This window comes from Globicephala melas, chromosome 13, assembly GCF_963455315.2.
Source record: "Globicephala melas chromosome 13, mGloMel1.2, whole genome shotgun sequence".
Lineage (NCBI taxonomy): Eukaryota > Metazoa > Chordata > Mammalia > Artiodactyla > Delphinidae > Globicephala > Globicephala melas.
In genome coordinates this window covers 54463495-54708489 of record NC_083326.1, presented here as the reverse complement: position 1 = coordinate 54708489, position 244995 = coordinate 54463495, and the positions used below count along the sequence as shown (strand labels likewise).

Here is a 244995-nt window from a genome sequence, read left to right as displayed (position 1 = left end):
TGGTCATCCATTTACAATGCTTGGTGTCAGTTTATTTACCTCTTGTAAAAATAAAATACAGTGTGTGTGTGTGTGTGTGTGTGTGTGTGTGTGTGTGAAAAAAAAAGTAATGCGTACTTATGGAAAGGAAACAAGCCTTTCCTAAAAGAATATGTTTGTTGAAATGAGGGTCCACCAAAGGTGATGAAACCAAAACAACTCAAATAGATGATTCTGTAATTAGTTGGTCAATTTAAATATAAACAATTTAAATTGGATAATTTAAATATAATGTAAGCAATTTAAATTGGACAATTTAAAGCAGTCTTATCAGAATTCCTATCTATATCTATAGTCATATAAATGCAACAGTTTATTTGTAAAACTCCCTGAAAGGAAAAATTTTATCACTACCAACAACCTCCCCACTGCTTAGGAAACTAAACAAATACTGGTGTGTTTAATTAGCCAAACAAGGCTTTAATGGGCATTTAAAGTTCCTTCTAGAGAACCATTCCTTTATGAAAATTTGAAATCCTTATGTTACATTAACTAAAAGATCATGAGTCATGGACTGTTTGCTCATGAAACTAATCAGATGATTAGAGATGTTGGACCCAGTAGGATAAACGAGTGACAAACTTTTGCAATCTCAACTAGTCATCTGCATGTTTTTTCTTTACCCAACCATTCCTTACATGTAGGCTCGTTCTTTTCAGTATATGTGTTACTGGTTCAGCAGAAATCAGGAAAAACTAATTTTGTATTAATCAGAATGTTATCCAACTGTATATTGCTTATTATACTGTAAATATTGGTGGACAGTGGTCAATAAATAGTTTCACATTAAAAAAAAAAACTTAGTACAATAGCTCAAATAGGAACCATTTATTTGCTCAGGTTTCTGTAACTTGGACTGAGCAAGAACTTGGGCAGTTCTGCTGTGCTCACTTAAGGTCACAAGCAGCAGTCACCTGGCCGCTTGACTGGGGCTGCATGGTCTGTGATGGTCTCACTCACATGGCTGGCAGTTAGCTGAGGCTGTTGAGAAGTGAAGCTCACGTTCCTCTATTAGTCATCTCTAATAGGATTGCTTGGTTTCCTATTTAGCTGTCACAGAACTTCAATAGAAAAAGCTCCAATATGCAAGTGCCTATCAAAGTTACACTTGCATCACGTTTACTGATCTCATTGACCCAAACTAGTCACGTGGTCAAGCCCCTGAGTGGTTCCCTCCCATAACAAAGGGAAGCTTACAGAAATCCCTGCTGATCTGGAGGATAGCATTGCTATATGTGTACTGTGATGAAACCAGTTTGAAAAAGTATTACAGATATAACATAGTTGGCAGAAAGCAGAGGGGGGGAAAGAAATCTTGTTAAGATTTGCTGATGAGACTAAATTCCCCCAAAATAAAAATAAAGGGCGCGGAAAGAGAGTTTTTAAATACTCCTATTTTCTCAAATTTATTTTTTAAGTATATTTCTTTCTGAAAATGTAAGGACAATTTTAGTGACATGAGTTCAGACTTTGCAAGCTAAAACACTTTCTGTAATACAGTTTATGACTCTGAGCCCCAATCTACCAGACTGGTAGAGAACATTTAGGGGCTCCTTCTGTTTCCAATTTTTTTGTTTGTTTGGCCGCTTCACAGGGCATGCGGGGTCTTAGTTCCCCATCCAGGGGTCAAACCCGTGCCCCTGCAGTGGAAGCACAGAGTCTTAACCACTAGACTGCCAGGAAGTCCCTGTTTCCAGTTTTAACAAGTTCCAAGCTCTGGGTGGTAGCAGAAGAGGCTCACCCTTGTCTATATACCCTCTTTAAATCCGGTGGCTTCCTGTTGCTTTTGTGCCACTTGGGATGGGGGAATCACTTGCAAGCCTTCTTTTGATCCTAACTCCCTAAATGTACTGTATAGCTATTTAGGGGAGTAGGGAGGACCATCTCTTCCTACCAGCCTAAAGGAACCTTTTTTAATCTGGAGAAAATTCTTCTCTCTTCATCCTTCTTCAAGGTACTTTATCAATGCCTCTAAGTCCTTTTCTCATCTCCAAAGTCCTTTTCTCTATCCCTTCTCCAAAACCCTCTGAATTCTCCTAAGAATTTAAGTTTTTAGGAAAAAAAAAAATTCCCTGGGGAAAGTATCCTTTCTACTCTGCAACCCGTTTCAGTTATCCATTGCTGTATAACAAATTACCTGAAAACCCAGTGGCTCAAAACAGTCATTCTCTTTATTTGCTCACGGTTTGGGCAGGGCTTGGTGGAACCTGGTCCACATGGTATCAGCCTGGGCAGTTTTTAGAGGAGTCACTTCCCAGACACCTTACTCACAGGGTTGGCAATTTGCTGCTGGTTGCTGGCCAGGATCTCTGCTTGGGCTGTTGCCTTTGTCCCATGCCTCTCCTCATGGCTAAGTTGGGATTCTCACAGAGGGGTAGTCAGACTTCTTACGTGGGGGCTGGCTTCCACTAGAGCACAAACAAAAGTGGAAGCTTGTAGACCTTAAATTTTAGGACTTGAATTGGAACAGCATTCCTTCTGCCATACTCTGTTGGTTAAGGCAGGTCACAGGGCCATCCTGGACTGATGGTACAAAGGACTATGGCACAATCTGGAATATGGGAAACTTGGTCCTTTGGGGGCTACAAGAGTAATAGTCTGTATCAAAGTTCTCCTGGGGCAAGAAAGCACAGAGCCTGCTATTTTCTTGAATTAATGTAGGGAGTTGGTTGTGGTTGGTTGAAGGAAAATAAAAGAAGAAAAAAAAAAGTTAGAATATGTTAATATCTCAAGATATACCTCTAGCCACATAGGCCTTTACCAACTTTCTCCTGATGCATTAACTTTAATTTCCATGTCATCTAAGGAACTAACTTTGAAAAAACATCTTAAATTTTAAAAATTAACTGTTTGTGTTTTCACTTTTTGGTTATAAAACACTGATTATTTTTCCTTCAAAAATCCATGCAGTTGAATTTTTTCTTTATATACAAAAAATAATACTTAGCACTTATTGAGCTCTTCAACTGCCAGTACTTCTACAAGGACTTTACATTTTCTTCTTCAATCTGGCAGCACGTGGGATCTTCCCAGACCAGGGATCGAACCTGTGTCCCTTGCATTGGCAGGCAGATTCTTAACCACTGCACCACCAGGGAAGTTTTTACATTTTTATATTTACTTCATATATATAAAAGAGTATATATAATCTAGATGTCTGTTAAAAGACAAACACACGTGTAGCCACCACCCAACTTAAGAAAAAGAGTATTCCTGCTACTTTGAAGGCCCCAGTGTACCTCTCCCAAAATGTCATCTCTCTACTACTGAGGTAATCTCTATTCTGAAATGTGTAGGTATTTTTTTCCTTCTGTTTATAATAGATTCTTTGGTTTTTTAATGTTTTTGAATTTATATACCATAAAAGAAAAACAATATGCTCCTGCTGTGTGTGTGTCCTCTGCTCTCAATATTCTTTTTATTTTATTTTATTTATTTATTTTTGGCCGAGCCACACAAGTGGGATCTTAGTTCCCTGAACAGGGATTGAACCAGCTCCCCCTGCATTGGAAGCACAGAGCCTTAACCGCTGGACCTCCAGGGAAGTCCCTGCTCTCAATATTCTACCACAACACTATCTCACTTCTGACCCCAGATGTGTAGGTTTTCCACACATCAAACAATCTGTGACACCAGGTGGGCATCCTACAGTTTAATTCAATTCTGACACTATCTACCTAGAGAAAGTGTCAGATCCCACAGGTTAAGGGTTCAGTCCTACAGGACTGCCCCCTTCCCTACTTCAGATGCCCAATCACAAGTCCAGGTTGTTACCTGTGCTTCTAACCCAATGGCTATAAGTCAGAGGGTCCCATGACCCTCTTTGCAGTTTCAATTAATCCTTTAGAGAAGCTCACAGAACTCAAGAACACAATTTACTTACTAGTTTACAGGTTTATTAGAAAAGGTACAAATCAGGAAGAGTTAGATGGAAGAGATGTATCGTGCGAGGTATGGGGAATGGCTGTAGAGCTTCCCTGCTCTCTTTGGGCTTCCGCTCTCCCAGAACCTCTATGTGTTCATCAACACAGAAGCTCTCCAAATCCTGCCTTTTGGGTTTTTTTTTTGGAGGCTTCACTATGTAGGCAAGATTGATTAAATAAATCTCTGGCAATTGGTGACTGATTCAACATCCAGCTCTTCTGCCCTCCTGGGAGGTACAGTGGAGGACTGAAAGTTCCAACCTTCTAATCCCAGCTGGTTCCCTTGGCAACGAGCCCCCATCTTTTGAGGCTTTCCAAAAATCCCCTCGTTAACATAAACTCAGATGTAGTTGAAAGGGGCTTGTTATAAATAACAAAAAACACCATTATCGTTCTTATCACTTAAGAAATTCCAAGGTTTTGGGGACTATGTGCCAGGAACAGTGGACAAAGACTAAATAATATATATTCCATATTATAAATAAAAATATTGCATATACATTTATACATTCTTCTGCAACTCCTTTTTGCTCAACGTATTTGTGAGATTCAGTCATGTTGATACGTGTAGCTGTGTTTCATTCTTTTTTTTACTGCTATATAGCATTTCTTGATATGAATACACCACAGTTTTTCCATTTTCATACCAATGGACATTTTAATTATTTCCAGGTTTTGGGTGTCTTGTTTGCTTGTTTTTGACTCTTTTTAAAAAAATTTTGTTTTTGTTTTGGCCTTTTTAAAATCTGGCTCCTATGAATATTTGTGTGTGTATTGTGATGTTCTTATGCAATGGATATACTGCACAGCATATATGTCAAGTGTCATAGAGTATGTGTATTTACAAATTTACCCGATAATGCCGAATTATTTCCCAGTAGGATAGAAGAGTTACTGCTGCTCCACTTTCTTGTCAACACTTAGGAGTGCTTTTTTACTTTAAAAAATTTGTCAGGGCTTCCCTGGTGGCGCAGTGGTTGAGAGTCCGCCTGCCGATGCAGGGGACACGGGTTCGTGACCCGGTCTGGGAAGATCCCACATGCCGCAGAGCGGCTGGGCCCATAAGCCATGGCCGCTGAGCCTGCGCATCCGGAGCCTGTGCTCTGTAACGGGAGAGGCCACAACAGTGAGAGGCCCGCAGAGAGGAAAAAAAAAAAAAATTTGTCAGTCTGGATGTAAATTAGTATTTCATTGTGGTCGTAATTTGCAGTTCCCTCCTTATAAATGTGATTGAGCATCCTACCATATGTTTACTTCCTAATTGTGTTTGCTCTTCTGTGAAATGCCTGTTCATGCTCTGTGCTTATTTTTCTATGGGTTTATTTTTTTCCTATTGATTAGTAGGAGTTGTTTATATATCATGGCTACTAAACTTCGGTTGGTTATATGTCTTATTAACAACTTTCCCTAGTTTGTGGCTTGTATTTACTCTTTCTTTCTGTGATCTTTCAATGAGCAGTAGTACTTGATCTTAATGTGATTAACTTTATCAATCATTTCCATTATCATTTGTCTGTTTTTAAGAATTTCTGGGAATTCCCTGGCAGTCCAGTGGTTAGGACTCTGCACTTTCACTGCAGGGGGCACGGGCTCGATCCCTTCTGGTTGGGGAACTAAGATCCTGCATGCCACATGGAAAAAAAAAAAAAAAAGAATTCCTCTACTACCAAGGTTTTCTCAAATTTTATTCTTCAAGTTTAAATTTTTTCCATTAAAAAATTTGTCTTTATTTAGTATGGAGTTGATTCCTATGCATGATACTGAAAAGGGATCCAATTTCTTTTCTTAATGAATAATTGTCCGAGCATCATTTATTGAACAGGTAGTCCATCTTTTCCCTGCTATAACCTGTGTAACTTTTGTCACATACCAAGTTTCCATAAATGCATGCTTCTGTTCTTGGATTTTCTAGTCTGTCCTATTGGTTAATTTCCCCCCCCTCTGCTAATATTGCACTGTCTTAATTATCTAGCTTTGTTATGTTTTGAGATCCTATTGGGCAAACCACACCACCTTATTCTTCTTCAGGAATGTCATGCAGTTGGTTCTTAAGTGTCACTGCAAGAATGATGACTTCCTCCTCTTCTTACTCAGTGTTTTCTCACTTTAGAGACACTTGAGATTGTGGTCAACTGCATTTCCATGGCAGCAAAACCCATGGTTCAATAAGGAGCTGAGTACATTATAAGCTTTTTAAACTGACTGTATTGCTTGCTATTAAGGACTTAGCTGTGCTCATTACAAGATGCCACAAACCCTTTTTCATCTTGTTCTTAAGTACCCTGTGCATTCTGATTCAATTACAGCACTAACACCAGGTTCCATAACAGCACAGAAGGATCACATTTTCTAATCACTCACTGCTTATATAAAAATTTCTCCTTCTTGGGTTTTCATGATTTTCACCCAACTGAACTAAAGGAGAAAACATGATTCTGCTGATTTTGTTTGTATATATACATGCATGTGGCAATACTTTTAAGAGGAATAAAGTTGGAAATGTTCTCCCCCAAATTCTAAAAGCAAAATTGACCCTCTGGACTAGAATGATGTGCTCCTTTACCCTGTGACTTCTCCATCCCCTCATGCCCCAAACTGAGAAGGACAGCTATCAGCAGTCAGAAGCAACAGAAACATTTTCTACATGTGAGTGGCATAATACGGTCCGTTCTAAAAAATATAACTTTGGCAACAGTGTTACATTCTGTGCAGACACCATGTTGTACAGACTATACCTTATTCACATGATAAGTAAAGTGACAGTTATTAAAGATCTATTATCATTTGTTCACTCATCAGATACTTATTGTGTGCCAACTAGATGGTGAAGTTACAAATCAAAGTTCCCATCTTCCCCATGCTCATATTCTACAGGGGGAGATGAAAATAATCTAACAATTAAATATACAGAATGTCAGGTGGCAATCAATGTGCTGTGGAGAAGAATTTCAAAGGATGTGGAGTCCCAGGGGCTGGAGGGTCACAGTTTCACATAGTGGTCAGAGAACATTTTCTGATAAGGTGACATTTGAGCAGAAAGCGGAAGGAAGTGAAGGAGCAAGTTGTAAAGGTCTATGAGACGAATGGTCCTGGCAGAGGGAAAAACAAGTACAAAGATCCTGAGTTCTGAGCATGGGTGGCATTATGACAGTAATAGAGGATGCAAAGAGACAGATAAATGGGGGAGACAAGGAATAATGGGAAGGGCCTTATAGGTCACCATGATAACTCTGGCATTCATGCTGAAGGAAATGGGAAGTACTGGGGGACTTTAAGCAGAGGTGTGATAGGGTCTGACATATTTATTTATTTATTTATTGCGGTACGCGGGCCTCTCACTGTTGTGGCCTCTCCCGCTGCGGAGCACAGGCTCCGGACGCGCAGGCTCAGCGGCCATGGCTCACGGGCCCAGCCGCTCCGCGGCATGTGGGATCTTCCCGGACCGGGGCACGAACCTGTGTCCCCTGCATCGGCAGGAGGACTCTCAACCACTGCGCCACCAGGGAAGCCCGGGTCTGACATATTTTTTTTTTATTTTTGGGGGTGTCTGACATAATTTTTAAAAGTATTTGTTTATTTATTTGGCTGCACCAGGTCTTAGTTGTGGCATGTGGATCTAGTTCCCTGACCAGGGATTGAATTCACGCCCCCTGCATTGGGAGCGCAGAGTCTTAACCACTGGACCACCAAGGAAGTCCTCTGACATATTTTTAAAGAGAACTTCTTTGACTGCTATGTTGAAAACAGACTGTAAGGGGCCAAATGTAGAAACCAACAGACCAGTCAGGAGGCTGATTCAATAATCCAGACAAGAGATAAGAGGGCTTGATCTATGCTAGTAATGGTGGAGCTGAAGTGAGATGGTCAGATTCTGGATATATTTTGAAGGGAAGCTAAAAGATTTGCTAATGATTTGGATGTGTGGCATGTGAAAGAGAGGCATCAAACCATTCTCCAGAACATGTGGCTCCTTGGGAAGTGTGGTGCATACTTGCATATTTTTGGATACCCAGCCTCTCTATCCCTTCTTATATTTGGAGAATTCCCCATCATATAAATCTAGGCGTCAGACAGAGCACATCACCAACTGAAGGTGTGGCTACCAGTGCCAGAAACAACTTGGTCCAGTCTCCCAGGCTGCTGAGGTACACCCATGTGACCAATCAGACATTAATGGGGCGTCCAGCTCGTGAAGGCAACAGAGACACCCTTAGCCCAGTGTGGAGTGGTGTGCGCTGTGCAAGGGGCAGTGGTGTCCTCAAGGGACCTGTTCATGAAGTTAACTATGCTCTGGCCAAGTAATTTTCTAGTAGGGTTTTCCAGCCTCCCAGCAAATCTACAAGCTACACAGTTGCCTAGTCAAAAATACTGTTTCTGCTTTTATTTTTTTTTATTTTTTAACATCTTTATAGGAGTATATTTGCGTTACAATGGTGTGTTAGTTTCTGCTTTATAACAAAGTGAATCAGCTATACATATACATATATCCCCATATCTCCTCCATCTTGCGTCTCCCTCCCACCCTCCCTATCCCACCCCTCTAGGCGGTCACAAGGCACCGAGCTGATCTCCCTGAGCTATGCGGTGGCTTCCCACTAGCCATCTGTTTTACATTTGGTAGTGTATATATGTCCATGCCTCTCTCTCACTTCGTCCCAGGTTACCCTTTTTAATTTTTTTTAAAAAATTTTGGCCATGCCAGGCAGCATGTGGGATTTTTAGTTCCTCAACCAGGGATCAAACCCAGGCCCCCTGTATTGGAAGCATGGGGTTTTAACCACTGGACCACCAGGGAAGTTCCTGTTTCTGCTTTTAAAAGAGCCAGAGATAGTTTCTTTTCCTTGTAAATAAAAACCCCAGTTGATATATTAGGGATTAATATTCCTACTATGAATGTTATCGTATTAATAGCTGTCATTCATTAAGTGATTGAAGCACTTATATCAATTAATTCTGCTAGATAAATATTATTCCTGTATTAGAATTGAGGAAACTGAGACATAAAGGATAAATCACTTGCCCAAGGTCATATGGCTAGTAATTGACAGAGCCAGGACTAAAATCCAAATTTATCTGACTCCAAAGCTTGAACACTTACACACTGCAGATAAGTTCATTTTGGGTTCATATAATATTGTGAACTATCATTTTTCCATTAATTGAGCCCTCTGTATAACCTCTATGTATATTCACAAGTGTTAAATTTCCTTGAAATCCTGAAGTGCTGAAATAGGAAGATGTGTCATTGTTTTGAAAACTTATCAGAGTCGGGTGAAAACCATAAATCTAATTCAAAATAAATACTAATGTTTGTTAGTTTTGTTTGAAATTTGGGCAAACTTTTCTGAAAGTTTCAGTTTTAATAGATCTTGTTCTGATCAGTAAGAATTTGGAGGTAAAGTTCTATATTGTCAAATACACCAAGCTCTTTTTCAGATGGCATCTGTTACCACTGAGACCCTCTAGTATGAGAGCTGACATTAAGTACTATAGCAGACTCAAAAGCACACACTTATTGTGCTCTTTTAAAAAATTAGCTAGAATATCTATAGTTACCTAAAATACAGGGCTGGCTGATGGTTTTGAATATTTGAAACTCGCTGCTTTAAAAAAAATGTTGCTTACTAATAAGAGGAGTGACTAAAAAGGAACGAAACTGGATTGTTAGAAAAGAAATTGCGGTTTGTGAGCCTCTGAGAAGCACTCAGAGGAGGAGCACGTTATAATAAACATCTTGTTTTAATGGTACAGCACTAAAGAAGTGATGTGGTGTTAGGGGCATGAAAACTGAGCTAGAAGTGAGAACACTTGTTCCCAAGTGTCAAACTTACCCCCTCTCTAAGCTATGCAACTCAGGGCAATTCCACAAATATTGAGCACAATATTAACAAGGCAGAGATGAATAAAACAGACAAGAAACATAGAAAACTGTGATGCCTTATTAGAAGTGTTCATTCATTTATTCATTAGTCCATTCAGCATTTGTTGTCAATTACATGCCTATCTTGTGTCAGGTGCTGGGGTTTCAAAGATGAACAAGGAAAAAGCCCTCCCTGCCTCCCACCTCTGTCCTCCCAAGGAGCCAGTGGCCCAGGAAATAATGACCAGCCTTGCTGTGGCACTGACATTCTACTCCGCCCTCCCACAGATTTCCGCGGCCCTTCCCAACTCTTCCTTTCGCTACCAGCCACCTCCCCACACCCTTAGTTTAGCTCACTGGACTCAATTTAGACCTTATTCCCCCAAGTAAGACTTTCCTGTCCCGGGGGGGGGGGGCTGCCTCTGCCTCCCCAACACCTCCTGGGCCAAAATGATCTTTAGACACCTCAAGCTCTGAAAATATGACTGTTTCTCACTCCATAGATAAAAATACAAACAATACAAAACTATGATAAGGAAAACTATATATAGTTAATCTGCTCTTCCAGATATTCTAAACCTTGCAAAGTCAAATGCACTTTATCATTACACTGGACATGTCCGAGAATATACCAACTTTTGCATACACATTCACGGGGTTCATTGATTTTCTGAGGTCCATCATGGTCCCCAGATGATACTAAAATACTGTTTATTCCAGAATTAAGAAAGGAGTCAGATCCTTAAAGGCCTGGACTCACCAGAAGATTCTGTACTCTGTCAGGATGACGATGGGAGCCAGGAGCTATTGAAGGTTTTTAATCTCAGTTGGGGCGTGCTTACATTTGCACTTCAAGTTCTCTCGAGTTGTAGTATAGAGAATGGATTACAAGCGTTTACCTAATAACTTGTTGGAGGCTGTTATAAAAACCCAGGCAAGAGATTATGGTTAACTGCTAAAGGGTACTGGTTTCTTTTGTGGGGGAGGTGATAAAAAAATATCTAAAATTAGATGGTGGCAGTGGTTGTGCAACTCCATGAATATACATAAAATCATCGCTTGTATCCATTAAAGGAGTGAATTTTATGGTATGGGAATTATAGCTCAATAAAGATGTGTTCAAAAAAGCAGCAGATTAAAAAAATAAAAACTCTCACACCTAAACAAATAAATGAATAAATAAGTAAATAAAAGAAGTCATGGTTGGTTTATAGACCTATATGAAAAACTTTCAGAAGATAAGAGAAGGGAGTGAGGAGAGGTAGGAGTCAAGGATGACTCCAGGTTTTGGGTTTAGGCCACTGGGTAGGTGAGGAGGAGAAGACAGGTAAGTGATACTGATGTAATGGAAGGGATTCTGGAGGGAACAATACAAAAGACTGGAATTGCCCCAGGAAGACTCCAGAGACTCTTTTTTTTTTTTAAATAAATTTATTTATTTATTTATTTTTGGCTGTGTTAGGTCTTCGTTGCTGTGCGTGGGCTTTCTCTAGTTGTGGCGAGTGGGGGCTACTCTTTTGTTTTTGTTTTTGTTTTTGTTTTGCGGTACGCGGGCCTCTCACCGCTATGGCCCCTCCCGCTGCGGAGCACAGGCTCTGGACGCGCAGGCTCAGCGGTCATGGCTCACGGGCGCAGCCGCTCCGCGGTATATGGGATCTTCCCGGACCGGGGCACGAACCCGTGTCCCCTGCATCGGCAGGCGGACTCTCAACCACTGCGCCACCAGGGAAGCCCAGTTTTTTTTTTTTTTGAGTGGGGGCTACTCTTCATTGTGGTGCACAGGCTTCTCACTGCAGTGACTTCTCTTGATGCAGAGCACGTGCTTTAGGCACCCGGGCTTCCGTAGTTGTGGCATGTGGGCTCAGTAGTTGTGGCTCGAGGGCTGTAGAGTGCAGGCTCAGTAGTTGTGGTGCACGGGCTTAATTTCTCCGCGGCATGTGGGATCTTCCCGGATCGGGGCTCAAATCCATGTCCCCTGCATTGGCAGGCGGATTCTTAACCACTGCACCACCAGGTAAGTCCCTAGAGACTGTTGCCTTGAAGAAGAGAAGGACAAATTTACTTGCTCTCAGTGCAAGAGTGTCAGACTTCTTTCTGAAAAAGCCAGAAAGACTGGCTCACCAAATTCAAAACACAAATATTTGAAGGGGAAAAAAAGGCAAAACTATCAAGGGTACCAAGTTTTTATTAGTCTGTTCATGGTGGGGAAAAAAAAAACCACACCAACTCTCTCACACAACCACCATATTTACAAAAGTCACCTGTGCTTTCAGACACCAGCATAACAAAGATCAGGGATAACATTGTCTCAAGAGTCCAGGTTTGTAGGAAAATTTTCAGGGTTTATTATTCTGGAGACCAGAACCGTTCAGGATGACCCTACTATTTTCATTTTATCTAGGAGTGCAAAGTGGTTTTATCATGTTCCTACCTGTAGTATATGATGAGCGTAATCATTTTGGACGTAGAACCAAGTGGCAGTTTTGCTTCTATAGGAGATTAGTAACAGGGTAAAGCATGCAGAAGAAAAGAAAGGATGCAGCAAGGATAGGACTGATAGCATGTAAGCATGGAGTTAGTGGGCTGGGCATGGCAGGTGTCTGAGGCAAGGAGAAGTGTTATAGGGGGAAGTAGTCACTGTTACTGGGCCTCCTGTCAGCCCTGTGTGGTCACTCAGGTGCATCATAGGGCCTGTGAAGACACATAGCACTGAGGTCAAGTAGTTTCTAACGTTTGACTTGGGCTCCAAATAAAATGTTGGATACTTGGAAGTATCCAACATTGTAGATACCTGGAAGTATCCAAGATTGTAGTACTTGGGGAAAATGGAACTGAACACCCAAGGGGGATCCTACTCAAATTGTTGCAGAAAGATGTTGCCTGCCTCAAAGAGGGTTACCTTCTTAAGGATATGACAGCAGCCCAACTTGGACGCCTCAGGCTTCATCTGGTGGCAAATAATGAATAAGGTATTTCTAGGCTTCTTTAGAAAGAAAGACTCAAAGCTTACAGGAACTCATCACCTCCTGCAATAACAAAATAAAGGCTCCACATTTGGCAACAGAAGGCAAATTTATACACAGGCTCTATAGGATAGAAGACTTCAAAGCTCCAAACTTCCCCTGGGGAATCTCTTTCTGCTGCTGCCACCACTAGCTCCTCTTTAAGACTCTAACACCTTCATGAACATAGATCCCTCTTTAATTCCTGGCAGCACAGCTGAGATTCTGCTAGGGTATTCAGGCTGTAGTGTGCATAAGAAAAACCTGTAAGGGGTGTTTAAGACAGATTCGTAGCTTCCATACCTAGATATTTTATTTTATTTATTTTTTAAAATAAATTTATTTATTAATTAATTTATTTTTGGCTGCGTTGGGTCTTCGTTGCTGCATGCGGGCTTTCTCTAGTTGCAGCGAGCAGGGGCTACTCTTCATTGCAGTGCGCGGGCTTCTCATTGGGGTGGCTTGTCTTTGTTGAGGAGCACGGGTTCTAGGCATGCAGGCTTCAGTAGTTGCGGCACGTGGGCTCAGTAGTTGTGGCTCACAGGCTCTAGAGCACAGGCTCAGTAGTTGTGGTGCATAGGCTTAGGTGCTCTGTGGCATGTGGGATCTTCCCGGACCAGGGCTCGAACCCGTGTCCCCTGAATTGGCAGGCAGATTCTTAACCACAGCGCCACCAGGGAAGTCCCTTATTTTACTTTTTAATATTTATTTATTTATTTGGCTGTGCTGGGTCTTAGTTGCGGCATGCCGGACCTTTAGTTGCAGCATACAAACTCTTAGTTGCGGCATGTGGGATCTAGTTCCCCACCAGGGATGGAACCCAGGCCCCCTGCACTGGGACGGTGGAGTCTAAGCCACTGGACCAACAGGGAAGTCCTCATACCCACATATTTTAAATCAATCAAGTATGGGACTAGGAATTTTTTTTTAAATAAATTTATTTATTTATTTTTGGCTGTGTTGTGTCTTTGTTGCCGTGTGCGGGCTTCTCACCACCGTGGCCTCTCCCGCTGCAGAGCACAGGCTCTAGGCGCGTGGACTTCAGTAGTTCTGGCGCACGGGCTTAGTTGCTCTGCGGCATGTGGGATCCTCCCCGACCAGGGCTCGAACCTGTGTCGCCTGCATTGGTAGGCGGATTCTCAACCACTGCGCCACCAGGGAAGCCCGGGACTAGGAATTTTTATTTTTGACAGCTTCCAGGTGATTCTAACAGAGGTAGTCCAAATATGACATTTTGAGAAATACTGGACCAAAGAAGACAAAAAGGGTGATGAATATATAAAAGACTGTATAGTCTGATTTACAAAATGCAGCTGAATCATTTGCAGCATATAGCACTTGCCATCAAATGGGCAGAGAAATCTTCCTCTAACAATTGGTAGTTCCTGGAACATGTCTACATACACATAGCTGATTCACTTAATTGTACAGCAGAAACTAACACAACGTTGTAAAGCAATTTTACTCCAATTAAAAAAAATATATATAGGGGCTTCCCTGGTGGTGCAGTGGTTAAGAATCTTCCTGCTAATGCAGGAGACACAGGTTCGAGCCCTGGTCCAGGAAGATCCCACATGCCGCAGAGGAACTAAACCCATGTGCCACAACTACTGAAGCCTGTGTGCCTAGTCCATGCTCCGCAACAAGAGAAGCCACCACAATGAGAAGACTGCGTGCCGCAACTAGAGAAAACCCGTGCACAGCAGTGAAGACCCAACACAGCCAAAAATAAATAAATAAATTAATTAATTAATTAAAAAAAAATGTAGTCCCCAGACAAAGCCCAGAGAGAAAACACAGGTTTCCCCCACGGACAGTTTCTATTTTCTATCTAGGTTTCACTTTCCCGAAAGAGATCTAAGCTCTTTCCTAAAAACCGGATATTTCTCATCCTTCCCCTACAGGGCAGTTGGCCTGTTACAGAGTTAGAATGTAGTATCCCCACAAGAGATACATAAGTATTATAGCAAGTAGCTCATTTACTTTTACATAACCATATAAATTATGAAAAAGAAGGATGGCTTGTACTTTTCACATTCCTCGAGTCTTTTTTTTTTTTCTTTAGTTCTAAACACTCTCATCAATAGTTCAAGTTGACCTTTGCCAAGCCCAGGCCAGTTCCTCTTCATAGACCCTCCCCCAGCTTGAAGTGAACATCACTCCTATAATTGCCCCACTGCTGTCCCATGGGACTTAGCTCCTAATACTTCTGGAATGTAATCTAGAAAAGAAATATTCTCCAAAGCAAACAGTAATTTTGTAGAAATAAAACTGCATAAATCACACTGGATTCATTGCACATCGCATCTCCATTCCCAATCATACATAGATGAAGCCTGGACTTTTTCAAAGAAGTTTAGTTGGAGCAAAATACGCAAAAAACACTCTCAGTTTTCAAGTTTTTGTTCTTCAGTTTTAGAGTAGATGTTTCCTGCTTCTACAGCTGTTGGGTGTGTCCTTCCTCCTGTTCCTGTGCTCTAAATGTAAAAAAAAAAAAAAAAAGCCTTCTCAAAAAAGAAGAAAGAACTCAAGCAGAATCACACGTATACACACACACACACACACACACACATGCATGTGCACATACACACACAGGGTCCCATGAACGTTTTAGACTTTCAGATTCATAGCATCTCAACCTTTTCCATTTTCGAGAACGTTTTTGCCTTACGTTGCAAAACTAAATCTGTTCAACCCTGTTGCTTTTTCAGAACAAAGGGAAATTTATACCAAATACTGTATTGTCTCCAGCTTTGCTAGCCTGAGACAGAAACTGCTTGCTACTCAAAGTCAAATTCCTCAAGGTGTTCTAACTCAAAGCCAACCACAACAGGAAGGGGAAGTACAGTACATGCTCAGTATAATTTTGCTGTTTTTTCCCCATCTGCCTAAGTCTTCTCACAGTAGAACACCCGTGCAAGTGCAGGAAACAGCTTCTGGGTATCCGAGGTGAGGTTCACCTTAGATATTCCAACAACTGATGAGTGACCTCTTATTTCCACGTAAGCTAAATCCCCCCTTTTCCTCTGCTCAGCTGAATTTTTCCTTGAATGCTCTTCTAGAACCACAACCCTACTGAGGCTTTTCCATGGCTTTCTAGTCAGCCAAATTACTTTCCCCAACCAGGACCTCTAACTCTAATTAGGACCTGGGAAAGAGCAAAGCCACTCTGCTAGCCGTCAGACGGTGATAGACAATGTTTTGAACAGGACTCAGTCAGGCCAACAAGACAGTGTCTCTAACCAAACATAACTAAGGCTATGCTGCAGTTGCAAAAATGACTAACGAGCCGTCCTTTCTTAGAATCAACCGGCATGAGCCCGAACCGCACTCTGTCTTACTGAGACATCCCATGATTAGTTCTTCCTCACTGCAGTGACTTCAATAAACCCAACTTTTTTCTATAGGTGTGGCCTTTTCTTTGGTTGGTGGCTTTAACTGGCTTTTGCTGGCTCTGGTGGCTTCTTCAGCTCTGAGTGCTGTCTCATAGAATTGGAGTTCCCCAACTCTCCCTCCCCCTAGAAGCCCCCTTACTACCTTCCTGCTCAAAGTGTCAGGGCCACTTCAGCCTCGCCCCCTTCTCCATGGCCAACTTCATTTCTGGCCTGATTCATTTCCACAGCTTTCCTTGCTTGGCTGAGAATGGACAATTTCAAATAATCAGCTGTTTCACCTCTCTAAATTCCTCTTCCAAGAGGTGAGGCACGAGGGTGTAGGTATAAGAACACATCTGGGATTCCTTTTCCAGGGTCCAAATAACTTGAACCTTGACCCTCCTGGTGCCTTGAAATCCAAGTCTCTCAAACAGACCTAACCTCATCTCCCCTACTGCAAAGCTGGCAGGTACCTAGGGAATCAGTTTGACAACCATTCCACTTCTCTCCCAGCATGCTGGTGGAGTTTTGCATTCTCTGCTCTCATGAGCAAAGGACCTAAGGGCCTTCTCTTAAGACCACTGGATTAACTACCTTATTCTCTAATTTGTAGAGAATAGACACTCTATTTCTGAGGCTGAAAGATAAGCAGGGAGTAATTTTTCCCTATAATGACATTGCTCTGTTTGCATCCTCTTTTAGACATAATTCCCAAAGGCTTCCCTAAGACAGACCCATTTCTACCGGTGAACAGACTAGCTTTTATTTTTTAATTTTTTCAATTTTGTGTGTGTGTGTTAGTTTCTGCTTTATAACAAAGTGAATCAGTTATACATATACATATGTTCCCATATCTCTTCCCTCTTGCGTCTTCCTCCCTCCCACCCTCCCTATCCCACCCCTCCAGGCGGTCACAAAGCACCGAGCTGATCTCCCTATGCTATGTGGCTGCTTCCCACTAGCTATCTACCTTACGTTTGGTAGTGTATATATGGATAAAGAAGATGTGGCACATATATACAATGGAATACTACTCTGACTAGCTTCTTGAGCACAGATATCTTTCTCCTTTCTTAGTTGAAAGACCTGCCAGTGGAGAGCAATTCATCACCCCGTCCTCCACCACAGTGGCGCTGTCACCTCCCTTTCATGGGCAAACAACTCAGGACCTTCCCTCCTTTTATCTTAACCCAGCACTTGTCTGGTGGGTGGACTCTTCTGCCCCAGAACTGATAATCATCCTCCCAGTCGGAGGTTGGAAGGTCTGCAAGGGATAAAATAGCCCACTCTCATAACCCTCTTACAGACTGTTGGTGAAGCGTGTCCCCCACTTGCTCAGTTGCTTGATATTAGCCACTTACCATCCCCAGTTTGACCGCATGCACCCTGCCCCTAACATTTACGTGTAGCATTTACATTTACATCCCCTAAATGTAATGCTACATTTTGTACAATTACTCAGCTTCCCCGAGAATAACCTGACTTCCCCAATACTTTTCTAAATTGCTTCACAAACTTCTGTGCCTTTTTTATCGGTTTCATGTTGTTCCCCTGGGAGATCTCTCTTCCTCCTATTAAATTGTTTAACCCCCAAGTGATAACACACAGAGAAAAATCTAATGAATGCCCACAGAAGTCAGGCGGCATAATAGTTCAGAGCTGAGGTTCTGAAATCGTACTGCCTGAATTCTGTTTTGCCATTGACTAAAGAACTTTTCCATTTACTATTGAGAACTTGGCGAAATCACTTAACCTTTCTTTTTCTCAATCTGTGAGAGATAAAGTAAATAAAAATAAGTAAATTATGGGAAACTTAGTAATATAATTGATAATTATATATAATTGATAAGGTAGATATGATTAATGATATATCAAATAATACATCCTAAAAAAGAGAATATGCTTTCCTTTCAATTGCCCGTGAATGTTCACAAAAACTGCTAGGCCACAAAGAAAAACCTCAGCAAAGTGCAAACAATAAATAGTAAAGATAGCATTCTCTGGTCACCATGCGGTATAAATAGAAATTAATACAAGTTAGGGCAACAAAGCTCCTTTTATGTGGAAATTTCAATCCATTTTAAACAATTCTTTGAACGAAAAGAAACCACTAACTGAAACTGTAGATGATGAAAACACAGCATCTAAGAACCTAGGGGACGTCCCTGCTGGTCCAGTGGTTAAGACTCCATGCTCTCAATGCAGGGGGCCTGGGTTCCATTCCTGGTCAGGGAACTACATCCCACGTGCTGCAACAAAAGATCCCGCAGGCTGCAACTAAGACCCCGCACAGTCAAATAAATGACCAAATTAAAAAAAAAAAAGAACCCGGGGTGGCCTTGCTTCAGCCAGCTCAGCTCCGAGGGCTCCTGCGCTCAGGCTCTCCCTCCTTCGCTCCCAACCTCGGAGGATCCAAGGCAGGAGAAAATCGCTGTGCTTGTCAGCCACCATGTCTTTGGCATGTGCGATGCTGGCTTTGCTGGAGATAATGCCCCCTAGCTGTGTTCCCATCCATCCTCGGGCACCTCAACACCAGGGTTTCATGGTGGGTGTGGGCCAGAAGGACAGCTACCTGGAGGACAGGACCCAAAGCAGGCGCAGTGTCCAGATCCTGAAGTACCTCGTAGAGCAGGGCATCATCACCAACCAGGACGACGTGGGGAAGATCTGGCACCACCACAACTTCTACAAGGAGAATGTGTCTTTTACAGGAGCAGGAGCTTCAACCTTGCAGCTCGGGGCATGGGACACACACAGTCCTCAATGGGTGACTGGGAGGGATGGCAGGTGGAACAACGTTGGCTTCCACCTCTTGATTCCTGGTCCCATGGAGCCTTCCTACTGGGGACACGGCTCTACACAGAGCTCTCTGATTTAATAGGTATGTTGTATCTTTTTTTTTTTTTTGGCTGGGCTCCATGGCTTGCGGGATCTTAGTTCCCCCACCAGGGATCAAACTCCAGCCACCGCAGTGGAAGCGCTGAGTCCTAACCACTGGACCACCAGGGAATTCCCATAAATATGTTGTATCTTAAAGGATGGGGACCTATCCCTTCAGAGTGTTTCCTCTAACTTTGCATCTCAGTTGTACATTTAGAAGACTAGTCCCCTGGATTGTCCAGTACAAGATAGACCATTGTGTCCCGTGGTCATGAGCTCAATCCTCTATTTCCTTCATTGATCAGATGTTAAGTGTTTGGAACTCCATGCCTATGAGTCAAGAATTCCAAAAGCCCCAGATAGTGGTGTGGTTGATGCTCCACAGGCAGGAAAGGCAAACTCTATTATTTTAAAAATAAATTTATTTATTTATTTTTGGCTGCGTCGGGTCTTTGTTGCGGTGAGCGGGGGCTACTCTTTGTTGAGGTGCCTGGGGTTCTCATTGCAGTGCCTTCTCTTGTTGCGGAACACAGTCTCTAGGCACACGGGCTTCAGTAGTAGCTAATGGGCTCCAGACCGCAGGCTCAGTAGCTGTGGTGGATGGGCTTAGTTGCTCCACATCATGTGGGATCTTCCCGGACCAGGGCTCAAACCCGTGTTCCTTGCATTGGCAGGCGGATTCTTAACCACTGCGCCACCAGGGAAGTCCCAGGAAAGGGGAACTCTTACTCAGAGTAGCTATTGATCCTGGTGAGGATGAAGTGCTGCCCCTCCAGGATGGACAGGGCTTCATGTGGTCAATTTGCCACCTAGTGGCCAGTTGGTCTCTTCCAAGGATAGTGCTGTATCAGGGGCTCAGTGTTGGTCTCTGTGGCTGAAAGGTGCACGTTCAGAGGGAGCAGTAACTAGATCAATCTTGGTAAGTGGGAATCTCTGCGACTGGACCTACACAGAACTTCCATCTCTGACAGCATGACCATTTCCCTCAGGTACCCATTCCACCACTTTTTTTTTTTTTTTGCCGTACGCGGGCCTCTCACTGCTGTGGCCTCTCCTGTTGCGGAGCACAGGCTCTGGACGCACAGGCTCAGCGGCCATGGCTCACGGGCCCAGCCGCTCCGCGGCATGTGGGATCTTCCCGGACTGGGGCACGAACCTGTGTCCCCTGCATCGGCAGGCGGACTCTCAACCACTGAGCCACCAGGGAAGCACCATCACACCACTTCTGTTTAACAACTGGCCGAGTGATTTTGTCTGTGCCTATTCTTTGTGTGTGTGTGTGTGTGTGTGTGGCGTATTATTATTTATTTTTATTGAACCTTAATTGATCTACAGTATGTCAGGTGGACAGCAAAGCGAATCAATCATATATATAATATATATAAAAGAATCTGGGGGGAGGAGTCAAGATGGCAGTGCGGGAAGACCCAGAGTTAGCATCTCCCTACAACTAGGGCACCTGCCAGCCGATGGTGGGGGACTGTAACCCCCAAGGAGACGGGAGGAACCCCAGAGTGAACCGGTAGGACGTAGGCGGGCTGAGGGGGGAGGAGAAGTGGAGGCCAGACAAGATTGGCGCCCCTGAGGCCAGGGAGATCAGGAGAGGCAGGTGGGAGGGAGTCTCCGGGAAGAGCGGGAGAGGAGCAGAGGGTGATCTGCTGGGGCCGGGAAGCCTGCTGAGCTCCCAAGCCGGTTCCTCGTCCCCCCAACATGGTGGTTATAGTTTATAATACTATATTGTATATTTGAAAGTTTCTAAGGGTAGGTATTAAAAGTTCTCATCACAAGAAAAAAAATTGTAACTACTTGTGATGGATGTTAACTAGACTCGTGATGGTCATTTTGCAATATATACAAATATCCAATCATTATGTTGTACACCTGAAACATCATATGTCAATTATATCTCTAAAAAATCACTCTTTGGCAACATAGTAATAATTCATTCAAGACACATAGATGTTGAAACTAGTAGGTGAAAACTTGATGAAAAACATTATATTTACATAGTCCTCCCCAATTCCTTTTTTTTGGCTGTGCAGCATGTGGGATCTTAGTTCCCTGACCAAGGATCAAACCCATGCCCCCTGCATCGGAAGCACAGAGTCTCAACCACTGGACCACCAGGGAAGTCCCATATCCTTAATTACAAAGGGGAAAAGAGTAATCTTGCGGACCACCCAAACCAAGTGATTAAAGTTAACATTAATGGAACCATAAATATCACATACCTTTTGATGCAATGTACTGAAAAGAATGTAACATCAGTTCTGTTGTGTCCTTCAAGGAATACGTATCTTATCTAATCACGAGAACACGTTAAGCAAAAATTGAAGGACAGTCTATAAATCACTGGACACTTCAAAAATGTCTAGGTCATGAAAGTCAAAGACAGAATAAGGAACTCTTTCAGTGTAAAAGAGATTAAATAGATTTGACAACTAAATGCAATGTGTGATTCTGAATTGGATCCTGGACCAGGAGAAAAAAAATCCTAATAAAGGACATTATTGGGACAACTGGCAAAATTTGAGTAAGTTCTGTAGATTAGGTAATAACATACCAATATTAATTTCCTGATTTTGAAATTGTCTTATGGTTATACAAAATTGTCATTGTTTTTAGGAAATATACACTGAAGTATTTAGAGGTAAAGGGGTATCATGTCTGCAACTTACAAGTGAGTCAAGATACAGAGCCAGCTAGCTAGCTAAATAAATAAATAGGGAGGGCGGGGGAGAGAATGATAAATAAGTGTAATAAAATATTAGCTAGGGGATTTGTGTGAAGGGGGTTATTTGTATTAGTCTTACAACTTTTTAAAAGTCAAATTATTTCAAAATTAAAAAAAGAAAAAATATTTCTATAGAGGAAAGGCTTAAAAGAGTAACATTGAAAGCAAGGTAAAATAACAGAGATCAAAGCAATTCGGGAAAGACTGACTTATTAAACACAGGATCAAACATAAGATAAACAATAATAGGCAATTGATGTCCCTAAGTGGAACTGGAAACTATGACAACCCTGCTGTTCTATGACAAAAAGTTGTAACTGGAGGAAGTTACATGAAGGCAGATTTTGGTCCAATATGAGACAGAACTTTCAGGCAAGCAGTGATGCTTAGCCATCAAATGCTTCGAAGTAACGAGCCATTTGGAAGCAGTCCTATCACCGAAGTATTCAGCAGAGGGCCAGGTAACCATCTACAAAATGCTGTGGGGGGCTTCCCTGGTGGCACAGTGGTTGAGAGTCCGCCTGCCGATGCGGGGGACACAGGTTCGTGCCCCGGTCTGAGAAGATCCCACATGCCGTGGAGCGGCTAGGCCCGTGAGCCATGGCCGCTGAGCCTGCGCGTCTGGAGCCTGTGCTCTGCAACGGGAGAGGCCACAACAGTGAGAGGCCCGCGTACCACAAAAAAAAAAAAAAAAAAAAAAAAAAATGCTGTGGGAAGTGTTCCTCATTGATTGGAAGGTTGATTTGTATATCTAAAGGCTTTTGTGACTCTAGGATTCTTGGAACTTGTAACTGGAACATCTATTGTACTTTAATAGTGTTACTTCTGGAGATAAGCATGTGCTTAGGAATTCAGAAGAAAGCGTGTAGAGTGAGGTAAACGTGAAGTGAAAAGTGCAAGTACATTTATCACTTCTGTCTCTTGAGCACGTCCCAAGTTGTGCTGAGGTTATCACTTTGGTTAAACTTAGTATAATTTTTCTGTCATTCCTAGAGTCGCTATTAAATAGTATCACATTATGGATAATATTTAACTAGTGGTGACTTTTTCTTTTAAAGCAGTGCACCTCCAATTTTAACGTACATACGACAACTCAGGGAACTTTTTTTAATAGTAATTTTTTAAAAAAAGATTTATTCATGGCTGCGTTGGGTCTTCGTTTCTGCATGAGGGCTTTCTCTAGTTGTGGCAAGCGGGGTCCACTCTTCATCACGGTGCGTGGGCCTCTCACTGTCGCGGCCTCTCTTGTTGTGGAGCACAAGCTCCAGACGCGCAGGCTCAGTACTTGTGGCTCACGGGCCTAGTTGCTCCGCGGCATGTGGGATCTTCCCAGACCAGGGCTCGAACCCGTGTCCCCTGCATTGGCAGGCAGATTCTCAACCACTGTGCCACCAGGGAAGCCCTTAATAGTAATTTTAAAAAAAATTTATTTTATTTTTGGCTGCGTTGGGTCTTCGTTGCTGCGTGCGGACTTTCTCTAGTTGTGGCGTGCTGGCTTCTCATTGCGGTGGCTTCTCTTGTTGTGAACCACGGGTTCTAGGCAGGCGGGCTTCAGTGGTTGCAGCATGTGGGCTCAGTAGTTGTGGCTCATGGGCTCTAGAGATCAGGCTCAGCAGTTGTGGTGCATGGGCTTAGCTGCTCCGCGGCATGTAGGATCTTCCCAGACCAAGGCTCAAACCCGTGTCCCCTGCATTGGCAGGCGGATTCTTAACCACTGTGCCACCAGGGAAGGGAAGTCCCCTTGGAGACCTTTCTAAAATGCACATTTGACTTTTGATTTTGATTTAGTAGTCAAAACTATAAGACTTCTAGAATAAAACATAGGTGTAAATCAGTGATGCTGGCAAAGATTCCTTAAATACTACACAAAATGAAGAAAGTATTTTTAAAAAAAGTGATAAATTGGGTCTCATCAAAATTTAAAACTTTTGTTCTTCAAAAGACACTATTAAGAAAATGAGAAGGCAAGTCACAGACTGGGAGAAAAATAAATATATAAAACATATATGGTTGAAAAAAAAAGCACATGAAATGATGCTTAACACCTTTGGCCATTAGGGAAATGGAAATTAATATCACAGTAGATAGAACCATACACCCTTAGGATGGCTAAACTAAAACCATACAAGTGTGGTTAAGGACGTGAGCAACTCACACGCTGCAGATAGGAACATATGATACAACCACTTTAGGAAACATTTTCTAAGTTTCATGAAAGTTAAATATGCATCTACCATATGTGAACTAGCCATTCCACTCCTAGGTGTTTACCCAAGAGAAATGAAAGGATATGTCCATGCAAACATCTGTACATGAACGTTCATAATGACCTTATTTATCATAGCCCCAAACTGTAAACAACCCAAATGTCCATCAACAGGTACATGGATAAACAAACTCGATATATACATACAATGGAACACTACTCAGCAATGAAAAAGTATGAACTACTGATATACAGTGCAACGTGGACCTCACAATTTTCTGAAAGAAGCCATACAAATGTACATACTATATGATTCTATTTATAGAAAATTCTAGAAAATGCAAACTAATCTATAGTAATAGAAGGGAGATCAGTGCTTGCCTGGGGATGGGTGTCAGGCAGGTGTCAGGTAGGGGCAAGAGAAAGTATTGCAAAGGGCAACGAGGAAACTTTTAGAGGTTTAAGATATATTCAGGGCTTCCCTGGTGGCGCAGTGGTTGAGAGTCCGCCTGCTGATGCAGGGGACGTGGGTTCGTGCCCCGGTCTGGGAGGGCCCCGCGTGCCGCGGAGCGGCTGGGCCCGTGGGCCGTGGCCGCTGGGCCTGTGCGTCCGGAGCCTGTGCTCCGCAATGGGAGAGGCCGCGTCAGTGAGAGGCCCGCGTACCGCGAAAACAAAAACAAAAACAAACAAACAAAAGATATATTCATTACCTTGACTGTGATTTTGATTTTATGGGAGTGTATATGTATGTTGGAACTTAATGAAAAGTTTAAATATGTACAGTCTATGTCAATACACTGTAAAAGGTGCAGATTCTGATTCAGTAGGTTTGGGGTGGGGCCAAGGGTCTGCATTTTTAACAAGCTCCAAGGTGATGCTGATGCTATTTCCATACCATGTTCTGAGTGGCAAAGCTCTGAGTCTTTATTTTGTCATACATATACATCACTTGAGTACACAATAGATTCATATAGCAGGTATCATACAGGATAGTGCAGGCAGAATATTTCCAACATTGAAGCAAGTTCCATTGGATGTTGGAGTCAAAGATTGTTGAATACATTGGTAACCATTAATCTTGCCATACCTATTAATTATCTCCCAGCAACGACCTGTCTTTGTTTCCACGCTGTCAGGCTGAATGCCCTCTCTTCATAAAATGTTGCTGGAATCCCGTTCTGTATATTGCTTACGTTTCATTTTACCATGTTCTTCATTCTGACTTATATTAGAGTTGGAATAAAGTTAAAAGAATAGAAAATTCAACTGGAGGCAGATTTTAGTTCAATTTAAGGAGGAGCTTCCTAACAACTTAGACCTGTCTAAAAATCCCACTTTCTAATATGACTCCCTCACCATCCAGAACATTAATGTTTCAGGGCTCCTGTGGCTGTACTCAGGATTGAGCACAGGTTCAAGAAGCTCAGGGTGGCTTCTACCACTAAGACGCATGACATTAGTAAATCAGAACTTCTCTAGGAATATATTTTCATCTCTAAAATGAGGGGGTTAAACAAGATTATTTCTTCTGATTCTCGCATTCCATATTCTTCTACTTACTTCAGAGTAAAGATGGCATGAAGCCAGAAAGAACTTTAGCTTCTTAGCTCTGGATAAGGAGTGGGTTTTTGTGTCCAAAGTGATTAGGAAAGTTTTTTAGTCAGTCAGTGCCAACCTTTGTATGGTTTATCCCAGGGATTGGCAAACTTTCTGTAAAGGGCCAGATAGTACACATTTTTGGCTTTTCAGGCCACATGATCTCTGTCGCACACACTTAACTCTGCTCTTGTAATGGGAAAGCAGTCATAGATGGTATGTAAGTGAATGGGTGTGATTAGATTTGGCCCACAGTTAGTTTGCTGACTCCTGGTTTAATTCAAAATACCTATTTTTCTAACTATCTCAAGTTAGGCAGAGAGATCATGGGAAAAACACACTTTATTGATGTAAGTTTATTAACTACAGGTACATAATATAATTGGTCTTTCATAACTAAAGATAACAGTCCAACCAGTTATCATAATTTCAGGTTATACATACCTTAAGTTAATGAACTAGATTTATAAAAGATATAAAAATATTTCACGGGCTTGGGAAGATGTGGTCATGAGACTTCATTGTAAGGAGGGATATAGGATATGCTAAGAGATTTTTCAAACCTACAAAGGACATTTCAAAATTTCCACTGTTAATAAAGTTCTCGCTTAATCAACATTTTATCTTCATTCATCAGAAGCCTTAAGTAGAGCAGCTTTCTTCTTATACTTGTCTCCAATCTCTCTAATATTGTCCAAGAGATCTTCAGACGTATATTCTTCATACTCTCTATCAGCTTTAGCAATCTGCTCCTCAAGATGTTTCTAGTGGAAACAATTAACAATTGTTAATGTAAAAACATTAATTTCTTTTAAAGTGTTTAATTGTGAAATCTACAAATAAGAGTATAACATTTGTAAGAAGAGGAATAAAAAGAATACTCTTGCATCCACCTAGCAGGCTCCTTTTGTGCCCTTTCCTAATCTTATACCCTCTTTTCTCCCAGACACAACCATTCTCCTGAAAGGTACTTTTCTTTATACTTTTACTACACACACACAGATTAAATATATAAACGATATACTAGTTTAGTGGTACCTGGTTTTAACCTTCATGTTTACTGAACAATATTAAATGTAATGTGTTATGACTTGGTTTTTTTTCCACACAGAATTTTGAGATTCATTCATGTTAATGCATATAGCTATAGTTTATTCATATACTGCTATATAACATTCTGTTGAATGAATATACCAACATTTACTTATCCATTTTACTGTTAATGAATTTTTGTTTGTTCCCAGGTGTGGTAGGCTGACTCCTCAAAGGTGTCCACGTCCTGATCACCAGAACCTGTGAATATGCTATCTTACATGGTAAATGGAACTTTGAAGATGTGACTGAGTAACGGATTTTGAGAAATGGAGATTATTCTGCATTATCCTGGTGCGTCCAATGTACAACGGTCTTTGTAAGAGGGAATCGGCAGTGTGGGAGTCAGAGAGAGAAGACGTAAGGACAAAAGAGAGCTCAGAAAGGACAGACGATGCTGTGTTGCTGGCTTTGAAGATGGAGGAAGAGGCTGCAACCCAAGGACTGCAGGTGACCTCTGGAAGGTGGAAAAGGCAAGGAACTGGATTCCTCCCTAGACCCTCTAGAAGGAGTACAACCCGGAGGGACCATTTTAGACTTCTGACCTCCAGAAATGTAATCACTCAAATCATTTTCTGGTCTGTGGTTCAGATGAACAATACTTGTTAAAAAAGGATCCATGAAAGGTTATAGAGCCACTAAGTGGCTGAACTAGGAAGAAGTGGGTAGAACCTAGGTTTTCTGACCTAGTATTTATTCCAGGATGCTTTTCTTAGTTCTTACCACTAAGCAGAGAAAGTACTGGCAAGCAAGCAGCAGTTCATGTCATTCAGGAGAGATGAGGGGATATAAGATCAAATGTTCTGTTTTCAAATAAATGAAAGCCTATTAATGTGATATTATGAGCTTTTTTCCCCCTTAAACAATTCACAACTGGGAATACATTATCTCCTAATAAATTACCAAGGAATTTTAGATTTAGCAATTTATTTTAGTTTTTGGGCTCTGTACAGCAGGTTGGAGGAATAGTTTTATTGTTAAACTTTCAAGCTATGTGAAAGGTGGAGCTAAGGGAGACTTCATGTTTCTGAAATACTATTTTCTGTGTTTATACAAAATTAACAGAAAGGAATGTTAAAAAGAAACAACTGGGACTTCCCTGGTGGCGCATTGGTTAAGAATCCGCCTGCCAATGCAGGGGACACAGGTTCATTCCCTGGTCCGGGAAGATCCCACATGCTGCGGAGCAACTAAGTCTGTGTGCCATGAATACTGAGCCTGTGCTCCGCAACAAGAGAAGCCACTGCAATGAGAAGCCCGCGCACCGCAATGAAGAGTAGCCCCCGCTCACTGCAACTAGAGAAAGCCCACACAGCAACGAAGACCCAACACAGCCAAAAATAAAATCAATAAATAAAAAGTCCATAAATATATTAAAAAAAAACTTATAAAAAAACAAACAAACAACAGGCTATAAATGGATTCACTTGAGCTAAGCCTATGTCACTAAAAGGGACTTAATACCTAACCTAATTGCAGTTTCAACCTTCCCCAGGAACGTAATCTTTACTGGTCCTTTTGGAATTTCCTGGTCAGCATCAGTGAGGTAATCTGCCTAATAACAACCTTGTATCCCATAAAGGGAGGTGACCTTGCCATCTTGCCTGAAATAATCCTTTTTAAATTTATGACTTCTTTGTCCCCCCCACCCCCTACCCTGCCTTTAAAAACCTTTTCTTTTCTGTAGCTCCTTGGAGCTCCTTTCTATTTGCTAGATAGGATGCTGCCCGAAACATGAATCACTGAGCAAAGCCAATCTGATCTTCAGATTTACTCAGTTGAATTTTTCTAACAGTTTTGGTTGCAGCAACGGGATCCGAAGTGAACTTCTGATAGGGTCTCAGGAACAATGAGAAATGCAGGTGTGGTACCCATGAAGCCTTTGGTTCATTGTCTTTCTCACTGTTTCTGAGGGCCGTGGGTAAGTTCCTCTCAGTTCTGAACTCTGCTCTATTTATGTCAAGGCTCCAGATATAATTGGCTTTCCACACGTTTCCTATTTGACTGGAAACTCCAGCCCTTGATTCTGCCCCAAGAATCTATTCACATGGGAACTGTTAGTGGCAGTTCCAAGTTCCCATTTATGTGGAGCCCCTGTCTGCAATCCCATTTGCTGAGGTTTGCTGGCTCAATCCTTTTCCCACTCCCCAGGTGACACACTGGAAACTGGTGTTACCAGCTGGAGTAGGACACGGTCCAACTTAAGAACCAACTGGGTCTGGAATCGGACTGGGTCGATTTACGTGGACTGGGTCCAGTGTGAGGCCTCAGATGAATAAAATTTTGTTTTAAGCAAAGGCTATTACTTATAATGGTGATCTTGGAAGAACTTCCCCCCCCCAAAAAAAACACCCCTACAAAAACAAATTAAAAACCCAAACAAAATACCCCTCAAAACTTAAACTAACAGGGCTTCCCTGGTGGCGCAGTGGTTGAGAGTCCGCCTGCCGATGCGGGGGACACGGGTTCGTGCCCCGGTCCGGGAGGATCCCACATGCCGCGGAGCGGCTGGGCCCGTGAGCCATGGCCACTGAGCCTGCACGTCTGGAGCCTGTGCTCCGCAACGGGAGAGGCCACAACAGTGAAAGGTCCGCGTACCACAAAACAAAAACAAAAACAAAAAAACCCTTAAACTAACAAATAAAAAACCAAATAAATAGAAATAAAAATAAGATCCTTAAAATCAAAAGAGTTAAGTACACTACCTTCAGACATACCTGCTTATGGTCTCAGAAGCTATAAATATCTACAAAGATGGCCAAAATTTTACTAAAGACAACCTGGAATTTTGTGTCTTGAGGGCTTGGCTTGGTAACCATCAGATTGCGAGCCCCAAAATATGGCCTGCCTGACAGAAGTGTGTGCCGAACTGCATTTGTGGCCAGGGTCCTACCAAACTGCCACCAGCCCTCGGGGAAAGTACAGTGGCCATCATGAGGAAAGTTCCAATTAGATAGATAATTTAAGAAGTGCACTTAAAAAGTACACAAAAGCCTCTAAAAAGCTTCAAAATTGCAAAATAGTTCATTGAAAGGTTTGTTACAAAAGGCTAACGAAAAAGACATAAAGAGGCACCTAAAACAAAAGACTAGAAGACTGACATAACTCCTGCTGCTGTCCTTTATCCTCCTTTACTTGAGTATTCATTTAGTAATCCTCTCTCTTTCTACTCTGAAGAGACTTACAAAACCATAAACAAAAGTAGCCAAGTGAATGGCCCTACAGATGCAACCATGTCTGCCTTCAAGAGAGGGCCTCCATATGGGCCCCTCCCAGAGCTGACAGAAGTCAGGGATTTTCTGGTAAACTGCTATATTATTTCCTTGAACAGCCAAGGTAAATGAAAATACTTTAAAACCCCACTCGGAGTCTGCAGATGAGATCCTGGGAAAATCGGCAGAAGCTTCCTAAGGGTAAGAATTCTTACTATAGTCAGATCTCCTGGACCTCTGTCTGTAGTACCCAGTAGAGAGAGGAATATAAAATATCTTTTGCACCATTTTTGGGGATGCCTCTTAATTACAAAATTAATATACAGAAATCTATAGCATTTCTATACACTAATAATGAACTAACACAAAGAGAAATTTGGGAAACAATCCCATTTACCATTGCATTAAAAAGAATAAAATAGCTAGGAATAAACCTACTTAAGGAGGTAAAAGACCTATACTCAGAAAACTATTAGACACTGATGAAAGAAACTGAAGATGACACAAATAGTTGGAAAGATATACCATTTTCTTGGATTAGAAGAATATTGTTAAAATGACCATATTACCCAAGGCAATCTACAGATTCAATGCAATCCCTATCAGACTATCAATTGCATTTTTCATAGACCTAGAACAAATAATTTAAAAATTTGTACAGAAACACAAAAGACCTCAAATAGCCAAAAAAAACCTTGAGAAAGAACAGAGCTGTAAGTATCATGTTCCCTGACATCAGATTACACTACAAAGATACAGTAATCAAAACAGTATGGTACTAGCACAAGAACAGACACATAGATCAATGGAACAGATAGACAGCCCAGAAATAAACCCATGTACTTATTGGCAATTAATCTATGACAAAGGAAGTAAGAATATAGATTGGAGAAAAGATGGTCTCTTCATTAAGTGGTGCTGGGAAAACTGGGCAGCTACATGTAAAAGAATGATATTAGAACATTTTAACACCATATATTCAATACAAAAACAAACTCAAAATGGGATTAAAGACCTAAATGGATGACTGGAAACCATAAAACTCCTAGAAGAAAACATAACCAGTACACTCTTTGACACTGGTCTTAGTAATATTTAGAATATAAAATAGACATTTACACACATAGAATATAAAAAAGACATTTACACACACACACACACACACACACACACACACACACAAAACAGAATATAGAAAGAAAATCAGGCATGGCTTTCTGGACATAAGAGAAACGATTTTTGGCCAAAGTCATTTTGTGATCTAAGCCTGGCCTCAGTGCTTGCCCTTGAACAGGTCTCAGTAATTAATGATCTTAAGGGAACAGAAGAATGCAGAAACAAATTGTTATCAGACAAGAGAAATAACAATAGCAAAGGTATTTTATCTGTTGTAAAGACTTCCAGTTCTGTTTCAATGTGGAACATTAGCCTGAAGTGCTCAACGTTCAGATCAACTGGAACCTAAGGGACGATGATGTTGACCTTTTCTGACACTTGTGGCTTGAAGCAAGTGAAGTCTGGACTCTGTGGACTGCCCAAGCCCCTTCATGAATATGTATATACCCTTAGCTTAAAACTTCCCCAGCTTTGCTGTTTGGGGAGACACTGCTTTGGGAAAGATCCCTGGTGTTCTCCTTATGTGTTGCAAGTAATCATAAATCCTTCCTTCCCCCAGTCTTGGGCTTGGTTGTGTCTTTTGGCTCGACACCCACCAAGAGGCAAGCCCAATTTTGAGGTAACACTTTTACAGAAAAACTAAAGATATTTGGGTCTATTGGTAAACATGTCCAGTGCCACACATAGAGAAATTTACTATGAGAAAATATGCATTTTTATAAAAAGCATTTATAAATTTGGCAAGCCACAGAATACCAGTGTGAGTCACAATTGTTTACTTCTTAGTTTCCACCAGCAATTAAGGTTTTTAAGGGTTAAAAATTCTAATACATATGTAATTGAAGTTACTAGAAACAAAAAGATAGCTGTAGAAGGTTTATAGAAAAGGAATCTCGTGAAAGGAATTTATGCATGATCAAACTGGGAAAGACAGAATGAATTTATTATAAGGATTTAAAAAATAAGGTTTAAAATCAGTAGTGTACTTATGTAAAATTAAAACTTAAATTTCTGGGGCTTCCTTGGTGGTGCAGTGGTTAAGAGTCCGCCTGACAATGCAGGGGACATGGGTTCAAGCCCTGGTCCAGGAAGATCCCACATGCCGTGGAGCAACTAAGTCCATGTGCCACAACTACTGAGCCCGCGTGCCACAACTACTTAAGCCCATGTGCCTAGAGCCTGTGCTCTGCAACAAGAGAAGCCACTGTGATGAGAAGCCCACGCACCACAACGAAGAGTAGCCCCCGCTCACCGCAACCAGAGAAAGCCCGTGTACAGTCAGCGAAGACCCAACGCAGCCAAAAATAAAATTAAAACAAAAACAAAAACAAAAACCCTTAAATTTCTTTCATCTGTTAAAAGAACAAAAATTTATTGGACTATTGGTCTGCTTCTAGTAAGTGATTCAAAGGTTTTTCTTGATCTTTTAAGCAATCTGCCAAGAAAAGAAAGATTTTGTGTCTTGTCAAAATAATTTCCTGTGTTTCATGTTTTTTAAATCAGTTCTTTGATTACTTAAGAAAACTGAGTCTTCCTTATTAAAACAGCTCATTCCTTATTAAAACAGCTTCCTTATTGAAAATAGTCTTCCTATTAAAACAGTCTTCCTTATTAAAACAGCTATTGTTTTGTTTGTTTGTTTTGGCAACTATTTAACTTTCTGCATTTGCCTTCTGTCACTATGGTTAGATAAATAACTTAAGTATTGTTTCACAGTGACCTGTCTGACCAAGTATTTTAAAACCTTGTGATAAGGAAGTTTCCTTGTCAATTCCATTATAATAAACTCTTATTAAATCTTTAACAATGGGCATTTTAAAAAAGTCTTCTGTCATTTCAGACAGTTATTGTTTTCCTCAGATGCTTTTGTAAAAGTGTTCCTACAAAAGTGCTTCATCTTCAAGAAGATTCACGGAATGGACTTTTGAAAAGTACAGGTTTCTGATAACTTTGAAGATCATAAAAACGAACTGTATAAGAATTTCCAGAATTAATGGAAATACAGGATTTAAGCAGAATAAGAATTAATGACACGGGACTGAATGAACTGAGGAGGATGATTAAAATTTTTATGACTTTTTGTTGTAAAACATGGCTGGTTTCTTAATTTTTTTGTTTTTCCAGATTTAAAGAAACCTTTTCTCTTAAGCCATTTATGACTTAACAGCAATTGGTAAAGTATACCTTTGTAAACTAAGATGAAACATTTACTTTTTCTCCCTACCTGAACACTCCAGAATTCAGAAACTCTTAAATATTCTTTTCATGGCAATATAATTAAGTTATTTGCATAAGTTCAATATGAATCTGTTCTTGTAACAGGATACGACTGGAAACATTGGCTATATTACCAAGGCTTTAACTGGATTGTCACATTTGACAGAGATGTACATAAACTCAGATGGGACGAGACAGTTTTAAGGTATTAAGTTTGACTTTATGGAGCCAATAAAGCCCCTTGAAAACTTGACCTGGTACCTTGCTTACAAGGTTCCAGCAAAGCAGTCTTAAAAAGAACTTACATGGTCAATCACTATTCTTGCTGCACTTCTGTAAATAACCAAGCCAAATTTAATGCAGACAAATTAGTTTTACTGTGATTACCCATGGAAAAAATAAACAGGGATAATTGTAGAGAGAAAAGTTATGCCTGCACCTTTGTGGATATTAGATTCCAGTCCTGTTAATTGTCTTTGAGGTTTTGTCACATATCTGTAAATTGGACTGGATCCTAAATTCTTCTAGCTCCTCAAATATCTGGCTACAACCCTCCAAACTAACATTTCCAAATTTCTCCTACACTTCTAATTTAGAGTCAGTAATAACAAAGACTGCCTTGAATTTCCTTGGACGAGAATTACAACAGATCCTCCTCACTACCCAGATGGCAGCCAAATTTCAGGGACGTGAATCTCAGATATACATCTCCAGCTGAAGAAGGCTCCACCTGACATCTGGTCCTATATAAACGCTGGAGACCTCCAAATCAAATTGATAGGAAGAGAAGCAGCTGACACTGAGGTAGAATGCTTCCTCCCAAGATGCTGGATCAAGATTCAAGCTTTAACTAAACATGAAACCCTTTCTTCTCTTTCTTTCCTTTATTCTGGCATTGGCCTGAAAAGATAATGCCATTATCCGTATCGCCCAGGTCAATGCTCAGGTGGGTAACATTTCAAGTTGCTGGATCGGTCATTAAGAAAACAAAACACTCTGATAGGTTCATGATGCAAGAGATCCCTGGTCTGTTTCTTCATTTCTGGTTAATAACCCCAAACTTGGGGAATTTGGCATCCAGGCTCTATACAAAGTGACACAGGCGAGGGTAACCAGAATAAAGCTGCCTGTGTGTTCTACAGATCCTTAAAATTTTCCTGGTCTCAATGGATGTCACATTTCCAGTACTGAGCCACAGATTCAAATGGGAATTACCAGGAGGGATTCATTACTCTGGATTTGATTCCTTGGAGAGAACCCTACCTTCCCTGGGTAGGAGTTACTGCAATTGAGGCTATGATCAGGAACCTCTCGCTAACTCTTGAAAGCATTATGGAATTTGCCGCTAAAGCAACAACTGCCCAACAAAAATCCTTAGACTCTTTGGCTGAAATTGTTCTTGATAACAGGATAGTCCTTGATTATATTTTAGCTGAGCCAGGAACTGTTTGTGCTGTGGCCAACGCCACCTGCTACACCTGGATTACCACTTCTGCGGAAGTTGAAACTCAGTTAACGTAAGATCACTGAGCAGGCCACTTGGCTTAAAAAGGCGACTCCTTCAGTGGGGTCTTTGACTTATTTGGTTTCGATTGGTTTGGGTTTTGGGGACCATGGCTTCAAAGTGCACTTCAAACACTGGGGATTATCTTGCTTATTATAATCATAATGGTCTCCTCAGTGCGTTGCATTCTCTTAAAAGCTTTAAATGCATGTTTGCAGCTGCTAACCAACAAGCAAATGATTTCCCTAAGACTGGAAAATCAGTAAAGAAGCAAAGGGAATTGTTCACAAATCAACAATTGTGAACTTGGAGCTGGGATCTGTGAATATTACATGGATTAAGCAAGAACATCATGACCTATGAATACCACACAAAGCATCAACAAAAACTGCAAGCAATAGTTGAGAGTGGTGCTAACGCCTTAAATTTTGATCACGTCTCTCTCAGTCAAGCTGAGAGTGTGATCAAAAGGGGGGAACTGTTAAAAAGGAACAACAGGCCCAAAATGGAGTCACTCGTGCTAAGTCCATGTCACCAAACTAGGACTCGATACCTAACCTAACTGCCGTTTCAACCTACCCCAGGACTGTAATCTAACTGGTCCTTCTGGAATTTCCTGGTCAGGACCAGTGAGGTAATCTGTCTAATAGAATCTTTGTCCCACAAAGGGAGGTGACCTTGCCACCTTGCCTGAAATAATCTTTTTTAAATTTATGTCTTCTTTGTCCCACTCCCCCTCTGCCTTTGAAAACCTTTTCCTTTCTGTACTCCTTGGAGCTCCTTTCTATTTGCTAGAAGGGATGCTGCCCAACACATGAATCACTGGATAAAGCCGATTTGACCTTCAAATTTATTCAGTTGAATCTTGCTTTGTAACAGGAAAAATATTTGTTATTAACACATGCTCTTTCATCTTAACTAATATGTTTTCAGTATGTAGAATATGGCCTGGCACAACATCATTATATACTGTTGATGTAATAAATATCATTGTATGTTGTTTATGCAAACAAAACAGATTATTTTTTATTAAGGGCTTGTACCTTAAGCAACAAGAAGAGTAACTTAATAATTAAGTGACAGAGTTGCACAACCCTCACCACAATCTTTGTGCCCATCTGCCCTTATTCCCACTCCAGCTCCTGGATTTGCCTTTTCGGAACATTTTATATTAGTTAGTCATAAATATGTAGGCTTTCACATCTTTTACTGAGCATAATGTTTTTGACATTCGTTCATATTGTAGCATGCGTAAGTGCTTCTTTCCTTTTATTGCTGAATCATATTCCAATGTATGGGTATATCATTCACCAGTTAATAAATATTTGGGTTGTTTACACTTTTTGGCTATTATGAATAATGTCGCTACGAACATTTGTCTGCAAGTCTTTGTATGGACATATATTTTCATTCCTTTTGGTGGGTTGATACCTAGGAGTGGAACTGCTGGGTTATATAGTAAACCTATGTAAAACAGATCACTTTACGAAATGCACACTGCTACACAAAATTCTTCTGATAAATTTTTACTAGATCATATTTTCTACAGAAATAAAATTTATCATTTAATTTCTGTAGAAACAAAACAGAAATACATAGAAGTTTTAAAAAGTTTTCTTAGAATGTAGGAAAGACCTTCACACACTTACCTCTACAGACCCTACGTGTGTAGCAACCATCTCTAAAAGACGCTGCAAGTTATTTCCCACTTTTCGTCTTTCTTCAGTTGTGGTCTGCACAACTAGTTGGCATCTGTAGGATAAAAACTCTTGTTTGAATTGTCTAGGACAAAACCTAATATATCAGTTCTAGCTACCTCACTTCTTTTTATATTCAATAAAACCAGGCTGTGATTGGTATAGGTGCTGCTTGCCCAGTGTATCATTCACAAAGGTCCAGTTCACAATCATTAAAACAGAAATAAAAACATTTTCAAAGATCCCATGCAAGCAACAGCACAAAACAGCACCAAAACCTCATGCTTTAATATACAAAGCTTGGGAGCAAATTGTTTACCTGAGTCTCTAAAAGGATTGTAAACTTAATCAGGGACAAGACATTAAATACATATGAATGAGGAAATAGGAGTCTTAGGCATTCAAATTTAAATTAAAAACAAAGACTATATGCCAAAGATACCTTCAACTAAGTTTTCTGTCCCTAGGCTACAAATAAGGAAACAAAGAGGTGTGATTTTAAGGATTAAGGTGTGATTTCTTAAGGTTGGATACTTCCAACCTCAAAGAAAGTTTATTTTGTAGTTTTTTTGAGGGCCCCTTAACACTTAAAAGAAAAAAAGTGTATTTTAATATAAATTAACATAGAGCCTATGGGTTAACTATTCAGTCCCCTTCTGACTGAAAAGATAATAGGGGGGCAATAGCTATAATGGTAGCAGAATGTATTTATCTAGGGAAAGTATCTCAAGTGTCTCAAGCTGTTCTGCTTAAGTTCTACTCATCACTCCCCCTGCCCCAAATAGCTCTATAATATAAATTAAAGCAAATAAACTTAGGCCTAGTTTTATATAAATGTTAACTAAACTGAAAATAAACATTACAAATCTTGGCAAGATGAACTTACTCCCGCTGAATAGCATCTAACTCATTCATAGCTTCACTGAGGCCCTCGTTAACTGCACTCTCCAGCAGGTGCTTGTGTTTCTCCAAGGACTCCAGCTCATTGGCACATTTTTTGTCCTCTTCCTCAGCTTCCTATCAGGATAAAGTCATGGTTACGTTTTTTCAGTATTCACATTCTACACACTCCAGGAGGATTTAAAAAAATGTATGTAAAGCATTTAAAAAAATCAGGTTGCACCATCATTTGTATTTGCAGGATGCTTACTGCTTTACATGTAAGAGACTTTTAAAATGGTCTTTTGGAAATTTTATACTATAAACATAAATGTGACCTTTTCAATAGGCCTATACAGAGTTCATTTAGCAGTAATTTCAAGTCTGTACTACAGGAAATATACTGAATCACAAATGCAAGTATAAAATATTAATGGAATACTAAACATGTTCTATGGTAAAATAGCTGAATTCCAGAAAAAAGTCCTCTAGAAAAACAAAATAAAATAACTCCTTAAAATAAACTTTGGGTGAGAAGATTAAACTAAAGACAAGTTATAGGATATAGCTTAAAAATTTCAGTTTGATGTCAGAATAGATGCCTAGTCCATTAACCATGACATGGCTTTGGATAACCTAAACAAACGGGCAAAGTTCTTACCTTAACTTTTTGTTGGTGAAGATCATCCAGCTTTTGAACTTCTTCTTTCAGAGTTCGCACACTTCTCCTGCTTTCTGTGATCATTGTATTTAACTTGAGGAATAAAACTTTGGTTGAGAAATCATAACTACACATCAAAAAAATTTTAACAAGTTATAAAACTTTTATGTTATCAATCAACTAACTGATCCATGTTATATCTTCTAGTTCTCGTGGGCTCTTACCTTTTATTTGTCCTATAAATTTATTATTTCCCAAAGAGAAGTTAATTTCAAGAAGACATGTTTTTTAATACATAATATTTAAATGCAGAGTGGTATAGTAGGGCATTAGTTAGGAATTAAAAATCTGGCCTAATTCTCACTAAAATAAAGATACCAATATCTGTTTTTCCACTAGTGGCTGTGGGAGTACTTTTTAAGATCTCATATATAGAGATCTCTTATACAAGTATTACATATAATTAATATTCTTATATTAACTTAATAAATAAAAATTGTTTTGCTCTCTAGTTTTGAAGTCTCACTTTATTTAGATTTTATCTACTTGAGTTAGTTATCTAGATATCATTTGTGTGTTCACTTTCTGGGATGTTAAAGAGAACTATTTATATTGATTTTGTTTGATAATATTTGCTAATTGGTTATAGTCAATGCATTCTTCCAAAGAGTAATAAAGTAACTACATTTAATCTTGTTCAAGCTTGAGCTTTAAGATCTGATGAAACCAAAACTGGGAAAAAAAAAAGTGTTTCTAAAAAAAAAAGAAAAAAGTGTTTCTGAAGTTCATTTCCTGTTGACAAGTGCTGATACCAGTTGATATTGGTAATTAATAGAGAATGTTTTTCAGCTAGATCAAGATGATAATATTTCCAATAGGAAACAGAAAATAGTTGACATCTTTCTTTAAAAGGATGATTCTACACATACATAAATTTAAAAAATATATACCTTTTGGGAAAAATTTAGTGAAACTATTGTTATTTGGCAAAAGATAGGATGGTAAAATGACCAAACTTATTAAAGAAACCTGCACATAGTACTTTTTTTGCCCCCTTTTCTTTTCTTGCATATAGTACTTCTCATTCAGTCATCCACAGTCCCTTGTAAGGGACATTCCTTTCTTATTTACAAGAAGAGAAGAGTGGGCTGGAAAGAATGCTGTTTACTCAGGATCACACAACTAGCATACGCCCAGAACTCAAAACTAACTCCAAGGTCTTTTTCTAATACCACTTGTCTTTCACATTTTAAAGACCAGAGCTACTGAAGCTATAAACTTTGCTTCCAGTCTAAAGATATGCTACTTCTGTAGTGAACAAACTGTTTCATTAAACTCATCTGCAATAAGACCAATCAACACCCAAATAATCAGAACTTCCACTAGGCCCTCCTGGTTGATCAAATGTGTTGTTTACTTTTATCTGAGCAGCTCTACTTTCCATGTCAGCTTTACTAAAGTTACATCAATTAATTAAACATTTTTTTCCCCGACTACAAAAGTACACATTTCCACTGTGGTAAACAGGGGAAGCATTAAAGAAAATAACCATCACCAATAATTCTGCAATCCCTAAGACCTACTAAGATTTGGCTTCCTCCCTCCCTCCCTTCCTTCTTCCCTTCCTCTCTTTCCAAATTTCCTTCCCTCTTCCCCCCCCTCCCTTCTTTCTTAGCTCTCAAGTTGCTTATAAGCAAAGAAGATACCATTAATTAATTAGATGATTTTTTTTCTTCTATAATTGAGATGACAGAAGCCACTAGACTGCCTCCAGTCAACCAACCAACCAGCATGAGACCTTTCCTTCTTCCTTCCAGTCAGTTTCAGGATGCAGGGCACACATTTTCTTCATGAAGAGAAGTAACCCCTCCAGCTCTTCTCTGGATCTCATGCCTTTTTATTTCTTCACAAGCAGACTCAAATCCATCAATTCCTTTCGTTCCTAATTTTTTAAACTTTACCCTCTTTCCATGAACTCTCTCCCTCGTCATTAAAACCAAACAAACCCCTCCCATAAACAAACAAACAAATTACACACAAAAACCAAAAATCTTTCCCGCACACCACTTTCCAGCTACTGTTCCATCTCCCTTCCTTAGATTCAAACATTTGCAATAGATTTGTAGTAGTCCCTGAAGAACTACCTTTTCGAATTATAGTATCTTCCTCTTTTACCATTCAAACTCCACCAGTAATATGCTTTCTGGCTCTTCTGGTTCATGAAGTTGCTCTTGCAAATGTCATGAGGAACACCTTTACGGCTAAAGCCAACACGCACCTTTCAGACTTAATCTGAGTAACATTTGTAGTTACTGATCACTCCCTACTGAAACCTTCTTCCTTGGTTTCTAAGACCATGGAAACTCCTGGTTTCCTCTTTAAGTCTTGGGAGGTCCTTCTAATTCTTTCTTATAGATTTCTCTTTCTCTGCTTGTACTTTGGATGTGGATGTTCTCCTAGTATTCTCACCTTGGCTGTATTCTCATTCGCTCACTTAGGAGAGCTCTCTCTCATTCTCACACCTGGGGAATCTCCTGACTGTAATTACATGTATGCTAAAAATATCTATCTGTATCTATATTATTTCCAAACCCCAACTGCTTACTGGACATTCTCTACTTTGATATCCCAGAGACCTGAAACAGCATATCCCAGCCTGAAATTCTCTGTTCTACAACCTTCTTTGTATTCTTTATCAAGGTTTTAGGACATCACCATTGACAAAGAATCTCTCTTTGACCAAACTACTCAGGATCTTCTGAACTCTCTTCTCAATTAGGCTGACTTTCGGGCGTTCAGGTTTGTCTCTGTATTATCCAATTTTAAGCAAGAATCCTGTTAAGTCACTTTAACCAGAATCTCCCATCCCGAATAACTGATCCGGTTCCTCATCCTCTACCACGGCCCAGGTGATGGCTGATCACCTTGGCCTGCCTTCAGCAAGAAACCTGTTAGGTTGGTTTAGCCAGAATCCCCCCTAACCCTGATATTTCCTCTCAGTAATTTTCCATCCACTGATCCCCACTCTGCTCCCTGGCTATAAATTCCCACTTTTCTTTGCTGTATTTGGAATGAGCCTAGCCTACTACAAAACCTCACTGTAATAGCTCCCCCCCCCCCTTGAATAAAGTCTGCCTTATCACCACTAACAAGTGTCATAAATAATTTTTCTTTAATACCATATACCAAAGCTGGACACCTGGACATTCTTAATTTCTCACTCTTCCTTAACCTTCACATCCAAGTGGACCACTAAATTATGCTGTTCCAATTTTTTTTTTTGGCCGCGCTGTGCAGCTTGTGGGATTTTTAGTTCCCCGACCAGGGATCGAACTCTGGGCCCTCAGCAGTGAGAGCGAGGAGTCCTAACCACTGGACCCCCAGGGGATTCCCTGTTGTTTCAATCTTTAAATCTCTTTTCTCCATCCTCACTGCAGTAGCGTTGGTTTGAATCCTTATGGCTCAGAATACTGTTAGATCTCTTGTGTGTCTCTAGTCTCATGTACCTCTAACCTGTTCTTCAAAATGTCAACACTGTGAGTTTACTAAGATACACAGCTTTTATTCCCTTGCTTAAAAACCTTCAATGGTCCCTGCTACCTATAGAATAAAAATTCAACCAGTAAGCAAGAACAAGTAAGTCTCTTCAGAATTAGGTTTTTGTTTCTCCAGGCTTCTCCTCTATCCTATTGATAACTTAAACTCATGGTAATTCTTCTTTTTTTTTTTTTCATGGTAATTCTTTAACATGCCATGCTCTTTGGTCTCTGGGCCTTCTGCAGTAGGGATGTGTGTGTATCCTTTCATGTATCCACTGGCCAACTCCTTCTTGTTATTCATCACTCAGCTCACCTACCACTTCCTTCAGAAAGAACCTTGTGCTTATCTTTGGTGTATTGTAAGAATCCACAGCATGCTGTATTTACACTCCAAAAGTATTATGATGAAAGTGATTGTTTTCATGTCCACCTTTCCACACAAAATAAGAATTCACAAAGGCAGATATTACATCACCAACACTGATTACAGTACAGGCATGTATAGCAGACTCTTAAAAAAGTTTGCTAAACAAATTTCAATTGCTAATATCTAATTTAAACTTTACACTTTATTCATAAGTATGATTGGTTTAATTTTCTTCTTTTGTGATAATCTTCGTTAGGTTGCAGTATGAGGGTTACACTAGCCTTATAAATTCCCTCCATATTTATAGTGTTTCCATTTCTCATTTTGTTTTTTCCTGCTTTTTCTTGAACGGTTTTGGCAATTATTTTAAAGTACTTATCAGATTGATTAGTTTTGTTATTTTAATCTATTAATTTCTGTTTAACCTTTACTATTTCAAATGCTATTTTACCTTATGCCATCTTAACTTGGTTAAACTACTTGTCAAGTTAGAAAAAATAGTTTTAGTTTTTAGTCTCAAACGTATGACGTCACTGATCACTCCCTTTTTTTCCAGTTTTATTGAGATATAATTTATGTATAACATTGCATAGGTTTAAGATGTACAGCAAGATGATTTGATATATGTATATACTGTAAAATATTTACCACAAAAAGATTAGTTAGGATCACTCCTTTCTTGAAAAGTCTTCCCTACTTTGCCTTTTATAGCATATCCTCTTCTGATTATTCTTCAACTATTCTGTCTACTTCTTCTAAGTGCTTTTCCTACAATTTCCTTCTTTGGCCAATCCTTTGCCTCTTTCTTCTACAATTCTCCCTAAGAAATATCACCCACATCACTGGCTTCAACAATCACATATATACTAGAGACCCTAAAATCTGTACTTTCAGACCCAATATCTCTTTTATGTTCTGAATCTATTGCTTCAACTCCCTTTTGGTTTTCTGTGGTCAATGGACAGCAAGCTCATCTCCCAAGCTGTCCTGGTTACTCCCAGCACTAGGTTTTCCTCCTCTAGGTTGCCCACCCCAGAAAAATGGAAGTCACTGTTGATCCTTCTTTCTCTCCTAGCTTTCTTTTTTTTTTTTTTTTTTTTAACTTTTTGGCCTGGCTGCACGGCATATGGGATGTTAGTTCTCTGACCAGGGATCGAACCCACGCCCCTAGCAGTGGAAGCGCAGAGTCTTAACTGCTGGACCGCCAGGGAAGTCCCCTCTCCTAGCTTTCATTTGGCCACGAAATGCTTGGGTCCTACCTCCTTAACATTTCTTAAACCTGTCCCCTTCTTCATTTTCTATTCTAATACTATGGTTTAACCTCTTAATTTCAGTTCCCCTCTACTCATTTTTTTCTATGCCCAAAGGAGTTTTGCAAAAAAAATGCAACTCTGATTAGCATAATTGCATATATTGGTCTTCTCCAAATGGGCTTTATATTTCATATAAACTTTAGTTATATTTATCTTTGGAACATTAATATGGGGCCTAGCCTATTGTAGGCATTTCATAATCACCTTCCCACCCTGCCCAAACTTTCCTGCCTATAGCTTTTAAAAAGTTTCAAGTCAGGGACCTCCTTGGTGGCGCAGTGTTTAAGAATCCACCTGTTGGGGCTTCCCTGGTGGCACAGTGGTTAAGAATCCGCCTGCCAACGCAAGGGCCACGGGCTCGAGCCCTGGTCCAGGAAGATTCCACATACCGCGGAGCAACTAAGCCCATGTGCCACAACTACTGAGCCCACGCACCACAACTACTGAAGCCCATGCACCTAGAGCCCGCGCTCCATAACGAGAAGCCACCACAATGAGAAGCCCGCACACTGCAACTAAGAGTAGCCCCCACTCACAGCAACTAGAGAAAGCCTGCACACGGTAATGAAGACCCAACGCAGCCAAAAATAAATTTAAAAAAAAAGAAAAGAGGAAGCCATACAAGGCTAAATTCCTTAAAAAAAAAAAAAAAAAGAATCCACCTGCCAATGCAGGGGACACGGGTTCGATCCCTGGATCCTTGGTCTGGGAAGATCCCATATGCCGTGGAGCAACTAAGCCTGTGTGCCACAACTACTGAGCCTGCGCTCCAGAGCCCACGAGCCACAACTACTGAGCCCACGTGCCACAACTACTGAAGCCCATGCACCTAGAGCCCATGTGCCACAACTACTGAGCCCATGCGCCTAGAGCTTGTGCTCCTCAACGAGAAGCCACCTCAATGAGAAGCCCGCGCACTGCAACGAAGAGTAGCCCCTGCTCGCCACAACTAGAGAAAGCCCGTGCGCATCAATGAAGACCCAATGCAGCCAAAAAAAAAAAATAAAACATAAAAAAGTTTCAAGTCAGTTGAAAATATGTTTCAGTCAAGAGGTTCCTATTGCTTGAAATTCACACCTTTTTGAGAGTCTTCAGGTTTATTGCCCATTCCTACCAGAGAGAAATTGAACTGAAGCAGGCTAAAGGAAGACTTTACCTCAAATAACCATCACCCCTGGGGAACACCTGTTAAAGCAGTCCGAATTCCTATCTTCTTTCCATACTGTGACGTTACAAAACCCACAGATTTGTAGAAACCCCAAATTATAGTAACAATAGTATCATGAAACTCTTCACTTATCTAACAACATTTTCTGTTTGTGGGAGGTGTTAAAAAATTCTCTCTAATACAAAATTACTTTAAAAGTTATCTGTGAAATGCATAGATTTTATTTCCAGATGAGAGAAAATAAATGTTTGTATTCTCAAAAAAGACAGGATTTCTTTTATATCTTGAAATCTGTTAGCCAGAACACAATCGTTCTCGAAAAGTTGAATTAGGCTAGGCGTTTCCTTTAACTGTTTGGTGTTATATAAATAATACCTTTTGCTTGCATTTGAGAAGTTTTTTTAACTTTTCTTAATCAACTATAACAATGTTTACTCTAAAGGTTATTGAATATAATAGTATTCTTTCTCAGGTATATTGGTGATATTATGTTGCAAGTATCTCAGAAGCAGGAATTTTCTGAAACTACTTTTGGAAATAGACTTTTATAGACATTTAAAGTTGAATCTCCCTGAATTCTATGGTCCTGAGAAATCTGGTAAATGGAAGTCTCTTAATGTATCATAGTTAGTTAGCTTCTAACTGCAAATGATAACATACTTACTTTTATGGTAGTCTCCTCAATTCCCTTTTACTATAAAAAGGAATATTACTAAATTATCTTAAGTTAAAGGAGGCAATTCTCCGTTAGAAAAAAAGCGAGCTTTACTCAGTTTCATATCACTTCATCATCAATGATATGGGAAGCTTAGAATGTTTAAGTAACTTAAAAAGTTACTTCAAGTATTTCTAGGTCAAGGGTGTACCTGACTCTCATTTTTCATAATATTTTATTAAAAATTCATTCCTTATCAATCAGAAAACACAAAATGTTATGTTTGTTTATAATGACTCTGTTTCATTACTTACTTGTTCTAAAGTATCCTCTAACCCCATCTTTTTATTTAGAGCTTTATTAGTTTCTTCTTCAGTTTGGTTCAAGAGTTCTTTGAGTGGTACCTATAAAATACATAGGAATGTGGGTTACATATGACATATGTAATTACAAAATTTCTCTCATGAGGCATCTTTTGGAGAAAAAAAGTGAAGCCATGGTATCTTTAATCTAATACACCATCAGTAAGAAAATAAAACAAAAAATTTTTAATGCAATTTCTATAACTATAGAATGTAACTTGCTTTTGGTTTTGAATAATTGCAAAATTCTAGATTTGCTTCTCTACTCTAGAAATTCACTGTTATTATTTAAACATTCTATAAGTACACTTAGTTTAATTGAAGTACACTTGAAAACAACTTATATGTAGTTTTTATTTTTATGCTATGCTCTCTAGATGCGTCATTTTTCTCTTAATCCTTTTCAATTATTTAGTCTTACAATTATCTGCTTATATTTCTTCTTTATTTTTACTTATTTATTCTTTTGGCCGCGCCATGTGGCATGCGGGATATTAGTTCCCTGGATTGAACCCGTGCCCCCTGCAGTGGAAGCATAGAGTCTTAACCACTGGACCGCCAAGTAAGTCCCTCTTCTTTATTTTTTTGCTCCTCATTCTAACTCTGTTGTAGAAGACTTGAAACATGGCAAATGTCCATCAGCAAGGACTGGTTGAATAAGCCACACAATGTAGGACTGAGGCTACAAAAGGAACGAGGAAGATCTCAACACTGTCAGGGAGAGGGAAATTCCCCCTCTACCCTTCTTGAGTTCTTGTGGCAGGACTTATAACAAAACTGAGAGAAAAGGGACTCTCACCACTTTCCCTTCCACCAGATCCTGCAGTCAGAGACCCTAGAGGCTGACATGGCAAGAAATCTTACTTTCTGCCTGCTTTGGCAGATATCCCAGGATCTCTCAGTGGCAGTAGTTTTCCAGCTGGTGATTTCTCCAGGCTGGCTTGTCAAAACTGCCTGGGAGAGGGAAACTTCCCCCTCCCCAACAACATACTACTGTGAGAGATCTGGGGTGGGTTGATCCGTGAATAATGGAAGGTGGGTGTCCAGATATAACTCAGGGACAGCCAGATGGAAGAGATGCATAGGGCAAGGTATGTGGGAAGAGGTGCAGCGCTTCTATGCTCTCTGGGCATGCCACTCTCCCTGCATCTCCACATGTACACCAACAAGCTCTTATCTGCTTGCATTTCTTATATTTATCTTCTATTCTACTGATTTTGTTTGAACACAGTACTTCATTCCTTCCCCTTTTTCTTTTATTGAGATGAAACTCACACTTTAAAATGGTTAAACTGAAATAATTAAGTTAAAATATTAATTTAACATAAAATTAACTCTTTTAAAGTGCACAACTCAGTGGCATTTAGTACATTCACAATGCACTCTCATTCTAGAACAATTTCATCACTCCAAAAGAAAACCCTGTGCATTACTATGTTTTCAGTAGGTCTTTTGAAGTCACTGCTGAGTTTTAATTTTGGCTGTTCTTTTTTGAGAGATGCAATTGCCTCTTTAATCTCTTTAAGAACTTTTCTCCAAATACTACTTATAACAGTTGGGGCTGCATCTTCTTGATGCTATTTCTATTTTTATTGTCCTATTATTATGTAAAACTATTTCCAGGGAGCCAAAAAAAAAAATTTCCCTCTTTTCTGAGCATATGCATTCTTTCTGAACCAGGTAATCTTTTTTACAGCAATTTAATTCAGGAAATTGTTTTCTTGAACTAGCATGAAAAACTACTCAAAATAGAGGTGAGTAAACTCTATCTGCCTGCCTGCCTATCTATCTACCTACCTAGCTATTGCTTGAGAAACAATACAGTAAAAGATTAAATGTTTACTGGATGCATTTTTTTCTATTAAAAATGAGTTTAGCTTTATTTAATCAAAGTCTGTCCACCAACAAACTGTAATCTGGGAAAGTAGGAACTGTATCTTTCTAGGTTTTTTGTTTTTTTTTTTTTGGCCACACTGCACAGTTTGTGGGATCTTAGTTCCCTGAACAGGGACTGAACCTGGGCCCAGCAGTAAAAGTGCCAAGTCCTAACCACTAGACCACCAGGAAATTCCTCTTTCCGGGTATTTTATCTCCAGCATCTAGCAGGTATGGAACGTAGTATGTCCTCAATAAATAATTTATGGGATAAATGAGTGATTCTAAGGGGAAAAAAAATGCATGCCTTTAGACTTTGATTGACATGCTTCTATTAAAAACTATTTTGAAAACTGACATTTTTTGGGGGGCCACTAAAATACTAAAATCTGTGAATAATTGAGAAGTTGAAATTAACATTTTTCTTCTCCAAATTACACCTTTGACTATATTTGAAAATTATGTGCAGTTTTCTCATTATTGACTCCTGGTGTTACTTAGTGCTCTATTATATCTCATGCCTTCATGTGTGTCCTTGTGCCTGAAACTTTTCCACAGACCACCCTCATAAACATCTCATCTTTGAAGATTTCATTCCAGGTTCACCATCTCTGTGGGGACTTTTCTCTCAATTCTGAGAACTGATCGTGTTACCATACCTTGTAAAGGCTTCTAATAAAGCACGTATATAGTATTTATTTTTATGTCTTTCTCGCTGAGGGGACTAGTAGCAACTTGAGAGCAAGTATCAGGTCATTTTTGTCTTTATAATCCTGGCGTCTATTTTATATGTAATCATATCTTTTATTGGATAGTTGAATAGGTGAAGTATGTAGAGAGGAAGACAAGGCTTTATAATTTGGAGAGTAAGGTACAATAGAGAGCAGATGTGTACTACCAAGAGGAAAGAAGATAAAAAGTTTCAGTGCTGTATTTCTATGTTCAGTCCTGAGTTATGGACATGCTAAAGTTTAAACTCTTACTTACAAATATTATGAGCCAGACATCAACCATATCATTTAAAAACCTTGTGAAGTACTCACGATTACGTACATAAACTTGAGCTCTGTATTTGACAAGGCAGTTGGCACCAGCTTCAGGATTAAACTTAATTTCAAAGTCATAACCTTTGGAATTTTCAGCACCCTTAGGGATAAGTTTTAATTTTCTAGCCAACTTATGATACTCTGCTAATTGTGTTTCAATCTGTAAGAAAAGAACACAAAAACAAACATTAAAAAAACCCAGAGCCCCATTCCATATGGTTTACAATTGGCATTTTTTGGCAGTTTTACACAAAATTATGTGTTTTTTAGTAGTTTATAATTTAGTATTTTTATAATAGTTTATAATTTTTTTTAGTAGTTTATAATTTAGTATTTTTAGTAGTAAGAATGGCAGTTTTAAAATATAAAGAATGAAAGATTTTTTTCACATTAAATTGTAGGATAGTTTTAACACCATAATTAATTAGTAAGTAATATACTACTGTTCCTCCATTTATCTGACAAAGAGTTTGGAATAAAAGTCCATGTTTAGGTATTAACTAAAATTTACTTTTTAAAGTACCAGAGAAATTATGAAACGAAAACAAACTTAGTTTTGTCAATGTACAAAATATTTCATTTATCCAAAATTAGAGAAATGTAGTCACTTAAGTCTCAAAATATTATTTCAACTGTTTTGATAAAAATATTTTACTAATATGTTCCACATTTCCTGGTCTCCTTCCCTTTGTTCAAGGCTCTGTTCCAATTATATCATCAGAAAGGCTTTCCCTCTAATATAACACCCCCAATTTCTCTACCCTCTTGCTTTACTCTTCTTCATAGCACTTATTACTACCTGACATACATTATTTATTTGTTCATCTCCGTTAGTTGAAAGTATGCTCCATGAAAGCAGTTGCATCCCCAACACCTAAAACAGTACTTGGCATACAGTACCTAGTTTTTGATTAAATAAATGAATTTGCAGAGTCTAGGCAATTTATTTTCATACTGCTTCCTCCATTTAGTACATACTTAGTTTCTCATTGCTGTTATCCACCCATAAAATTGAATACTTTGAAAGAATGAAATGGCAAAAGTACTTATTGGAATCTGATTAAATAATTTGCAATTTCCAAAAATTTATCAGCTCTCAAAAGCAATACTACTTATATGTTAAATTTAAGATTCCTTATTAATAAATCAGGAAATCATTTCAACTACTATAGTAGCTCTCCAGGGACAACTAAAGTATGTAGGTCTATTTGTCCTTGCAGTAAATGATCACAGGGGTAGTTTCTTCTGTTTTTCACTAGAATTTTATTTCTGTAATAAAACAGCTTTCTCAAGCCCATGCACTTTATCACACCTAACTGCAGGGAGAGCAAACATGTGGCACATGTCTCCTTCCCACAGCTAATTCAGACAGTGAAAACTCATCACACTCTTTCCTGATGAGTCTAGATGCAGCCTCAATGTCTATCTCAACAAAGAGCTCCAGAAGGACACTACCAGTCAGAGGTGGCATGTGGAATAAAAATCAGTCTAGAAATAAAGGTAATGGGTGGAATGTTTGTTTGCCTTTTGCATTCTGCTACCATTTTTTAATCTCTCTCCTACTCAGTACCCTAAGGCTTTCTTCTCACTGTCCATGGCCCTACTCTTGCCCTTCATAGGCCACTGCTTACCCACTTCCCAGATAACTTTCTCCTTTCAGCCTGATCCTCCAAATCAAACATAGCATTCATACAGCTAGATTTCGCTAGTTAAACAGAGTTTGCCTAAGTCCAGAGACTCGTAACTTCCCCTTTCCCACACAGTGCTTGAGAGAGAAAATATATTAATAATTGTTGAAGTGACATTTCAGGTTCCCGACCTAGTCTAACCACACTTTATTTTATAAATAAGGAAACTGAGGCTATGAGAAGTCAGAGGACACGCTGAGGTCACAGAAACATGTGGTGGCAAATCCAGGGCTAACACAGGTTTACCAAATTCTAGGTTCAAAGACTTTTGGGATCACCACCACAGCCTATTTCTTATAAATGTATATTTTTCTCCTTAATACACAGGGACAGAGATTACCAGGTCAGGAGTATGAGGGAGCACATATGAATCTCCAATAGCATTACCTACAATTCAGCTTGTTATTTCTGCTACCTTACTGCCACAGATCCTTATCTGACTGGTTTGCTCCCTTCTACCCATTTTTCACATTACCAAAAATGAGATCTTTCTGAAATATGATCTTATCTGTTTAAAAATTTTAAAGGCTTCCTGGAGCTTTCAGGATAAAGTTCAAACTTCTAAACGTGCAAAGGATCTTCACCACTTGGTCTCTGCTTATCCTTGAATCTCATCTTCTGCACATGCTCCCGTCCCTTGCTACTAAGCTCCAGCCATACGAAAACCTTAGGGTACCAGAGTGCACCATGCTATTTTCTCCCTGAGCTTTCCCACAGACTTCTTTGTTTGCTGGCTCCCCTAGCCTTGCCATGCTAACTCTCCCTTATACTTCCCAATTCAGTTCAGGTGTACATCTTCAAGGAAGCCTTTCTAAAATCAACCTCCATCCATCTCCCCACACCATGCGCACCAAAATCTTGGTTAGGTGTACTATATGCTCCCTCAGTACACTGTGCAAACCTCTATTGGAGGTCTGATCTCATGGTAGAAAATATCAACTAGAATGGAAGTTTCTTAAGCTTCTATGTCTTTTTATCTCCCCTCTATGCCCAGCATGGTAAGTGGCACACAGCAGATGTTACATAAATGTTTAAGTAGTGAGGAGGTAAATGAAGAAGTGACTCATATCCACTTCTGGAATAAAAGGCTTGGGATTTATGAAAATTATTTTCATGGCCTTAGAGACTTTTTTGCTCACTTCTTGTTTCACTATTGGAAAATACAGGCTACCTTAAAAATGACAGAGAAATTGGGCTGTTATTGAATTGACATAAAGGGATGAGTGTGTTTTTAGTATAATGTCAATGCTGAAAAATTTTACCACTTTAGCCAATTTATTCTACCCACTCAGTTGTTCTTAACTGGGATAGACTTTTACAAACGTAAGTCTGAATGAAGTGCCACTCTGGGAATGGTATGACATACCGCCTCTTTGCCTCGGGCATATTTCAGTTCCTCATTCCACAACTGCTGCTGTTCAGCCTCCAGGTCCTTGGTTAATTTATTAATGGTCTGCTGCAATTCATTTCTTTCATGATTTATTCTCTCAATGTCTGCAACTGAGTACTTCTGGTTATCAACAATATTCTGTAGTCGAGAATTCTCCTGTTTCATTGTTTCACATTCTAGTTCTGCATTGAAAAAGAAAAAATTTGTTAAGTTCCTTCAATTCCTACAAATAAAGTGTGCCGTTATTTAATAGAGTTGACCCCCACACATGATTATGATTAAGAATTGTTAGACTTAACAGATAGTCTGCTATTGTTCAGTTAAAATGCTTTTAATACTCCTACATGATTCTCTGCAAAAAGTCAGAAAAGCTACAAGTTTTTCACAAACAAAAAATATTTATATAAACATACATCAGTTTATTCTTATTTCACTGATATTTTCAGTGGTTTCATAAGATATTAAGCAACCATAATGGTTAGGTTCTTGCTTTACTAAAATTTGTAATCATGAACGATGATATTGTACCAAGAGAAGATACAAACAGCAAATGATCATGAAAGGGGAAGAAAAGTTATCAAATTTATAATATTTGGTGTTCTATCGAACAGTGACGCCAACATTTTATGACTCATAGCTTATCAAAAATATGACAGTATTTTTAAGCAGACTGGGATAAATGGATGAGGATGCTCATGACCAAAGGGGTCACAGAAATCATCCTGAGGGCTGAGAGGATCAAAATCTCGGCTTTGTTATAACTCAGTCGTATTGTAGTACTGTAGTTGGGAAGCTCCACACCTGAGCTCAAAATGAATTAATGGTTGGTTTAAGTAAAACTTCATTTATTACAGGAATCGGCACAAAAAATCCACAATATACAATATCTATAGAGTTACATATGTCTCATTCACACTCTTGGCCATGAATGACTTCAAATAATCAAGAAAGTTAAAAAAATTCAGAATAAAATATTTTAGCTTAACAGTTATCAAATTATTGTCTCAAACTAAATCACTGTGCAATGGCAAATGATTGCTGAAGTATTTCTCTCTCTCCTACCCAGTTTGCCATTACTGGAAAAAAAGTCTCACAAGAGAAGTGGGAAGGATAAAAATTCTCTAGATTAAATACCAATAAGGAAGATAAATTATTAATATTATAAAGTATTGATTTAATTGCATTACAAACATTACTATAATAAAAAATTAGTTTATGGCTCCTTGTCGTCATGGAGAACAAACATTAGTGGTCAAGTTTAAACTATTTAAAGAGTTGGTTTACAGCAAAGCTAATATATGTAATCAGACTTATTTGGAAAAAAATAAAACAATTTATCAAATACTCCAGATAATTATTGTCCTTGATTTTGGACAGATGATCAATATTCCATAGACTAAGAACTAAATCAAATATCCTAAGGACTATCTACATAATTCCTACATGACACAGATACAGCCCGTAAAACCCTAAAAGAATAAAACTGAAGCAGGTTGAGGTCTGGGAAAATAGTATAGTAGGTCCATATAGTTATTTATTTATTTTGTAAACTGCCAGCCAATGGCTCGATCTCCTTTTGGCACCATAGAAGCAACAATCAATTCATGTGTCACAGTATTTTCAGGGTTTTATGATTAAGATCCATATGTGTTTATGAAAACAAGGTTAGGAGCACACCAGATATAAACAAGCTTTTTTTAGTTGGGCTTTTATAGTACTAGCATCTTTCCATCTTATTTTCAATCAACTTAAGCTGCTGAGTAGCTTAGGAGGTGGTGATAGAGGATAAGGCAAATATAGCAGACTGAGACCAGCAGAGATTTAAAAATCTGGCTTATTAATTACAAGGTGGAATAGAAGATATATTTATATTCAGGCAGCTTGTGTTCTTAGATAAGGTTCCTCTTGGCTTTAAAAAGCCAGGTGTCTGAAAACATGTTAGAAGGTGTAGTAGGTTGAATAATGACCACCCAAAGATAGGAAGTCCTAATCCCTGGAATTTGTAAACATTACCATATTTAGTAAAGGGGTCTTCACAGATACGATTAAGTATTTTGAGATGAGATTACCCTGGATTATCGAGGTGGGCCCTAAATGCCATCACAAATGTCCTTAAAAGATAAAGGCAGAGAGAAATTAACATAGGCAGAAGAGAGACACCCACACACACAGAAGGTAATGTGAGGATGGAGGCAGAGACTGGAGTGACAGGGCCACAATCTCAGGAATGTCATCAGATACCAGAAGCTGGAAGAAGCAAGGAATGGATTCTCCCACATAGTCCTGGGAGGAAGTGTGGCCCTGCCGGATTTCCGACCTCTAGCCTTCTGTGAGTGAATAAATTTCCATTGTTTTAAGCCACCAAGTTTGTGGTAATTCATTACAGCAGTCTCAGAAAACTAATACATAAGTCACTAAAAACTTGGTTGCCTGATACATTACCATTAGAGGCAAAAAAGATACAGATGACAAAGCTGTCTCTACATGTGATAAGTCCCACACAGGTCCCCATCCCAGTCTGAATGAACTTTTTCAGCATTTAGTTGTGCTTACCTACTCTAGAAATTTCTTCAACGAGGCCATTCAATTTCTGGTCAAGAATGGCTGAATGAGACTCCAAATTGCTCATGTATGCCTGATATTTTTGAACATCTGCTTGTAAGGAAGCTTTCAGTTTTCTCAATGACTCTAGGCGATTCTAAAAGAAGAGAAAGTGCGATTAGTTATTCTTGTCAATAATGATGCCATACTTTACTTGAAAGTTAAAGCAATATTATTTAAATTCATCTTAGAGAAAGGTAAATTAGTTTCCTTTTCACTTTTAGAGGGAGTCAAAAAAACTAAAACGGTAGCTTACTGTTATTACCCAATTAAGAAGATGTACGTACTTTTCAGAAGTCAGTTTGGGACAGAAAAAGTCCAGGGCCAGAATGAAAAAGAACAAACATTTAAAATCTGTTATTTTACAGAACAGTCTAGGGGCTTCCGCAATATAAAACACAAAATAAAATTAGATATCTGTATATTATCATTTAGCTTTTAGAAAGACCTCTGGATACAATATATTATATAAACACATTTATTACCATTCTCTTTCCACTAACTACAAAACCCAGGGCCTCTTGTAAGTAGTGCTCCCTAGAGGTATATAACATGCGGACCTTGTTCTAAAGATCTTTTTGGTCTTATGTAAATAGGTAAGACTCTTTCATCATATTCTGAACACTATTAGTCCAAGACTGACAGATCACAAGGGAAAACAAAGCTCTAGGGATACCAAACATGTTTTCTTAGGAGTTCTGTCCTATGTAAAAAAAATTAACTTTTAAGAAGCTTGTTTTTTTAATGTATTTTTTAAAAAAATAGATAAAGAAACAGCTGGTGTTGTCCAAGGAGACCCAAGAGTATAAGTAAGTGTATAAGCCTGTTGAAGATAAGCATGTTTACTAACCGGTTCTTTTTCTCTTTCTTGTTCCAATCTTGCAATCTGTTCATTCAATGCTCTGTTTTTTGCTGCTAATGATTCCAGCTTGGAAGCATCTACATTAAATAAATCCTCTGGAGAAAAAACCCAGAAACTTCATAAGGTCTCAAATCTGCCTAAAAAGTTCTCACCCAGGTTTTTACCATTGCTCTCTCCCTCACTTCCTCTAGTCTCTACTCAAAACATCCCACTGAAGGACATCCTACCGTCTGTAAAACTGCAACCCTTCCCTTTGGTCCACCACACTCTCTACCTCCCTATCCTACTTCATTTTCCTCCGGAGCACTTATCACCATTTGACTTACAGTTGTTCATTTGATTATTGTCTCTAATAGAAGGTAAGCTCACAAGGGCAGAGATTTTTACCTCTTATTCATTACTGTATCCTCGGTGCCTACATGGTGACTGGTATACAGTATGTATATAATAAATATTGTTTGAATAAATGAATATAATTCATATGCTTAATTAATTATAACACAATATCAAAGCAAAGATGCTTTCAGTGTTAGATCACTATGAATTTTCCTCTTAAAAAAAAAGACAACATCATTTTCTTTGCTCCCCTTCTCATATGGACAAGCTGAAATTGTCCCGCTTCTTTTTTTTTTTTTTAAATATTTATTTACTTATATGGTTGCGTTGGGTCTTAGTTGTGGCTCGTGGGCTCCTTAGTTGTGGCATGTGAACTCTTAGTTGCAGCATGCATGTGGGATCTAGTTCCCTGACCAGGGATCAAACCCGGGCCCCCTGCACTGGAGTGCAGAGACTTAACCACTGCGCCACCAGGGAAGTCCCTGTTCCGCTTATTCTTCAGGAAAGTATATCCCATGGAAACAAAAGAGAATGCTTTCACTTTTTATGCTAATAGTGGCAGGGTGATCTCCTATTTTGATTGATTCCATAGTCTTTGGAGGATCGCTTTACACGTCTTAAACTTATCTATTTTACCTACCACTCTGGCATTTTATATACAAGACTATTACAAAAAAGGAACAACAATGTAAAATAATACTCCGAAATATTTTAAAGTTAGCCAGTAAATACCGAATGTCACTAGATTAGCTAAGTGGAAAAATAATTTCTTTCTTTGGAAATATCATAGCCCATTAACTATGTGACATAAATTTTGAAAGAGACCATAGATCTTTTGACTAACCAGTACTTTAATTTCTAAAATAATAAGGCAAGGATATCACAGGGATATCATCCCCCAAGAGGAATAACATTTGCTGATTATATTGTGTGCTCCGGGTAGCACATTTGACATTTTATAAACATGGCCATCTAATCCTGCAAAACTTTGTTAGAAAGGTTAAGTAGTTTGTTAACGTCACACAGCCAGTAAGGGGTCATGCCTCAGGTCTGACTCCAACACCAGTATTCTTTCTGCTTAACCTTTACTCCTCTCCACCAAAGAAACAGTTATGATAAAAATCAGGAGGCATCTAAACGCATTTACATTAGGCATAGTAAGATGGGCTACAACTCCTTGAGTGGAGTTAAATGACCCAAAGCAAGCACTCTAGGAATGAGAACACTTACTCAGCTTGGACTGCAACTCTGCATTCATCTCTTCAAAGCTGTCGGCACCAGTCATGAAACTCTCATAGCATTTTATGGTGTAGTCCAAAAACAACTGATTGGGATAAGCAGATTTAAAAACAAAGCCATGATTCTCTATTTAGTTTATTTCATTTTTCTAAGTAGAAGTTTAAATTTGAATTAAAAAAATAAAAGTCAGGAACACTAAGTGGTTACATGAACTCCTGTAAATGAGATACAAACCTAGGGAATATCATTAATTATGCTGCACAGATTTACTTAGTCTGCTACTTCTATAGTGAATAATAGGGATGAAAAGAATACTTCAATTTGGATAAAAGTGATACTTAGTAAATGGTTAAAAAAAACCCATATCTTCAGAATTTTGAGAAGGTTAGACAAGGAAGCTTATTAATAAATATAATTCAACATAAAATGTAAACTTGAGCATCTTTAGGGATAATCTAACTAATTAAAAATTTAAATGAATTGCTGATCATTTAAGTCTAATTAAACTGACAAGATCTAGTTGTGAAAACCAGAACATAATAAAGGCTATAATTTACATTGTAACTTCATGCTAAAACATGGCATGGTTAGTAGAGATCTAAACAGTAGACTATTAGTACTCTTAATATTTATCCAAGAGAAAATAATACTCTATTTTGCAATTCTGAGGTGTTTTGCTTACTGAAGATGTGTACTTTGTTAGGAGGCAAGGATGGCTGATCAGAATTTTCCACAGCCAGATGAAGTACACATCCCTCAAGATAAACCAATTCCCTTTGTGCTGATTCTCTGCTTACTAAACAATCTTCTTACTACTTGGTTGATACTGAAGGGGTGCCCTGAATAGGGGGTATGAGTATTTTTGTAACTGGAAAGATGTGTCAGTGGTGGTAAATTAATACATTTTTATTCTTTTTCAGATGTGAATTTGGTAAGAGTGAACGTTTCCTTAAAAGTTTGGTCAATTGTGATTTTGCAGGTTAAAAAAAAATTGAATTTCTAGATCTACAAAGCTGAGGCTCAGAATCTGATGAAGTTGGATACTTTGGTAACTCTTTTTAATTAAATTTAAAATTAATTTTTACTTTAAAATTAAAAATAGCACTTTATAATTTCCCAAGTGCTTCTCTATATATTGTCATCTGAAATAACAGCTAGAATAGCAAGAATAACTTTTACTGTTTTAACATTTAGGATGAATATCAATAAATTTAATATTTAGTCATTTAGTAGGTATTATAATTTTATTTGGGTGAGAACTGAGGCACCAATAAATCTAGTCTAGTACACATATTGCAACATGGGAAGAGAATTCTCTCAAGAGGATCAAAGGCTTGCTAGCTGCTTCTCCAGCAAGGATCACTGATGAAGTAGTAATGGGGTATGATATTCTTTGTTTGAAAAAAAAAAGCAACACTACCATGCCAGTCAGTTGATACATCTTTCTATTCGAACTATTTCCCAGGTAGTAATAAAAGATGAAGCTGAGGTTATTTCCACTTTCTTTTTATGACAAATGCTCCAAAGAGTGAAGAACAGAGAATTTTTTTTTTTTTTTTATCTTTAGGGTCCTACATAGTAGGACCTATATATGCTATAGGAACTATATATGCTGGGGACATTAATGTTTAATCTCAATACTATAAACTTATTCCTTGGAGTTGGTGTTTGCTCCCTTTGGATATATAAATTTATGTATTTTAGGAAATAGGGTAGGGTTAGTTACATAGTTAAGGCTCCAATACAGGATGGTTTGGGAACCAATTTAGACCATCTATTTACTTTTATCTCAATCACTTTTGGAAGTGGCAACTCTTAAGTGCAAGATGCCTAACTAAAAGCCAAAACAAACAAAAAACCCACATGCCATCTATTTAAAGACCCAGTCTTTCAGGCTTTGTGTTGACAAAATACTATATTACAATAATGATGCCAGTATTGATACCTTCATTATAAAAGATAAGGGAGAAAGAGAAATATTACATCTGTACATATAACAATAACATTATGACATAATTCTAATTGCATTGCTTTTTTAAGTTACTTAAAATTTACAAATTTCCATTCCTAGTTACTTTTAGGAAACTACAATGTGATTTCAAGAGTAATTCCATTGACTAATATTTCCCCAAATCAGTTTTAGCAGATTTTTCAGGAAGCAAAAAGCCAAGTTCTACAAAAGAACATATCACTTTCAATAATAACACATTTAGTTAATATTAAGATAACTATAATGTTTACAGTAATGTAAGGTACCTTATTATGCATAATTCCATCTTCAGTTTCTTCTCCCCAAGGCTGTCCATCATCAAATAAAGGTGAGCTTTCTTTCATGGCATTATGTAACTATTTAGTACACAAGCAAAATATTAAGTTGATTAAGTTTCTGAGGAAAACACATAGCTTTCATGTTTTGTCAAATTTGTTTTCAGTGTCATTTTTAGGAGCATTCACATTACTGCCTGACAAAGTCTCGTGAGAAGTTATTCTTTTAAACCTTAGAATATAATCCTTTTGATATTTTAGTAACTAAATCCCTTAGGATTAAAAAAGGATGGGCTCCATGTTTAGTTCTATTCTATAGTGAAAAATATGCTGATCTTTTTTATACACTTATTGAGAACATATACACACATTTAAAAAAAATTTTTATTTTATTTATTTATTTTTGGCTGTGTTGGGTCTTTGCTGCTGCGCACAGGCTTTCTCTAGTTGTGGTGAGCAGGGGCTACTCTTCGTTGAGGTGCACAGGTTTCTCATGGCAGTGGCTTCTCTTGTTGCGGAGCACGGGCTCTAGGCACGTGGGCTTCAGTAGTTGTGGCACGTGGGCTCAGTAGCTGTGGCTCGTGGGCTCTAGCTGTGGCTCGTGGGCTCTAGAGCACAGGCTCAGTAACTGTGGCGCACAGGCTCAGTTGCTCTGTGGCATGTGGGATCTTCCTGGATCAGGGCTCAAACCCGTGTCCCCTGTGTTGGCAGGCAGACTCTCAACCACTGCGCCACCAGGGAAGCCCCCTACACACGTTTTAATGCAATTCTGAGAATCCAAAACAGAACTGCCACAAAAAGTAAGCCAAAAGTAATTATTTCTCTTTCATATAAACTCAATTTTGGTGCTCAAATGTTATCTACTGCCTCCTTCAGACTGTATAAGCATGCACTTTAGATTGAATTTTACAATATAAAATCTTCAGAAATACAAATATTTAACCTTGAAAGTGATAACAGATAATAAATTATAGCAAACATTCAGATGTTATAATTAACAAGCTAAAAGGAAAATGCCTAAAGGTTTTTAAGGCACATAAATTCCATTTTGGAACACATGTTTTTATAACTTGTTTTAGAAATATAACCTTTTAAAAATAAAAGAAAATTAGAAAATTTAAATGAAATTGCTATAAAATGTAAAGATATCAATGTATATCTAATATAATGAAGACTAAACTCTACAAAAATGGACTATGCATTACGAGTGTAAAAGAAGAATGTGGTTTCTGTTGAAAATATTTCTTTACATTTTCTTACCCTAGTATTCATATATAGATAGGATTGCTGAGTGGGGATACTGTCCTTAGTCTAGAGTAGCTTGTCCTATCTGCTCCTTTCCTATTCCAAAGGCGCTCATTAGACCTTTTGTATATCTAGGGTGGATGAAGGTAAGCTCTATCAACTCATCCTTTACCTCTTCTTCCCTTGACAAGGCCTCAAGTGACAATCAGATTTAATTAAGTCTTAAAGACAAGTAAGGCAGAGCCCAAGATGAAGAATAGAATCTCATATCTTATCATCAGGGTAGATAAAGACAGAGTTTCTGTTGCCTTGTCAAAGGTCCTTGTGAAAACTCTTGCTACTCTGCAAGGTTCAAGGAGAGCCTTACAAGGGACAAACAGATCCCCAGGAACTATAGGAAAGACTCTTACTACAATAACTAGAAGTTCTTCTGTACTGAGAAGATTTGGTTGAAAATGTTTCAACCTGAAATTGTATAGAGATAACCAGAAATATGGATTTGAGTAATCATTTTTTACCCAGAGGTGGCATTTACCAATAAAATACTACTCCTTCATATTATAAAAGGGTATTATATTATAAGAAAAGAAAAGGACTCAGAGGGATTTGAGATGAGTAACGCCCTAGCCCACTTTGGTTATTAACCAAAAGGTTAATCACAGAGCTAGTGGAGCATATGCACCCTCCTATTCATGTTCCTTGGTAGAGGGGAGACGGGGCAACTTTGGCAAAACTCCTATCACTCAAACACCGTAATAAGGATGTGCTTATAAGCTCTGTGCTAAGAGGCATAATGAGAGAGAAGAAATAAAACTTTACTTACAAAACATTAACAAACTGAATTCAGGAGTATAGCAAAGGAATAACCAACAATGAACAAACAGAGACTATTAGGGAACCAATATCCTATCATGTCATACCAGCAGGTTGAGAAAAACAATCATCTCAATAGATCCTGTAAAAGCATATGATAAGGTTCAATGATTATTCTTGATAAAAAATTAGAAAGAGGCAGATAAGCTTCAACATGAAAAACATTATCTTCTACCTGGAAACATCACAATTAAATGATAAAACAGAAAAATTTTTGTTTGAAAACAGTGGTACCAACAGAAATCAATCAAGAACAGTAATAATTAGGCAATTCAATAAGAGCAGACAACTACAGGTCAATATCCCTGATGAGAATATAGAGGCAAACATTTTCAATAAAATATTTGCAAACCAAATTCAGTAGCACTTTGAAAAGGTCATTCAACATGATTAAGTGGGATTTATCATGGGATGCAAGGATGGCTCAATGCATGCAAATCCATAAGTGTGATACATCACATTAATAGAATAAAAAAACCAAAATCATACAACAACTCAATAGAAAAAAAGTATTTGACAAAATTCAACGTCACTTCATAATAAAAACTCTCAAAGTGTGTATACAGGAAATGTACCTCTACATAATAAAGCCCATATATGACAAGCCCACAGCTAACATTATACTCAATGGTAAAGAACTGAAAGCTGTTACTCTAAGATCAGGAAAAAGTTAAGGATGCCCACTGTTGCCACTTTTTTTTTTGCTGTACGCAGGCCTCTCACTGTTGTGGCCTCTCCCGCCGCGGAGCTCAGGCCCCAGACACGCAGGCTCAGCGGCCTTGGCTCACAGGCCCAGCTGCTCCGTGGCATGTGGGATCTTCCCAGACTGGGGCACGAACCCGTGTCCCCTGCATTGGCAGGCGGACTCCCAACCACTGTGCCACCAGGAAAGCCCCACTATTGCCACTTTTATCCAACATAGTACTGGAAATCCTAGCCAGAGCAATCAGGCAAGAAAAATAAAAGGCATCAGAATTGAAAAAGAATAAGTAGAATTATCTCTATTTGCAGATGACATGGTTTTATATATAGAAAATCCTAAAGCCCCCTCAAAAGCAAACAAACAAATAAAACCTGTTAGATCTAATCAACAAATTCAGTAAATTTGCAGGATACAAAATTAAAATACAAAAATCAGTAGTGTTGCTATATACTAATGACAAATTATCTGAAAAAAGAAAAAAGGAAAATGATACCATTTACAATAGCATCAAAGCAATAAAGGAATAAGTTTAACCAAAGAGGTGAAAGATCTCTACACTGAAAAGTACAAGACAGGGCTTCCCTGGTGGCACAGTGGTTGAGAGTCCGCCTGCCGATGCAGGGGACATGGGTTCGTGCCCCGGTCCGGGAAGATCCCAGATGTCGCAGAGCGGCTGGGCCCATGAGCCATGGCTGCTAAGCCTGCGCGTCCGGAGCCTGTGCTCCGCAACGGGAGAGGCCACAACAGTGAGAGGCCCGCATAACGCAAAAAAACCCCACAAAAAACAACTAAAAATAGCATTACCATATGACCCAGCAATCCTACTCCTGGGCATATACCCAGAAAAAACCATAATTTAAAAAGACACACACACCCCAATGTTCACTGCAGCCCTATTTACAATAGCCAGGTCATGGAAGCAACCTAAATGCCCATCGACAGACGAATGGATAAAGAAGATGTGGTACATATATACAACAGAATATTAATCAGCCATAAAAAGGAACAAAATTGGGTCATTTGTAGAGACGTGGAAGAATCTAGAGACTGTAACACAGAGTGAAGTCAGAAAGAGAAAAACAAATACTGTATATTAACGCATATATGTGGAACCTAGCAAAATGGTACAGATGAACCGGTTTGCAGGGGCAAAACTGAGACAAAGATGTAGAGGACAAACGTATGGACACCAAGGGGGGAAAGCGGCAGCAGGTGGGGGTGGTGGTGTGATGAACTGGGAGATTGGGATTGACACGTACACACTGATGTGTATAAAATGGATGACTAATAAGAACCTGCTGTATAAAAAAATAAATTAAAAAAAATGCCTCTGCACCTCTAGTTCCTGCGGAGGTTGGCATCTTCAGTGAAGTCTCCTATTGCAGGAGGACCTTCAAGATGGTTGATGTAGAGATTACCTTCCTCCCCACAAATACATCAGAAATACATCTACAGGGCTTCCCTGGTGGCGCAGTGGTTACGAATCTGCCTGCCAATGTAGGGGACACGGGTTCAAGCCCTGGTCTGGGAAGATCCCACATGCCGCAGAGCAATGAAGCCCGTGCACAACAACCACTGAGCCTGCGCTCTAGAGCCCACAGGCCACAACTACTGAGCCCATGAGCCACAACTACTGAAGCCCATGCACCTAGAGCCCATGCTCTGCAACAAGAGAAGGCACTGTGATGAGAAGCCTGCACACCACAACAAAGAGTAGTCCTTGCTCGCTGAAACTAGAGAAAGCCCGCACAGCAACGAAGACCCTACACAGACAAAAATAAAAATAAATAAAATAAATAAATATATAAGAAGAAAAAAATACATCTACATGTGGCACAAGTCCTACAGAACACCTACTGAATGCTGGCAGAAGACCTCATACTTCCCAAAAGGCAAGAAAATCCCTACGTACATGGTCGTGTGGCTGAGAGGGTCTTGGTGCTCCAGCCTGGTGTCAGGCCTGAACCCCTGAGGTGGAAGAGCCGAGTTCAGGACACTGGACCACCAGAGACCTCCCGGCCCCAAGTAATATCAATCGGCGATAGCTCTCCCAGAGATATCCGTCTCAATGCTAAAACCCAGCTCCACCCAGCAGCAAGCTGGGCACCCCATAAGAAATAACTAGCAAGACAGGAATACAACCCCACCCATTAGAAGAGAGGCTGCCTAAAATCATAATAAGGTCACAGACACCCCAAAGCACACCACCGGACGCGGTCCTGCCCTCCAGAAAGACAATGTCCAGCCTCATTCACCAGAACAGAGGCACCAGGCCCCTCCACCAGGAAGCCTACACAACTCACTGAACCAACGTTACCCACTGGAGGCAGACACCAAAAACAACGGGAATTACAAACCTGCAGCCTGCGAAAAGGAGACCCCAAATACGGTAAGTTAAGCACAATAAGAAAACAGAGAAATACACAGCATGTGAAGGAGCAAGGTAAAAATCCATCAGACTAAACAAATGAAGAGGAAATAGGCAGCCTACCTGAAAAAGAATTCAGAGTAATGATAGTAAAGATATCCAAACTCCTGGAGATAGAATGGAGAAAATACAAGAAACGTTTAACAAAGGCCTAGAAGAACTAAAGAGCAAACAAACAATGATGAACAACACAATAAATAAAATTAAAAATTCTCTAGAAGGAATCAAAAGCAGAATAACTAAGGCAGAAGAATGGATAAGCGACCTGGAAGATAAAATAGTGGAAATAACTACCGCAGAGCAGAATAAAGAAAAAAGAATGAAAAGAATTGAGGACAGTCTCACAGACCTCCGGGACAACATTAAATGCACCAACATTCGAATTATAGGGGTCCCAGAAGAAAAAGAGAAAAAAGACAGGGACTGTGAAAATATCTGAAGACATTATAGTTGAAAACTTCCCTAATACGGGAAAGGAAATAGTCAATCAAGTCCAGGAAGCACAGAGAGTTCCATACAGTATAAATCTAAGGAGAAACAAGCCAAGACACGTACTAACCAAAGTATCAAAAATTAAATACAAAGAAAAAAATATTAAAAGCAGCAAGGGAAAAGCAACAAATAACATACGAGGGAATCCCCATAAAGTTAACAGCTGATCTTTCAGCAGAAACTCTGCAAGCCAGAAGGGAGTGGCAGGACACATTTAAAGCAATGAAAAGGAAAAACCTACAACCAAGATTACTAAACCCAACAAGAATCTCATTCAGATTTTTAATTTTTTTTATAAAAGAGATTTCCCTTTTTATTTTTATTTTTTATTATTATTATTTTTTTTGTGGTACGTGGGCCTCTCACTGTTGTGGCCTCTCCCGTTGTGGAGCACAGGCTCTGGACGCACAGGCCCAGTGGCCATGGCTCACGGGCCCAGCCACTCCGCGGCATGTGGCATCCTCCCGGACTGGGGCACGAACCTGTGTCCCCTGCATCAGCAGGCAGACTCTCAACCACTGCGCCACCAGGGAAGCCCCCTTTTTATTTATTTAAATTAATTAATGTCTGCGTTGGGTCTTCTTTGCTGTGTGCGGGCTTCTCATTGTGGTGGTTTCTCTTGTTGCGGAGCACGGGCTCTAGGCACGTGGGCTTCAGTAGCTGTGGCATGAAGGCTCTAGAGCTCAGGCTCAGTTGTGGCGCACGGGCTTAGTTGCTCCATGGCATGTGGGATCTTCCCAGACCAGGGCTTGAACCCATGCCCCTTGCATTGGCAGGCAGATTCTTAACCACTGCGCTACCAGGGAAGCCCCTCATTCAGATTTGAATGGAGAAATTAAAACGTTTACAGACAAGCAAAAGTTAATAGAATTCAGCACCACCAAACCAGCTTTACAACAAATGCTAAAGGAACTTTTATAGGCAGGAAACACAAGAGAAAAAAAATACCTACAAAAACAAACCCAAAACAATAAAGAAAATGTTAATAGAAACATACATATCAATAATTACCTTAAATGTAAATGGATTAAATGCTCCAATCAGAATACACAGACTGGCTGTATATATGCTGTCTACAAGAGACCCACTTCAGACCTGGGGACACTTACAGACTGAAAGTGAGGGGATGCAAAAAGATATTCTATGCAAATGGAAATCAAAAGAAAGCTGGAGTAGCAATTCTCATATCAGATAAAATAGACCTTAAAATAAAGACTGTTACAAGAGACAAGGAAGGACACTGCATAATGATAAAGGGATCAATCCAAGAAGATATATAAATTGTAAATACTTATGTACCCAACATAGGAGCACCTCAATACATAAGGCAAATGCTAACAGCCATAAAAGGGGAAATCGACAGTAACACAATCATAGTAGGGGATTTTAACACCCCACTTTCACCAATGGACAGATCATCCAAAATGAAAATAAATAAAGAAACACAAGCTTTAAATGACAGATTAGACAAGATGGACTTAATAGATATTTATAGGACATTCTATCAAAAACAACAGAATACACTTTCTTCTCAAGTACTCATGGAACATTCTCCAGAATAGATCATATCTTGGGTCACAAATCAAGCTTTGGTAAATTAAAAGAAAAATGAAATCGTATCAAGTATCTTTTCCGAACACAATACTATGAGACTAGATATCAATTATAGGAAAAAAACTGTAAAAAATAAAAACACATGGAGGCTAAACAATACCCTACTAAATAACCAAGAGATCACTGAAGAAATCAAAGAGGAAATCAAAAAATACCTAGAAACAAGTGACAATGAAAACATGACGACCCCAAACTTATGGGATGCAACAAAAGCAGATCTAAGAGGGAAGTTTATAGCAATACAATCCTACCTCAAGGAACAAGAAACATCTGAAATAAACAACCTAAACTTACACCTAAAGCAATTAGAGAAAGAAGTACAAAAAAACCCCAAAGTTAGCAGAAGGAAAGAAATAATAAAGATCAGATCAGAAATAAATGAAAAAGAAATGAATGAAACAATAGCAAAGATCAATAAAACTAAAAGCTGGTTCTTTTAGAAGATAAAGAAAATTGATAAATCATTAGCCAGAGTCATCAAGAAAAAAAGGGAGAAGACTCAAATCAACAGAATCAGAAATGAAAAAGGAGAAGTAACAACTGACACTGCAGAAATACAAAGGATCGTGAGAGATTACTATAAGCAACTGTGTACCAATAAAATGGACAACCTGCAAGAAATGCACAAATTCTTAGAAAAGCACAACCTTCCGAGACTGAATCAGGAAAAAATAGAAAATATCAACAGACCAATCACAAGCACTGAAATTGAAACTGTCATTAGAAATCTTCCAAGAAGCAAAAAGCCCAGGACCAGATGGCTTCACAGGTGAATTCTGTCAAACTTTTAGAGGAGAGCTAACACCTATCCTTCTCAAACTCTTCCAAAATATAGCAGAGAGAGGAACACTCCCAAACTCCTATGAGGCCACCATCACCTTGATACCAAAACCAGACAAGGATGTCACAAAGAAAGAAAACTACAGGCCAATATCACTGATGAACATAGATGCAAAAATCCTCAACAAAATACTAGCAAACAGAATCCAACAGCACATTAAAAGGATCATACAACATGATCAAGTGTGGTTTATCCCAGGCATGCGAATACTCTTCAATATATGCAAATGAGTCAATGTGTTAAACCATATCAACGAATTGAAAGATAAAAACCATATGATCACCTGAATAGATGCAGAAAATGCTTTTGACAAAATTCAACACCGATTTAAGATAAAAACCCTCCAGAAAGTAGGCAGAGAGGAAACCTACCTCAACATAATAAAGGCCATATATGAGAAACCCACAGCCAACATGGTTCTCAGTGGTGAAAAACTGAAACCACTTCCTCTAAGATCAGGAACAATACAAGGTTGCCCACTCTCAACACTATCATTCAACACAGTTTGGGAAGTTTTCGTCATGGCAATCAGAGAAGAAAAAGAAACAAAAGGAATCCAAATTGGAAAAGAAGAAGTAAAAATGTCACTGTTTACAGATGACTTGATACTATACATAGAGAATCTTAAAGATGCTGACAGAAAACTACTAGAGCTAATCAATGAATTTGGTAAAGTAGTAGGATACAAAATTAATGCACAGAAATCTCTTGCATTCCTATACACTAATGATGAAAAATCTGAAAGAGAAATTAAGGAAACACTCCGATTTACCATTGAAACCTAGGAATAAACCTACCTAAGGAGACAAAAGATCTGTATGTAGAAAACTATAGGACACTGATGAAAGAAATTAAAGATGATACAAACAGATGGAGAGATATAGCATGTACTTGGATTGGAAAAATCAACATTGTGTAAGTCTATACTACCCAAAGCAATCTACAGATTCAACGCAATCCCTATCAAACTACCAATGGCATTTTTTACAGGACTAGAACAAAAAATTTCACAATTTGTATGGAAACATGAAAGACCTCGAATAGCCAAAGCAATCTTGAGAAAGAAAAACGGAGCTGGAGGCATCAGGCTCCCTGACTTCAGACTATACTACAAAGCTACAGTAATGAAGACAGTATGGTACTGGTACAAAAACAGAAATCTAGGTCAATGGAATAGGATAGAAAGCCTAGACATAAACCCACGCACAGAGGGTCACCTTGTCTTTGATAAAGGAGGCAAGAATATACAATGGAGAAAAGACAGCCTCTTCAGTAAGTGGTGCTGGGAAAACTGGACAGCTACATGTAAAAGAATGAATTTAGAACACTTCCTAACACTATACACAAAAATAAACTCAAGGGCTTCCCTGGTGGCGCAGTGGTTGAGAGTCCGCTTGCCGATGCAGGGGACACGGGTTCGTGCCCCAGTCCGGGAGGATCCCACATGCTGCGGAGCGGCTGGGCCCGTGAGCCATGGCCACTGAGCCTGCGCGTCCGGAGCCTGTGCTCCGCAACGGGAGAGGCCATGGCGGTAAGAGGCCCGCGTACCGCAAAAAAATAAATAAATAAAATAAACTCAAAATTGATTAAAGACCTAAATGTAAAGCCAGACACTATAAAACTCTTAGAGGAAAACATAGGCAGGACACTCTATGACATAAATCATAGCAAGATCCTTTTTGACCCACCTCCTAGAGAAATGGAAATAAAAATAAACAAATGGGACCTAATGAAACTTAAAAGCTTTTGCACAGCAAAGGAAACCATATACAAGATGAAAAGACAACCCTCATAATGGGAGAAAATATTTGCAAACGAAGCAACTGACAAAGTATCATTCTCCAAAATATACAAGCAGCTCACGCAGCTCAATATCGAAAAACAAACAACCCAATCGAAAAATGGGCAGAAGAGGTAAACAGACATTTCTCCAAAGAAGATATACAGATTGCCAACAAACACATGAAAGGATGCTGAATATCACTAATCATGAGAGAAATGTAAATCAAAACTACAATGAGGTATCACCTCACACCGGCCAGAATGGCCATCATGAAAAATCTACAAACAATAAATGCTCGAGAGGGTGTGGAGAAAACCCTCTTGCACTGTTGGTGGGAACATAAATTGATACAGCCACTATGGAGAACAGTATGGAGGTTCCTTAAAAAACTAAAAATAGAACTACCGTATGACCCAGCAATCCCACTACTGGGCATATACCCTGAGAAAACGATAATTTAAAAACAGACTTGTACCACAATGTTCCTTGCAGCAGTATTTGCAACAGCCAGGACATGAAAGCAACCTAAGTGTCCATCAACAGATCAATGTTTAAAGAAGATGTGGCACATATATACAATGAAATGTTACTCAGCCATAAAAAGAAATGAAATTGAACTATTTGTAGTGAGGTGGAAGGACTTAGAGTCTGTCATACAGAGTGACGTAAGTCAGAAAGAGAAATACCGTATGCTAACACATATATATGGAATCTAAAAAAAAAAAAAAAGGTTCTGATGAACCTAGGGGCAGGACAGTAATGAAGATGCAGATGTAGGGAATGGACTTGAGGACACGGGGAGGGGGGAAGGGTACACTGAGACGAAGTGAGAGAGTAGCATGACATATATACATTACCAAATGTAAAGTAGATAGCTAGTGGGAAGCAGCTGCATAGCACAGGAAGATCAGGTTGGTGCTCTGATACCACCTAGAGGGGTGGGATAGGGAAGGTGGAGGGAGATGCAAGAGGGAGGGGATATGGGGATATATGTATACATATAGCTAATTCACTTTGTTATACAGCAGAAACTAACACACCATTGTAAAGCAATTATATTCCAATCAAGACATTAAAAACAAAACAAAACAAAGTCCTAGAAGAAAACATAGGCAGTAAGCTCCCTGACAGTGGTCTTGGCAATGATTTTTTGGGATTTGAGACCAAAAGCAAAGGCAACAAAAGCAAAAATAAACACATGGGACTATATCAAACTAAAAGGCTTCTGGAGAGCAAAAAAATGATCAACAACATGAAAGGGTAACCTACGGAATGGGAAAAAATATTTGCAAAGCATTTATCTGATAAGGTGTCAGTATCCAATATCCATAAAGAAGTAATATAACAATAGCTGAAAAATAATGAAATTAAAAAAATGGGCAAAGGACCTGAGTATACATTTTTACTAAGATATTCAAATGGACAACAGGTACTCAACATCATGAATTATTAGGGAAATGCAAATCAAAACCACAGTGAAAACCTCATGCCTTTGAGTATGGCTTACATGGAAAAGACAAAAAATAAATGCTGGTAAGAATGTGGAGAAAAGGGACCCCTTGTGCACTGTTGTACATTTGTACGACCACCACAGAAAACACTGGTTTCCATGGAGGTTCCTAAAGAAATTAAAACTAGAACTACCACACGGTGCAACAATTCCACTCTAAGTATGTATCTGAAGGAAACAAAATCACTATGCTGAAGAGATTCCTGTACACATATGTTCACTGCAGCATTATTTACAACATGGAAACAGCCTAAGCATCTACTGACAGATAAATGGATAAAGAAAATGTGGTATATGTGTATATATATACACACATACACATATGTACACACAACGGAATACTATTCAGCCATAAAAAGAAGGAAATCCTGCCATTTGTGACAACATGGATGGACCTTGAGGGCAGTACTCTAAATGAAATAAGTCAGACAGAGAAAGATATATATTACATCATCTCACTAACAGGTGGAATTTTGAAAAAACAAGCCAACTAAAAGGGATCATATTTGTGGTTACCAGAGGCAGGGGGTTAGGGAGTAGGAGAACTGGATAGAGGTCAAAAGGTACAAACTTATAGCTATAAGATAAATAAGTCCTGGGAATGTAATATACAACATGTGTATACACCAAACACTACTGTTTGGTATATTTGAAAGTTGCTAAGAGAGTAGATCATAAAAGATCTCATCATGTGGAAAAAAACCATTTTTCTTCCTTTTTCTTTTTGGCATCTATATGAGATACGGATTTTAACTAAAGTTACTGTGGTAATCATTTGGCAATGTAAGTGAAGTCATTACACTGTACACCTTAAATTTACAGTTCTGTATGTCAATTATATCTCAACAAAATTAAAGAAAAAAAAAACCAAGGGGAAAAGATGGGTTATCCAATAAAAGGTATTGAGATATATGAATGAGCCATTTAAAAAATAAAATTGTCTTTTCTTTAATGTTAAAATAAATTGCAGATGGTTTAAGATTTAAACACAATACAAAGAAGCCATAAAAATACTATGGAAAAAAGCGAAAGCACTTTTTAAAAAACATGGGAGTAAAGGAGACCATCCTAAGTGTGGCTAATTACCTAGGATTCTGTTAAGTGGGAAAGAAAGCATAAGAGACCTATGAATGCTCTCTCATTGATTCTTACATTGTTATAGTGTTCAGTTGCACTACCTCAAGCAAATTAAGATAGGAAGGAGAGGATTTCAATCTATGCCTCCAAGTCTATGTAATGGACTTGGAGGCATCTCAAGAGGTCCCTCCCCAATAGAAGCCAAAGCAGGTACTCCATACAGAAGCTCCTGTATCACTGTGGAAATGCTATCTCCCTAAAACATAACAATGACCTAAGCTGCTTAGGCAAACAAGGGTAAGGTGTTCTAATGACAGTAGCGGTATTTGGAGGGAAGAGCAGAGAGGTGGTTACCCAATGTCCATGTGTATCACTGAGGAGAGGCAAACTGAACGCATAAAAGTTATACATAAAGTTCAATAAAACTTAAGTTCTGTTAATGGACTATGGTAGTGGATTTCTACTTCTCTCTTGAAAATTGGTGGTGCTGAATGTACCAGTATATCTCCTGGGTCAAAAGCCATCCCCAGTGCCTGCCTACATTTAGTTATGGGCTTGCTGACGGCCAAGAGAATGTCAGGGGACAGTATTAGTTCTAAGGATTCCAGCACTAAGTAGGGCAGGAAACTCAGAAGCTGTAGAAGGAAGAGACTGCATTAGACTAGGTAACAATGTACATATTTACATTTGCAACCAATTAAAATACAGCACATAAATCAAAAGGATAATGAGGGAAAAACATCTGCACCATATACATAAGAGCTTATTTACCCAATTCAACTCTTTTTGACATACAAAATGGTGATCTTGCAAATAAGATAAAAAAGTCAAAAGACATGAATATGCAGTTATAATGTGTGAATATTCAAGTTTAAAAACAAAAATTGCAAATACAAAAATATTATCTTTTGCTTGTCATGTTGTCAATTATTAAAAACATCGATAAGCTTAATATGTAAGGAGTTCAATATATAAAGGCTTATAGTAATACTAGAAAGAAATAAATATAAAATAGGCCAAAAAAGCACATATAAGCAAGTTATAAGAAACAGCAATGATAATGATAAATCATTCAAAAACATAATCACTTTAATAATATATTAAAACAAACTACATTTCCACCTCCCAAATGGGTAAAAATTTTAAAACAATAATGCCTATCATGTGGGAAAATGGGTATTCTCAGACATTGTTGAGGACCTTTTAACTGGTGCAATTTTTCTGGAGGGAAATTTGTCAATATGTATCAAAATTTGAAAATATACACATAATTTGCATAGCAAAAATGCACCTTTAAAACAATATCCTAAGAAATGTTTTAAGTTGTTGCCTCTGAGTTGTGGGATTATGAGTATACCAATTTCTGTGTACGCGTTTCTGTATTTTCCAGAACTGTTGCAATGAATATGGACTTTAAATAAAAAGGGGAAGAAAATCAAATTCATGTTATGGGGGAAATTCCTACTGACTTATTTTGCTGTGTTTTTTTTTTTTCTGTTTGTTTGTTTTTGAGCTGTAAAACCTCATGAAAACAAATGATCTCCTTGCCATTGTGATATTTCCTTTCCTCACTTCTGGAATCATATATTAACATTTTGAAGAACTTAAAATAAAAACTGCTTTGAAAATTGAAAACTGATGCAGATTTTGAGATAATTGGTAAAAGCAAGATTGGGAGAGAAATAGAAATACCCTGAGGTAAAAAAAAAATCTTTCCTATATATATCATTAAAATGAGAAATCAAATACCTTGATGCAGTCTATTAGCCAAACCAAGGCTGCCACAATGTGAGGCCATGTATGAGGGGCCCCCACTGTATACATGGAGCTTTTCGATAATGCAAACGGATACCTATGAAAAATCAGAAAACATAAGCCAGTATGTTAATTTTGTAAAAATAATGGCTAAATTAAGCAAGAAGTTACATTAAAAAAAATTCCCCATATATACCATCAGTCTCGACTTGTTTAGAAGATACTTGTTGAGATTCTCTCCTTCGTCTTCTTACCCTCAAATGGTTTTGTGTATTTTGTTTTATTTCTCTGCAGATTACTTTGTACATATATTCCCTAAGCAGAATTTGATTTACAACCAACATGCTGGACTTCTCTCCTGAAAGACTGTTCCCTCAAATCCAATGTACCCCAAATAAACCACATGTATGTATTTCTCCTCCTCAAATCCACTTCTCCCCCTGTGTTTATTCTACATAGGCTTTTCTGGACTTTCTTACTCCATTTTCACCAGGCCTTCAATCCTATCTTTTCTGTTTCTATAAAATCTGCAGTAGCTAGCCTATTCTATCTATTCCTCGTCACATCAGTAGTTGAGGGCTTTATGATCTATAATCTGTAGTTCAGTAATAATCTCCAAAAAGTTTTTTTTGCCTTTTCAATTTATCTTGCATATGTCGCCCATAGTGACCATCTTAAAATATATTATTTCTCTAACTCAAAATCTTTACACACTTATTGAGTTTCATTCTTTTCTGTGTTCCAACAATCTCTCTAGGCTAATGAGAAATATAACATACAAACCCAAGATCTTTAAAGATTCTTGGAACCTCTTCTTCAAACTTTGTGTCAGGAAGTTCATACGAAGGGCACAGGAAGCCATAAAGAAAAGTGAAGATCTTTAGGAAGTCTTTAACAGAAGGAGCTTGTAGAGATTTCATGGATACGCTATATGCATAACCGTTTTCTGAAAGAAACTATAATAATTTTTATGAAACATCAAACATTTTACAATAGGAAAATTATTGAAGAATACTTAAGAAAACACTCACAATTTCGAATGGTTAAGATTATAAAATACCTCACAGAGCTGTCGAATACATTGCTGAATGAATGCTTTGTCATTAAGTGGTCTTGGGTCCTTGATTTTTTCAGAAGTGGAAAATATACCAAATTGACTATTCCGGGATCCATGTCCACTAGTTCTGTAAACATATTTTTAAAAAGTCAGTCAAAATTATTTCCTTCTGTGGTCAAGCCTAAATTATTTCAAGGCAATTTTATATTTTAACATCAGCACCAAACATTAAAGTTCAATTCTTTGGTTTTTATTTAACTAAGATTTCTCTTACTCAAAGCAGAGAAAAAAAGAGCAAATAATGAAGATTAAACTATAAAATGAGGTGGGAAGAAAAGTACACTTTGGTGCTCTGCATTACTAACACATACATCATCCTCTAAAACTGTGCATTTTGAGTCCACTAGGTCTTCTGCACCAACTGTTCTGCACCAACTGTTCTCCAATAACCCAGATTCTTTCAACAACCTACTTGCCCCTCCATGATTGCTCCTTCATTTCCAACCCCTTTATTTACCATTATTTATTGCAGGAAAATTTGAGATGTTGAAAGATTGTGCTTTTTTTCATAAACGTTATTGTGTCGTGCAATATTATGTATCTGATTGTTATTTACCATAAATATATGTTGCTACTTTTTAGTCATTGATAGCTATAGCATATATGCTCCATCTTAAGCCCCTCCTCTCAAAATAAAACATCATTTGTTTAAATCTTTATAATGGTTTCTTTTGCTTCTCTTTGTGGCCCAACTTACCTAACCATTGTAGTTTATTAAATATCCTTGGGACAATACTTTTCCTTTTTGGACAGATGCCACAAAACTGAGTTACAATGAACACTGCTGTAATGTCTGAACTCTGTTCATCAAAACAATTTCTCCCTGCATGTTTGCTTGCTGCTTTCAAGTTCTCTCCTGACCAGGATCTAAAAGTTCTTTACCTTGGGCTCTCTGATGTCACTGCTCTGATTAACTAGCTAATTAGCTAATTCTTCCCCTGAGAATTTGCTATTTGAGATCCACTTTTCTACATACTGCTATTACTTAATCTTTAATTTTTTTTTACTAGGAAAGAATACATGTATAGACTCAGCTCTTATTCTACACAAAACTGTACTAATAGATAGCTTTTCAAATTATAAAAGAATTTCCCAACCAATCGAAATACTGTATCATTCAACTTATAGTTTAAGAGAATAGGGTCTAGAAGCAGAGTCTGGTTAAAAATTCTGTCTCTGTTACTAGTTGTATGACCTTGGGTAAACTATTTAACCTCTGTGCTTTAATTTCCTAATGTCTAAAATGAAGGCAATAACAGTATCTACACATAGGGCAGTTCTGAGGATTGATTAAAAGAGATATAAAATAGCACTTTTCTGGCTTACAAAAATGCTCAGCAAAAGTTAGAATTTATAATCATTAGCATCAGTATCTCTGACATTCAGCTCTGAGATGACAGTTACATTACAAAAATGCCTTAAGATTTTTTATCAACTAGAATAAACACCAGAAACAGTTTAACTTGGGTTCATGACAAAGACTTTTCATAAGGTAACAAATATGTTATCTCTAAATATTTTCAAAATATAATTAAATAAACATTTGTTTTAAAACAAAGTTATATTTTATTTTTGGTGAGATGAACAGTTTCTCTATTTTGGAGTTGGAAATTTCTTTAAAAAATTAACTTTATTGAGGTATAATTGCTTAGAATAACATGCACCTGTTTAAAGCATACAATTTGATGAGGTTTGACAATATTTACACCTGTGTAATCTCTACCACGATCAAGATATTAAACATTTCCATCATCTCAAATCTTATCCCCCTTACCAGTCAATCCTTACCCTACCCCCAGCCTAGGCAACTACTGATCTACTCTAGACAGTGGTTCTCAAAGTGTGCCCTAGGGGATCGAGAAGTCAAAACTATTTTCCCAATAAAATTAAGATTTTTTTCACACCTTTCATGCTTATTTTTTCGTTGAGTGTACAGTGCAGTTTTCCAGAGGTTGGCTACATGATGTCAGATATTATAACAGACTGAATTCCGAAGCAGATATGAGAATTCAGCTACCTTCTATTAAGCCAGACATTAAAGAGATTTGCAAAAATATAAATGTCACTCTTCTTACGGAAATAGTTTTATTTTTTAAAAATTAAAGCATGTTATTTATATTAACATGTAATGGGTTACTGTTATTTTATTTTACTTTATTTTTTTAATATTTACTTATTTAATTAATTAATTTATTTGGCTGCTTCGGGTCTTAGTTGCAGCATGCAGGATCTTTGTTGAAGCATGTGGCATCTTTTGTTGCAACGTGCGGGCTCTTCACTGCAGCATGCAAGCTTCTCTCTAGTTTTGGCATGCGGGTTTTCTCTTCTCTAGTGGAGGTGTGCGAGCTCAGTGGTTGTGGTGCGTGGGCTTAGATGCCCCGCCGCATGTGGGATATTAGTTCCCCGACCAGGGATAGAACCCGTGTCCCCTGCATTGGAAGGCGGATTCTTTATCACTGGATCACAAGCGCAGTTCTGGGCTATTTTTATTTTAAACTGAATTGATACGTACTAATTTTTTTTTCTCAGTTTTATTTTCTAATATAGTTAATATCAACAGATACAGCCCACAAGATAAAAGCTCTTTGGAGTCCTTAATAATTTAGTAAAAAAAAGTCTTTGGCTAAGATGTTGGACTAGATGATGGTTCCTAATTTTAAAATGCTATGATTCCATAGTATGTGAAAGCTATGTGTAGAATTTTCAATCAAGTATTCACTTGTAACAATGAAATAGTGGTCTAAATGTGCTGCTATATCTCAGCATAACCTAAAGCAAATATAACCATTTTAACCATTTAAAACAGAGGAAAACTAGATTATAACTCTCTCTTGAAAGGGACCATGCCATCTAATTTTTTGTACTTTGACAGCATCTAGCTCAATGCATGGCTATAAGAATCCCTTCCATTAGAAGTAATAAAAAAAATCATTACCTTTTACCAAATACAGAGGCTTTTCTGTCAGATGTGGGTTTGTTAATACTCAATTTTCCAAAGGTTGATTTCTCTTTGCTTTAAGAAAAGGAGAAAAACAAACTCTTTAAATAAGTGGAAAAATATTAGTTCAAGAAACTTTTGTAAATACATTGGAACCAACCCCTCTTCCTCATTACTTATAAGAATAATTCAAAATCATGAAAATTTTTAGCAGCAATCATAGCTATCAAAAATAGGATAGGCTTACAACATAGTATGAGTTTTAACACTAAAATGTTAAGAAAAAAGGAAAAAACCCCATATCTACATTGTAATTTTAATTATCCTAAAATATGTACATTTATGGATAACAACGTCAAAGGAAAAGAAATAACTTAAAAACAGATATTTTCAATCAGAGAATGATAGCCACATTTAAAATTTTTTCTTTTGAGGCTCACTCTTTATTAGACTGCAGCTACACTTAAGAACATACATTACGTCAATTACAGACCAGAAACATTGACAAAGGCAACCTTTTAGCTTTGAATGCAATTCAAGGCACAAATCTTTTGGAGTAGTAATATGCAACAGTACAAAACATTTCTCTGATTTCAGAAGAAAAAATGTATAAATATTTCCAATTTCTATAAGTAGCAGAGGCTCATACTATGTAAACCCAAGTAACAAGAACAGTTAGCAAGTAACCTGTACCTTGGTAATACAGAAGGAATGATAGCACTCAACATGGTTACAAATAGCCTTCTCTTAATTGTAAGAAATTCATTCATAGGGAAAAATTAGTTTATGATTTTAAGTTCTTTTTTCCCCCTCATTTTATTTTTTATTAAAAAAATTGAAGTCCAGTTGATTTACAATGTTTCAGGTGTATAGCAAAGTGATTGAGATACACACACACACACACACATACTTTTTCAGATTCTTTCCAATTACAGATTATTACAGGATATTGACTACAGTGACAGCAAGTTCTTTGGGGCACCTTTTTTTTCCAGTGAATCCTGAGGAAATAGTTTGGAGAAGTGGTGTTCTGTAGGCTGCTACTAAACTGCAGCTAATTGTCAGGGCAAATAATACCTTTCATTGAGAACTGTGCTAGTTGGATACACCTCAGTAAATAGAAGTTACAGCAGAGAACCTGCTCAAACAAGCAGCTCTACAGTAAAGGAGGAAAATAAATGAGTGGAAGAGTGCTGAAAAGGAATTAGCAGTCCCTCAGGGATTGCCTAGCAAAAGACATGGCTTTGGAGATTTAACTATCAAATGAGATAAAACACAACACCTAGTAACATGCCCATTTTTTAGCCTTCACTGACTTCAAATTAGGTACCACTGAGAACAGATAAGATTCATCACAATATGACTCATACTACATCTTTGTATTAACCTCCTTTACAGATTTCTTTGCCAAAGACAATAAGGCATAGGTACTCACGTTTGAGGGGTATGGAGGCCTGGTTTATTTAAGTCCTGGGATCTTAATTCCTGCATAGAGAGGCGGCCAGCACCACCGGTAGAAAATGAACTGCGTTTCATGTTTATGACCTGCATTCACGAATTTGGTAATGAACAAGTCTTTCCAGACACAGATGGTACATTAAGCAACAACTATTATCTTTACCCTCAAACAGAAAGGCAGCCAAGTTTCACTGTTTTTTCAAGATAATCTTTCCCGGGCCATCTTTGCTTGTTCATGTAAGGTGAAGTCCTAATTTGCAGGGAACATCTATCTATTTAACTCCATTTAAAAATATCCAACACAGGGCTTCCCTGGTGGCTCAGTGGTTGGGAGTCCGCCTGCCGATGCAGGGGACACGGGTTCGTGCCCCTGTCCGGGAGGATCCCGCGTGCCGTGGAGCGGCTGGGCCTGTGAGTCATGGCCGCTGGGCCTGCGCGTCCGGAGCCTGTGCTCCGCGTTGGGAGAGGCCACGGCAGTGAGAGGCCCGTGTACCGCAAAAAAAAAATTCAACACCCATAAACACTTACTAACTGCCTACCATGTACAAGGGAGTGTGAAAGTAATGCAAACAATACAAAGGTGAATAAGGTATGATTCCTACCTTCACAGGGTATTTATGGTAGTTAAACTCCTAAATCCTAACTCAGACCACATCACCACTGTTGGCTGTGCCTATTTCAATGGGAAGTCAGAGGCTACTGACAAGAACTACCTCTGATGTTTCATTTTCTTTGGTCTTGGAGCAGAGCTATTCAGTTTTCTTTTCCTAATGTCCATCTCCCCTGCTCTGTCCTTAACCTACTGTTTCCCATTTACATTATTCAATTACTGCCCCTCGTGCTTCAATCTCCCTCTCATCAAGGATAAATTATCTGGTCTACAGACTGCTTCCATTTTCTCAGACCACATTCACATCTCATTCCCTTCCCATCTACTGAAACGGTTGCCTCCTGAGATACTCATGACTGACAAATCTTTTGATCCTATCTTAACTCTGAGGCATTAGACACTATACACCTAGCCCTTCCAGGTCCTGCCCTGGTTTCCAAGAAAGTGGACATCTGTGGTTATCCTTTTACTTCTTGGGGCTCTCCTTTGTCTTTTAAACTGATTACACTCTTTACTTCTTTGTTTGGCTATTTCTTCTTCAGTATACACTTCTGAGCTATTAAACTTTTCCACTCTCACCTATCTGTCCACTCCCAATCTCCACTTAAAATGTACTCTTAAAACCTGAGGTTAAGACTTTCAGATGTACTCCTTACACGGCCACCAGGATGTTACACTAGTATCTCAAACGCACCATAGCAAACAGTTCTTCATCTCGTCCTTCCTCTCCCTCCTCCCATCCATTCTTCCCCTTTTCCTCTCTCCATGTCCTCTTCACCCCACCGGTGTCACCTTGGCCTTCCCCTTCTCCCTTGGAAAATCACTGCCATAAGAAATTTATTGGACTCCGGGAAACTAGCGCCTAGAACAGATGGGGCCCGGGGACCGGTTACAACAGCAAACACCAAAACGTCTCTCCTCAGGGCCCGTGAATCTAACTTTTTGGCGCCCTGGCGTTCTCCCTCTAGCCCAGTGCTGCCGGAACAAAATTAACGCAAAGTCATTAGTCACCTTTCTTCCAGCTTCCCGATACGACGCAGGGACCGAACTGCTGTAAACCGTGCTATTGCCCGCTAGACAAAACGTCAGCCGCCAAAACACAACCTCCTTCCTCCACCCGCCGGCGCCGTTCGAATTTTAAAATCTCCGGCGTCGCTGACGTCATCGCGCACGACATATGCGCGCGCGTGCGCAACCCTCTCGCGCCGCTCGTCGCCGGAACTCTGCGTGTTGGTGAAATGCCGCCGCCTCACGGGCGCGCTCGGGCGTGTTCCGGCAAGCTGTAAGCGTCCTCTGAGAAGTCTGGTCCGACCCTTAAATTTAGCTGTGAACACCCGAGCGCTTTACGTCCCTGAGTAGCGAGCAGAGCGCTCCAGGCAGCCCTTGAAACGTTTTTTCCGTACAGCAACATGGCGGCTCCCGTTGACTGTTAGAAAAGGAGATTTGTTTTTTCCTTTGCCCTGAAAGGAGTGTCTTTCAGGACCACTGTTTAGATGGGTGCTGTTTCATGAAGCAAGTCTGGGAAGGCGGGGTGCACTTTTCTGACAAGGGAGGCGGCGAGGTAGGAGATAGTGACGGCCCAGTGTGGGCGCAGTCGGCCCCAGGGTCGCGCTGCTGAGGCCGCCGCCAAGGTTCGGGCTCAGGGCATGAGTGCTCTCTGGGGTTCCAGGTGCTCTAGCGGTGGCCTGCGGAAAGCTGGAGGATCCAGTGTGGGGCCGAGAATTAGGAGAGAAAAGTGACCTGAGCACAGTAGGTTACTTTGCTAAAATATGACATCCCCCCTTACCTGCGTTTGAACTCAGAGGCAAACACAGCCCCAAACTTGGAGAGTGGTGGGTGGTGGGAGGGGAACTCAGAGCCGAAGTCTGGATACCTGGGTCTTGTAGCAATTGTGCCATCAACCAGTTGTAATTTGGGGCACGTCACCTTTCCTGTCTGAGTTTAGAACTTAATTAGGAAAGTTGGGTTTATACTTCTAGTGTCTAATTATCAGAGGTGTTTGTTTGTTTTAAAGGAAGAATGTCTGTGGTGCGTGAGCTATCGCCAGGATGGTTACTGGATCATCTTTCTTTCATTAACAAGATAAGTTATGAACTTCACCAGCATCATGAGCCTTGTTGCAGTAAAAATGAGCCTACTTCTTCTGTTCACCTTGATACTCTTCACATGGACTCTATGTCCTCTTTTGGAGCCTCTGCTACCTGTATTGCTTCTACCACTAAGCCAGAAAATGATGATGGAGGAAATTGTGAAATGTTCATACAAAAATATGTTTTTCGATCTGAACTGTTTGATGTCACCAAACCTTATATAACTTCTGCTATTCACAAAGAATGCCAACAAAGTAATGAAAAGGAAGATCTAGTAAATGATGTTAAGAAAGAAATCTCCATTTCTGTTAATGGGAAGGTAATAAGTTTTAAGAAATTTAAATTTTTCTACAGAGAACACAAATTTATTATTCCAGCATCTCAAATATCTTGTGATTTACTAAGTATAAAGAATAGTCAATAAAGCATCATAAGACTTTAGCATATCCAGAGTGATTTTTAACTTTTTGCTAACATTCTACTATTCTTAGAAGACCAAATTTGCATATTTCAGAAGTAAGCAAAGTTGATTCAAAAGTGAATGCTCTGTAAATTAAACAAACAAAACTAAGTAACAAAAAAAGAAACCCTGTCTGCCTAGGTTTTCGTATTAATTGCATGTTTTTACACCTATTTTTGCTCAAAAATATGTTTCTCTGTAAAATTCTAAAGCAGTATATAGCAGTATAAAGGGGGAATTTTAGAGATTTATCCTTTGGGGATAAGCTTGTATAATAAATGTTTGGAAGAAGGGTGATATTTTTGAAAAGTTCCTAGTGATAAAACTAGACAGCTACTATGGAAAATATATATTCTTAAAAAATATATATTTGTATACACATTGGTGCAATGAAAAGTTTTGAGAGTGCCATATAGAGTCAAATTAATTATGCATGAATACTTTTTATGTATTGAAGAGCTCAGAGGTGATTATACAAAGTCCATTTCAGATAGATCATATTAACATTTTCTTTGTTAGAGATAGGAATTACATTCATTATTCACCCAATAAATGTTTGAGATCTTTCTATGTGCTGTTGTACAAGGAGTGATGAAACAAGATAAATATAATCTCTGCCTTTTTAGATCTTACAATTGAGTGGGGAAGAAAGATACTAAATAAGAAAGCATGTTGAGAATTAGAATAAGGAAAGTAATAGAGAGTCCATGTATTTATTCAGCCAAAGAACTTTTGTTGTTAGCCTGCTAGGAGTTATGCCACCATGTAGGCACTGAGATTTCAGGAATGAAAAGTACAAAGTCCCTGCTCTATATTGCAGACTTACATGTTCTTTGCTATGGAGTTGTTAGATGTAGAACAGTGTTAATATATCTTATTTATACCTAATCCTCAGATTACACATAAAGATCTATTAAAAGTACATTGCGAATTGTTTTTGTTGTAGAAGTTAAGAAAGTTCAGAATAATTATACCCTATATCAACTGATAGATGACACTGGTGACTCTTATACAGTGTCACAGTTTCCTTGTGTTCTATGGATGTTAGTGCCATTTTATTATGTCATACTAGTTCTTACTAATAGTAGATAACGCCTACATGGCCTTTTATCACCCATTAAGTTTGTAATAATAGTAATAATAATAATTATTATTATTTGGGAAATCTTACCTCCCCAGTCCATACTCTTTGCACTTATTTCGACCTCAGTAGTTATTACCTCTTAAAGAATGAGATACACAATATGGAAAATGTGATAAAGAAAAAGGAAGTACTAATATATTTCAAAATATCATTATTTTGATGATGGCCACATAATTTTTTTCCGTGTAATTTACTCTTTAGAAGCGTAAGAGATGTGTTGTTTTCAATCAAGGTGAATTGGATGCTATGGAATACCATACAAAGGTACGGTGTAAAATATTCATTGATGACTTTGGAAGGTTAATGTGAACTAGTATAAATAAAAGGACAACGTAAATAAGGATGTTTTTAAAAATCAATCAGTCATTTTTAAAAAAATTATTATTTATTTATTTATATTTACTTTTGGCTGTGTTGGGTTTTAATTGCTGCTGCCGGACTTTCTCTAGTTGTGGCGAACCGGGGCTACTCTTCACTATGGTGCACAGGCTTCTCATTGCAGTGGCTTCTCTTGTTGCGGAGCGTGGGCTCTAGGTGTGTGGGCTTCAGTAGTTGTGGCTCGTGGGCTCAGTAGTTGTGGCTTGCGGGCTCAGTAGTTGTGGCTCACGGGCTCTAGAGCGCAGGCTCAGTAGTTGTGGTGCACAGGCTTACTTGCTCTGCGGCATGTGGGATCTTCCTGGTCCAGGGCTTGAACTCGTGTCCCCTGCATTCGCAGGCAAATTCTTAACCACTGCGCCACCAGGGAAGTCCCTCAAGCAGTCATTTTGATCAAGGTTAGAATTTAACACTGGAGTGATTTATCATTACTTTTATTGTAATGAACAATTTAAACCAATTTTTATTAAAATCTCATATACTTCTCATTTACATATTTAACGTAAGTAAACTTATGCTATATTGGTTAAGTCCAGAAATTTTCTGAGTTATAAAAGCCTACTGTCAGTAGGTAAAACAACTTAAGATAGTGGCAGAAGAAAGTGAATAATATGAAGGATGTATTTCTAGAACTTAGAGGTTACTGAGATCTGAGAGTGAAAGAAATGAGAGGAAACAGAGGGTTCAAATTGTTTTAGATCTCATTGTCTTTCCTACTTTTATTTACTTAATCTTTAATTGCTGACATTTAGGTATAGTATGCACATGTCATTTTCTATATTTATGTGTGGTATCTGCAGGATAAATTTCGACAAGTCAAATTTCTGTGTCAGAGGGTTTGAACATTTTGATAGATACTGCCAGATTGCTGCTATGGAGATTGTATCATCTTATTAGCACACTAGAACTGTATAATTTTGCCTGTTTTCCCACATCCTCACCATTACAGTATATTATAGTTTTTGATGTTTGCCAATCTAATTGTTGAAAAATAGTATTTTAGTATGGCTTTAATTTGCATTTCTTATTATGAATGTAGTTAAGCATTGTAATGTATGTTTAAAATTCATTTGTATTTCTCTTATGTGAACTGTTTGTTTCCTTTGCATACTTAAAAAAATTGGATTGTTCTTTTTCTTACTGATTTATAGGAGCTCTTTATATGCTGGGGAAATTAGGTCTTTGTCTATTATGTAAATTACAAGCATATTTTTCCCAGTTTGTCATTTTAATTTTAATTATGATTTTTTTTGGTTTTGGTTTCGCCATGCAGACAATATTATATTTTCATTTAGTTGAATTTATCATTTTTTTCTTTTATGACTTCTGAATTTTGGAATCATAATTAGAGAAGTATTCCTTCTTCAAGGTTTTAAAATAATTTCCCATGTTTTATTCTAGAACATTTATGATTTTATTTCAAATTTATATCTTGATCCATTTAGACTTTATCCTGGTATACAGTGTGAGATATGGATCCAGTTGACTACCTATATGTCCTACCATTATTCATGCAGTTTTTCCCTCCTTATATGAGATGCTTGATATACTAAATTCACATTAGTATTTGAGTTTATTTCTGGACTTTAAGTCTTACTTGTTTGTCTCACTATTTATTTGCCAATCTCTTTTGAGATTTTATAATGTGAATATGTTTTAATATCTTATGTGGTAGTTACTTATTCCCCACCCTCCACCCTCCCCACCCCCCCACCCTGGGCCATCTTATCATTGCTACTTTTTACAGAATTTTCCTGGGCTTTTTGTTTATTTTCCCACATGAATTTTAGGATCAATTTTAGTGTCTGGTTAGAAAAACTAACCTGTTGAAATTTTTATGGCAATCAAATTTATAAACATTTACTATTAGCATCTTTAAGATGTTGTGATCCTACTCCAAAACATAAATGTGTCTTTCCATTTGTTTAAGTTTCTGTTGTTATTCTGTAAAATTTTCTTTATATACATCTAGCATTAATTTAAAAAAATTGAATGTCTTGATTTTTCAGGTAATAATTATAACTCTTGCAAATATTAATAGTTTTACTTACACCTCTATAATTATTATATCCCTAATTTATTTATCTTCTCTAATTGTATAGGCTGGAAAATATGATACAATATTAAGTAATGTTTGTGAGAGTATCTATCCTTGTCTCTGACTTTGTAGGAGATGATTTCCTCTCCACTGGGTTTTGGGCTGAGTTGGAAATAGCATGTTAAAGAAGTTTCTGTGTATTATTTATTGAGTGTTATTATCAACTGTGGTTACTGAATTTTATCAAATGTTTTTAAAGCATCTATGGAGATTGAATGGATGATTTTTCTCCTAATATTTTCCTTTGATTTTTAATCATATGTAACCACCTTACATTTGTAGTATATATTCCAAATGACCATGATGTATTATTTTTTAAATGTTCTGCTGGATTTTGTTTGCTACTATTTTATTTGGAACAGTCGTAAGTGAGATTGGTCTGATATATTTAATTTTTTTGTTTTATATATATAATTATATACAGATATTTACATATTTCAGTGTTGGAAGTTGGAAGTTTTTCTTTTTTTCTCCCCAATTCTCTGGAGTAATCTGTTCTTTAAAAGTTTGGTAGAGCTCCCCTTTGCATCTATCTCAGTATGTTGCTTTTTTTGTGGGGATACTTCTTTGACAGCTTTTCCTTTTTCCTCTTTGGAAATCAATTTTAGATTAAAAAAATTCTTTTGTAGTTAATCTTGGTAAATTATGTTATCTTAGAATATTATCCATTTCATCTAATTTTTCAAATTTGTTTATGAATAGTCTGTTTCTATGGTTATTTTGCCTTCACTATTTATTTTGTATGTTTACTTCCTTTTCCTTGATAGATTAGCTAATGCTTTGCCTAATTTATTAGTTGTTTTTGAAATTAATTTACCTTAAAAATGTCTAACTTATTTCTGCTTTAATCCATTTTAATTTATTCCTTCTGTTTTTTTCTTTTTTTGACTTTTTGAGTTGTCTTAGTTCATTTTTTTTTGTTCTTTTTTTTTGATGGAAGTATTCAATGTTATGATTTTTTTTTCTTGGGGCACTGCAGCATATCATAGGTTCTGATATGTTGTGTTGTAATTGTCATGATGTGAAATTTCATTGATATATCATGGTTTTCTAGGGATTTGCTTAAGAGTTGTTTATGTAATAGAGTTTTAAATTTCCATGTTGGAATGGTATTTTTGGTTTGATGGTTAATGTTATATTTATCTCCATAAAAAAATGCCAAATTGCTTTCCAAAGTAGTTGTACTGTTTTGCATTTCCCACCAGCAAAGTATAAGAACTCTCTTTGCTTCATATCCTCACTAGCATTGATATCATCAGATTTTTGATTTTAGGAATTCTTTTAAGTGTGTAGTTGGTATTTTATTGAGGTTTTAACTTGCATTTCCTTAATGACTAATAATGTTGAGAATCTTTTCATTTGCTATACATACATATACATCCATCTGCTATACATTCTTCGTTGAAGTTTTCATAGGATCAGTGTTTTTTCATCCTTGAATATTTGAATTAATTCACCAGTGAAATTATCTAGGCCTGGAGTTTCCTTTTGGGGAAGGTTTTTAGGAATAATATAAGGTTCTTTAATAGATAACAGGGATTTTCAGATTTTCTGCTTTTGCTTATGTCAATTTTGGCAAGTTGTATTTTCTAAGAAATTTGTCTGTTTCATCCAACTTGTCAAATTTATTGGCATGAAGTTGTTCATAGTATTCTCTTATCATGCTTTTAATGTCTGTAGGATTTGTGACGATAAGTGATGCCCCTTTTCATTCCTGATGTTGGTGATTTGTATTCTTTCCTTTTCTTGCTAGGGGCTTGTTATTTTGTTGTTGTTGTTTTTTCAAAGAACCAGCTTTTTTTTGTAGCTTTTTTTTTTTTTTTTTTTACTGTGGCAAAATATACATAAAATAAAATTTACCACTTTAACCATTTTTAGGTGTACAATTCAGTTGTACTGAGTACATTCACATTGTTTTGTAACCATCACCATTATTTATCTCCTGAATGATTTTTATTTTCCCCCAACAGGGAAGTGCCTATTTATATATTTTTTTGTTAATGGACATTTGGGATGTTTCCACCTTTTAGCTATTGTGAATAATGCTGCTATGAACATGAGCGTACAAATATCAGTTCCAGTCCCTGCTTTCAATTTTTTGGGGAATATACCCAGAAGTGGAATTATTGGATCATATGATAATTCTAATTTTTTGAGGAACTGCCTTATTGTCTTCCACAGTGGTTGTACCATTTTACATTCCCACCAGCAATGCATAAGGGTTTCCAGTTTCTCCATATCCATGTCAGCACTTACTTTCTGTTTTTGTTTTTTTAACAGCCATTCTAATGGGTGTGAGTGGTGTTTCACTGTGGTTTCGATTTGCATTTTTCTGATGATTTATGATGTTGAGCATATTTTTATGTGCTGTTGGCCGTTTGTATGTCTTTTTTGGAGAAATGTCTGTTCATGTCCCTATTCATGTCCTTCACTCATTTTTAAATTGGGTTTTTGTTGTTGTTATTGAGTTTTAGGAGTTTTGTTCTTTTTTTTGGCCATGCTGCACGGCTTTTGGGATCTTAGTTCCCTGACCAGGGATCGGACCTGCGCCCTTGGCAGCGAAAGCCTGGAGTCCTAACCACTGGACCGCCAGTGAATTCCCTAGGAGTTCTTTTATATTCTGGATATCAATCCCTTATTAGACACATGAATTGATGTCAAGTATATTCAAAGAACCAGCTTTTAACTTAATTAATTTTCTTTACTGTCTATCTATTTTCTATTTTGTTGATATCTGTTCTCTATTATTTTCTTCCTTTTGGTTTACTTTGCTCTTTTTCTAACTTCTTAAAGTAGAAGCTTTTGTCAGTGAATTTAGATTTTTTTTAATATAAGCACTTAAAGCTATAAGTTTGCCTTGAATCATTGCTTTAGTTGCATTCCACATATTTTGATATTTTGTATTTTCACTTTCATTCACTTCAAAATATTTTCTGATTTCCTCTGTGATTTTATCTTTGACCTATATGAATTATTTAGAAGTCTTCTGTTTCATTCCCAGATATTTGGGGTTTATCTTGATATCTTCTTATTATTGATTTCTAACTTAAATCCGTTGGGGTATAAGAATATACTCTGATGATTTCAATCCTTTTAAATTTATTGAGCCTTTCTTTATAGTCCAGCATATGAATTATCTTTGTGACTGTATTGTGTGCTATTTTTAATGTATTTTTGAATACGTATTCTATAGTTGTTGGATGCAGTGTTCTATGAATGTCAGGTTAAGTTGGTAGTGTTGTTCAGAACTTCTATGTCTTTAGAGATTTTTGGTTTAATTGGTCTATCAATTACTGGGTAGATTTTTCTTAGGTGAGTTTAGAATGATGTTTTTAGACTAAGGCTGATTATTCCTTTTTACTGACACAAAATCTGTTATCTACCCAATACCCCTGTCAAGAACTGGGATGAAATGTCTGAGATTTTACTCTATTTGGAAGCTAACAAGCTAGCAAGTTTAGGTCTCAGATTTTATTAAAATAGATTTAGACCTAAGATTTTATTAAATAAGGAGTTTATTGCTCCCTGCATAGCAGGAAGCATATACTTTCTGTTCACAGACTTCCCTTGTACTCCATGGGGATGATGCCAAGGAGCCTTGGTGTATGCTCTGCATGCAGTAGATTTGGTTTGTAGCTAAAGAACCCCAAGATTAGGGAACCCCAGTTTTTTAAAATGGGTTGCAAACAAACCTGTCCAGCATTTTGTCCCAGAGTGAGCCTTTATTAACCTGGACAGCAAACAGATCTGCCTTCTGGCTTGGAGGGAGACATGATCTCCGTCTTCCATGCTATATGAATATCCTTGTGTTGGAGGAACTGATCTTGAGGATATGACCACTGGTTGACCTGGACACTTGGAGGCTCCTCACCCCTCCTTTGTCTTTGGACTGTACACTCTGCCCACCGTTCCCACAGTGGGAGCTGTTTTCAAGGACATAGCCTTGAGAGAGTAAGCTGTTGTTGAGATGATCTGGACTGTGTATGTGACTGAACCCAGTTAAGAACTCTGTATAAACTTTTAGGATTCTGGGCGACAGGTACAGAGATCTACTTGTCTTGCAGCCTCCCAAGACAAGCCTCGTTTGTAAGTTCTCTTGTTGTTAAACCTGCCATCTTCCCATCTAGAGTGGTCTGCCTCTTTTCTTTGGTCTCTCCTTGCCCTCTGTGTACAGGGGCCAGTTTCAGATTTCTCCTGGGAAGCTCTTGAGGTTACAAACCAACACCTTGAAAATTTATTCTGGAACAAAAGCTATCAGTGCCTCTGCTCACACAGCGAGACCCATGGTGAAATGTCCCCCAATTGTCCTGTGAATCATGATGTTTTCTGGTCTGAGTGTTGGAAACAAGGACTATTCTTGGCCCTGTGAGAGCTCAAGACACTGTTTCTTTTAGTCCTCTTGGGTGGTTCTTTTCTTGGCCTTGGATAGTTCCCCCACACACTTGGAGTGATCAGTATTTAGGGGAATTTCTCCAGTGTGACTACCTGCAGATATACAGAGTTCTCTCTGTACAGCTCTTTCCTCTCTGATACTCTCCTGGGTACTCTGTCTTGGCATCCCCATATTCTCAGCTCTGTCTCCATAACTCTGGATTTCTTCTAGACTCTGCCCAGATTCTTCTTGTGCCTTGGAAAATCTCCAGGCAGTTAGCTGGGGCAATCATAGGGCTTACCTATGATTTCTTTCACTCTCCTTTGTTGCCTGATGTCCAGTGTCTTGAAAGCTTTTGTCCCTATTACTCCATCTTGGTTGGAAGTGGAAGTCTCTGGCTGCTTTGAGCGTTTTCAGCAATTTAATTGTGATGTTCCTTAATGTAGTTTTCTCTTCCTCTTCTTCCTCCTCCTCCTCCATTTGTTGATCTTCTTGGATCTGTGAATACATAGTCTTCAGCAAATTTAGAAATTTTTGGCTGTTGTCTCCTCAAATATATTTCCTGTCCCCTTCATTTTGGGTGCTTTTATTGCGCTGTTTTCAAGTGCATTAACCTTTTCTTCTTCAGTGTCTAATCTGCTGTAATTCCAATGTAGTGTATTTTTCACTTGTGCATTGTATTTTTTAATTTCTAGACACTCAATTTGGTCTTTTCTTATAGTTTCCCTATCTCTTCTTAACAGGTTCATTTTTTTCTTTACATTTTTGAACATATGAATATGGTTATAATGAGTGCCTTAATATCCCTTTCTACTTTTTTTTCCTAATCTTTAAAAATGGGCTGCACGGGCTTCCCTGGTGGTGCAGTGGTTGAGAGTCCACCTGCCAATGCAGGGGACACGGGTTCGTGCCCCAGTCCGGGAAGATCCCACATGCCGCAGAGCGGCTGGGCCCGTGAGCCGTGGCCGCTGAGCCTGCGCGTCTGGAGCCTGTGCTCCGCAATGGGAGAGGCCACAGCAGTGAGAGGCCCGTGATTGCAAAAAAAAAAAAGGGCTGCACAAGCCCTGTGTGAACTCTGGGGATTTCTCCCTCTGATCATTCTATCTGGTTCTTTCCCTGTCCTTGAGTATTTCATCACATACATGTGCTGATCACTACTCAGCTGGAGACTTGATCCTCTGCAGCTCTCTCCTCTCTGGTATCCTTCCCTGCAAACTCTAGCTGCCTTGGCCTTTCCAGACTCCCAGCTGTATTTCCTTAACTCAGAGAGACTGTTGGGCTCTGAATGGGTCTCTTTCCTGTACTGCTGCCTAGAAACTTTCTCAAGGTGGTAAGCTGGAGCAACTCGTTTCTCCTTTTTTAGGGACTACTGTTCTACACTGCTTGACATCCATCCAAGGTCTGAAAACCGTTTTTTAAAAATAATTTTTGAAAAGTAATTTCAAATTAAAGGTACTCCATCTTGTCCAGAAGCAGAACTTGGCTTTTAATTTTATAATTATTTTGGTTGTATTATTGAAAACCTTTGTTTATATATTCATTTTATAGAGTTAATTTTTTTCTTTTTTTTACAATTCAAGCTATATTTTATAAAATCAAAGGTATATTTATTTTAAAATTAAATTACTAGGGGGACTTCCCTGGTGGTCCAGTGGCTAAGACTCCATGCTCCCAATGCAAGGGGCCTGGGTTCAATCCCTGGTCAGGGAACTAGATCCCACATGCTGCAACTAAAGATCTCACATGCTGCAATGAAGATCCTGCATGCTGCAACTAAGACCTGGCGCAGCCAAATAAGTAAATAAATAAATATGTAAAAAATTAAGTTACTAGAAAAATTTAAGATTAAATGTGATTTAGACTTAATTCTTTTTTTTTTTGGCCACACTGCACAGCTTGCGGGATCTTAGTTCCCCGACCAGGGATTGAACTCATGCCCTTGGCAGTGAAAGCATGGAGACCTAACCACTGGACTGCCAGGGAATTCCCTTAATTCTTTTTATAAATTAGAAATTCCACTTTCTTTTAGAAACATTATCAAATTTATCGTATAAAGTTTTAAGGATACATTTTCTACGTATTCAATATATTGTTTGGTTAGTTAATTTTCAGTGAGTTTATGAGATTTGTTTCATTCCACAGTTAAGAAATAGCATTTCAAAGGTATATTCACACTTTCTAACTCTTTTTGTAGTATAAAGTTATTTTCCTATAAGCATTAAGAATGTTGATTTTAATCCAAGAGTTGAAATACTCAAAGCATAGTAGGAACTTTATTATTTAGAAAATTGTTTTAATGTCAGTGACTTTTAATTTTTATTTATTTATTTATTTTTTAGTGACTTTTTAATGTACTTAAAAAAAATTCTCTTACAGATCAGGGGGCTGATTTTGGATGGATCTTCACAGTTAATCCAAGAAGGTCTCAAAAGTGGCTTTCTTCATCCACTTTATGAAAAACAGGACAAGTATAGTGAGCCCATTACTTTACCACTTGATACCTGCAATTTGTCAGAATTATGTGAAATGGCAAAGCATTTGCCTTCTCTGAATGAAATGGAACTTCAAACGTTACAATTGATGGAAGATGATATATCTGTTACAGAGCAGGATTTATTTTCACGGATTGTTGAAAACAACTCTAGTTTTACAAAAATGATTACTTTAATGGGACAGAAATACCTGCTGCCACCAAAAAGCAGTTTTCTTTTGTCTGACATTTCTTGCATGTACCCGCTTCTGAGCTGTAAGTAATTATTATGTTTATTATTAGAAAAAGATAATTTTTTTGTGGCCTCAGAAGTCAAGAACAAGTCTGAATGTTGAATGAGCACCAGCATTTTGTGATAGGGTGAACACTTAATTTTCTCAGTGTATTTTTCTTTTAAATTCAATTTTAAAGTGCTGACTTCTGTCTTCAAAATTAAAAAAATTCTTATCACAAACAAAGGGTCAAAAACTTAACTAGTCCCCAAGAGAGTAAACATAGTTACTGTTCTGTACTTAGGAATTCAGGGTACAGTTGGGGTTGACCAAATAACTTTATTTAGCTTTTATTCATAGCAAAGTAGAAACACTTCATATACGAATGTTAATTCCCAAACCATTCCTAGCCTTTTAGGTTACATTTTAAGCTACTGTTCAAGTTTATTATCTAAAGTTTCTCAAAATATTTTCCTGTATAAAGTTAAGAATTTAGATATTTAAGTCCAGAGTCATATACACCTGAATTTGAATTTAGATTCTGAAGCTTAACTATGAGTCTTTAGGCACTTCACAAAACTGAGCCTCAGTTTCCTAGTCTATAAAATGGATATGATAATACCTACTTCCAAGGGTAATTTTGGGGATTAGATGAGATAATCTGCATCATGAGCTTAGCTCAGTGATTTATGTTTCTAACAAATTATAACTATTATAATATTCTAAGGGATGATGTAGATAAGAGGTATATTGACCAAATTGAATTTAATCTGCTGTTTAATGTTATTTGGACATTTTTAAGCAAAATTTTACATTATTAACATAACATAGCTTATTAATGAAAAGCTTCTTTTAATTACTTTCAAACCGTATTATAAATGATTGGTTATTTATGTCACAGCATCATAAATTCTTCAGAGTAAATGACAAGATAACAAATTAATGAGAAAATCATGCTATATTTGAACATTTTTTTCCCCATTCTTTTTGATCTTTGTTACTCTAATAGTTTAAAAGCCATCACTTCCTTATTTTAATTTGCATTCTTTTGATCACTTATGAGATTGTACATTTACAAAAATATACCTCTGTTTATAAAATGAAAAGGGACAGCTCTTCCTCACAGTAAAATTCCAATTAATAAATGTAGGTAGAATGATGTAACTAGAAAATTTCCATTTGGCACACATCATAGTATTTGGGTGTCAAAATAGTGGATGAAAAGATGAGATGCAGGATATTTGCACAGTCTTAAAATATCTCCCTGCAAAATACTTATTAATTACAAAAGTAAAACTGGAGAAACCTGGCTGACAGCATTTTAACCAAATGATCAAAGGTAGTATCACTAATAATGAGACATTTTGACACTGTGTTTCCTGATAATGGCATGGTGATACTCTTGCCAAAAATAAAGAACCTAAATTTAATCACGAGGAAATACCAAACCCAAACTTGAGGGACATTTTATAAAATGACTAGCCAGTAGTCTTCAAAAGTATCAAGGTCATAAAAGACAAAGAAAGACTGAGGAACTTTTCCAGATTGGAGGAAATTTAGGAGACATGGCAACTGAATGCAATGTGTGATCCTGGTCCAGAGAAAAGAACACTAGTAGACTATTGGGGACATTTTGTTGTGGTCAATATATCAGTCAAAGGACAAGTTTTATTTCATGTAAAAAGTTGAAAAACAGAAGCAAAAAACCCATACCTACCCTATCTAGGCTTGAAAGGACCAAGTTAATATGGCTACCAAGACTTATAGGACATTTATAAATCATTGATGTCTAGCTAAGGGAGCTGTAGTTATTTTTAGGAAGTTTCTGCAATAGGTGAAATTATGTTAAAATCCCAGAGGTACTAAATTATAAGGGGAATCTCTTAATTATTTTAGATAAATTATTTGAATAAATGCCACAAATCCTTTTCTTGCATTCCAGTATATTTGTGTCTGTAGTGAATGCACTTCATTGTTGAAGAACATGTTTAGTTTTTTTTTTTTTTGCCATGTGGCATGTGGGATCTTAGTTCCCCAACTAGGGATGGAACCCATGCCCCCTGCAGTGGAAGTGCAGAGTCCCAACCACTGTACCGCCAGGAAGTCTCAGAACATGTTTAGTTTTTAAAGTGATATGTATAGAAGATATTTTCTGAAATTGTCTCTTTGTTTTCAGGTAAGAAAACATATGATGTAATTGTGATAGATCCACCATGGCAGAACAAATCAGTTAAAAGAAGTAACAGGTAAGTATAAATAATTTATCTATTAGATATGCTTTCTCAAAGCTATTGTCCTTTGTACATTCTAGTTACATATGCTAAAAGCATTACTTTATGATAATAGATTGTCTGAAACTACTAAAACACTTTCGTTTTAAGATTTTAATTCCCTTAAGTAGATAATTCTCTTGAACTAGAACTATATGTAGATGTAGGTTAAGAATGTTAAAAGTAATATATTTATTAATGATTAAGGTTACTGACTGTCCAGTTCAGGGATGTTTCTATAACACCAAAAGGCAACATTTTTGCCTTCTTTGATATCAAATTCTAAAGTTTAGAAATATGTGCCAAAATACAGTATTCCTTAACACTGCTATGAATGAATTGGTCTACTTCATTCTGAAATTTGTTTTTATTTATGCCACCATTTCGTTTATGTAACCTTTTAGAGTGATAAGTTCAATTAGTTAGTAAGATGACATTCCCTTTTAATAGCTTTTTAAAAAAGTTTTTCCCTCTAGTTCTAGTGAATGTCTTCCGTTGTATTTCCTCTCACTCTTCGATTTTCTAGACTGAACAGTTCCTATTACCTTGACTTAAAGTTCGTATGAAATTTCTTCTCCACAATTATCTTGTTATGCTTTTTGTTTATGAGCTGTACCAATAATTGGACTTTTTTCTCTTAAAGTTTCAAGGATCATACAAAGAATTCCTGTAGCTATTCTCTATATGTGTGTTTTTGTGCATGTGTGTAGATATCTATGTATATATAGTTTTTTTCTGAACTGTATGAGAATAAATTATTTAAGAAGAAGTAAGTTACTCTGGAATATTTTATTCTGTATTTCTTGAAAACAAATATATTAATATTTTCTTATATAATCATAATGTAATTATCAAAATAGGCAATTAATTTTCCTTTTTAATTTTCTAATTTTCCTTTATTAGAAAATTAAAAAGGAAATCATATAGGGAGATACTGTGATATATGTAAATATCTTGTTACCAGTTTTAGCATCTGTGGTAGGTAGAATACTGTTGTCCCCCCTCCCCCCACACCCGCCTCCATGCCCTTGTCCTAATCCCTGGAATTTGTGAATATGTTAGGTTACATGGAAAAGGGGAATTAAAATTCCAAATGGAATTAAGGCTGCTAAGAAAAGGAGATTACTATGCATTATCTGGATAGGCCAGTCCTTAGTTTAGCTGTAGACAGGAGACCTAACTGAGGGTATTTCTCCCTTTTTTCTTTTCTGTTATTTTTTCTTCTCTTCCTTTCTTTCTCCCTTCTCCACCCTCCCCCTGCCCAAGTCTTCTCTCCTCTTCTTTCCTTTAAAAGTATATAGTATATAGAAAAACTAACCAAAAAAAAAGAAAAGAAAAGAAAGGAAAAGTGTATAGTATAAGCATATTTATAGGCTAATGGTAAGGAACTACTAGAGAGGTTGAAAATACAGGAGGGGAGTAATTAGCATCACTAATAGACTAGAAGATGAGAATAAGAGAACACAGCTGGAGGGATAAGCTTTAAATATATGAAGCCATGCTATCCTTTAAGAGGAAATGTATAGCAATGGGTAAGTGAAAGCGTATAACCAGGCGGGAGAGGGTTAGGTAATTGAAGCAGTCCGATGGCTTTTTTTTTTTTAATTGATATATGCGTTAACTTCATCTACAAAGAGTGAGTTTGGGCGAGACTTGAAAAGAGATGAAGGTTTGTAGTAGTTGACCAAGGATAAGTAAAAGAATTGATGAGTAGTTTTGAGAACCTAAGAATGGACTTAATTGAGCCAATTCTTCAGTTTAGCATTTTTCTCCACCTGATTTTTTTCCATATGAAGAAGTTGAATTGAATTGTGTTGAAATTGAATTGAATTTAAGATTGGAGTTTTGCAGGAGTTATGGGGTGAAAGAGTAAAGGGGAGATTGGAGTTAGGGGTATAGTGAGAAGGCAGAGGAGTGATTGGTGGTTGGTAGTATGTGAGGAAGAGGAGAAAGTGTGGGCAGGAAGAAACTGATAGACTCAGTAAAGTGGAGGAATGGGGCACTGACTGAATGCTTTGGTAAAGTCAAAGAATTGGTGACGGAGAAGAGGTAATGGCCAATCATCAGAAAATCTAGAAACAATAAATGCTGGAGAGGGAGTGGAGAAAAGGAAACCCTCCTGCACTGTTGGTGGGAATGTAAATTGATACAGCCACTATGGAGAACAGTATGGAGGTTCCTTAAAAAACTAAAAATAGAGCTGCCATATGACCCAGCAATCTCACTGCTGGGCATATACCCTGAGAAAACCATAATTCAAAAAGAGTCATGTACCACAGTGTTCATTGCAGCACTATTTACAGTTTCCAGGACATGGAAGCAACCTAAGTGTCCATCGACAGATGAATGGATAAAGAAGATGTGGTACATATATACAATGGAATATTACTCAGCCATAAAAAGGAACAAAATTGAGTTATTTGTAATGAGGTGGATGGACCTAGAGTCTGTCATACAGAGTGAAGTAAGTCAGAAAGAGAAAAACAAATACTGTATGCTAATGCATGTATATGGAATCTAGAAAAACGGTACTGATGAACCTAGTGGCAGGGCAGGAGTAAAGACACAGCATAGAGAATGGACTTGAGGACACGGTGGGGGGAAGGGGAAGCTGGGACGAAGTGAGAGAGTAGCATTGACATACACATACACTACCAAATGTAAAATAGATAGCTAGTGGGAAGCAGCCACATAGCACAGGGAGATCAGCTTGATGCTTTGTGACGACCTAGAGGGGTGGGATACGGAGGATGGGAGGGAGGCTCAAGAGGGAGGGGATATGGTGATATATGTATACTTATAGCTGATTCACTTTGTTGTACAGCAGAAACTAACACAACATTGTAAAGCAATTATACTCCAATAAAGATGTAAAAAAAAAAAAAGTAATGACCAGAGATCAGTGTATATGGTTTCAGAAATGGAGCAAGTTTGAGTGATGACAACGTCCAGGTTTTGGCCACTCGAAGGGATTATTGAAGTGGAGTGAATGCAATTGTATTTATTTAGGGGAAGAATAGGTGAGTGTGTACATTATTTAGCCTGTGCTTTGAAATTGCCCAGGATACTGGCAAGATTTATGTTGGTGAGGTAGAAGGATCTCAGAACTTAAATCCTCATTGAATATGGAGAGTGAGGCTGTAATAGGTTCGATAAGGAACATTGGAGGCTAGATAGTGTACTTCTCAAAGAGAAGGGGATTTTACACAAAGGTAGATGGCTGATAGCCTGGAACTGGCAGTAGGGGAGCTAGGAGAATACTGACCTCTCCTCTTTCTGTTGTGTGTGTTGGGTGCTGGAGAAAGGGCCACATTGGTTTGATGGGGTATTGTAGAGCAAGTATTGTTTTAGCAAGAGAAACTAGACTTCATACTACTAACGACCAGGAGGTGCAAGACTGTAGAATTTTTTTTGTAATGAAAGCATGAGAGTTTCAGAGAGCCCAGTAGAACTGATTGGGAAAGATGAAAGAAACAAGATGATAGACTGAAGATGTTCATGGGATATTGACATAGTAGTTTCAAGACTGTTAATGGGGTCCCTTTGTAATGTACAGATTATCAAACCATAATATTTGCTTAATTTTGAATGTTAGAAAAGCATATAGAAAATATTAGTAAAATTACTGAAATGTAATACATTTAGAAATGATAAAGAAATATGGCTTCATCATTTTAAATTAGTAAAAACTAAAAATATTATTTCTGACTTGCGTGTAATAATGTGTCCACTGGGTGTCAGTGTGGCTTCATGTTTAGTTGCACAAATAAATATAGGAGCTTTGTGTTTGTGGAGTCAATGTTATACAGGTTTTCTCCCTGCTTATTTTTCTTTTTTGCAGCAAATTTTGCTAATATTTTTTTCTGTTTATTTTTAGATATAGTTATTTATCACCACTGCAAATAAAGCAGATACCTATCCCTAAGCTGGCTGCTCCAAACTGTCTTGTTGTTACTTGGGTGACGAATAGACAGAAGCACCTACGTTTTGTTAAGGAAGAACTTTACCCTTCTTGGTCTGTGGAGATAGTTGCTGAATGGCACTGGGTAAAAGTAAGTTTAGAAGTTAATGTATTTGTTAACTTTATTTGTTAATAAGGTGTGACATACAAGTCACATAAAGGTAGCATCTACTTTTTAATGCTTAACATGTCACCGCTCTACTCCTTCAACATGGTCTAATTAAAATGTTTACTTTGCTGCTAAGTACCTTTGTCTTCTTATTCTCAAGACTTTTTACCTATTTGTTCTGTATATTTTTGTAGTAGAATCCCAAACTGCTGGCCTTCAGAAATCACTCGGAGATATCAGGATGACATTTTCAAAAGCTCTGATGTCTGTAGTTTAAGAAACAACAAACAAAACCTTTGGGGAATTTGTCCATCACTAAACATAGAAATTGTCTTACTGTTCATCTTCTTCCTCTTTACTCATCCAAAATTTCAGCTGCCCTTTGTGACTTCTGTCTTTCTTTTTTCTTCTCCTTCCTCCCTCCCTCCCTCCCTCCCTCTCTTCCTTCCTTCCTTCTTTCTTTTTTTCTTATGTTTCTGGGGATGAGAGGGAGATAGCAAAGAAATCTACTGTGGAAGAGTTGGGAAAATGCTAGAAGCAAGGACCTTTTATACTTTAAACCTTAACTTAGTTCCTCAGTGCCTGTTTTTGAAAGAAATGATTCCAACTCTTGGATTGGTTGAATGATCTTTAATATCTTTGCTTGGTATAAAAATACCAAAAAATACAAAAATATAAGGCATCAGTTCAGAGTTCATTGGACATCCTTTTAGAGATACATTGTCTACCAGGTGAATTCCAGAAAACCCCTCCTAAATTTTAAAAAGGTAAACCAGGTTATTATGGGTTGAATGTTTTAACATTTATATAATATTTATATAACTGTATATTCATTTTAGACACAGGTTCTATTTTTATGTGCTCTGTGTACTTTGTAGTGTACTGGAATATCTTCTAAAAGCTGTGTACATTATTTATTTGCACCTATTTTGTGAGACTTGGCAAACAAACACTTAAGTTGTGTCTTTGCTTTTACAGTTGTGCTTTGGGCTTAGCTTTGGTTGATTTGCTGTAGGACCATAACAGGAATATAAAACTCCATTCCACTCTGTCTATTATGGCAGTTCTTTTATAATCAGAGACTGAGGCCAAAGTCACGAAAAGGTTACCTTCTGAAATCAAAACCAGTAAAATGCTAATACATGAAAACTAAGACTGTTCATTTCTGGTAATAATCAGTTCTATGAGATGGTATGATATGACTATAGCTTAAAACAAAAATATGTTTTATGAAATACTTATTAGGTAATTGAACATATTGTTATATCAGAAGGAGTAATCTGCATTGAGTATAAAGGATATCCAAAGAATAAGAATTTGCCAGTGTTTATACAGTGCTGTGTGGAATAGATGCTGTTTCTCGTGGGCCCTAGAGGTGATAAAAGGACTTGGTTTTTTAGATACCTCGATATAGGGTAAAGGGTTCCACAGAGAATAGATATGAATATTCTGATAGTGAAAATATTTTCTTCCATGCTTAATTAATGATTTGATATTGTTATTATAAATTGTGTCTTGAGTTTGATTAGCTAAAGTGAGTCCTTGGGAGTCTGATCACTCCAGGATGAAATGATAAGATTGAATTTCTGGATTTATAATGCCAAGAAATTGGACCACGTATTGTCTATCTCATCAATCCCTGAGCTTCCTTCATTATTAATTTTAGCTCTGACAGTATTTAATGCCATTGTTTCCTATAAGTAAAGGAAAATACTTTATTGTAATTGACTTAGTCACATTGCCAGTAATAGGTAAATGTTATTTGAACAAATAAATGAATTAATGATGGCATGGTTTCCAATAATAAATTTTAATGAAAAATAGAGGTTTTTGTGTGCAAGATGATAAAATGATACTTAAAATTTTTTAGTCCTTCATAGCTGCCTTGTCCATTATGGCAGTCACTAGCAGTATGTAGCTCTTCAGCACTTGAAATGTGGCTAGTCCAAATTGAGACATGGTGCTAAATGTAAAATATAAGTGTTTTAGATTTAAAAGACTTAGTATGAAAGAAAGAATATAACATACCTCAATAATGTTTTGAATTGATTACATATTGAAATGGTAATATTTTAGATATGTTAGGTTAAATTAAAAATAATTAAAAATAATTTAAAACTTAAAATACAATTAAAATTAATTTTGCCTCATTCTTTTTGCTTTTTTAAATGTTGGTACTAGAAAATCTAAATTACATGTGTGGCTTAAACTTGTGGCCCACATTATATTTTTATTGGACTGTGGTAGCCTTGAGGTTTAATACTTCTTTTTCTTTGGTGAAAATTGTATAGTGGTAGGAAAAAAAACCCAATCCTTTTCCTGGATATTTACAGATGTATGGGTTGTTTTTGTTTTTGACTCCTTTTTATCAGATCACCAGTTCAGGAGAGTTTGTGTTCCCATTAGATTCTCCACACAAAAAGCCTTACGAAGGTCTTATACTGGGAAGAGTTCGAGAAAAAGCTGCTTTACCATTAAGGTAGGAAACGTGATTTTTCAAAATTGTATAAATGTATTGATTTTAAGGCTTTTAAAAGTTATTAATACAGTGATCATTAGTTTTTGTTAATTTTTACGTTTTTGAAAATCTGAAAATGGCCGAGATAAGTGTGAATGGTACGGCACATGAAATTTTATATTATCTTTTGCTTTATCTAATGTGTAAGAGTCATTATTGTAGAAAAGGAAACTACCTGAAATTTCTTAATACTTAGGTTATTGATTTCCATTATTTCTATTCTTAAATTTATTATAAATTCAGATACTATTGGAAAGTTGAAAAAAAATCAAGGCAACTGTGGCTTATATGTAAAAAATTGTCCTCTAAAATATAATTTACGTTTTTGTTCTGTTTTAATAGGAATGCAGATGTAAAAGAGCTCCCCATTCCAGATCACAAGTTAATTGTCAGTGTGCCCTGTACGCTTCACTCACATAAGCCACCTCTTGCTGGTATGTTTTTATAAAATAGTTATGACTTATGTGAAATTGACAAAAGGGTTGAATGTATTGATAGTATTTGAATAGTCTAGAAATTTGGAAATTAAATCAGATATATGTTATTTTAATTAATATTCTAAAATCATATAGCAGAATTTATGGAATAGAGAATAGATTTTTTTTTGCTACAGAAAGCTTTATTGTTTCCAGTTGGTCCGTAGCTTGGGAGAGGGCTCCAGGCGGTTACATAGCTGCCTAGTGGCAGCAGGGAGAGGCTCAGGCAGAGGCCCTGAGACCAGGAGGTGGAATCGGGCCCTCAAGGGCCGCTGGGCTCAAAGGCTACTGGTCCTAAGTACTCGCCTAGCCCTGGCTGGGGGCCGGCCAGCCTGCGGAGGTTGGTCAGGTGGTCATCCATCTTCTTGAGTCTCACCTCCTTATCCAGGAGGTGGCTCCCCAGGAAGGCACAGAGATGGTCTGTGTGGGAAAAACCCAGGGCATGCAAACCCAAAAGGGCCTGGTTCAGGTTCTTCTCTGAGCCCGTGGCAGCTTCTGTGGCGTCCAGGGCTTTGCCCCGCTCATCTTGGGGCGGCTTCGGCATGTCCCGGAAGAGGGCGCTGTTGCCACACTGGTTTTGCATCTTGGAGAGGTGCTCGGCCAACCCGCTGAAGGAGGCAGGGCCCTGGCCCTCCAGAGCCGCGTTGTGGCGCTCGGAGCAGAAGCCCAGAGAGAGGTAGGTGTACCAGGCCCGCGGATGCAGGTCCACCAGGCGGTGATCGCACCCTCCACTTGGGTGGAATAATTCTCACGAATCTGGGAAGTCATCGTGGGTGGCAGTAAGAAGCTGACCGCAAAAGTGGTGTTGCTTGGTCCCGGAGGTCGCAACTGGAAAAGAGTCTGGAGGGTGGTTGGTGGTTGGAAAAAGGGTCTGTTATGTTAAAACACTGTTGAAGTGGAGACGGAGCCGCGTGACCACCCAGTGCACCCATGCAGATTAGTCCTACATTACCTCAGCCTTCCCTCTTCGCCATTTTTTAGGTTCCTCTTACTAACTGGGTTGTTATCCCATCACTGTCCTCAGGAGAATGAAGACTGATGGTGCATGTGAGGACTAGTTCTGCTAGGTGCTTTATTGTACTCTCAGGGTTCTATCCCTTGCTGGCTCTAAAGCCAAGAGCACAGAAAGCAGTCAGAGAGATGGTCAACTATCAAGAATTCCCTTGATAGTTGGTAGATACTCTCAGTTTTATGTTGAGTTGGTGTTGCTTTTCTGAACCATTGGAAAGGTAATTGCTGCAGCCTGGAATTCTTACTAGTCTTAATGCTTTAGTATAATGTCCATCATTTAATGAAACTAAGCAGCAAGGAATAGTGGAAAGCTTTAGCTTTTCAGATTGACTAACATGAGTTTGAATCCTGGTTCTGCTACTTGAGCAAGTTACTCTAATAATTTTCCACCTGAAAGTCGACATTTGAAGGAGGAATAATGATATTTAATCTTTCAGAGTTGTGAGGATTGTTTATATTTGAAATTCTGTAGCATATAGTAGAAGATCAGTAAATGCTAAATTTTTCAAGCGAAAGAATAAAAAAATAGGAATGTAATAGGAATATAAGAGATACTGAATGTGACATTCAAAGTTTACTGTTAAAATTTTTTCTTTAGAAATATATATTTTATTAATTTGGTGGTCCTGGCTTAAATAAACCAAAACTTTCAAGCTGCCACTCAGGAAGACTATAGGCTATCAGCTTATCACCTGATTTTGCAGAATATGGGATAGTTCATGAGCTAGGATACATAGAAAGGTAAATTCAAATTCCCAAGAGAATGCTTATTGGTAGCATTTAAGATTTCTATTATCTTAAATTGCTTATACTGAGAGTCTTTAGTGTTAATTCATTTGAGAAATGTTCCGATGTCTACCTGTTGATCCATTCTTTGACTTAGAGGGATTCTTAGTGAATAATTGCCTGTAAACTTTGGACTGTTACAGATTCTTTAATGCAGTAAACATTTGACTTAAATGACAAGTGTAGCTGTACTGTTCTTTGAGAAAAAAATTATGTTTGCCACCAGTTATACTCATTGGAGGAAATCTAATTTGTATTCTTCTCATTTGAATTTTCTTTATCATTTGGTGAGTACCAAAGCTTAATTTAGGGTTTGTCTTAGGGCTTATTCTTTTACTTTTAAAAATCCAAGCGCCAGACCCAAAAAACCTTTCATTCCCAAATGATAGTTAAACTATTTCTTAATTCATTTTACATAGATTATGTTTAAAGAGTAGTCTTAAGATATAAGGTTTTAGGGCTTCCCTGGTGGCGCAGTGGTTGAGAGTCCACCTGCCGGTGCAGGGGATGCGGGTTCGTGCCCCAGTCCGGGAAGATCCCACATGCCGTGGAGCGGCTGGGCCCGTGAGCCATGGCCCCTGAGCCTGCGTGTCCGGAGCCTGTGCTCTGCAACGGGAGAGGCCACAACAGAGAGGCCCGCGTACCGCAAAACAAACAAACAAAAAAGAAACAAAATATAAGGTTTTATAAAATAGTGAGTAAAATTAGTCTTTTATTAATACTAATAAAAATTAGTACATATTATGGCCTGTAGTTATGAAGTGCAGTTCTGCTGTGTTCCCAGTAGAGCGCAGCACAAACACATTTTTAGCATTGAGAATATTTTTTAAAAAAGTTAGATTTTCGGGGGGGGGAAATCTTGTGTGACTCAATATATGTTATTCTTATGTTTTGGTTAAGTACTGGTAGACAAGAAGTATTTATAATCCTTTATTTTTGAGTTCATGTTACTGGATAGCAAGTGCCTGTATTTTGGATACAGAGCCACACAAAGCCATCAGAAAGCAACTTGCAGATTTCTGCAGTATATTTTACTCTGAAGTGAGAGAGTGTCATGGACATATATACACTACCAAATGTAAGATAGCTAGCTAGTGGGAAGCAGCTGCATAGCACAGAGAGATCAGCTCAGTGCTTTGTGTCCACCTAGAGGGGTGGGATAGGGAGGGTGGGAGGGAGGTGCAAGAGGGAGGGGATATTGGGATATATGTATATATGTAGCTAATTCACTTTGTGATACAGCAGAAACTAACACAACATTGTAAAGCAATTATACTCCAATAAAGATGTTAAAAATAAATAAAAATAAATAAAATAGTATTTTACTCTGAATCATAACCCTAGGATTTGGGATAATACATGTTCTCTATATAATGCTTAGAACTTTTACATGTAAATGTTCTTAAACTGCTTTATGCCAATTCACAAAATGAAATGTTCTCTCTTTTGCTTCTAGAAACACCAATTTTTTTTCTTTTAACAAGTTTTAATTTGTTATTTCTACTGCAAAATGTAAAAAACACCAAATTGGAAGCATATTCTGTTTCAAAATGAGACATTTACTCTTAAGTTTTGAAATTTCTTCCTATAGACTGAAACATAAGCCAACAATAGCTATGGCTTATAACCTAACATAAATGTATAACATTTTAAGTTTAAAGATTTAAGGTAGGAAAATCATGAAATAAAAGTATTTGAATGAAAATTTTGTTTTTCATATTGTACCTTAGAGGAATTTTTACTCCTTTTTACTACTTTACTCGCAACAATTTGTATCTGAACAGTTAAATATAGTTTGATGAGATTTTATGCACTGACATTTGAGCTGCTTTTCCCCCAGCCATGCCCTTTGCTCCCAAGCAGAAGGGGAATGACGGGCTATGTATGAATTACTTCCTCTCCATTGGTTACAAGTATGTTTTACTAATGCCAGATGTTATGTAATTATTTATATATATTGTCATACTCACATTTAAATTTATACATTTGAATTTGCTTTTTTAAAATTGAGATAATTGACATATAAAATTGTATTAGTTTCAGCTGTACAACATAGTGATTCAAGATATATATACATATTCACTGATCACAATAAGCCTATACATGGTTACAAAATTGTTTTCCTGTGATGAGAACTTTTAAGATCTTGCATTTTCTTTTAAATTGATATTTAAAATTAGTAAGAATAAAATATTCCCATTAATTTGCCTCTATTTCTTTTGCTTTGTTTTGAAATTAAACATATGTGGTTAACAGTACAAAAACATTACTCCTTGATTTTCTGTGTTTCTCAGCTAGAAAGGAAAAAAGCCATGCAGAAATGTGTTCCATTGATAAAGTAGAAGGTGATAAATAGGTTTAGGTTTCATGTATTTTTCCACTCCAAGTACCTGGCCATCTTTTTCTATTAGCTAGTGAACTCTTAGAAGACATGGATATCTATTTCTTTTGTTAAGTCCCATAGCACTTATAATGGGTGCTCAGAAATAGTAAACATTTTAAAAAAATTTTATTTATTTATTTATCTAGGCTGTGCCAGGTCTTAGTTGTGGCATGCAGGGTTCTTAGTTGCAGCATGCAGGCTTCTTAGTTGCGGCATGCATGCAGGATCTCGTTCCCCGACCAGGGATCAAACCTGGTCTCCCTGCATTGGGAGCACAGAGTCTTACCCACTGGACTACCAGGGAAGTCCCTCAGAAATAGTAAACGTTATTGACTGGCTGATTCCAGTTTAGACTCCAGTTTAAAATTCCAAAATAGAGTTGCTAACATCTTTGTACCAAAGAACTGAACAAGCAGAAACAAGAAAACAAAACCTTGCCTTCACTGTAACCTTAGACCACATTAAAAGTGAATTGAGGCCAGTAAGGCATTGAATTCATGGGGCAAAAATGGAAAAGTGATATAAAAGTTTATTGTTCTAAGACTCTGGGGAAATTTTTCTCACTCAAGTTTAATAGCATTTAATTATATACTTATGAAAGGACTAGAAGTCTCATGTAAGCATCACCTAGAAGCTATCAAAGCCCAGATTTGAGTTTGGTGAGTTATAGACAATGAATACTTTAAATTCTTTGATTTTTGATAATCAGGACCAGTGCTTTCAGACAAATGAACAATTATTTTACTGTGAGATCATCTGAAGAACATGAAATATACATTTTTTAATATATTATCTTTCACATCTAACCTATATCAAGTATTTCTAAGGAATCCTTATCATTGCTAAAGGGAATTTGATGGGTTTCTTCCAAGCTCAATCTTATATAGCAATTAAGAACTATATTTTGCCAGTTCCAGTGACTTTTCATCCCTGAATTGTTATTTTCATACTCGGTTCCTGTCGTAGAATATACATATATCAAAAAAATATAGCTAACCAGCAACGTAATCAAGGTTAAATTGATTTAAATATTTGTTACTCAAATGAGCATGTGCTTTAAAAAAAGCTTCTACGGTATTCTCTTTTTTTCTGTTAGTGTAGATCACAGCTGTTTAGCCAAGGTATAGATGAGATGCCATTTTCCTAACAAAATATAATTTTCAGTAGTTATGAATACATTGAATAAGGAATACTTAACTGTGGAAATAATATGGTGAAATTTTAGGTAAAGAAAGATCTGTAATTTGGAAGTGAAGGAGTGTTCTCAGTACTACCAAGTTATAGCTGAGGAGGTAGAGTTATTTGTTAGATATATGTTCTGAATATTTCTCTGTGTTTCCAACTCTTACACTAAAGTATGTTTTTGCAGAGACTTATGTTTTATCTTAGTTTTTAAAGTGGGTTGTCTTTGTATTGTTCCTATAGACTTTTTTCATGCATGGATTACATTTATTAAAAAATAAATTAAGTGAGTACTCAGGAGCTATGTCAGCATTATTGGAAGACTGAAAAGTTACCGATGTGGGTGTTAAAATCCTCATTTCTTTTACCGATGTGGGTGTTAAAATCCTCATTTCTTATCTACAAATGAAAACTGATAAATCAGGACTATTGAAAGTGCTGATGGTATTGTTCCCAATCTCAAGGGTGTTTATTTCAAATGACTTTCTAACTATAAATAGTAAAGCCTGTGATGAAATCCTTGAAATTAACTTGCCTTTTTTTTTTTTTTTTTAAGGAAACATCCCTGCTTTTCTACTCTTTACTGCTAAGGGAAATTGATTCCTTCCTTAATAATAATTTTTGTGTTATTTTCTCTTTTTTTTTCTGGACAGAGGTTCTAAAAGACTATATCAAGCCAGAGGGGGAATATTTGGAATTGTTTGCTCGAAATTTACAGCCAGGTTGGACTAGTTGGGGCAATGAAGTTCTGAAATTTCAACATGTGGATTATTTTGTTGCCCTGGAGTCTAAAAGTTGACTATGTTCTTAAAATTGTGTTTTTCTTCAGTTTTTCCTCACTCCTTCTCTGTTCATTCTAATAGATTTTTCCTTTTATTACCAAACAGTATGCTTAGAGATGTAAACAGGACTTGGTTTTTCAGCAGAATGATTAGAAGTGACTAGCTGTCATATAATTTTGAGATGAATTTTACTTCAGTTGCACTAGTATTTCACATTATTCTGGGCTCTACAAATAAAGAGGTAAGCAGTTAGAACGATGGTAAGACTTTGTTACTGAAAAAGTTCAGAAAGCATGCACTATGGACCTGAAGTCACAATTCTATATATGGGTGTGTTTTGTTTGGCCCATATGGTGTTATAAAAAAAATTGGAGCCATCATTCTAAAAAAATCAGGAAATTTCACATAATAAGTCCATATTTCTGCCTTTCTTTAAACGTCAGAAACTCTGGCTACACTGCAGCCTGTGTTCTTTCCTGGCATCAGTCTGTGGGACCCAGTGGTGGCAGCTTATTTGGGAAGGGCCATGTACTCTCCAGTTTACCACAGTAACCCTTGTCCCATGCCACTCACTCATATTGTCTTCCTGACCCCTGTACAACTTGAATTTAGAATATCTAGTATACTGCTACATTCTGGAAAATGTATTCAAAGACCTGCTAAGTACTGCATCACTGTATTGAGTTCATGAAACATTTTTTGGAGGGTTTTAAATTTCATTCAGGGTCACTTTTCAATTACTTTTTAGTTTTGCTTGTTTTTCTAGAAGAAAAATAAATTCTTAATAATGTCAGAAAGTAAACACTGCTTGGACTTAATTGATATTTATAGAACATTCCATCCAAAAGCAGCAGAATACACATTCTTCTCAAGTGCACATGGACCATTCTCCAGGATAGATCACATGCTGGGCCACAAAGCAAACCTTGGTAAATTTAAGAAAATTGAAATCATATCAAGCATCCTTTCCAACCACACTGCTATGAGATTAGAAATCAACTACAAGGAAAAAACTGTAGAAAACACAAACATGGGACTTCCCTGGTGGTGCAGTGGTTAAGAATCTGCCTGCCAATGCAGAGGACATGGGTTCAAGCCCTGGTCCGGGAAGATCCCACATGCTGTGGAGCAACTAAGCCCATGTGCCACAACTACTAAGCCGGCATTCTAGAGCCCATGAGCCACAACTACTGAGTCCGTGTGCCACAACTACTGAAGCCCGATCACCTAGAGCCAGTGCTCCGCAACTAGGCATAGAGGGCACCTGCCTCAACATAATACAGGCCATATATGACAAACCCACAGCTAACATCATCCTTAGTGGTGATAAGCTGGCTGCATTTCCTCTAAGATCAGTGAGATCAGGCTGACAGAATTTCCTCTAAGATCAGGAACAAGACAAGGATGTTCACTGTCACCACTTGTATTCAACATAGTTTTGGAAGTCCTAGCCATGGCAATCAGAGAAGAAAAAAACCCCAAAAAACCAAAGAAATCCAAATTGGAAAAGAAGTGAAACTGTCACTGTTTACAGAAAATCCTAAAGATGCTACCAGAAAACTACTAGAGTTCCTCAATGAATTTGGTAAGGTTGCAGGATACAAAATTAATACACAGAAATCTGTTGCATCTCTATACACTAACAATGAAAGATTGGAAAGAGAAATTAAGGAAACAATCCCATTTGCCATTGCATCAAAATAATAAAATACCTAGGAGACAAAAGGCCTGTACTCTGAAAACTATAAGATGCTGATGAAAGAAATGGAATATGATACAAACAGATGGAAAAATATACTGTGTTCTTGGATTGGAAAAATCAGTATTGTCAAAATAGCTATACTACCCAAGGCAGCTACAGATTCATTGCAATCCTTTTAAATCAAATTACCAATGGAATTTTTCATGGAACTAGAACAAAAATTTTAGAATTTGTATGGAAACACAAAAGACCCCTAATAGCCAAAGTAATTCTGAGAAAGAAAAATGGGGCTGGAGGAACCAGGCTCCCTGACTTCAAACTATACTACAAAGCTGCAGTAATCAAAACAGTATGGTGCTGGCACAAAAACAGAAATATAGATTAATGGAACAAGATAGAATGCCTAGAAATAAACCCATGCACCTATGGTCAATTGATCTATGACGAAGATGGAAAGAATATACAATGGAGAAAAGACAGTCTCTTCAATAACTGGTGCTGGGAAAACAGCTACATGTAAAAGAATGAAATTAGAACATTCTCTAACACTATACACAAAAATAAAATGGATTAAAGGCCTAAATGTAAGACCAGATACTATAAAACTCTTAGAGGAAAACATAGGTGGAACACTCTGACATAAATTATAGAAATATCTTTTTGTATCCACCTCCTAGAGTAATGAAAATAAAAACAAAAATACACAAATGGGGCCTAATTAAACTTAAAAGCTTTATCACAGCAAAGGAAATCATAAACAAAATGAAAAGACAACCCACAGAAAGGGAGGATATCTTTGCAAACGAAGTGACTGACAAGCGATTAATCTCCAGAATATACAAATAGCTCATGCAGCTCAATATCAAAAAAACAAAAACAACCCAATCAAAAAATTGACAGAAGATCTAAATAGACATTTCTCCAAAGAAGACATACAGATGGCCAAAAAAACATGAAAAGATGCCCAACTTTGCTAATTATTAGAGAAACGCAAATAAAAGCTACAATGAGGTATCACCTCACACTGGTCAGAATGGCCCTCATCAAAAAGTCTACAAACAATAAATGCTGGAGAGGGTGTGGAGAAAGGGGAACCCTCCTATGCTGTTGGTGGGAATATAAATTGGTACAACCACTATGGAGGACAGTGTGGAAGTTTCCTTAAAAAACTAAAAAAATTAATAGAACTACCATATGATCTAGCAATCCCACTCCTGGGCATATATCTGGAGAAAACCATAATTCAAAAAGATACATGCACCCCAGTGTTCATTGCAGCACTGTTTACAATAGCCAAGACATAGAAGCAGCCTAAATGTCCATTGACAGAGGAATGGATAAAGAAGATGTGGTAAATATATACAGTGCAATGTTCCTCAGCCATAAAAAAGAATGAGATAATGCCATTTGCAGCAACATGGATGGACCTAGAGATTATACTAAGTGAAGTAAATTGGACAGAGAAAGACAATGATATCACTTATATGTGGACTCTAAAAAGATGATACAAATGAACTTATATTCAAAACAGAAAGACTCATTGTTTTCAAAAACAAATTTATGGTTACCAAAGGAGAAAGGTGGGGGGAGGGATAAATTAGGAATTTGGGATTAAGAGATACTACTTTATATAAAATAGATAATTAACAAAGACCTACTCTCTAGCACAGGGGACTATACTCAGTGTTCTGTAATAATCTATATGCAAAAAGAATCTGAAAAAGAATGGATATATGTACATATATAACTGAACCACTTTGCTATACACCTGAAACTAATACAACATTGTAAATCAACTATACCCCAATATAAAATAAAAATTAAATTAGAAAATAAAAATTAAAAGAAAGTAACTACTGCTCATGATTGTGAAAAATTTTGTAATATTATTTCCAGATTTTCTACAAATAAATATTTGTTTACTAAGTAAAATATTTTTACTGAAATGGTTCTTTGAAAAGCATGCTGATTTATTATATATAAGCTTTAAAATTTTTTTTGAGGTATACTTTTCACATAATAAAATTCTCCAATTATCAGTGTCGAATTCAATGAGTTTTGAAAGCATACATATATATCTACCACCATAATCATGATATAGAACATTTCCTTCATCCCCCAAAATTGATATGTCCTTTTGCAGTCAATCCCATCCTCCCACCCTTGGCCCTTGGCAAATGATTTGTTTTGTATCATTAGTTTTGCTTTCTTAGAATTTCATATAAATGGAATCATAGAATATGTAATCTATTGTGTTTGGCCTTTCACTTAGAGTTTTGAGAAAAGAGTTTATAGATTTTCTACAAATATTTATCTACTAAGTAAAATGTTACATTGAAATGATTATCTGTCAAGTTTGCCAATTTATTTACTGATTTTGCCAAATAAAATTGTTATTTTTGAAGTTTGTTCATTCTTTGAGTATGTGAATATCAGAGGCTTAACTTTGAGCCTTGCTTTAGTTGCTGCCTTTGCTCTATCCTCACTGTAGGCTCTATCTACCTTGTCCTGTTCTAGTTATCCAAATTCTATGGCTCAAACTCACTCTTACCAGAAAACGGTAGGCCCCCAAATCTTACCTTTTCAGGCTTGGTACTCTAGAGACGTATATTTAGCGAATTTGTGTTTTCAGCTTCAGTGAGACTTGGATTTTGTACTGATTGTGATTCAGAGGAGGATTATAATCACCTTCAATGGCTTTCCCTTCCTTGAAGATGCTGCTCAATTTACCTCATTTGACATATCATGTACCATTGGCTTACCACATGCTGGGAAGCACCACAGCATTGTTGGCATGGTTTTCTGGTTACCAGAGTTCTTTTACTTCAATTATATCACTTTATTCTCAAAGCAGTCTTATGAAGTTGTAGTTATAATGAGAGAACACGTTCATAGAGGTGAACTGACATGGCTAATAAGTGAACCAAGACTTGAATTCTATTCTGTTTCCTAAATTAAGACACTTTATGTTGTACCATGTTTGCTAATGAACCTGAGATCTTAATAGGCTCATCAGCTGCTAATCAGAGGATCCACTGTTTGGCCTGAAGCAAATTTAGAATGGTTCATATGTAGACATCCAAACATACCTTTCTCAGTATGTGATATCATCAGTCTTGGATTATTAACACAGTATTTTTTGTTAGAGATTTTAGTGACATTAGTTGAACTGATATCCTGAGTGCAACTCAGAATCACTCAGAATCAGATAGCCTGCTAAACCCTTGGACATAAGCTGTGAGCACATTTACCATGCAATTGTATTTACCTCAATCAGATTAGCCATTTTAAATTTACCTTTTTTAAGGAAGCCCTTCTGCAAGATACAGACTTGGACTTGAAGGTGGTTGTTCAAATTGTTAGATTAAGTAACATAAGTACAGGTGCAAATTATTTAATGCACCATGGTTATCTGCTATCAGGGTATAGACAACCCAAAACTCCACTGAGAGTCTTAATTAAATTCATGGCTGTATTTTTAAAAACTTTATTGATTTTTGGCTGTGTTGGGTCTTGTTTCTGCACGCGGGTTTTCTCTCTAGTTGCCACGAGCGGGGACTGCTCTTCGTTGCGGTGTGCGGGCTTCTCATTGCGGTGGCTTCTCTTTGTTGCGGAGCACAGGCTCTAGGCATGTGGGCTTCAGTCGTTGTGGCACACGGGCTAGGTAGTTGTGGCTTGCGGGCTCTAGAGCGCAGGCTCAGTAGTTGTGCCTCACGGGCTTAGTTGCTCTGTGGCATGTGGGATCTTCCTGGACCAGGGCTCGAATCCGTGTTCCCTGCATTGGCAGGCAGATTCCTAGCCACTGTGCCACCAGGGAAGTCCAAATTCATGGCTCTATTGACCAGTCTGCTCCAGCTTGAAAGCAAGTCAATACCAGAATACCATGATAATTACATTAAATATTTTCCTCTAAATATTCCTAGGAGTTAACCTAGGTTTTCTAGGGCTTCTGTGAACTTGAGTGAACTTGTTGGACTTTTTTAGTATCAGTCCAAATTCTTGGGACTATATAAAAATAAATTGATCTCTAGGAGTGGAGACCATGAGAAAAATTTTTTTTCGTCAACTTTTTCTGATTAAACTTTGTACTAATTATCAGATAACTGTGACATAACAATGGGATAACTTTGGATGACTAAGGCAAATGAATGGTCATTTGCAGTGTTAAAATCATTTTTGGTCAATATCTTTAAGGAAAAACATATGGTACTTAGCTTGATTTTTAGCTGCTTCTCCCAACATTCCCATATATGCCTTAAATGTTAGTCTAACTGGATATTTGCTTTTACCTGAATTTAGGACTCTGCTTTTGCTCATGGACCTTCCTCTGTCAGGAAAAAAACTAGGCTTTGGGATCAGCTGGATCTATATATTGAGTCGTAGTATTTGGCTTCTGAGTGAATTTGAATAATTATTTAAACTATGTTTTCCTGTTTTGTTTCCTTTTTTGAGGTTAAGAGGCCTAATCTTTGGTCCTTGTAGGATTATTATGAGGATGAGGTGAAATAACATATGTGAAGTGCCTAGCGTAGGGCCTGGTACCTAGAAGGTATTCAATATATATGCTTATTTCTCTTTATTCACAGTCTTCCTGGCAGCACCTCTTATTTTATTTATTTATTTTTTTTAGCACCTCTTATTTTGTGATCCACCTTTTTCTGTCTCCTAAAGGAAAGCCTTTATTCTTTCTTTTAGAGCCACTTTTCACATACATGGATTATCTAGCTAGGGTTTTCCTCACATTTATCAGGAAATCAGAAAGTGGTTTATTCTGTAGGTGGCTCCCTTTTTTTTTTTTTTTAACAATAGATTTTTCATCTCAGGAGATTATGGGAGGTAGGACAATTTTTTTTTTTTTTTTTTTCCGGTACGCAGGCCTCTTACTGTTGTGGCCTCTCCCGTTGTGGAGCACAGGCTCCGGGCGCGCAGGCTCAGCGGCCATGGCTCATGGGCCCAGCCGCTCCACGGCATGTGGGATCTTCCCGGACCGGGGCACGAACCCGTGTCCCCTGTATCGGCAGGCGGACTCTCAACCACTGCGCCACCAGGGAAGCCCAGGACAATTTTTAATTTATGTTTCTCTTATCAGCATATCTAGAACTGCCAATATTTAATGAATGAATGAATGGACTCTTGGCCTTCAGGTATCTTTGAATTCAATGGAATAGACAAGACTCCTGCAAGAAACCATGAGAGCTTTATAAACCACAGTATACAGTAAACACTAAGCTGGGGAACAGATGGAAAGTGATGCAGAAGTTTAGAGAAGCACATCACTTCGAGATCACTGAGCAATGTGAGAAATGGAGATTTCTCCATTTAACATGCTGGTTAAATTTTGGTTTATTTGGTTTATTTTCTAACTCTAGGTAGTGGCTGTAATGATGTTACTAGACAGTAGGCAGCTAAAATGTGCAAGTTCAGAAGAGTTACAAAGGAAGCATTTTGTTCTTTGTAGATTGTATGCTTTAAAAATTCTTTTTATAGAAATATAGAAGATAGTGCACACAATTTATTTTTTAACTGGAGGCTAAATTAACAGGATTAAAAAAATCTGCTTCTCTGCATTTTCTACCTTTTGAATGAAAATGTTATTTGGGAATCTTTTCTACAGTTGTCTAGGAGGCTTTTAACATTTTTACAGCTGTATTGAGGTATAATGATATAAATTGCACATTTTATAACATACAGTTTTATGAGCTTTGACTTATGTGTACACTTGTGAATCCACCGTCAGAAACAAGATAATAAACACAGTCATCATCTCCTAAGATTTTCTCTTGGCCCCTTATAATCCACCTTCCTTAACCACCCTTCCCCATCCTATCCCCAGGCAATCACTGATCTGTTTTCTGCATCATAGAGTTGTGTGCATTTTCTAGAATTGTACATAGATAAAATGATACAGCAGGTACTCTTATTTATTTTTACCTAGCTTCCTTCACTCAGCGTCATTGAGATTCTTCCATTTTTTTGTGTGTATCGATAATTCATTCCTTTTTATTACTGAGTTGTATTCAGTTGTATGGACATACCATGTGTTACCTATTCATGTACTAGTTTTCTATTGTTGCCATAACAAATTACCACAATCATAATGGCTTGAAACAACACCTATTATTAGCTTATAGTTTTGTAGTTCAGAAGTCTGAGCAGTCTCAGCTGGGTTCACTGCTCAGGATCTCAGAAGGCCAAAAACAAGGTGTTGGCCGGGCTCAGCTCTTATCTGGAAGCTGTACGGGAAAATCCATTTTCTTTCTTTCTTTTTTTTTCTTTTTAACTTTTGGCCACTCCGTGTGGTTTGCAGGATCTCAGTTCCCCCACTAGGGATTGAACCCGGGCCATGGCAGTGAAAGCACTGAATCCTAACCACTAGACCACCAGGGAACTCCCGGGAAGGATCCATTTTCAAGGTCGTTCAGTTTGATAGCAGAATTCAGTTCTGTTTCTTTGCTGGCTGTTGGCTAGGAGTCAAATCAACTGCTAGAGGCTGCTCTCTGGTCCTTGCCCATGATTCCCTCCATCTTCAAGGTCACAGTAGCACATTGAGTGCTTCTTACCCTTTGGCTCTCTCTGATTTTGCCTTGTGCTGCCATCTAGAGACAATTCTCTGTTTTTAAAGGGCTTTTGTGATTAGATTGGACCCACCTGGATAATCTCCCTTTTGTCATATAGTGTAACATAATCATGGGAGTGATAGTTCATCATGTCACAGGTTCCCACCAAACTCAAAGTGGAGGTTATACAAGTCACTGGGAGTCATTCTTAGAATTTTGCCTAATATGACCCAACCTCTGGCCCACAATGATCCATGCCTGTCCCACAAGTGAAATACATTCAGCCTATCCTAAGGTTCGAAATAGTATCATTCCATCATATAAATTCTACTGGCTTAAAAGTCCCAAATCTCATCATCTAAATCTAAATCAGGTTAGAACAGGCTCTGGTGTAATCCATTAAGTACAGCTCCTGGGCAAAATTCCCTTCAGCTGCCTCCAACACTCCCACAGTAGTTGGATGGGCATAGCATAAGAGTTATAGCTATTCCAGTTGAAAAATAGGGGAGGATGGAAAAAAATAACAATTTTCCTTGTCCAAAGCAGTTAAAAAATCCAGCCAGGTAAACTCCAGGCAGAGTTCTTTGATTAAAGCTTCAAGGCCTGGCAATAATGGGTGGTTCGGAGCTCTGCGCTTTGGGTTCTTGGCTCCATCCTCTGATTCTGCTCTCTAGGCTTTTGTTTTCATCTTTTGATTCATTCTTTTCTTTCTTTTTTTAAAAAGTTGAAGTATAGGGGCTTCCCTGGTGGCGCAGTGGTTGAGAGTCCGCCTGCCGATGCAGGGGACACGGGTTCGTGCCCCGATCCGGGAAGATCCCACATGCCGCGGAGCGGCTGGGCCCGTGAGCCATGGCCGCTGAGCCTGCGCATCCGGAGCCTGTGCTCCGCAGCGGGAGAGGCCACAACAGTGAGAGGCCCGCGTACCGCAAAAAAAAAAAAAAAAAAAAAAAAAAAAAAAAAGTTGAAGTATAGTTGATGTACAGTAATATTATATAAGTTACAGGTGTACAACACAGTGATTCACAATTTTTAAAGGTTATACCACATTTATAGTTATTATAAAATATTGGCTGTATTCCCCATGTTGTACAATAGATCCTTGTAGCTTATTTTATACCTAATAGTTTGAATCATCCTTTTCTATGAAAGGTAGCATGTGTTTACAGCTGAATTATTTTATCAGCCTCCTCCTGTCAGTAGAATTTGGGGGACTTGACAGCCTTTTTTTTTCACTTTATACTCTCTCACGTTCAGTCCACACTGGTATTATGGCTGCTGATATAAAATTCTCAAAAACCTATGGATCTTGTTTGGAATTCACTCCCATCAGACAAGAGCCAAATGCACAAATCTTTTAAAGATCTCTGTGTTTTGGCTGAGGGGCAGTGCTCTTAAACTATCTCAAGGCCCTCTTGATTGACTGAGAAAATCTGTTAGGAACACGCTTAATCACTTGGAAGGATCTTTTGTGTGGCTGAATACTCTGACCCTTTGATCTTTCCAGGGTTTCAGCAGAGAGTTGTATGGTTACATGCCCAGCCTGAGCCTGTTCTTAATGCCATGATTTCAGAAGCAATCTCTTACTTTTAGCATCTCTTTCCATCTGGATAGGCCGAGAATTTCCCAAATCAGCAAGTCCTGATTCCTTAGCAGTTCTTTCCTCAATTTATCTCCCCTTTATATTTTACTATAAGCAGCAAGAAGAAAACAGGGAACACCTTCAACCCTTGGCTTGGAATCTCCTAAGTATTCAAGTTCATCACTTTTGAATTTTCCTTTCTCCTATATAACTGCAGGACATAATTTTGCTAAGTGTTCTGTCTCTACAAGACAAGGATTTCCTTTCTTCTAGTTTCCAAATGCATGTTCCTCTAAGTTCCATTCAGTTCTTTCTGGGTCCTCACCAGCAGTATCTTTAAAGTCCATATTTCTACTAACAGTCTGTTCAAGATTTCCACCATGCTCCTCAAAATCTTCCAGTCTCTCTCTGCCCATTGCCCAATTTCAAAGTCACATTTTAGGTGTTTATCATCATGACACCCCACTTCCAGATACTAAAATATGTATCAGTTTTCTATTGTTGTGTAACAAATTACCATATAGTAGTTTAAAACAATACTATTTATTATTATTATTATTAATTTCACAAATCTGTAGGTAAGAATTCCAGGCAGGCTAAACTGGATTGTTTGCATAGAGTCTCAGGAGGCCAAAGCAAGGAATTGTTGGTCAATCTGGGCTCTTATCTGGGGGCTCTAGGGAATAGACTGCTTCCAAGCTCATTCAGATTGTTGACAAAATTCAGTTCCATGTGGTTGTAGGACTGAGGTCTCTGTTTCCTTGCTGGCTGATAGCAGAGGTGGCTCTCAGCTCCTAGGGGCTGTACCCCCTCCATCTTCAGAGCCAGCAACAGTGTGTCAAATCCTTCCTGTGTTGCCAGTCTCACTGACTTCACCTTCTGCCATCAGCCAGAGAAAACACTCAGCTTTTGAAGGGTTTTGTGATTAATTGGTTCACCTGGATAATCTCCATTTTGCCACATAAGGTAACATAATCATATTCATAGGTTCAGCTCATAATCAGAGAAGAAGAGAGTATATTAGGATGTGGGTTATTGGGGGTCATTCTTAGAATTTTCCTACTATAATTCTTCTGTCGATGGACATTTGTGTTGTTTTTAGTCTGGGGCTATTATAAATAAAGTTTATATGAACATTCCTGTGTGAGTTTTTGTATAGAGGTAAAGGTCAATGTTCGTTTTTTCCCAAATGTATAACCAGTTATTTACAGCACTAATTGCTGATAAATAAAGATGCCTTGGCATCTTTATTGAAAACAATTGACAAAGATATATGTGTCTATTTCTGGATTCTCAGTTTTGTTCCATTGAATTATATCTTCATTTATGTCAGTTCCACACTATCATGATTACTGTAGGCTTGAAATCAAGTAAGATCAGTTCACAACCTGTATTCTTCTTTCTTACTTTTGGTCATCACTTAAGAGTTATTATCTTTGTATGTAAATTTCCATTTAAAAATTAGTGAAATCAAACAGTTAAGAATGTTTGGCCATTTATATTTCTTTCATGAATCATCAGTAGTTCCTTCTGATTATCCATTTTTCTGATGAGGCATTCATATTTTAAAATTAATTTTTCTAAGGTTTGTATTATAGAAATTTCAGATACATGCAAAATAGAGACAATGATATAATGAATCTTTGTGTATCCATCATCCAACTTCAGTAATTATCAACCTATGGCCAGTTTTGATTAATTCATACCCCTGCCCACTCCTACCTGGATTGTTAAAAAGAACATCTCAGACATCATAATATTCCTTCTGTGGTGTCCTCATTTTACACATGAACAAAGTGAGATTCAGAGGGTTTAAATGATTTGGCCAAGGTCACATGGCTAGTAAGTGGCAAAACTGGGACCTGAACCCCAGTCTGTTTCACTCCAAAATCAATCTTTCCTCTCTCCCTCCCTCCCTCCCTCTCTCTCTCTCTTTCTTTCTTTCTTTCTTCTTTCTATTTTTAAACCACTTCATTGAGGTATGAATGACATGTACAAAGCTGTACATATTTAATGAATACAACTGGATGAGTTTGGGGATAAGCATATACCCATAAAACCATCACTACTATCAAGGCCATAAACATGTCCATCACCTTCCCAAAATTTTCTCCCACTTCTATTATTGTTATTATTTTGTGTGTGCCTTTGTGTGTGTATTAAGAACACCTAAGATCTACCTACTTAGCAGATTTTAAGTATACAATACAGTATTGTTAGCTCTAGGCACTATGCTGTATAGCAAATCTCAAGAACTTACTTATCTTGCACAACTGAAATTTTGTGCCCTTTGACCATCACCTTCCCATTTCCCCCTCCCTTTTCTGGTAATTGCCAGTCTACTCCCTGCTTCTATGAGTTTGATTATTTTAGATTTCACATATAAGTAAGATCATACAGTATTTATCTTTCTGTCTGGCTTATTTCACCTAGCATAATGTTGTTTTGGCTACTCTAGGTACTTTGAATTACTGTATAAATTTTAGAATCAGGATAACAGTTTCTAGAAAAATACCTACTGGGTTTTGGTTGGAGATAAGTTGAAGCTATTAATCAATCTGGAGACACTTGCCAATATTTCTTTGTGCAGGTGGGGCCCTTCCCCCACCTTCTGCAGCGCCCCTGCATTCTTGGGCATGGTTGAGAAAGCTGAAATTATGCTTCCATGTGGCTCCCTCACTCACTCCTTCACATCCCACATCCTGGACACCATTAGGCGTGCTGCCAAGGTGCCTCACATGTCCTCTTCTCACCTCCATACTTCTGCCTGCCATTAATTCTTCTACCCCAGGAAAGGAAAATGGAAAGGGAAAATGGGAAAAGATGGGAAGATGGCAAAGGAAGGGGATCTGGAAAAGGAAGGTAACAAGACTGAAATTTCTGAAACCAAGTAAAGAAAATGCTTAAACAAGCAGTTGGTTAATCAACTGCATCAATGATGCATATGTTTGGAATAAAATGAATGCGCACCAGATTGGTCATTTTAACACAGGTGATTTTAATGGAGTAGCAGTATAAAAATCTAACTGGAGTGAATTAAAGAGATAACAGAGGGGAGGAAGATGGTGAGAATTAATATAAATCATTCTGTTAAGGAATTTTGTTATATAGAATGAGCAGAAAAATGGGAAGTAACTGGAAGCAGCTTTTAATTTAAATGTCTTACTATTTCATTACAAAAACAACATTGTCGTTCCCAGGACTTACAGGAATGAGTATTTCTTCTAGCTGGGTTTAGGTCATCTGGGGGTAGTATAATCTTGTCCAGTAGAGTGCTATACTTTTTTTTTAACTAACTTAAAAAAATGTTTTTTCTATTTATTTATTATTATTATTATTTTTGGTGGCGTGGCATGTGGGATCCCAGTTCCCCGACCAGGGATCAAATCCGTGCTCCCTGCATTGGGAGTGTGGCGTCTCAACCACTGGACTGCCAGGGAAGTCCCTAGAGTGCTATACTTGAAAGAATCAGCACTTACATTTTCACAGAGAATATAGGAAGAACTGTATTAAGAATCAGAAGAACTGGACTGAAGCTGACACAACTTGTTATTGATCCTGGTAAAATCTACTGACATCTCTGGCCTCACCAGCTCACCTCATGTAGTGGTTTTGAGTATCAAAATGAGACTATGTATGTGAAGATATACTGTCTACTTAAACAATAATTTGTTTTTTGTTGTATCCTTAGTGCCTAGAACAGTGGTGTCACCTAGTAGGTCTTCAATAAATATTTGTTGAACAAATAAATGAATATATTTTATTGTACATTATTTGTACATTAAAGTGAATAAAGCACTATTGCATATTAAATGATTAATGGAAATTAACACAAATCTCTTAATTTCAAGTGAGATACTCTTGCCATTACTAAAAATTGCATTGCTAAATTTACTTTGCGAGAAAGGCAATGTACCATTGCTATTATTATCTTCATAAGAGTGAATTGGTCAATGTAAGTGTTTCACTAAATAGTCTGAATATTTTCTCAATGTATTCACTAAATATTTTCCAGATATGGAAAAGTTGATGCTTTTATTGATTAAAAAGAACCATTCCATAAATTGTGCCTTTTTCCCTTATATTTCCTTGAGATGGACCAGCTTAGGGGTTATTATATGGACTATGTAGTTGAGAAGATTAGAATTTGGAGAAGTTAAGTCATTGACCATAGCTTATGGAGCTAACAAGTAATGAAGCCTGAATTACAGACTTTCAATCCTTTGATTACTTCACTTTCAGCTACATCATCAAACTTCTCTTGAAAGGAAGGGGGCATCTAATGGTAGAAGTGAAAGGAGATGCACTAAACATTTTAGGGATGAATTTGCTTTGAAACGACACAACTGAGATTATCTTAGCCTAAAACAGAAGTAACCTATTTCAACATGAACAAGTATGAATGCCATTTTGTCCTGCTAAGTACTGTTCAACTGTCTTCCTGCTGTGAGAATATTTTATGTTGATAAAGAAAGCTAGTTTAGGGCTTCCCTGGTGGCGCAGTGGTTGAGAGTCCTCCTGCCGATGCAGGGGACACGGGTTCGTGCCTAGTCCGGGAAGATCCCACATGCCGCGGAGTGGCTGGGTCCGTGAGCCATGCATGGCCGCTGAGCCTGCGCGTCCGGAGCCTGTGCTCCGCAACGGGAGAGGCCACAGCAGTGAGAGGCCCGCGTACCGCAAAAAAAAAAAAAAAGAAAGAAATCTAGTTTAAAAATAAGAGATACACTACCTACATAATTATTTCTAGGTCTCACAACAATCCTGAAAGGAAGCTATTGTTATTGCTGTTTTACAGATGATGAAAGGGAGATCCAAGGTCTCACAGCTAGTAAATGGCAGAACTAGGACTCAAGGCCAATTAGGCAAGATTATAAACCCTTTAATGTCCACTGTGCACAGGCATTCCCACCAGGCGTTATGCCAGTTGCTCTAAGTAATGCCAGAATATGCTGCTTTTAGCACAAAGGTTTCTTCTTTCTGGTTCAAATATGGAAATTAATCAGCATGTACCCATTTTTTCTGGTCTCTAGAGTGAGATGGTATATGCTGTCATTGAAATGCCAACCTACAGATACCATAAACTTAGAATGTTGAGAAATATGGTATATTTCTTGAGACCAATGAGACCTGGAAGTATCATCTGTCCTGATGAAAGAGACAGGTGGATAAAATAATTCAGTTAGTTTTCTTTTAAGCTACAGTAAAAAACATTATTTAAGGATCAATAAAATGACAACTCTGAATATCCAGAATATACCTCTAACTGCATTACATGAAATTCCCAAAATGTAGCTTTCATTATAAAGTTTTATCTTATCTCTATGACATCTGTAAGTAATTTTCAACCTTTATTCATTTTCTCATTCTCTGTACTTGAGCTGTTGCATTTTGTATTGATAGTTGCTTATTATTCTTCCTCATTTGGTTGATGGAAACATTAAAGGCAAATTTCAATTATACAATACAGTATTATCAACTACAGTCACCATTTATACATTAGATCCTTAGACCTTATTTATTTATTTATTTAACATCTTTATTGGAATATAATTGCTTTACAATGGTGTGTTAGTTTCTGCTTTACAACAGCACGAATCAGTTATATATATACATAGGTTCCCATATCTCTTCCCTCTTGTGTCTCCCTCCCTCCCACCCTCCCTATCCTACCGCTCCAGGCGGTCACAAAGCACCGAGCTGATCTCCCTGTGCTATGCGGCTGCTTCCCACTAGCTATCTACCTTACTTTTGGTAGTGTATATATGTCCATGCCTCTCTCTTGCTTTGTCACAGCTTACCCTTCCCCCTCCCCATATCCTCAAGTCCATGCTCTAGTAAGACCTTATTTATTTTATAGCTGAAAATTTGTATCTTTTACCAGACTTTCCCTATTTTCCTCACCCCCCTTAATCCCCAGACCCTGGCCATCACTGTTCTGTTTTGTTTCTATAAGTTGACTTTTTTTTTTTAAAGGTTCTACATATACGTGATACCATGCAGTGTTTGTTTTTCTCTGATATATATATTACATATGTTATATATATAACATTTTATTTATCCATTCATTCGTCAGTGGACATTTAGGTTGCTTCTGTACCTTGGCCATTGTGAATAATGCTACAATGAACATGGGAATACAGATGTCTTTTCAAGATAGTGATTTCACTTCCTTTGTATATATACCTAGAGTGGGGTTGCTGGATCATATGGTAGTTCTAGTTTTAATTTCTAGAGGAAACTCCATGCTGTTGTCCATAGTGGTTGTACCAGTTTACATTCCCACCAACAGTGCACAAGGGTTCCTTCTTATCCACATCCTTGCCAGCATTTGTTATCTTTTAGCTTTTTGGTAATAAGCATCCTAACAGATGTGAGGTGATACCTCGCTGTGGGCTTTTTTTTTTTGGCTGCGCCACGTGGCTTACAGGATCTTAGTTCCCCAATCAGGGATCGAACCTGGGCTCCTGACAGTGAAAACCCAGAATCCTAATCACTGGACCGCCAGGGGGTTCTCTCATTGTGGTTTTGATTTGCATTTCCCTGATGATTAGTGATGTTGAGCATCTTTTCATATACCTATGCCCATTTGTAGGTTTTCTTTGGAAGAAGGTCAATTCAGGTTCTTTGCCTGTTTTTAAATTTGGTTGCTTTTCGGCTCTTGAATTGTATGAGTTCCTTGTATATTTTGGTTATTAAACCCTTATTAGACATGTGGTTTACAAGTATTTTCTCCCATTCCATAGAACTTTTCTTTTTTTTGATATTAGATGGATATTTTATTTTAAGTTTATTTTTTAAATTGGAGTATAATTGCTTTGCAATATTGTGTTAGAACAATGCAAGGTGAATCAGCTATATGTATACATATATCCCCTCCCTCTTGAGCCTCCTTCCCACTGCCCCCCCGGCCCCCACCAATACACCCCTCTAGGTCATCACAGAGCACAAGCTGAGCTCCCTGTGCTATACAGCAGCTTCCCACTAGCTATCTGTTTTACACATGGTAGTGTATATATGTCAACGCTACTCTCTCAATTCTTCCCACCCTCCCCTTCTCCCTATGTCCACAAGTCCATTCTCTACGTCTGCGTCTGTTTTCCTGCCTTGCAGGTAGGTTCATCAGTACTGTTTTTCTAGAGTCCATATATATGCGTTAATATACGATATTTGTTTTTCTTTTTCTGACTGACTTCACTAGCCTTTTCATTTTGTTGATGGTTTCCTTTGCTGTGCAGAAGTTCTTTAGTTTACTGTAGTCCCTCTGTTTATTTTTGCTTTTGTTGCCTTTGCTTTTGGTGTCAAGTTAAAAAAATCATTGCCAAGACCATTGTCAAAGAGGTTACCCCCTCTGTTTTCTTCTAGGAGTTTTATTGTTTTAGGTCTTACATTCAAGTCTTTGATCCATTTTGAGTTGATTTTTGTGTATGGTGTAAGATAGGGGTCCAGTTTCATTCTTTTGCATGCGGCTTTCTAGTTTTCCCAACAACATTTATTAAAGAGACTGTATTTTCCCATTGTATATTCTTCGTTTTTTTGTCATAAATTAATTAACCGTGTATGTATGAGTTTATTTCTGGGCTCTCTGTTCTGTTCTGTTTATTTATGTGTCTGTTTTTGTGCCAGTACCATACTCTTTTGATTACTCTAGCTTTGAAATAATATACTTTGAAATCAGGAAATCAGCTTTGTTCTTCCTTCTCAAGATTACTTTGGCTATTCAGAGTCTTTTGTGGTTCCATATACATTTTAAGATTGTACTTCTATTTCTGTGAAAAAAGCCATTGGGATTTTGATAGGGATTTCAGTGAATCTGTAGATTACTTTAGATAATATGGGCTATTTAACAGTATTAATTCTTCTAATCCATTAGCATGGGATATCTTTACATTTGTGTATTCTGCAATTTCTTCCATCAATCTTATAGTTTTCAGCATACAAAATTTTTACCTTCTTAGTGAAATTTATTCCTAAGTATTTTATTCTTCTTGATGCTATTATAAATGGGACTGTTTTCTTAATTTTTCTTTCCAATAGTTTGTTATTATTGTATAAAAATGCAAATGATCTTTATGTGTTGATTGTGTATCCTGCAACTCTACCGAATTTGTTTATTAGTTCTAACAGTTTTTTTTGATGGAGTCTTTATGGTTATATATATAATCTTATAACCACTAAGGTGCATAGGAAGTCTGCCCTACATACTTTAATAAGAACATTACCTAGAATGGGCATTTCCATATTGTAATACCAGATCATAATTCTGACTGTTATTTTTAAAATAAATTTATTTATTTGTTTGTTTTTAATTTTGGCTGTGTTGGGTCTTTGTTGCTGCGTATGGGCTTTCTCTAGTTGAGGCAAGCGGGGGCTACTCTTTGTTGCAGTGCACGGGCTTCTCATTGTCGTGGCTTCACTTGTTGCAAAGCATGGGCTCTAGAGCGCAGGCTCAGTAGTTGTGGCGCATGGGCTTAGTTGCTCCGCGGCATGGCATGTGAGATCTTCCCGGACCGGGGATCCAACCTGTGTCCCCTGCATTGGCAGGCAGATTCTTAACCACTGTGCCACCAGGGAAGCCCCTGACTGTGTTTTAAAAAAAAGTATTAAATAATGGCTATTTCCTTGTTTAGTAAGAAAGGTAACTGTGATATTTGTTAAGAGTTCCACAAGAAAATCAAAGGTGCTAAGCTTTATGTTTACCTTTAAGTAATACTTAGTAATGTCAGGAAATGAGGACTTGCTGTAAAATTCCCAGGTACTCTTCTTTCTGTCTTTAATATCATTTTTATCTTAGAGCCCTTCTTTTTCATTTTAAGATGCTCTTGATTCTAAAAGAACTAATTTATCTTTTACTATGCTCCCAAAGAATTTCTGAAGCAATTTGACTTATCTTGGGACCAGGCCCAACATTAAAGTGAAACCTTTTTTTTTTTTTTTTTTTTTTTTGCGGTACGCGGGCCTCTCACTGCTGTGGCCTCTCCCATTGCGGAGCACAGGCTCTGGACGCGCAGGCTCAGCGGCCATGGCTCACAGGCCTAGCCGCTCCGCGGCATGTGGGATCTTCCCGGACCAGGGCACGAACCTGTGTCCCCTGCATCGGCAGGAGGACTCTCAACCACTGCGCCACCAGAGAAGCCCAAACTGAAGTCTTTTTAATGGTAATATTATTATTATTTTTTACATCTTTATTGGAGTATAATTGCTTTACAATGGTAATATTATTTTCTCAAATGTTTTATGGTCCTTTGTAGTATTGTCAAAAGGTATGTAACCTTCAAATAAATCATACTCTAGGAATTTCCTCTTAAATTATAAAAAACCAACTCTAATTTGTGGATTGATTTTGTGGAGAATGCTTAATAATAAAGTATCAACATAGAGTTCCTAGATTCCTCACCTAACCCTATTAAAAAAAACCTTGACAATGTTATTTCCATTTTTTATTTGCTTCATATGAAAATTATATTTAGGAAAGATATTAGCAATGAGTTGAACAATCATTTTTCCCATATATAAACTTTCTCCTTGAACATGACTGACTCTGTTTTCCATTGTGACAGGATAAATTCCAACGTTTATGTATGACGTACAATTGAACTCTTAGCTAAATGGAAGAAAGTGGGGAGTGAAATGTGCATCTTGCCCTATTCTTCTTTGAAAGGGATTATAATACTGAATTGAGGTGATTAACGTCTCTTGGTGGCATTTGTGACACACGAATCAAGTGCTGTTTTGTTTAGGCATGCTGAGATATTGTCGACACCATTCCTTTCCAATAGAACTTTCTGTAGCAGTGGCACTGGAACTGTTCTATATCTGTGCTGTCAACAGAGTAGTCATGTGGAGCCCTCGAGTGCTTGAAATATGGCTAGTGGACTGAGGAACTGGAATTTTCATTTTATTTCGTTTTAATTAATTTAAATTTAAATTTAAATAGCCACATGTGACTAATGGTTACTTTATCAACTCAGACTCTCAAATTGATTTTTTTCATAAGTAGTATTTTGTAAACAACAACAAAAAAAGGAATTTGAGTTACCAAAAAAATATGTTAAGTGCGCACAACTTCTCTCTGTCTCTGTGTAGTGGATTCTGTTAAGTTGTTTTTGGAGAGGAGGCAGTATAGTATCATGGAATGGGAAGACCTGTGTTCTGAACTGGCTATGCCATTAAGCAGCTTGGACAAATTATCTCCCTGGACTGTTACTTACTCATAAAATGAGGGGTCTTTTGTTTTTCAAATTTATATTTAACAATGGAAACATATCTTTCTCAAAAGAAAGATAGAGGTGAAAGGAGTGGGATGAGAAGGGGCAGCAGAGTCCTGTGCATTAAGCTATCCCTTTATCTCTCAGTAATTCCCAAGCTCCTCCACTACAGTACAGAACCCATTTCACAAAGCACTTCGAGTCGATGAAATCCAGGGTTCCTTTTAGCTCTGATAAAGTATGGTTTCAGTAGGATTACATGTGGAGTTTTCTCTCTCTTGATATCATCTTGGTAACAATTATTCTCCAAAGGCCAATCTTTACATGTATTTTGACCCAATTCAGCTCATTAAAGTTGAGTTTGAGAGGTACTCAGGCCATTCGATGAGGAGAGGTTTGTGTTCTCTTAGCTCACCAAAAATGAAGCTAAAAATAAGAGCTTAATAGACATAGCAGATATGGGCAGGTCCAAATAAAATATGCAAGCAAATTAAAAAAAAAAACCACTTAAATTTCCTCCATTGGGAATGGTTTTTTTTATCATTTTGACAAATTCAGGACTGAGTTTCATAAAAGAAAACATGATTGAAATGGTTAAATTGATAATGTAGAGACTTACTCTTTACTCTGTGTGGGCTCAAGGAACCACACTTGCTCGTCCCTGCCTTCTAGGGAAAAGTAACTGAGATATTTAATGGAGTCCTCAGGTGCATACAGCTAGACTGTGGGGTGGAAATTGGCATAAAGGGGAAAGTTTCAGAGGGAAGTATAAGGAGGTTAAAAGTGCTTTTTTCTGCATGATTTTTTGGGGGAGTGGGCATCTATTTTGTATCTCTTCCTCTCCCTTTTCCTTCCCTTCCTTTTCATTGCCCTTCTTTTCTCTCCAATATGATGGTAAGAAGGGCCCAGGTCTACCTCCCCTTTCACTTTCATCCTTTGAAAGCTTAGCAGGCACTAGGGTAAAGTACAGAGGATGAGTGGAGAGTACAATTCTAGCCTTGGAAGGAGTCTTTGCATTACTCATGGTCCGTCTAGGCTCACCTGGGTAGGAGAGGTCTCAGGGGCTTAGGACCAGAAACATGCTCCCAAGGATCTCTGATGAGGTTAGGCAGTCAGTGGAGGAATCAGGAACTTGAGAGATTTTGTCAACCTTTCCATTTGTTAAGACTAAGAAATATAGTATTTTTGTTATTACATCAGGCTATGATTTTAAATGTATTGATGGGAAGGATGGTTCATTTTTTCCAAGGGTACAGCGTTCTATAGTAAGTTCAGCTCTGAAAGCTTTTAATTAAAAAAATATATTTTTCCTTTCTTGCGTTCTTGAAATTTAGCAAGTGAACGAATGTAAAGAAAGGAAAACGAGAAAAAAAGCTTAGGTTAAAAAAATGTCAAGCATTTTGATTATGCTTGTATACAACATGTCTCAAGGTTGTTCTATTCTATTAAATACAATGGGACAGCTGAGCCCATACGATTTTCTCCTTCCTCTTGACTATTCCTTTATGGCTCTTTAGTTCTTCTCACAGTGCTTTATTATATGGTAGGAACTCAATAAGTATATGTTTAATGCTGGATTGGAGATGTTGGCATTAAAGTTGAAGGTGAATGGAGGGAAGAGAGAGCTTTGACAGAGTGAGCAGAAATTTTGCTTGCTAAATATAATACATTAATGTGTCTCTATAACTTCACAGTTTACCAAGGACTGCTACCTACAGGGTCTTATTTTTCCTCACAACAACCCTATAGGCTATTGGTATTCCTCTTTTATTTATGCGGCATGGAAAGGTTAAGTGACTTGTTATACCTACAGGCAGAGTTAGGTCTCAAACCCAGTTCTCCTTTCTCCCCAAATGAAAGAGAGAAAGTTTTCCGGAAGGAGGGGATTAGCAGAGGATTCAGAACTGCAGAAATATTAAGGAAGATATAATTTTTCAATAACCTTCATGGCTTTCCTGAGAAAAGACATTTCAGTGGGACAGAAAGATTGGAAGACCCAAGGATGGGCAGATTACTGTAAGAGTGGATGCTCTTACTTTCTTCATGGGAGAAAATCCTTTCCAAGTAAAATAGCTTTCTTACATATTTACTAACTGGGGAAAGTTAATGATTTGAATAACTCCACAAGCTGTTCTATAATATTAGCTCAATTGTAAATGTATAGTTTACAAACAATTTAAAGTTGCTAAAGTAAGTAACTTACAATAGTAGGGGAGTATTAGTCAATTTGTTTTGTACTTAGAAGTAATTATTTTCTGAAATATTTAAGGGCTACAAATCTGTACCCCATTTCTCTAAGGTATTCATAAACATTTGCTAAAAGACATATATTGTTAAGAATTGTTATTATGCAAAATATACTTTCCGATTTTACTGAATTTCTTATGTCACCATTCAAATTTTTCATGTCATTTTTTTAATGTTTCATAGTTTATTGCTGAAATATCTGTGGAACTTAATATTTTAGAAAACTTTCTTCTATAAATGTCAAGACATTTCTGTGTAAAATTATACAACTGCTGCTGTTCTGATAGTCATGTACCACCCACTTCCCACTACTACCCCCTATCTAAATATAGCAGAGTATGCATTCACCTGATGGAGGTGAAGTGTCCATAGGGAAATGAATATCCGGAACTTGTGCCCACCTCAGTGAAACCTAGAAGATTTCATGTATTGATATACTTTATTTTTATAATATTCTAAGTATCCTACTTGTAATTTCGATTGTTAGAATTTGCTTTAAGTCCTTAATCTGTGACAAAATAGTTTTGCTCATACCCAAGAAAAAGGACCTAAAAAATGACATGAGACTATTTTAGATGTTTTCTCTTGACTTTTTTCAGTACATCTTGAAAAAGTGGGAGATATGATGATAGAGTGCTTGGCACTTGGGTCAACAGTGTAATTAATTTATTAGTTCAAATATTTATTATATACCTACCTATCAGGGACCGTGCTGGGGTTATGGTATGGAACAAGCAGACCCAGTCCTTGGCCTCCTGGGCTTACAGTTTATAAGTGCCAGATTTATAGAGTACAGAATAGAAGCAAATTGATTGAAAAATTATGTGTAAAGATAAAAGTAGAACAGGAGTCCTGTGAGTTTGAGTATGAGGACAGAGCATCGCCTTGATGTCATTTTACTCTGCTTCCCTAAAAGGTCGCCAGAATTCTGGTTACTTCCACTGTGATATGGGCCTCACCCTCACCAGGCAACTCAGTCTACTAGCAGCTATAATTTGCTAAAACATAAAAAAAATTTTTTTTTAAACCAGTGTTCAATTCAGAGTCCAGATCAGATCAATCCTCTGTAGGTTAGAGATTTCTGCCTTTAGTAAAGGCAACACACAATATACTCTTCTGTCTCAGCACAGTAACTTGTGATGCATCCCAGTCAGAACAATGACTAGTTAATCTCACTTTGCCTCTCAGCTCTGTCATCTTTGATGTCCCTGAAATGTCAACCCCTTTAGGCCTGTGCCCTTTCCAGTGTGGTTATTCCAGCCTGGCTCTGTGCTGCAACTCTTTCCTCTCAAGCTATCCCTTCACTGCTCTCTTTGCCAGCTTTTCCACTTGCCATTTGGACCTTCTACATGCTGGATCATCCAGGTTAACAGGGCTGCCTATCATGGAAAAGGATTCCATAGTTTCAAAACTGAGTTTGTTGAAGTTCAACGTATTAATTATCATAATAAGTCAGATGTAATTTTACTGCTGTGGGAGTGAAGCTGAATCCAAGATGTGAGAGTCCAAGGTGTAGAGACAAAGTGATTTTATATGGGTTGGAAGAACCTCAGGACAGTTTCCTCCATGAGATCTGATGCCTGTGAAATAATTTTTCCTTCTCATGGGAAGCAGATGGGAGACTAGAGTGTGACCATGCCTTCTTTGTGTAGGTGAGGTGACCCTTGTCTTTGTGCCCTTCCCAGAGATGGGCTATATAATCATCACAAGAAAACATGGAAGTTCTACTCATCTGCTAAAAACCCTTCAGTTAGCAATCATGGTTGTTTGCCTTATGTATGTTTCTTTCGGTAGCCCATGTAAGGTGAAGGAAAATTATAAGTAGATATGCAGTTAGAATTGTAACTTCTTGCCTGAGTGAAACAATTAATGGGATGGGAGCATTATCCTCTCCCTACTTCTCCCTCCATCTTCTGCCCTGCCTTGATAAGACTGTAGACACACCCATGGAAGCTTAACTGTCAAGGTCAAGGACCATCCCTCTGTCACTCGACCAAGAAGCTCATTGCCAAGGGAGTTTCACCATCTCTAAAGCCCAGGAATGTCTACCTGGTTGTGGAATCTTACCTTCAGGCAGAGGGTAGGAACTGTGCAGGCTGAAGTACTACAAGACCCTGCATTTAATAAGAAATAGAGACTAAAATCTTTTGCCAAGTTTTGTCTCATATAATTTCTTTCTTATGGGGAGCAAAACAACCAACACACGGTCTTGACCAGAGAAGGGAGATATTCCTAATTTTGAAAAGCCCAGGACACCTTGACATTTTCTTATGTACTCTTTTAGTTTGCCTTTTAATTTTAGCTATGGTATATTCTGACATAGAAATATTTTAATTTTCATTTTGTTACATCACTTTTCTCCTTTGAACTTTTGCTTTTATGTCTAGAAACTCTGTGACACTTCTAATATTACAATCTAGGGGTCTTAAGAGAGCCAGGGACTTTAGCATAGTACAGCCTTCATTCTGCCTCTGAAAGTACTTGTTACTCTTACCATTAGCGTTGCTTGGTTGCAAACAACAGAAACCAACTTCAGTTAACTTAAGAAGAAAAGGAATTAATTGCAAAGATATCCAGTAATGGGAAGGATTGAGAACCAGTCTCAGAAAATGGGCATGTATGCAGATAGGGTGGTGGGTCCCTGGAGGAAATGAACCAGACATAACTTTCTTGAAGAAAAGCCATTTTAGGCCTAAGCCATTTTGTGATCTAAGCCTGGCCATAGTGCTTGCCCTTGCAGAAGAATAAGTCTCAGTAGTTAATGATTTTAAGGGAACAAATCAATGTAAGAACAAACAGGCCAGGGAAATAACTTAACCATATTGGAGACAATAAATCAGTTGTAAAGACTTCCAGTCCTGTTTAAAAGGTAAAGATTAGCCTGAAGCATATTCTTGAGCTTTTTTTTGTAAGATCTAAACCTCCTCTTGCACTCAACCACCAGACTAATTGGAACCTAAGGAATGATGATGTTGACCTTTGCTGACCCTCATGACTTCAGTCAACTAGAGCCTGGACTCTGTCAACCTTTGCCCCAATACTATGCTGAATTCTACTCTGCTCAAGCCCATTCATGGATATGCATGTACCCTTAGCTTAAAATTTCCCCAGTTTTGCTGTTTGGGGAGACACTACTTTGGGAAATATCCCTGATATTCTCCTTACTTGCTGCAAGTGATAAATCCTTCCTTCTCCCACTCTTTGTCTTGGTTGTGTCTTTTGGCTGTACACCCACCAAGAGGCAAACCCAGTTTTCAGGTAACAGGCAGGAGCCAAGGGAAACTGGGCAGCTACAGCTGGAATCACAGGCACTGGGTCAGTTTGTTTAGGGGGCTGCCACTGGGTCACAACCTCCATCACTGTTACCACTGGACTCTCAGCCATCCATACTCTGAAGCTAATAATAAAATATATGTGGAAATTAATATTTTAGAGTTAAAAAATACCAAGACATTTTATGTTTACAGTTATACCAGCTGTTGTTTTTCAAATTGTCATACCTCTCCATTCCCTGCCACCTCCCTCACCCAAATTGTCAAATTAGAGCAGACAACAGAATACATTCACATGATAGAAAATGGTGCCTTTAGGCATGAAGTGAGTATTGGAAATCCTTTTCTACCCTATTGATGCTTAGGAGATATCATATGTTAGAATACTTAATGTTTACAGTATGCCTCACATCCTACTTGTTATTTAAACTGCTATCTGTGTCTCCCTGATTTCAGACTATATACAAAGCCACAGTCATCAAAACAGTATGGTACTGGCACAAAAATAGACACATAGATCAATGGAGCAGAATGTAAATTGGTATAGCCACTGTGGAAAACAGTATGGAGGTTTCTTAAAAAACAAAAAATAGAACTACCCTATGACTCAGCAATTCCACTCTTGGGTGTATATCTGAAAAAAAACAAAAACACTAATTCAGAAAGACACATGTACCCCAATGTTTATAGCAACATTATTTACAATTTCCAAGATATGGAAACAACCTAAGTATCTATCAACAGATGAATGGATAAAGAAAGATTTGGTATATATATATATATATATATATATGTGTGTATATATATATATATATATATATAAAATACTACTCAGGCATTTTTCCATTTGCATCAAAATGAATGGACTTGGAGGGCATTATGCTAGGTGAAATAAGTCAGACAGAGAAAGACAAATACTGTGATGATATCACTTATATGTGGAACCTGAAAAATACAACAAATTAGTGAATATAATGAAAAAGAAGCATACTCATAGATTTAGAGAACAAATTAGTGTTTACCAGTGGGGAGGAGGGAAGGGGCAATATAGGGTAGGGGATTAAGATGTACAAACTATTAGATATAAAATAAGCTACAAGGATGTATTGTACAACATGGGGAATATAGCCAATATTTTATAATAACTATAAATGGAGTATAACCTTAAAAAAAAGTTAGGACTTTCCTAACACAAAACAAAACAAAACAAAAAAACCCCACCACCAACAAAAAACCACTGCTACCTGTGCCGTGAAGAATTTCTCAGGTTGGCTGCACGCTTACGTGACCGCCTCCAGGGGGAGTATGGGCCATGGAATTGGCTGAACCTGGGTCACAAACCCTCTTTTCAGGGGCCAGGGGAAGGAGAGACTGCTCCTTTTTGGCTTCTTTTCTTTTTTCCTCCCAAGGCCAAGCCCTGGTTTGGATACTGGAGAACCAAAAAGAAAGAAATCTAAACTAGATCACCTGGCTTTCCACCAGAGTTCCCACTCCCTTAGCATCTTGGCCAAGTGACCACACTCCTCTTCGGTGCTACAAACCACAGATCTGGGAAAGAGTGAGGCGGGGTCAGCATCCATTTGCCCTCACTAACCACTTCAAAAATCTTTGTTTCTCCTCTCACGCTGGACCTCCTTTGGGGCTCATGCCATGAGGTAGAATACCTTTTACACCATTCTGGATGGGATTACATACTAAACCCCCCTCAACTCCATATTTATTAAAAATAGATGACTCCCCATCCTGCTCACTGCTCTTAGTTCTGCCTTTGTCCTGAGAAGTGACTTTAATGTAGTTATGCACTAATTATCTAACACAATTGGCTTCACAATTAAAGTTGATCTTTCAGCTGAATGTATAGTATAGTATAGTATAGAATTCTATACTATAGTATATTCTATTCTATAGTATAGAATTGATCTCCATTTTGATCCTATAGATAACTCTAATTTAATATGTTAAACTGAATTTATAATCTACTCCTTCCAAATCTACCTCTATTCCTGAATTCTCTTAGTGAATAGCATCACTTTCTTCCAAGTTTCCCAAGCCAGAAATCACTGAGTCATTCTGTATCCTCTCCCTTTCTGAATACTCCATATACAATTTAGTTTGATGTTGATATCACCTCCTTAAAATCTCTTGAGTCCATTTCCTGTTTTTGTTTTACTGTTGCCTTAGTATAAGTTTAGATGTCTTTTCATGTGGATAACTGCAATATCTTTCTAACTGGTTTCTGTTTTTAAAATGCATTCTGTTCAATCTATTCCCACATGCCAAAGTAATTTTCCTAAAACAAATCTGATCATCTCATTCTTCTGCTGAAATCCTTTTGTGGCCCTCTTAGCTCTCAGAATAAAAATCAAGTTCATCCCTTTAAGATAAAAGTCTGTTCTTGATATGACCTTTGACTATTTCTGTAATTCAACTACAATATCTCCTGCAACGTGTATTTTGTTCCAGACAAACACAGAGTTCTCCAGATTTGTCTTTTAATCTCTCTAGTTCTTTCCTATGTCCATTCCTGTTAATGTTTTTTTTTGTTTTTTTTGTTTTTTTTTTTGCGTACGCGGGCCTCTCACTGTTGTGGCCTCTCCTGTTGTGGAGCACAGGCTCCGGACGCGCAGGCTCAGTGGCCATGGCTCACGGGCCCAGCCACTCCGCGGCATGTGGGATCTTCCCGGACCAGGGCACGAACCCGTGTCTGCTGCATCGGCAGGCGGACTCTCAACCACTGCGCCACCAGGGAAGCCCCCCTGTTAATGTTTTAAAACACAGTTTGGTTGTCAAGTGATATACTTGTATATAGATAATATTTTGGGATTTTTAGCATGGGCTTGTGATCCAATTCAGGTCAATCAGAGTCAATTTCTGGGACTTTTCTTCTGGAGGAGCAGGAAAGACCATCTTTTGCCTTTTGGGTAAGGTTTCTGCAAAGATGCGAAGTGAGGCTCCTGTCACTTGGAGGATGCTCATTGACAGAGAGAAGGAGACCAACATCTAGAGGGAAGCAGAGCTAAGAATGAGAGCAAGGGAGTATGAGACAGAGAGAGAAAGCAGGTCTTGGTGACATTGTTTGGGCCTTGGATCTAGTGTGGGTAATGCTGGATCTATTACGGTCCTTTGCAGTTATTAGCTGATAAATCCACTCTCCCTTTTTCTTTCACTTAAATTAGATTGATTTAGCTTTTATCACTTCAGACCAAAAGTGTCCATGGAGTTACAATAGAATTAAAGAGTTAATTAACATTATTTATAAACTTAGTCTTTACAATTTTGGCTGAATCTACACAAAGCATAATTTTGACAGATGGTTTTCATGAGAAACCTACAGGTTGATGTGTGTGCGTATGTTGATTTTTAATTCCATATAAAGCAGGCTCTACTTAATGGGCAGTTCAGACTTACCTGAATTAGCGCTGGAAGTAGACAGAGGGAAAATGTAAGAATTTTTTTTTTTTTAAGAGATCTTATTTGCAATCTTGTATCATTTAACCTAATGGTTCTCAACTCTGGCTGTACATTAAAATCATCTGAGGAACTTTTAAAACTACAGATGCCTGGGACTCTCCCAGACAAAGTAAATTGGAATCTCTGGGGCTGGGGCCCAAGCATTGGTATTTTTTTATTTGTTTGTTTGTTTGTGTTTTTGGTACGTGGGCCTCTCACTGTTGTGGCCTCTCCCGTTGTGGAGCACAGGCTTCGGACGCGCAGGCTCAGCGGCCGTGGCTCACGGGCCCAGCCACTCCGCCACTCCGCGGCATGTGGGATCTTCTCGGACCCGGGCACGAACCCGCGTCCCCTGCATCGGCAGGTGGACTCTCAACCACTGCGCCACCAGGGAAGCCCTCAAGCACTGGTATTTTTTAGAAGCTGTGGGGTTTCAACTTTCAGCAAGGGGTGAGAACCAGTGATCTGACCTAATATTTGTCCTCTGTGCCTTGAGGAATTCAAATTACTTACACATGACTTTTTGTTGATTTATTTTCCTCATTGTAATTTTCTCTGTAATGAACAAAACATGAGAAATCAAGTTGCTGGCTTTTGTGCTGTCCTCTAGGTTGGGATTTCTGCAAAACTAGCCAGGGACTTACAATTAGGCACTGCTCATCTTTAATTCTGAATTTAATAATGTGGCTGTAAATGCACGTCTCTATAAATTAAGTTACAAGTTGTGTTGCTTAGATTTATATTTTCTCAGACTTATTGAAATAAAAGATTTCTTTAAGGAAGTGACTCTAGATGTAAGAAGATAACTTTCAATAGTAAAATTAATATAAAAGGAAACCATTAGAATGATATATTAAAATAAACACAACTTGTGTTATTAGGAGTTTAATATGTAGGACAAAAAATTTCCTTATATTCAGATGTACATTTTGGTTTATTTATTCTAAGAGCTCACCAACATTCCCATGCTAAAAGCAGTTGCTGTTGAAGATTAAAAGTATATTTAGTTTTTGATGATGTATCTGATTAAAGGTAGACATATTTTCCTTAATTTTATGACATCCGCCAGTTGCCTTTAGGTATTATATACACTCACACACATATTTATTTTGTTTTACTTTAATTGTAATTACGTTTAAATAAAACAACAAAAAATAATAGATGGCAAGAAAACAATGTTAGAGAAATGTAGGGATTAATTAAATTTGCTTAATTAATTAATCATATAAGAATTTAGCAGGATGGCTTCTTGGTGCCCAGTGTTGCCCAAAGGGCTGAGAAGAGTACAGTCATGATCATCTGGAATTTGCAATCTAATTGGAGAGATAAGACAAAGCAGAACAATTAAATAAGCTTGCTGGGAGTATGTGAGTCAATGCCAGTCTGAAGAGGGATGACAATAAGTACTGCATCTCAGGAAGGGAGAGAGGTACATGAAATAAGCTTCCTAAAAGATAAAGATTTTTTTGATTTTTCTCTGTATATTTCAATACCCTGTGGTGGGTTTTTAGTTTCATATTTTTTTTTTTAAATTTAATTAATTAATTTATTTTTTGGCTGTGCTGTGCAGTTTGTGGGATCTTAGTTCCCCGACCAGGGATTGAACTGGGCTCTGGTGGTGAAATTGCTGGGTCCTAACCACTGGACCACCAGAGGATTCCCTAGTTTCATACTTTTTAACCAGATCCAAATCACAAGCAAGTTCCCTGGGTGGCCAACTTTTTGTTTTCACAATCTATTCTTTTTTTTTTTTTTTTTTTTTTGCAGTACGCGGGCCTCTCACTGTTGTGGCCTCTCCCGTTGCGGAGCACAGGCTCCGGACGTGCAGGCTCAGCAGCCATGGCTCACGGGCCTAGCCGCTTCGCGGCATATGAGATCTTCCCGGACGGGGGCATGAACCCGTGTCCCCTGCATCGGCAGGCGGACTCTCAACCACTGTGCCACCAGGGAAGCCCCACAATCTATTCTTTATAGAGTATTTTAAAGAAAATTCTATGTTGGTTGGTAGGGTGGGGGGTAGTTGTGAGCTTATACGTTCTCAAAGATTTCCCAAATTTAAAATTCATAAGTTGTAATTTAAAAAATTTGGATTGGATTTTATTCATTCTAATTTCCTACCCTCAAAATAGAAGGCAGTGTGACTTCCATAGAGATGTCTTGACTCCTGGTGTGGAGGACTGGTCACGAGTGATAGGGCTCAGATCCAGAGAGTCTTTTAACCTGTGGGCTCCCATGAGCTTGTTGACAAGTGGACAGATACTTTGGCCTTCTCTAGGAATTTCCAGTTGCCCTTCCTAATTTGTCTTACTCTCTGCTCAGGTATGGTAACAGCCTGAGGTGTCTAAATCATAAGGTATATTCCAAGTAATGAATAATTTAACTTTCCCCACACATTAGAGTACTTATCCCAAACAGATGGTACAGTCGCACATTAACAATTCTAGAGTTGAAGAGAGAAGGATGAAATATGGTGAAAAATTGCACGTCTAATATCCTAGTTTTTTTTTGTGTGTGTGTGTGCTTGTGGGGTATATGTCTTAAATGGAAACATCATTTGATCATCTGTCAAGTGTCTTGGAAAAAAGGATACAAAACAGTTGCTCGGGCTTCCCTGGTGGCACAGTGGTTGAGAGTCCGCCTGCCGATGCAGGGGACACGGGTTCGTGCCCCGGTCCGGGAAGATCCCACATGCCGCGGAGCGACTGGGCCTGTGAGCCATGGCCACTGAGCCTGCGCGTCCGGAGCCTGTGCTCCGCAACGGGAAAGAAAACAATTGCTCTAGTATAAGGGCAGAGCTATTTCTCTCTGGTCTCATCTTTCCTTATTGGGAGAGAAAGTTTTTTTGTTTTTCTTTTATCTGGGTCTCAAAACCACTTTTTGGTGGCTGGTCAAAATTGATTTCCTTTCAGCCACTTGAATGCCAATTCAATTAGACCCTCTCTCCTCAGGGCCCCTAACCCTTATTATAAAAAATCACCTATGATGTCCTCAGTGTTTAACACCACCATCCAATTCTAACAAGTTCTTACTTTTGTTTTTCTCCTGAAGTTCTCTAGCTTTCTTTACTAGTTTGCCTCTTTATTTTCACAATCTATGGCTTTTTATTTTAAGCTCCTCATCTGAGAATCAACTTCGGGTCCATTGTCTCAAATAAATATTAGTGTTTCTACCAACTAATTACAATTCAGTCTCTCTAGCCTTAGGTAGCTTGGGATTTCTTGAATCTCTTTTGATTTGGGAAAAGGTTTTTTTTTTTTAATATTTCCACTGCAATTATTTAATGATTCAATATTCATAGAAACTCAGACTTCAGAAGAGCAAATAACCTCAACATAATCTAATTAAGCTCATGTTATGCTAGTGAAGTAGGGAGAATAAGTAAGCAGGAAGGCTGTAATCATTTCCTCCGAAGCCCGCTTAAAAACAAAGTTTTAAAAAATGTTAAACTGGTGCTAATCTGCGTGTTTGCTTCAGGTTTCATTTGAGAAAGAATTGTGGCTGCTAATATTGTCACTAAAATATGTGAATCTATTTCCATAATCAGAGCCCTGTGGGATGGCGCATAGATTTAACGTGGCTTTGGTGCCTGTGTGTTTTCCAGTGCATTGTTTAATACTGTCCTCTCAAGTGGAACCCAATCAGGGGTAACCTGCCAGAGGACTCTTTTCTATAAATTTCAGCTGAACTAATATCTGTAGAAATCTTAAGACTAAAGGAGAGTTGATGAATATACCACAATTAAACTTGCCTTGTGAATTGAAGAATGGGGCAGAGGATAATGAACATGTTGAAAAGATTCCACATGTTTTATGCATGACACGTTTGTAATTAAAACAGATCCTGAAGGTAAGTTTGTATATACTAATATAATGATTTCAAGAAAGCAGAATGTGTTATTAAATATCTACAGGGCATACTTCCCAAGCAGAGAATGTGAAAATTTGGCTCCTTTTGCTTCCTCAACAGTTGTTTATCAGAAACTAGAGATGGAGTGCACCAGCAAACCACCCTTGTTAGGAAGTTTGTTTACATTAATTAAATATATGCTGATTGTATAAATCTGTCAGTTCACCCTCAATATATAGTTTTCTAAACAATGTTTTATTAATAACTTTAATTTCAGTTACTCAGCTAAACATTAACGTTTGTCAAAATTCCTTGGTCTTCCAGGAGCCTTTGAGACCTTTAACAATTCAACAAGTGATTGTCCATAGCAGCTCAAGGGTGCATGGCTATTGCAGCCAGGGCCATTTTAGGATTTAATAATAATAAGTTATGTCTGCAAACTATATCAACCCCATTGCAGTATATAAAATATTATTACAACCTTTTTTATCATTTGATCCTCAAAGTAATCTTGCAAGGTAGAATAAATATTGTTACTGTTTTAACAAATGAGGAAAATGGAGGCAAGTGATATATGTTCTGTAGACTTTCATTTTTAGGTTATGAGTAAGAGCTAATTACCAATAATCTATTAAATGAGTTTTTAAAGTTGACTAAAATTTGGCTTTCATAAAGGAGAATTACCAGGTAACTAGAGGGCTCTCATTCAGTACATTTGTGGTTAAAGAGCCTGGTTACTATGTAGTTCTTGGCGAGTTTACAAAATTCCTGTTGCACTTACTCACCTGTGGATAGTTTTAGTTCCCATGGTATCAAGCAGAAAGTTATCCCTACGTCATCCCTGTATGATATCATCTTGAGTATGGTATGGTTTTTAGTTGGTGCTGTTTTGTTTTGCAATTATAAATGACTGTTAGAGTGTTGTGAGTTGTTTGGTTAACCTTACAGTTGCTTATCTGCAACAAATTTATTCTTGGTCCTTACTTTTCATCTTAAGCAGACTTTAAGGTAAATTACTATCTTAAGGTAATATATATGTATATATATATATATATATAAAATATACATATACATGTATATGTATATATATACACACACATATGTTAGTATATACGAGCTTACCTTAAGGTAAATACATAAAATGTGTATTATTACATAAATATATGTATTATATATACATTATATATATATTTGTGTATGCCAACCACTAAGTTGTATATGCAGCACTGAGTTGTGTATGCACAGATATAAACCAGCATACTTCTGTATTGAATGAAGCAGATGTACATTATAGTGAGAATGGGTGAGGTGGATGGATCTAGGGGTCTTTGACATTCCTTAACTGGGCTGCGTTAAAAAGTGAGAACTACCTGCCTTCAGCAGTCCTGAGTTGGACAGTCCAGGCACCTGCTGTCTTGACATGTGGTTACAGGGGCTCTGCATGGATACTTCCAGTTTCCATAAAGACCATGTTGTTGCCATGTGTTTGTAGAAGAGATTGGGACTGTTTGCATAGAATCTGGGCTTTTGCTATGTGATTATGAAGAAATGAATCACAATTGTGTTGGCCAGAGCCACCATTAAGCTTTATATGTGAAACGCAGAAAAGTATTATTCTATTTTTTCCGTGAGGCTATGATTTCTTACACATGCCTAAAAGTCTACAATTAGAGGGAACCTTAGAGATTTGCCAGTCTAACTTCCTTAGTCTTCGAAGGGAAAAATGAGCCACAGAGGAGATGACTTAAGACCACAGGGACTAAGATAGAACCAGTGATCAGAGCTCCGGATGCTCAGCCTAGGGTGTCTTTTTTTAATCTAAATTTTACTTATTTATTTGTATAGGAAATACATCCACATGATTAAAATATTCAAAAATTACAAAAGGGCTTTCATTCCATTCCTCCACCATCCAATTCTTTGTTTTGGAAGCAAACAATGCTATCAGTTTTTAAATATACTCCCAGAAGTATTTTATGCATATGTAAATAAATATATATATAGATATTCCCCTCCCCTGATATACATGGTAGTATACACTTCACACAATTTTGCACCTTGTGTGGTTTTTTTAGACTCAACATTTGAAAGCATTCCATATTGTTACAGCAAGAGAATCCTCATTAATTTTTATAGCTGCAGCATATTTCATTGGATGGATATACCACAATTTATTTAACCAGTCATCTATTGATGAACATGTGGGTTGTTTTCAGTCTTTGCTATATCAAACAGTGTTGTCATAGAATCTCTTGTACATATGTTATTTTGCACATGTTTGAATATGTCTATAGGATAAATCTTTGGAATTTATTTCAAAGAAATTTCAAAGGAATTTTTTTGTTTAAGAGTAGATTACCTGATTGGTTGCATCATTTGCAAATATTTTTTCCCATTCTGTAGGTTGTGTTTTCATTTTGTTTACGGTTTCCTTTGCTGTGCAAAAGCTTATATGTTTGTTTAGGTCCCATTTGTTTATCTTTGCTTTTGTTTCTTTGGCCTTGGGAGACTGACCTAAGAAAACATTGCTACACTTTATGTCAGAAAATGTTTGCCTATGTTCTCTTCTAGGAGTTTTATGGTGTCAAGTCTTATATTTAAATCTTTAAGCCATTTTGAGTTGATTTTTGTGTAGATGTGAGGGAGTGTTCCAACTAATCGATTTCCACATGGCTGTCCAGCTTCCCCAACACCACTTGCTGAAGAGACTGTCTTTTATCCATTGCATATTCTTACCTCCTTTGTCAAAGATTAATTGACCATAGGTGTGTGGGTTTATTTCTGGGCTCTCTATCTGTTCCATTGATCCATATGTCTGTTTTTGTGCCAGTACCATGCTGTTTTGATTACTGTAGCTTTGTAGTATAGTCTGAAGTCTGGGAGGCTTATGCCTCCAGCTTTGTTCCTTTTCCTCAGGATGGCTTTGGCAATCGCTTCTGGGTCTTTCTTGGTTCAGTATAAAATTTAGGTTTATTTGTTCTAGTTCTGTGAAAAATGTCATGGGTAATTTGATGGGGATCACATTAAATCTGTTGATTGCTTTATGTAGTATGGCTATTTTAACTATATTAATTTTTCCAATCCAAGAGCATGGGATATCTTTCCATATCTTTGAATTATCTTAAATTTCCTTTATCAATGTTTTATAGTTCTCAGCATATAAATCTTTCACTTCCTTGGTCAGGTTCATTCCTAGGGGCTTAATTTCCAAAAATCCAAACAGCTGATACAGCTCTCTCTCTCTCTCTCTCTCTCTCTCTCTCTATATATATATATATATATACACACACACACACACACACACACACACACACACAAACAAAACAAAAGCAGACAACCCAATCAAAAAATGGGCAGAAGATCTAAATAGACATTTTCCCAAAGAGGAAATGCAGATGGCCAACAGGCATATGAAAAGATGCATAACATTGCTAATCATTGGGGAAGTGCAAATCAATACCACAATGAGATATCACCTCACATCTGTCAGAATGGCTATCATCAAAAAGAACACAAATAACAGATATTGTTGAGGATGTGGGGAAAAGGGAATGTAAATTGGTGCAGCCACTGTGGAAAACAGTATGGAAATTTCTCAAAAAAATAAAACTAGAATTACCATATGACCCAGCAATTCCACTCCTGAGTATATATCAGAAAAAAACAAAAACGCTAATTCAAAAAGATACATGCACCCCAGTATTCATAGCAGCACTATTTACAGTAGCCAAGACATGGAAGTAACCTAAATGTCCATCGACAGATGAATGGATAAAGAAGATGTGATATATTTATATATATATACACACAATGGAATATTACTCAGCCATAAAAAGAATGAACTAATGCCATTTGCAGCAATATGAATGGACTTAGAGATTATCATGCTAAGTGAAGTAAGTCAAAGACAAATATATGATATCACTTATATGTGGAATCTAAAAAAAATACTACAAATGAACTTATTTACAAAACAGAAACAGACTCACAGACATAGAAAACAAACTTATGGCTACCAAAGGGGAAAGGGGGTGGGAGGGGTAATTAGGAGTTGGGAATTAACAGATGCATACTAACATATATAAAATAGATAAACAACAAGGACCTAATGTATAGCACAAGGAACTATATTGACTATCTTGTAATAACCTAGAATGGAAAATGATCTGAAAAAGAATATGTATATATATAACTGAATTGCTTTATTGTACACGTGAAACTAACATAACATTGTAAATCAACTGTACTTCAGTTAAAAAAAAAAAGGAACCTGCTCTAGGGACTCAAAAAAAAAAGAGTATATTACCTGATATATGTTGCAAAATTGCACTTCATAGAAGTTGAATCAATTTTCATTCCCACCAGCCATATATTATACTGCCTATTTCCCCACACACTTACCAACACAGTGTGTTAAACGTTTTGGTCATTGCCTATCTAATAGTTGAAAATTGGTGGCTGAGTGTTGTTTTAATTTGCACTTCTCTTATTTTGAGGAAAGTTGTACATTACTTCATATGCTCCAGAGCCATTCCATCTTTCATATTCTGTAAACTGTTCATATGTTTTGGCCATTTTCCTACTAGTTTTTTGGTCTTTTCCTTATCAATTTTTTTGGAAACTCTTTCTAAATTAGTGAACTTGATACACTGTGGTTTTTTTTTTTTTCTCAGTTAATCCTATTATGTGCCTAACTCTGGACTTGGACATGCTGTTTACTTTTGAGAGAGATAGTAGAAACTTAGTTTTGGATATTTATATGCCGAGGTTAAGAATCTTTTTTCCTTGGCTACATCTGATAGAGTTGAAGAATCATTGAAAGGAAATCTGTATAACAGCACACTATATTAAGAGCCTGTTTCTGGTTGGTTTATTCATTGAAATGGCTGTGAGTCCTCAAGAGGAGAAGCCTTCAATTGTGCTACAATGAATGGAGACAAATGAGTGCTGAAAAATTTGCAGCTTCCTGGAAAAATAAACTCCTTTCTTCTAGGAAACTGCTAATTTCTTAAAGGCCCTCATTTGCATTTAGTTTTGGGAATTCATATTAATTAAAAATTATGATTTGGTTTGGGCTTTGTTCTGTGGTACTTCCTTATCTATCTGAATCAGTAAGCTCACTTAAACACACCAGGAATTCTTCATTTGTTAAGAATGTAAAGTAGACATTACTCTCCCCATTTGACCAGTAAGGAAACCTAAACCGAGGCATGGAGAGGTTACATAAAATAAAAACCGAAAAAGGTGTCATTCTGTAGTGTATAGATCTGAGTGATTTAGATTTTAGCCAAACCTAATTCTTTATTTGAAAATAAGCTAGATAATCCTCATGTTCAGCTTTTTAGCTAACTCTTCAAACCCTCTGTGGTTGTGGATTTCAGTGGTAAACTCACAGAATGAGAGCAACAAGATCCTCTGAGTTTATCTCAGAAACTGAAAATAATAAAAGCATATACAAGGAAGAAATTAAATTTGGTATTAGTGTTATTTTAAATATACTGCAATGAGACAAAAGGATCAATCATTGTCATTGTTTAAGAGGTATTGATGAAAAAATTATTCAAACTATTATCCACAAATGCCACAAGATATGAATGAGGAAGAGGGAAGAAAAAGAGTCCAGGAGCAAATAAGCTTGGCATTAAATAAATGACTCTAAAATTTGATGAATTATGTTACTGAAGTTGTACATCTGCCTATAGTTAATAAGGCATATTAGCTCTAGTTAATAGTTTGTGTGAGAAAAAGCACGACACTTCTTTAAGTAACATCAGTTAAACAGTTATGATTAGGTTGTAAAGAGGGAAGGAAAGACTTTTCCTTGGTGACAACTGGTTGAAGATCATCAAGGGACTGTATCAGTGGCGTCAGTGTATTGATGCCTCAGTAGTGCATCCATCCCAGCGGTGGAGCAGCCACACCAGGGAGGAAAGTTTTAAGTTAATTTATATACAGTAAGTTTTACTCACACTAAGGAATATGAAGCATTTAAAATCTTTGGATTATATGGTCCTATGAAACTTATTTCAGTCCCTCAAAGAGTATATCTTGCTCTCTTGCTTCTAGGCCTTTGAACATATGGCTTCTCTGACTTAAATTTTCTCCATCTCTGTGCTTGTCCTGTGTTTGGCCAGCCCCTACTCCTTATTTTACAAGTCTCAGCTTAATTGTCCCTTCCTCCTGGAAGCTTCTGTGACCCCTCAAGTATGGGTTAAGTACTCCTCTTAGGCACTGCTAAAGTAGGTTGGACTTCTCCCATCATGACACATGTTGCTCTGTATTCTAATTGCTTGTTATTTGTCTGTTTTCCTGACTAGACTATAAATTCCCAAAGGCTGGGATACATTTCTTTTTTATGTGTTATTTTATCCCCAGACACATAATTGTCTTCAAGAAATATTTATTGAATGAATAAATGTGTGAATAAGTTCATTCAAGTTACAGTTACTCTAAATAGTGTGTTATAATTTTGGTGAAAAAAGAAACTATGGTTTAACTTATAAATATGGTAATTTTTTAAAGTTTTAAATATTATTTAGTGTAGATACTATGCATCCTAATCTCCTGCAATGAATTATCTTATATACTAATGTAAGTGCCCTGTGAAAAATCAAACTAATATTTATGCCATTTATAATATTTATAGGTATTGATTTACTAGTGTATTGATAGTCCATTGTTTTCAGTGGTTTCTAGAATATGCTCTTCTATTATGTTGGCTACTTATAGTACCATACTTTCATAATAAAATATCAAAGTGTTGTATTGGAGATTTGATGATGAAAACTGAGATATATTTTGGTATCTATGGTATCAGTAGTGCAATACTCTGTAGTATAGAAAAATCCAATACTTATACTGGTACAGTATCAGTCTGGATCCTATTGGATTATTGGGCTTTTACTGAAATTATCTAATGGTGTCCATCTAGCAGGTGACAGAACCCAGATTGGAGGGTCAATCAATCTGGTCAGCAAGGTTATTTTACTATTTTGTACATTTTCCTGTTTGAGTATGGCTCCTTAGGTTATTGAATAACTGTGCTGATGAATAAAAGGTATGAAAGAAAGGATACTATTTTGGGAGAACAAAGTACAATACTGTAACATATGATATAAAGCAAGTAAAATATATAATTTTTTTTTTTTTTCGGTACGCGGGCCTCTCACTGTTGTGGCCTCTCCCGTTGCGGAGCACAGGCTCCGGACGTGCAGGCTCAGCGGCCATGGCTCATGGGCCCAGCCGCTCCGTGGCATGTGGGATCTTCCCGGACCGGGGCACGAACCCGTGTCCCCTGCATCGGCAGGTGGACTCTCAACCACTGCGCCACCAGGGAAGCCCAATATATAATTTTTTAATAGTTATCAGAATGTGGTTCTTATAGCCAAGAGTCCAATTGTCCTTTATTCTTTTAAAGTGGTGTTTTGAGAGTACTTTACTTCCTTTAAATTAGTTTATTGTATTATTGGTAAAATAATGAATTTTGTTCTTCTTCTCATTCAGAGCCTGAGTCATGATTATGTTTTCTCTTCCAGTGTGATTATTGCAGGACCAAGGCCAGGTGAATGTCAGGAAAAACAGGGCTTCAATAAATAGAATCTCTAGAATCTTACATCAAGGAGTTACTGGATGGGTTTTAAAGAAAATATGAGTATATGGGTTGAGGTACAGAAGGGTGGATGGTTGGAGAGAGGAGTGTACTGAGATGGAAGGGTGGGATGAGCATAAAGTCCTCTTTCTGCTTTCTTCTTCTGGACTCTGGTCAGAATTTGATTGTCACTGCTCTTTTCTGGTCACTGACTCTTGCAAGGCAGAAGGGGAGAGGGAGAGTTTTCATGAGCCACGTCTTTATAAAGTGCTTTACCAAAAGTGTGTCTTTGTCTAAGCCTGCGAGCAGAGTCTGAGATAAGAATTTGTGTGTGGGTGAGGGAAGGAGGGAAAGCTGATCCATCATCTGGCTGTTTACCACTGTGAGAGCTAAAGCTGCATCCTACTGGACTCTCCTAGGAGCCATGTCGATTGCACCTATTAATTGTCCACCTGAGTGACAGGAGGGTGGCACTTATTCACGGGCTCCCATCCTCAGGAAATACTGAGATATTCATTTCAAATACAAAATTCAATAAAACACCTTTAATTATTACATGATCATACACACAAAATCTTGTTTAAGACTGTGGCTTTGTGTATGCATAAAAAGTAGAAGACAGGAGAAGACAGTAGAAGACAAGGAGTCTGGACTCCTTGATTCTGTATTTCAGAAACCTAACTTGCACAAATTTTATCAAAAATAGGGAATTAATTGGTTCAGTTAACTGACTATGAAGAGGGTAGGAAAGAGCTATCTGCTATCTCAAGGATGACTGGACTAAGATAATCAAAAATTTCAAAGTGCTCTTTCCATCCTTTGGTCTTGATTCCCTCTAATTGTTTACTTCATTTTCTCCTACTTCGCACCAGCTTTTCCCATTTATGAGGGCACGGAGTCTTGGCTAACTCTGGGCTTGAAGCCTTACAACATCCCAGCTCAAGAGGAAGGAGAACCTTCTAGCCTGAATTCAGTTAGAAATTTCCAGGTGACAGTGGGAACCTGTCATGGGCCACATGCCTGTTCCTTAGACCAGTCACTGAGGCCAGGTAGTGGTTGATCCAGCACAAGTCACAGTCTCCTGGGGGTGAGGAGGGCAGAGTCGTTAACACAGTAGGAGTGCCACACAGGCATGTGGAGCCTGCAGTGACAGCCTGCCAGGCGATCAGTGAGGCCTGGCTGTGTGTGAGGTGCACACCAGACAAGGAATGCCAGACCTCTCAGCCGACGTTTCTGATATGGGTCTCTGCTTTCATCTGAGCCTTGGGAAGACTTTCTTAAGGAAGGAATTCAGCTCTGTCACCCTTTCTACTATGTGAGGACAAAGCAAGAAGGCACTGGCTATGAACCACGAAGACGACCCTCACCGAAGACCATGCTGGGGCCTTGATCTTGGACTTCCAGTCTCCAGAACTGTGAGAGATAAATTTCTGTTGTTCATAAGCCACACAGTCTGAGGTGTTTTGTTACAGCAACCCGAACAGACTAAGATAATAAACTTTGAGGGGATTACTTTCAAAATGACTCAACACAAATTCTTCAGCGCTCTCCAGAGGAAAGATTCTGGCAGAAGGGGCAGTGACATCAGGGATTCTGGCCCATGTCTCTGAGTTTTGGTCACCTCCTTGGTGTTTCTTACAGACATCCAATCCTAAAGTCATAGCTGAAGGAAACTCAGCAGAATGATGCAGTAAAATTTCCAATAAGAAAGCAGGAAGTCTAGCCTTGAAGACAGTACAGAGAAGTGGAAGCAGAGTTGTGTCTGGAACCACTCAGGTTTATGATAAACATGTTCATGAAAAAAACTTTATTTTCTTCAACTTATAGACATTTTTTTGTATTTAAAGAGGTGTCTTAATGAGGAAGCAGGTAGTAGATTATATGCAAGGAAAGCTGCCTGAAGCTGCTCCTTCAACAGAGTTTAGGGAAAAGTTGAGTGGTATGGAATTAAAAGGCGATATTTTTCTTTATTGCTATTCCAAACAGAGGTGAACTAATTTTTGGTGGACATTTAGTGTTACATGGTCAACATAACTGGACAGTGGAGTACATCTAGATGTCCTGGTGTTTTTTAGCCACAAGTTTTATATTTGAGTGAGTGAGTGAGTGAATGGGAAAAAGCAATAAAGCCTCAGTGAAGAGAAGTAAACAAGTCTTCTCATGATTGATACAAAGCTAGACATAAAAACCATGCCTTGTTTATACATATAGTGGAACACATTTCTTTTGGAGAGGAAGAGTCCCAAAGCCTTCTGAAAGTGTAATTTTTTATTTAGAGAAAAAAGGAGATGTTCTTATATATTTCTCTGCTGTTAAAAAATATTTATAATAAAAGCATTGCTTCCAAATGTGTTTTCTTTCAAAGATGTTCTTTTCATTTTGAATTCTAGGTCTTTAAAGCTTTTCTGGTTTAACTGTTCTTAGAAATAATGGGTGTAAGTGACACCCATGGTACCCACTAGGTAAATCACTACAAGACATGAGAAGTAGGAATACTGAGGCTTACATTTTCCTACCTGAGTATCAATGCTGCTGAACCACTATACTGACTTTTACAGAGACATATAATGGGATCTTTAAAGGAGGGTCATAAACAAATGGCCCCCAAATAAAAAATGAACAAGCAGTACACATTATAGATTGCTTATTGTAATCCTTTAGCATTTCCATTATTCACAACACCGAGGAATCAGACAACTAATTTTCTGGAGTTGCCCTAGAACCTGTGATTTTGGGGGAATGAACAGAACAGAATACTTCTGAGAGTCAGAACACTAATCCAATAATACTTTGTCTAACTCAGCAGACATCTTCCTGAAAAAATTGTATTTAAATCAAATCACATAAAATGTGCTAAATTTAGTCCATTACAGGTGTTAGGTACATAAGTATTTATTATGTTATTTTCAGTACTTTTCTGAAGTTAAAAAAAATTCAAACTAAAAAAGGAGAAAAATGCTCTAAGGGAATTCATTATTTAATGGAATTATTTTGTTAAGCAAATAATCACTTCCTAATTTATACTTTTTGTATAAAAATTAGTGTGTTAATCCAGGTCCTCCCAGAGGCAGGCACCAAGATGGGATTAACTGTGCAGGGATTTCATAGGAAAATGCCTGTGTGGAAGGAAGCAGACAGGGAACAGGGGAGGGCTGGAAGCATGGTCAGGCCATGATGCAAGGCTGGCCCGAGCAAAGATGTAAGAAAACCTGGTCTAATCTTGAGGATGAAGGTCACATGGAGGAGGTCCAGCACCCAGGCTCCAGACCTCTGAGTGAGATCATCTTGAATCTTCCAGCTGTTCCTGCTGCCATTTGATGGCAACTGCAAGAATGACTTAGGTTAGAAAATAATAATCATTGTTGCTTTAAGCCACAAAGTTCTGGGTATTTGTTATGATACAGTGGTAGATAACAGATGCACAGAGTCAAGGTAAGAGGGACAAGAGTTCTTGCTTTCTTTGTTATGAGCAGAAATTTTCCTAGTGCACCTCTCACTGAGAGTGTTGACCTTTGAGAGTTCTGGCTTGATGTGAAGGTCTCAGTTTCAATATCTTGCCTTGTCTGAGCCTAGGGTCTTACTTTCTGTCTCCATATGGTCGTTAAAACTCGTGACCTTAATTTATTGAAACACACTCACATGTCCACTCCAGAGTATAGCTAAAACTCAGCATACTTGAACTACGTTGATTTTTTTTTAGCTTTGAAGGATTCTCTTACTGTCTTGTTCTCTCAGGAATACATTTAAGAGGGTATGAGTATATTGAAGTCAACATTTATAGTTTTTCAGGTTGTCTAGTCTGCCACCTTGTTTGATATGGGAGTTTCCATCTGGCGTTTTGAATCTTCCCTAGAGATAGTATTTTAATCTTTTCCCCAAGTCACTTGACTGTCCTGTCAGGGATTTGGAGAAGAACTTTACACTTGACCTTGTTGTGGAAGGAGTGGGTTGTAGTAGTGGGCTCCACTGCTTTGTTCCAGCTTTTAATGTACTGGAACCGCATAGACAATGCATATTTGTAAATGACCATATGGCAATGAATATTTGTACATTAATAAAAGTATATGGGACTTCCGGGAAGATGGCGGAAGAGTAAGACGCGGAGATTACCTTCCTCCCCACAAATACACCAGAAATACATCTACACGTGGAACAACTCCTACAACACACCTACTGAACGCTGGCAGAAGACCTCAGACCTCCCAAAAGGCAAGAAACCCCCCACGTACCTGGGTAGGGCAAAAGAAAAAAATAAACAGAGACAAAAGGATAGGGACGGGTCCTGCACCAGCGGGAGGGAGGTGTGAAGGAGGAAAAGTGTCCACACACTAGGAAGCCCCTTCACGGGCGGAGACTGCGTGTGGCGGAGGGGGGGAGCTTCGGAGCTGCGGAGGAGAGCACAGCAACAGGGGTGTGGAGGGCAAAGCGGAGAGATTCCAGCACAGAGGATCAGGGCCAACCAAGCGCCACTCACCAGCCGAGAGGCTTGTCTGCTCACCTGCCGGGGCGGGCGGGGCTGGGAGCTGAGGCTCGGGCTTCAGTCGGAGCGCCAGGAGAGGACTGAGGTTGGCGGTGTGAACACAGCCTGCAGGGCGTTAGTGCACCGCGGCTAGCCGGGAGGGAATCCGGGGAAAAGTCTGGACCTGCTGACAAGGCAAGAGACTTTTTCTTCCCTCTTTATTTCCTGATGCACGAGGAGAGGGGATTAAGAACGGTGCTTAAAGGAGCTCCAGAGATGGGAGCGAGCCGCGGCTAAAAGTGCGGAGCCCAGAGACAGACATGAGACGCTAAGGCCTCTGCTGCCGCCACCAAGAAGCCTGTGTGCTAGCACAGGTCACTATCCACAACCCCCTTCTGGGGAGCCTGTGCAGCCTGCCACTGCCAGGGTCCCGGGATCCAGGGACAACTACCCCGGGAGAACGCACGGCGCACCTCAGGCTGGCGCAACGTCACTCCGGCCTCTGCCGCCGCAGGCTGGCCCTGCACTCCGTAACCCTCCCTACCCCCGGCCTGAGTGAGCCAGAGCCTCCGAATCAGCGGCTCCTTTAACCCCGTCCTGTCTGAGCAAAGAACAGACGCCCTCCGGCGACCTAAACGCACAGGTGGGGCCAAATCCAAAGCTGAGCCCCTGGGAGCTGTGAGAACAAAGAAGAGAAAGGGAAATCTCTCCCAGCAGCCTCAGAAACAGCGGATTAAAGCTCCACAATCAACTTGATGTACCCTGCCTCTGTGGAATACATGAATAGACAGCGAATCATCCCAAATTAAGGAGCCCTGTGGATGAAAGGCTCTTGGTGCTGCAGCCAGGAGTCAGTGCTGTGCCTCTGAGGTGGAAGAGCCAACTTCAGGACACTGGTCCACAAGAGGCCTCCCAGCTGCACATAATAGCAAACGACGAAAATCTCCCAGAGATCTCCATCTCAACGCCAGCACCCAGCTTCACTCAACGACCAGCAAGCTACAGTGCTGGACATCCTATGCCAAACAACTAGCAAGACAGGAACACAACCCCACCCATTAGCAGAGAGGCTGCCCCAAATCATAATAAGTCTACAGACACCCCAAAACACACCACCAGACGTGGACCTGCCCACCAGAAGACAAGATCCAGCCTCATCCACCAGAACACAGGCACTAGTCCCCTCCACCAGGAAGCCTACACAACCCACTGAACCAACCTTAGCCACTGGGGACAGACACTAAAAACAACAGGAACTACGAACCTTCAGCCTGCAAAAAGGAGACCCCAAACACAGTAAGATAAGCAAAATGAAAAGACAGAAAAACACACAGCAGATGAAGGAGCAAGATAAAAACCCACCAGACATAACAAATGAAAAGGAAATAGGCAGTCTACCTGAAAAAGAATTCAGAATAATGATAGTAAAGATGATCCAAAATCTTGGAAATAGAATAGACAAAATGCAAGAAACATTTAACAAGGACCTAGAAGAACTAAAGATGAAACAAACAATGATGAACAACACAATAAATGAAATGAAAAAGACTCTAGATGGGATCAATAGCAGAATAACTGAGGCAGAAGAACGGATAAGTGACCTGGAAGATAAAATAGTGGAAATAACTACTGCAGAGCAGAATAAAGAAAAAAGAATGAAAAGAACTGAGGACAGTCTCAGAGACCTCTGGGACAACATTAAACGCACCAACATTCGAATTATAGGGGTTCCAGAAGAAGAAGAGAAAAAGAAAGGGACTGAGAAAATATTTGAAGAGATTATAGTTGAAAACTTCCCTAATATGGGAAAGGAAATAGTTAATCAAGTCCAGGAAGCACAGAGAGTCGCATACAGGATAAATCCAAGAAGAAATACGCCAAGACACATATTAATCAAACTGTCAAAAATTAAATACAAAGAAAGCATATTAAAAGCAGCAAGGGAAAAACAACAAATAACACACAAGGGAATCCCCATAAGGTTAACAGCTGATCTCTCAGCAGAAACTCTGCAAGCCAGAAGGGAGTGGCAGGACATATTGAAAGTGATGAAGGAGAAAAACCTGCAACCAAGATTACTCTACCCAGCAAGGATCTCATTCAGATTTGATGGAGAAATTAAAACCTTTACAGACAAGCAAAAGCTGGGAGAGTTCAGCACCACCAAACCAGCTCTACAACAAATGCTAAAGGAACTTCTCTAGGCAAGAAACACAAGAGAAGGAAAAGACCTACAATAACGAACCCAAAACAATTAAGAAAATGGGAATGGGAACATACATATCGATAATTACCTTAAATGTAAATGGACTAAATGCTCCCACCAATAGACACAGATTGGCTGAATGGATACAAAAACAAGACACATATATTTGCTGTCTACAAGAAACCCACTTCAGACCTAGAGACACATACAGACTGAAAGTAAGGGGATGGAAAACGGTATTTCATGCAAATGGAAACCAAAAGAAAGCTGGAGTAGCAATTCTCATATCAGACAAAATAGACGTTAAAATAAAGACTATTAGATGAGACAAAGAAGGACACTACATAATGATCAATGGATCGGTCCAAGCAGAAGATATAACAATTGTAAATATTTATGCACCCAACATAGGAGCACCTCAATACATAAGGCAAATGCTAACAGCCATAAAAGGGGAAATCGACAGTAACACATTCATAGTAGGGGATTTTAACACCCCACTTTCACCAATGGACCGATCATCCAAAATGAAAATAAATAAGGAAACACAAGCTTTAAATGACACATTAAACAAGATGGACTTAATTGATATTTATAGGACATTCCATCCAAAAACAACAGAATACACATTTTTCTCAAGTGCTCATGGAACATTCTCCAGGATAGATCATATCTTGGGTCACAAATCAAGCCTTGGTAAATTTAAGAAAACTGAAAGTGTATCAAGTATCTTTTCCGACCACAATGCTATGAGACTAGATATCAATTACAGGAAAAGATCTGTAAAAAATACAAACACATGGAGGCTAACAATACACTACTTAATAATGAAGTGATCACTGAAGAAATCAAAGAGGAAATAAAAAAATACCTAGAAACAAATGACAATGGAGACACGACGACTCAAAATCTATGGGATGCAGCAAAAGCAGTTCTAAGAGGGAAGTTTATAGTAACACAATCCTACCTTAAGAAACAGGAAACATCTTGAATAAACAACCTAACCTTGCACCTAAAGCAATTAGAGAAAGAAGAACAAAAAACCCCCAAAGTTAGCAGAAGGAAAGAAATCATAAAAATCAGATCAGAAATAAATGAAAAAGAAATGAAGGAAATGATAGCAAACATTAGTAAAACTAAAAGCTGGTTCTTTGAAAGGATAAACAAAATTGATAAACCATTAGCCAGACTCATCAAGAAAAAAAGGGAGAAGACTGAAATCAACAGAATTAGAAATGAAAAAGGAGAAGTAACAACTGACACTGCAGAAATACAAAAGATCATGAGAGATTACTACAAGCAACTCTATGCCAATAAAATGGACAACCTGGAAGAAATGGACAAATTCTTAGAAAGGCACAACTTGCCAAGACTGAACCAGGAAGAAATAGAAAATATGAACAGACCAATCACAAGCACTGAAATTGAAACTGTGATTAAAAATCTTCCAACAAGCAAAAGCCCAGGACCAGACGGCTTCACAGGCGAATTCTATCAAACATTTAGAGAAGAGCTATCACCTATCCTTCTCAAACTCTTCCAAAATATAGCATAGGGAGGAACACTCCCAAACTCATTCTATGAGGCCACCATCACCCTGATACCAAAACCAGACAAGGATGTCACAAAGAAAACTACAGGCCAATATCACTGATGAACATAGATGCAAAAATCCTCAACAAAATACTAGCAAACAAAATCCAACAGCACATTAAACGGATCATACACCATGATCAAGTGGGGTTTATTCCAGGAATGCAAGGATTCTTCAATATACGCAAATCAATCAACGTGATACACCATATTAACAAATTGAAGTAGAATAACCATATGATCATCTCAATAGATGCAGAGAAAGCTTTTGACAAAATTCAGCACCCATTTATGATAAAAACCCTCCAGAAAGTAGGCATAGAGGGAACTTTCCTCAACATAATAAAGGCCATATATGACAAACCCACAGCCAACATCGTCCTCAATGGTCAAAAACTGAAAGCATTTCCACTAAGATCAGGAACAAGACAAGGTTGCCCACTCTCACCACTCTTATTCAACATAGTTTTGGAAGTTTTAGCCACAGCAATCAGAGAAGAAAAGGAAATAAAAGGAATCCAAATCAGAAAAGAAGTAAAGCTGTCACTATTTGCAGATGACATGATACTATACATAGAGAATCCTAAAGATGCTACCAGAAAACTACTAGAGCTAATCAATGAATTTGGTAAAGTAGCAGGATACAAAATTAATGCACAGAAATCTCTGGCATTCCTATACACTAAGGAGGAAAAATCTGAAAGTGAAATCATTTACCACTCTCATTTACCACTGCAACAAAAAGAATAAAATATCTAGGAATAAACCTACCTAAGGAGACAAAAGACCTGTATGCAGAAAATTATAAGACACTGATGAAAGAAATTAAAGATGATACAAATAGATGGAGAGATATACCATGTTCTTGGATTGGGAGAATCAACATTGTGAAAATGACTCTACTATCCAAAGCAATCTACAAATTCAATGCAATCCCTATCAAACTACCACTGGCATTTGTCACAGAACTAGAACAAAAAATTTCACAATTTGTATGGAAACACAAAAGATCCTGAATAGCCAAAGCAGTCTTGAGAACGAAAAACGGAGCTGGAGGAATCAGGCTTCCTGACTTCAGACTGTACTATAAAGCTACAGTCATCAAGACAGTATGGTACTGGCACAAAAGCAGAAATATAGATCAATGGAACAGGATAGAAAGCCCAGAGATAAACCCACGCACATATGGTCACCTTATCTTTGATAAAGGAGGCAGGAATGTATAGTGAGAAAGGAGAGCCTCTTCAATAAGTGGTTCTGGGAAAACTGGACAGCTACATGTAAAAGTATGAGATTAGATCACTCCCTAACACCATAGACAAAAATAAGCTCAAAATGGATTAAAGACCTAAATGTAAGGCCAGAAACTATCAAACTCTTAGAGGAAAACATAGGCAGGACACTCTATGACATAAATCACAGTAAGGTCCTTTTTGACCCACCTCCTAGAGAAATGGAAATAAAAACAAAAATAAACAAATGGGACCTAATGAAACTTCAAAGCTTTCGCACAGCAAAGGAAACCATAAACAAGATGAAAAGACAACCCTCAGAATGAAAGAAAATATTTGCAAATGAAGCAACAGACAAAGGATTAATCTCCAAAATTTATAAGCAGCTCATGCAGCTTAATAACAAAAAAACAAACAACCCAATCAAAAAATGGGCAGAAGACCTAAATAGACATTTCTCCAAAGAAGATATACAGACTGCCAACAAACACGTGAAAGAATGCTCAACATCACTAATCATTAGAGAAATGCAAATGAAAACTACAATGAGATATCATCTCACACCAGTCAGAATGGCCATCATCAAAAAATCTAGAAACAATAAATGCTGGAGAGGGTGTGGAGAAAAGGGAACCCTCTTACACTGTTGGTGGGAATGTAAATTGATACAGCCACTGTGGAGAACAGTATGGAGGTTCCTTAAAAAACTACAAATAGAACTCTCATATGACCCAGCAATCCCACTACTGGGCATATACCCTGAGAAAACCATAATTCAAAAAGAGTCATGTACCAAAATGTTCATTGCAGCTGTATTTACAATAGCCCGGAGATGGAAACAACCTAAGTGTCCATCATCGGATGAATGGATAAAGAAGATGTGGTACATATATACAATGGAATATTACTCAGCCATAAAAAGAAATGAAATTGAGCTGTTTGTAATGAGGTGGATAGACCTAGAGTCTGCCATACAGAGTGAAGTAAGTCAGAAAGAGAGAGACAAATACCGTATGGTAACACATATGTATGGAATTTAAGAAAAAAATATGTCATGAAAAACCTAGGGGTGAAATAGGAATAAAGACACAGACTTACTAGAGAATGGACTTGAGGATATGGGGAGGGGGAAGGGTAAACTGTGACAAAGCGAGAGAGAGGCATGGACATATATACACTACCAAACGTTAGGTAGATAGCTAGTGGGAAGCAGCCGCATAGCCCAGGGAGATCAGCTCGGTGCTTTATGACCGCTTGGAGGGGTGCGATAGGGAGAGTGGGAGGGAGGGAGACGCAAGCGGGAAGAGATACGGGGACATATGTATATATATAACTGATTCATTTTGTTGTGAAGCTGAAACTAACATACCATTGTAAAGCAATTATACTCCAATAAAGATGTTAAAATGAAAAAAAAAATAAAAGTATATGTTAGAAAGAGTAGCAAACCAATTTTGCTTAGTAATAGTGTGATCCTAAAATGTGGCATGTAAATTGCATAATTTCAAAATTCTTTTTTTTAACAGCTTTATTGGAGTATAATTGCTTTACAATGGTGTGTTAGTTTCTGCTTTATAACAAAGGGAATCAGTTATACATATACATATGTCCCCATATCTCTTCCCTCTCGTGTCTCCCTCCCTCCCACCCTCTCTATCCCACCCCTCTAGATGTTCACAAAGCACCAAGCTGATCTCCCTGTGCTATGTGGCTGCTTCCCACTAGCTATCTATTTTACGTTTGGTAGTGTATATATGTTCATGCCACTCTCTCACTTTGTCCCAGCTTACCCTTCCCCCTCCCCATATTCTCAAGTCCATTCTATAGTAGGTCTGTGTCTTTATTTCCATCTTGCCCCTAGGTTCTTCATGACCAATTTTTTTTTTTAGACTCCATATGTATGTGTTAGCATATGGTAGGTATTTGTTTTTCTCTTTCTGACTTACTTCACTGTGTATGACAGACTCTAGGTCCATCCACCTCAGTACAAATAACTCAATTTCGTTTCTTTTTATGGCTGAGTAATATTCCATTGTATATATGTGCCACATCTTTATCCATTCATCTGTTGATGTACACTTAGGTTGCTTCCATGTCCTGGCTATTGTAAATAGAGCTGCAATGAATTCACAGAAGCTAGAAGAATGTGTTAAGTGAATTTTACAGTGAACACATTTGTAAAATAAACAAGGTTTCCATAATTTATAGATTTTGTAATGTATTTTTTAATGCCTTCATTAGTGGGCCTGAAATTGTTCAACAATAAATGTGAAGGGTGGGAGTGTTTGACAGAAAGAAATCCTAAAGTGATTTTTATTTTGAGTAATAAGAAAAGAGACCTTGGGGCTTCCCTGGTGGCACAGTGGTTGGGAGTCCGCCTGCCGATGCAGGGGATACGGGTCGTGCCCCGGTCCGGGAAGATCCCACATGCCGTGGAGTGGCTGGGCCCGTGAGCCATGGCTGCTGAGCCTGCGCGTCTGGAGCCTGTGCTCCGCAACGGGAGAGGTCACAACAGTGAGACGCCCGAGTACCGCAAAAAAAAAAAAAAAAAAAGAAAAGAGACCTTGAGGTAGCACTTAGCCCAGAAGTTGTTTAATTCTCACCAGTGGTGGAAGGAGTACTGGTCCTTTACATCACCTGCATGAGGGATGAATTAGAAACAAGCCATGTTGTTACGGGCTGTTGAATAAAGGCTGTAACGGTTTAGAAGTTTATGAATCTGAACTTTGGGCAATTTCAGACAGAGAAAATTTATCAGCTTTGGTGAAAGGAAGTGACCAAAGCAGATAGAACATGTTTCTATGTGGCCATAAAAGAGAATTAACAAATTATGTACATTGGACAGTGAAAGAAAAAAGGATCTGTACAGAACCAGAACAGGAATGGTTCCCTCAGCTGCCCCGGGCTAGCACTTTTACCGGTGCCTCAGTAGAGAGGTGCTGGGGGTGAACACCAGGATGACTCTGCTATATTTGTGGTGTGGGGTCTGTGTATGCTGGGTTTATGTCTCTCTGTATTCCTGGATTCTTTCTTTCTTTTTCTTTCTTTCTTTCTTTCTTTCTTTCTTTCTTTCTTTCTTTCTTTCTTTCTTTCTTTCCTTCCTTCCTTCTTTCCTTCTTTCTTTCCTTCCTTCCTTCCTTCCTTCCTTCTTTCTTTCTTTCTTTCTTTCTTTCTTTCTTTCTTTCTTTCTTTCTTTCTTTCTTTCTTTCTTTCTTTCTTTCTTTCAATATCTTTATTGGAATATAATTGCTTTACAATGTTGTGTTAGTTTCTGCTGGACAACAAAGTGAATCAGCTATAAGTATACATATATCCCCATATCCCTTCCCTCTTGAGCCTCCCTCCCATCCTCCCTATCCCACCCCTCTAGGTGGTCACAAAGCACCGAGCTGATTTCCCTGTGCTATGCAGCAGCTTCCTACTAGCCATCCATTTTACATTTGGTAGTGTATATATGTCACTGCTACTCTCTCACTTCGTCCCAGCTTCCTCGTCCCCCACTGTGTGCTCAAGTCCATTTTCCATGTCTGCATCTTTATTCCTGCCCTGCCACTAGGTTCATCAGTACCATCATTTAGATACCATATATGTGCATTAGCATACGGTATTTGTTTTTCTCTTCTGACTTACTTCACTCTGTATGACAGACTCTAGGTCCATTCACCTCATTACAAATAACTCAATTTCATTCCTTTTTATGGCTGAGTAATATTCCACTGTATGTATGTGCCACATCTTCTTTATCCATTCATCTGTTGATGGACATTTAGGTTGCTTTCATGTCCTGGCAATTGTAAATAGTGCTGCAGTGAACATTGTGGTACATGTATCTTTTTGAATTAGGGTTTTCTCAGGATATATGCCGAAGAGTGGGATTTCTGGATCGTATGACAGTTCTATTTTTAGTTTTATAAGAAACCTCTATACTGTTCCTCAGAGTGGCTGTATCAATTTACATTTCCACCAACAGTGCAGGAGGGTTCCCTTTTCTCACACCCTCTCCAGTATTTATTGTTTGTAGATTTTTTGATGATGGCCATTCTGACTGGTGTGAGGTGATACCTCTTTGTGGTTTTGATTTGCATTTCTCTAATGATTAGTGATGTTGAGCATCTTTTCATGTGTTTGTTGGCAATCTGTATGTCTTTGGAGAAATGTCTGTTTAGGTCTTCCACCCATTTTTGATTGGGTTGTTTGGTTTTTTTGATATTGAGCTGCTTGAGCTGCTTGTATATTTTGGAGATTAATCCTTTGTCAGTTGCTTCATTTGCAAATATTTTCTTTCATTCTGAGGGTTGTCTTTTCATCTTGTTTATGGTTTCCTTTGCTGTGCAAAAGCTTTTAAGTTTCATTAGGTCCCATTTATTTATTTTTGTTTTTATTTCCATTACTCTAGAAGGTGGGTCAAAAAAGAACTTGCTGTGATTTATGTCATAGAGTGTTCTGCCTATATTTTCCTCTAAGAGCTTTATAGTGTCTCACCTTACATTTAAGTCTTTAATCCATTTTGAGTTTATTTTTGTGTATGGTGTTAGGGAGTGTTCTAAATTCATTCTTTTCCGTGTAGCTGTCCAGTTTTCCCAGCTCCATGTATTGAAGAAGCTGTCTTTTCTCCACTGTATATTCTTGCCTCCTTTATCAAAGATAAGGTGACCATATGTGCATGGGTTTATCTCTGGGCTTTGTATCCTGTACCATTGATCTGTATTTATGTTTTTGTGCCAGTACCATACTGTCTTGATTACTGTAACTTTGTAGTATAGTCTGAAGTCAGGGAGCCTGATTCCTCCAGCTTCACTTTTCTTTCTCAAGATTGCTTTGGCTATTCAGGGTCTTTTGTGTTTCCATACTAATTGTAAAACTTTTTGTCCTAGTTCTGTGAAAAATGCCATTGTTAGTTTGATAGGGATTGCATTGAATCTGTAGATTGCTTTGGGTAGTATAGTCACAATGTTGATTCTTCCAATCCAAGAACATGGTATATCTTTCTATCTGTTTGTATCATCTTTGATTTCTTTCAACAGTGTCTTTTCTGCACACAGGTCTTTTGCTTCCTTAGGTAGGTTTATTCCTAGGTATTTTATTCTTTTTGTTGCAATGGTAAATGGGAGTGTTTCCTTGATTTCTCTTTCTGAAATTTCATTGTTAGTGTATAGGAATGCAAGATTTCTGTGCATTAATTTTGTATCCTGCTAATTTACCAAATTCATTGGTTAGCTCTAGTAGTTTTCTGGTAGCATCTTTAGTATTTTCTATGTATAGTATCATGTCATCTGCAAACAGTGACAGTTTTACTTCTTTTCTGATTTGGATTCCTTTTATTTCCTTTTCTTCTCTGATTGCCATGGCTAAAACTTCCAAAACTATGTTGAATAAGAGTGGTGAGAGTGGGCAACCTTGTCTTGTTCCTGATTGTAGAGGAACTGCTTTCAGTTTTTCACCATTGAGAATGATGTTGACTGTGAGTTCGTCATATATGGCTTTTATTATGTTGAGGTAGGTTCCCTGTATGCCCACTTTCTGGAGATTTTATCATAAATGGGTGTTGAATTTTGTCAAAAAGCTTTTTCTGCATCTATTGAGATTATCATATAGTTTCTATTCTTCAGTTTGTTAATATGGTGTATCACATTGATTGATTTGCATATATTGAACAATCCTTGCATTCCTGGGATAAACTCTACTTGATCATGGTGTATGATCCTTTTAATATGCTGTTGGATTCTGTTTGCTAGTATTTTGTTGAGGATTTTTGCATCTATGTTCATCAGTGTTATTGGCCTATAATTTTCTTTTTTTGTGACATCTTTGTCAGGTTTTGGTATCAGGATGATGGTGGCCTCATAGAATGAATTTGGGAGTGTTCTTCCGTCTGCAACATTTTGGAAGAGTTTGAGAAAGATAGTGTTAGCTCTTCTCTAAATGTTTTATAGAATTCACCTGTGAAGCCATCTGGCTCTGGCCTTTTGTTTGTTGGGAGATTTTTAATCACAGTTTCAATTTCAGTACTTGTGATTGGTCTGTTTATGTTTTCTTCTTCTTCCTGGTACAGTCTTGGAAGGTTGTGCTTTTCTAAGAATTTGTCCATTTCTTCCAGGTTGTCCATTTTATTGGCATATGGTTGCTTGTAGTAATCTCTCAAGATCCTTTGTATTTATGCAGTGTCAGTTGTTACTTCTCCTTTTTCATTTCTAATTCTGTTGATTTGAGTCTTTTCCCTTTTTTTCTTGATGACTCTGGCTAATGATTTATCAATTTTCTTTATCTTCTCAAAGAACTAGCTTTCAGTTTTATTGATTTTGCTATTGTTTGCTTCATTTCTTTTTCATTTATTTGTGATCTGATCTTTATGATTTCTTTCCTTCTGCTAACTTTGGGTTTTTTTTTTTGTTCTTCTTTCTTTAATTGCTTTAGGTGTAAGGTTAGGTTGTTTGAGATGTTTCTTGTATCTTGAGGTAGGATTGTATTGCTATAAACATCCCTCTTAGAACTGCTTTGCTGCATCCCATAGGTTTTGGGTCATCGTGTTTTCATTGTCATTTTTTTCTAGGTTTTGTTGATTTCCTCTTTGATTTTTCAGTGATCTCTTGGTTATTTAGTAGTGTATTGTTTAGTCTCCATGTGTTTGTATTTTTTACATTTTTTCCCTGTAATTGATATCTAGTCTCATAGTGTTATGGTTGGAAAAGATACTTCATACAATTTCAATTTTTTAAAATTTACAAGGGCTTGATTTGTGACCCAAGATATGATCTATCCTGAAGAATGTTCCATGAAAACTTGAGAAGAATGTGTATTCTGTTGTTTTTGGATGGAATGTTCTATAAATATCAATTAAATCCATCTTGGTTAATGTGTCATTTAAAGCTTGTGTTTCCTTATTCATTTTCACATTGGATGATCTGTCCATTGGTGAAAGTGGGGTGTTAACGTCCCCTAGTATGATTGTGTTACTGTCGGTTTCCCATTTTATGGCTTTTAGCATTTGCCTTATGTATTGAGGTGCTCCTATATTGGGTGCATAGATATTTACAATTGTTATATCTTCTTCTTGGATTGATCTCTTGGTCATTATATAGTGTCCTTCTTTGTCTCTTCTAATAGTCTTTATTTTAAAGTCTATTTTGTCTGATATGAGTATTGCTACTCCAGCTTTCTTTTGATTTCCATTTGCATGGAATATCTTTTTCCATCCCCTCACTTTCAGTCTGTATGTGTCTCTAGGTCTGAAGTGGGTTTCTTGTAGAAAGCATATACTTGGGTCTTGTTTTTGTATCCATTCAGCCAGTCTGTGTCTTTTGGTTGGGACACTTAATCCATTTACTTTTAAGGTAATTATGGATATGTATGTTCCTATTACCATTTTCTTAATTGTTTTGGGTTTGTTTTTGTAAGTCTTATCCTTCTCTTGTGTTTCCTGCCTAGAGAAATTCCTTTAGCATTTGTCTTAAAGCTGGTTTGGTGGTGCTGAATTCTCTTAGGTTTTCCTTGTCTGTAAAGCTTTTGATTTCCCCATCGAATCTGAATGGGATCCTTGCCATGTAGAGTAATCTTGGTTGTAGGTTTTTCCCTTTCATCACTTTAAATATATCTTGCCACTCCCTCCTGGCCTGTAGAGTTTCTGCTGAAAGACCAGCTGTTAACCTTATGGGGATTCCCTTGTATGTTATTTTTTGCTTTTCCCTTGCTACTTTTTTTTTTTCCCTTGCTACTTTTAATAGTTTTTCTTTGTGTTTAATTTTGTTAGTTTGATTTATACGTGTCTCAGCATGTTTCTTCTTTGGTTTATCCTTATGGGACTCTCTGCGCCTGGACTTGATTGACTATTTCCTTTCCCATGTTGAGGAAGCTTTCAACTATAATCTCTTCAAATATTTTCTCAGACCCTTTCTTTTGTTCTTCTTTTTCTCGGATGCCTATAATTTGAATGTTGGTGTGCTTAATGTTGTCCCAGAGGTCTGTGAGACTGTCCTCCATTCTTTTCATTCTTTTTTCTTTATTCTGCTCTGTGGCAGTTATTTCCACCATTCTGTCTTCCAGCTCACTTATCTGTTCTTCTGCCTCAATTATTCTGCTGTTGTTTCCTTCTAGAATATTTTAAATTTCAGTTATTGTGTTCATTACTGTTTGTTTGCTCTTTAGTTCTTCTAGGTCCTTGTTATATGTTTCTTGTATTTTCTGTATTCTAGTTCCAAGGTTTGGGATCATCTTTACTCTCATTACTCTGAATTCTTTTTCAGGTAGTTTGCCTATTTCCTCTTCATTTATTTGGTCTTGTGGGTTTTTATCTTGCTCCTTTGCCTGTAAGATATTTCTATGGCTACTCATTTTGTCTAATTTACAGTATTTGAGTCTCCTTTTCCTAGGCTGCAGGGTCATAGTTCCTCTTCCGTCTGTTCTGTGCCCCCGGTGGTGGGGTTGGTCCAGTGTCTTGTGTAGACTTCGCATTGGGAGGGACTGGTGCCTGTGTTCTGGTCAGTGGAGCTGAGTCGTTTCCCTCTGATGAGCAGCGTCATGTCAGGTGGTATGTTTTGGCGTGAATGTGAGCTGAGTATGACTTTAGGCAGTCTGTGTGCTGATGGGTGGGTTTGTGTTTCTGTCTTGTTCGGTGTTTGCTGTGAGGTGTCCAGCACTGGGAGCTGCTGGCAGTTGGGTGGAACCGGGTCTTGGATTCAGACAGAGGCCTCCTGAGAGCTCTTGGCAATTAAGCTTCCCTGGGTTCAGGAATTCTCCAGTCATCCAGCATCCTGGACTCAGTGCTCCCACTCCAGAACCTCAGGCCTGACTTCTGGTTGTGGGACAAAGACCACAGAAGTCACTCATCCCAGCAACAAAGGGGATTTAAAATAAAAAAAAAGACTAACAAAACACCATACAAATGGTTAAAAGTAAGATCAAAGAAATAGAAACAGAAAGAAGGAAACATTCATGCACACAAAAGAAACAAAAACAGAACCAAAATAATCAACTTGCAAGAGAACAACCAGACAAACAAAAGAACCCAAGAACGAAATCAAGCAATTAAGAACAAAAACCCCAAACCAAAAAAGAAAACCAAAGCAGAGTGCCAACTGAAGAATGAAGCAAAGAAACAAGCTGACAAAAATGTTAAAAAAAAAACAACAAAAGGAAAGAGAAAGAGAAAGGGGAAAGAAGAGAGAACAACAGAAAAGCAACGTAGAAACAGAAATATATATTAAAAAAAAGAAAATATATTAAAGGAAAATAAAAAAGACAAATGAAACCCTGGGGAAATGGTAAAAACAAAATCAAACAGAAAAACAGAAATAAGGAAACAGACACACATGTGAAAGAAACAAAACCCGAGCCAAATAAAACAAAAAGCAAGAGAACAAACAGACAAATAGAACTCAAAAATGAAATCAATTAGGATTAAAACTAACAAAAACACATAATGTAAAAACAAAACGAAGGCAATGTGCCAACTGAAGAATAAAGCAAGCAAACAGAACAAACCCATAAAAATGATTTAAAAAATAATAAAAATAAAATAAAATAAAAAGCACAGGACAACAGAAAAGCAAAGTAGAAGTGGAAATATATATATATAAAGAAAAATATATTAAAGAAGAAGAGGAAGAAAAAATAAGGGAAAAGAACACAGAATAGAAAAGCAAAGTAAAAATAGAAATGTATAAAAAATAAAAATATGGTATAAAACATGGAGATCCAAAAAGACTAAGAAAAAACAAACTAAAACAACAAACAAAGAAAAAGAAACAAAAAAAGCTAGAACAACAATGAATCAAAACATAATAAAATTAATAGTCATAATTATGTTTCCCTGCAGTGTCTGCTATAAGTGTCCTTGCACACGCCGTGAGCCACAGCCCACCTCCACCTCCCCAAGAGGGTCTTCTCTGCCTCTGGGCTGGCCTATGGATCTGCTGTGGGCCCTGTGGGGACAGCTCAGACTCTGATCTGGCCCAGTTCCTGTGTGTGCTGCCCCCAAAGTCCATAGCTGCCAGAGCTAGACCGTTTTCACTTGTGGGAATGCTCATTGTCTACTCAGATATTCCATAGATGCAGGGTCTACCTAGCTGATCATGGGGATTTAATCTGCAGCTTGTACAGCTGATGGAAAGATTTTCAATCTTCTTTCTTAGTCACCCCATTCCTGGGGTTCAGCCTTGGTTTTATCCCCACTTTTGTGTGTGGTCCACCCACAGGAGTCTGGTCCTGAGGCTGCCTTGGAGCTCTTGGGTCTGCGCCTGTGAGGACCGGGCACAGAGGTGGTCTGACTGCTTGGATTGCGAGAGCCGTGGTGGCTCCAAATGCACAGGGAAGCCGGTGGCCATGGGTGCAAGAGATATGGTCCTAGTGAGGGCCTTTTCTGGCACCTGGTGTAAGGTACATGAGGGCCAGCCCTGGCCGGGGTTTTTCTGGCAGCTGGCAGTAGGTATGTGAGGGCCATCCCTGAGAAGGCTTTTTTTTTTTTTTTCCCCCTGCAGCTGGCACGTGAGGAGAGAGGTTACAATAGTGGCTCCTCCCCCTACATGTGAATCAGCAATAGCGCCCTGCATCCATGGCATTCCAGTCTTCCTCCGTAGGCATTCCCTGCTGCAGATTTCCTCTCTCCCATCCCTTCAGTCCGTCTCCCCACAGCCCACAGCAGTTCTCCCTCTGGGCCTGTTCTCCAATCCCCACGCTCCCAGCCCCCTTGCACACCTGTGAACACACGTCCAGTCCAGGGCTTGTAGGGCTGTGGTACAGACGGACCATCTGTGTATTTCTCACTTTGTCCTGTCTGCCACAGATTGGTGGCTTCACCCTGTTCTGACAGCCTCAAATGCTTCCCTTCTGTCCCAATCCATTTCCCCATAGGAGAGGGGGTTTCCCCATCGGAGAGAGGGTTTCCCTGAATTCGGGAATCTCTCCTCTGCTTCAGCTCCTTCGCCCCAGGGTTCAGGTCCCTTCCTGCTTCCTCTCCTCCTCCTTCTCCCTTCTTTTTTCAGTCCTACCCAGTTATGCAGGGATCTTTATAGTCCTTTTCGGTGTCCAAGGTCTTCTGCTAGTTTTCAGCTAGTGTTCTCTGAGAATTTTTGCATCTATAGGTGTATTCCTGATGCATCCATGGAGAGAGATGAACTCCACGTCCACCTACTCCTCTGCCATCTTGAATCTTCCCTGTATTCTTTATAATACATTCCAATAGGTATGTTCAGTCAACATTGCTTATACTTGTATTTTTAAGATGCTGAGCCAACAAACTGATCAATTAGCCAACCAACAAATAATCAAACAGAAACTCCTAAGCCTTTTGAGATTATTCGGAGAAATACCTGAATTGGGTCAATTCCTCTTGCTGACATTTGCATTTATCCAGGTGGGCAGAATAGGTATGCAGCCCCCTCCAGGGAGGACTCTGCTTAGGCCTATTTCTACCTCGTGTGCCATGTAGTTTTGCTTGGATCAGCAATGTGAGTTTTTTTTTTTTTTTTTTTTTATAACAAGTAGAATACAAGTGACTAGGGTACAAAGCTCCTTTAACTGCTGATAGGACTCTATTTTAGGCAGTACACTTTCTGTTTAAAATCAACTCTGGACAACTACTACCTGATCACCTGGTGTGAAAAGAGTGGCAGGCTTATCTGAAGCAATCATCTGCTTGAAAAGGATAAGAAAAGATGAGCCTGGGTGTGATTACTCCAGCTCAAAACATATCTAAACAGTCTCTCGTTCTCTGCAGTAAGCTTATTTCCTCTTTGGTCTCCTGTGTTATCCTCCTGCACAGACATCTAACAAGGCATGGAAAAGAAGGCCTTTTTTGATAAGGAGAGTATATAAGAAAGTAGCTGCATGCTTTCTCTCCTTCCTGGTAATTTACCAGCAATGAAAATCCCAGCAGTGTCCCTGTGCTTCCTATTCTAAGCAATGAGATCTTTATGGTCACGAACTACCCAGAAGTCATAGCTGACTCTTTCTTCCCTTACTGGAAAATATGGTTTGTGGTAGTGAAGCTGCTTCCTGACAGAAGTGAATGCCCTGAGGTATGTAGCATGTATAGCGAGAAGATGGACAGTTACCTTTATAACGTGACAGTTATTGTTACATATAAAGCTCACCATCTAAAGATGGATATTGATTGGTTTTGCTTCCTTTTCATATTTAGCTGCCCCATAGTATTACTGCTTTCTATTTTAAGATCAAAATAAGCAAGAAAGACTTGGAGACAGTAACTTAGATAAAACCTAAAGGGTTTGATTTCATACCATACATGAGAGAAATTTGCTAATAGGCAAAACAGCTATATTTCAGTTCCAATTTGCTTTAGTTGCATAACAGATACAAGGTTCCTGCCCTTTTGTATTTCATGTATGTGTAATTAAAATTTTCTTTAATATTTCCTTTGAACACTTGTGTGTGTGAATGATATCACAGAAATATATGTATGCATTTATATATTAAGGCCTGATGGGACTAGAAAAAAGTTAATGTGAGAAATTGTCTTTTGATTTACTGTGTTTAACATATCCTAACCCTAGTCTGTTGCCACCTGCTAAGGGCCTCTTCTTGAAAAAACAGAAAGCAGAAATGACACAATATTCTACTTGATGACTAAAGAAAAAATGATTAGTATATGGTTTAAACTGTTTCTCACACTAAAAGTAATTCAGTATTTGGCTTTGTAGCACCAAATGTTGGTGACTATTTCTCACTCGTGAACCAGCTGGCATGTAGACCTAGACCCTTCAGTATTTTCCACGTAAAGACTGGACTAGACGTTTACTGTTTTGTGTGTCAAAACCCCTCCCCTTTTTTGGACCAGCACCTCCACTGTCATGCAATGGAAGCTGTGATCTGTGATCTTTTTGGCCACAGTGATGGTCTAGGGGTGGACATTGGACCCATGCTGGGCCCGTGATAGGATCGCCTCTGGCCTCAGTGGAGTGGTGAAGCTGTGGGATGTGGGGCTTGGAGCAGCTGAGACTCATAGTCCCTCACGCTGGCAAGGAGACGGGGTGAGGCTGGCATCCAGAGATGGCGAGATGAGAGATGGAGAGAGTTAATGTGCTCCAGTCCCTGGTTCCAGCCCCATACCCTTTCTCCCACCCCTCCCCCCTTGCCTAAACTAGTTAGGATGAGGATTTTTTTTTCCACTTGCAACCTAAAGAGTCTGTAAAGGAAGAAAATTCGGGCACATGCAGCATTTTATGGATTTTGGTAGACTTTGCTGTTTTTTGGGGAGAGGGGGTTGTTACACTCAACATTTCCCGTAAAATATCTCCCTCCAGCATTTTATTGCCCCAGAGTCTCTCCTTCCCTTGAACCCAGTGTCTTTCTCTAGACTCCCCTCCACTATCAGCATTGGGCAACCTTGGGTTTTCCTCTCTTCCACTCACTCAAGCAAAACATTTGTCTCTCTTTTTTAATGCTAACTGCCTTCTCTCTTCCTCAAGAAACCAAAGCCCAGCCAATTTGTTTCTATTGCAAAGCGGCTTCTTCTTAATAAAGGTGATGCTCTCCCTACAAAGGAATTTTTGTATCGACTGCTAAGAGAATACAATTTTCTCCATATTAGGACAAACACAATGTTTTTAGATTGTTCTCATTAACTAAGCTCCCTATGGTAATTTTCAAGGCCCGGTATCAGCACATTTTATTCTAAATAGCTAATGTATATCTATTACTCTTCTTTTTCTACCCAATATTCCACGCAAACTTATATACACCTATCATCAGAATCTATCATTTACTTCCCAAGTTGACTGATACAATCTAAATATTCAGTTTTTTCCATTGAAGACCTTTTGAAATTCTACCATCTCCTAATATTTTATGATTTAATTGAGTGAAGTGTTTGAAATGACTTGTTTTTTAACTCAAAATAAATGCATATACTATACATAGCAATCCCTCCCTCACTCTCACCTTTCTCTACTTCCCCCAACTGTTCTTGGCAACCACTTTGCTGTAAAATGGGGGTGTGTCTGAGAGGGCAGGATGTTAAACATCCTGGAAGGAAGAAACAACAATTTTTTGAAGTTATTTCCAATGTTACTGAGAAGCGGAATTCTGGGAGAAGATGATTAACATAGCTCCAGCCTGGGACATAATTCTCTCTCTGAAAGTTTAATAAGAACATTTGAAGATGTCGGGATAGTGTTTAAGGAGGCTTCTTTTTGCTTTCAACAAGTGAGACATTGATAGTTCCTCAGTTACCTCGATTGTGTTGGATTAAAATATGGCCGTAAATTATCTGCAGCCCCTCCTAACAAGAGATGGAGTCTCTTCTCCTCTCTTTTAATCTGGACTGGCTTTGTAGCTTGCTTTGGGCACTACAATGCAGTGATAGTGATGTGTGACTTCTCAGCAAGGTCTTAAGATGTCTTGCAGATTCTGCTCACTCCCTTTTGGAATGCTCCACGGTTTTACTAGAAATTGGAGCCATCCTGCTGGAAGGGCCATGTGGAAGAGAACTGAGACACCCCGGTCAACTGTCTGAGCTAACTACTAGACAGGGGAGTTTGGTCATGCTAGACCTCAGCTTTAGGTGACCTGCCAGGTGACTGCAGCCACATGAGTGACTGAACCCAGCCTAAATTGCAGAATCATGGACAAATGCACATGTATCTCCAGTAGAAAGGGAACATGGATGAATCAAGTCAGAGATAGACAATTGCAAAAGCGATGTTCTGGAGAGGAAAGAAGTAAGGAACTAGATGCATGGGAACGTTCACCCTCTAGAACAGAAGGGAAGGCAGGATACATGGGTATACCTGAAGACAAGAGGGCAGTTTTGGTGGGGAGTGCTTCAATGTTCTCTTGTGATTGCTTCAGTTTTCTTCTTGTGAAGATATGAAGGTGGTAGGGAGTCACAGAGTTTGAGGCTAAAGGAGAAGGTGTGATTTGAAGAGTGGGAGGGAAATTGACTATGGAAATTCACTAGGATCACAGGGAAACACCAGAAGCCCCTTGAGGTTAGTGTTTCTACACTTAACTGAGAACTGTCAGCTGTGTGCTTTTCTCCAGACATTTTCAGATGCTGAGGTTCAAGTGTGGAGTAGCTAAAAGGTGGATTTAATCATGCTTGGGGCTTAGAATATGACAGTGAGTGAGGGTCAAGATAATTGAGCATATGTGGAAGGGAGTGGTTATAGCTGTGCCCGTGGAATATAAGCTAATAAAGCAGGGAAGTGAGGGCATGAGATAGGATAGGGTTTTGGGAAAGGGATAAATAAAATAAGTGGACTGAATACAGACTTGTGAGGGAAGGTACCACCTGTGTTATTGTTTAGCACCTGATTCTGGTATGCATTGTGATCTCGGCAAAATTATTTAAATTTACTGATTTATACAATCAGGGGTTGTATTAAGATAAACTCTAAGGTTTCTTTGCAGCTCTAACAACCTGCTGTTCTATGATTCTACATAAAAGTAGCACATAACATAGACACTAATGTGGAATAGATTCAGTTTTCTAAATAAGATAATGGCAAACCTCTGCTAAAGTTTCTCCTGATATCTGAAGGTTAATTAACTACTTAATTATTTCCATCACTTATTTGTTGCATTCTTTTTGGATGGCTGCTGCACAGATAAGGATTTTTGGACTATGTATTAAGATAATGGAACATATTTGGAATCACTGGAGGTATGGGCTAGTGGACAGAAGTACACATTGGGAGGTGAGAATGCTGGTGTCTGCCTGGGTTCTGACTCTGTTCTGTTTTGTGTAAGTCGTGTTTATCGCTTTTACTTTTGGTTATTAAATGTTGTGAGAGACTGTGATATGTGCTTCACTTAAGTATTTGACCAAATCAGAGCTGGACACAGAGTCCTGGAATAGAAGAGGTTTGATTGTATTGCTTTCACTTGTCCATCAGAATCTGGACTAGATAATAGAGGTCATGATGGCATTTGGGGAGATGTGAAAGTGAATGAAACTTTCTAACATCCTAGTCAAAGGCTTTTCATTTTAATTGAAAAGAAGCTTCTGACACCCATGCTGCTGCCCTTGTTGGCAATTACTACCACCAATGTACCTGACTTTGACTATTGAAATTTCCTCAAATTTGTCTCCTTTCTTCCCTTGTCTCCTGCTCCATTTATTCTCTATGTAGAAGCCAGCAGTGATCTTTTTAAAATGTAATTCAGGTAATTTTATTCCCCTCTTTGAAGTCTTCCATTGACTTCCCATTAGATTTAGAATAACATCCAGACTCTTCATTACTGTCTCTAGGATCTTATAGGAACTGGCCTGTACTTTTCTCTCTGACCTCATCCTGAACCAATTTCCTCTTCATACATTGTGCTCCAGACCCACTGGCCTTTTCCTCTTCCAAAAACATGTAGAATTCTTCCCTATCTCAGGACTTGGCATCAGTGGGTTCCTTTACTTGGAAAGCTGTTTTGGACCTGAATTTATGTTTTTTGTTTACTTTTTGGTTTTCTTTCTCCCCTTGAACTAGATAGAAATATTTGATATGCACTTATCTGTCTCATTGGCTGGGTGTGCCTAGGAGAGCACTGGGTAGGTACTCAAGAAACATTTTTTTCACGGAAAAAAGAGGGACCTCAAAATTAGATGGCATAGAAGGTAGTTTGTCTAGGGTTGGTTGAAAGGGCATGAGTCTGGCTGCTCTATTCCAAATGACTGACCCAGGACTATTAAAGCTTTCCTTCTTTGAGTCTTGAAAGATTCATAGCCTTCAAGATTCCTCTCTTAAAATGTAGATAACCTTGTGAGTTCATTTCTCAAATCAGTATCTACTAATGTTTTGGTTCTTAGTGACCACCTAGGGAGAAATAGGATATAGGATGTGCAAATGACAGAGTATCAGGAGTGGGGGAATTAAAAAACAGAGCCAAAAGGCAAAGGGCCAACAGAGAGGAAAAATAGGGATAAAGAGATGAAGGGTGGTGGGAGGAGAATTACATCAGAATTTTGCCTAGAGTGGAAACATTTTTGTTTCCCAATATACAAGACAGTGGCACAGTTGACAACTGGTACTATATATTTCCAAGTATTATAAAATTTTTTAAAAAGCAGATTCTTGATAGGTTTTCATGGTTACAAATAAATTGAGGAAGAAGGGAAAACTATGTGTTCTCAGTTAAAAAAATAAAATGTGGAAGCAACTATTACATAAGACGATGTATGCTGCTCAGCATGAGAATTTCAGGGAGAGATCTGGTGTCTTGTAATGTTGCAGTTACTATGGTGACAATGCATTTTTAATGGTACCATTAAATGGTAGTATAACTACTTGTAACTAAGGAGTGCTGAATAGTCACAGCTGTGATGTTTGGAGTTTATGTTTCTTTTAGTGACTTCAGAATAAAAGTGTTGTATAATAGAACATTTTGGTATAAAATATATGTTCTTTTTAGAATCAAAAAAGACTTTATAGAGTAATTCTCCCCACTACACCTTACAGACACACATGAGCGAACACACATATATGTGCATACTTTATGGATGAAGATCTGGAGACAAAGATTAAGTAGCTTTTCCCAGCTCATTTAGCTAGTGACAGAATTAGGATGAAAGCTCAGGTTTTCTGACCCCTAAGACAGTTTCTTCCTACCATTGCACACTGCCTTTCCCCAAGACAAAGTACATACAATGAATTCTACATTCTTTTCACACAGCAAAATTGGTAAGAGGTTTCAGTGAGTTTATATCACCCTGGAGGGTCTGTAAGGTGGTTAAGACCAGATGAAAGAGTAATGAACGAATACTGTAACTAAAAGAGTCTATAAATGGAATTCCAGTGATCCATAAGCCCTTTAAAATTGTTTGCAGATGTGTGTGCATATGTTCATTTTTCTAATGAGAGACTTCATCAGATTCTTGAGTTGGTGACCTCTTCCCAAATAAATGATGAATTATGGCTCTTTCCCCATTTAGGTTATCAAAATATGATAAACAAAATGAAAAAGTAGATGGCATATTGAGAAAAATATTTGTTGTGATATGATAAAAGATTAATACCCTTAATTTACAAAGAGCACATACACATCAAGCAAAACATCAAGACCCAGTTGAAATTAGAGTGAAGGAAATGAATGCAAATATGCAGACAGGAAGTACAAATAGCTAATAGAAATGAAAATTATTCATCCTCATTAGTCATCAATGAAATGCAAATTAAAACAATAAAAATTTTACTAGTTTCACCCAACAAATTAGCACAGATTAAAAACAACCATGATAATATTCTATGTGGTGAAAAGGTAGTGGGATAAGCAGATTTCTCTGCTGTTACTAGGAATATAAATTGGGACAAAGATTTTGGAAATCAAATTAATAATTTAAGGGCCTTAAAAATGTTCATAGCTAGTAATTCAACTTCTAAGGACATAGTTCTATTCTAAGACAATATAAGTGCTCACTATGATTTGAGTATAAAAGTATTTCTCCCAGTGTTATTTAAAATAGTAAAAAAATACGAAAGAGTATACATATCCAATATAGGGAAAAACTAAATAAGTTACAGTATTTCTATGAATTTGGTAAATTATCTTAAAAATTTTGTTAATAATATGGAAAACTCTTATATAAGAGTGATAGAATATAAACACCCAGACTTCTAAAATGCTTGTAGAATATAATTCCAATCTTGCAAACAAACTACAAAATACTAGAAGGAAATACACTAACATGTAAAATGTCTATCTTTTGAGTTATAGGATTAGTAATTATTTCTTTTTCTTTTTTGTACTGTTGTGTATTTTCTCAGATTTCTATAGTGAATTTATATATTACCAGAAATGAAATAAAAGTTATTTTAAAAGTTTTGCTGAGCTTATTTCCGATATCACTTCATTTGTTCTGACATGGCAAAAATCTGTTGTCCTAAAGAATGATAGAAACTAGAAAGTATCTTTTGAAAAAGAATCTTACTAAAATGAAATAAAATTTAACTTTTTTCTTTCATTTAAAAATTATCTATGTAATTTATTTAGGTCAGATGCTGGGGAAACACATATGAATAAGAAGGTGTTACTGCCACCTAAAGTTTATGATCTACTAGGAAAGACAGGCATGTAATAACCATACAAAAACAGCTCATGGGTACCTTGTAATATGGCAACATGAAGGAGGAATGATGAAGTCTTCTTGAGGAAGTGGGGGTGTGTGACATTTGACTCTGGTCTCTAGTGATGGGTCATGAGGTGGGCAAAAGTGAAGTGAAGACCTCCATAAAGGGAAGGGGATGTGTTAACATGGGGGCATGAAAGGGCAATACAATTTAGAGAACAGGTCCCTTCGATTTGGCTAGAAAGGTAGAGCAAGGTCAGCTGCTGAAAGACCTTTGCAAGATGACTGGACCATATCTTGTAGGTAAAAGGAGTCATGAAAGTTATTGAAAGAGTCGTATAAGTAAATGATCAGATTTGATCAGGTGATGAACATGTGAAGGAATAATGTCTACCACAGTAACAGAAATTATGATTCAATAATGGTTGAGATATTTTTATGGAAACAATGCTCAATATGGTAGAACTTTAAGAATTTTTTTTTAACTTTAAGATGTATTTTGCACTGCATTATGCCACAGAAAGTGTTTGACATATGATATTGGGGATGCATTGGTTGGACATACCTTGGTATTAATGGGGCTAAAACCACAGTCTCCTTGTTAATTTAGTTGGCAGAAAAACTTTGTTTTGTGGCTGACAGATCAATGAGGAAGTTTGTAACTGCCTCTGCTATTTAAAAAGGGTCTTTAGGGCTTCCCTGGTGGCGCAGTGGTTGAGAGTCCGCCTGCCGATGCAGGGGACACGGGTTCGTGCCCCGGTCCGGGAAGATCCCACATGCCGCGGAGCGGCTGGGCCCGTGAGCCATGGCCGCTGAGCCTGTGCATCCGGAGCCTGTGCTCCGCAACGGGAGAGGACACAACAGTGAGAGGCCTGCGAACAGCAAAAACAACAACAACAACAAAAAAAAACTGTCTTTACATGGTAGAAGAGTTGGGCTGCATCTGTACCAAATCTTAACTTTAAATTGATCAAAGTGCAACAGATCTCTACATGTATTTCATTTCAGCAGTCCAATGAAGCCCAGTAGTGATCCTTATGATAAGAAGGTTATCAGGTGGTCTCAGAACACTCTGGCCATCTTTGCTTGGCCCAAGTATTATTCTTGAACTTTCTTTTTTTAAATAAAAGGATTTAGAGCTGTTGTTCTGCTGTTTATTTATTTTAAAAATTGAGATAAAATTGACAAATAATATTGTTTTAGGTTTACAACATGATAATTTGATATGTGTGTACACTGTGAAATGATTACCACAATAAGTTTAGTTAACATCCATTACCACACATAGTTGAACATTTTTTTCTTATAATGAGAACTTTTAAGATCTCCTTCCTTAGCCACTTTCAATTATACAATATAGTACTATTAACTATAGTCACCATGCTGTACATTACAGCCCCAGGGCTTATTTATCTTATTATTGGATGTTTGTGCCATTTGAATGCCTTCACCCATTTTGCCCACCTCCCTACTCCTTGCCTCTGGCAACCAAGAATCTGTTTTCTGTATCTATGATATCTATATCTATATGTTTTTTAGATTCCACATATGAGTGATTTCATGCACATTTATCTTTCTCTGTCTGACATTTTACTTAGCATAATGCCCTCAAGGTCCATCCATGTTGTTTCAAATAGCAGGATTTCCTTTTTTTTTATGACAGAATATATGTCACATTTTCTTTATCCATTCATCCATGGATGGACATTTAGGTTATTTCTGTATCTGTGCTATTGTGAATAATGCTGCTATGGACACTGTGATGTGGATATCTTTTTGAGACGGTGATTTTGTTTCCTTTGGATAAAAATCCAGAGTGGAATTGCTGGATCATATGATAGTTCTATTTTTAATTTTTTGAGGAACCTCCATATTGTTTTCCATAGTGGCTGCATCAAGTCACATTCCCACCAGCAGTGCACAAGAGTTCCCTTTGCTCCACATCCTCACCAACACTTGTTACTTGTTGTCTTTTTGATAGTAGCCATTCTAACAGGTGTGAGATGGCCTGAACTTCCTGTATTCATGAATTACAACATGAATGTACCTGTCCTTCACAGTTTTAGATGCCAGTGTTTTTCAGAAGGATTGCTTTTTTGGGGGAATTGTTACTGAATTATATCTGAATAGTGATGTTCTCCTGCCTCTTGTAATAGTAATAGTAAATAAGTAATAATAGTAGTAGATATAAATAAACAACCTCCAAATTAGCCTACCCATATACCCACATTCTTGGTTATCTTTTAAAACCATCTACAGTAGTCCCCTCTTGTCCATGGTTTCACTCTCCATGGTTTCACTTACTCGAGGTCAACTGCGGTCTGAAAATGTTAAATAAAAAATTCCAAAAATAAATAATTCACATGTCTTAAACTGCGTGCCATTCTGAGTAGTGCAATGAAATCCTGTGCCCTGCTCCATCTCTCCTGGGATGTGAATCATCCCTTTATCCAGTGTATCCCACCGTTTAGTCACTTAGTAGTCATCTCAGTTATCAGATTGACTGTCACAGTATTGCAGTGATTGTGTTCAAGTAACCCTTATTTTACTTAATAATGGTCCCAAAGTGCAAGAGTAGTGATGCTGGAAATTCAGATATGCCAAAGAGAAGATGTAAAGGGCTTCCTGAAGTCCTAAACTTAATAAGGAAAGAAAAAAACCGTATGCTGTGGTTGCTAAGATCTATGGTAAGAACAAATCTTCTCTCCGTGAAATTGTGAAGAAAGAAAAGAAATTCATGTTAGTTTTGCTGTCACACCTCAAACTGCAAAAGTTATGGACATAGTGCACGATAAGTGCTTAGTTAAGTTGGAAAAGGCATTAAATTTGTACTGTAAGATATTTTGAGAGACCACATTCCCATAACTTACACTGTGAACAGTATATTGTTATAATTGTTCTGTTTTATTATTAGTTATCATTGTTAATCCCTTACTATGCTTAATTTATAAATTAAACTTTACCATAGGTTTGTGTGTGTAGGAATAAACATAGTGTATATAGGATTTGGTGGTATCTGTGGTTTCAGGCATCCACTGGGGACCTTGGAAATTATCCCTTACAGATGAGGAGGGACTACTCTATTAATTTAATTTATATTTAAGATATGTAGCACCAGACAAGAAGGTTTAGTTTTGGCTCCTGGATACTAGTGGTGATAATATATAAGTATTATTTAAGCATTTCTTTCTTTCTTTTTTTTTTTTTTGCGGTACGTGGGCCTCTCACTGTTGTGGCCTCTCCCGTTGCAGAGCATAGACTCTGGACGTGCAGGCTCAGCATCCATGGCTCACGGGCCCAGCCGCTCCGCGGCATGTGGGATCTTCCCGGACCGGGGCACGAACCCATGTACCCTGCATCGGCAGACGGACTCTCAACCACTGCGCCGCCAGGGAAGCCCTTAAGCATTTCTTGATATCCATCTTTCTCCTCTCTGCTGAGTGGTGGGAGAGCAAATGCATTAGATGCTTCTCCTTCTTTAAGATGATAATGTTGTCCAGTGGAAGAGAATTAGATTGAAATGCAGAAGACATAGTCTAATTTCAACTTCAAAGTTTATTCACTCTGATCTTCAGCCAAGAATCACTTAATCTTACTGTACTTTACTTTCCCTACATTTTTAAAATTTATTAGTCATGTGTTAACCCAAGTCAGTTCTCTGAGACTTGCTTGATGACTGACTCTTTTAGAGAAATCTTGAAATAGAGGAAGAGCTCAGGAAAGGATTTGAAAAATAGGAGTGATTTATGGAAGATAGGATAGAAAGATTGTAAAGAAGATAATGAGGCATGAAACTCAGGGAATCTCTGTGAGAGGTCGAGATGTACAAGAAAATCCTGGGACTAAGAGAATATGAGCTTGATATTGTTGAAGGAAAGTAGAGGGATGATATAAAACAATAGCAACAACAACAACAATAATACTAAAAGAATAAATGTCAGATAAGAAAGGGCTTTAAAATATCTGATGTAGAAGGCTCTGGAGAATGAGACATACAGAAGTAATTTAGTGAAGGAACTGATGGGGAATATTTTTCTGTTTTGTAGAAAATAGGCCAGGATGAATCACAAGCTATAGACCAAACTTGGCTTGTTTACTTGGAGTCTGAGAAAACAGCTTAGGGGTATTTACTGAAAAACAGCCTTGTAAAATTACATATAGATACCACTTTGTTTGGTAAAATATACTCTACTTTTGCTTTGAGATTTTCAACATTAGAGCAGAACTGTTTGTTCAGAGATTAAAAAAATTTTTTAATAGGCTTTACTTTTTAGAGCAGTTTTAGGTTTACAGAAAAACTACAGAAATGCCAGAGTTCTCATATATCCTCTTTGCTGCACACAGTTTCCCCTATTATTTACACAGTTTCTTTTATTATTTACCTCTTGTTTTAGTATGGTACCTTTGTTATAATTAATGAACCAATATTGATGAATTATTGTTAACTGAAGACTGTAGTTTACATAAGAATTCATTCTTCGTGTTGTACATTTTATGGATTTTGACAAATGCAAAATGTCATATATTCACCATTGTGGTATCATAAAGAATAGTTTCACTACCCTAAAAATCCCCTGTGCTCCCTCTATCAATCTCCCTCTTTCTCTCTCCTTACCTCCCTTCCTCCCTCCCTCCCCTGAACCCTTGGCAACCATGGATCATTTTACTTTCTCCCTAGTTCTGCCTTTTCTAGAATGTCATATAATTGGAATCATCAGTACATAGCCTTTCAGATTGGCCTCTTTAACTTAGCAATATGCATTCAAGTTTCGTCCATGTCTTTTTGTAGCTTGATTGCTAATTTCTTTTTATTGCTGAATAAGTTTCATTGTAAGGATGTAGCAGAGTTTGCTCATCCATTCACTTATTTAAGGACATCTTTTTTGGATAAAATTGTGGATAAAACTTCTATAAACGTTTTTGGTCAGGTGTGGTTATTAGTTTTCAACTCACTTAAGTAAATACTAAGCGGTGCAATTGCTGCGTCACATGATAAAGGTATGTTTAGTTTTGTAAGTAGTTGTCAAACTGTCTTCCCAAGTGGCTATGCCATTTTGCATTCCCAGCAATAAAAGAGAGTTCCTATTGCTCCACATCCTCACTAGTGTTTGGTAGTATCATTGTTTGGATTTTAGTTTGGATAAATAGTTAGTGGTATCTCAATGCTGTTTTAATTTGCAGTTCCCTAATGGCATATGATGTTGAGCATCTTTTCATTTACTTATTTGCCATCTGGATATCTTCTTTGGTAAGACATCTGTTCAGACCTTTTGCCAATTTAAAAATTGGGCAACTTGTTTTCTTACTGTTGAGTTTTATGCGTTCTTTGTATATTTTGAATACAAGTCCTTTATCAGATACGTGTTTTGTCAAAAATTTCTCCCAGCCTTTGGCTTGTCTTTTTAGTCTCTTTGGCTTTTGCAGAGCAGAAGTTTTAAATTTCAAGGAAGTCCAATTTATAATTTTTTTCTTCTGTTGATTGTGCTTTTATTGTTGTATCAAAAAATTCATTATCAAAGTCAAGGTCACTTTACTTTTCCACTATGATATCTTTTAGAAGTTTTAAAATATTTCATTTGCATTATGTCTTTGATCCATTTAGCTTTATTTTGTGAGAGTGTAAGATATGTGTCTAGATTTTTTTTTTTGCATGTAGTTGTCTAGTTGTTCCAGCATCATTTATTGAAAAGATAATCCTTTCTTGATTGAATTGCCTTTGCTCCTTTGTCGAAGACCAGTTGACTATATTTGTGCGGATCTATATCTGGACTCTATATTCTCTTCCACTGACCTTTTTTCCTATTTTTCTTTGGCCAATACCACAATGTTTTGGCCAATACCACACTGTTCTGTAGCTTTATAGTAAGATTTGAAATTGGGTGGTATCAGTCCTCCAACTTTTTTCTTCTTCAGTATTGTGTTGGCTATTCTGGGTCTTTTACCTTTCCATGTAAACTTCAAAATCAGTTTGTTGATGTCTAGTTTATCTGAAGAGACAAGGCAAGCATCAGAACCAGATTCAGATATGCCAGAGATTTTGTAATTATTAGACTTGGAATTTAAATTCTCTGTAATTAGTATTCTAAGAGCTCTAATGGAAAAAATGGGCAACATGCAAGAACAGATGTGTAATATAAGTAGAGAGATGGAAGCTCTAGGGAAGAATAAATAAGAAATATTAGAAATAAGAAACACCGCAACAGAAATGAAGAATGCCTTTGATGGGATCATCAGTAGACTGAACATGGCCATGGAAAGACTCAGTGAGGCTGAACATGTGTTAATAGAAATGTCCCAAATTAAAAAGCAAAGAGAAAAGGATGAAAAAAATGGTACAGAGTATCCAAGAACTATGGGACAATTACAAAATGTGTAACATATATGTAATGAGAATTGTAGAAGAAGGAGAGGAACAGAACAAATGTTTGAAGTGTTATAATTATAGTTGAGAATTTTCCAAAATTAATGACAGACACCAAATCACAGATCCTGGAAGCTCAGAGAGTACCAAGCATGATAAATATCAAAAAATTTACACCTGGGTGTATCATATTCAATCTGCAGAAAATCAAAGACAAAGAAAAATCTTGAAAGATGCCAGAGGAGGGAAAACACATTGTCTCTAGAGGAGCAAGGATAAGAATTACATCGGACTTCTCTTTACAAGCCATGCAAGCAGGAAGATAGTGAAGTGAAATATATTAAGTGTTGAAAGAAAAATCTCACTAACCTAGAATTCTGTATCCAGCAAAATTATCCTTCCAAAGTAAATGAGATATAGAGACTTTATAAAATAAACAAAAGTTGAGGGAACTTGTTGCCAGTAGACCTGCTATACAAGATATGTTAAAAAAAATTCTTCAGAAAGAGGGGAAATGATATAGACCAGAGAGTCAGATCTATATGCAGAAAGATAGTGTTAGAGAAGGAATAAATCAAGGTAAAATAAAATCTTTTATTTTCTTATTCTTTATTGATATAACATAGTAGCTTATTCAAAATAATAATAGCAACATAGAGTGGATGATATCTTATGGATAAGTAAAATGAATAACAGCAATATTATTCGGGTCAGGTGGGAGGAACTGGGAATATTCTGTTATCAGGCACCTGCACTGTCCATGAAGTGGTATGGTGTAATTTGTCCTATATTAGTTGAAAATGTGTATTGCAAAGTCAAGGGTAAGCACTAAAAAGGAAAAAAAAAAAAAGAAATATAAATGGTATGCTAAGAAAGGAGAGAAAATGGAATCTTATAAATGTTCAATTAAAATCAAAGAAAACAAAAAAGAGTGAAGGGTAATGAATAGAAAATAGTTACAAATATGGTAGATATTACTACAACTATATCAAGATTCACCTTAAATGTGAATGGTCTAAATTCACCAATTAAAAGACAGAGTGGATTAAAAAAGAATATCCAATTATATGTTGTCTACAGAAAACTCACTTTAAATATAAAGACAGAGATAGATGACAATTAAACAAATGGAGAAAGATATACCATGCTAACACTAATATATTGAAACTAGAGTAGCTATGGCAATTTTAGGCAAAGCAGGCTTCAGAACAAGGAAAATTATCAGGGATAAAGAGGGACATTACATATGGTAAAGGGATCATTTCTCTAGGAAGAAATAACAATCCTTTACATGTATGTTCAGAGATTTTTATATGTATTTTATATTTTGTTAAAGGCTGATCAATGTAGTAGAATTAACATGGGAATCAGAAAACTAGGGTTTTAATCTGGGCTCTGCTAGCAAGTATCAAGTGATTTATGAGCAAGCACCTTATTTATTTGGATCTCAATTTTCTCATATTTAAAATAATTGATTTAGAAAGTTCCTTCTTGCTTTAATATTCTGTGATTCTTATATCAAGATTCTATTCGGGTATGTTTTACTGAAATAATCGGGAATAAATACAATTATGTTGGATGACATTCAGAGAGAGTCTTTAGAGATGAATTTGTAGTAAATGTGCATTTTCTGTACATTTACTATTTGGAAAATGTTAAATAGCAAGCTACCTGCATTATTTTTCCTATACATTTCCCCCCATAGGTCTGATTTTTTTTTTTTTTTTTTTTTTTTTGCGATACGCGGGCCTCTCACTGCTGTGGCCTCTCCCGTTGCGGAGCACAGGCTCCGGACACGCAGGCTCAGCGGCCATGGCTCACGGGCCCAGCTGCTCTGCGACATGTGGGATCTTCCCGGACCGGGTCACGAACCCGTGTTCCCTGCATTGGCAGGCGGACTCTCAACCACTGCGCCACCAGGGAAGCCCCATAGGTCTGATTTTGAAGTGAGTATACATGGCTGGTAGGAGTGACAAATATCTTAAACCATATACTGTCTACCCATTATTATTTGTTGTGTGTCTTCCATCTCATGCATAGTGGAACATAAATGTCTATTTATTCTTTTTAGGAGGGCTTGCCTTACTATATCATGTTTCTAGTTTTCTGAGTTGCTGTAGTCAAAGGTTTTAAGTACTTTTCTAGCTGAAGAAAAATCAGTCTTTGTTTCCCTATCCATGTATGTAGCTCATTTGCTAAATTTTTGCCAAAGAGAGAAAGTGCTAGTAGGTAACACTTATGTAGCATTTAACTATTTATATGTGCCAGGCACTATTATTCTAAGAGCTTTAGATCTATTAGCTGATTCAGTCCTTATGGCAGCCTTATGATGTAAAAACTACTGCTATCTCCGTTTTACAGATGGGGAAACTGAATTAAGTAACTTGTTCAAGTTTTACAAGTAATAAATGGTGGACTGGGATCAGAGCCTAGGCAGAATGGCTCCAGAGCTCACTAAAGTATCTCTAGTAGAGTTACATATTTTTGTTGTTGTTGTTGTTGAGTTGTTTTTTTTTTAAATATCTGTTTTGGAGTATAATTGCTTCATGATGGTGTGTTAATTTCTGCTTTATAACAAAGTGAGTCAGCTATACATATACAAATATCCCCATATCTCCTCCCTCTTGAATCTCCCTCCCCCCATCCCTATCCCACCCCTCTATGTCATCACAAAGCACCGAGCTGATCTCCCTGTACTATGCGGCTGCTTCTCACTAGCTATCTATTTTACATTTGATAGTATATATTAGTCCATGCCACTCTCTCACTTCGTCCCAGCTTACCCTTCCCCCCACCCTGTGTCCTCAAGTCCATTCTCTACACCTGCATCTTTATTCCTGTCCTGCCCCTAGGTTCTTCATAACCATTTTTTATTTTAGATTCCATATATATGTGTTAGCATACGGTATTTGTTTTTCTCTTTCTGACTGACTTTACTCTGTATGACAGACTCTAGGTCCATCCACCTCACTACAAATAATTTTGTTTCTTTTTATGGCTGAGTAATATTCTATTATATATATGTGCCACATCTTCTTTATCCATTCATCTGTTGATGGACACTTAGGTTGCTTCCAATTACATATATTTTTATTTATTTTTAGTGTTCAGGCTTGAAATGTAAAGAACAGAAAGGGGACTGTGGTAGGCAGGGTTCTAGGATGGCTCTCAGATTTCTGCCCCCTGATGTACATGCCCTGTATCATCCCCTTTGCCTGAGTGCAGGCAGGACCTGTGAATATGATGGGATATCACGACTATGGTTGTGTGTTACCTTATAGAGTTAAAGGAGTTTTGCAGATTTAAATTAAAGTCCCTAACTGGTTGACTTTGAGTGAGTCAAGAGGAAGATTATTCTGGTTGTGCTTGACCTAATCAGCCAAGCCCTTAAAAGAGACAGTAAGTAGCTACAGATTCTTCTGCTGGCCTCAAAAAAAGACGTAAGTTACCATGAGTTCTCCAGCTGCAAAGAAACGAATTCTGCCACGTGAGCACGGAAGAGGACTCTGAGCTTCAGAAGAGACTGAAGTTGCAGCTGACACCTTGACTACAGCCTTGTGCGACGCTGAGCGGAGGACTCAGTTAAGCAGTGACTGGACTACTGACCCATGGAATCTGCGAGGTATAAGTGTGTGTTGTTTTAAGCTGCTGAGTTTGTGGTAACTTGTCACACACCAATAGAAAATTAATACAAGGACATACTGTACGTGGGTTTTAAAAATGCTCTGGGCAGTATCTATGTATTTTTCAAAATGTGTGTGAGGCCACACATACCTTCATAGCCTCTCTTTCTCTCCTCTCACCTTGTAAACATAATAAAAGTATGATTTACACTCATTATTACCAAAGGAATGCCTCCGTTTATGACTCAACCCACTGCATGCCCACTGGACTTGTTCCTTTGAAATCACTCGTATTCTCCTAATTGTTAAAGTCAATAAGTATTTTCAGTCCTTTTAAAAAAACCTCATATTTTATGCTACATTGGACACCCAAATCACATCTAGCACTGATCTTTTTCTGGAGTTTTAGAGTCTTTTCCCAGTATCTGTTAGACATCACCACTAGGATGTCCAATAGGCCCTTTAAACTCAACATCTGTATTAGTTTCCTAGGGCTGCTATAACAAAGTACCGCAAACCAGGTGGCTTTAAATAACAGCCATTTATTGTCTCATAGTCCTGAACGCTAGAAGTCCAGGATCAGTTGTTGACAGGGCCATGCTCCCTTCGAGACTCTGCATGGTCTTCTTTGCTTCTTCTTCCTTGTAGTTCTTCCTTGCCTCTTCATAGCTTCTGGTGGTGGTGGCAATCCTTGGCATTCCTTGCCTTACAGCTGTATCACTCCAGTCTCTGCCCTCATTGTTACATGATGGTCTCCCTGTTTTCTTCTTATCATCGTCCCTTTGAGTGTGTGTTCAAATTTCCCCTTTTATAAGGACACCAGTCATATAGCATTGGAGCCTACCCTCATGACTTCGTCTTAACCTGGATAAACCTGCAGAGATCCAGCTTCTAAATAAGCTCACATTTTGAGGTCCTGGGAGTTAGGACTTCAACATGTTTTTTGGGAGGGAGACACAATTCATCCCATGACAGCGTTCCCAGTAAAATGAATTATCTTCCCCCACTGCTCCTTTTCTTACATATGCTTTTATACTTATCGCTTGAGGAGGGGCTAGAGTAGTGGATAAGAATGAGGGCTCTGAAACCAGACATTAATGATGTGTAATATAATTATTCTAAGCCCCAGTTCATGTAAATTTGGAAAATAATAGTTTAAAAAATTTAAAAATTTTTATTAAAAATTATTTTTAAATTGAGATATATAAAGTGAGATATAACATTATATTAGTTTCAGGTGTACAACATAATGATTTGATATTTGTATGTATTGTGAAATGATCACAATAAGTCTAGTTAACATCTATCCATGCATAGTTACAAATTTTTTTTCTTGTGATGAGAACTTTTAAGGTCTACTCTTTTAGCAACTTTCAAATATACAATACAGTATTATTATTATTTTTTAATTTTATTTATTTTATTTTTTTAACATCTTTATTGGAGTATAATTGCTTTACAATGTTGTGTTAGTTTCTGCTTTATAACAAAGTGAATCAGCTATACATATACATATATCCCCATATCTCCTCCCTCTTGCGTCTCCCTCCCACCCTCCCTATCCCACCCCTCTAGGTGGTCACAAAGCACTGAGCTGATCTCCCTGTGTTATGTGGCTGCTTCCCACTAGCTATCTATTTTACATTTGGTAGCAATACAGTATTATTAACTATAGTCACCATGCTGTGCATTACATCCCCATGACTTATTTTATAACTGGAAGTTTGTGTTTTTTGATGACCTTCAGTCATTTTGCCCATTCCCCAAACCTTGCCCCTGGTAAGCATCAATCTGTTCTCTGAATTTATGAGCTCTATTTTGTTTTTTGTTTTTTTTTAGATTTCACGTATAAATGATATCATGAAATTTTTGTCTTTCTCTGTCTGACTTATTTCACTTAGCATAATGCTCTCAAAGTCCATCTGTGTTATTGCAAATGGCAGGATTTCCTTCTTTCTCATGGCTGAATAATATTGCATTGTGAATATATCCCACAATTTCTTTTTTTTTTTTCTCTTTTTTTAACATCTTTATTGGACCACAATTTCTTTATCCATTCATCCACTGCTTCCATGGCTTGGCTGTTGTAAATAATGCTGCAGTGAATATGGGGTACAGGTGTCTTTTTTTGTTTGTTTTGGGATTTATTAAAAATAAAAATAGTTTCATAATAAACTTGCATTCTATGACAGTTTTTCAATATGCCTATAGTGTTACAAATTCTGTCTTTTAGACTCCCATCTTAGCTTTGACATTATATTTCTTTAAAAAATTTTTGTAAATAATCAATACTTTTTATTGAAGTATAGTTGATTTACAATGTTGTGTTAATTTCTGCTGTACAGCAAAATGATTCAGCTATACATATATATTCTTTTTTTATATTCTTTTCCATTACAGTTTATCATAGGATATTGGATATAGTTCCCTGTGTAATACAGTAGGACCTTGTTGTTTACCCATTCTATATATAAAAGCTTACACCTGATAACCCCAACCTCCCACTCCATCCCTCCTCCAACCCTCTCCCCCTTGGCAACCACCAGTCTGTCCTCTATGTCCGTGATTCTGTTTTTATTTCATAGATGTGTTCATATGTGTCATATTTTAGGTGCAGGTATCTTTTTAACATAGTGATTTCATTTCTTTTGGATGAATATGCAGAAGTGGAATTGCTGGCTCATATGGTAGTTCTATCTTTAAATTTTGTGGAACTTCCATACTGTTTTCCACAGTGGCTGCACCAATTTACATTTTCACCAACAATACACAAGGGTTCCCTTTTCTCACATCCTTACCAATATTTGTTATTTCTTGTCCTTTTGGTAATACACATTCTAACATGTGAGGTGATATCTCATTGTGGTTTTGATTTGCATTTCCCTTATGGTTAATGATGTTGAACATCTTTTCATGTACCTGTTGTCCATCTATACATCTTCTTTGATAAAATATCTATTCAGATCCTCTGCCCATCTTTTAATCAGATTGTTTGTTTGTTTTTGCTGTTCAGTTGTAGAGATATCTCATTATGTTTTTTTTTTTAATTTTTTAAAACTTATTTATTTATTTATTTATTTTTGGCCGTGTTGGGTCTTCGTTTCTGTGCGAGGGCTTTCTCCAGTTGCGGCGAGCGGGAGCCACTCTTCATCGCGGTGTGCGGGCCTCTCACCATCGCGTCCTCTCTTGTTGTGGAGCACAAGCTCCAGACACGCAGGCTCAGTAGTCGTGGCCCACGGGCCTAGTTGCTCCGTGGCATGTGGGATCTTCCCAGACCAGGGCTCGAACCTGTGTCCCCTGCATTGGCAGGCAGATTCTCAACCACCGCGCCACCAGGGAAGCCCCTCATTGTGGTTTTGATTTGCATTTCCCTGATGGTTAATGACTTTGAACATCTTTTCATGTACCTGTTGTCCATCTATATATCTTTTTTGATAAAATATCTATTCAGATCCTCTGCCCATCTTTTAATCAGATTGTTTGTTTGTTTGTTTGTTTTTGCTATTGAGTTGTAGAGGTCTTTATGTATTTTGGATATTAAGTCTTTACCAGATATATGATTTGCAAATATTTTCTCCCATTTGGTAGGTTGCCTTTTCATTTTACTGATGGTTTCTTTTGCTGTGCAAAAGACTTTTAGTTTGATGCAGTCCCACTTATTTATTTTGGCTTTTATTACCTTTGCTTTTGGTGTCAAATCCAAAAAAATCATTGCCAACACCAAATCAAGGAGCTTACCTCCTATGTTTTCTTCTAGTTTTATAGTTTCAGGTCTTGATATGTTCAAGTCTTTGATCCATTTTGAGTTAATTTTTGTGTATGGCATAAGATAGTGGTCCAGTTTTGTTCTTTTGCCTGTGACTGTCCAGTTTTCCCAACTCCATTTATTGAACAGACCATCCTATTCCCACTGTATATTCTTGGCTCCTTTGTTGTAAATTAATTGACCATATATACACGGGTTTATTTCTGGGCTCTCTATTCTGTTCCATTGATCTATGTGTCTATTTTATATGCCAGTACCATACTGTTTTAATTATTATAGATTCGTGATATAGTTTGAAATAAGGAAGTAGAATGCCTCCAGCTTTGTTTTTCTTTCTCAAGATTGCTGTGGCTATACTGGGTCTTTTGTGTTTCCAAACAAATTTTAAGATTGTTTGTTCCGTTTCTGTGAAAAATGCCATTGGAATTTTGATAGTGATCACACTGTATCTGTAGACTGCTTTGGGTAGTATGGATGTTTTAACAATATTAATTATTCTAATCCATGAGCATGGAATATCTTTCCATTTATTTGTGTCTTCAGTTCTTTCATCAATGTTTTACAGTTTTGAGTGTACAGGTCTTTTCACCTAATAGTTGTCTTTTTTTTTGGTATCAATATTGTGAAAATGACTATACTACCCAAAGCAATCTACAGATTCAATACAATCCCTATCAAATTACCAATGACATTTTTTACAGAACTAGAACAAAAAATCTTAAAATTTGTATGGGACACAAAAGACCCTGAATAGCCAAAGCAGTCTTGAGGGAAAACAACGGAGCTGGAGGAATCAGACTCTCTGACTTCAGACTATACTATAAAGCTACAGTAATCATGACAATATGGTACTGGCACAAAAACAGAAACATAGATTAATGGAACAAGATAGAAAGCCCAGAGATAAACCCACACACCTATGGTCAACTAATCTATGACAAAGTAGGCAAGGATGTACAATGGAGAAAAGACAGTCTCTTCAATAAGTGGTGCTGGGAAAACTGGACTGCTCCATGTAAAAGAATGAAATTAGAACACTCCCTAACACCATACACAAAAATAAACTCAAAATGGATTAGAGACCTAAATGTAAGGCCAGACACCATCAAACTCTTAGAGGAAAACATAGGAAGAACACTCTTTGACATAAATCACAATAAGATCTTTTTGATCCACCTCCTAGAGTAATGGAAATAAAAACAAACAAATGGGACCTAATGAAACTTAAAAGCTTTTGCACAGCAAAGGAAACCATAAGCAAGACGAAGAGACAACCCTCAGAATGGGAGAAAATAGTTGCAAACAAATCAACAAAGGATTGATCTCCAAAATATATGAACAACTCATGCAGCTCAATATTAAAAAAACAAACAACCCAATACAAAAATGGGCAGAAGACCTAAATAGACATCTCTCCGAAGAAGACATAGAGATGGCCAAGAAGCACATGAAAAGCTGCTCAACATCACTAATTATTAGAGAAATGCAAATCAAAACTACAATGAGGTATCACCTCACACCAGTTAGAATGGGCATCATCAGAAAATCTACAAAGAGCAAATGCTGGAGAGGGTGCGGAGAAAATGGAACCCTCTTGCACTGTTGGTGGGAATGTAAATTGATATAGCCACTATGGAGAACAGTATGGAGGTTCCTTAAAAAACTAAAAATAGAATTACCATATGATCCAGCAATCCCACTACTGGGCATATACCCAGAGAAAACCATAATTCAAATAGACACATGCACCCCAATGTTCACTGTAGCCCTATTTACAATAGCCAGGTCATGGAAGCAACCTAAATGCCCATAGACAGACGAATGGATAAAGAAGATGTGGTACATATATACAATGGAATATTACTCAGCCCTAAAAAGGAACGAAATTGGGTCATTTGTTGAGACGTGGATGGATCTAGAGACTGTCACACAGAGTGAAGTTAGTCAGAAAGAGAAAAACAAATATCGTATATTAACACATATATGTGGAACCTAGAAAACTGGTACATATGAACTGGTTTGCAGGGCAGAAATTGAGACACAGATGTAGAGAACAAACGTATGGACAGCAAGGGGGGAAAACGGCTGGGTGGTGGTGGTGGTGGGGTGATGAATTGGGCGATTGGGATTGACGTGTATACACTGATGTGTATAAAATTGATGACTAATAACCTGCTGTATAAAAAAATAAGTAAAATTAAATTAAAAAATTAAAAAAAATTTAATGAGATATCAGTGCCTTGAACATTGTGTATGTTGCACTAAAATGTCAGCTACTGCTATAGTTGCTGTTATAATCATTGTTACTCTCTCAGTGGCATCAAATCTAGTATTTGTTTATAAAGAGATCAATAACCTGATTACATTTTGATCCTGACAATAGTCTGAAAGGAAGATAGAGTAGGTTAAGATCCCTATTCTATCAGATAAGAATAGTCACATTAATTAAGGTTATTTTCCCTGATCACCTAGACGGTTATCTGTAGAACTAGTGTAGAAAGTCAGTCTATATTTGAGCTCTTAAATCCAATATTTTTTCCACCACATAATTCTACCAAAATATATTTTTATAAGACAACTGCCAAACCAGCTGAACACCATACTTTGTACATTTTCCTTACAGATATTGATTAGGATATTCTTTTTTTTTAAACCTTTTTTTAAAATTAATTTATTTTATTTATTTATTTTTGGCTGCGTTGGGTCTTCATTGCTGCGAACGGGCTTTCTCTAGTTGCAGTGAGTGGGGGCTACTCTTCCTTGTGGTTCGCGGGCTTCTCATTGCAGTGGCTTCTCTTGTTGCAAAGCACGGGCTCTAGGCGCGCAGGCTTCAGTAGTTGTGGCATGCGGGCTCTAGAGTGCAGGCTCAGTAGTTGTGGTACACAGGCTTAGTTGCTCCGTGGCATGTGGGATCTTTCCGGACCAGCGCACGAACCTGTGTCCCTTGCATTGTCAGGCGGATTCTTAACCACTGCACCACCAGGGAAGCCCGATTAGGATATTCTTCTTTGAATATCTGTTTAGGGCATAGTCAGCATTTCCTCCTCTTCTATATAAATGATCATAGCCTTTAAGTTACATCCCAAATCATTAGCATTGAGTCTAATACCCTGTCTGCTCCATTTTCCTCTCCCCTCTTCTCTTGACCTTTACAAGGCCAAAGGTGCTGACAGGGAGAGCTGATGAATGTTAGTGAAGAAGGGGCTGCAAAATTAAGTTCATTTTTTCTTATACAATTTATGTCTTTGAAGGGACTCATGCAATTAAAGAAATACAGAAGATGAATTCTTGTTGAGATCTGTGTATTTTCTAGGTAGTAATAATAGCAAATGACAGTAGCCACACAGTTCACTTTGTTGAGTGCATGGTGATGTGACCAGTACTGTGAGGGACAGATATCAGGGGTCTTGTCTTTATTTTAATAGTTTTTGCTTTGGTCAAAGCCCTTATTTCCAGACAACAGGGTCTGACTAACAGATTGGAAAAGAAAAATGACTTGGTGGCTTACAAATCACCAAGAGGACTGGAGAAGTTGACTTGGGGTCTCTGCCATAGAACTGGTTCAGCAAAGTCGCCTCTGCCTGTCCCTTCCCCCTTTCCCACCCCCACCACCATGCCGTTGCACTTCCAACACTGATGACACGGGAAGGTGGATGCCACCATTGCTGCCCTTGGAGCTCCAAGGTCTTGGACCTGCCACAAATCCCTTCTGTCACTGAGAGAATTTTTTCAATCTCTTCTTTGCACTGGTAGCACCCAGTCCAAGGCCTGAGGCAGGTTCTCAACAGATTTGTGGTGATTGTCAATTTACTTGAAAGTGTAATCCGAATACTAGCAGCATTAGCATCAGTTGAGAGCAAGAATTGCAAATTATGTGACTGCATTATCCTACTTAGTTAGAGTCTCGGGGCGGGGGGCGGGGGGTGGGTGGGTGGGTGGGTATTTTAACAAACTTTCTTGATTTGGACATCCTTAAAGTATCAGTAGTACAGTAGGCCCACTAAAGTCTGAGAAGGGCTCCTCTAGGAAACATATCCTTACCTGCCAAGCAGGCTGGGAAACAAAGTTGCAGGCATTTTCAGCCTTTATAGCTGAAGGCGGCTCAGCTTTGTCTCAATATTGACAAGGTGGGGGAGTCCCAAGACCTAAGAAGGGGGTTCAGCTGGCTAGTAGCCAAAAGGAATGACACGTGTCCAGGGCAGCTGTTGTTCTTGGAATGCTGTGGCTGGACTTCCTGCAGGCTGTAGTGATTAACCAGAGGAGTTTAATCTGCTTTGTTAAGGGGTATCTCAGAGTTAGCTACCCTCCCCCTCCCCCAAACCCTGATTGTAATTGCCGGCCTCACGCCTCCCTTTACCTCCTTCTTTATCCTCTTCCCTCTTCCCCTCTCCTCTTGGCCTCTGAGTCCTGCCCCTTCCCATTTCTTCTACTCTAGGCATTTCTAAAGTTGATTTGAGTTGTCCTCCCTTAAGGTTTCTGTGAAAAGGGAAGTCATTCTTCCTCTATTAAAGGCTGCTGTAATCACTGGCTTACGGAGTTGATGAGGCTTTCAGGGGAAGTTCTTTTTCATTTTTTTAGGCAGGCTAAGAAAACAAACACCCAGGACTTGCTCTATGCAAAATGTTGAAGCTGAGAAATTGGTTTTTAGTGCCTCCAGGCTCTTTTCATTTCTCCACTCCCCCACCCACAGCTTCCCTTCTTACTTCACTTTCACCTCTGTCACCAGCTGCCCTCCCCCCTCCCCCCCCAATTAAAACATGCTCTTAGGGAAGAGTGATATCCTTAATGATGCTATCAGTCAATACACAGAATCACCTCTCTGAGGGTGTTTACATTTATAAAGTTTTTTTTTTTTTTCTGGTAGAGGAATCAAAGGTTTTGTTCTCACTAAACAAAAATTTCAAAGACATCAGTCAATTGGAGAAGTTATGATTTGTATCTGCTCATTTGGTGAATTAAGGGGTCTTGCTCAAAAACTTCTCCCACTGTTGTCTCTACTGATTTTAATTTTCTACTGTCCACTGTTACAGTTGGAGAATGTATCAGAGCTTTCCCATCTCTACCTATGTCTCATGATAGGTGAAAGACCCCAGAAATGGTGGGTTGCAGGAATGCTCTGGTCCTCATGAGCCAACACAGGAATGAGGTATTCCCCCCACCCCTGCCCCCACGTGCGCACGCACACACGCACACGCGTGCGCGCGCACACACACACACACACACACACACACACGCACATTCAGATTCCTTTTCTAAGAATCAGAAAGAGCCCTTGTCAGATTTGCCAGCTGTTGTGCACTCTCTTTGCAGAAGCCAATCTCCCCCATGGTTTTGACTTCCTGACTCTGTATCCTTTGGGATCAAGGGCTGAAATAAATCATTCATTTACAGCACATTTAAAAATCTTTTGAGAAAAAGAAATGTCACCTTTCTACTTTTTTTTTTGCTTTTTTGCCCTTCTACTTTTCATAGCTAATAATGTAAGGGACTGGCATCTAGGTTGATTGGACTACCTTATCTTAGTGGAAAAAGGCACTCCCTTCCCTGATAAATAAATGAGGATAGGGAGCTCTGTTTTACAATAGTGATCTTGAATTCGACCCCAAGCACTTCTGGTATAAGATAAACAGCAGACTAATGTGAAAGATCAAAGCAGAAACTGAATGGGGAGAGTGGAAAATGACCAACATCTCACAGTGCCATAAACTTATAATGCCAGCATTTGGTTTGGTTTTCACTGTGGTTGGAATTAACTTTTAATAACAACTCAATTGTTAGTACAAACAATGGCATTTATGTGATGTAGTTATCAGGGGTGAATAATGATAAAAATTTAAAAAATTTGTATGAAACAAAATAAACTGTGAAAAATATAATAAACTTATATCACTGACAAAAGGTTAATATATCCAATATATAAGAGCTTTTAAAAATAGAGAAGAAAAATACCAAAACTCTATAGAAAATTAGCACAAGGTTTGAACATGCAGTTAGTAGAAAAAGAAGTAAAAATTTCCTACAACTTGTGAATAGATATTCAACCTTGCTCACCTTGAGAGACAAATCAAAATTATACTGAAACCTTTTCTTACCTATAAGAAGTAACTGCCCTTGTATATATTATTATTATTTTTTTTGCGGCACTTGGGCCTCTCAGTCGGGGCCCCTCCCGTTGCAGAGCATAGGCTTCGGACGCGCAGGCCCAGCGGGCACGGCCCACAGGCCCAGCCGCTCCGCGGCATGTGGGATCCTCCCGGACCGGGACACGAACCCGTGTCCCGTGCATCGGCAGGTGGACTCTCAACCACTGTGCCACCAGGGAAGCCCTACATATTGTTTGGTACTCATATTCTATTGGGGAGTCTAGTAGAAATAGGCTCTCATATATTGCTGGTGGAATGCAAAGTTGTATAACTCCTTTGGGAGTGGTTATGGTAATAGCCAGCAAAATTACATATGCATTGCTTTTTTTTTTTTTTTTTTTTTCCGGTACGCGAGCCTCTCACTGTTGTGGCCTCTCCCGTTGCAGAGCACAGGCTCCGGATGCGCAGGCTCAGCGGCCATGGCTCACGGGCCCAGCCGCTCCGCGGCATGTGGGATCCTCCCAGACCGGGGCACGAACCCGTGTCCCCTGCATCGGCAGGCGGACTCTCTACCACTGCGCCACCAGGGAAGCCCTGCATTGCTTTTTGACCCAGCAATTCTACTTCTAGAATTTATTAAGATTCACTGGCAAAAACACAAAATGACTGATGTACAAGGTAATTTATTGTGGCACCTTCTGTAATAGAAAAGATTGGAGAGAACCCAATAGTTCATCAATAGAGAACTGGTGAATAAATATTGATGCAGTTACATGAGGGACTACTATGTAGATGTAGACAGAAATGAGGATGTCTGTACACTGCTGCAGAAAAGTCTCCAGCATATAGTAAGGTGCAGGATGCTGCCTTTTTTAAAATAAATGAGGAGGTGATAAGAATGTTATATATATATATATATATAATATTAACATATTATAAACAATATATAGTATGAAATAATTAATATATAATGTATAATACATAAGAATAAATACAGCTGTATTAGTCAGGGTCCTCCAGACATATAGAACAAATAGGATGTTATATGTATAGAAAGAGACTTATTTTAAGGAATGGGTTCATGCAGTTATAGAGACTGGCAAGTCCAAAATCTGCAAGATGAGCCAGCAGGCTGGGGACCCAGGAGTAGTCAATGCTGCAGTTCAAGTCTCAGTTTGCTGGCAGAATTCCTTCTTGCTTGAGGGAGGTCAGTCTTTTGTTCTATTCAGGCCTTCATCTAAATGGATGAAGCCAACCCACATTATGGAAGGAAGTCTGCTTTACTCAATGTCTACAAATCTAAATGTAAATCTCATCCAAAAACACCCTCACAGAAACATCCAGAATGGTGTTTGCAAAAATCTGGGCACCATGGCCCAACCAAGTTGACACATTAAATTAAACATCACAACTATAAAGAATATTATATGGAATATACTTGCTTATATTAAAAAAATCAATGAATAAAAAACCCCACAAAACTGATTCTAAATAAAGTGGTTTTCTATAGAGGAATGGAAGGAACAGATATAGAAACTTGAATTCTCTGAATGTACTTTGATTTAGTTTTGACTTTGGAATTAGGTAAGTTTTTTGGTGATTCTAAAACAAAATTAAGTCAACATTTAAAAGCAATTCTTAATAACTGAAAGGAAAATGAAACAAATGAACTTGTGTATACAGTTGGTGGCTTACCTACATTGAGAAAAAATATTTCAAATGAATTTATGACGCATCAGTTTGAAACTTTGGTGGGACATATCCTAAAGACTAATAGAAATCAAACTTTTTTTCAGGAGTCATACTGTTAGTAATAATACTGGTATTCTTTTTTTTTTTTTTTTTTTTTTTTTTTTTTTTTTTTGCGGTACGCGGGCCTCTCACTGCCGTGGCCTCTCCCGTTGCGGAGCACAGGCTCCGGACGCACAGGCTCAGCGGCCATGGCTCACGGGCCCAGCCGCTCCGCGGCATGCGGGATCTTCCCGGACCGGGACACGAACCCGTGTCCCCTGCATCTGCAGGCGGACTCTCAACCACTGCGCCACCAGGGAAGCCCAATACTGGTATTCTTATTTTGAAAATACACTATACATAGAGTTGGCTAAAATGAGTAATTTTGATAATGTCATGAAGAACCTTGTTTTTTTTTCAGTGTGAGGGAAAAGAGGTACAAATATAAAATCAAATAGTCATGTAGGGCTTCCCTGGTGGCGCAGTGGTTGAGAGTCCCCCTGCCGATGCAGGGAACATGGGTTCGTGCCCCGGTCCAGGCAGATCCCACATGCCGCAGAGCGGCTGGGTCCATGAGCCATGGCCGCTGAGCCTGCGTGTCCGGAGCCTGTGCTTCGCAACGGGAGAGGCCACAACAGTGAGAGGCCCGCGTACTGCAAAAAAAAAAAAAAAAAAGTTATGTAAATCTCCTAAATTTGAGTTGGAAATTTCAGTGTGAACTCATCATGTGTTTTTTCATCTGCCCACAAAAAGGTCTAGAAACAATGATCAACCCGGTAGCTAGGAGTACCTTGTTGCCTAGATTGTGGTCTATGAATATCTCCTAAAAGTCCATGTCTCCTAAAAGGAACCAAGATTCCTTGGATGAAGAGCTAATTTCAGGTCTTAGGGAGAAAATGTGCAAGATGACCTGAAACATTTTGTATTAAAAAGCAAGGCGGCTAGCATAGACAACTGGGGTCATGTCAAAACGACTCAAGAGCTCATTTGGAGGGCTTTCCACTAACTAATAATGGACAATTTGAATATCAGAAAGAATAATTAGACTGATAAATAGAGTGAAATACATAAAATATGTTTAAAAACCCATGAGTACATGAGGATAATTATTAAAAAAAAACACTTATTGGTCATCATCTTATTATTCTGAAAACAGGTGAATAAAGACTCAAACTTCTGCAAACTATTGCCTGAGCAACACTATTTCAGGGTGATGGAATAGTTCATGTGGGAAATAATTTTTTAAAAAGAATATTGGCTAACAAAAGGAAATATTGGCTAATAAATGAAAAAAAACAAATATTGGCTAAAAAAGGAGTAACACAATTAAACTATCTTCATTTTACACCCCTAATTTAATTATATGATGGATCTAGGCAGTGCTCACTACTGGCTGCTAAAATTGTTAGCTTTAGAGAAAGTCTGATCGGGACTGTGGCAGGTGTCTCTGAAGCTCATGCAGCATCCTCATGGACCACCTCTGATTTTAGCCTCAGCTATGGTGGACAGATCTGTTGCCCTCAGATTCCTCTCCCACTATCAGCATCCCTCAATGCACATGGAGTCTTTTTATTAATACTTCCTGCTCCAGGGCCTTGTCTGTTACCTCTCAAGCTTCCCTGGCTTCAGCTTTCAGGCGGCCCTGAGTGTGGAAGAGTTAATGTCTCTAGAAGCAACCCTCATCCAAGATATGGGAGCTAAAGGACAAATGCTCTTGACTCCTGTTTTCCAGATGGACCATTCTTGGAGGTCTTCTGCGTGTGCCTCAGTGGAATTGCTAATGCACACTTTCATTGCTTTTTCTTTCCTTTCCTGTGTCACTGGTCCTGCTTGCTCCCTGCTGCTTCCTGAGATCACCTCCCAAATAAACCTACTGCATCCAAGTTCTCACTCCAAACTCTACTTGGGGGAAGAAATAGTAGGGCAGAAACTCTATCATGATCAGGCTGACAACATATGAGCTCACTGGTTCATGTCATTGTCACAGAAAGACAATCAGGCGGTGTGTTTCCAGCACCATTTGTAAAGTATTCCTTTCAAGCATTGAGCTTGAATCTAATCATGCCTTTATATTTAACTGCCAGTTCACAGGAACATGTTAAACTATTCCTTAGGGATGTAATCAGTAATCTGGAATGTGGGAAATTCTGCAAAACAAATGGCCCAATTTCTGCCACAACTAAATGATACAAGAAAAAAGTGGGAGGAGAAAACTGTGAATTAAAAGACACTTAAGAGAGCTATTAAACAAATCTAATGGTTTAGTTAAAAATGATAAACTATACAAGTTATAAGTTGGGGAGTTTGTTGATATTAAGGAGCTGCTATTAATTTTAAGTGTGGTATTTGATTAAGTGTCCTGTCTTGTAGAGATACTGAAGTACTGAAGTATGTGTAAATGAAATGATATGTTTGGGATTTGTTTTAAAATAATCTGGTGGGTGGGGTATACATGAAATGAGATAATCCCATGAAAACGACATGGAAGTGGGTGCTGGATACATGGGGGGTGGGGGGGTTTGCTATACCCTTCTCTTCACTATTGAATATGTTTGAAAATGTGTGTAATAAATGTTTTTTTTAAGACGATATTTCTCAGGATACAGAAATGAGAAACTAATGTACTAGAACTTCCAAAACAGACATATGCTGCGACCTTATGCTGAGCCATTTGGCTTCTTTGTCCCTCTGGGATTGTTATTTGTGAAGCATGAGCACATGCAGATTAACACTGTGCTGTCTTGCAGGAAGTGCTGGGCTCCTATCACGCAGGGAATGCTCTTTGAATAATCGTTTTGGTCACTCCTGGGAGTTGAAAGTGATGTTTTGGTGAAGTATGTGCACATGCTCAATGTACGATAATGAACCTATGGATTCATTCCCCCAGATGGTCTCAGTTTGATGATATCTCTGAACCTGTTCTCTTTGAAGCAAGGAATTTATTTTGTTAATTTTGTCTATCCCGTAATATCCATCCCAGTATCTTCATTATGTGATGTTTCATTATACCTCATGGTGTGAACCGAAGGTCTTAGGTATTTTCTCATCTGATAGGAGAGGCTTAATCGGTGGTCTGTGAAGTCTGTCCTGGACCTTTTGTCTAGGTAGGTGACCCCGTCACTCACCTCGCAGGGCAATAAGAATGGAGTGTCTGTCTTCTGCTTCCTGGAATTGTGCTGAGAGCCAGCATATTTTGTATGTCAGCACTACACTGTATGCTTTGTACACGTGATCTCATTTCTTTATCTTCCACTGGGGATGGAATGTTCCAGATGGCCCACCTGCCCCTGGAACCCTGCCTTCTTATCCTCTCTCCTAGATGTGATTTCAGATGTCTCTATATTAGTTTGTTAGAGCTGTGATGACAAAGTCCCGCAGATTGAGTGGCTTAAACAACCGACATTTATTGTTTCACAGTCTGGAGGCTAGAAGTCTAAGATCGAGGTGTTGGCAGGTTCCTTCCGAGGGCTGTGAGGGAAGATCGGTCCCAGGCTTCCCTCCTTGGTGTGTGGATGGCTGTTTTCACCCTATGCCTCCTCACATTGTTTTCCCTCTATGCACATCTCTGTGTCTAAATTTCCCATTTTTATTTATTTTACGTTTTAAAATTTTTATTTCTGGTTTAAAAAGACAGAGCATAAAATTTCCAAACTTCAGTGTTTTTTTTTAGTGTACAGTTCAGTAGTACTAATTATATTCACTTTGTTGTGTAACAGATCTCCAGACCTCGTTCCCCAGTGACCAACTCGCTGCTCCTCCCTCACACAGCCCCCAACAACTTGCTCCTTTTAAGAATCTGACTACTTTAGATATCTCAAACAAGTGTAATCATGCACTCAAATTTCCCATTTTTATTTTATTTTATTTTTTTAACATCTTTATTAGAGTATAATTGCTTTACAATGGTGTGTTAGTTTCTGCTGTATAACAAAGTGAATCAGTTATACATATACATATATCCCCATATATTCTCCCTCTTGCGTCTCCCTCCCACCCTCACATTCCACCCCTCTAGGTGGTCACAAAGCACAGAGCTGATCTCCCTGTGCTATGTGGCTGCTTCCCACTAGCTATCTGTTTTATGTTTGGTAGTGTATATATGCTCATGCCACTCTCTCACTTTGTCCCAGCTTACCCTTCCCCCTCCCCGTATCCTTAAGTTCATTCTCTAGAGGGTCTGCATCAGTATTCTTGTCTTGCCCCTAGGTTCTTTTGACCATTTTTTTGTTTTTAGATTCCATATATATGTGTTAGCATACGGTATTTGTTTTTCTATTTCTGACTTACTTCACTCTGTAGGACAGACTAGGTCCATCCACCTCACTACAAATAACTCAGTTTTGTTCCTTTTTACAGCTGAGTAATATTTCATTGTATATATGTGCCACATCTTCTTTTTCCATTCATCTGTTGATGGACACGTAGGTTGCTTCCATGTCCTGGCTATTGTAAATAGAGCTGCAATGAACATTTTGGTACATGACTTTTTTTGAATTATGATTTTCTCAGGGTATATGCCCAGTAGTGGGATTGCTGGGCCGTATGGTAGTTCTATTTGTAGTTTTTTAAGGAACCTCCATACTGTTCTCCATAGTGGCTGTATCAATTTACATTCCCACCAACAGTAGAGCAGGGTTCCCTTTTCTCCACACCCTCTCCAGCATTTATTGTTTGTAGATTTTTTGATGATGGCCATTCTGACCAGTGTGAGATGATATCGCATTGTAGTTTTGACTTGCATTTCTCTAATGATTAATGATGTTGAGCATTCTTTCATGTGTTTGTTGGCAGTCTGTATATCTTCTTTGGAGAAATGTCTATTTAGGTCTTCTGCTCATTTTTGGATTGGGTTGTTTGTTTCTTTGATATTGAGCTGCATGAGTTGCTTGCATGTTTTGGAGATTAATCCTTTGTCAGTTGCTTCATTGGCAAGTATTTTCTCCCATTCTGAGGGTTGTCTTTTCATCTTGTTTATGATTTCCTTTGCTGTGCAAGAGCTTTGAAGTTCCATTAGGTCCCATTTGTTTATTTTTGATTTTATTTCCATTTCTCTAGGAGGTGGGTCAAGAAGGCTCTTGCTGTGATTTATATCATAGCGTGTCCTGCCTATGTTTTCCTCTAAGAGTTTGATGGTGTCTGGCCTTACATTTAGGTCTTTAATCCAATTTGAGTTTATTTTTCTGTATGGTGTTAGGGAGTGTTCTAATTTCATTCTTTTACATGGAGCTGTCCAGTTTCCCCAGCTCCATGTATTGAAGAAGCTGTCTTTTCTCCACTGTATATTCTTGCCTCCTTTATCAAAGATAAGGTGATCATATGTGCGTGGGTTTACCTCTGGGCTTTCTATCCTGTTCCATTGATCTATATTTCTGTTTTTGTGCCAGTACCATACTGTCTTGATGACTGTAGCTTTGTAGTATAGTCTGAAGTCAGGGAGCCTGATTCCTCCAGCTCCATTTTTCTTTCTCAAGATTGCTTTGGCTATTTGGGGTCTTTTGTGTTTCCATACAAATTGTGAATTTTTTTGTTCTAGTTCTGTGAAAAAATGCCAGTGGTAGATGATAGGGATTGCATTGAACCTGTAGATTGCTTTGGGTAGTATAGTCATTTTCACAATGTTGATTCTTCCAATCCAAGAACATGGTATATATCTCTCCATCTATTTGTATCATCTTTAATTTCTTTCATCAGTGTCTTATAATTTTCTGCATACAGGTCCTTTGTCTGCTTAGGTAGGTTTATTCCTAGATATTTTATTCTTTTTGTTGCAATGATAAATTGGAGTGTTTTCTTAATTTCACTTTCAGATTTTTCATCATTAGTGTTTAGGAATGCAAGAGATTTCTGTGCATTAATTTTTTACCCTGCTACTTTACCAGATTCATTGATTAGCTCTAGTAGTTTTCTGACAGCATCTTTAGGATTCTCGATGTATAATATCATGTCATCTGCAAACAGTGAAAGCTTTACTTCTTCTTTTCCAATTTGGATTCATTTTATTTGTTTTTCTTCTCTAATTGCTCTGGCTAAAACTTCCAAAACTATGTTGAATAATAGTGGTGAGAGTGGGCAACCTTGTCTTGTTCCTGATATTAGTGGAAATGGTTTCAGTTTTTCACCATTGAGAACGATATTGGCAGTGGGTTTGTCATATATGGCCTTTATTATGTTGAGGAAAGTTCCCTCTACTCCTACTTTCTGGAGGGTTTTTATCATAAATGGGTGTTGAATTTTGTCAAAAGCTGTCTCTGCATCTATTGAGATGATCATATGGTTTTTCTCCTTCAATTTGTTAATATGGTATATCATGTTGATTGATTTGCATATATTGAAGAATCCTTGCATTCCTGGGATAAACCCCGATTGATCATAGTGTATGATCCTTTTAATGTCCTGTTGGATTCTGTTTGCTAGTATTTTGTTGAGGATTTTTGCATCTATGTTCATCAGTGATATTGGCCTGTAGTTTTCTTTGTTTGTGACATGTTTGTCTGGTTTTGGTATCAGAGTGATGGTGGCCTTGTAAAATGAGTTTGGGAGTGTTCCTCCCTCTGCTATATTTTGGAAGAGTTTGAGAAGGATAGGTGTTAGCTCTTCTCTAAATGTTTGAAAGAATTCACCTGTGAAGCCATCTGGCCCTGCGCTTTTGTTTTTTGGAAGATTTTTAATCACAGTTTCAGTTTCAGTGCTTGTGATTGGTCTGTTCATATTTTCTATTTCTTCCTGGTTCAGTCTCGGAACATTGTGCATTTCTAAGAATTCGTCCATTTCCTCCAGGTTGTCTATTTTATTGGCATGTAGTTGACTGTAGTAATCTCTCATGATCCTTTGTATTTCTGCAGCATCAGTTGTTACTTCTCCTTTTTCATTTCTAATTCTATTGATTTGAGTCTTCTCCCTTTTTTTCTTGATAAGTCTGGCTAATTGTTTATCAATTTTGTTTATCTTCTCAAAGAACCAGCTTTCAATTTTATTGATGTTTGCTATCGTTTCCTTCATTTCTTTTTCATTTATTTCTGATCTGATCTTTATGATTTCTTTCCTTCTGCTAACTTTGGGTTTCTTTTTTCTTTCTTTAATTGCTTTAGGTATAAGGTTAGGTTGTTTACTTGAGATGTTTCTTGTTTCTTAAGGTAGAATTCTATTGCTATAAACTCTCTTAGAATTCCTTTTGCTGCATCCCATAGGTTTTGGGTCATTGTGTTTTCATTGTCATTTGTTTCTAGTTATGTTTTGATTTCCTCTTTGATTTCTTCAGTGATCACTTCGTTATTAAGTAGTGTATTATTTAGCCTCCATGTGTTTGTATTTTTTACAGATTATTTCCTGTAATTGATATCTAGTCTCATAGTTTTGTGGTCGGAAAAGATACTTGATACACTTTCAATTTTCTTAAATTTACCAAGGCTTGATTTGTGACCCAAGATATGATCTATCCTGGAGAATGTTCCATGAGCACTTGAGAAGAATGTGTATTCTGTTGTTTTTGGATGGAATGTTCTATAAGTATCAATTAAGTTCATCTTGTTTAATGTATCATTTAAAGCTTGTGTTTCCTTATTGATTTTCATTTTGGATGATCGGTCCATTGGTGAAAGTGGGGTGTTAAAGTCCCCTACTATGAATGTGTTACTGTCGATTTCCCCTTTTATGGCTGTTAGTATTTGCCTTATGTATTGAGGTGCTCCTATGCTGGGTGCATAAATATTTACAATTGTTATATCTTCTGCTTGGATTGATCCCTTGATCATTATGTAGTGTCCTTCATTGTCTCTTGTAATAGTCTTTGTTTTAAAGTCTATTTTGTCTGATATGAGAATTGCTACTCCAACTTTCTTTTGATTTCCATTTGCATGGAATATCTTTTTCTGTCCCCTCACTTTGAGTCTGTATGTGTCCCTAGGTCTGAAGTGGTTCTCTTGTAGACAGCATATATATGGGTCTTTTTTCTGTATCCATTCAGCCAGTCTATGTCTTTTGGTTGGAGCATTTAATCCATTTACATTTAAGGTAATTATCGATATGTATGTTCCTACTACCATTTTCTTAATTGTTTTGGGTTTATTATTGTAGGTCTTTTCCTTCTCTTGTGTTTCCTGCCTAGAGAAGTTCCTTTAGCATTTGTGTTAAAGCTGATTTGGTGGTGCTGAACTCTCTCAGCTTTTGCTTGTCTGTAAAGGTTTTAATTTCTCCATCAAATCTGAATGAGATCCTTGCTGGGTAGAGTAATCTTGGTTGTAGGTTTTTCCCCCTCATCACTTTAAATATGTCCTGCCACTGCCTTCTGACTTGCCGAGTTTCTGCTGAGAGGTCAGCTGTTTACCTTATTGGGATTCCCTTATGTGTTATTTGTTGTTTTTCCCTTGCTGCTTTTAATATTTTTTTTATTCAAGTTTTGATAGTTTGATTAATATGTGTCTTTGCATGTTTCTCCTTGGATTTATCCTGTATGGGACTCTCTGTGCTTCCTGGACTTGATTAACTATTTCCTTTCCCATATTAGGGAAGTGTTCATCTATAATGTCTTCAAATATTTTCTCAGTACCTTTCTTTTTCTCTTCTTCTTCTGGGACACCTATAATTCGAATGTTGGTGTGTTTAACATTATCCCAGAGGTCTCTGAGACTGTCCTCAATTCTTTTCATTCTTTTTTCTTTATTCTGCTCTGCAGTAGTTATTTCCACTATTTTGTTTTCCAGGTCACTTATCTGTTCTGCTGCCTCAGTTATTCTGCTATTGATCCCTTCTAGAGAATTTTTAATTTCATTTATTGTGTTGTTCATGATTGTTTATTTGCTCTTTAGTTCTTCTAGGTCCTTGCTAAATGTTTCTTGTATTTTCTCCATTCTATTTCCAAGATTTTGGATCATCTTTACTATCATTATTCTGAATTCTTTTTCAGGTAGATTGCCTATTTCCTCTTCATTTGTTAGGTCTGGTGGGTTTTTATCTTGCTCCTTCATCTGCTGTGTATTTTTCTGTCTTCTCATTTTGCTTATCTTACTGTGTTTGGGGTCTCCTTTTCACAGGCTGAAGGTTCATAGTTTCTGTTGTTTTTGGTTTCTGTCCCCAGTGGCTAAGGTTGGTTCAGTGGGTTGTGTAGGCTTTCTGGTGGAGGGCACTAGTACCTGTGTTTTGGTGGATAAGGCTGGATCTTGTCTTTCTGGTGGGCAGGTCCACGTTTGGTGGTGTGTTTTGGGGTGTCTGTGGACTTATTATGATTTTAGGCAGCCTCTGTGCTAATGGATGGGGTTGTTTTCCTGTCTTGCTAGTTGTTTGGCATAGGGTGTCCTGCACTGTAACTTGCTGGTCGTTGAGTGGAGTTGGGTCTTGGCCTTGAGATGGAGGGCTCTGGGAGATTTTCACCAGTTAATATTACGTGGAGCTGCGAGGCCTCTTGTGGACCAGTGTCCTGAAGTTGGCTCTCCCACCACAGTGGCACAGCTCTGATGCCTGGCTGGAGCACCAAGAGCCTGTTCTCTGCATGGCTCAGAAGAAAAGGAAGAAAAAAAAGAAAGAAGAAGATAAAGTAAAATAAAATAAAGTTATTAAAATAATTATTAAGGAAAAAAGTTTTTAAGTAAAAAAAAAAAAGGAGAGATAGAATCCTAGGACAAATGGTAAAAGCAAAGCTATACAGACAAAATCACACACAGAAGCATACAGATACACACTCACAATAAGAGAAAAAGGGAAAAAATATATATATCATTGCTCCCAAAGTCCACCTCCTCAATTTTGGATGATTCGTTGTCTATTCAGGTATTTCACAAATGCAGGTACATCAAGTTGATTGTGAAGATTTAATCTGCTGCTCCTGAGGCTGCTGGGAGAGATTTCCCTTTCTCTTCTTTGTTCGCACAGCTCCCGGGGCGAAGGGAGCTTCTAGTGTGTGGAAACCTTTCCTCCTTCTCACTCCCTCTCACTGTTTTTTCTTTTGCCCTACCCAGGTACGTGGGGGAGTTTCTTGCCTTTTGGGAGGTCTGAGGTCTTCTGCCAGCGTTCAGTAGGTGTTCTGTAGGAGTTGTTCCACATGTAGATGTATTTCTGATTTGTGGGGAGGAAGGTGATCTCCTCGTCTTACTCTTCCGCCATCTTGAAGTTCCTCCCAAATTTCCCATTTTTAAAAGGACATCAGGTGTGCTGGATTATGGCCCACCCTTATGACCACATTTTAACTTGATTATCTCTGTAAAGAACCTATTTCCAAATATGATCACAACATATAAATTTGGGGGGGGCACAATTTAACTTGTAAATCTCCAAAAGGGACTATTCCTTGCGCTTCTAGAATAGCTTATTGCTTTTCTGTAGATTTGGTTTGTTCCTTGCTCTAAAGTGGGCACAAGTACGGAAATTTTAGGGATGGAAAAGGGTGAGAATACTGGAGTTGATGTTTTGGGAATTCTCAGACATAGGCAAGCATGAGACTGCTTGCAGACTGTGAAGTACTTGATGTTCCATGTGAATTACCATGCTTAAGATTCAACTTAAGATTGATATGAGAGTTCACAAGTAATTTGACCTCCTGGGTAGCTTTTCATTAGCTTTATCTCTGGCTCTGATCTCTCAGTAACAGACAATAAAAGAGTTGTAAGAGGCAGAGACTCTGTACGTGGCAGAACCCTGGGACTTGCTGTGAGGGACGTGGTTAATGGAAAGGAGACAAAACCCTGTTGTCCCCTTATTCTTGCCACAAGAGTGTACCCTATTCTGCTTACAAAAATCTAGCTGTGGAGAAAAATGGGGAAATAATTCCTTTAACAATAATTAGAACCAGAAAGGAAATAGCAGAGAGGGTGTAAGTAGAGATATTTCTGTTTACAAATCTCAGTGAAATCTTAGTAAAATTGTGAGGAAAAAAAGGCGAGAGAGTAGTTCTTGTATAGCTATGGGAAGGAAATAGTGAAAGGAGCATTTCTGGAAGTGAGTGCGCTGTAGGGTGTGGGATAGCCAGCTGCAGAAAGTTGCCCCATCCTGACATTACTGTAGGGCTTGGCTTAGCTCCAGCGCCATGTGCTCGTCCCATTCAGTTCTGTGCACCCAGCTGCACATTCACCCCGGTGCTCTGGGCTCCCTTGCTCTCTGACTCCCTGGCTCTAAATGTGGGCTGTCTGTTTGTGATTCCCGATTTTACCACCCATGCAGTCCTTACTCCAACTGCTGTGCAAGTCTTTGCTGAGCAGGCTCCCTTGCTCTTAGAGATGCTGTCAGCATTGGAGAAGAGAAAATCCCTCTGCTAGTTCAGTAGTGCCATGGAACCCCAACCACAGGTTCTTGCTTCTCCTTTTCTGGCTGAAGGAATGAATTTGTAGCTAGACGGATCAACCCCTCTTCTGCTCCCTAACTGCTTGAGGAGAATGAAATCAGAAAGCTGCTTATGAAAACTTCCTAGAGATGTAAAAATATGTATATTTTATAGTTTCAAGGACTATGCAGCTTAGGTGTATTTGCTCTGGGGATGAAAAGCAAATTCAGTGTGAAGTGGGGTGACTCACTAGTTGCTTTTATACTTGAGTGCTTCAGTCTGCCATGCCTTCTGGCTGGGATTTGACATATAAATTTCATTAGAAAATATTTCTTTGGGTTGTCAGAGGTTGGAAAGAGGAATGCTGAGACTGGAGGATCACAAAGACAGGATCTGAAGTGGGCAGTATGCTAAGAGGATGCTAAAGGAAAAGAGAAATGAGAAGGGTCTTTGGTGTTATACATAAGCACTGGATTTGCTTCTTGCAGAGAGCGTAATTGTGGTTTCTCTGATTTGTAGAGACTGGTTTGCAGAGGCAGGGACTGGAGCCTCCTGGGAGGCATTCTTTTTTCCCTTGACTTCCAAACCCTTGTCCTTCTCCTTGCCTGAAACCTCAGTTACTCTGCCTCTCCTTGCTCTCTACTCCCTCCTTCCTGTCCCATGTCATTTTTGTAGTTGTCTCAACACTCCCCCGGTTGCCAGACTACTTGTCTTTCTTTCTTTCTTTAGAAGACCCCAGTACAAAGAGTATAAAGTTTTTTTGGAGAGGGAAGGAGGAAAGGCAGGCTCTTAATGAAAAATAAGGACAACAGGCCTTGAAATTCTAGTGGAATTCATTGAACTTCTAGACATAATATTAGTGGAATGGTGTTTCTGTTTTGATTCTCAAACTAGTGTTAAATGTCAGGTCAGGACCCAAGCTTTCAGTATAATTCTTAACAGTTTCTCATCTCAAAATAAGGGAATAACATTGACTTCTCACGGTGGATGACAACAGTAACTCCTCTGGAGGAGGCTTTTCTTGGCACTTTGGTTATAAAAGGCTCTTATATGATTATAGCATATGGTGATAGAAGCTAACAATTTCTGCCTCTTCCTTCCTTCCTTTCTTTCTCTTTCTTTCTCTATCAAGGGTCAATCATGTGGTCTTATCTCCCTTGCTAGTTGACTTGGAGGTGGGCAGATGACCCAGTCCTGGCCAGCGGAACCCAAAGGTCAATCTGCTCTGGAGCTTCTGGGAAAGGTTTCTTTAACTCAAAAAGAAAACAACAACAAACAAGCAAAACAGATACTCAGTATGGAATGCCCCTCTTCTTCACTGCATGTTGTCTGTCACCTGTGATGCTTAGAGTTGCAGCCTTCTGGGACCATGAAGGGAGGCAATACTGATACATCAGAGTGGAAGAGTGAAAGAACTTAGGTTCTAGCAATCATCCTACCAGTGGGTTTTTTGTTATGTTTGTTGTTTGTTTTGTCATGCCTCTTATTGGTTAAGCTATTTTTCAGTACAGCTTATTCTGAGAAGTTGGTTTATCGTTTACTAATATAATTCTTTCAAATATATCCTGGACAAATATGACGTAAGTCTATAGACATAGAATGAAATATGAGCAGCTACAAAGAAGAAATACAGGGAGGGAGTTAAGAACATAGGCTCTGCAACCAGTTGCCTCAGTGTGCCTCTCTCTTCCATCTCGTAGTACCTTAGGCTGAAGCTGGGGAAATTATTTAGCCTTTCTGTCTCTCAGTTGCCTGGTATGTAAAATGGGGATAATAATGGTACTTGTCTAGGGCTAAATGATTAATGGAGGCAAAGCGCTGAGCACAATGGCTGGCACAGATTACATACCCGATAAATATTAGCTATTGTAGTTGTTGTATTTGAAATATCAGCAAGAGTTCCAGAGAAGGTTTAAAAATTGTCAGATTTTGGTGAAAAAAAGTTTCTCAGAGATAAAAAATGTTATGACTGTTCATGATTTTCACTGCTAAATTACAAAAATAAAAAAAAGATCTGGTAATAAAGATGCATAGAATGTAGAATATTTTCAAAAACGAATATAAAGAATGTTTTGTTTTCACAGAAAATTTTAAGGTGATGTAAAAAAATCAGAGACATAATAGCACTACGCTGCCCTAATTTGAATATTATCATACAGAAAAGAGTGAATTGTGATTTAACAGCTAATCTGAGAGTGGTAGGAAATAGAAGAAAGGTTTAGGGACAGATTACCCAACATCTGTGTTTACCCCAACGGTAATGCTTCCTTCAAGTAGCAATGGATGGTTGGGATTTAACTATCGACTAATATAAATTTGGGCTTTATCTGTGAATCCTAATTACTCATATCAAATCATTAGGGATAGTTGGGAGTTAGTTGCATTGCAGGATGGAATAACATGACGACTGGTTTAGATTGTTTTCAACTGAAACGAAGTGTCACATCCATCCCCAAGCTGAATACTTATTACCTCTTCAAACACACCATGGCATATTTACTCCCGATACATGTTTGTGTTGACCTTCTGATGTGGAAGTGTTCAGTTGTAAAGTGTTTTGCTGGAAATAAATAGTGTGAGAGATCAGTTGACTTAAGAATGTGAAACTGACTTTCAGCTGTAGCTGCTTATCAGAAAACCTTGGTAGTATCCTAGCATTCCCTGTGGAATTCTGTAATAGTTTAAGTGTCATGCAAAACATTTTGCCATTTATCATTATAATGTAATAGAGAGGTACCTTATGGGGATGAGGCTAGAAAAGGCTTTTTTATGATTACATCATATGGTGATAAATGCTAACAATTTGCACTTATTATGAGAACAGTTTTCTGAAGAGAATTCTTGATAAGTTTTGCAATTGCTCTTCCCTAGATGTATATAGATATAACATATTGTATCATAAATATAGATAACAAAGTTAAAAATAGGCAAGAGGAATTTAGAATTTGCCTGGGTAGAACAGATAAGAATTTGTGCATGCTTGCTCCGGTTTCGTTTTGATTAAAGGATGACTGGGAAGAATGGGAAAAAAGAACAATTCTAAGAAAATATTTACTAGAATTATAATCCATGCCTTTGTAATCCAAGACTTCTGGAATAAATTATTGAAGGGCATATAAGCAGAGGTCAGAAAGAATATTCCTTAGATATTTGAATTGGAACAATACGTGGACTGAGAATTATTCAATATCCAGAGATCAGTATATCTGTATTCTTAAAGCTCAGATCACAAGATAAGTAAGAGGCCTTGTACTGCCCCTAGGAGTTTATTTTGGAGCTGCTGAGCTGAGGACATGTGTACTTCAGAAATGAAGGTGTCTTTCTGCCTCCAGTAACTTTAGGGCTAATGTTACCAGGCTACGAAGAGCTCAAAGGCTCTGCTAGTACCCACCTGTTACCGTATATCTGGAGGAAGGTAAAGTGTCCCTGTATTTTACTTGACTGGCTAATAAGTCAATGTCAGTCAACCAAAATTTAATGAATGTTTACTATAGACTTAGTACTGTGAAAGATACTATGAGATATCAGGAAAGCGTAATCCATGGCTCCTACTCACTAAATGCTATAATCAGGATTTATAACCAGGTCTACCTGACTCTAACTCCTATATATTTTACTATGCTATACCATTGGCTAGGCATTTCTCTTACATTATTTTATTTAATATTTACAGTAAGCTTGTAAAGAAATTATTATTATTTATAATTTATGCAAGAAACCTCAGTCATTACAGCAGAAGGAACCCAGTTAGGGATATAAGAAATGGAAAAGCATTTTTCAAAATCAAAGGAACTAAGCCGATTACACTCTATATACAGGCTCTTGCTTATGCAGCTGCGAAAGCATTATCATTCTCATTTTATATGAGGAAACAGAGGTCCAGAAGAGGTAAATAAACTTCCTAAGTTTTTACTGTTGGAGCAGTATATGCAGAGCTCATATATAAATCCAAGCCTGTTGAGTTTTCCCTATCTCATGCTGCTTTCCTTGAGACTGGGGATTTCAGCCTGGCCATGGCAGACAGGATTTTTATGGACAGACAGAAAGAGTATGTGTAGGAATGATAACCACCCATCTCTTAAGGTGATTAGAGAGATGCCCATGTGGCTCTAAACAAGGCCAACCCTCCTTGGAGGACTTTGCTTATAATAGGTACTTAATACCCACTAGTTGAAAGAGTGAAGATCTGAAAATTTTTATCCAGATTCTTAAACATGCCCCTAAGGGACTTCTTCATGAACCAAAACATTTGTCTTCAAAGGGTGTTCAACACACTATATTAGCCCAGTTTTCTTTTGACAAGTGCTTGGTGATCACTGATTTTCAAACTACGGGAGATGAAGAAGACAATCTGAATTGGAACCCACCCTAGAACATTCAATGCATATGGGAATAGGTGCCCTTATCCCATCTGCTTCTGGAAGATGTAGAAGCCACAGGCCAACAGTAAGCATTTTCATATTACCATTTATCAGGGCTCAGTAGTGTTCACCAGATGGGCTTTTATGAGCCAGTAGAGTTGCTTCTCTTTCTACAGTAGCTTACCTACATCCTTTTTTTAAATTGTAATTCGACTCTGAAGTACCAGAAAATGAACTGCTTGGTGTAATCATTAATTTGAAAAGTTTAAATATCACCCATTTTGTGCAAGTTGTATTTCAAGATTTAAAAAAAGTTCATTTAAAGGGTGAAAAAAAGTAGCGACAGCAGTCTTTTCCAAGAAACATCAGGGTTTCCATCGTTAATTAGTTAATATAGTACTTGTAAAGTGCTTAGAAGATGAAAAGCATCGTGTAATTAAGTGTCGCCTTTCTTATCAGTACCAATAGACTTTAATCACATTATAAGGTTATAGCCTATCTATTTTGCTCCACTGGAGAGTTTTTTTTTTTTCCTTTCTTATATTGTAGGTATTTCTTTAGAAGAAAATAAGGAAAGAAATTATTCTCCCTGGGTTTCTGTTAATGTTTTCTGCCCTTAAACCAATAGAGACTTCTGTGGTTTTTGTGGGTTTTGTAATCCAGTCATGGGTTCATAATGCCTGGGGTGTGGGGCTGGGGGACTGGAGGGGGTCTGGAGTGGCAATGAAATGTAAAACCTCTCTAATCCTGACCTCCATCCTCTTCTGAGTATTCTACTTCTTGCAGCCTATTGGACAGCTGTCCTCAGATGTTTACTGACCCCCTAAAAACAAAACGTGATTTGAACCCAGCTTTCCACTCAGACTGTTGCCCCTAACTTTATTCTGTTATAAGCACTGCCATCCTTCTTTACTCTCAGAATTGTAAATTTGTAGTTACCATTTATCACTCCTCTCTTCAGTCTTAGTTGTCTAGCCAGTTATTAAGTCCCAAGGCTTATTGGATTTGTCTCCTCTTTATGGAGACCCCAGTGACAGCTTTGGTTTAGGTCTTCTGGCCACTTGTCACTTTTCTGCTTCCCGTTGTTTATAATATAAGCACATTCTTAGATTTTGAAAGGGTCCTTGAGCATCCCAGATGAAAGTTTTTTTTCCTTTAAGCAAGGAATTTTATTTAAACTATGAAAAATAGCCTCATACACTGTGAATAGCATTTGTTATTATTACCTTGTGAGGTTAATACCTTAAAATTCTACCATAAGCAGAGGTCCTGCCTAGGAAAGTCCTAACAGTTTGTTGGGGGAGATAACTAAGTAGATTTTTTTTTCCATTAGTGAATTATTTATTTTGCAATTAATCAAGGTTGTAATATTCTTTAAACTTTTATGTTGAAGACATAATTTAAACAAATTATTTGTTTATAATCCCAACACCCAACTACGTAGGGAGAAACAAAGCAATGAATTCATAATCACATAGAGTTACTTATGTAGGGGAGGAAGAATTCTCCTCTACCCTCTTGGGTGTCCGGCTGGGCCTAAGAATTACACTGACATAAGACAGATGAACAGGAGCAAAGCATACATATTTTATGGAAATTTTACATGTAAATGGGAGGCTTCACAAGAGAATAAAGACCTGAAGAAGTGACCAGAGCAGGAAGCTTTTATATCTTTTAGACAAAGGAATGAAAAATTTGTGAAGAATTCACAAGACAAAGGGGTTGGGGCTATGGGTAGTAAATAGTGAAGAAGTAACTAGAAAGATGAGAGTTAGCTTAACACGTTTGTTTATATAGCCTCCTTGGCCCTAAATTCCCAGTGGTGATAAGGATGTCTTCTACCCTCCTGGTAGAGGGAGAATGCCTTTTCACATGTAGCCATAATTCCCATGGTTGTTTCAGCCTTTGGTCTGTATTTACTTAAATAATTTCAAAGCTTCCCACTATCATCCTTTTATCAGAGCCTCTCTGTTTTGTAGTTCTTTGTTTTGATTCACCTTGTCTTTGATCGGAATTACTATTCAGTAGTTTTTTTAAGAAGGATTGCATTCATGTGCTTTCATTTAAGTAATGTTTTATTTGTTCTTTTTTTCCTGAGCTCATTAAATATACTTTTAAATCTCCTTTTGAACAAAAAACCAGAATGTTTCACAAATTTGTCATCCTTTCTCAAGGCCCATGCTCATACAACCTCAATCTTTAAAATTATAGGACATGTACTGCAGCCTATAGGCTGTATGATATTACTATCATTTAACTCATCAGCAATAGCCATGCTTTGAGTAGTGCTGTTGTAAAGCTATGGGGCAAAACCTGGACATTTTGCCTTTTATAAATTTTATTTTATTTTTAAAAATTAATTAATTAAATTTTGGCTGCATCGTGTCTTTGTTGTTGCACGCGGGCTTTCTCTACTTGTGGCAAGCGGGGGTACTCTTCGTTGTGATATGAGGGCTTCTCATTGTGGTGCCTTCTTCTGTTGTGGAGCACAGGCTCTAGGCACACAGGATTCAGTAGTTGTGGCAAGTGGGCTCAGTAGTTGTGGCTCACGGGCTCTAGAGCGCAGGCTCAGTAGTTGTGGCAATGGGCTTAGTTGCTCTGCGGCATGTGGGATCTTCCCAGACCAGGGCTTGAACTCGTGTCCCCTGCATCGGCAGGCAGATTCTTAAGCACTGCGCCACCAGGGAAGTCCCTTACATTTTAAAAGTTTTTTTTTTCTTAACATCTTTACCAGAGTATAATTGCTTTACAGTGGTGTGTTAGTTTCTGCTTTATAACATAGTGAATCAGCTATACATGTACGTATATCCCCCATATCTCCGCCCTTTTGCGTCTCCCTCCCAGCCTCCCTATCCCACCCCTCTAGGTGGTCACAAAGCACAGAGCTGATCTCCCAGTGTTATGCGGCTGCTTCCCGTTAGCTATCTGTTTTACACTTGGCAGTATATATAAGTCCATGCCACTCTCTCACTTCGTCCCAGGTTACACTTCCCCCTCCTCATGTCCTCAAGTGCAATTTCTACGTCTGCGTCTTTATTCCTATCCTGCCCCTAGATTCTTCATAACCATTTTTTTTTTTAGATTATATATATATGTGTTAGCATATGGTATTTGTTTTTCTCTTTCTGACTTACTTAACTCTGTATGACAGACTCTAGGTCCATCCACCTCACTGCAAATAACTCAATTTTGTTTCTTTTTATGGTTGAGTAATATTCCATTGTATATATATGCCACATCTTCTTTATCCATTCACGTGTCGATGGACACTTAGGTTGCTTCCATGTCCTGCCTATTGTAAATGGAGCTGCAATGAACATTGTGGTACATGGCTCTTTTTGAATTATGGTTTTCTCAAGGTATATGCCTAGTAGTGGGATTGCTGGGTCGTATGGTAGTTCTATTTTTAGTTTATTAAGGAGCCTCCATACTGTTCTCCATAGTGGCTGTATAAATTTACATTCTCAACAACAGTGCAAGAGGGTTCCCTTTTCTCCACACCCTCTCCATTATTAATTGTTTGTAGATTTTTTGATGATGGCCATTCTGACTGGTGTGAGGTGATACCTCATTGTAGTTTTGATTTGCATTTCTCTAGTGATTAATGATGTTGAGCATTCTTTCATGTGTTTGTTGGCAATCTGTATATCTTCTTTGGAGAAATGTCTATTTAGGTCTTCTGCCCATTTTTGGATTGATTGTTTTTTTGATATTGAGCTGCATGAGCTGCTTGTAAATTTTCGAGATTAATCCTTTGTCAGTTACTTCATTTGCAAATATTTTCTCCCATTCTGAGGGTTGTCTTTTCATCTTCTTTATGGTTTCCTTTGCTGTGCAAAAGTTTTTAAGCTTCATTAGTACCATTTGTTTATTTTTGTTTTTATTTCCATTTCTTTAGGAGGTGGGTCAAAAAGGATCTTGCTATGATTTATGTCATAGAGTGTTCTGCCTATGTTTTCCTCTAAGAGCTTTATAATGTCTGGCCTTACATTTAGGTCTTTAATCCAGTTTGAGTTTATTTTCGTGTATGGTGTTAGGGAGTGTTCTAATATCATTCTTTTACAAGGAGCTGTCCAGTTTTCCCAGCACCATTTATTGAAGAGGCTATCTTTTCTCCACTGTATATTCTTGCCTCCTTTATCAAAGATAAGGTGACCATATGTGTGTGGGTTTATCTCTGGGCTTTCTATCCTGTTCCATTGATCTATATTTCTGTTTTTGTGTCAGTACCATACTGTCTTGATGACTGTAGCTTTGTAATATACTCTGAAGTCAGGGATCCTGATTCCTCCAGCTCCATTTTTCTTTCTCAAGATTGCTTTGACTATTCGGGGTTTTTTGTGTTTCCATACAAATTGTGAAATTTTTTTGTCCTAGCTCTGTGAAAAATGCCATAGGTAGTTTGATAGGGATTGCATTGAATCTGTGGATTGCTTTGGGTAGTATAGTCATTTTCACAATGTTGATTCTTCCAATCCAATGACATGGTATATCTCTCCAACTGTTTGTATCATCTTTAATGTCTGTCATCAGTGTCTTATAGTTTTCTGCATACAGGTCTTTTGTCTGCTTAGGTAGGTTTATTCCTAGGTATATTATTCTTTTTGTTGCCATGGTAAATGGGAGTGTTTCCTCAATTTCTCTTTCAGATTTTTCATCATTAGTGTAGAGGAATGCAAGAGATTTCTAGGCATTAATTTTGTATCCTGCTACTTTACCAAATTCATTGATTAGCTCTAGTAGTTTTCTGGTAGCATCTTTAGGATTCTCTATGTATAGTATCATGTCATCTGCAAACAGTGACAGCTTTATTCTTCTTTTCTGATTTGGATTCCTTTTATTGTTTTTCTTCTGTGATTGCTGTGGCTAACACTTCCCAAAGTATGTTGAATAGTAGTGGTGAGAGTGGGCAACCTTCTCTTGTTCCTGATCTTAGTGGAAATGGTTTCAATTTTTCACCATTGAGAACGTTGATGGTTCTTGGTTTGTCATATATGGCCTTTATTATGTTGAGGTAAGTTCCCTCTACTCCTACTTTCTGCAGGGTTTTTATCATAAATGGGTGCTGAATTTTGTTGAAAGCTTTTTTTGCATCTATTGAGATGATCATATGGTTTTTCTCCTTCAATTTGTTAATATGGTGTATCACATTGGTTGATTTGCATATATTGAAGAATCCTTGCATTCCTGGGATAAACCCCATTTGATTATGGTGTATAATCCTTTTAATGTGCTGTTGGATTCTGTTTGCTAGTATTTTGTTGAGGATTTTTGCATCTATGTTCATCAGTGATATTGGCCTGTAGATTTCTTCTTTTGCAACATCTTTGTCTGGTTTTGGTATCAGGGTGATGGTGGTCTCACAGAATGAGTTTGGGAATGTTCCTCCCTCTGCTATATTTTGGAAAAGTTTGAGAAGGATAGGTGTTAACTCTTCTCTAATGTTTGATAGAATTCACCTGTGAAGCCACCTGGTTCCGGGCTTTTGTTTGTTGGAAGATTTTTAATCACAGTTTCAATTTCAGTGCTTGTGATTGGTCTGTTTATATTTTCTATTTCTTCCTAGTTTTTTCTCAGAAGGTTGTGCTTTTCTAAAAATTAGTCCACTTCTTCCATGGTTGTCCATTTTATTGTCATATAGTTGCTTGTAGTAATCTCTAATGATCCTTTGTATTTCTGCAGTGTCAGTTGTTACTTTTCCTTTTTCATTTCTAATTCTGTTGATTTGAGTCTTATCCCTTTTTTTCTTGATGAGTCTGGCTAATGGTTTATCCATTTTGTTTATCTTTTCAAAGAACCAGCTTTTAGTTTTATTGATCTTTGCTATTGTTTCATTCATTTTTTTCGTTTATTTCTGATCTGATCTTTATTATTTCTTTTCTTCTGCTAACTTTGGGATCTTTTTGTTCTTCTTTCTCTAATTGCTTTAGGTGTATGTTTAGATTGTTTATTTGAGAGTTTTCTTGTTTCTTTAGGTAGGATTGTATTGCTATAAACCTACCTTTCAGAACTGCTTTTGTTGCATCCCATAGGTTTTGGGTAATCGTGTTTTCATTGTGATTTTTTTCTAGGTATTTTTTGATTTCCTCTTTGATTTCTTCAGTGATCTCTTGGTTATTTAGTAGTGTATTGTTTGGCCTCCATATGTTTTTGTCTTCTATAGGTTTTTTTTTCCTGTAATTTATATCTAGTCTCATAGCATTGTCTTTGGAAATGCTACTGGATACGAGTTCAATTTTCTTAAATTTACCAAGGCTTGATTTGTGACCCACGATAGGATCTATCCTGGAGAATGTTCCATGAGCACTTGAGAAGAAAGTGTATTTTGTTGTTTTTGGATGGAATGTCCTATAAATATCAATTAAGTCCATCTTGTTTAATGTATCATTTAAAGCTGTGTTTCCTTATTGATTTTCATTTTGGATGATCTGTCCATTGGTGAAAGTGGTGTATTAAAGTCCCCTTTTATGATTGTGTTACTGTCTATTTCCCCTTTTATGGCTGTTAGCATTGCCTTATGTATTGAGGTGCTCCTATGTTGGGTGCATATATATTTACAATTGTTATATCTTCTTCTTGGATTGATCCCTTGATCATTATGCCATGTCTTTGTCTCTTTTGATAGTCTTTATTTTAAAGTCTATTTTGTCTGATATGAGAATTGCTACTCCAGCTTTCTTTTGATTTCCATTTGCATGGAATACCTTTTTCCATCCCTTCACTTTCAGTCTGTATGTGTCCCTAGGTCTGAAGTGGGTCTCTTGTAGATACCATATATACAGGTCTTGTTTTTGTATCCATTCAGCCAGTCTATATCTTTTGGTTGGAGCATTTAATCCATTTACATTTAAGGTAATTATCGATATGTATGTTCCTATTACCATTTTCTTATTTGTTTTGGGTTTGTTATTTTAGGTCTTTTCCTTCTCTTGTTTTTCCTGCCTAGAGAATTTCCTTTAGCATTTGTCTTAAAGCTGGTTTGGTGGTGCTGAATTCTCTTAGCTTTTGCTTGTCTGTAAAGGTTTTAATTTCTCCGTTGAATCTGAATGAGATCCTTGCTGGGTAAAGTAATCTTGGTTGTAGGTTTTTCCTTTCATCACTTTAAATATGTCCTGCCGCTCCCTTCTGGCTTGCAGAGTTTCTGCTGAAAGATCAGCTGTTAACCTTATGGGGATTCCCTTGTATGTTATTTGTTGCTTTTCACTTGCTACTTTTAATATTTTTTCTTTGTATTTAACTTTTGATAGTTTGATTAATATGTGTATTGGTGTGTTTCTCCTTGGATTTTTCCTGTATGGGATTCTCTGTGCTTCCTGGACTTGATTAACTATTTCCTTTCCCATATTAGGGAAGTTTTCAAGTATAATCTCTTCAGATATTTTCTCAATCCCTTTCTTTTTCTCTTCTCCTTCTGGGACGCCTATAATTCGAATGTTGGTGTACTTAATGTTGTCCCAGATGTCTCTGAGACTGTCCTCAATGCTTTTTATACTTTTTGTTTATTCTGTTTTGCAGTAGTTATTCCACTATTTTATCTTCCAGGTCACTTGTCCGTTCTTCTGCCTCAGTTATTCTGCTATTGATTCCTTCTAGAGAATTTTTAATTTCATTTATTGTGTTGTTCATCATTGTTTGTTTGCTCCTTACTTATTCTAGGTTCTTGTTAAATATTTCTTGCATTTTGTCTATTCTATTTCCAAGATTTTGGATCATCTTTACTATCATTATTCTGAATTCTTTTTCATGTAGACTGCCTATTTCCTCTTCATTTGTTAGGTCTGGTGGGTTTTTATCTTGCTCCTTCTTCTGCTGTGTGTTTTTCTGTCTTCTCATTTTGCTTATCTTACTGTGTTTGGGATCTCCTTTTTGCAGGCTGCAGGTTCGTAGTTCCTGTTGTTTTTGGTGTCTGTCCCCAGTGGCTAAAGTTGGTTCAGTGGGTTGTGTAGGCTTCCTGGTGGAGGGGACTAGTGCCTGTGTTCTGGTGGATGAGGCTGGATCTTGTCTTTCTGGTGGGCAGGTCCACATCTGGTGGTGTGTTTTGGGGGTGTCTGTGGACTTATTATGATTTGAGGCAGCCTCTCTGCTAATGGGTGGGGTTGTGTTCCTGTCTTGTTAGTTGTTTGGCATAGGATGTCCAGCACTGTAGCTTGTGGGTCATTGAGTGGACCTGGGTCTTAGCGTTGAGATGGTGATCTCTGAGACAACTTCCACCGTTTGATGTTACGTGGGGCCAGGAGGTCTCTTGTGGACCAATGTCCTGAACTCAGCTCTCCTACCTCAGAGGCACAGGCCTGACACCCGGCTGGAGCACCAAGACCCTGTCAGCCACACGGCTCAAAAAGAAAGGGAGAAAAAAAGAAACAAAGAAAGAAAAAAAATTAAAAAATAATTTTTAAAAACAAAAAATTAGTAATAAAAAAAGGAAAAAAAAAAAAGAATGAAAGAAAGAAGAGAGCAACCAAACCAAAAAACAAATCCACCAATGATAACAAGTGCTAAAAAGTATACTTAAAAAATACAAAAAAACAAGAAAACCTGACAGACAGAACCCTAGGACAAATGGTAAAAGTGTCAATTTATGACAAAATCACACAAAGAAGCATACAGATACAGACTCACAAAAAGAGAAAAAGGGAAAAAAATATATATCATTGCTCCCAATGTCTACCACCTCAATTTTGGGATGATTTATTGTCTATTCAGGTATTCCACAGATGCAGGGTACATCATGTTGATTGTGGAGATTTAATCCTCTGCTCCTGAGGCTGCTGGGAGAGATTTCCCTTTCTGTTCTTTGTTCGCACAGCTCCTGGGGTTCAGGTTTGGATTTTGCCCCTCCTCTCCCTGTAGGTCACCTGAGAGCCACTGTTCCCTGCTGAGACAGGATGGGCAGCTGATTCAGGGGCTCTGGCTCACTCAGGCCAGGGGGAGGGAGGGGTACGGAATGTGGGGTGGGCCTGTAGCGGCAGAGGCTGGCATGACGTTGCAACAGCCTGAGGTGTGCCTTATGTTCTCCTGGGGTAGTTGTCCCTGGATCACGGGACCCTGGCAGTGGCGGGCTGCACAGGCTCCTGGGAGGGGAGGTGTGGACAGTGACCTGTGCTTGCATGCAGGCTTTTTGTTGGCTGCACTAGCAGCCTTAGCGTTTCATGCCCGTCTCTGGTGTCCACGCTGATAGCCGCAGCTCGGGCCCGTCTCTGGAGCTCATTTAGGCAGTGCTCTGAATCCCCTCTCCTTGGGCACCCCGAGACAGTGGTTTCTTGCCTCTTAGGCAGGTCCAGAGTTTTCCCTGGACTCCCTCCTGGCTGGCTGTGGCACACTAGCCCCCTTCAGTCTGTATTCACGCAGCCAACCCCAGTCCTCTCACTGGGGTCTGACTTCCAAAGCCCGAGCCTCAGTTCCCAGCCCCCACCTGCCCCAGCGGCTGAGCAAACAAGGCTCTCGGGCTGGTGAGTGCCGGTCGGCAGCGGTCCTCTGTGCGGGAATCTCTCCGCTTTGCCCTCTGCACCCCTGTTGCTGCACTCTCCTCTGTGGCTCCGAAGCTTCCCCACCCCCCCGACACCCCCTGTCTCTGCCAGTGAAGGGGCTTCCTAGTGTGTGGAAACTTTACCTCCTTCACATTCCCTCCCAGTAGTGCGGGTCCCTTCCCTATTCTTTTGTCTCTGTTTTTTCTTTTTTCTTTTGCCCTACCCAGGTACGTGGGGAGTTTCTTGCCTTTTGGGAGGTCTGAGGTCTTCTGCCAGCGTTTGGTAGGTGTTCTGTAGGAGTTGTTCCACATGTAGGTGTATTTCTGATGTATTTGTGGGGAGGAAGGTGATCTCCACGTCTTACTCCTCCTCCATCTTGAAGGTCTCCCCCATTTTAAAAGTTTTTATTGTGCTTTATCATATGCACATATAACAGACACTTAAGTGTTGGAATTTCCTTAGAGATCCTCTAGTCAACCTTGAACTCCATGAATTTTTTGTCTTCTTACAATATCATTGAAAAATTTCCAACTCCTGCTTGAAGACTTCCACTGACATGGTGCTCGCTATTTTAGTTGAAGTTCTTTTGATTGTTGAAAATTCTTATATTGAATAGAAAGCTCTGTCATTGTCATTTCTGCTCATTAGCTGGTATAATGAAAGTATGCCTATCTCTTCTTCTTTGAGATCTTTCAACAATTTGAAGAATATGTCTAACCTAATTCTTCTCCACTCACACTTTCCTCCTTTGTTATCTGTATTTTGAAGAAAGGTCTTCTGGGAAAATTTACCTGTAATCTTTCCTTCTTTTTAATTAACTCAATAGCTTTTTAAATTACTTACTTCCTTTTTGAGAATTCTGTGCAAATATAGTTTATGAGTATGGATTGTTTTGTGAGTAAAATTATAAAGTAGCAAGTCATTTGCATTAAGAATATACATGATGTCTGTATAGTATAAATTCATATCTACTAAGAGGATGACATCAAAGCTTGGTAAATAAAAATATCACACACATATCGAGGACTGATCTTGTGTTCCCAAAACACAAAAAAATTCTATGAGACCACATAAAAACTGTCCATTTAGGCAGGGGGCCTGGAGTACAAGACATGGGGAATAGAGGTTCCCTGCGCTGGGTGAGGGAAAGAGCACAGGCTGCTCACTCCATGCAACGTAGGTGATAAAATCCTCTAAAAAGCCATTCCAGGATGGAGAAGCTTTGAAGATGGTTTTCATCTCCAATTTCTGTGGACATGTCTGACCTTTAATATTACTAAGTAAGTTAAGAACTAGAGGAAACATCAGTGCCCTTTCTCTCCCTCTTCTCCATTTCTTTCTTTTTTTTCCCCAGAATAAATAGAAGATGGAGGAGAGACAGACTGTTGTTGTTGGTTTCTCAGCAGGACTGGGGAAAAACTCTCTGTGGCAGAGTAAGTGATAAAAAACCTTAGAACTTTTTTTGAAATGTAAATCTAAATATGCTTAGTGGTCAGTATTCCTCTTAATTACCTAGTGATAATTATCCAAATGAAACCCAAACTATAGCATCATGTGCACACAGTATTTTCAAATTCTTGATCTGGACCGCTTCTCTGACTAATGCATCCCGTTTTCATCATCCTATTTAGGCTGCTTTATACTGTTGGCTCATACTGATTTTATCCTTAAAGAAATTAGCAGGTAATTTTCATAAGAAATGTAGTTAAAGCAGATCTCCTTATGCTATATTTGTGCAATTAAAAAAATCCCCAAATTTAAATGTAAGATTTTACATTTATTCTTGTCTAATTTTTTTGATGTCGTTTCAAACACCAAGATAATTTTGAATATTAGGTCTATCTGTCATCACATCAGTGCTTTATTTGGCTTTCTATGAGAACCTGATAAGGATATCTTCATGTGTCTTCATTTAGATAAAAAATTACAAGGAGTTGAATAAAACAGGAGCAAGGTCGGGGTCCTGTGGCTTGGCACAAATATTCTAGGTGGGTATTTGGCCATTAATCAATGTTCTGGACACTTCATGCAGATCAGCTGGCCTTGAATCCATGCAACCAAAATTTCAGTGTTTTAGCCACGTGAACCAATAAGCTCACATTTTAATGGAGAAGATGTCTAAAATTAAGATATATGGTATAGACAGCATTCTCCAATATAATATGCCATTCTTAAATATTTGATTTTTTCCCCCAATTTCTTTTTTATTATTGATATTTTCATTTATGTTTAATTAAGCTATTTGGTCATTTTTTTCCCCCAAAGTACTTCTTTAGCCATTCTCATTATTCTGCTCTGTTATCACTTTGAGGCATTCTTAATGGAACGCATAATTGCAGTTGTGCTGATACATAGATATATACCCAAAGGAAATGATATGCTTGGTTACTTACTGATTATTTATATGAGAATTAAGAATCATGTCTCTTTAGCATTAAGCTTGAGTGGTTCTTAACATTTGAATGTTAGCTTTCTAAAGAAACCAAAACAAAGCATTTTATCTTCAAAATATTGAGCTATAGAAATGGGGAAATTGTTTGATTTAATTTTCTCCCATCCAGATGTAACTTGTGGATCTAGCCTACAGGTAAAATAATAAGAAAAGATCAAAGGCAAAGAGATGGCAGGATGCTAGAAATTTTAAATGGCTTCAATAAAATCTTATGATCTATCACATCAAGTGCTTTGAACCAGTTCCAGACAGAAAAAAAGATGAGTGAAAGACAAACACATAGGATATTTAATAATGAAGGATGAGTTTGGCAGATGGTAGATTCCCTTCTCTATTCCCAAGCAGGAGAGGATAAAGTAGACTTTCCTTTGTAGAAAAGAGAAAATAGCTCTTTTCCACCTTGATAGACACCTGCAGATCTGGGTATGTCCTCAATCTTTGTCTGATATCTCTGTAATATGATTCTGAAATAGAGCCTGTCTGGGATATACTGGCAGAGATTCTTTCTTCATACTTCAAATAACAATTGTGAAAAACCAGTTCTGAATCACTACATTAGAATTCTCTCATGATCACTTGCAATGAGTTGTCAGTATCAGAGAAATTAAAGGAATATATAAGAACATCACAACAGTTAGGCTACATAGTTAGAACTCTTTTATCTGTCAAGAGGCCAGTTATATAATTAGAGTATTTCTGAGTTGTAGGAGTCTTTAAGATTGTTTAGTCCAACCCCCATATTTTTGGAGCTCAATGATTTATTTGCTTTTGGGAAAGGATTTTCAAATTTAGAGATAATTAGGATTACATTAAGGCTCTTTATGCCAAGATAAAACAATTAATAAAGAGCGTCCACTAGTTCCAGTATAATAACAACAATAAAAGTGAAATTTATTGAGTGCCAGGTACCGTTCTAAACACTTTGCATGTAGTAGCACATTTAATCCTTACAATCACCTTAGGAGATTGGTGTAATTTTTATACCTCATTTTTCTGTTGGAGAAGCAGAAGCACACAAAGGTAATTTGCCTAAGAACTGAGATGTGGCAGAGCCCTGGATTTGAGCCCAAGAAATCTAGTTCTGTAGCTTACAGCACTTAACCACAATGCTGTCCTGCCTGTCAGGATTATGGAGATATAAAGCAACTACAAGTTTGAAGTCTGAACTACAGTATTTGCTCAAAGTCAATTAATCAGTGGAATAGATAATCAAGGATGCTATGTTGGTGGCAGTTCTAGATTGATAACATAAAAATGCTGGATTTGTCAAATGTAAGTACTGTCCCCAGTAGGTTTGGCGTTGTTTATAATAATTTTTCTGGTCTTTGTCCCGGGTTCTTTGCTTCGAGATTCTGAAACCCTTGAACTTCCCGAGTGCTAGAAGTGTCTTTGTTATTCATGAGCCCCTTGGATCACATCTGAGTTTATGCTAATGAGGGACACATGGTGGACCCCTAGATAGCTTCAGGTTGGGGACTCGCTATCACAAAGACCAACCGTATGATTACAGAATTGGAACTTTGAGGCAGCCTGACCTCTGAGGAGGGACAGAACGAGTTAAATCACGTGGCCAATGATTCAATCAGTCGTGCTTATGTAATGAAACCCAAATAAAAATTCTGGACACCTAACCTTAGTGATGCTTACTGGTTGGTGACCACGTTGATGTGCCAGGAGGGTGATGTGCCCCAATTCCATGAAGACAGGGCACAGAAGCTCTGAGTTTGGGATCCTCTTAGACCTCACCCTGTGTGTCTCTTTATTTGGCTGTTCTTGAGTTGTATCATTTTAATAGAACTGTCATCATAAGGATAGAGTTTTCCTGAGTTCTGTGGTTCATTCTAGTGAATTATCAAACATTAGGGGGCTTGTGGGAACCCCCCAAGTTTGTAGCTAGTTGGTCTGAAGTGAGGCAGTCTTTTTGTAGACTGGGCCCTTTAACTGGTGGGGTCTGTTAACCCCAGGTGGTTCATACCAGAATTGAATTGAAGTACACCAGTTGGCATTGAAACATATTGGGGTGAATAAAGATAAACACTAATCATTACTTCCTCATATTTGGTAACAAAGCTAAGACTTCATTTCATTAAATACTGCAGTCAAGGTTGTAGATGGGTGCAGAAGATGACTGGTTTTGGGCTTCTCTTGAAGGATGTTTGTGTATATGTAAATGCATGGTGTGAGTATGTATATAAAATTGGAACTTTAAAAAAAATTGAAGTATAGTTGATTTACAGTGTTGTGTTATTTTCGGGTGTACAGCAAAGTGATTCAGTTTTTTATATACATATATATTCTTTTTCAGATTCTTTTCTATTATTGAATATAGGCCCTGTGCTATACAGTAGATCCTTGTTGTTTATTTTATATGTAGCAGTGTGTATCTGTTAATACCAAACTCCTAATTTATCCCTTCCCCCTCACTTTCCCCTTTGGTAATCATAAATTTGTTTACTATGTCTGTGAGTCTGTATCAGTTTTGTAAATAAGTTCATTTTTATTATTTTTTTAGATTCTACATATAAGTGATATCATATGATTTTTGTCTTTCTCTGTCTAACTTACTTCACTTAGTATGATAATCTCTAGGTCCACCCATGTTGCTGCAAATGGCATTATTTCATTCTTTTCAATGCCTGAGTAATATTCCATTGCATATGTATACCACATCTTCTTTATCCATTCATCTGGTGATGGACACTTAGGTTACTTCCATATCTTGGCTATTGTAAAGAGTGCTGCTGCTATGAACATTGGGGTGCATGTATCTTTTCAAATTAGAGTTTTCATCTTTTCCAGATATATGCCCAGGAGTGGGATTGCTGGATCATATGATAACTCTAATTTTAGCTTTTTATGGAACCTCCATACTGTTCTCCATAGTGGCTGTACCAATTTACATTCCCACCAACAGTGTAGGAGTGTTCCCTTTTCTCAACACCCTCTCCAGCATTTATTATTTGTAGATTTTTTGATGATGGCCACTCTGACTGGTGTGTGGTGATACCTTATTGTAGTTTTGATTTGCATTTTTCCAATAATTAGTAATGTTGAGCATCTTCTCACATGACTGTTGGATATCTGTATGTCTTCTTTGGATAAATGTATATTTAGCTCTTCTGCCCATTTTTTTGACTGGGTTTTTTTTTTTTTTTTGGATATTGAGATGCATGAGTTGTTTGTATATTTTGGAGATTAAGCCATTGTTGGTTGTGTAATTTGCAAATATTTTCTCCCAGTCAGTAGGTTGTTGTTTTGTTTTGTTTATAGTTTCCTTTGCTCTGCAAAAGCTTTTAAATTTAATTAGGTTCCCTTTGTTTATTTTTGCTTTTGTTTCCATTACTGTAGGAGGCGGATCCAAAAAAATATTGCTGCAATTTATGTCAAAGTGTTCTACCTATGTTTTCCTCCAGGACTTTTATAGTGTCTGGTCTTACATTTAGGTCTTTAATCCATATTGAGTTTATTTTTGTACATGCATTAGAAAATGTTCTAATTTCATTCCTTTACATGTAGCTGTCCAGTTTTCCCAGCACCACTTATTGAAGAGACTGACGACTGTCTTTTCTCCATCATATATTCTTGCCTCCTTTGTTGTAGATTAATTGACCGTAAGTGTGTGGGTCTTTTTCTGGGCTTTCCATCCTGTTCCATTGATCTGTGTGTCTGTTTCTGTGCCAGTACCATACTGTTTTAATTACTGTAGCTTTGTAGTATAGTCTGAAGTCAGGAAGCATGATTCCTCCAGCTCCATTCTTCTTTCACAGAATTATTTTGGCTATTCGGGGTCTTTTGTATTTCCACACAAATTTTAAAATTATTTGTTCGAGTTCTGTGAAAAATGCCATTGGTAATTTGATAGGGATTGCATTGAATCTGTAGATTGCCTTGGGTAGTTTGTTCATTTTGACAAAATTGATCCTTCCAATCAATGAACACGATATATCTTTCTATCTGTTTGTGTTGTCTTCAATTTCTTTTATCAGCATCTTATTGTTTTTGGAGTACAGGTCTTTTGCCTCCTTAGGTAGGTTTATTCCTAGGCATTTTATTCTTTTTGATATGACAGTAAATGGGATTGTTTCCTTAATTTCTCTTTCTAATAGTTCATTGTTAGTGTATAGAAATGCAACAGATTTTTGTATTAAAATTGGAACATTTTGAACTATATGTTATTAAAAGCTTTGATTGGAGAAAACAAAAAAATACTTACCAAGAAAACAGAAGCTGGAACAGTTTCATTGACTTAGAATCTTCCTTTTCATTGTAAATCTATAAACACTTAGGCAGGAAGGGGCTCATGATACCATTGAATTCAATCCCCTTATTGTACTGATAAGGACACTGAAGTCCATCTCAGATTTCATAACTTGTCTAAGGTCACATGTCTAGTTAGGGTAGAGTTGGGACTAGATTCCAAATAGCTCTAAGGCTGGATTGAAATCTAGCTTTGATGTTTTCTAACCTACAGCTCTATCCACTGAAGAAGAGGTTGTGCATAAACATCCATATTTTTGTACTCTTTTTGTAAATTGGCAAGTAATATATAGATGTATTCTTACTGAAATTTTCAACAACACAGAAATGCCTAGAATAAATATCAAAGTTCCTTTTCCCCACACCAATCACAATTCTCTCTCACAAGTTTTATCATTTGGTGAGTATTCCTCCAAACATTTCCCTATGCATTTACATACACATTGTGATATATTGGCTCGGTTAAAAGTGCTTTTCCGTAAAAGAGTTCATGAATACATATTGCTCTTTAACTTTCTTTTCACACACAATGAGGTATTAGTTGTATTTCTATGTCAGCATTATAGTTCTAATCCATTCTTCTAACGCCTGCATGGATTGTACATACTCAATTGCGTGTAAAAAAGTTAAAAAGAAGCCACATTCACATCCCCTGACTGAAAGAAAACTAAAGGAGTTTCAGTTTTACTTTTTGGACTTCCAGTGCTTTCCCTGTATTATTTTTGCTTCCAGTGTTGTCCTCGTTCCCTGAAACTAAGCTGTTTTATCTAAATGTCTGTCATCTTTCTCTTTCCTGAAAAAATATACTTACAATAGTTGCATTTTACAGCATTTTTCTAACTTTAGCTTATTTCAATCCTTTGTCATGTGATTAACTGTAAATCTAAGTTTAACTCTTTAGGTACTGTGATGAGAAGGATTTACCATCATTAGATCAGAAATTATTCATGAGTTGCAAATAAATGAAACAGAAGAAAATGGTGTATGCTTCAAGTATGTATAATTACTTAAAATGTTTTTCTATGTGCTTGAGCTGGCATAGCATCAGACCTTCACTGCATTATTTATTAAATGTTCTTAGTACAAATTTATAATATTAAGTGGTTGTTCTCCCTAGGAAAGATTAGAAATTAAGGATGAGCTCAGTGACTGAAACACATTCACACACTTTCTTCTTGGTTTAATCATCTTTAAATTTTTTTGATGGAATGTGTCCCCTAATTCTTGTTTCCCATACTTGTTCAGTTCTGATGAAGACTGCCTAGAGCTCAATTTGGTTAAAAATGGAAACTTGTTTTTACTGATTGCGATAGGTAGCTTATCACATAAATAATGGTCTCTGAAGTTCATGTAGTAGATTGCATTAGTTCTTTTGTTTAGAGTTGAGAGACAAGCAAGTTTCACGTGGCTTGTCAATAGGATCAAAATAGAAGCAGTGTTTCCAGTATATAAGTTTGACATGAAATACAAATAAGCAAACATAATAGCACACACACACACACTCATATGCTTTCTAATTAGAAAAATTTTAATGTAAATGTTTATGTTATATAGGCCCTTGCATTTAGTCAGTTTGCCAGTGACTAAGTAAATATTATTCATGCTGTTGAAGAAAAGTTTTGATGTGTATGAATCATCACCATATTTTCTCCATTCTTCATCATTGTCTATTTGAATATAGTATTATGCCAAGTTCACCAATGCCCACATGTGAAATGGTCTGCCATGCCTGACAAGAACATAAAACAAAGTTTAAGAACAAAATTAATCAAATTAATTGCTGAGGTAATACAGGTTTTTCCTAAAAATCTCAAGTTGGAATATTTCACTCCTGCATTTCCTCCTTCCTTCTGGTGTCTCCTTCACGTGCAGTTTACTAGTTCCTCCTCATATCCTTATCCTCCAAATTTTGGAGTATCTCAGGTCTAAGTCCTTGGACTTCTTCATTTTTCTCTCCACGCTTTTCCCCTAAGTAATCTTACCCAGTCTCATGGCTTTAAATATGATCTTTGTCCTGATGATTCTAAAAGGTACATCTCCAGCCTAGACTTCTTTCTCGAATTGTCTCCGCTTGAATATCCAGTAGATATCTCAGACTTAACATATCCGAGAATGAGTTCCTGATTTTTTCCTCCAAACTTGCTCACCCCATTTTGTCCATCTTTTTCTCTGTTCTTTAAATATATACAATAGTTATTTAAAAATCCAAGTCTGTTAATGACATCATCTTGATCAACTTTGGATCTGCTTCTGTGGCCTTTTCTCTCCCTTGATTATAGGTCACACTTTCTTTTCTTTTTTAAAAATATTTACTTACTTATTTATTTATTTTGCTGCACCAGGTCTTAGTTGCGGCATGTGTGATCTTTAGTTGCAGCATGTAGGCTCTCAGATGTGGCATGTGGGATCTAGTTCCCTGACCAGGGATTGAACCTGGGCCCCCTGAATTGGGAGTATGGAATCTTAACCACTGGACCACCAGGGAAGTCCCTAGGTCACATTTTCATACTTTGGCCCATGTCTCATAATTTTTGATTGTATGCTGGATATTGTATGCAAAAAACAGAAGAAATTGAACTAGATTTTTTTTAATAGAAGACATGCCTTTTCCTTTGTGAGGAAGCTAGGGTGAAGGGTTGATATTTTTTGTTTTATTAGAGTTGGGCTGGGTCAGTACTAGGTTGAAACTTTAATTAATTTCAGGTCATCTCTGTTTTTAAATATCTTATGAGTGAGTTCAGTCCCATTTCTCGGGCAGGACTTTGTGACTCGGGAACTCAAAGTCTATATCTCTCTCTGCTTTTGACCCCTGGCCTCAGTTGCTACTTGAGTAATAAGATTGGGGAAGAACTCTGGATCAGCATGATTAACATTACATTTAGGGCTCCTTCTAGATTTTACACTATCTTTCCAGATCATACAGTCATACAATTTTGTTTGGTTTTCTTCTTGTCCCAACAAATCATGCTTATGGCAGACCAGCTCCTGCACCTGTTTCTATCTCCAGATGTGACATATCTCCAGGTATGAAAGCAGTCACAAGTCTTTAAGCACCTAGAAAGGGCTCATGCTCCTCTGTACATCTGACTTCTTTGTATCTACTGTTCTTTGATGATTTTAAAGAAAAGCATACTTTTTAGTTTATCTGGTGTTTTCTTGTTACAGCAGGAGCAATATTATTTACAATTTTCTACACTCTAAGTATAAGTGGAGTTGTAGAATTTAATTTGATACCTTTAATAATAAAAGAGGTTGATAAAAATCCTTCCTTAAAGGTACTTTGAGAATACTTACACTCAGGGTGCTATTCAAAACAGTGTAGTAGAGGACCAATTAAGATACACATTGGCTAGTACAGCCACTGGTGAGGGGATTGGCATATTTTAAAGTAGCACTGTTATGATAACATGAGTATAAGTAGGTTGATATGAAAGTCTTGTAAAATAGTGAATGAAATGAGCATTTAAAATTTTGCATTTCAAGTGAAAGTTTAACCAATACAACTCTCATTCTGAATGGTGTTTGCAATATCCGGTTCTAAGTAATTTTTTCCCCGTACCTATTACCTGTCTGGTATTTGAGAGAGGTCACACCATGAATCTACATTTCCTATCTTTTGACTAGTTATAGTCTAAACCAGTTAGAGGGACCTTCTTGTTTAACCAGCTAAAATTCTGCTTTTGAAAATCCTGTCAGTTGGCACTGTGTAAAAAGAATGCCCTGGTGGAAAAAATAGAGGCTCAGCTTCCTTTATAGATTTTGTTCACAATGGGAGGCAAGGGCTGTGATCCCTATCATGCTGGCAGCGCAGTGATATAAATCAGGCTCTTTCACTTCAGTCAACTTTACCCACAATGAATGAAATCCAGGTCTTTAAATAACATATGGCTAGGCTGTCGTTTCATTGCTCTGACAGAACGTGATCTAAGCTGTCAGTTTCTAATCTAAGGAAAGACAGGGAAAATGAGGAGGAAATGACAATGAAGCATTTTATTTCTTTTGGAAAGAAGGCAGGATGTAATGCTCCAGTAAATACATGAATAAATAAAATAACTGCATTTGAGGGTTGATTTTAGAGTTCTTGCCCATCTGGCCCTACCTAGAATCTCTGTGGTCCATTGGATTTTACTGTCTTTACCCTAAACTTTAAGATATTCAAGAGGAGAATGCAGTGCCTTTTTTTTTTTTAACATTTTACATTCATGACAGTACATATTGTAAGACAGAATTTTGATCCTAATCTCACACTTGAGTGCATTTCTGAATCCATACTTTGAAAAAACATACTATATCTTCAAAAGAGGAACAAATAAGAGCAACTACCATTATACTAACTTTATCTATGCACTCACTAAGTGCCATGTCTGCTATAAACATACCAAGTAGTTCAAGAAAATGCTGGATGGAAATCTAACACCCTTGTACATATTGTAATAAATGGATGTATAAGACAAGAAAAAAATTTTGTACTATTGATAATCAGTAGAAATCAATAACAAAAATGATATTTTTTGAGTTGAAACAGTACTTTTTGAGGAAATATCTAAGCACTTAGATAAAAAGGACTGTTGAAGTATGGTCCCACAGGTAGGCAGATTTTAAATCTCCAAAAAGAGATAAAAGAAAGATGCTTTTAGCTCCAGTCTAACGATCCTGATGTGTGCGTTTTTGGCCATCTGACACAAACTGTGAAGCCATCCCTAAATTCTAAAGACTTTCTAATGAATTCTAAATACTTTTTTCAGCATAATTCCTGAAATGTTCATTTACAGTTTTACTGGGTGTTTCACTTTGTCTGTACTTTCTCTGTACTTGTTTCTCCAGTGTTCTACAATTGCACTCATCTTTTAGATTTTCTGCTTGCTATGCTGGAGAAACACGGGGTTTTTAATAATCACTGTTTACTTAGAAATTTAAATGTAAACACAGGGAAATTTTTCCTTTGCAAGAGGAGGTGATGGAAAACAATTTAGACACTGGAAAATGGACAAAGGTAGTCTTTTCTAGGTGGAAAAGCTCAAATGAGTAACTCTGAGCTGATATTTTCTATTTGCCCCTCCAGATCCACTGTCCACCTTTCTTCACCTTGTTCTCCGCCCCAGCAGGTTGATCAGTATGGATCCCATTTCCTTGGTCTTCAGCTGAGTCTTCATGGTGGGGAGACTTGGTAAAAGATCAGAGGGAGGGAGGAGAGTGCTGACTGGGTATTCATTTCCCTGGATTCCTTACTGTGAGGTTGATTCCATGCCTTTCAACAGAAGTCTCTGGTCCTCTCAAGGGGTTCTTCTTGACTTGACTCTCTCCCCTCCAGATTCAGTAGCCACTGAACCCATTATTCATTCTGGTACAGGAGTGGTCACAGTCAGGCTACTCCCAGCCCTGGGTGATTCTCCTGTATATTGTGGTTCCCCAAATAGCATTGCCTTTATAATTAATCCCTTCGTAAATAAGTTCTCAAATTAGCCTGTTTCAAGTGTGCCACCTGTTTCCTGTTGGGATTCTGGCTGGTAAAAATTCTTTTAATCCTCAAGAAAGCAAAGTTATTAAGGATCTGTATATTAAGCACAGAATGTTGTTAGATTTACATTGGATCAGTATTTAATACTTAACCTCACAAAAAAGAAAAACAATATTATTTCTATTACCTAGAAGAATATTAAATCAAGACTGTTAGGATTTCAAAGATCATGTGACTATCATGCTTTTATGAATTTGTTCTTAAGGAAAATAAAATTTTGTGTATGCAGCCAGCAGCTTGGTTCTTGAGTACCAGCTTTTACTTGTTTTTCCTGGAGGTAAGTGTGCTTTCAAATCTTTCTTGATTCCTGTGAAGAGACAGCTTAAAAAAAAGCGAACCTGTTTATTTCATGAAATATAATTTTGATTTAAATGGAAACACATTGATTTTGTACCATATTCTAGGAAGACTTTTTTGACAGTGAGTTCTGCTTAACCATGGAAGTGTTAAGTTAGAGAGACTGTGGAATTTTATTCATGAAGGGAATGATAGTGAAAACAGAATGCATTTTTTTACTCATGAAGTTCACTTGGGTAGGCTTAGAGCTAGGAAAGTATGAAGTCAGTGGCTTTTTTTTCAAACAATCTTCTTCCTAGATATACAGGAGTCACCTCGAATCAATATGTCAGTTTTAATTCAAGGGGTATTTAGTAAGCATCTAGAATGTGTTGGAGCCTGTACATGGTGATAGAGACAGTGGTTAATGTGACAGCATGGTCCGGGACCTCTTGCAGATTGTAGGCTGGTAGTAAAGACGTATGTGGCATTTCCAGGGTGATGCATGTTATGAAAAAAGCATGAAAATATCTAGAGCTCTTATCAGAAGGGAAGGCAATTGTATCTTCCTAAACCATCACCACCCAGTAACCCAAGTTAGAGATCTGTCATTCTTTTTTTTTTTTAAAGAAGATGTTGGGGGTGGGAGTTAATTAATTAATTAATTAATTTTTGCTGTGTCGGGTCTTTGTTTCTGTGCGAGGGCTTTCTCTAGTTGTGGCAAGCGGGGGCCACTCTTCATCGTGGTGCGCGGGCCTCTCACTATCGCGACCTCTCTTGTTGCGGAGCACAGGCTCCAGATGCGCAGGCTCCATAGTTGTGGCTCATGGGCCTAGTTGCGCCGAGGCATGTGGGATCCTCCCAGACCAGGGCTCGAACCCGTGTCCCCTGCATTAGCAGGCAGATTCTCAACCACTGTGCCACCAGGGAAGCCCTGACTGTCATTCTTGAATTTTGACCTCCAAAAGTCACCAAATTGTACTTATTTTGTATCTTACACCTGTTCCCATTTCTACATCCTTACAACTATTGCTCTAGTTGAAGTCCTCATCATTCCTCTCCTGATGTCCTATACCTTACCCCGCTTCCAGTCCTGCCCTTCAAATCCATCTTTCACATTATCATCAGAGTGTTCTATCTATAAGCCAAAACTGACCATTTTATAGTGTTCATAAAATTCCTCAGTGACCTTCCAATGTCTAAAAGATAAGGTACGAGGGTCTCTATGACCATGTACCATGATAAGGTACATGACTCTGCTTGTACCTTCCATTGCACCCCTCCCTTTGAAGGGCAGGCACTAAACGTTGAATGAATGAATTAAAAACATTTAAAATGGTTCCACTGACCAAAGATGAACATATAAAGGTGTTTTATGTAAAGGTGTTTTACTAAACTGCACAGAGATGTTGGGAATGGTTCTGTGCTAGTTAAGAGCCACCCCAATAAAAAACTTGATTCATTCATTTGATATTGATTTAATGCATGCATGTATTGGGCTTCAAAGGGATATGTAAGAAATTATCTGCTGATGTGGACAGAGTTCACAATTTCTCTGACAAGATATTGCTCAGTTAGGCATTAATGCAAGGCAGGTTTTAATAAGGGCCAACATTTGCAATTTGAAATCACTTGTAGGAATTCATAGGAGAAAATCCCCTGTGGGGCAGAGGTTGAGCTGCACTGGATGTGTAAGTGAGTTCTTCCCTGAGGGCATATCTGTTTTTTGGGGAATTGGCCACACTCTTCTTGGAAATCAGAGAGTTTTCAAGCAGAACTTTACCACCCTGACTCTGTAGATCTCAGACCTCTCACCGCTGAGGACTTTATCGCAGAAAAGTGACTGATAAAACGATTCTGCTTCTGCTGGGATCCTTTTGAGATGGAATGGGGCCCAGGATCCTGTTTCTCTTTGGGTTCTTTCAAGTGACCATTATCTTTGGGCAGTCATGTCCAGGGCCTGATGGAAGCTGGGGGAAATGACGAGGCACCCGCTGTTCAGTGGATCCCAGACGCCTGAGGGAGAGGTTAAGATGAGTCACTGAACATGAAGGGAACAAAACCAAGTCTACTTTGTTTTTTGTGTTCTGGCAGTTGACAATGTGAATTCAAATCTTCCTTCTTCTCTGACCTGGGAATTATGCTACAGGATACTCTTTTTATATAAGAAGGCTTCATGATGGCTTTTTATTGTCTCCCACTTTAAGAAAGAGATCCAGGACATTTCTGATAATGTCTTTTTCCTTTGTCCCTTCTCTGCAAGTGTGGTGTATTCTTAAAGAGCCAAGGAAAACAATAATCCGTATAAAGTTTTGTTTTGTTATACTATATAAACCCAAGTGCTGATGCATTTATTGTATAAAGAGCCTACCTCTGGAATTCTTTGTGTGGTTAACATTCTAGGGTTTGACCAAAATGTTTTTTTTTAAACATGTTTTTTAAGCATGTTTTATTGATACCCATTTACTGAAATATGCTTTTAACAGCAGGATATGAAAAGGTAAGCTCTCTGGAGAGAGTAACCTACCTGGAATATAGCAAAAACTCAGTTTCTCTCAATGTTAATTTCTGGTCTGAAAGGAAAGGAACTTTTGTACTGAAATTTCTTGGTGATTTCAATAAAAATTAAAGTTCCTAGCGTGGCCCAAAGATTGCCATCAATAAAATAAAATTAGGATTTCATTAGAAGCATACATTGAGGACTCAACTCGTCTGAAAGATCTCATTAGGCCTATTTCATATCCATTTAAAGTGTCACAAATATCCCATAAGAAGTAATGAATGGAACCTGACTGCTTTTGCACCTTCCCTTCTTTCTGGACCCTATGACCTATTCCTAATTTGTCAATTTTTTTCTAGTGGTATTATACATGTTATAAGTAACTGATAGGCCTTATATCTTTATTCAAAAGGCTGTTAATTTTATAAAATAGTATTATATTCCTAGAGATATATTTGTAAGCATTTTAAGGGTCAACTTGCTGCAGTAATAACAGATAAAACTTGGGAAGTGCTTATTATGTGTAAAGTACCATTCAAAGTGTTTTATATGCAGCAAATCACTCATTCCTTGGAACTATCTCATGAAGTAGGTACGATTACTATTCATTTTACAGCTTAGGAAACCAAGGCTGAGAGATTTTAATTAACTTGCCTAAATTCTTATAGGTAGTAAACGATGTTTCTGAAATTTGATTCCAAATAATATGACTTCAGGATCAAGTTGCACTATACTGCCCCTTCATAGAATATTTAAACTGATGTGTCATAGTAGAATGACCAGGTGATTTGGAAGGTCCTGGAAAATCTTAAATCCACAGAAAATGCTTGAGGTTTCCATTTTATACTTCCTTATGTCATCACTTTGGAACTTTCTTTTAACATTTGAACTGAACTTATCAAACACTTACTGAGAACCCACTGTTCATGTGCGTATGTGTGTGTGTGTAATTTAAGAGGAGAGAACCAAATGTTCTTGCTTTTTCAGAGTGATGAGTGTGGCAGTGGGTGGTTAGGTCTCTCTCGGTAGTAAGATGCCATAAGAAATTGCATAAGATGGTAGGCAACAGAGAGGAAGAATGAGGAAGACATTGCATTGGAAGACAAGTCACACAGTTAGAACACCTTGACAATGAGTTTGGCTCATTGTGTGTTCCATGGCCACCCCATGCCACGTGAAACCTTCAGGAATTCTTGCAATGCCAGAGTGAGATAGTGTTTATAAGGAGTGAATGATGTTCAGATGTTGGCATTTGAGAGAGATTGTTCCAGAAGCTTTTTATAGAGTACATTGCAGCTGGAGATACAAGGTAGTGGTCCAGCTAAGAGGCTGTCATTTTTTTCCAGACTGGATATAAAGCAAAGCAAAAATTCAAGAGATGCTGCAGAAAGATACATAAGATGGATATGGTGCTAAAATTAGAGATGCTAGTTTGTTGTAGGAGAATGAGGGTGATTCTAAAATTTAATTTGAGGATTAAAATATTCCACATATCACCAGCATATTAAGATAGAGATATCCAGTCGGCATCCAGACACAGAGCAGACTAACTGGAGATTTGGTTGTCAGGTGCACGAATGCAGCATGTTTTAGTCAGATCACTGCATGGCCTCCTGGCCAGTCTTGCTGTTCCCATTCTTCTCCCTCTCTGGTTCATTCTCTGCTCAATAGCCAGAGTGATCTTTTAAGGGAGTAATTGGAACATATTGCTTCCTACTTAAATTTCTTTAATACACTAATTCTAAATGGAGAAGAAAGGGATGCTTAGAAGGCATTTTCAAAAGGAGAGGAGGTGTTTTGAGTTGTCACATTGAAGGTGGAGCTACTATTTATTGGGCATGAGTAAGGAATTCTCCATATCCTGAAATACTGCAATGCTTAAGCATTTATATGTGGAAATTCACATTGTGCCATTATAAATTATTATTTCCCCTTTATGATACTGTTAGGATATTATATTTTTTAAAAAATATTATGTATATGCAAATAAGTTATATATTATCTATGGACTTCATTTCAGGGAAAGAAGGGAGTTTTATAAAATATTTCTTATAAAGTATTACTTTCTAATTCTATTCATCACTGAAGGCAATTAAGTAAGAAATAATAAGTATTAGTTCAAAAGAATATATTGGGATTTGGAGAGACATTCTAACTGTAGATGAGTCTAAATTTAAACACAATTATTTTTAAGCCTTGAGTTCATCTCATTATTGCTAACAAGAATGAATGGTGCCACCCTGAAGTAAATTGTGGTGAGGTGGATGGACCTAGAGTCTGTCATACAGAGTGAAGTAAGTCAGAAAGAGAAAAACAAATACTGTATGCTAACACATATATATGGAATCTAAGAAAAAAAAAAAAGGTCATGAAGAACCTAGGGTAAGACGGGAATAAAGACACAGACCTACTAGAGCATGGACTTGAGGATATGGGGAGGGGGAGGGGTAGGCTGTGATGAGGTGAGAGAGTGGCATGGACATATATACACTACCAAGCATAAAATGGATAGCTAGTGGGAAGCAGCAGCGTAGCACAGGGAGATCAGCTAGGTGGTGTGTGACCGCCTAGAGGGGTGGGATAGGGAGGGTGGGAGGGAGGGAGACTCAGGAGGGAAGAGATATGGGAACATGTGTATATGTATAACTGATTCACTTTGTTATAAAGCAGAAACTGACACACCATTGTAAAGCAATTATACTCCAATAAAGATGTTAAAGAAATAAATAAATTTTAAAAATAAATAAATTAAAAAAAAAAAAAAGAAAGAACACAAGAGCTGTCATCCTGGGTCAGGCCTGGGCCCCACATCCTGGAACACTACCTCGGAGAGTGGCACAGAGGGGTAGGTTGGAAACCTGCTGAGTGACAACTCTGACGTCTGCCTGGATGTTAGGTTGTACCATTCCTAGTCTCCCTTGGTACGCTATGGTAAACATGCCATTCATAAATTTGTTCTGAGCTGCTTCCGAATCTATTTATATTTTCATTCTATACCAAATTTTGGAAGAGAGAAAATTCTATAAGTTTACTTCCAACTGTCCTGCACAGAGTGTTTTTGAGCTACGAGAGATGCTCCCTAGGGAAAATTATCCAAAATTTAGTAAGTTGCGGAGATTCACAAGAACAGTGGCTCCCCAAGAGGATCCATGTTGCACTAATCTGTCCTGTTACTCTATAAAATGGGTTCTGTGGTAACATGTACTGGGAAAACACTTTGTATTAATCCTTTTCTAGGAGAATCACGGTACACATTAGCACAGTGAAGATCCTGGAAGGAAAGGAAATGTGATCACAAAACTTCTCTGTGTGCAACACTCCGCAGAGCTAGTGCCCCATGGGGAAAGCTGTCCTAGCAGTTTAGGAACAAACTATTAGAGCTTTTTATGTTTTTATACCGACTAAGGGAAAGTTGTCAGATGGTGGCAAGCAGATCATTTTCTGCTCTCCTCACCCATTTCTAATGCAAATTATTGACTCAGAGTGGTGAGACAGTGGGCCACCTGTCTAATGAGTCCATCACCAATATCAGGGCAGCCAAACAACAAGGACAGCGAACTCATGGAAAGAACATGAGCTTTGGAATGAGACATGAATTGGAGTCCCTGCTCAGTTATCACTTGCAGCCGTGTGATCTTGGGAGGGTCATTTTGTTCTCTGAGTTTCCTCATGTATGAAATGGGGATAATAGTAATAGCTATTTATTACTAGAATTACTTTGTGATTGTATTTGCTAATGTGTGTGCACACTTGGCAGAGTGTATTGGTTATTTTTTATATATTTAAAGTATTTAATAAATTCTAAATGAGAATGAATCCTGGTGTTCTAATTAGTGAATTGAATAATTAAACATGTAGTAGGTGATGTTTTAGGTTTAAGGCTAAAATCATCTCTTGTGTACAAATATGTAAAGGGAAGAGAAATCCAACCCTTCCTCTTCCAAAAAGAAAAAAAACTCAGAGAGGTTAATAACTGTGCACTTCCACTGTCCCGGTGCAGACATCAGCCTCTTAGGTGGGAAAGGCAGCTGACCCCATTTAGTGCTCAGCACCCGTCTTTAGCTTTGCTCCGTTGCAACTCGAAATGCAAAGAGTAGCTTCTGAAAAACTGGTTTTAATACCTTGTTAAGATAATATCCCCAAGAGTTTAGCTCCACAAATAAATAGCCTCTTTCATTATTTGCTTTTATAGCAAAAAGGATTTCAATCTGGATTTGTTAAAATGTCTTCTTCCTTTCTGTAAAGGAAGCAAAAAAAAAAAAAAAAAAAAAAAGCTACACATAGAACTCAGATTTTTCCCCTCCAAATCTGAAAAGGAGACAGAATCACAGAGTCCTTTAAAATACTCAAGAGCCAGAAACAGTTGAAGAAATATGTTAGCTTCCTGATATAGGTAATTTAAGGAAATATTCTTAGGTCTTGAATGTATAATGGATGTGCAGTTAAGAATGAGTTCATAAGGCAACACTTATCAGCAGTGGTTTGGCCATTTCAAAACAAAAATTATTTGAATCTACTCACACTTAGAACCCACATATAAGTCATAGGCTACTGCTCAGAGATGAGTTATGACAACATCATCAAATGATGAGATGATGGATCTCTTGGAGGTTGAGTCCCTCCTGTTATAGAACATGCTCAGGGTACAGCTCTGTGCCTCCAGGCAAAAAACAAGTTGCCCCTACGTTGTAGAAGTTGGATTTGAATTAGGTTTGGAGAGGTAAATTTTGGAGATAATCTTAGGCATTATGAATGACCACCACAGGGAAAAGTATTAAGGATGGAAAGAAAGGACAGCCTTATTTTGTTTTATTTTTCCTGATGGCAGTGTTGGTGGTGTTGGTGTTGGTGGTGTGTGTGTGCAAGAAATCAAATGTGTGTTCTGTACCCTAAAGTCATGCCGAGCCTGTTAAAGATTGAAGAAAAACGTATAGTACAGTAAGTGTCAACAATTCAAATGCACTTTGTGCAGCAGGTAAATTACAGGATGAAGAGGGAAGGATGAAGGCTATAAGGACTGGTGTGAGCTGTGATGTAAAAAACATACATACCTCCTAAAGGCATTTAAAGTACATTTCTTAAAAAAAAAAAAAAAGTACATTTCTTTTTTGAAAACACCATGCAGCCCAAACCCAAACAGCTATACGGGCTCAAATCCATCTCCTGGTGGCCAGTTTGCAAACTTTGGGCAAAAGTTTAGAGTAGGGGCTCTGAAGTCAAACTGTCCAGGTTTAGTTCCTCTTAACCAGGCTAGCTAAGTTTGGCAAATTATTTAACATCTGAAAGCCTCACTTTCCTTATCTCTAAAATGTGAATAATAATAGTGCTTATCTCATGTGATTATTGTGAGAATATTGTGATAATATATATATACATACATACTTAGAATGACTAGCACTAGTTAGCACTTAATAAATATTAACTGTGTTCACATACACACACACACATGAAATAGTTATCTGGGAAAGATATCCCCTTTTCATGATGTCTTGTGGCATGTTCTTTTGAGTGTAATTGATGGCAGCAAATACTTTCAGAGAGTGGGCAGGGATTTGAGCTTTGGAAAGTATCATAAGTCCTTTGAAGTAAAGGCCGATGAATAAGATAAATAATCAAATTGGGTCATACAATTTTTTTTTAGCAAAAGTAAGCTAATGAAAGGAAACAAGAATTTAGGCATAAAAGGGTGTGTAGAGTGGAGATAGGGATTCAGAGAGAATGCGTCGTAATTATTTTGTTGGGTTTCTACCTCCCTGATATTCTTTTCTAGCACGTCATCTTGATGTGTACATGTGGGAGAAACCTGGGGCTCAGTAATTGAGCCTCTCCTCCATCTATTCTCACTCTCCCTAGGTGATCTGATCCAGTCTCATGACTTTAATACCTTCTTTTTGCTTAACTCCTAAATTTGTATCTTCAGCTAGGCTCTGTCCTCTGGACTCTAAGCTTATATATCCAACCACCCAGTTGACACCTCCACACAGATGTCAAATGAGCTCCTCAAACTTATGTCAGGAATGGAGCTCCTGATATCCGCTACTTCCTTTCCAAACCAGTGTCTCTTGTATTTTTCCTTGTCTCTGCTCATGGCAACTCTGTTATTCCAGTTGTCAGTGTGAAAACTTTGGCATCATGCTTGACACCTCTCTTTTTCTCATCCTGCACATCTGGTCCATCAGCAAATTCTGTCCACTCTACCACTTTCAGTTCTACCATCCTGGCCCAAACCACCCTCATCTCTCCCCTGGATTATTACAATAATCCTTCCTGCTGCTATTCTTGTTCTCTTCCTAAACACATCACCATGGTGATTCTGTTAAAATGAAAATATGGTCATGATACTACTCCATGGCTTCCCATCTGACTCCTTGCTGTCCTTACCATGACCTACAAAGCTTTCCATAAACTTGTCCCCTGTTGAACCTCTTGGCCTTCACTGACTTTCTCATCATTCACTCACACCTGCTACACCAGCCTCCTTTCTGTTCCTTGCACACACCAGGAGCCACTACCCCAAAACCTTCACTCTTGCTCTTCCCTCTGTC

General features: G+C 38.1%; 2 protein-coding genes across 9 annotated transcripts; one reads left to right on the top strand and one right to left on the bottom strand.

Moving 5' to 3' along the window:
- Positions 1-24996: 24996 nt before the first annotated feature.
- Positions 24997-80257, bottom strand: NDC80 (NDC80 kinetochore complex component). Its single transcript, XM_030836692.2, has 17 exons — positions 80154-80257; positions 78510-78619; positions 77072-77149; positions 74080-74203; positions 73803-73975; positions 73014-73116; positions 58690-58779; positions 56425-56518; positions 54847-54953; positions 53949-54093; positions 51372-51577; positions 48325-48477; positions 45349-45438; positions 37993-38085; positions 37339-37469; positions 36405-36507; positions 24997-26378 (listed from the first exon to the last, which is right to left on the bottom strand). Exons 2-17 carry the CDS (start codon positions 78608-78610, stop codon positions 26241-26243), a joined length of 1929 nt encoding a protein of 642 aa, XP_030692552.1. The 5' UTR covers positions 78611-78619; positions 80154-80257; the 3' UTR covers positions 24997-26240.
- Positions 80258-80347: 90 nt separating this feature from the next.
- METTL4 (methyltransferase 4, N6-adenosine) lies at positions 80348-224837 on the top strand. Of its 8 annotated transcripts, none has more exons than XM_070047010.1 (9): positions 80348-80424; positions 81157-81551; positions 83038-83100; positions 92058-92427; positions 94561-94630; positions 98532-98706; positions 101097-101203; positions 101585-101676; positions 224802-224837. In XM_070047010.1, exons 2-9 carry the CDS (start codon positions 81162-81164, stop codon positions 224804-224806), a joined length of 1272 nt encoding a protein of 423 aa, XP_069903111.1. In that variant the 5' UTR covers positions 80348-80424; positions 81157-81161; the 3' UTR covers positions 224807-224837. The 8 variants fall into 8 exon arrangements, with proteins under 8 accessions (XP_069903111.1, XP_069903113.1, XP_069903112.1 ...); XM_070047012.1 differs by lacking the exon at positions 224802-224837 and adding an exon at positions 149181-150550 and having other exon boundaries at positions 92058-92103; XM_070047011.1 differs by lacking the exon at positions 224802-224837 and adding an exon at positions 149181-150550 and having other exon boundaries at positions 92058-92154.
- Positions 224838-244995: the final 20158 nt, after the last annotated feature.

Excerpts from the sequence above, each read along its gene's own strand:
- METTL4 (XM_060310696.1), top strand. The coding sequence starts at position 81,162 with ATGTCTGTGGTGCGTGAGCTATCGCCAGGATGGTTACTGGATCATCTT. Across the intron at positions 92,428-94,560 it reads CATGTACCCGCTTCTGAGCT|GTAAGAAAACATATGATGTA; the intron begins GTAAGTAATTAT and ends CTTTGTTTTCAG. Across the intron at positions 101,677-149,180 it reads ACATAAGCCACCTCTTGCTG|CTTTTCCCATTTATGAGGGC; the intron begins GTATGTTTTTAT and ends ACTTCGCACCAG.
- NDC80 (XM_030836692.2), bottom strand. The coding sequence starts at position 78,610 with ATGAAACGCAGTTCATTTTCTACCGGTGGTGCTGGCCGCCTCTCTATG. Across the intron at positions 77,150-78,509 it reads GGCCTCCATACCCCTCAAAC|CAAAGAGAAATCAACCTTTG; the intron begins GTGAGTACCTAT and ends CTTTTCTTAAAG. Across the intron at positions 73,117-73,802 it reads AGAATCTTTAAAGATCTTGG|GTATCCGTTTGCATTATCGA; the intron begins GTTTGTATGTTA and ends GATTTTTCATAG.